General features: G+C 48.2%; 2 protein-coding genes and 1 long non-coding RNA gene across 8 annotated transcripts; 1 reads left to right on the forward strand and 2 right to left on the reverse strand.

The window, feature by feature from the left end:
- Positions 1-25,225: 25,225 nt before the first annotated feature.
- Positions 25,226-63,620, forward strand: GOLGA7B (golgin A7 family member B). Of its 5 annotated transcripts, none has more exons than XM_061403034.1 (7): positions 25,226-26,375; positions 50,445-50,750; positions 58,287-58,412; positions 59,920-60,072; positions 60,166-60,267; positions 61,642-61,693; positions 62,063-63,620. In XM_061403034.1, exons 2-7 carry the CDS (start codon positions 50,739-50,741, stop codon positions 62,524-62,526), a joined length of 909 nt encoding a protein of 302 aa, XP_061259018.1. In that variant the 5' UTR covers positions 25,226-26,375; positions 50,445-50,738; the 3' UTR covers positions 62,527-63,620. The 5 variants fall into 5 exon arrangements, 4 of the variants coding, with proteins under 4 accessions (XP_061259018.1, XP_061259017.1, XP_061259019.1 ...); XM_061403033.1 differs by lacking the exon at positions 25,226-26,375 and adding an exon at positions 27,365-27,614; XM_061403035.1 differs by lacking the exon at positions 25,226-26,375 and adding an exon at positions 40,622-41,234.
- LOC133239257 (uncharacterized) lies at positions 41,668-47,063 on the reverse strand. Its single transcript, XR_009733766.1, has 2 exons — positions 46,787-47,063; positions 41,668-44,499 (listed from the first exon to the last, which is right to left on the reverse strand). It is a non-coding gene; the product is annotated as an uncharacterized LOC133239257 (long non-coding RNA).
- A 12,653-nt stretch (positions 63,621-76,273) lies between the features above and the next one.
- CRTAC1 (cartilage acidic protein 1) lies at positions 76,274-227,503 on the reverse strand. Of its 2 annotated transcripts, none has more exons than XM_061403039.1 (15): positions 227,339-227,503; positions 206,028-206,227; positions 132,826-133,022; positions 119,185-119,321; positions 113,804-113,960; positions 104,272-104,406; positions 101,193-101,338; positions 98,544-98,680; positions 94,982-95,064; positions 94,057-94,157; positions 93,318-93,486; positions 81,393-81,538; positions 80,042-80,084; positions 77,517-77,660; positions 76,274-76,558 (listed from the first exon to the last, which is right to left on the reverse strand). In XM_061403039.1, exons 1-15 carry the CDS (start codon positions 227,360-227,362, stop codon positions 76,527-76,529), a joined length of 1,851 nt encoding a protein of 616 aa, XP_061259023.1. In that variant the 5' UTR covers positions 227,363-227,503; the 3' UTR covers positions 76,274-76,526. The 2 variants fall into 2 exon arrangements, with proteins under 2 accessions (XP_061259023.1, XP_061259022.1); XM_061403038.1 differs by lacking the exon at positions 76,274-76,558 and adding an exon at positions 76,765-76,917 and having other exon boundaries at positions 227,339-227,462.
- Between the last annotated feature and the right edge of the window lie 60,015 nt (positions 227,504-287,518).

Raw genomic sequence — 287,518 nt, forward strand, 5'->3', positions numbered from 1 at the left:
CTTACTTAACTGTGTGACTATGCCTGAGACCTCTTTGCCTTGTTTGGTCCTCATCTGCGCAATGGAAATAATAATAGTTCATGCCTCACAAGGTTGCCATCAGGCTTAAATGAGACAATGTGGATAGAACGTGGAGAAGCGTGCCTGGCATACTTTGGGCACTCAGTAAGTGGTGGCCCTTGTTCTTCTGGGTGGAGCCCCGCCTCTGTCTTTGTTCCTCGCAGGAGATTCTGGTGCACACAATACAGCTTCTGGATTTTAAGCAGCTTGTCTGAGGTTCCAGAGTCAGCCAAACCTCATGTGCTCCATCACCCCATGGTGAAGAGAGACGCTCCCTGGAGGGAGTGGGGAGTGGACCAGCTGAGGCCACACAGCAGGCAGAACCCCCAGCTGTGCCCATTGCCGGTCTGGAGCTCAGAGAACCACCTGCCCCTGGGCAGACAGAGATGGAGACACAGGCCTGTATGCAGCCTTAGGGTGTCACCTGCAGCCTCATCTCAGAATCTGTGCTGGGAGTCGGAGCCACCCAGGCCACTGGCAGGGAAGGGCTCATGAAGGGCTCCTATGAGTTGCCAGCAACTCAGGGCCCCAGTTGCTTGTTGCAGGGGAAGGTGTGGGGTTGAAGGGAGCGGGCAGGCGGGGCTGGGTTCTGAAGGCAGACAGGGGAGGCCAACAGAGCCGTGGCTCGGGCACCTTTCACCCCTCCAAAGCTCCTGCTCCTGGGGTGTGGAGAGGGGGTGAGGACTGTGCTGGGGGCCACGGGGGCTGGAGACCAACGAGCGGGGTATGAGGTCAGGACTCGAGCCAGCGCGGTCCTGATTGTGGCGTTCAGTATCCGTGAGCTAACATAATAATTCCGGCACTATCGTTATAGATGGCCATGAATAATGAATATGAACTAGCAAGGAGTATAACTATTTTTAGTGCTTTAGTGTTGTTAGTGCTTCCTGTGTGCCAGGCATCAGGCCAGGCGCTATCTGAACTGTTTCCTTTAATCCTCTGCTCTTAGGATGGAAGTGCTGTCGGTTTTGTTTTCAAAGAGGAAACCACAGGGTGAGGGCCTCAGTGGTCAGTTCAAGGTCACACAGCAGGTGAGGCAGAGGCTGGGACTGGATCCCGCTGTGTCCCCTCCGTGGGTTACACACTGGACCTGCTGCTGCTTATTAGCTGGGAACCACTTTGCCACTTGGGATTTCCTTTTGCTCACCAGCAAGACGGATTTTTTTTTAGATACTTTTATCCTGATTATGTCATAGAGTAGTGAGTGGTCAGAACTAATTGGATAAGGCATGTGACCAGTATTTGTATATTCATCCCTTATTCAATCAGCAATGATTTATCAAGCCCCTATCTGGAGCTGGTCACTTTTCTAGGGACCAGAGATCCTCTAGGAACCAGTAAGAACAGTTGAGGTCCTTCCTCGGTCCCACTCATGGGATCTAAATAGGGTAGGCGGGGAGGGTAAGGAAATACCCAATAAACCTGTCAATGAATGAACAAATATGGTGATTTCTCATAGTGCGTGGTGCCATGAATAAGACAGGTGATGGGACTCACTCGACCTCAGATGGGTTGGTAAAGAGGGACCATCTGGAGCCTGTTGATGTAAAGAGCCAACCATATAAAGAACATTCCCCATGGGGGTCACCACGGAGGTCTGGCTGGTGGCTGGGCCATCATAAGCAGAGGCGAGAGAGGTATGAGATGGAGCTGAGGGTCAGGCAGGAGCCGCTAGGGGAGGGCCGCTGTGGGCACTGGCAGGGAGCCTGAGTTTTACTCTCAAGGTAATGGGAACCCAGTTGGCTGTTAACCCTAGTTCAGTGATTGCCTGATGGTGTTGGGCTGATGTTCTGCAAACTGCCCCCACGGGGTGTAGGTGTCTGCAGCCACTCCAGGCAAACACATCTATACAAGGCAGATTCTGCTTCCTCTGATGAATCAGAATGGTGCTAGCTGCAAGGGAGGCTAAACAAGGGAGTCAGGTAGAGGAAGAAGTTTCTCTGGCTGGAGAGAGGAGGCAGGAAGGAGAGCTGGGGCTTGGGGTGGGGCATGGTTGGCTGCCCCAGTGCTTCTGCATCAGGCACCATCACCCACCAGCATAGGATGGTCTGGGCCAGGCCTGAGATTCTGTATCTCACACGAGCACTCCAGAGGTGCTGACGTGGCTTGTCTGTTACCCACACGTCCAAGAGCATGGGTAGACATCACTGAAGAGTTTTACGTAAGAGTGGTGACCTGATTTCTGTGGTTCTGTGGGGAAGGCAGCGTAGGGGACAAGAGGGGACATTGGGAGGCTAGTCAAGAAGCCAAAAATCATGGTTGTTTGGGTTAAGGTGGTGGCAGAGGCTATGACACTGGTGGGTGTTTATGGTTTTTTTTTTTTTAATTTAGAAAATTGTGGTAAAATATTCTTAACAAATTTTTATTATTTTAATCATTTTCAAGTACAATTCTGTGGCATTATATTCATTCCCAATGTTGTGCAGCCATCATCACCATCCATTTCCATAACTTTCTCATCCCAAACAGAAACTCTGTACCCATTAAATAATAACTCCTCATTTCTCCTCCACCCAGTCTCTGGTAATCTCTGTTCCACTTTCTGTCTCTATGCATGTGACTATTCTGGGATAATTCATAGAAGTAGAATCATACAGTATTTGTCATATTGCTTCTGGCTTATTTCAGTTCGAATGCCTTCAAGGTTCATCCACATTGTAGCTTGTATTAGAACCTCGTTCCTTTTTACAATTAAATAATGCTCCATTCTATGGATATTATGTGTTTTGTTCATTCATTCATCTGTTGATAAGTATGTAGGTTATTTCCACATTTTGTCCATTGTGAAGGATGCTTCTATGAACATGGTGTGTAAGCATCTGTTGGAGTTCAGTGGTTGGTTTTGAGATATGTTTAGGAATCATCAGAACTTGCTGATTGTAGGAAGGAAAGGCAGGGTTAGAATTAGGAATGATTCCTGGTGATGGTGGCATTTACATAGATGGGGAAGACATTGTAAAGTGCTCTGCAAACATCAGGTAGTATCATTATCTTATTTAGAATTGTTCTAAGGAGTTAGCTATGCAATTGTCGCTAAAGGCACCAAAACATCACTTTTGTAAGTCATACATCTAGGGCCTGGGAATTCCAGTTACCACACTTCAGTAACTGCCTGATTTAAATTGGGACTTGGCAGACGGTGGCCCACAGACCAAATCTAGCCCACCACCTGGTCTTACACAATCCGAGAGCTAAGAATAGACTTCACAGTTTTAAATGTAAATGTGAAAAAGACCGTGTAGCCCTTTAGCTGGCAGTTGTTCAGTTTTGCTTTCTGGCTCGCACAGCCTAAAATATTTACTGTCTGGCCCTTTCCAGAAAAAGTTTGCTGACCCCTGGCCTAAATTAACTGGTTTGGTTCAGACTGAAGAGATGTGCTCAGTGGAAATAAAACAAAATCAAATCCCCCCTTACTCCTGCCGACCTACTTCTGCATTTTTTTCCCCCAGAAGTTTGTCCCAGTGGTACCCCCAGCAAGTCACCCCCCTACCCTGAGTTCTGGCCTCTGCAGGTCACTGGAGTAACCAGCCCCCATCAGTTGCGACCCTGAAGCTGATTAATGTCTGCACAGTGCTGTTTATCAGGAACAAGTGATTTATTTTAGCATCTAAATTTTAAATGGTGTCTATGCTTCCCAGGAAGCTGTCTGGTTTAGAAAATTGCCTCTAATAAATGCATGTAATAAATTCATTGTTTTGAACCTAAAGAAAGGTATTCAAGTTTTATAAGAGAGAGTCAGTTTCTTCTCATTTTAACTAAATACATGTTGTGTACCTAAATAATTCAAAACAATGGTTTGAATGGGTCCTAAATTATCAGCTTCACAAAATGCAATCACAGCTCTTATTTTTTCAATTAATCATGGGAAAAAATCCATTTTCTGGCATGTCCCTAGTGAGGCCTTCCAAAGTATCCAAGATTCCGTGGTGCTGCTCAGTCCAGTGGGCTCCATTGTGCCTTGAAGTGCTTCATGGAAGATGGACGGAGAGGGTGAGCCATCCACTCGCAGGCCCCGGCTCTAAGGGTTTTAACTGTTGGCTCCAGTTCCAGACGGTCCTGTGAGTCCTCATCTGACTGCTCAGGGATGCTGTGACCTGCTTCTCAGGCAGACTGCGGCTCATTCTTGACCTCCCAAAGTTCTTTTTCTTTTTTAAAAAAGTTATTTATTTGTCTTCATTGCAGCATGCGGGATCTTTAGTTGTGGCTTTGAATCCTCAGTTGCAGTATGTGGGGTTTCGTTCCCTGACCAGGACTTGAACCTGAGCCCTGTGTACTGGGAGCTCAGAGTCTCAGCCACTGGAGCACCAGGGAGGTCCTGAGCTCCTGAAGTTCTGATTCTTTCAGTTCACGTTCACTCAGTGCCTGAGAGGCTGGGTGCTAAGAGGGGGTCAGCTTCAGCCGCAGGCTATGTCCTCTTTTTTGGACTTCAGGAGCCAGGATTAGGACCAGATACAGGGCTTGGACAGGGCCCTACCCTTTGGAGACTGTGGTGTGATTTCCATTAAGTTGCTCTCAGCTACCATCAAACCTCTTCACTGGAGAATTTCTCAAACAGCCACCTTTGAGGGTGCAGGGCTTGAGCAGGAGACTTTTGGGGCCCTTTGAAAATGTAGCCCCCTGCTCCTCAATACTCACTCTGCATTCCAAGGGAGACTGGGAGCAGTGGTCTTTGTCTGGCTGTGGGAAGTTCTGGGCAATGCCTGTCTGTGTGCCTCACCTTTGCATAACACAGAGGGGCTCCTGGGGCTCTGTGTCCTCCATGAACACTGGTGCAGGTGCCATTGGCTGGCTCACGTGGTGCAAGTGGTTGGCAGCTTCTGTCTTGCAAAGTTCATTCATTCATTCAACAAATATTTACACTGCATCTTGTACATGCCGAGCACCGTCCTAGGCATTTGGGAAGCACCAGGGAGCAAAACAGACAGAGCCCCTGCCCTCGTGAGGCTACATGGGCACGTATTCAGCTCTGCTGTAGAATACAGAGTGTGCAGGGGGGCCCAGATGTGGGAGGAGAGACTGCTGTGTCTGTGGCACTGGGAAAGGTTTCACATGAGAAAAGATACTGGCCGGGGTCTTGAATGCGAGTGGGATTTGCCAGAGCACACAGGGGGCAGGACTAGAGAACAGAATCCCCAGTGTTTTGTTTTTTACAAATAAAGCAATTCCAGAAGAAGTCACTCAGAGGAAAAGGCACCTGCAGGTTGGGTTGGGGCGACTGAAGGACTTTGAACCCTGTGCCAAAGGGTTTGGACTGTGCATTTGTAGCCTTGTTTTCAGGCCCCCTCTGCCCCCAGCGAGCAACTCCAGGGGAGCCATTCACAAAGACTTGAAGATGAGTGGTGCCCCCCGAAGCTGGGCCCTGCCACTCTTCATTGGTCATGGTGTGCATGTGCGTGCTCAGTCATGTCTGACTCTTGGCAACCCCATGGACTGTAGCCCACCAGCCTCCTCTGTCCATGGGTTTCCAGCCAAGAATACTGGAGCAGGTTGCCATTTCCTCCTCCAGGGGATCTTCCCCAACCCAGGGATTAGACCTGTGTGTCCTGCGTTGGCAGGTGGATTCTTTACCGCTGAGACACCTAGGAAGCTGTTCCTTGGTCATGGTCTCCCTCAAGTCTCCAGCCAAGGGCTGATGGCTGGGTGCCTTTTGGAGAGCATTTGACACACTGTCTCATCCCTACCTTTCTAGTGATCACATTGAATAACTTCTCTCCTCTGAGGTGCCGGCGTGCCACACCTCCGGAATTAGGACCAGAATCCATTAACACTTGTTTTGTTTTCTCTCTGAGCACCATCAAGGTGCCAGATTCCCTGTGCCCGTCTTTCTCAGCACAAAGTGGTTCTTTATGTATGGTGACTTTTACCTGCGGGCTCAGCCCCAACCTTGGGACTCTGAGACAGCAGCAGTGGGAGTTTAGACCAGGAGTCCTCAAGTCTGGTCCTTGGAGCTCTCATCGTTTTGCCAAAAATGTGGAATCTCCTCAAAACTACTAAATTTAAATTTGAATCTCTGGGTGGAGCCTGGGGTCAGTTTTATTGACACGCTTCCCCAAAGGATTCTTTGGTTTTTTTTTGGACCATGCTATGCTTTTGACTAAGACCATGTAGGAGCTTAGTTCCTGGACCAGGGACTAAATCTGCATCCCCTGCAGTGGCAGCTCAGAATCTTAACCACTGGACTGCCAGGTTCTTAGGCTTGTAGAAGTTTGAGGACTACTCTGTTGGAGGAAATCTCCGTAACATTTTGGGGAGCTGGGGCTAGATTTCCTTTATTGGACCTCATGCATTTAGCACCCAGAGATATTGGGACCTTGGCTCAGCTGGCCTCTGCCTGGTGCTGCCAGGCTCAAGTCAATACCCTCAAGGCTGATATTCCTGGTAGAGAGGGTGAAGTTTTCTCCCTTGAAGCTTTGTCTCCTTCCCTGGGATTTCTACCCTCTGGATCACACCAATCAAGCTGGATGCCTCTCCCAGACATATCTTTTCAGACATATGAGGGCTGCCATCATATCTAGATCCTTGGAGTTTCGGGCCAGTCTTTACTGTGATCTCTAAATGCTCTGTTTTCCTACATGCTCTCTTGAATGATGGTGTGCTCCGAATTTTATCTGCATTTTTTCTCCCGAATATCCTGATAAGGCTGTCTATTTATCCAATTTCACAGAAGGGGAAGTATAGGTCCAGAGAGGCCAAGAAACTTTTCTAAGGTTGCATGACTAGTTTGTGGCAGAAGCTGGATTTGAATCCAAGAGCAACTAGAACACCAAAGCCGGAGCTCTATTACGATCCCCATTTTACCGAAGGGGAAACCAAGGGATCTCCCTAACTTATACAACAGCAAGTGGTAGAGCCAGTCTATGACCCTAGAGCCTGAATTCTTCATTATGCTGAGGACTGTCTTGCCAGGTATTCATCATGCCTGTATCAGAACCTCTGGTGCTGAGCACACGGGATGCCAGGCACCCAGGAAGCAGCCCAGAGAAATGTTGGTTAGTATATTAAGGTAGCCATAAAGTTTGTTCGGATTTTCCTGTACCATCTTATGAAAAACCTGAATGAACTTTTTGGCCAACCCAATAAATTATTAATGCTAGTGGTGTCTTAGGTGTGGGTGTGGGATACAATTCTGGCCACTAAGACATCAGGAGGTGTGTGTGTGTATCCTTGCTGAGTCATTTCAGTTGTGTCTTTGCAACCCCATGGGCTGTAGCCTGCCAGGCTCTTCTGTCCATGGGATTCTCCAGGCAAGAATACTGGAGTGGGTTGCCATGCCCTCCTCCAGGATATCTTCCCAACTCAGGGATCGAACCCACATCTCTTATATCTCCTGTGTTGGCAGGTGGATTCTTTACCACTGTGCCACGTGGGAAGCTGAAAGTGTGTGGAGGGGAATGTAAAGGGAGAAACTCTCTTAACACTTCCGATGCTTCTGGTCACTCAACAAGTGAGGGCTTCTCCTACAACAAGTGATGCTGTGACACCAGCTGGGTGTCGTCCAGTTCAGTCCAGTTCTGATACTATCTACTTGGAGTGAGTGGCAGATTCCACAGGTTAAGGGCTCAGTCCCATGAGACCATCCCTCTCCCCTGATACCCCAACTTCAGACATCAACTTCTTGTCCAGTTATTACCTGTACTTCTGAAACCATTTACCTCAGGGTGGGACTTGAACCCACCTGTTGGGACTCAAAACCAGCCAAAATCCTGCTTGGGACTTGACCAACATGGCTGAGACTCAAACCCAGCCAAAACCCACAGTACCTGGTTTCAGGACCAAATGAAACTCAGATTCTTGATGTCTCATTGCAGGAAGAATTCAGTGAGAGATGAAGTGATAGGTAAGAATTGGATTTATTCAGATACAGAGAGAAGCACACTCCACAGAGTGCAGGCCATTGCAGAGGGCAAATGCCATTCTGAAATTTGGCATGGTTAGATTTTATAGGCTGGGTAATTTCATATGCTTATGAGTGGGAGGACTATTCCAACTAGTTTGGGGAAGGGGTGGAGATTTCCAGGATTTGGGCCACCGCCCACTCCTTGGTCTTTTAACAGTGCCTTGGAACTGTCATAAGGGTGGTGTCATCTGCATATCTGAGGTTGTTGATATTTCTTCAGGCAATCTTGATTCCAGCTTGTGCTTCCTCCAGACCAGCGTTTCTCATGATGTACTCTGCATATAAGTTTTATAAACAGTGTGACAATATACAGCCTTGACGTACTCCTCTTCCTATTTGGAACCAGTCTGTTGTTCCATGTCCAGTTCTAACTGTTACTTCCTGACCTGCATATAGGTTTCTCAAGAGGCAGGTCAGGTGGTCTGGTATTCCCATCTCTTGAAGAATTTTCCACAGTTTATTGTGATCCACACAGTCAAAGGCTTTGGCATAGTCAATAAAGCAGAAATAGATGTTTTTCTGGAACTCTCTTGCTTTTTCAATGATCCAGTGGATGTTGGCAATTTGATCTCTGGTTCCTCTGCCTTTTTTAAAACCAGCTTGAACATCTGGAAGTTCATGATTCATGTATTGCTGAAGCCTGGCTTGGAGAATTTTGAGCATTACTTTACTAGCATGTGAGATGAGTGCAATTGTGCAGTAGTTTGAGCATTCTTTGAGATTGCCTTTCTTTGGGATTGGAATGAAAACTGACCTTTTCCAGTCCTGTGGCCACTGCTGAGTTTTCCAAATTTGCTGGCATGTTGAGTGTGGCACTTTCACAGCATCATCTTTTAGGATTTGAAATAGCTCAACTGGGATTCCATCACCTCCACTAGCTTTGTTTGTAGTGATGCTTCCTAAGGCCCACTTGACTTCACATTCCAGGATGTCTGGCTCTAGGTGAGTGTGAGTGATCACACCATCATGATTATCTGGGTTGTGAAGATCTTTTTTTGTATAGTTCTTCTGTGTATTCTTTCCACCTCTTCTTAATATCTTCTGCTTCTGTTAAGGCCCTACCATTTCTGTCCTTTATTGAGCCCATCTTTGCGTGAAATGTTCCCTTGGTATCTCTGATTTTCTTGAAGAGATCTCTAGTCTTTCCCGTCTATTGTTTTCCTCTATTTCTTTGCACTGATGGCTGAGGAAGGCTTTCTTATCTCTCCTTGCTATTCTTTGGAACTCTGCATTCTGGAGGAAGCACAAGCTGGAATCAAGATTGCCGGGAGAAATATCAATAACCTCAGATATGCAGATGACACCACCCTTATGGCAGAAAGTGAAGAAGAACTAAAAAGCCTCTTGATGAAAGTGAAAGAGGAGAGTGAAAAAGTTGGCTTAAAGCTCAACATTCAGAAAACTAAGATCATGGCATCTGGTCCCGTCACTTCATGGCAAATAGATGGGGAAAGGGTGGAAACAGTGGCTGACTTTATTTTGGGGGGCTCCAAAATCACTGCAGATGGTGATTGCAGCCATGAAATTAAAAGACGCTTACTCCTTGGAAGGAAAGTTATGACCAAACTAGACAGCATATTAAAGAGCAGAGACATTACTTTGTCAACAAAGGTCCGTCTAGTCAAGGCTATGGTTTTTCCAGTGGTCATGTATGAATGTGAGAGTTGAACTGTAAAGAAAGCTGAGCGCCGAAGAATTGATGCTTTTGAACTGTGGTGCAATGGCACCCCACTCCAGCACTCTTGCCTGGAAAATCCCATGGACAGAGGAGCCTGGTGGGCTGCAGTCCATGGGGTCACCAAGAGTCGGACGAGACTCAGCAACTTCCCTTTCACTTTTCACTTTCATGCATTGGAGAAGGAAATGGCAACCCACTCCATTGTTCTTGCCTGGAGAATCCCAGGGACGGGGGCGTCTCGTGGGCTGCCGTCTATGGGGTCGCACAGAGTCGGACACGACTGAAGCGACTTAGCAGCAGTAGCAGTAGCAGTTGGAGAAGACTCTTGAGAGTCTCTTGGACTGCAAGGAGATCCAACCAGTCCATTCTGAAGGAGATTGGCCCTGGGTGTTCATTGGAAGGACTGATGTTGAAGCTGAAATTCCAATCCTTTGGCCACCTGATGTGAAGAGCTGACTCATTTGAAAAGACCCTGATGCTGGGAAAGATTGAGGGCAGGAGGAGAAGGGGACGACAGAGGATGAGATGGTTGGATGGCATCACCGACTCAATGAACATGGGTTTGGGTAGACCCTGGGAGTTGGTGATGGACAGGGAGGCCTGGCGTGCTGCAGTTCGTGGGGTCACAAAGAGTCGGACACGACTGAGTGGCTGAACTGAACTGGAACTGTCATGGCACCTCTGGCTGTGTCATTTCACTTGCTGATTCAGGATCAAAGTTTAGTCTTGTCTGCCATCTTGGGCCCGTTTGATGCTAATCAGTTTATGTTGTGTCCTTGGGCTACGTCATTCTTTCAAAAGTTGTGTCCTGCCCTTCTCTCCTGTTACACTTGTAAGCTACTGGCTATAAATTGAAGATCCCCATGATCTCTCCTTGCCTTCAATGAATCACCTAGAATGGCTCACAGAACTCAGGAAAAGTTTACTTACGATATAGCCAGTTTATTATAAAAAGGACACAACTCAGGAACAGTCAGCTGGAAGAGAAAATAGAGCAAGGTGTGGGGGAAGGGACCCCCTCCTGGTGTGCCTCCCTCCCAGCACCGCTACATGTTCACTGAGCCCCTAGAAGTTCTCTGAGCCTCTTGAATTAGGGCCTCCTTTTTTTTTTTTATGGAGGCTTCATCACATAGACATGATTGATTACATCATCAGCCACTGCTTGAACTCAATCCCCAGCCCTTCCCCTCCTAGGAAGCTAAGTTGAGAGGCTGAAAGTTCCACTGCTCTAATCACATGATTGCTTCCCCTTGGCAAGTAGCCCCATCCTGTGGCTGGTTATCCAGGGATTTTCCACATTTTAACATAAATTCAGGTGTGGTTGAAAGGGCCTTGTTATGAATAACAAAAGAATCTCCTTTCATCTTTATGGCTCTTATCACTTAGGAAATTCCAAGGGTATCATGAGCTCTGTGCTAGGGACAGGGGTGAAGAACAAATACCTCTTTCTTGCTGTAAGTCACAGTATCACAGGGGAGCACCAGGGAACATGTTGATGGTTCTCCAGACAAGGGTACAAGGATCCCTTCCTGTCTTTGGTTGGTATGGTGTGAGCATAAGCTGTCTATCACTGTTGCAGGCCTCTTATGATCATGTGGGTAAAGTCAAGAGAATTCCAGGGAATCTGACCCAAAGCCCTGATTTTGTTGAGATACTAAATTAACGTGATCTGGAAGACACTTGCCTCTAGGCTAACTCTTTTTTTTATATATAAATTTATTTATTTTAATTGGAGGCCAATTACTTTGCAGTGTATTGGTTTTGCCATACATTGACATGAATCCACCACAGGTATACATGTGTTCCCCATCCTGAACCCCCCTCCCATCTCCCTCCCCATCCCATCCCTCTGGGTCATCCCAGTGCACCAACCCCGAGCATCCTGTATCATGCATTAAACCTGGACTGGTGATTCGTTTCACATATGATAATGTACATGTTTCAAAATATTTTTTAAAGTTGATATGGTGTTGTCTGGCGAGTGTATTCTCCTCGGTTCTGTCTCATCACAATAAAGACTTGGAGTGATGGACATTAAAGCCCTCGGCACTTCACAGCTCTAGGGTCTTGGACAGACCGTGTTATAGCTCTTAGACAAATCAGTGTTACAGCTCCGTGTTACAGCTCTACTTTATTTAGAAAATAGCAGGAAAATCCATCCTTGAGGCGTGAGGGCATGCCAACCCAAAAACACGAAGAGAAGAGAGTGGGGGAGCATGCCAGCATGAGGGGGGAGGCGGTGGGGGGGGGGAGAGAGAGAGAGAGAGAGAGCAAGAGCTTTGGCTCCTCTTTTATGTTTTTCCTCCCCCGGGGCCTGCCCTATGTAAATTGGGCTAGCCAGGAGTGCTGTTTGTTCTACCTGAGGTCCTCATTCCAGTCCTCGGACCTTCCTTTGACCTTCCTTTGTTCTATTTTTGCGGGCTTTTCCCTTCCTTGTCTTTTAGCCACCGCCATTTTGGACTTCTGTTTCCTATTCTAACTACCTAACAGTGTATTTTCATTTTTATTCAGTTCAATAATTTTTTTTTTGGCCACGTAGCATGTAGGATCTTACTTAGTTCCCAGACCAGGGGTTGAACCTGTGAGCCCTGTATTGGAAGTTCCGAGTCTTAACCACTGGACCACCAGAGAGGTCCCCAGGTTAACACTTAAAAAATAATCAATATTATTATTTAGATATTAATTATTAGTAATTATTAAAAATAATTAATATTATTATTTACTTTGGCTGTGCTGGATCTTCATAGCTGTGCGAGGGTGTTCTTTAGTTGTGGCGAGCGGGGGCTATTCTTTAGCTGCCTGTGCAGGTTTCTCACGATGGTGGCTTCTCTTGTTGCAGAGCAAGGGTGCTTAGAACATGTGGACTTCAGCAGTTGTGGCGTGTGGACTCTAGAGTACAGACTGTGGTAGTTGTGGCACGCAGGTGGAATCTTTCTGGACAAGAGATTGAAAGCTGTGTCTCTTTCATTGGCTAACCACTGGACTACCAGGCTAACTTTGTATGAGATCATACTACTGCTGCTAAGTCGCTTCAGTCATGTCCGACTCTGTGTGACCCCAGAGACGGCAGCCCACCAGGCTCTCCCGTCCCTGGGATTCTCCAGGCAAGAACACTGGAGTGGGTTGCCATTTCCTTCTCCAATGCATGAAAGTGAAAAGTGAAAGGGAAGTCGCTCAGTCGTGTCCGACTCTTAGCGACCCCATGGACTGCAGCCCACCAGGCTCCTCCGTCCATGGGATTTTCCAGGCAAGAGTACTGGAGTGGGGTGCCATTGCCTTCTCCAATGAGACCATAAGTGACCTTATTATGGGAGCTAATTTAGTTGAACATTCTGTTACTTGTAGCTAGCAGCATTCCCAGTTGTTATGGTCCCTAAAGAGCTTACCGGGCTCCTGGGGTAATAGGGAGCATGCTCAGGGGTCATTCGCTCACCACATGGCAGCGATAAGTAACTCAGCAGCAAGCAGGCTGTTAGAGGCCCTACAAGGTAGGAGGGCAGGGTGGGATCAGTGGGAGTCGTCAGGTACGGGAGGAGTTCAGGCAGAAGGAGGCGGGAGGTGGTGAGTGGGTAGATTTGAGGTTACAGAAGTGATTCTGAACTTGGGCTTTGAAACTTGCCTTTGCCACTCACCAGCAGGGGGACTTTGGAGACCAAGAAAGACTTGGCCTCTCTCGGCCTTAGTTCCTCACCTGTTTGGGGGGATGATTCTAGGCCTAAATCATGGGGCTTTGTGAGGATTTGGAAAGACACTTAGCAGGGTGTGTGGCACACTCCCAAACGAAAGCCACGGTGATGAGTCACTGGTCAGAACCCTGGTCGCAGCCTGACTCCTGCCACCTGTCCTCAAGCACAGGTCTAACTCCCCTGCTGCAGGTGGGCACAAAGAAGAAACTTGCCAGCAAAGTGGCTCTTTCTTCAGGGCTGCTTCTGTTTCTTTTTGCTCGTACGATGGCTTTGTTCTCCAAGATTCTGGTTCAGCTCTACTCCTGCGCCTGGACTTTCCCCCTTCACACAGATCCTGAACTGGTCTCCAGGTCCGTGGCTTTTTTCTGGCCATGAATTTGGACTCCTTTTTCTGGCAGATTATGAGGTACCCCTTCTGACCCGTTCCACTCGACTGCTCTGAGGATAACGACCCTCTGCTGATGAACTGGCTCACAGTTGCCATGAGCCTCCAACTTCTCCCCCAGAGCACCCCCGACAACAGAGGCATGTGAACACTGTTTGAGGCTGCCACAGTGAGAAATGGATCTGAAGCCTCATGTCTGATCTTTAATTCATGTGGATTTTGCAACTTACTTGCTCACTTTAACAGGTCAATATAGGAGAAAAAGTTTACAATAACTTACCACTAGCAAAGAATACAAAGAATGTCCATAGCCCTATTAGTTAATGCATAGACTACAGTTGCAATGAGTCTAGCTCTTTTTTAGTTATTGGACTGAATTAAAAAGAGAGAAGGTCAGCCCCTTTCCTCTGTCCAAGGTTACAATATGTCAAAACCCCAGATCCCTGTAACTCTGTGGCTGTGAAAGGCAACAGTTCTTTGTGCACTAGCTTTGGGTAATCACTGATGAGAGACACCTGGAATACCATCAAAGCCGTGGGCCCGTGTAGCAGGCTCAGACTTCTTTTGATGATAGGCCTGATTGCCCAGGAAATACCGAGAAATCATTCCTTGGCTGGGTGATGCCATTGAGCTCTGCTTCTTGCTGCCCTCCAGGTCTTTAACTGGTCTGCTCCTGCTTCTTATCTGGTTTCATCCATATAATTTGAATTCTGCAGGTGGTGTCTATCTGCCTCTGCCCTTTGTGTCAGATAGGATATATGTAACAAAAGACCCAAATAGACTGTGGCTTAAACCATTATGACACTGAATTATCTCCATATGAAGTTTGATCCTGAATTGATGAGCAGCTCAAAAATGTCAACAAGGACCCAGACTCTATTGATCTCTCTCTGCTCAGCCGTATTTGCTGTGCCAGCTTTTCTTAAGCTTATTACCTTTTGAAGGCAAGGTGGCTGCCACAACTCCAGCCATCATATCCTCACACAAGCACATTCAAGGCAGGAAGGAGGAGGAAGGGGTAGTTTCTTCTATTAAGGGGAATTTCTATCTCTTTTGTCAGGAAGCAAAAGTCCTTTCAGCAAACTTGTCTTTATGTCTTGTTGGTTAGAACTGTATCCTGACTACAAAGGAAACTAATTTTAAAATTTAGGAAAAGCAAATGAAGTTACTGTGTTGGTTTTAGCCTTATCATGATTCATCTTCTGGAGCTAGAACAAAACCAAAGTCTGTGGTGAGGAGGAGGGGGAAATGGCTTTAGGGTAGCACTAACAGTATCCCCCCCGCAATCTTTCTAATTTCCTGTGTCACCATCAGTCTACGGGCGTAAGCTGTCTGGTCCACCCACCTTGCCTGTCTGAGGAGTCCTTAGTTTCTGGATAAAGATGGAACGCCCCCTGTATTGTCACACCTTCTTGTGTAGCTGTTGATACCCTCTTTGGGGTTTACTATAAAATCTGTCAAAGGGAAAAGATATCCCCTTTCAACAAATCTCATCGAGTTGTACTCTTTGCCAGGCCTGAGCAAGGCAGGGCCAACTCTCACCTTGATGCATCTCGAGACTGTTGGCTCTTGAGAACAGAGATTTTTCTAGAGAAAAGGCTGATGGTTAATTAATGCCCCCATGCAATTATTCCCCAAACCAAATTTGGGTAAAATGACGGTCTCTAATTGGCTATTGTGTAAAATCAGCAAAAACAAGACTGGGAGCTGACTGTGGCTCAGATCACGAACTCCTTATTGCCAAATTCAAACTTAAATTGAAGAAAGTGGGGAAAACCACTAGACCATTCAGGTATGACCTAAATCAAATCCCTTATGATTATACAGTGGAAGTGAGAAATAGATTTAAGGGACTAGATCTGATAGACAGAGTGCCTGATGAACTATGGACAGAGGTTCGTGACATTGTACAGGAGACAGGGATCAAGACCATCCCCAAGAAAAAGAAATGCAAAAAAGCAAAATGGCTGTCTGAGGAGGCCTTACAAATAGCTGTGAAAAGAAGAGAAGTGAAAAGCAAAAGAGAAAAGGCAAGATATACCCGTTTGAATGCAGAGTTCCAAAGAATAGCAAGGATAGATAAGAAAGCTTTCCTCAGCGATCAATGCAAAGAAATAGAGGAAAACAATAGAATGGGAAAGACTAGAGATCTCTTCAAGAATATTAGAGATACCAAGGGAACATTTCATGCAAAGATGGGCTCAATAAAGGACAGAAATGGTAGGGACTTAACAGAAGCAGAAGATATTAAGAAGAGATGGCAAGAATACACAGAACTGTACAAAAAAGATTTTCACGACCAAGATAATCACAATGGTGTGAGCACTTACCTTGAGCCAGACATCCTGGAATGTAAAGTCAAGTGGGCCTTAGGAAGCATCACACGAACAAAGCTAGTGGAGGTGATAGAGTTCCAGATCCTGAAAGATGATGCTGTGAAAGTGCTGCACTCAATATGCCAGCAAATTTGGAAAACTCAGCAGTGGCCACAGGACTGGAAAAGGTCAGTTTTCATTCCAATCCCAAAGAAAGGCAATCTCAAAGAATGCTCAAACTACCGCACAATTGCACTCATCTCACACGCTAGTAAAGTAATGCTCAAAATTCTCCAAGCCAGGCTTCAGCAATACATGAATCATGAACTTCCAGATGTTCAAGCTGGTTTTAGAAAAGGCAGAGGAACCAGAGATCAAATTGCCAACATCTGCTGGATTATCAAAAAAGCAAGAGAGTTCCAAAAAAACATCTATTTCTGCTTTATTGACTATGCCAAAGTCTTTGACTGTGAGGATCACAATAAACTGTGGAAAATTCTTCAAGAGATGGGAATACCAGACCACTTGACCTGCCTCTTGAGAAACGTGTATGCAGGTCAGGAAGCAAGAGTTAGCACTGGACATGGAACAACAGACTGGTTCCAAATAGGAAAAGGAGTACATCAAGGCTGTATATTGTCACCCTGCTTATTTAACTTATATGCAGAGTACATCATGAGAAACGCTGGTCTGGAGGAAGCACAAGCTGGAATCAAGATTGCCGGGAGAAATATCAATAACCTCAGATATGCAGATGACACCACCCTTATGGCAGAAAGTGAAGAACTAAAGAGCCTCTTGATGAAAGTGAAAGAGGAGAGTGAAAAAGTTGGCTTAAAGCTCAACATTCAGAAAACTAAGATCATGGCATCTGGTCCTGTCAATTCATGGGAAATAGATGGGGAAAGAGTGGAAACAGTGTCAGACTTTTTTTGGGGAGGGGCTCCAAAATCACTGCAGATGGTGATTGCAGCCATGAAATTAAAAGGCACTTACTCCTTGGAAGGGAAGTTATGACCAACCTAGATGGCATATTAAAAAGCAGAGACATTACTTTGTCAACAAAAGTCCATCTAGTCAAGGCTATGGTTTTTCCAGTAGTCATGTATGGATGTGAAAGTTGGACTATAAAGAAAGCTGAGTGCTGAAGAATTGATGCTTTTGAACTGTGGTGTTGGAGAAGACTGTTGAGAGTCCCTTGGACTGCAAGGAGATCCAACCAGTCCATCCTAAAGGAGACCAGTCCTGGGTGTTCATTGGAAGGACTGATGTTGAAGCTGAAACTCCAATCCTTTGGCCACCTGATGCGAAGAGCTGACTCATTTGAAAAGACTCTGATGCTGGAAAAGATTGAGGGCAGGAGGAGAAGGGGACAACAGAGGATGAAATGGTTGGACGGTATCACTGGGTCAATGAACATGGGTTTGGGTAGACTCTGGGAGTTGATGGACAGGAAGGCCTGGTGTGCTGTGATTCATGGGGTCACAAAGAGTCAGACACGACTAAGTGACTGAACTGGACTGGACAGACAAAGGATGGGCTTCCCTAGTGGTTCAGCAGTAAAGATTCTGCCTGCAACGTAGGAGACCTGGGTTTGATCCATGGGTCGGGAAGATCCCCTGGAGGAGGGAATGGCAACCCACTCCAGTATTCTTGTCTGGAGAGCCCCAGGAACAGAGGAGCCTGGCGGGCTATGGTGCACAGGGTTGCAAAGAGTAGACACAACTGGAGCGACTGAACAGGCATGCACACAGACAAGAAATCCACACGTCTGCACTGCTTTCAAATGCTGGATGGTCTAGGAGAGGCATGTGCAGAAGCAAGGTCACAGACCTGATGACTCCTGCTGAGGTTTGAGTCTTGGCCTGGCCTTGACTTGGCCTCGCCAAGGACCTTGGGCAAGTCCTTGAACTTCCCTGGGCCTGTGTTTATTCCACTCGAAGTAAGAGACCTAACAGCCACCCCCAGGTTTGTGGTGAGGATGAACTGGGCCAACTGAAGCCAAAGGACATGAAAGGGAGAAGGCTGTGATGCTCTAAAGCTGCAGTTCTTGCCTTCAAGGCTTCTTCCATGAGCACATTTTCAATTATGTATTTGCACTTGAACTTGGCCACCTGCTGGCTGACTAAGTTTGTTAGAAATCAGTTCCATGGCTCATTTGGGAGCAAGGTTCTCACACCTCATTTGCCTTCTTGTCTCTTTTTAAGCTATCCCAAAGAACTAGTGTCAGGCCTCTAGCTTCTTGATTTATGGGTGTCTGTGAGAGGTCTTTCCCTTCTTTGCTTCCATTGCTATTTTTAAACTTTGTTGTTGGAGTGAAATTTATACAAAGTCCACAAATCTTTCAATGTACTGTGTAGTGCATGTGCTTTTCTGTATGCGCACCTTGGTGTCAGCACCATCCAGATCAAGATACCGAACACTTCCCACTCCCTCCCCGTCAGTATCCACCCTACCTGTTCCCCACCTGCTGCTCCAGCAAACCCAGCGGATCCTCACATCACTGAGTAACTGTTCTTGAACTTCCTATGAAGTGGCATTGTGTACCCTGGACCCCACGTAGTTCCTACGATAACTTCACTTCTGTTTTCCTTTTTCTAGTCAGTTTTAGGCAGCTGTCAGCCACTCTTCCTGATGGGCGGAGCGCTTCCCTTTTGGCACGTCACCCGTGACAATGTGGTTTCATCTCTTGAGAGCCCTCAGACGTGCCTCCTTGGTCAGGGGCTGTCCAGGACACGTGGATACCTCCAGGGGCCTCCTGATGGACCTTTCCTCCCTCTTCCTTTTCCCCAGGGGCAGCTGTGAGGCTGTGCCCACTCTTGCCTTTGCTCTCAGAGGAGCTGGGCATGGGCCCTGGGCAAAGATTTCTGAGCAATGGCTCAAAGTGGGGACAAGCTGGGGGCTCTGTGAAGTAGGGCCTGGAGGGCTGGGTCCACGTATTGGCAGGAGGCAGGAGAGGCTGGGGGCTTTAGGGGGGGACCCAAGACAGGTCTACACTACAGGGGATGTGCATGGGACATCGGGGATGCTGGAAGTGGCCACTACCAGGCGTGCGTGAGTTAGACATCAGCTTTGGCCTCCTCTGCAAGGGAGTGGGGGTGGGGCTCTCAGAAGGCCCTGCTACTGTTGCTTGGCAAGCCTGGCCTTAGGTGTGGTAGGGCAAGCAGTCCCCTTGCACCTGCTGGCCCCATCATGCCTTCACTTATTTTCCCATGTAACAGCATCTGCTGGAACACCCTGGGTGTGCCAGGCAGTGAGCTGGCACCAAGGGCATAAGGATGAACAGAAAGTCTCTCAACCCAAGGAGCTCACTGTCCAGACCAGCTGCAAATGGATGGCCCCTTTGCATCCAGATTTGGCCCTCAGATGTGCTTGCTTTGGCCCCCATGGTTTGAAAATTGGAAACTGTCCATAACAATTGGATTTCTGGCTTCTTTTGACAAGCCAGAAGGCCTGATAACCATGGCTCGCCTTCCTGCAGCGAGTGTGCTAAGTGGCTGCTCCCCACGCGCCCTTCCAGGTGGCACACTCGTGCCTGTTCCCTGCACCACCTCTCCCTACAGCACTGCGCCTGGTCCTCTGCTCAGGACTTCCCTGCCTGGTCCCATAGACATTAGGCTGATTTCGATGGGGAGAATTAGTGCAGGCCTCCTAGAGGAGGCAGTGGGTCTTGATCTCCTGTTAGAGTGTATCCCCCTCTAAGTCTTCTTTTTCTCCTACTCCTCAGGGTGAGTGAGTTCATCAGATACTTTCTGGGAAAGGATGTGTAGCGTGTATTAGGGGGTGGGGACATGAGAGGGAGATGAGATGCTGAGGTGTTGGCACTAAGACCCACGTACGTGGTTCTAAAGGATGGACCATCTGTATCAGAATTACCAAGGGGTGCTGCTTCAAAACGTGGACCTACTGAGCAGAAGCTGGAGGAAAATTCTCCAGGTAATTGTGCATGCTAAGTCGCATCAGTCACGTCCAACTCTTTGCAACTGTATGGACTGTAGCCCACCAGGTTCCTCTGTCCATGGCATTCTCCAGGCAAGAATACTAGAGTGGATTGCTGTGCCCTTCTCCAGGGGATCTTCTCGACCCAGGGGTTGAACCCACGTATCTTACGTACCCTGCGTTGGAGGGAGAGTTCTTTACCACTAGTGCCACCTGGGAACCGTGCCCCACCCACCCCAGGTAATTGTTGAGGTTGCTCAAATTTGAGAACTGCAAGGAAGAGGAGGCTGTGGCTTAGAGAGTAGTAGGGTCAGACAAATTGTGTTTTCTAGGGCACAGCTGGGAACCCCACTTCACCGTCCAGCTCCGATGGAGTTTATTCTGGACACCCTCACTCCTTCTTGGCACAGCTGAGGCCCCCACCAGGCTAAAGGCATGAGGAACATCTCCAGCTTTCCTGCCTCTGCCCCTACACCTGGAAGAAAGGTCATGCTGGCTTTTGCTGTGCCTTGTCATTTCCCTGACTCTTTGAACTGTCAGCTGGGCAGGGGGCCGGCTCTAGGGAGAGGGACAGTGGCTGGTTGGCAGGTAAGGGACACCTTGTTTCCCCTTCATCTTCTCAGCCAGGTGGCCTGACAGGTGCTGGGCTCTGGCCAGGGGGCTGGAACCATAGCTCTGTGCAGGAAAGGAGGAGGATTTGGCGATGTGTTCAAAGAGAGATGCTTCCTTGAGTTGGGGGAGGGTAGGGGGGGTCCCTGGACTACCTTTCCCTTTGGAGCCTTCAGCTGTGGGGGTGGGAGGTGTAGGCTGGGGTGGCCGGGGTGGGGCTAGGCTGCGGGGAGGGAGTAAGGAGACCTCGTTCTTGGGTCTCACAAGTGGAGGGTGGTGCCCCCAAGAGTAAGTGCCTCCCTAAGAGTGAGGTGTCTAGGGAACAACATGTAAGAAGAGGCCACCCTGCTCTTGCAGGAGCCTGAGAATGGGAGCTCCTTAAATGTTGTCTCACGCACCTTCCCCTGGCCCCTGTCCTCCAGTCCTGCTCACTGCACCCCAGGAAGCCCCTGAGACGTGCCTGAATCACGGGAGAGGGAGGGAGAGTACAGCATCAAGAGCGTTCTTGTCTCTCGGACAAGGGTACCCATTCTCAATGTTGACTGTACATTGCAAACCCCTGTTATCTTTATAGAATCCTGATGTCTGGTCCTCAGAGATTCTGATATAATTGATTTTGGGTGCAGCCTGCTCTTAAGGTTTTTAAAGTCTCCCCAGGGGAATCTCATGTGCAGTGAAGTGCGAGAAGCTCTAATCTAGATGGTACAGGGTGGGTGCTGTTTACTGGTTTTCCTTTCATGGGTTTTCTTTGTGAGTAACAGACCACCAGTCTTGACACAGACCTCTAAGGGTAATACAAGAACATTTAGAACAAAGCGGATGGAATATGAGGAGACTAGAAAGAAAACCCAGTTCCCAGTCCATGCCAGATACATCATGTTTGTATTTAACAATCAACCCTGGGAGGTCGATATTCTCAGGCTCAGTTTACAAATGAGGAACCCGAGTCTCGGCTGTGTTAACCACTCGCCCGGGTCCCACTGCTGTGGGCTGGCAGTACCATGAATGGAATGGATATGTGACAGGCAGCTGGCAGGAAGGGAAGGCAGTGTTGCTGCTTTCAGACTCGTTTCTCAAAGCATTTCTGGGGTTGGCTTGAGGTGGGGTGAGGCGAGGGCTTGGGAAAGGACTGATTCCCCAGCTCTTCTCTGTCTCAGTGGAGGAGTGCTGGCTCTTCTGGTTTCTTCTCTCCCATCAGAGTCTGAGCAGAGTCTGGTCAGAGCCAGGCATTCCATGTGATTTTAAAGGAAGATTCCTCTCTCCCAGTCCCTCTTCTTTAAGCCAAATAGATCCCTGGAGCTAAAGTCAACAGGGTGATAAAAAGAGGGGACCAGCCCCCCCTTCTTGTCTCCAGATCAACATACACACACACACACACACATTAACACATACACACATATAAGAGTTGCTGTAATTCCACCAATTAGGTCTTTGGGTTCAACAGAAAATATGGAAGGATAATGGGGGACTGTTCAGCCAGTCACATTGTATTGTGGATCACTGAGTGACTGTGGGGAGCCAGTCCCAGCATCCTTGGCAGACAGATGGTAAACACACAGGAACAGGGCCTGGAGGCCTCTGAAGATGCAGAGGGAGCATTTAAGGTGAAGCTTGGAAGATGCTGAAAGTTGCTATTTAACGGGTAACTCTATGCAAAATAATCATCACGTTGGCTTCTAAAGCTGGTGGCAATGCTGTGAGCAGCTTTTCTGCAGCGGTGGCAAACTCTGCTGTCCTCTGCTCTCCTCTCCTGCCAGCTCTTCCTGCTTTCTCAGGAGCAGGGAAGCGGGGTGGAGAATTGCCAGGCTGGGTGGCCAGAGATCTGACTGGATCCCCACCGGGCCCCTTAGTGGCTGCTTCACCTTGGACGGAGGCTTAGCACCTGAGTCCTGGTGTCTTCATAGACACACTGAGGACTTTTTTCCATCTGAGATGGAGTAACAGGGATTGAATTTGCCCTTTTGTCTGAAACAAAGAACAAACAGACCCAATACATGAAATGATGGTTTTCAAGATACTGGACATTAAGCCACAACGTCCAGTGACCCCAGTGAGCTCAGTGATTCTCAGTTTACCGGCTTGTGAGAGTTTCTGTGTCACAGCCCAGGGTAGGGGAAGGATGTCAGGAGGGGAGAGATGGAAATATACTATTCTAACTCCTTGTGCAGTGGTATGAGATCACTTGAAGGTAGGCTGTGGTAAGGTCAAGATGTATCCTATAAACGATAAAGCAGCCACTCAAATAGCAAGGGCTTAGAGTTAGTAAGCTAGCAGAGGAGTTAAAATAGAATCATCAAAAATACCCAATCTGAAAGAAGATGGACAAAGGGAGTGAAAAATAGATGAAACCAATAAAGAACAAATAGCAAGATGATAGACTCAAGTCTAACCGTATGAATAATCACATTAAATGCAAACGATCTAAACATTGTTTAGAGATTGTTGTTTATTTTGGGTATTAATCTCTTACCAGATACATGATTTACAAATATATTCTCCTAACCCATGGGCTGCATTTTCATTTTGCTGATTATTTCCAATAAACACACTTTAAATATAAAGACATAAATATGCTCAATGGAAAAGGATGGAGAAAGATGTACCATGCCGACACTAGTGGAAAGAAAGCAGGAATGGCTGGCTATGTTAATATCAAAGTAGATTTCAGAATGAAGAGTATTACCTGGGTGATCGGTATCTTATAATGACTAAACAAACGAAAATCTACATTGATAATACAGGAAACTGTGATCCTTGCCTCACTGTTTCTGGTAAGAACCAAGTGGGGTGATATCTGGCAAAATGCGTTGTGCACGGTAAAACATGCAGGTCCAGGTATCACTGGACCTTAATTATTAGAAATTGGACTATCTGAATCCTCATAAAGAGCACAGCGGATGTGCTGAAACTATTTGATTCTCAAGGGGAAAAAGGAAATACCACACAGCGGCTCCGAGGCGGGCAGTGCAGTGGGAGCAGGAGCAGCTGGGGGCAGAAACATCAGTGCAGTGGTGCCTGGACCAGCACTTCTTAGACCTGAGTCTGTGGCAGCTACTGGAGCCCATGGTAACAAGGGGCTTTCTTCAGCTGCAGGAGAGACAGACCCAGATTAAGCCTCAGTCCCACCAACCCCAGCAGCTTTGGTAACGCCAACAGATGCTTGGCTAAAAAGAAAAGTAAGATGTCGAGCAGTTACTGTGCTAAATCCTTTTTAAGCCTTTTCTCATTTGTGACTCTTATTTGGTTGACCCTGATATCATCATCTGCATTTAACATTTAAGGAAGTGGAAGCACAACATCGCAGGGCTGTTAAACCACGGATCAAAGTTTGGACCCATGCAGGCTAGACCAGAGCCCAAGTCTCAAACATGACCCTAGCCATGTGGTGATTGCAGCCATGAAATTAAAAGATACTCACTCCTTGGAAGGAAAGTTATGACCAACCTAGACAGCATATTTAAAAGCAGAGACATTACTTTGCCAACAAAGGTCCATCTCATCAAGGCTATGGTTTTTCCAGTAGTCATGTATGCATGTGAGACTTGGACTACAAAGAAAGTTGAGCGCCAAAGAATTGATGCTTTTGAACTGTGGTGTTGGAGTAGACTCTTGAAAGTCCCTTGGACTGCAAAGAGATCCAACCAGTCCATCCTAAAGGAGATCAGTCCTGGGTGTTCATTGGAAGGACTGATGTTGAAGCTGAAACTTCAATTCTTTGATGCAAAGAACTGACTCATTTGAAAAGACCCTGATGCCGGGAAAGATTGAGGGCAGGAGGAGAAGGGGACGACAGAGGATGAGATGGTTGGATGGCATCACCGACTCGATGTACATGGGTTTGGGTGGACTCTGGGAGTTGGTGATAGACAGGGAGGCCTGGTGTGCTGTGGTTTATGGGGTCACAAAGAGTTGGACACGACTGAGCAATAGAACTGAACTGAACTGAAGCCATGAGGTGAGGCTTGGGGAAGGCCTAAGTCGGCCAGAGGGTTCTTCTAGACTTTGAGGAATAGAAGGAGGGCGTAGAGGTAGGACAAGCCCCTCCACCTTCCACTCCAGGCAGGGCATCCTGCACCTCCCTCATTCTCTCTCTTCCGCCTTCCCATTCTCCTCCCCTGGGTCAGCAGTGAGGAGTGGGAACTAGCCAGCAGGAGGGAGCAGCTCTCAGCAGCAGTGGTGAGGGGCTCCCTGGGGAGCTACTCCAGGCTTCACTAACTGCCTCCTCAGTGCCCAGTCTTTGAACTCAAGGGGTTTCAGTCCTGCTCCCAAGTCACACAGAATCTTGGTCTCCTTATCTAAAGAATGGGATAAAAGTATTGACATTGTGATTGTCAGGAGGCTCTGTGAGAGTGAGGCAGCGCTCAGGAAGGTGCTGCCCTGAGACACAGAGTTGCTGCTTGTCTCTTCTCTCCCCCTGCCACGTCACCCGGACCCTGCTCTCCCCTCTTTCACTCAGCAATACCTGTTCTCCCCTTAGACCCCCTCAGTCTCTTCCTGGCCTTAGAGCCTGTGGCTCTGCCCTGCCGTGGGGCAGAAAGAAGCATTCTCCTTCAGATCTTCAAAGGTGCTGCTGGTGGAGAGGGGCAGGGACTGGGGCGGGGAAGATATCAGGGCTGAGTGAGACCGAGTATTTTTAGTGTTTCATTGGTCTTTGTTTTTTTAAGTGAGGGGAAATTCATAACACAACCAATTTAAAGCATACAGTTCAGGGGCGTTTAGTGCATCGCAGAGTTGTGCAGCCGCCATCTTTCTCTAGTTTCACAACTTGTTCCTCACCCTGGAAGCGCTCTTGCGCCTTAGGTAACCACCTCCCATCTCCTCCCTCCCGCATCCTGTGTCAACCACAAATCTGCGCTCTGTTTCTCTGGATTTGCACGCTCTAGTTATTTCATTCCTTAGTGTCTGGCTGCGTTCACTTAACAGTCTTTTTTTTTTGGCTCTGCTGGGTCTTCATTGCTCTGCATGGGTTTCTCTAGTTGTGGTGAGTGAAGGCTACTCTTCATTGCCGTGCGTGGACTTCTCACTGCAGCGGTTTCTCTTGTTGCAGAGCACTGGCTCTAGGTGTTCGGGCTTCAGTAGGTGTAGCATTTGGGCTCAGAAGTTGCAGTTCTCGGGCCCTAGAGCTTGGGCTCTGTAGTTGTGGTGCACGGGCTTAGTTGCTCCGAGGCATGTGGAATCCTCCCAGACCAGGGATCAAACCTGTGTCTCTTGCATTGGCAGGCAGATTACCATCTACTGCTCCACCAGGCAGGTCCAACATAACGTTTTAACATTACAACATAAAGTTGTGGAGTGAATCAGTACTTAACCCCTTTTTATGGCTGAATAATATCCCATTGTTGCTTTTGAATTGTGGTGCTGGAGAAGACTCTTGACAGTCCTTTGGACTGCAAGGAGATGATACCAGTCAATCCTAATGGAAATCAACTCTGAATAATCATTGGAAGGACTGATGTTGAAGCGGAAGCTCCAGTACTCTGGCCACCTGATACGAAGAGCTGACTCATTGGGAAAAGACCCTGATGCTGGTGAAGATAGAAGGCAGGAGGAGAAGGGGATGACAGAGGATGAGACGGCTAGATAGCATCACTGACTCAATGGACATGAATTTGAGAAAACTTTTTGAGACAGTGAAGGACAGGGAAGCCTGATGTGCTGCAGTCCATGGGGTCACAAAGAGCTGGATACAACCTAGCAACTGAACAGCAACGGTGTTCCATTGTACGGATGGAAGTTTGTCCATTGATGACATGTTTGCATTCTTCCCACCTTTTGGCTGTTGTGGATAGTACTGTCACGAACATTGGTGAGCAAGTATTTTCTTGAATACCTGTTTTACATTATTTTGAGCACATACCTAGGAGTGGAATCACTGGGTTTTATGGTAACTCTATGTTTAACTTTTGAGAAACTGCCGAACTTTTCATAGCAGCTGCACGTCTCTTTGGCTTTAAGATTATATTATTCTAAATGCAAAAGTGATACAACACTATAGAGAATTTGGAAGTTATTTATTGAGCAATTTAAAGACGTTTTTAAGTAATTCAAATTATAAAAAAAATTTTAAGAAAAATATATCCTTATTATAATTCAAATAATTTCCAGAAGAAAAAAAAAGTTTTTTCTGTTCACCCCCATCTTACTCCTTTCCCTCTGGCTGACCATGGTTAACCCTTTGGTTTGTATCCTTCCAAATGTTTTCAAGGCATTTATATAGACTTTGAATTTTCTTTTTTATATAAACATGTCATACTGTCTGTATGCTCCTGCTTTGAAATCTTTCTATTAGTTTCTTGTAAATTTTGATTGCTCCAGCGACTGTCTTGGTGCCAGGCTGAGGGTCCCTGAGACACACCTTGTCCTGTTTTAAAAAAGTCTGGGCCTCAGGTGTGCAAAGCTGTCCTTGGGTGGCTGGATGATGAATATATTATACATTTCCTTTTGCTAACTCCATTTACAATTTTTTTTAAAGGAATATGAATTGCTTTTATAATAAGAAAAATAAAGTAGGGAAGAAAGATGGAGGGCCTGAAGGCCCTGGGCACAGCTTGTATCTTAATTTAGCACTTATTTCATTCCTCTCTCTTGCATAATGAGTTGTTTATGTGTTCGCCTCCCTTGAGGGCGGACAGCGCTTATTCATCTGTTGCCATCCCCTTTCCCTCAGAGTGTGCCAGGCACACAAGTGGCCCCTCCAGGGTTGTGGTTGAGGCCGCAGAGAAGAGGGTGGGTTCCAAAGACCCTCTGTGTCCTCAGCTCAGGGTCATAAAGGTCATGCATTCTCGGGGGTCAGGCCCTGGCTGATCACGCTCTCTGCGGGGGTACCTGGGCCAGCCTCACGGGAAGCTGGGTGTAAGGCAGGGGCAGTTATTTATGGCAGCCCCGGCCAGGGTACCCATGGCAGGCAGCACCCAACTGAGGAAGTAATTAGAGTGCTGCCAGGCGCAGGAAGCAGGGAGAGGGTTGGCGGCTCGGGCTCCCTTTCCAGAGTTATAAATAGCCGGTCTGTTGGCGGAGGTGGAGAGACTTACACACAGGAATGGAGGTGGGACAGCTAGCGCCTGGGGCCGCGGGGGTGGGAGCTGTCTTTGTGGGCTTGTCTGTCTGTTAGTCTGGTTTGGGAAGGGGCAGAGGGTGTCTCACTGGCTGGACAGGGGCATGTGGTCTGTGCCAGGAGGGTCCCTGGCTGAGGCCCTCCTCCCCCCACCTAGGGTTCCCCATCTGTCCCCATAAGACTGGCCTATCTGGGTTCATGTTCCTGCTGGGGGCTCAGACCACTAGCAGGGGCGTCATGACAGATCCCTGCTGGCCCCAGCTTCCAGCCCCAGCCTTCCTGTGAGGAGTTGTTAAGGTTCTGGGTGGGATTCCAGAGCCCGGGATGTTTATAGCAGTTCCGGGGGAGCGGTTCTCTGCTGGTGCTGGGCAGCTCTGTGCCTGACTCATCCCAAAACACTTTATAAATAACCTGGAGGGGAGGAGGGAGGTGGGTGTCCACCCCCATGCCCCCCACACTCTGTGAGCAGGTGGCAGGCACTGAGGGGCCAGGCTTCCTACATGTCTGGGTAGAGAAGCCCCCACTATAGTCAGGAGCCAGGGTCAGGGGTGCTGGGAGACGGGGTTGTCAACCTCTGGAGATGATTCTGGGGCCCCAGAGGGCTTTCTGCTCAGCCATGATGTTAGCACCCCCGTCTTCTGTGAGGTGCATTGGGGGAGGTTCTGGCTGGGCAAAGGGAGCTAATATGGGCTAAACTCACTGGGAGATCCAGGACAGGTCACTCCCCTCCGTGAGTCTCAGAACCCTCTGGTAAAATGAGAGGGTTGAGCTAGATGAGTGCTAAGGTCCTGTCCAGCAGTTGCATTAAAAAAATTTTTTTTTTTGGTAAATTGGAAGATAACTGCTTTATAATGTTGTGGTGGTTTCTGCCATATGACAATGTGGATCAGCCGTAAGTATACATATGTCCCCTCCCTCTTGAACCTCCTTCCCACCTCCCACCCCATCCCACTTCTCTAGGCTGTCATGGAGCACCAAGTTGAGCTCCCTGAGTCATACAGCAAATTCCCACTGGCGATCTCTTTTATACATTACGGTAATGTGCATGTCTCAGCGCTACTCCCTCGGTTGTCGCAGTCTCTCCTTCCCAAGCTGTGTCCACAAGTCTCTTCTCTATGGCAGCAGTTACACTTTTGATTCCATGTCTGACATGTTGTAGGTGTGAATGGGTGGTTAGACATTCCTGTATCACAAGATGTGTGTGTGGGGACCTGGGAGACAGGAGGAGTGGCAGTGACCCCACCTGGAGCCCCATGTGCTAGACAAGGAGACTCTCACTATTCTGGGTGGGTGGACACTGGGAGCCTCTGGGGCCAGGGGGAGAGCTCTGAAAGGTGTGTTCAGACAGAGCCTGATTATTGTCCCTGAGGGAGAAGAGACATTTGACTTGTGTCACCACAGAAGGCTGACTAGGACCTGGGAGGCTGATTTCAGCTCTATGTATCCTGTGCTCTTCCTGCTAGAACCTTTCTGACTTGTGAGGTGGTGAGCTCCCTGTCCCTGAATGAAGGCTCTTCTGTAAGGATGCGGAGGAAGGGATTCCATATGGAGTGAAGGGCTGTAGTTCAGTAGTTCCCCATGTGGCCAGGAAGCTGGATCCATGAAGAGTCTGTTAGTAATACATTCCCCCGGTCTCCACCCCACCGCACCACCCACACTCAGTGGGACTCCCAGGGGTCTCAGCCATGTGGTCCCCACGTCCGCCCTACCGTTCTGTGATGCTATGGTGCTGACCTCAGAAGGTTGAAGCTAAATATATCCCAGCCCCCTACCCTAAATGTATCATGCCGCATAGGTTTGGAGCACTATCCAACCACCGACATAGTGACAATAGGTGAAGGTCAAGAGCAATCTCAGGAGACCATGAATGTGATCTCAATCAATGGACTTGGCCGCACTGCAGAACCTGCACAAATGGCCTTGAAGAAACAAATGTCAAAAATCATGCTTTGGGGGATTAAAGTGCCAAAAGGGGTTCTGGGGCCTTTTGAGGGAAACAGAACAGGGGGCCTTCAACAGGACACTCTGCACTGTCCGTGGCTTCAGGTTAAGCCCAGTCCTGACCAGACGGAGCCTGGTGCGTCAGGGAGCACGTGGCAACAGGCAAGTCCACAGCCCTGATCAGACTCCTTACTCCTCCTCACTTGCTGTGTGACTTTGAGCTTGTCCATTATCCTCTCTAGGCCTCTCATTTGTAAAGTGAGGGGCTTGGACTTTCAAGTCCTCCCCAACTTGATGTCTCCTCCAAAGACTAGGAGCTGGCTATTTGTTAACTTTTGGTGTCAACCATTATTATGACCAGTTTTGTTGCTGTGGAATCCCTCCTTCTGACTTCCCAAATGATTCCTGCCCTCTCCTTGTTAATTTCCCAGGGTCTGCTGGAAGTGTGGCTGGTTTGGCTGACCAGGTAGGAAGGCCTTGCAGGAACAGAGCAGGAAAGTTGATGCGGAGGGAAGGGGTGAACAGGTCGGTGTGCTCAGGCAGTGAGGACCAACTTGGGGACCAAGCCTGGTAGGGGCTCTGAGATGAGGGATCAGGGCTAGGGAAGCCACCAGGAAGCCAAATACTCCACCTCAGAGCTCAAGTTGCAGCCAGAAGGGGGATTCCTAATTCATTACTATGAAAGTCCCAAAGAGTTTGAGACCTCCTAAGAGTACAGTGACCAAGTATTAATGTATAGGAGGCTTCTGAAGACAGACCTGAGTTAGGGATGGGGTGGCAAGGGGGCATTCATTCATCACCAGAGGACACACCTGGCATTGCATCACTCTGTATCCAGCTCTCACACAACCCATCTGAGAAAGTATCATTTGCCATGGCTTACAGGTACAATAGCAAGGCCCAGCTTAGATGTGCTCTCAGATGCACAGCTGGTGAGAGGCAGAGAAGGCTTTGAACTCGGGTCTGGCTGATTCTAAAGCACACAGGGCTCCGTCTACCTTGTGTACCTCCTCCTCTGTAAGGAGTGTTGTTCTCCTAAAGCCCAAGATCATGCCTGTATCTCCCCAAGGTCGGGAGTACATGCAAGTGAGCTGCTATGAAGGAAATGTGAGTTAGAATAAAATTGCCCGGGAGAAATCTGAAATATCCTAGGATCACCCAATACAGTGTCTGTAACTTTTGAAGTTGAGGCCTACCTGGTTGCAGGATGGATTGTCGGGGTTGTGGAGGCAAAGGAGCGCTGGCCCCTGGCAATGAGCTCACATGTTGCCCAGGAAGCCAGCTGCAAGGCTGTTACAACACCTGTGCTTCTGGAGAGGAGGGTATAACGGCTGTGCTGCAGTTAATCAGGGAGGCAGTGCTGGAGTCGTCTGTCAGAGGAGGAGCTGGAATTTATGCAGTTAGAAGTGGGAGAAGAGAGTTCTAGGCAGCTGGAAGAGCATGTGAAAGACGCTCAGAGGCCTGGAAGGGTGTCTGGAGTTGGGGAAACTGGGAACAACTCTATGGGGTTGGAGATGGGGGTAGGTAAGCAGCGAAGGGTATGAGAGACAGGGTTGGACAGGTGAGCAGGGCCAGTCTGGGGAGGGCATATGTCTGACTTTCTGACTTTGGCTGAACCAGTCTCCTCAGATATAAAATGGGAAAATTAAGGCCTTTTCTTTGTACAGGGCTGTCATGAGATTTAAGCTGGATAATGAAAATAAGGGCTTCCCTTGTGGCTCAGCTGGTAAAGAATCTGCCTGCAATATGGGAGACCTGCGTTCGATCCCTGGGTTGGGAAGATCCCCTGGAGAAGGGAAGGGCTACCCACTCCCGTATTCTGGCCTGGAGAATTCCATGGACCATATAGTCCATGGGTTCACAAAGAGTCAGACACAATGAAAATAAAATGGTGGTACTGGGCCAGACACAGGTTCAATAAGTGGTGTTACTATTGTGGTGGTTGTTGCTGCTGCTGGTGGTAATAATAATAACAGCTGGCTTTACTAGTTCCCCTTTGGTCTATTCTTCACACAGTGGCAAGAGTAATTCTGTTAAAATGTGGCAGATCTTGTCCCTCCTCTGCTCACAAGACTCAGGGGCTCCCTCAAAGCCACAGTCCTTGTACTGGTCTTCCAGCCCCTACATGATCTAACCTCCCCCTAACCTCTCCACGTGTCCATCGCTTATTTGAACCACACTGGCCTCTTTGATATGCCTTGAACATGCCAGGTTACTCCTGTCCCAGGGCCTTTGCATTTGCTGCTTCCTTTTCACTAGAATCTTCCTCCTCAGATCCCCACGGGGCTTACTCCCTCACCTCCTCCAGGTCTTTGCTCAAGTGTCACCTCCTTAGTGAGGTCTTTGGCTAAGCTGTCTGAAGTCACAAAGTGCCTCCCCTCACCCACGCTGGCATGCCTCATCTCCCTTCCCTCCCTCATATCCCATCTCTGTGTTTATCGCCTTCTAACATACTGTGCATTTGTATTTCTTGTTCGTCACTCTCATTAGAATACATGGGCTTCCCTGGTGGCTTAGACGGTAAAGAATCCGCCTGAAATGCAGGAGACCTGGGTTCAATCCCTGGGTTGGGAAGATCCCCTGGAGAAGGGAATGGCTACCCACTTCAGTATTCTTGCCTGGAAAACCCCATGGACAGAGGGGCCTGGCAGGCTACAGCCCATGGGGTTGCAAAAAGTTGGACACAACTGAGTGACTAATAGCTTCACTTTGATTTCACTTAGAAAATATGGCCCATGAGGGCAGGGCTTTTTTTCTGTTTTGTGCCTAGTGTCTAGCCTGGAAATGGTACTTGTTCATATGTGTTATTTTTATATTATCATCTCTGGAGCATGGAGAGTGGGTTGGGGCAACCTCCCCCTGCTGGATGTGGCCAGCCCCTGACTGGAACCTCCAAGCTCACCTTGCTTCTTTGGAAAGATGTTTCCTCCAGGCCTTCCTATCTCTTCAACAGGAGCCACAGAACTGCAGGCTTCTAACTGACAGGCTCATCCTCTCTGCAGGCTTCCCTGCTTATTTTAAAACACAGCCCCCTCCACTTGCTCTGGGGCTCCCTCTCTGCCAGGAAACTCAATGAGCATGGGGGTGGGTAGATGGCTCATTTCAGAGGAATTTCCCTGGTTCCCCAAGCAGCCTAGTGCCTGGGAGCCCAGGAGCCTGTGTGGCCTGATTTAGATCCTGGGAGCAGGGCTCCAGCTGCAGCCCTCCCATTCAGCTGGAACCGCATTTGGAGGCGTCTGCAAACTTTCCGCCCTGGTGCATTCCCCTTTCTTCTAGACTACTGGCCTGAGTCCAAGCCTGGGAGGAAGGTACCATGGTCACTCCGTCACTCCACTGGGCTCGGCTCCTTTCCTTTAGGAGCACTGGCTGGAGCCACCCCGTGGGTCTCTAAGACCCCTCCCCTTCCTACAGCCTATGTCCCATTTGCTCATGGCCTGTTGGAACAGCTGACATTTCCGTTTTATCATATTATCATGTCTCCGCTGAGACTTTGGGGAGATACGATACTTTAATTCCCAGTGTGGCTAATGGAATCGCAGGCTGGCAGGGGCGGGATTCTGGAATAGGCTGGCTTTTAGTCTCTGAATTCCCACTAGGGGAGTGGAGACTCTGGAAAGAGGACAGACAGGTTGGAATCCGGACTGTTCATTAGCTGTGTCACTTTGGGCAAGTTGCTGGCCAATCAGGAAAATGACTGCAGTAAAGGTACCACTTCCTCATTGGGCAGCTGTGAGGACTGAGCCGGATGATGTACAGAAGGCCCTTGGCTCAGGCTGAATGAGGCCTCAACAATGGGAGGCTGCTGCTGCTCCAGGATGCTGGCTCTGTGTTTCTCCTGCAGAATGCTGAGCCTCTGGCAGTGCCCAGCCATCCTAGGCCTGTCCGAAGCACTGTGGGAGTCAGTTGGTCTCCTGGAACCTGTCCTGGGCACGAGGCGAGGGCTTCCCCGAGGTGAGGGCTCCCCGCCCACCCCCTACCCCCCTGAGACCTGGATTCTATCCAGCTTTGGATCTGGATGCAGAACTGGGGTCACAAGGGCGGAGTGGAACACTTCTGCCTGGTCCTTCCAGCTTTCTCTTTCTGCCCGACCACAGGGCCCCTGAGGAGGTACCCCTGAGGGAATCCCTGCTCAGGTATTGGGGAGATTCTTCTGACAGTGACTTCAAGTTCACGGAAATGTCTGGAGGATTCCAATTTCCTGCTGTGTTGTATGTAAAATGACTCTAATGAGGGAGAAAAATCTAGACATATTCGAGCAGCTGTAAGACAGGAGAATTTACATATCTCAGGTGTCAGGCCTAGGCGAGCCCTTAGGGTCACGAGGCCCCCCCTCCTCTTTTAAATGATGAAGAGCCTGAGGTCCAGAGGACTCTGAGCTGTCAGAAGTCAAGCAGCTGGTAAGACATGGAGCTGGGACTCAAAGCTGGGCTTCCTGACTCCTCATCCAATGCTCTCTCCACTGCACCCCACCAGCCAGGACACTGGGGCTGGAATCCAGTCTCTGACCACAGAGCCTGTGCAAGTAACCAGGACTCCACACTGCCATCACATGGCCTCTTCCCTCTCTGACACCTGGCCCCAGCCTTCTATAATGAGGCTGTCATGCTTGCAGAGGCTCCTGGGCTTGGCTTAAGATGGGCTTAGGCTGTTCGGGTGGCACCCCATGCCTTTCATTGAGAAAATACTGCCCAACTGCAGAGATTTCACTGGGAGGAAAGGGTTCCTGCCACTGAGCCTAAAATCCCCAGGGATTCCTTTGATTCCATTTCACATAACCACACTCTCTCATGTCACCAGCATCCCTTCTTCTCCCTTCTAGGGCTTCACACCCTTAGAGTCTCACAGGCAGTGATCCTGTCCCTGTTAGTTTGGCAAAACCCAGAATGTGGGTCTTTTCATGTTATAATCAATCCATTTCCTCTGTTTCTGCATTGTTTCAGATACTTCATCTCTGAACATTTTCCAATTTCAGCATATCTTTCCGGAATGGTGGATGCCAAGAACCCAAGGCCACAATCGGGAAAGATCTCCTTAGAAACAGATAGAGGAAGGGAGGGTCCCCACTGGGCAGAATTGTGCTCAAGCTTCCAGTAACCTGGCCATCTGGAAGGTCCTCTCTCCTTCCTTCCTGGAAACTCAGGGCTGCCCAGGTACCAGTCTGAAGGCAGAGGGGATTCCCCAAATGCCCTCCTGGGCACAGAGGATGGACGGAGCCATCCATGTGACTCTGTCTCCATGTCTTCTTTCATGGCCTCCTTTCATCACCCTGGTCCAACTTTTTATTCATTCAATAGGCATTTATTAAGTCCCTGCCGCATACCAGGCCTAGGGCTAGGCACTGGGAATACTATGGTAAAAGAGAGGCATATCGTCCCTACCCTCGAGAAGCCCATCTTCTAGGGCTCGGGAGTGACGGTAAACAAGCAAAGCAATACACCTGTGAACAGGTGAAGTGCAAGGAGGCCAAGCACAGAGTCCAGGGGAGGAGAGTACGAGGGGCCATCTGGAGTGGGTGGCCTAGGAGGCTTCTGAGCAGTGTCATTAAAGCTGAGACCCAAAGGTGGGAAGGACTCTCCTAGGGAAAGATGTGGGAAGGTGTTTCTGGGAGAGGGGACAGGATGTGCAAGAGATTCAGCTGAGAGGAGGGATGGATGGATGGTCCGTGTAGTGTGAGCTAAGGTTGGAGGCGGCCCAGATCTGGAGGGGTCTGTTCATTGTCACAGGTGTCTGGCTTTCTAACGGACTCCCTGTGTGTCCTGAGCATGTAACTTAGCTTAGTTAAACCTCTGCTCCTCTTGGATGGGATGGAACTAGTAACTCCCCTGTACAAGCCTCTTGGAGGCCTCAATGAGACCATGGAAAACCCCAGGGCCCAGCACAGGCCGGCCTTCCACATGGGGAGCAATTCTTATTCCTCTTTCCACCCCTACTTCCTCAAGGAAAAACATTTGAACCCCTTGGCTCTTTTCCCATCCAACCCCTGTCCTCAATCCCATCTCTCCTTAAATGTGGGGCTTTCCCCATTCCAGCTGACACTCAGACAGAACTCGTCAGACTTGCTTGGTAACAAACCCAGTGGTCTGAGCTCTGCGTGTTCTAAACGGTAATCTGGTGAGAGGGACTTCTGCCCTCACTGTGGGCTGGCACGCATGCCTTCATTTCCCCCTGATTCTCTCTTCTTTCTCATCTTTAGATTGTTTTAATTAGTCAGCAGGTACAAAGAGAATATTTCTGGAGTATGTATAAAGTATAAAGAATAAGAGGCTTCCCAGGAGATGCGAGGGGTAAAGAACTCGCCTGCCAGTGCAGGAGACATAGAGATGCGGGTTCGATCCCTGGTTGGAGAAGATTCCCCTGGAGAAGGAAATGACAACCCCCTCCAGTATTCTTGCCTGGAGAATCCCATGGACAGAGGAGCCTGGCGGGCTACGGTCCATAGGGTCGCAAAGAGTCAGGCGCGACTGAGGTGAGTCAGCATGCACGCTTAAAGCATAAGAGCACAGTGAATGCCACTCAGTTTAAGAATGAGAGTGCTGCCTTCCCATATGGAATCCGTGTGCAGTTCCCTTCTTTTCCCTGGAGCTAACCCACCTTCTGGAATTTTGTGTATACATATTTTTTCTTTTCTCTTCTTAATAGTTTTCAGCTTATGTTTATAGACCTGAGTAATGTTTTAGTTTTTGCATGTTTTGAAACTTTATATAAATGGAACGACACTGTGTATTCTTCTGCCTTGTGCCTTTTTAATTCCACACTATTTTCCTAAAATTCGTGCATGCTGTTACTACTAGATAGGATCGCATTGTAGGAATAGAGCATGACTTGATTATTCATTTTCTGGCCTAAAGATAGTTGGGTTGTTTTCAGGTTTTTTTTTTTTTTAATTTCATAACCAGGGCTGTTATAAATGCTCCTGTTCATAACTGAATACACACCCACAAGGTATACAACTAGGAGTGGGTTTGCTGGAATTATATGGGATCACACTAAATTATTTTCCAATTAGGTAGAACATAATACAGAAGTGTTCTTGTTACTCCACAGCTATTCTGCCTGCTTCATAATCGTTGTAATTTTCGGTCATCTAGAGGGTAGAATCTCTCTGTGTTCCTTCTTCATTTTCTGGTGTCTTCACCAACGCGGCTATATTGGCTTTCCTCTTCAGAATCTGTTTCTATGCCCACCTATATTCTTCTTGCCTATAGCAGAGGACACGAGCTTTCTCCTCTCTCAAGACTGGTCCTTTTCTGTCTCCTTTATGATCCCACTCCTTCTATCTTTCCTCTTATCTTCAGCATCCCTCTATTTATGATTTCCAGATTTTAAAAATTAGTAGTGTGGCAGACATGTTGGTCACAGACCCAAGTTCCTCATGATTTTCTACCTCTTCTTCCAGCCTTCCTCCTCCTATAGAGTCTGAAAATGCCAGAAACTTTCCTGGCTTCCCTTGCAGCTACAAATGGCTATATGACTCAGTCTGGCCAATGAGACATAAGGGGACGTCTGGTAGGAAGCTTATGGGAAATATTTTTTGAACATTTATTTCTCTGGGAAAAGGAAGTAGGCTCTCTATCTTCTTTCTTGGCATGGATGTTTATATATAAGAACATGATGTTTGGGGCTGAGGCAGCCGTCTTGCAACTAGAAGGCAGTAAGTCTGAGGATGAGAAACCAGTGTGCTTAGGATGTTGTTGAGACGGGATGGACAAAGCCGGGGTTCTTAGGGACTTGGCTGGACCTCTGAGCTAATCCTGGTGCTCCCATACTCCAAACTTCTTGTTATGTTAATTTAATGGGTTTTTTTTTTGATCAAATTATGTTAGTAAAATCATCTTTTTGCAGCTCAAACATTCTGACTGACAGGGTTGTCTTTGTATGGATGTCTTCTCTTGCCTTTTTTTTTTTTTCTATTTTGTTGACTAACTTCTTTTGTGCTCCTCCAGATTACATTCTAAAGATTCAGGAATGTAATTCCTGATACTCCAGTTGCTCTTGAACTTCCTATAATACTTGACACTGTTCATCTATCCTTTGGAGAACTTTGCCTCCTTGGGCTTCTGTGATGCTTCAGAGTCTGGGGTCTCTATCTACCTTCCTCTCTGTCTTTTTTTCCTGGAGGTCCCACTGGGATTCTTGCCTTCCTTCTCTTCCTCTTGCACTGACTCCTCACCATGAACTGCCCTTATTGAACACTTGCTACATCAGATCAGATCAGTCACTCAGTCATGTCCAACTCTTTGCGACCCCATGAATCGCAGCACGCCAGGCCTCCCTGTCCATCACCAACTCCCGGAGTTCACTCAGACTCACGTCCATCGAGTCAGCGATGCCATCCAGCCATCTCATCCTCTGTCATCCCCTTCTCCTCCTGCCCCCAATCCCTCCCAGCATCAGGGTCTTTTCCAATGAATCAACTCTTTGCATGAGGTGGCCAAAGTACTGGAGTTTCAGCTTTAGCATCATTCCTTCCAAAGAAATCCCAGGGCTGATCTCCTTCAGAATGGACTGGTTGGATCTCCTTGCAGTCCAAGGGACTCTCAAGAGTCTTCTCCAACACCACAGTTCAAAAGCATCAATTCTTCAGCTCTCAGCCTTCTTCACAGTCCAACTCTCACATCCATACATGACCACAGGAAAAACCATAGCCTTGACTAGATGAACCTTTGTTGGCAAAGTAATGTCTCTGCTTTTGAATATGTTATCTAGGTTTGTCATAACTTTCCTTCCAAGGAGTAAGCATCTTTTAATTTCATGGCTGCAGTCACCATCTGTAGTGACTTTGGAGCCCAGAAAAAGAAAGTCTGACACTGTTTCCACTGTTTCCCCATCTATTTCCCATGAAGTGGTGGGACCGGATGCCATGATAGGAGCCAAATTTGGCTCTTTCCAGTGGTCATTTTATTTACTGCTTAGTTATTATTATCCCCACATCACATATATGGAACCTAGGATTTGAGAGGTTAATTAACTTGCCCAAGGCTATCCTGAGTAGCTCAGCCAGTAAAGAATCCACCTGCAATGCAGGAGACCCTGGTTCGATTCCTGGGTCGGGAACATTCCCAGGAGAAAGGATAGCTACCCACTCCAGAATTTTGGGGCTTTCCTAGTGGCTCAGAGAGTAAAGAATCCACCTGTGATGCAAGAGACCTAGGTTCGATCCTTGGGTTGGGAAGATCTCCTGGAGGAGGGCATGGCAACCCACTCTAGCATTCTTGCCTGCAGATCCCCATGGACCGAGGAGCCTGGAGGGCCAAAATCTACGGGGTTGCAAAGAGTTGGACACGACTGAGTGACCAAGCACAAGGCTATCCAGTTAGTAGATGACATTATCTTCTACTTTAATTGTACCATCTTGCCCAAGGCTAGACAGACAGTCCCTTTCTCATAGCTCTCTGTATTTCCTCTCCCAAGGTAAAGTGACCCATTCTTATAGCATCAACTGTACTTTTATAGAGAGACCTCTTCCTTGGTGGCTCAGATGGTAAAGATTCTGTCTGCAATGTGGGAGACCCAGGTTTGATCCCTGGGTCGGGAAGATCCCCTGAAGAAGGGAATGGCAACCCACTCCAGTACTCTTGCCTGGAGATCTCCATGGACAGAAGAGCCTGGTGGGCTACAGTCCATGGGGTTGCACAGAGTCGACATGGTTGAGTGACTGAAGTCCTATAGGCTTGTACTATCTCCTTTTTTCTAAAAAATCACTGAAGCTTCTCCTATCCTTTACATCTGGCATGTATAGAGTTACCTAATCTGCCTTTGTGAATATCCGACCATGGCTTATCCCAGCCATGGAGATGGACGGATGTCTTGCATCCTCTTTGTCTCTTCCCTTCCTCATCTCATGTATTCAGCCAGAAGCAGCAGCTGATAATGACTTCATTTAAAATGTTTCTTGAATCTGTCCCTTTGCCCTCATTCCTGGGCAGTGGCCCATGCCCACCTAGTCTAGCACAATAGTTTCCTCCTTGCTCTTCCTGCTTCAGCCCCTCCCTTCTCACCCGTCCCCAGGATGCTCCCAGATGACCCATCCGGTACGCTGCTTTCCTTGTGTCCCTCACTGTTCTGGATCCCTCGTTGAACCCCCACTGCCTCGCTTTCATGGCTCTTCACTGTCTGGCTCCAGTCTTGTTTCTCTGCAGAGTAGTTCAAATCAGCCAGAGTGGTTTGCTCTTTCACATGTACCTCCCCCTTCCTTAACTTCCAGCAGCACATTTGTCCAACCCTGCCTGACCTCCTCTTGTAAGTGTCAAATGCCACATCTTTCCAAAACCACCTCCATCCCTTGGGGCAAGGTAAGACTTCAGTCACCAGACCCTGGGATCTCTCCCTCCCTCCTTTGAGATTTCCCAAAACACTCATTGTCTGAATATGTCACCAGGGCACCTGACAGTTGCCCACTGTGTCATGGTGCCTAAGCTGGGTTTCCCAAAATCAAGACGGTAAAGTCCATTGTGACTGGAACCATGCTTCTCCTTGCTGAGGCTCAAGGTTGGGGAACTGAATGGAGCCATGCCCTTTCTTGTAAATCAGCCCATCTCCTGTACAAACATTAATTGAGCATCTACTATGTTCTAGGTACTATTCTGAACACTAAGAATGCATCTGAGGAGACAAGTTCTTGCCCTCAAGGAACTTATGGTCTAATAAGAAAACAGATAAATACATTTTAGAAAGTATGAGTGTTTTGTAGGGCAAGTATAAGGTGCTCTTAATAGGGGCACCTTACCATGACTAAGTGTTTCCCAGTTGGCTCAAGTGGTAATGAATCCACCTGCCAATTCAGGTGACACTGGTTTGATCCCTGGGTCAGGAAGATCCCCTGGAGAAGGAAATGGCAACCCACTCCAGTGTTCTTGTCTGGGAAATCCCATGAACAGAGGAGCCTGGCAGACTACAGTCCACAGAGTCACAAAAGAGTGGGACAGGACTTATTAACTAAACCACCGCCACCACAACTGTGGCTGAAATGCCAGGGAAGGCTTCTCTGAGACAGTAAATTTTATTTTTTACTTTAGTTTTTACAAGTCTCAATTTTTTATTATTGGGGGTTTCCCAGGTGGCATAGTTGGTAAAGAATCCTAGAATCAACAAAAAATAACATTTCAATAAATATAATCAGAACAAACAAAATGTAGGGGAAAAGAAAATAAAAACTATATTACCTAAGGAAGTAAATGTTAGTCTGGGGCCTGAAGAGATTTATCCAGGTGAAGAGGAGGGAAAGAACATACCAGGCAGAGTACATATGAAGGCTCAGAAGTGACACAGAATGTAGCACATTTAAGGGACTTTTATTTGAAGATAAAAGTCACACATGGCTCTGGTTGGCATGGAGAGTGTAAAGGAGACAGGTCGGGGGAAGGGCTGGGAGGGATAAGTAGGGCCACGTGGGTTGGACCCCAGAAGAGCTGGGATGGTGTGGCCTTGGTGAAGAGAGGGTGATATTTGTTAGGGGAGGAAGCTATACATACAGGGCCATCTCAGGGGGCATGGAAAGAGGACTAGATGACAAGCAGGCAGGGAATGGTGAACTGGCTGGCAGAACTCGGAAGACCACGGAAGTGTTCCAATCACTGGAACCTGCCCTGTGACCTAGCTGGTGGTTAGGAATTCCGAAAGCTCTGTAGAGTCTACCAGGCCAAGCATGGCATGATAAAAGCCATGAGAGAGGTGTGTATAAAGCCCTGTGTTGGAGCGAGGTGGTTCAAGAAAGGCTTCCTGGGTCTGATGGGCTTTGGAAGGGGACTCCTAGTGCTGGGTGGGTGGGCTCAGGACAGTATTCTCTTTCTTGCCAGAGTCCAGTGCTCAACCCATGATCTAATGGCCTCTGGCTCTGGGGCCCATGGTGGCCGTTATTTCTGGAGGAAGTACCCCTTCTATAGCAGGACCGCTCCTTGGGAGAATTGGGAGGGCAAAGACCACGTCCTCGACATTTATTTCCTACCCAGGCTCTACCAACCTCTGCAAATAGCTACTTTCTCTCCAAGGCAGTTGGATCAACTTGTCCAAACATGCGTAGCCAATAAGTGGGTCTAAATTGAGGTCTTTGTCTACTGTAGCACCTCCCCCACCATCCAAAATAATTTTGTTATAATCTACAAAATAAATTTTCATTTATATTTATTGCTTCCCAAAGAAGAAAGCAGATGTAAAATGATTGGTTCTAACACCATCTCACAGAAACTCTGCTTCTTTCTCTTCCCCTTATAGAGGATTTTGTTTAATTAATTCAAATTTGTTGTAAGACATTATAACACACATTTGGGATACATCAGTGAAATAGGAGCCAGGGTAAAGACTCTGCTCAAGCTTACAATTTAGCAGACAAGACAAACAGAAGACATAATGAGTAAGTTACATTGTTTGCTAGCAAAGGTGATGAATGCTACAGACAAAGAACAAGAAGGGGAACCAAACAGAGGTTTTTTATTCTCACAAGTCAATTTAACTTAGTGGGCAGGAGGATAGATAGAATGAGAAGCAAGGGAGGCAAGGAGCAGGGCTTCTGTTTTTTTTCCTGTTTTAAAAAAATATGGATGTAAGTATTTTTTTTTTCTATTGAGGTATATGAGGTTGATTTATAATCTTATACTGATTTCAGGCGTATAACATAGTGACTCAAAAAATTTTAGATTATACCCCATTTAAAATTTTTATGAAATATTGGCTAATTCCTTGTGTTGTACAATATATCCTTGTAGCTTATTTATTTCATTTTTTTACAAGAAGACAATTTTTTTAATTGAGGTCTAGTTGATTAATAATATAGTTTCAGGTGAACAACAGTGATTCAAAAACTGTATAGATTACACTCCACTTATATTTCTTATAAAATATCGACTATATTCCTTCCTTGTGCTATACAATATATCCTTGTAGCTTTCTTATTTTATATGTGGTAGTTTGTATAGAAAAACTCTTAATCCTCTCTGTTTATTATGCCCTTACCCCTTTCCTCTCCCCATTGATAACCACTGGTTTGTTCTCTATATCTGTAAGTTGATTTCTGTTTTGTTATATTCAGTCATTTATTTTAGTTTTTAGATGATAACACACAGTATTTGTCTTTCTCTGTCTGACTTATTTCACTAAGCATAGTACCCTCTCGGAGAAGGCAATGGCACCCCACTCCAGTACTCTTGCCTGGAAAATCCCATGGACAGAGGAGCCTGGAAGGCTGAAGTCCATGGGGTCACTGAGGGTCGGACACGACTGAGCGACTTCACTTTCACTTTTCACTTTCATGCATTGGAGAAGGAAGTGGCAGCCCACTCCACTGTTCTTGCCTGGAGAATCCCAGGGACGGGGGGGGCTGGTAGGCTGCCGTCTATGGGTTCGCACAGAGTTGGACACGACTGAAGTGACTTAGCAGCAGCAGTACCCTCTAGTTCTAGCTATGGCAAAACTTCCTTTCTTTTTTATGGCTGAGCAGTATTCCTATTTCATTGTGTATATAAGCCACATCTTTTTTATCCATTCATCTGTTGATGGGCACTTAGGTTGGTTCTGTATCTTGGATCTTCTAAATAATGCTGCTATGAACATTGGAGTGCATGTATACTTTCAAATTAATGTTTTGTTTTCTTCAGATGTATACCCAGGAGTGTGATTGCTGAATTATACAGTAGTTCTATTTTTAGTCTTTTGTGGAATCTCCATACAGCTTTACATAGTGGTTGCAGGACAGGGCTTCTGTTTTTCATGATAAACCCTTGTCCCTGGCTGGAATTTTAAACTAACTACATGTGTATTAGTTTGATAAAAATAAAAGTTAAATTCAAATAGTGCTGTAATTATATTGGTATGTGAGGGTGGCAGGGTGAGTTAAGTTCTCTGTTGCCACAGCAGAAAACAGGAAAAAGGTTTCTAAAGTTAATAAAACAAGAAATAGAACTACAGGCATATCATTTAGCAATGTAAAGAAAACTTCTAAAAAATCAGAATTCAAAGCAGAAACAGCTAAAGAGTGAAAAGTCATTTCTTCCAGGGGAGAAATGACTTGAAGGTAGGAACATGTAGGATACAGTAGATAGGGGACTCTTGCTTTTTATCATACGCCTCTCTGTATGTTTGGAAAATCCCATGGACGGAGAAGCCTGGTGGGCTGCAGTCCATGGGGTTGCGAAGAGTCAGACACGACTGAGCGACTTCACTTTCACTTTCACTTTTCACTTTCATGCATTGGAGAAGGAAATGGCAACCCACTCCAGTGTTCTTGTCTGGAGAATCCCAGGGATGGGGGAGCCTGGTAGCCTGCCATCTATGGGGTTGCACAGAGTTGGACACGACTGAAGCGACTTAGCAGCTGTATGTTTGGATTTTTAAAATCATAGGCATGTGTTACTTTCACGATTAAAAATAGACCCCATATTCTACTGAGTCCTGGGAGGTCTGGAGAGGGGTGTGTTGGGGGTTTTTGTAGGGAGTGAGAGGGTGGGAAAGTAGGTAAGTCTTCCCCCCATTCATGCAAATCCACTTTCTCTGATTTGTTTTATGTCTCTGACTTTTATGCAAGGTTTCTTTTGAACAAAGGTTTCTGCCAGTGAAATTGGATTGAACTCCTTTTGGCTCTCATGATTAATGATGCTTTATAAGCACCCATTACCCTTTATGCTCCTGCCTATTTACTTCTCTAAAGAACTTCCATCACTTAGAAGCCTTGCAGTCTTCCCCTCAGTTGGCTACGGTTGGAAGTAATTGGTGAATTTGTTGCCAGTGTGGAGGTGAGACCCTGCAGTCAGTCCTTCGATAATTGCTCCTGCAGAGGGCCTTTGGAACCATTCTCAGAACAGGGGTTCTTTGGGAATTCTGCCGGGCTTCCAGCTTGGTGGCTGTCATCATGGCAGGAATGCACTGCAGCTAAGAATCCCAGTATCGGCAGTTTCTCTTGGGGTAGCTGTGAATTCTTATGGAAACTTGCCTCCCACTCCACTTCCTGTAAAAGAAAAAGGAAGAGAGAAAAAGACAAAGAGAGAGAGACATGGAGACTATGAATGAAGAAACGGTGGCAACCTCCCATTTGCTTAGTCACCTCCTAGTGACTCCACTTCCAGACAAGTGTCACTGTCTGCCTGCTCTGGTACTATTTTTAGAGTAGGTCCCTTTCATTCATGTTTCCAGGGCCTTTGCAGTCATCCTTGATACTACCTTGCAGCTGCTTCCCTGAGTTTGAAGTTCCAAAGGTTCTGTGTTTCTGGGAACCTTTCATGCCTTCCTGCCTTTTCACACGGTGTTCCTTCATCCACTGGCTGGGGATATGATAGTAATCTGTGAAGTCCAAGCCCAAATGTCATGTAGTTGGGGAAACTTTTTCTGGACCCCAGTTTCTAAAGAAACCATCTCTGCCTCAATACTTATCATGGAGACTTGCCATCACTTGATTAGAGTTTGGGGTCCTTGTGGGGTTGAAAACATCCCATGGTCATCTTTCTGTCTGGTATACAGTGGGTTTTTTTTTTTTTTAGCATCTGTTCAGTGAATTAAATAAAGCATGCTGGCTATTTTTTTCTGTGCTTTAGGAAAACTTGCTTGGCCTGGAAGAAACGTTACTGTGGGAGGATCTTTAGCAAGCATCTCCATAAATCTTTTCCTGTCGTCCTCTTGAAAGACCAGATTTGAAAGAGTAGGTGGTATCAAGAGATAGCCTCCTATACTTGGAGGGATTTTGTCTGGGGAAGAAAATTGTTGCCACCAATTTACACATCAGAGAACAGAGGCCCAGAGAGACTGAGACTTGCTGGTGATCATACAGTGAACAGCAGAAGCCGGAGGTTGAAACCCATGTCATCTGACTCCAGGGACATGGTTTCCTACCACACACTTCCTTGTAGTCTCCACAGTGTGCTCTGAAATGACACCATTTAAGACTTTACAGACCACAATTTCCCCTCAAGCCTGCATGCAGTTGTCTTCTTTCCAGACCTAAGTGCTGAGAATCTCCATCCCCCTCCTGCTTTTTCTTCCTTGCCCTGAGATTAGGTAGCTCTTTCTCTGTCTCTTCTGCAGTCTGCAGGACTTCGTCTTCCTCTCATCTCTTTCCAGGTAGCATGATTTCCAAATTTTTCCGCTGGTTTCTTTTTCTGGCTGTGGTCCTTTTGGGGGAGACTTTCCAATGCAGCCGAAGATTAGAGGATGATAACACTGAATTAGTTAGTGGATCTCCTTTGATGTTATTTTGTGGGCAAACTCATTAATTTATGACAAAAAACATCAAAGAGCTAGGCTCTTGCATAGGGGCTGGTTTGTCCCCAGGCAGCTGGGTAATAATGATCAGTCAGATTAAATCTCAGCATCTTCTCCTTCCTCCAGAGTTAAAGTCCAAGTGACTGGAGTGTGGGAACATCCCATTCTGTAGGATTCCATTGCAGCCTCGAGTCAGTACTATAGGAAGCTCTACTCACTCCAAAAATGGATCTCTCTCCATAACTTCCACTTTGAGGCCTCTAAGCCTGAGGTCTGTCAAGACTGTGATAACAACCCTGGAGGCAATGTAGTAATAAAAGGCTGAGGCTGTTACTGTCTTTTTCTAGTCAGAGGAGCTGGATATTAGAAGGGATCATTCATCCTTGCATGGATGAATTCAAGGTTCTATACAGAGTCCTAGTCCTGTAATTTCACTGGTAAGGAGAACTCTCCTTGGGCTCTACAGGAGAGTGCGAGCACCATGCTTGGCACACAGCAAACTCTTCATACATAATGGTTGAATGTACTTGTTTAGAAATGTTGTGATGCATGCAGGTCTCAGCTAGTTGAAGAGGAATAAGGTGTAGAGCTCAGGTCTTAACTTGCACCACAAAACCTCCTAGTCTACTTATACCGGTAGCCTGTACTGTGATTCTTCCATTGTATTTGTGATGGGAAATTGTCTGTGCTCCTTTCCAAAGCCACCCCCTCCGTGTTTGCCCATTCTCTGCTGACCTCTTAAGGGCTTGCTTCTGCTATTAACCCTCTTTTTTCAGAGCCATCAGTGTTTCCTCTCTGGTAGATTATTCCTGTCAGCAAACCCCAGACTCTAACGTCTCCAATCTTAAAAGAACCTCCTCTGCTCCTTCCTCTCCCTCAAGCCATCATACTACTTGTCACTCTCCTTTACAGCAGAATGACTAAAGGAGTTGTCCACACTCCCAGTATCTCTGCTTCCTCTCCTCCATTCTAACTCTCAAACCCATTTTAATCAGAATCTCATCTCTATGCTCCACTAAAACAGCCCTTATCAAGATTACCAGTGACCTTCTTGCCGCCAGGTCCAATGGTTATTTCTCAGTCTTCATGTTATTCTAATGTTATTCCATATGCGAGCAGCACTCAATGCAGCAGGTAAGACTCTGTTACCAGGTTTCTTACTTGGCTCCAGGATACCACTCTCCTTCAGGTCTCCTTCTACTTCACTGGCCACTCTTAGAATCCTTTGTCTTCCCAACCTGTAAGTAATAAAGTACCAGGACTGATTCTTAATTTTTTTCTAGCTTTACCCATTTCTTAGATAATTTCATCTAGACCCATGGTTTTAAATACCATTCACATATTGATGATTCCTGAAGTTTTTATTTCGAACCCTCTACCTCTTCCCTGAATGCCAACTGCGTATTTTACTAAGATGTATAACATGCATACAGACTTCAAACCTAAACCAAGGGGACTTTCCTGGTGAGTCCAGTGGTTGAGAGTCCACCTTGCAATGCAGGAGATGCGAGTTCAGTCCCTGGTCAGAGAACTGGGGTCTGACATGCCACAGAGCATCTAAGCCAGTGTGCCACAACTAGAGAATCCATGCACCACAACGAAAGGTCTCAGGTTATGCAATGAAGATCCCTCAAGCTGCACCTAAGACCTAATGCAGCCAAATAATAAATATTAAAAATACCCTGAATCAACTAAACACATCCAAACTCTGTATTCCCCATCCTTGCTCAGCCCTTAGTCTTCCTCCCTCAGTAAATAACAACTCCTTTGTTTCAGGGGCTGAGACTTCAAAACTTGGAATCATCTTTAACTTATTTCATGTTGCAACCTCAATCTATCCACAGGTCCTTTCAGCATTACCTCCAAGTTATAAATATCTAGAGTCTGGTCACTTCTCACCATCTCCACTGTTACTCCCCTAATCTCAGCCACCACCATATCTTGCCTGGATAACTCTAACAGCCTCCTAATTGGCCTCATTGCTTCTGTTCTTGCATCTCTGCCAACCCTAGCATCTAGAGCAATCTATTAAAAACTGCAATTAGATAATACCACGCCTCTACTCTAAATCTTTAAGGATTGCCATCCCACTTTCTGAATGGAATCCAAAATCCTCATGAGGGCCGACAAGTCATATAAAACCTGGCTCCTGCTCCCTTTCTGGTTTCAGCTTCTGTCTCTCTTTCCTTTGCCCCCTCCAGTCTAGCTACACTGGTCTCCCTGCTATTTGAACATGCCAAGCCCACTCCTGCCTCAGAGCCCTCATACTCTGTCCTCTAAGCTTTGTCAACTTTCTCAGATAACTGCATGCTAAATTCTCTCACTTCCTTCAGGCCTCTGCCCAAATGTCACCTTAACAAAAATGTGCCCTTTTTGTTCTATTTGCCCTATTTTTTCTAAAATACCCTCTACCCCCATCTCTATCTCATTACCGTGCTTTACTTTTCTTCCTATTGTTGATTACAACTTGAGATATTTGATACTCTTTGCTAACCCATTATTGATCATTCCCCTATTAATATAAGTTTCAGTAAGTACAAAATCTTCGTGCATTTAGTCATCCCTGTATCCCAATCTCCTAGAAAAATGCCTGGTACATAGTAGGTGTTCAACAAATATACATAGAATGCACTCATCCAGGTGTGTTATCTTCAAGTGAAGAGAGTGGTTTTCAGATGGCTGTCTAATTAATATGATCAAAACCAAGTGTAAGGAACTGGGAGAGGTATACATGGAGATCATCAGATGTGTGTTTGTTTATTACCAGAGACCACCATGGGATTCACAGATATTTTCAGGTTGTTGTTCAATGCCAAATCATTTGCAAAGCTATAGGTGAAATGAAACATCTGCCTTTAATTTCTTTGGCATGTCCTTATCCTTGGGGACTCAGTGTTTTTATCTGTGAAATAGGCAATTGGAGATGTGGTTACTGTTTTGCTAATTTATAGGCTACATGATGCTGGAAGGAGACAGTACAGATAAGGGGATCAACCACACGAGCCCTGGAGCTTGACTGCCTTGTTTGAATCTTGCCTCTGTTCCTCACAGGCCATGTGACCTCCAGTAACTTACTCAGTTTCCTCATTTGTAAAGTAGAAATAATAAAAGGCATTTAATTCAAAGAATAATTATGAGGATTATATAAGATAATACATGTAGAGTATGTAGAATATGGTCTGGCACATCATAAGTGCTTAACAAATGTTAGCTATTAAACATGAGATGCTCTGAGGGGTCATTGCTATTAATGTCTTTTAGGGGCAACAAGGTATCCTAGAATATAAGATGATATGGAACTTTTTAAAGTGTGATAATAATATTGTGATTAGGTAGGAGAATGCCCTTATTTTTAGGAGATACATGGTGAAGTACTTAAGACTAAACCCTCACTTACTTTCTAATAATCTAGCCAATTATATCTCTCTGTTTCTGTATCTATCAAGCAAATGTGACAAAATGCTAACGATTGGTGAAGCTAGGTGGATAGTACAGTTCATTGTACTAACCTTTCAAAGTTTCTGTATGTTTGAAATTTTTAAAATAAAAGGTTGAGGAAAAAGAAAGAACCCTAGAAATAATCTAGTGAAGTTCAATACTCAGTTTACAGAAAGAAGACCAGATGTGAAGTGCTTACTTAAGGTCATACTGCCTGAGCCAGGACCCAGGTCTCCTGGCTAACTGTGTGTGTTAACCCTCAGGCAACTGTGAGCTTCAGAGGAGTATTCCCAGCTTTCTCTCAGAGACCAAGGGAAGTATATGGGTGTATAAAAGGGCACCTGTGTTGGTGCTTCATTTTTGTTTATTATGCAAATAGATAGGTCATCTGGTTGGAAGGTGTGATGTTGAAAAATGTGAAAGAGGCGCCAGAGCCAGACCTGCCATCCTTAAAGGGTGGGCATACCAGTTTGGCACCATCTGCTTGTGGTTTTTAAGTGTGGTGATGGTGTGTGTGTGTAAACTCTGGGATTTCAGAGGAGAGAGGGAAGACTAGGGTTGGGGTCAGAGCCAGGAAAAGCAGCAAGGAGAGATTGGCTTCAGTCTGGCGCTCCCTGAAAGAAGGGACCCCAGGGTATTTCTGGGGATGAAACAAGGGCACATATTTAAAGAAAGGAAACAATTACCTGTGGTCTGCAGCATCCTCCTCTAGCTGATAGGTTTCGTGGCAGTGAAAAGGACAGAGGGGAGAGGAAGGAATGTACATGCAGGCCTCGAGAGGGGGCCACAGAGAAGAAACGTAAGAGAAAAAAGAGAAAAACAAAAACATAAGAGGCAGCCTGGGCCATGGTGGGGGAGGGGTTGGGAAGAGGGGTGTTGGAACGGAAAAGACAGCCGCACCTGGGGGCCCGCGAACGAGTCTAGGACCGTCAGCCTTGGCAAGCTGGAATGTCTTGTCCCAGAACGGTCCTACCTCTCTTTCCTCCTAGTCTGGAAGCCCTGGGAGGCCTCGGCAGTGAGCGCAGAGCTCCTGGCGCTCTTATTAGGGGGAAGGACAGGCAGGAGAGGCGGGGCCTCCGGGCCCGGCGGGAGCGGAGCCTCTGGCCGCGGGCGGGGCTCCTCTCCGGCGGGCGGGCGCCGGAGTCTGGGGGCCTCCGCTTCCCGCTCCCGATCTGCGGAGGCGCCTGGCCCCTCCTACCCCCTCCCCGCCGCCCCCACGCCCGCCGCCGCTGTCAAAGATAACCAGGCCGTTGCCTGCAGGAGCAGCGGCAACTAGCGATCGGGCCCTGAAGAGCCTCGGGTGCGGCCTCGCCTCTCCGGCCCGGAGCTCTTATCAGCACCGCGGACAGCACAGTGATCGTCTCCAGGACCTAAGCGCCCGCCGGCCCACCCGCCCACAGGCGCTCGGGTCCGCGACGTTCGCATCAGCACCGCGGACAGCGCTCGGGCCCGGGTCTCGTCGCTGTCAACCCACCTGCTCCCGGAGTCAGCAGCGCCAACATCCCTCCTCGACGGGCCCCGCAGCGGGCTCGGAGCAGTCAGCGCCCCCGGAACATGGCCACTGAGGTAGGGGGCGAGCACCGGCCCGCAGTCAATGCCTGACTGCTGTGGGAAGAGATCGCTTCTAGGGGCGGGAAAGGGTGGAATGGGGTTGGATGAGGGGGCTGGGGTAAGATGGGATGGGGTGGCTTTCCCCGATCAGGTGCGCAGGGAGGGCGTAGGGGGGAGGTGGAATGGCAGGGTGGAAGAAAGGGGCTCCTCATTGGAGCTCCTTTGACCCCTGGCGTGTCAATCTTCCTCATCTGAGTCCCGAAGCTGTCTGCACCACTTGTTGGCACTAGCGCCAGGGTTGTTCCGGGGCTTCAGCTGGGGTTTCCCCTTCTCACGGACTGCAAGTCCTGAAACCACTTCCCTAGAGGGTTGGAGACGAGCCTGAGCCTGTTTTAGGGAGGGAAGGCGGCTGGCTGCTGTTGCTATGCGATGCAGCCATCTAGCTTCTGATCCCAAAAGTCTGGCAGAGAGATGACAGAGCTACCTTCACATCCGCATTTCCTCCACGGAGGCGGGGCGTGGGGGACAGGAGGAGACAAAGAATCCTCAGGTCAAAACCCCAAATAGTTGGTTTCAATGATCTGCCTGCACCAGTTCAACTTTGCATATGACCCTTTCTCGCTTCTTCACCCCTTTTGAGTTCCCTGTACCAGAAGATCACATTTCTCTTGTGTCTGGTGGGAGGAGCCGCCTTCTTCAGGGTGTGCCTATAGGTGTGTCACTTTCAAGGGGCTTGGAAGCTGAACCAAGGACCTATGGACTGAGGGCAGGATCTGTGTCTAGTGCTTATGAGATTAGGAATTACCTTCTCTACCCCTCATTTCGCAAGGGAAATGGGGCTCTTTATATTCCCACTTTTATAAGTGGTAGAGCTAATACATGAAGAAGAGGATCTATTTAATAGTCACAGCTTGTCAGCACCAGAGCTGGAAGTTTCTTCTTTAAATTTGGGAGTGGAACCCAGGACACCAGATTTCCCCTGTTCTGATGTTGACTTCTTTGGTGGTGTTTCCCCATTTCCAGCCCAGCTGGAACAGAAGCCCGGGGGACAGCAAAGGCTTTTGAATGATGCTAGGCAGTGCCTCTGGGCATCCTGCTGATCAGTGCAACATCAGTGCCAAGTGTTGCTGTTGTTATTCTTCTGTTGTTGTCACCACGGAATGAGATGCAGTTGCTTGACATCACTCAGCTTTCTGACAAGGCACAGGGTTAAGTAGGAGAGCTCGTCACCTAGGACCCAGTGAGGGGCAAGTCCTGAGCAGACTCATGGAGCTTGGTTTCTAGGGTGGAGGTATGCAGAGTGTTCAGAGAGTGCCAAAGATACTGAGAAGGGGTGGGTGGTGGAAAACAAAGGAGAGATGGCCAAGGAGCTGGTCACCTTCCAGACAAGGCTGCCAGACTGCAGTAAAGAGGCCGCTGCTGTTGGGCAGGAAGGGGAGAGTTCAGCCACTCAGGCACAGTTGGGCCAGCAGTGTGGGCATAGAAGGTGTCCACATCTGTGATGAGATCTGACAGATTCCAAGAGGCCCATTTGTCCCAGCAAATCTCCCTCTCCATTCTGCTATGGTTCACAGATTCCAACCAGCAAGTTTACATCTCTCAGTGGAGCCAGTGTTTCCAGGTGGCTGCTGTTAGCCTGGGAGAGGCTCTGCTCATAACGCTTCTGTGAACATAGCATTTTCTTGTGTACAAAGTGCTATCACATGCATGATCTCCTTTGAGCTTTAAAGCAACGCTGTGAAGTGGGCGAAGGTGGCGTCATTATCCCCAATTAACAGATGAGACAACTGAGGCTCAGAAGATTGCCTAATCCCTGTGAAGGAGCCAAGGAAAGCATCATTATCCCATTTTACAGATGATGCAACTGGAGTGCTGAGGCTTATCCAAGAGAATATGGCTTAAAAAGTGGCGGAGCCAGGAGAAGAACTTGAGCCTTCTGTCTCCATGGCCAGTGATTTTTTTGTTGCATCTAGTGTATTCAATTAGTCAGCTGTGTTGCCCAATAGACAGAAGAGGACTAGGGGTCTTTTGATGGTGAAGGATGCAAAGGAGTTCGGGAAGGGCTGGAGCATGGGGACTCAGGTACCCTGAATGGCCTGGCTGGCTCAGCTTGAGGGCAGAGGAATGGAGGCATGCCCAGAGGGGAGAGGGGCTGAGGACAAACATTGCCCATTTCCCGGCTGGGCCTTGGCTATACTCTGATGACGGCTCGGAGGGAGGAAGCCTTAGTTCTGGCAAGGCACAGGACGTCCACATTATCTGGGCTGCAGAGTGAGTCATTTTCCCCAGGCTGTTTTTACTGTTAGGATTGAGTTAAGATTACCAGGAAAAACCTGTTGGGAGAAAGAAAACCTTATGCCAAGCTCCCAGGGCCATTCCCTTAGGCTTCTGAATGGGAAGTCCTCAGCTCCAGTGGAAGATGTTTTGAGAAGAGAAGGGGGAGAAAGGGAGGGAGGAGGAGGCAGGGAGAGTGGGATGGAGAGGGAAGAAGAAACAGAAGGAGAGAACTGAGAAAGGTTGGATATCTTTGGATCCCTGGATGGAAGGCATGGAGACTGGATCTTTTATACTCCCTAATTTCTGTTTAGGAGTGAACATTAGGGGAAGGGTGTATGTGTGAGAACCCCAGAGGAGGGATAAAGCCTCCTGAGCTGTACACTGACCTCATTTAGAAAACTGTAATAAGCCCATTTCCTTCATAACAAACCTCTGTGAATGTGTGTCATGGGATCAGGGTCTGCCCTGGAAACCAGTCCAAATGGCCAAGGACAACTGGGAAATGCCTGGCTGGGAGGAACTCCAAGTGGTGAAGTTTGGCCCCTAAGAGATTTTAAAATGCACCCAAGTAGCATTAGGGGCTTCCCTGGTGGCTCAGGGGTAAAGAATCCACCTGCCAATGGAGGAGACGTGAGTTTGATCCCTGGCTTGGGAAGACCCCCTGAAGAAATGGCAACCCACTCCAGAATACTTTCTTGGGAAATCCCCATGAACAGAGGAATCTGGTGGGCTACAGTCCATGGGGTTGCTAAGAATCCGACACAACTTAGAGACTAACCAATGACAACAAAGTAGCATTATCCAAGAGGGGCATTGAAGGTTTGATCTCTGAGGTATGGGATCAACAAGCGGCAGACAATGGGGTCGCACAGAGTCGGACGCGACTGACGTGACTTAGCAGCAGCAGCAGACAATGGGCCGGGGCTCTGGTGCAGTCTGAGAAGGAAGGAGGCCCTGTGCCCAGGTTTCCATCCTGAGGCCCAACCTGCTGCCTGTGATTCACCATCCTCACTCCTCCTCCACACCCCAGCCAGGGAGCGTGGTGTTGGCTCATCATCTGAGTCTTCTGATTCTTGAGTTGAGTCTCAGATGTGTCCTCGGGAATTAGCTGGTTTTTAATGAGGCTGGAGATGTGGGCCAGATGGGGCCTCCACCTGGGAGTGCTCACCTGCACTGCGGTGCTTGCTCCTTTGCTCCTTGGAGTCCTCCACATTGACTCCATCAGGTGTACAGACCCTAGATGTGAGACTGGGGGTACCTACTCTCCTGGCAGTCTCCTCTTCCTGCCACACTATAGTTTGAAAATTGGTGTCCGCAGATCTTACTGCTGGTTTTCTTTCTTCTTCGTGCAATGCCTCTTGGTCCTGTCTTTACTCAGGTGCCAGCAGCAGGGGGATGGTGAGGAGAGAGAGGGGAGAGTTCAGGAAGGGGAAAGGCACGTGAGAAGTCCACGTTTCTGCATCATTTAGGAAACCCGAGGAGTGCTGCCCAGGGGTGGAGAGCATCATGGATCTATGGATCTTGACTGAAAACTCCTGTCAGCTTTCTGAAAGCTAAGTAGCTGGCAAGTGGCTTGGTTTCTGGCTCTAGCTCTGGCCCAAGGGGCCCCACCCTGGGATTTTAGTTCAGAGGTCCTAAGCTGGCAGCTTTAGGAATGAATCTAGTTTACAGATGTGCCTTATTTGGTCTGCTCAATGCTTATAAATTTAAAAAATTCATTGGAAACATTTAAAAATCTGGATATCTGATATTAAGGAAATCTGAATTTATGGCTTCTCTTAAAAAATCAGAATTGTGGCAACCTGGGCACATATTCTCACATGGCAATGATCAGCTGCTTTCTTGAGATAGCACATGAGTTCTCTAATTAGTCACAAAACCCAATACTTTTGCTACCTGATGTGAAGAGCCGACTCATTAGAAAACCCTGATGCTGGGAAAGATTGAAAGCAGGAGGAGAAGGGGGTGACAGAGGACCAGATGGTTGGATGGCATCACTGACTCAATGGACATGAGTTTGAGCAAGCTCCGGGAGATGGTGAAGGACAGGAAAGCTTGGCGTGCTGCAGTTCATGGGGCCGCAAAGAGCTGGACAAGACGGAGCAACTGGACAACAACCAGCTGACTCACTTACACGCTTAGTCCCTGAAAACCTTTGCATTCCTAATCCCTTATAAGGCCTTAGAATGTCAGAGCTGGCAACAGCTTTAGTGATGATGTAGTTCCAACTTCTCAGTTTCAAGTTGAAGAAACAGAAGCCCAGAGAAGGGGAGACTTTCCCAGAATCATGTGGCCAGGACTGGCAGGCCAGTTTCCTGCTCCTTGGTCAGTGGGTTATCTACCCACCAGGGCTTTATGGCACTTCACAACCAAGCCATCATGGATGGAGAGACAGGAGACTCTGCCTTACCTTTGATCCTACTCTTTACCAACTGTAGATGATTTTATGATATGTGTGCTCTAAGTAGATCTGGGGAACTAGGGCTCTGGCATATAAAGTGTGTCTGATACCATCTTCTAGTAACTTCTCAAGACCCCACAAGCACTCTCCAGGTAGGGAAGAAGATCCCTAGTCACCCAAAGCCAGGATAGTGTTCTCAGGCTCAGGATATTGTTGGGTTTGGAAAGGGTATTGACCCTTCCTGCTCTGGCTACTTGAGAACCTGTGGATAAATGCCAAAAAGAAATGGGAATATATTATGCCAGGTAGTGCCCTAAAATCTTAAATGCTGTAATAAAATAGAGGTTTTTTTCTTGCTCAGGCCTGTGTTCCTGATCAGTCGGTGGCTCTCCTCCAAGCAGTGATTCAGGGACCCAGGTTCTCTACAGCTTGTGGTTCCAGTATCTTCAACACATGGCTCCCTTGGTTTCTGTGGACAGGGCAAGATCACAGAGGAGGGGTGGTCTTTATGAGCCAAGCCTATACATGACGTCCATCATTCCCACTCACATTCTATTCAGTCATGTGGCCACACTTAACTGAAAAGGAGGCTGAGAACTAATCTAGCTGTGTGCCTAAGAGGAAGGAGTCAACAGCTCCTTGTCTAGAGTCAGCAGCTCACCAGTCACTAAGACATACACACCTTCATGGTGGCACACGGTGTGTTTGGGCACAGACAAAGGGGGATATTGGAAGGGAGGAAGCCGAGCCCATCTCAGAATGACTGAAGCACTGTTCTTTCCCTTTCTATTCTCACCATAATTTTTCTTAACTTAGACCCACTTTAGTTTTCCCCTGAACTACTACAAAGATAGTCATCCCTCCAACTGGCCCCCTAACCCAGTCATGCCTGCTTCAGTGCACCACTCACGAAGCTGCCAGAATGACCCTTCTGGGGCCAGGGGACTCCATCTTCAAGGTTGACAGGCTCATGTAGTTGGTTGAGAAGGGTGGAGGAAGGTCACAGGCCCTTTTCTTTTGAAAACACAATCATGTGAAACCTTAACTAAACAGAGCAGAAGCACTGATGAACTTATTTATGTTACCAAAGCATTCTTTATTTTTCAAAGTTATCATAGGATCCTGCTAAAAGTCAAGAGACTCTCAATTAAAACCTTGATTAGGAGCATCAAGGACTATTAAGACTATAGGAGCCCTTGTACATTATTTCATCTGATCACAATACTTTGGGATCACACTCTTAAATAGAGCAAAATCCACTTGGATTTAGGAAAATCTCATTTGCAGTCTCTGCTTTTGTACCATCCCAGGCCCTGGATCTGCTGCTCCTACTACCATACTGACAACCTTTTTCTTGTTACTTATTCTTCCCCAGTTCTTAAGCAAGTGTATCTTCTATCAGAAATCATCCCCTCCAGTAGAAACTTGTCAAACCCTTTGTGATCTACCCCTTGACTCCTCTATACTCTCTTCATCTACTGCTTTTATCTGATCTGCAAACCAGTCCATTCTTGCTGAAATCTGCCTCCAGTCATTGCAGCAGAACTTGTTCTCCGCTGTCTCTCTCACTTTGCACAGGCTTCTCCCTCTAGGTTGCCTTTTCTCCACCTGCCCCCCCACCCCCTGCCAACCCTCTACTACTGGTAGCTCCTTTATGACTCTGCACAGACCTCAGGAAGCCTTTTCTGAGCAAGCATTTCTGGGTAAGATGCTACTTCTCTGTAGCATTTATCACAGTCTGATTCATTATATATTTACTTGTCTTCCTCCCTGGAGCTCATGACTGTCTTTTGCTCAGCATCCCCAGAGCCTGGCAATAGTAGGGACTCAATAAATGAAAGCCGAGTGACTGAATGGATTCACCTTAATTACACAGGATGAACTGGCTGTGTTCAGTCTGCCTTTGGGGCTTGGGCTCCACGTAGTTCTAATGTCTGACATATTTCACCCAATGGGTTGCTTGTCTCAAATGTGGGTGATAGAGGCTAGAAGTGCAAAAAAGAGGCTCTGTTCTTCTGTGGAATTGAGCCCACTCCCCACCCCACCCCCAGACTCTACAGTCTGTGTCAATGCCAAGTCCTCAGGTGTGGACAAGGGACCAAAGTCCCTCCACTCCTTCCTGCCCGGGCAGGAGACTTCTTCAGTTTCTGGCCTTGGCCCACTTCATCCACAGATTTCTCTGGGGAATTTCGGTGTCTGTGGGCCCCCTTCATTCCTGTGATGAGAAGTGCTGGACATGGAAATGATCTGTGGTGTTTCTGACCTTGGTCATAACTTGGCCTGAACCCCAGTCTCCCTCTGAGTTCATGGGTACATCCTGTCTTCCTCTGCCCCATGTGCTCCCCTTCCCCAGTAAAGTGCTGTCAGCCCCACTTGAGGCGTCAGTCTTATTCAGTGCTGGGGTCTCCAAGCCAAGGCCTGACAAGTTGTGAATGTTTGAAACTTGCTGAATGAATGAGAGAGTGAAAGGCCCTTCCATGGGCATGTGTGCACGTGTGTGTGTGTGTGTGAAAGAGAGAGACCGAGAGAGAAGAGGATCTGGGTGAGCCATCAGGAAATGTTTTCCTTTCATTACAATTTGTTCCTGGCTTGGTGGGTGGTTCTAGAACCTCTTATTTTGGCTCAACTTTGGCCCTGCTTCAGGCTTTTCCAGGATGTTTCTGGGATAGCTGGAGGCATCCTCTGGGTAATCTTGATAGACTTGCTTCCCATGGCCTTCCTTGAACACTTGTAGGATGGACAACTTGTCCTGGTTTCCTGAAAACTTTCCTGGTTTTAGCTATGAAAGGCCCACACCCTAATAAACCGCTCAGCCTTGGACAAACCTAGAAGGAAGATCACCTTGAGTTCATGTCTCCTGATCAATTCCCAAGGTCCACAATCTGCAGGAGCTCCGGCGAAGTGCCTCGCTGGCCACCAAGGTCTTTATCCAGAGAGACTACAGCGATGGGACCATCTGCCAGTTCCAGACCAAGTTCCCCCCAGAGCTGGACAGTCGGGTAAGGATGTCTTTCCCTAAATTTGGGACACAGAACATAATGGAACTGAGGGGCTTATTAGAATATTTATCTTTTTCTAGGATAAAAATAGTATAGGAAACAACTTGCTCAGCTGCTTCATGTGGAAGAACTAAAGCATTTTGCCTCACTGTTGCCTCCTAGAAAGTTGGAGCTGAAAAAAAAAAATTCAGAGATTTTCTAGTTCAGTGGTTCTCAAATTTCAGAGAATCACCTAGGGAGCTTGTCAAACAAACACGAATTCCTGAGTCTTATTGGATAATATCAGATGTCATCAGAGATGCTGACTCAGCTGCAGGATTAGGTTCAGGAATCTCTTTTTAGAAGCACTTCTCAACTCCAGCTGTGCATTAGAATTTCCTGGGGAGCTTAAAAGAATTCTGATGCTCAGACCACACCCAACATCAATCAAATCAGAGTGTCTGGGGCTGGGGCCCAGGTATCAGCATTGCTTTAAATTTTCCCAGATGGTTCCAATGTGCAGCTGGGCTGAGGATCTTAATTTTTAATGAGAAAGCCCCAGGCGATATGGCACCGGGTGAATATGGATCCCACTTAGAATCTCTGCTCTCCTAGTGCGGTGCTTCTCATGATTGGCTGCCCATTAGAACCACCTGGGAGCTTTTGAAAAAAATTGCAGGTGTCAGCTTCGGTAGACTAAGATAGTGGTGGTCTTTGCTGCTCTGAACCACCCTCCCCCTTCCCAGACCATTTGAATCAGAATCTCTTGGAGGCAAGACCTGGGTGTGCCTACATTTTAAAATCTCTTCGGGAGATTTTAGTGTGCACCAGAATTGAGAACCGCTAAGCCCTTGAACCAAAACTGTGGCCTGTGCACAGGCAACACCCTGACTCCTGGAAACAGCATCTCAGGCTCCACCCTGAATCTACTGATTCATAATCTGCATTTTAAGATCCCGAGGTTATTCATACATGCATTAAAGTTGGAGAAGCATTGCTCTAGTTCATCCTCTCCTTTAAGAGAGAAAGCTCAGGGACAGGAAGAGGAAGTGAGGTACCAAACTGACTGAGCGCCAGAAAGGCCTTGATGTCCGACTCTGCGTTTCCACAGGACTCTTGTTTCCTTATGCATCCATAGTGGATATAGATAGAACTGGGTGCTCAGGTTGGTCAGAGTCCTGGCAGGGAGAGCATAGAGAGCTGATCCACTGCAGAAAATGTTCACCTCTTGGATTTCATGAGAGTTTTCTGTTTTCAAGTGAGGACAAGTCGTCATTTTTGTTTCCATTTTATAGATGTGGAAACTGAGGCTAGAGTAGTTAAATCATTAGCTCAAGGTCATGCAGTTAGTTGATAGCCAAGTCTGGACTGGACCCCCAGGCTCCTGACGTCCTGTCAAGTGCTCATGGGCATCTCTCTGGTCTTGCCTGTGTGCCCCCAACCCCCCACATTGGTGAGGCCCCACCACGGCAACCACACTCCAGGGAGGCTGACCTGGGTCCTGCTCCCTGTCTCTCTCTCCCTCCAGATTGAGCGGCAGCTCTTTGAGGAGACCGTGAAGACCCTCAACAGCTTCTACGCGGAGGCCGAGAAGATTGGGGGCAGCTCTTACCTCGAGGGCTGCCTGGCCTGTGCCACGGCCTACTTCATCTTCCTCTGCATGGAGACCCACTATGAGAAGGTGGCTATTCCCCCACGGCCCCACATTCCCTCCCCCCTGGGGCTCCGGTGCCTCAGCCTCAGCCTCAGCCTCAATGGGCCCCTCTCCTCACAGGTTCTCAAGAAGATCTCCCGCTACATTCAGGAGCAGAATGAGAAGGTCTTTGCCCCCCGAGGCCTCCTACTTACAGACCCCGTGGAGCGTGGGATGAGAGTTGTATCCTTTCTGGCTGTTTCATTCGAAGGCACCCAGCTGCAGCCAGCGGAAGCCCCGGGGAGGCTGCCAGGAAGCTGGACCACCCTAGGGGACTCTGCTCAGGGATTTCTTGGGGTTCCCCATATCCCTGATCATTGACCTTCCTCTCCCACCATAAGTTAGTGCTATTTGTAAATTTTAGGCTTTGCTTTTATTGAGCTGCATTTAATCAGTGCGTGTGTGCGTGCTAAGTCACTTCAGTCATGTCCGACTCTTTGCAACTCTATGTACTGGAGCCTGCCAGGCTCCTCTGTCCAGGGGATTCTCCAGGCAAGAATACTGGAGTGGGTTGCCATGCCCTTTCACAGGGGTCTTCCCGACCCAGGGATTGAATCTGCATCTCTTACATCTTCTGCATTGGCAGGCGGGTTCTTTACCACTAGTGCCACCTGGGAAGCCTGCATTTAACCAGTGGTTAATATCAATACATGCCAGATGTCACAGTAAGTGCTTTGAAAATATGAATTCCTGTACTTCTCATAAGACCCCTGTAAAATGGGCAACTCTTCTTATTGCCTTTGTAGTGGACCCTGACTCAGAGCCGCCCAGCCAGCGACCACCAGAGCCAAGATCTGAGCCCAGGCCCACTCTTCACTGCCCTTGCATTTAACCCTCATTGAAGCCTATGTGGTAGGTCCCCTTGTACCCCTTTCACAGATGAGAAGATGGAAGTCTTGGTGGGAGACTGGCCCTCGAGTGTGTTATAGGTCTACCCACTCCTCCTGATCAAGGTATACATACATCCCGCCCACCCCCGGTCAGCAGCAGATAGTAGAATTCTTAAAAATAACATTTACTGGTAAAGAAAACACAAATCCCAGGGAATCTCATGCTTACAAAGCCCAAGGAGAGGCGCTTCCTGTCATTGAGCCTTTACTATGTGCCAGGTATTGTGTTTAGTCCTTTACATGCTTATTTCATTTAATTCTTTCAATAACTCCAAGATTCTATCATTATCCCCATTTTACAGATCAGATAACAGATGGTAACAAGTGAGGTGATTGGTCAAAAGTCACATAGCTGAGATTGGGTATGGGGACATTTGAACTCAGGACAGCCAAGTCCTCACACTTGTTCAATCACACCCACTACATTGGGTACATCGCGTGCTGGGATACAAAGATTAGACTCGCTAGAATTTTAGCGCCGGGTTGTGGCTGTGCGCAGGCGCCTTTGAGCACAGCCAGCGCAGGTGAGAGGAGGGGTTTGGGTGTGGCTCTCAGGCGTCCGCGTCCTGCCCGTCTGGGAAGCAGCAGCAGCCTGGCCTCGCGCTTCCCTGCTGACCTCCATCAGCCGGTTCCCTTCGGCTTGCACCCTTCCTTAACGCCCGCCCAGATCGAGATCTCCATCTACGAGGACCGGTGCAGCAGCGGCAGCTCGAGCAGCGGCAGCAGCAGCGGCAGCGGCAGCAGCAGTGGTGGGGGCGGTGGGGCGGGGGGCCGGTGACTGGCCGAGAGTCCCTGCAGGGAGGTGTACGGCTGGACTGAGGGCCTCGCAGACCTGAGGCGGCTGCGCTACCAGAGCACCCGCTTCTGAATCATTCTCTGGGCCCATCTCCTGCCCAGGGCGGGAAGGAGGGTGACCCGCCCAGTGTCGCCCGCGGGCCATCAGCTGGCGCCCCTTGCCCACTGGCAGGACGGTCCACTTCCTGACTTGGCTTTTATCCGACGGGGCTGGTCTGGGTCACACGGAGGCAGGTCTTCCACGGGGTGGGGGTGGGGACAACACTGATTGGACAAACCCCTTTCTTCCGCAGCTTCCCTCCCGACACCCCCTGAAAAGGATCCAAGCCTGTCAAATAGAGAATTCCCATCCTGCATGGTACTTGACTTCAAATCCCACATCCACCAGGACTCCCTTCCTCGGGGTCCCACGCCCCGAGGCTGTCTCCCAGTGTGTATGCTTTCTGACGCCACCACAGGGCCTCTGCCTGTCTGTGATCTTGCCTCCACTGATTCAAGGTCTGGGGAGACAGGAGTGGTCAGCCCCCTCCTGACCTCTTCTAGACTCCTGGCATCCCTGTCCTCCACCCAGAGCCTGGAGGTCATCTTGGACTCTCTCAGAAGTGTCCAGCTACTGCGACTTGGCAGGCCAGGTGCTGGTGGAGGTGGGGCACATGGCCTGGCCTCTGGAAGGTTGTATGGGGGTCCGGAGAGATGCTTCATGGAGAGATGTAGCCTTAGGGGGCTTGAACCTCCAAAACGGGAGCCAACTTCCTGAGATTAGAATGTGCCTGTGTGTGAGAGTGAGTGTGTGTGCGGGCAGGCACATGTGTATGTGCACATATGTGTGTGCCCTGTGTGCACCAATGCACCTGTGTGTAGGTATGTGTGAGGACAGGTGTGTGCATGAGTGCACTGTGAATGCCTGTGTGTGACTGCCCTCGTGTGTGTGTACACACGTGTGCATACAGGTGTGTGAATGCACTTGTATGTTGCCCTTGGCTACTGGGCCGATGTCTGCCCCTCTCTGCATCTTGTCTTATCTTTGTGCGCCATGGTCTGGCTGCTTCCCTGGGTGGGTCCAGCCTGTCCTCTTGTAAATAAATGTCCTAACATCCCTTGTCTCTTGCTTGGCTGCCAGCTAGGCTCTTCTTCTTGGTCTCTCCCCCACTGGCATGTTTCTCCCCACCTTCTGACTGTACTGTATACATTCTAACAAAAGCATTGGGGTTCTAGGAGAGTGGAGCCAACCTTCCAGGGCCTTCTGTGCCCCACTTCAGGTCCCCCATAACAAGGCAACAGGGCCCTGGGCACTGCATACTCAGGGGGTCTCCAAGGCTGTGTGAGACGTCCTTGGAAGGCCAAAGAGGCTGCCAATCTGCAGGGGAAAAGGCAAATTTCTTTCTTGAAAGAGGGGTGTCCAGCTGGTGAGGCCCTGACTGCCGAGGCCCAGCAGCCCCTCCCTGGTGTCTGGAGATGGACAGAAGCAGGCTGCCTGTCTTGGCCGGCAGGAGGTGCTAGAGGGGATATGAGAGACCAGTCACTGCAGGTAGCTTTCTGGAACCAAAGAGGGGCCTGACTTTCTTTGGATGCAGGAGGAGTATATAGGAAGGGTTCAGAGAGCTGGTGAGGGCGGCCCAGCCCCTGAGCCTCAGTGGGTCCTGGTCCAAGTGTTCCCTGGGTGAGCTGCAGCCCACTGATCTCCACCACAGTCCCCTTCCCTCTGAACCCGGCCTGTGCCCACTCTGGCCCTCCGCATGGCTGTGGCCGACCTGTGGGGTGAATGATGCATCTCCCGTGAGATGGCTGGGCGCTGGCCGTGCGGTGGCCTTTCATCTTATTATTTCTTTTTCCAATAAAAGGACTTGCCCAGCTTGAGGCTCTCTGCTGCTTCTCTCCCCCCTCGGCAATGGGGGCCCAGATCTACGCCCCAGGATCACGGCGAGGGGATGCTTAGTGACCCACTCACCTCCTGCTGAGGAGACAGGGCCAAGTGTATTTCTGAAGAGGCAGCACCCAGACATGGAAGAATGGACAATGTCTTCTTTGAGTTTGTAGTCTGGTGGGGAGGCAGACATTCCTCATCTCTAATCTGGAGCTTTTATTTGGCCCTCGGATCCTTAGGTGGGGGGAACAGGTTGAACTGAAACCAGGTCAAAATCAAGTCATGAATTAATTAGATAAATATCTATGTCTTGAGCTCATATCTGTTAGGGGTTGGATCATACAGGTCACTCCATTCTAAAGAAAAGTATGTGGGTGTTGGAATCTAGCAGAGGTGTGTCTTGGCTCTTATAAAACTAAATAACATGTAATGAGTACTCTGTGTGCCAGATACTTTGCTAAACCCGTAGGGCACAGGTGTGGGAGGGGATTTAAAGATCATCTGAATGAAGCAGAATGGAGGTCCAGAGAGGGTGAATGACTTGTCTCTGGTCACACAGCTGATTGACGATAGCGAATCGCACTGGTTTTCCATCCGAGGTCTGACCCAGTGCTCACTTCAAGCCCGTGGGGATGACACCCAAATGGAAGTTGTCTGAAGCTGCAGGGTGGCTGGGGTCACACATTCAGGTCTGTGGGCCAAGAGAGGATCCCACCAGATTGTGGGGACAATGGTTCTACCTCTGGGTGGGGGTTTGGGGAGCGCCCTGTGTGGCTTCCCCACTTATATTTTCTGCTCCTAAGAGGCAGCTGGACTCGCTGCCTCTGCTCAGATCTGGGGTGTGTGCAGGTTGTCACCATGGAGTCTGTTCTTTAACATGTGGGTAGGTTCATTTTGCCCTGTTTGCAACTTTATTAGTGGTAGTAATATAAACAATAGTAGCTAACATTTATTTAGCACTGACAATGGCACCCCACTCCAGTACTCTTGCCTGGAAAATCCCATGGACGGAGGAGCCTGGTAGGCTGCAGTCCACGGGGTCGCTAAGAGTCGGACACGACTGAGCGACTTCACTTTCACTTTTCACTTTCATGCATTGGAGGAGGAAATGGCAACCCACTCCAGTGTTCTTGCCTGGAGAATCCCAGGGACGGCAGGGCCTGGTGGGCTGCCGTCTATGGGGTTGCACAGAGTTGGACACAACTGAAGCGACTTAGCAGCAGCAGCAGCAGCATGTGCCAGGACCTAGGTTAAGACTCTACATAATTCATCATTCAGTCCTCACAACAACCTTATTCTGTGAGACTGAGGCTCACAGAAGTTAAGTAACTTGCCCCAGATCACACAACTAGAATGTGGCTGAGCCTGGCTTTGAATCCGGACAGTCTGACTCCATAAACTGTGGGGAAGACGATACCAGCTTCGGAGACCCCCTTGGCCATCCTAGGCTCAGAGGGAGGGCTGGTACCTCCCAGCCAAGGGTATCACGGGAGTGTGGGTGGTTGGGCTTCTCACGGACCTGCGGGCTCACACGTGAAGCTGCCTCGGGGCAGCTTGGTGGAGGGTAGTAGCGGGGAGAGGTCGATTGAGGTGTGGCTTCTCAGACTGGCTTGTCTCTGCTGCCTCAGTTATGGAGAAAGTGGCCTCTCTCCTGGGTTCGGTGGTAGCCACATCTCCTCTGCAACACTTGCCAGCCAGAGACAGGCCCCATCTGCTGCCAGAAAACACAGGAACCCCCAGGCAGCTCTGGGCTGCTGCTCCCCTCCACTGCCTCCTAAGCCCGCTTTCTGGCTTCTTTTAGCCAAAGGCAGGGGGTATGTAAAATCGCAGGGTTTACAGAAGCTCCTGGTGCCACCGAGCGGTGGCATCTTGCATTGCACCCCCAGATCAGAGCCGCCTGGGTCAGAGCATCTCAGCGGCTGGGAGACTTCTCATTACCCCCAAACCAGCAGCTGCTCCTACCTGCAAGAACTTTTCTGTGACTTCCAGAGAGGTGCAGGGCAAAGATGGAATCCAGTTGGTGGTGACTCTTTCTCCCTGTGGCCAACCCCTGGGGTGCTGCCTTTCTCCTGGGGGTCCGGCAGCCTGGGAAACCACACCTCCCAGATCTGGAAGGACTTATACTGAGGAGGTGTGTGGCAGGAGGCGCCCACACCTAGTTGTGGCTTTATTGCTCACCATGGAGGAATGCAATGCACAGACTACCCCAAGTTAGACCTGAATCAGAACTCTGGCTTCCTGACAATTCCCTGTAGGGGAGACCCCTGAAGCCTTGGTTTCCCCAGTTGTAAAATCAGAATACTAATATTTTATGGGATTTCCCAGACCAGTGCTGCTCATCCTTGATTGTAATTGAAATCACCTGGGAAGCAAGAGGACCTGCTGATGCTTGGTCCCATGCTCCGGGATTCTGATTTCATTGTTCTGGGGTACAGACTGGGCATCTGGGGTTTTAAAAGTTCCCCTGGAGTTTCTAGTGTGAAGGTTGAGAATCCCTGGATGGTACTTAGAGCCTATGAAATTTTCGCAAGCCTCTGAAAATGTCTGAGACCTGAATGAAAAAGTGCGTTGGTTCCATGAATGCAGCCAGACACAAAATGAGTATGAACTCTACGATTGTACTTACAACACATTCTGATACAGGCAAAACTGGTCTGTGGTGTTAGCAGTCAGCAGGGAGGCTGCTCTGCGGTGGGGGGCAGTGAGTGGAGGGGGGGGGCTTCTCGGGAATCCTGATGAGCTTTCCCCAGCAGTTACACAGCTGTGCTCACTTTGAGAGTTCAACGAACTGTATACTTAAGATCTGCATATTTTCTATGGTGATGGACAGGGAAGCCTGGCATGCTGCTGTCCGTGGGGATGCAAAGGGTTGGATATGACTTGGCTACTAAAAAACAAATGAAATAGTTGAATGAAATTTATAAAGGAAGTTCATTGGCTCCAAAATAGGAAAAGAAAGCACAAAATTGAAATTAATGTTTTATTACATAGCTACAAAATGTAACACTATGTCAGACAGTCAACTGCAATTTAACTCAACTCATGTGTGTGTGTATGTGTGTGTATGTGTGATTGTATGTGTGTGCGTGTATGTGTGTGTACGTATGATTTAGTGTGGGTTGTGGATGTACATGAAAATGTTTGATACGATGAGGTGTGGGGCCTTTAAAAGAGAAAGTCCTTGGTACCTAAGAAAATCTTAAAACAGCCCAGGTTTATGCCAGGAGCTCTTAAGCTTGACCCCCTGCCCCTGTGTGCAGAATGATGTACCTTTAACTGGGGAAGAGAGCCCACAGATTTTAGCAAATTCTCAAAGTGGGTATGTAACCATCCCCCAAATGCTAAGAACACCTGGTTTTGAGGAGCCAGCGAGAAATTGGCCGTGGATGTGCCTGGCATGAAATAGGTGTCCTTTCCCTTATAGCTCAGTTGGTAAAGAATCCGCCTGCAATGCAGTTCGATTCCTGGGTTGGAAAGATCCGCTGGGGAAGGGATAGGCTACCCACTCCAGTATTCTTTGGCTTCCCTTGTGGCTCAGCTGGTAAAGAGTCTGCCTGCAATGAGGGAGACCTGGGTTTGACCCCTGGGTTGGGAAGTTCCCCTGGAGAAGGGACAGGCTACCCACTCCAGTATTCTGGCCTGGAGAATTCCATGGACTGTATAGTTCATGGGGTCGCAAAGAGTCAGACACGACTGAGCGACTTTTCACTTCACTTCACTTTCCTTCCCTCCTTTCAGAGCTCAGCCTTCCAAGGTTTCCACAGGACCCTGCTCAGGCGACTTTGGGAGGATTTATTCTCCTGGCGGCGCTGAGGGCGGGCTGTGCTGTGTTCACAGCTCTTCCCTAAGAGACCTGTCATTTCAGCAGCTGCTGGACAGCAGGACTTAGTGTCCCCGAGCTGCTGGGGACTCGTGGTTACCATGGGGATGACTGAGGAGGTGGAAGTATTCAGAGGGAGTCAGAGGGCTGCAGCGGTCGGCACACTCCAGTCAATCACTTGGCCACACCCAGTCTCTCTTGTCCTTTGTAAACTGTGAGCATTGTGAGAAGGAATTTTGGTAAATGATAATCTGTTTCTCCAATGTAAGATATTGTTATTGTTGAAGTTGCACTAGGATCTCAGTACACCGTGGCCTCATGATGTAGATTTATAGCCAGGTTTCAGATTCTTGCATAGAACAAACAAAAGGCAAGGGTTCATTGATTTCCTTGTGTATGCCAGGAACTCCTGTACATTATTATTCCATTTTGCTCTCTAACGCTCTTGGTGGGTGGTTAGATTTGAATTCTCATTTTATAGACGAGGAAATTAGATGGTTAAGTAGCTTCACCAGCACCCACAGTTAGTGTCAGAGTGAAGGCTTGAACCCGAGTCTCCGACCCCAAGTCCGGCTCTCCTGACACAGTGCGTCACAGTCAGGCGAAAGGCTTCGTTCTGCCTGGATTGACTCATGAAGACAGATTCCAGACTCAGAGAGCAGCATGTGGGCAAATGCAGACACAGAAAAATTAGATTTGCAGGGGCGCGAAGGGGCTAGTTATTTTGGAGTAATTCAAGTTATTGATTTTTGTAATGGAAAAGTGATTGGAGACCGGCTACCACCTGAGAGCTGCGCCGAGCGAGGCCCCGGCAGGGGAAATGTTATACACAGCTTACAAGACCTTGGGTGTGTGGTGATGGCCTTCCTCCTGCCCCAGCTCCTCAGCCAACTCTTGGTGGGTGGGAATCTCGTCTTACTCATTTCCACCACTTTCTCCCCTGACCCCAAGAGCCTGGGGTGCAGTGCCTCACCCTTGGCAGGTGAATGAGAAATGCTGCCCATCACGGGCTGCAGGAAGAGACAAGAATATGAAGACGTGAAATCCTCGGGCTCCTGGGGCAACATGCCACTGAGAATCAGCTTAGGCCAATGTAGACAAAGGCAGGTATGGGGTCACTCGGTTAAAGGGTGACCCTAGGCCATCCCCTGCACTGGGCAGCTTTCAGTAATGTTGCCCTGGCTGTGATCTTGTGGCTCTGCTCGTGACGATCTCCACCTGGCGGGGAGGGGAGGAGAGGAGTGGGCGAGGGGAGGAAGTATACATCCCGACCCCATTCAGCCCCTACCCAGCGCTCCTGCTGTTATTTTGAGGTGGGCAAATCCTTGTGGGGCTGACTACTCTGCCTGGAAAGTCTGGCCCTGGGGCCCTAGAGGGTGAAATACCATGGGTGGATGGATAGATGGATGGATAAGTGGAAGGATACAGAGAAGTTATGGACAGAGAGATGACTGATGGGTCAAAGGTGAGGGAGAGGGCTGTCTGGCTCGAGATGGATGCTCGCAGACTGTGGGGAGGCAGGCGGAATGGATGGGTACCGATCGGCCCTGTGCTCCCCAGTGCTGATCTAAACACAGGACAAGAGCTCTTCGAAGGAAAGATGCTGTGTAACCCGGTCCCCAAATGAACTCTGCATTTGTAACTATGAGTGATGGTTGTGTCTCGTTGGGAAGGAGTCTTATATGTCTAACATCGTCCCAGTTAATGACTTATGGATTGTTGTAAAATCAGGCACTGCTAGGAGTGAAGGCAGGAGGTTAAAGGACCTGGAACAGATTTCATAATAATATCTGCATTTTATCAATCTGGGTGGTGTGTGCCTTACATGCTCCATCTTGATGAAGCTTCACAAAAGCTTTATGAGGTTGTTATATCTCTGTTTTCAGCAGATGAAGAAACTGAGTTGCAGATTCAAGCCAGAGTCCATCTGATCCCAGAGTCTCAGGGTAAATAGAGAATTTTAAGGATAGATGAGTGAAGTAAGTCAGTAAGAGAAAAACAGATACTGTATATTAATGGATACATATGGAATCTAGAAAGACGGTACTGATGAACCGCAGGGCAGCAATGGAGATGCAGACACAGAGAACAGATTATGGACCCAGGAAGGGGAGAGGAAGGAGAGAGTGGGACGAAAGGAGATAGAAGCGTTGAAACATATACACTACCATATGTAAAACAGATAGTGGGAATTTGCTGTATGACTCAGGGAACTCGAATCCGGGCTCTGTGACAACCTAGAGGGGTGGGAAGGGGTGGGAGGTGGGAAGGAGGTTCAGGAGGGAGGGGACACATATGGACCTATGACTGATTCATTTTGATGTAATGGCAGCAACCAATGCAATACTGTAAAACAATTATCCTTCAATTAAAAATAAGTAAATTTAAAAAGAAATTTAAATGTGGGCTGAGACAAGGAACTATATTCGATATCTTGTATTAACCAGTAGTTGAAAAGAATCTGAAACGTGTATAATGGAATCAATTTGCTGGGCCCCTGAAACACTACATCAGCGATGGGCTGCGTGTGGTGCTTAGTTGCCCAGTCGTGTCTGATTCTTTGCGACCCCACGATCTGCAGCCCGCCAGGCTCCTCTGTCCATGGGGATTTTCCAGGCAAGAATACTGGAGTGGATTGCCATGCTCTCCTCCAGGAGATCTTCCCAACCCAGGAATCGAACCCAGGCAAATTCTTTATTGTCCGAGCCACCAGGGAAGCCCAAATCAGCTATATTCCATAATAAATTAAAAAAAATTATGTGTTAAAAAAAGGATAGATGGAAAGAAGGAGGGAGGGACGGAGGGCTGCAGGAGTTTGGAATGAGCTCTGTAGGAAAGAATGTGGCCTTTGCAAACAGGACACCTTCCGCTTTGGGTGAGGCTTTGAGTCCTCCCAGCTTCCTTCTCCCGCCATTCTCCCTATGTCTGCCTTCAAGGCCTGTACATCGTGAGCCCGGGGGACAGACAGGCAGGGGAGGTATATGCGGGATTTGCCTTCCTGCCTTCAGCCTAAGTGTGTTCCTCTGCTTGTCCCCAGGAGCAGTTGGGAAACGTTGGCTGTGCTTTTCTCCCTCCCTGGGAGCTCGGCACTCAGGTCTGGGCTGGGGAAGGAGAGTGAGCCCCTGGATCTTTTGAGGGGATGCGCTGAATGATTCTAGGGGAGAGATCCTGCATGGCTGCTCTGGGTCTGGCCAGGAAGAAGGATAATGAGCTACCTTTATAGGAATTATTCTGGGCCCCTTCTGGAAGGCAGGCAGGCAGGCAGGGGTCATGAGATTCTGGGCAGACATGCTGGCAGGACTTCTGTCCCCACCCTCATCTCTTATGCTCCTGATGCTGTCTCCAGCTTCTCTTGTCTCAGCTGAGTAGGACTCTGCAGCTAATCCCTCAGTTCCCGCATCCCAGCTGTGTTCCACCGCCCAATCACAGTGCCTGGGTTAACTTGGTGGGCGCTTCCCCCAACTCTGATTCTGTGTCAGCATCATAGGAAGGACAAGCACTGGCACCCACATTTCTGAAAATGCTTGATACAATTTTGCTTCTGAAATAGTTCACGTTTTCTGGAGAAGGAGGCAGAGAGAGGCAGAGGAGCCCCAGGCAGGAGTCAGATTCCTGGCTAGGCTGTGGTCCTGGGGAAAGTCACTGCTCCTTTTTGGGACTCCATTTACACATCTGAACATCACAACCTTCCCAGGTGGCTCAGTGGTAGAGTCCGCCTGCAATGCAGGAGACGCAGGAAAAGATTCCTGGGTCAGGAAGATCCCCTGGGGGAGGAAATGGCAACCTGCTTCAGTATTTTTCCCTGGAGAATCCCATGAACAGGGGAGCCTGGTGGTCTACAGTCCACGGGGTCGCAGAGTTGGACACTGCTTAGTTCACCATAGTTTATGACCATTCTCTTGGGAATGGCACCGTGTGAGAACTAAGTTGAACTTCTCAGCACAGCCCAGACCCCGGGAAGGTTTGCTCTGCTTGCTCCCTCACGGCCATTTTCAGTCCTTGAGATCTCTTCCCTGCTAAGCTGTCAGCTCCCTTGGGAAGATGTCCTTCAAATCTCCCATACTGCAGGCTCCCAGTGACCTGGGCCAAGGCAGGCTATGCCAGGAGCCACGTGAAATTTGGTATTGAATAGATCCAGGATGTATCCTGAGCTTTGCTACTTAGTAATATTGATAACACTTCTAATTTACTGGGGGCTTACTATTAATAGGTGCCAAGCCCTATGTCAAATATTTTATATCCTCTTGTTTAATGTAATAACTTTGTGTGGTATGTATTATTCCCATTTTACAGATGAGAAAACTTAGGCTCAAAAACAGTTTACCGACTTCAAATGCCTTTTTCTCAGTGAAGCCCAACTAACCCACCCTATTTAGAATGGCAGTCTGCCTATCTCAGCACTCCCAACTTGCGTTAATGCTGCTTCCTTGTTCCCCTAACCTCTAACATATTATATACCTTATTATATTATTTAGTGCCTGCCGTATGTCACCAGGGCATTCAGGAATCTTGCCCGGTGATGTTCACTGATGTACATCCCAAGCCACTAGAACCACCACCCGGCACATAGTAGGTGTCTGATCAGTATATGCTGAGTGACAACTGGTTAAATAATTTTCCCAGGTGTCAGTTACTTAACTAGCCATATGACCTTGGATATCTTGTTTCTGATCCTCAGTTCCTTTGGTCGTAAAATAGAATAAAAGCATCTATCCCATAGGATGGGTGTGGGGATGAACGGAGACACGGATGTACAGTTCTCAGCACAGAGCAGGCATTCTGTAAATGTTAGCTCTCTTCCCCGAGGAGGGTTATTTCTTCTTGCTTCTCATTGTTCTCTGATGGCCTACCCTTTGACCACTCTGCTGTTCAACAGTGGTTTCTTCAGAGGACAAGTGCTGAAGGAGGGGTTGACATTACCTATGGAGTTAACTGGCCCCTGTTCTCTCACCTTCATCCCTCCTCCTTCTAGGATGTGCTCGTTGCTAAGGAGACGCAACATCAGCTCCTGACAGGATGTGGCTGGGGTCTGGTCCACACTGAAGGAGTGAGACTGTGGCTGACCCTGGGGAGGGAGGGAAAGGGAGGAACGTGGCTTGCCTCAAGGGCTGAGAGTCTGGGTGAGGTGTCATTTGGGAATCTGCTGGAAAAAACCAGCTGGCTCCCTGAGAAAGATACGCACTTGTCCTCCTGTCTCATGTGACTCTGGAATGATGACCAAGGGCCCTGTTTGCCGGTGGGAGTGGAACCCCTGCTTAAGCTGCGGTCCAGTGCTGGTCAAGGTGCGATGCCCAGACCCTGGGAGGGGGCCATAGCAGCCAGAGTGACTCATAATCAAACTCCTGGCCCTCAGAATGGCACCTCCCCAGAGCAGGGCTGGTGGCTGAGCAGATGCTTGAAGAGGTCACATGGCTGATTGTGTGCTCGGTGAGGGGACTCCACACAGGGAATGGCATTTCTTCTTGCAGGTTGAACGAGACTGTAAGGACATTGTCTCAGATCCTGGGCCACCCCTACGGAATCCTTTCCATACCTTCTTTCCAAACCCTCCCTTGACCCTGGGCAGCAGGAGAGATCGTGCTTTTTAGTAACCAGTCGACCAGCTCGAATGGAGAAGGAAGAGTGCGAGCTGAGGCCATACCACCCCGATGTAGTCCTGCCTCTGCCCGCCCCAATCGAGTGGCCCTGGACACAGCACTCAGCATCTCTGTAAGACTGGGACGACTACAGCACCTTCCTCTGGGGACTGTTTGCAGATTCAACAAGCTGATTCTTGTAAAGAGTTCAGGTCTGACCCAGAAATACCAAGCACTCACTAAATGAGGATAGAATCGTCATTTTGGGTGGTACATTCCTGGAAAGATCAGCTTCCCTGATGGCTCAGCAGGTAAAGAATCTGCCTGCAATGCAGGAGACACAGGAGACGGGGGTTCAATCCCTAGATGGGGAAGATCTCCTGGAGAAGGAAATGGCAACCCACTCCAGTATTCTTGCCTGGGAAATCCCATGGACAGAGGAGCCTGACGGGTTACAGTCCAGCGGGTTGCAAAGAGTTGGACATGACTGAGCGACTAAGAGAGATTCTTCCTGGGAAGAGGAACATCCTTGGGCAGAGTAAAAATGGTATTATTATCATTATTTGGTTTTTCTTGAAAAATGGGAAGTTCTGGCTGAGCTGGCCCCTCTTCCTGCTCTGCTGGATGAGCCCCTTCAGTGCTTCAGCTCTCTATTTGCATAATCCTTTTTAGCCCCTGCCATTATTTGTCAGCTCCTGAAGGCATCTGCTATTTTTGTTATAAACTCAGGCCCAGGGGAAGCCAACAAAAATGTCAGGAGCCTGCGTGGGGCTATCATCCAAAAAAAAAAGAGAGACTGAACTGTTCATACTCAGAAGGCAAAGGGCTTCCCTGGTGGCTCAGATGGTAAAGAATCTGCCTGCAATGCAGGAGATGTGGGTTTGATCCCTGGGTTGGGAAGATCCCCTGTGGAAGGAATGGCTACCCACTCCAGGATTCTTGCCTGGAGAATCCCATGGACAAAGGAGCCTGGTGGGCCACAGTCCATACGTGACTAACTTTCAGAAGGATTTGGGTGCCCAAGGGCCTCAGAGCAAGAGGAATTAGAAGGAAGAGGGACTCTGAGCCTGGCCGGTTCAGCACAGATCAGAAAAGTCCTACATTGAGGCCCTGGGCTTGGAAGGCACCCTGCTGGCCCACTGCGGGGGTGTTGTTATTTGGAGGAAGGTGAGGCTGAGTTGGTTCAGTACCTGCCTGTCCTCTGTATCTTTTCGCCTCCTGTTTCTTCTAACCCAAGCATCTTGGGGGCAGGGAACTTGACACCCTCAGAGGAGGGACCTTGTCACAGTATTCATGGGAGGGACCTAGTGCTCGTCACACAGGAGGTTTTCAGTAAATGATTCTGTTAGTCACTCAGTTGTGCCCAACTCTTTGTGACCCCATGGACTGCAGCCCACCAGGCTCCTCGGTGCGTGGGATTTTCCAGGCAAGGATACTGGAGTGGTTTGCCGTTTTCTTCTCCTTCAATAAATGATTGTTCAATAAATACAGGAGTGAATGCAGAGAGTTAGCTTTCTGGTACAGTGATCCAAGAATTTAGTTAGACTTTTTAGAAAGCCCCTCTGAGTCTGAGTCCCATTGCCATCCTGTGTACCGGGCTCCTCCATCTGGCTGGTGGGAGGCAATATGGGGACAGCAACCACGTCACCTTTTGTCCCCACTGCACTCGCAGAGCCTAGCGCAGTACCCGGCACATAATAGGTGCTCAACCAATATGTGTTGAAAGACTGAATGAACAGAAGAACGAATCTAAATCAGGGTATGAATCTAATACCCTAGACTCAGGATATTATAGTTGTGCTCTTAATAGCTGGAGGGATTTTGAGCTCCTCTTTGTAACTCATCTGGCCCCATCCACCTAGTAGGGTAAAAACCACACAAATACACCCGGTTATATGAAACTCAATGTGCAGGAATTCACGGTTATTACTTATAAGTCACCCTCTGAAGTCTGCTGTCACCTCAGCTCTCCTGATGTCCTTGTCAGGCTGTCACACTAGCTGTCTTAGCCCTTATTTCTTGTGCTGTGTGTGCAGGAAGTCAATGAACACCATTATCTTGTTATTTACCATTGCATTTGAAACTGTAGTCTCTGTGGGTTTTGGGTTTTACTTATCTCCCTATCATAGATCCCCTTGTTCGTCTCTAAAAAGGCAGCATCTTCCAGAATGACGAGGGAATCATCTGAATGGTGACAGCGCTGTCTGTTACCCCCTCAACAAGACAGGGTGGTGGCAGAGGGCTCCAGCCCTGGCTTGGGGACCAGCTGGCTCACGACCTTGGGCTGATCTTTTCATCTCCCTGAGTCTCATGTCTAGGGCCTGTTCAGATCTTTAATTCTGTGTCGACACACAGGAGAGTGCTTCCCAGAAGTGGAACGATTTTTAAGTGGGTGTATGCTTTTCTGTGAGATTGTAGCTGTTTTTATTTTAAAACTTTTCATTTTAGCTCCCGTTCCAAGTGTAAAAACAACACTAGCAATGAGGAATTAATATTTTGTGATTTATGGGGCATATAATTATTATATCAGAATATGGTAGTTTTTTGTTAGATATATTTTTTTAAAGGGTTGGTGGCTTTCGTAAGAGTGATTTTATTATATCTTGAGGTGTGCCTTTTTTCCCAATCACATAAAGAATAGATCTGTGATTTATAAGGCTCCTGCACTACTGAAGCTAGTCATGAAAGTATTCTAAGGTGTTACATCATTACTAAAAGTGAGGCTTTCAGGAACTTCCAGGTTTCCAAGCATATTGCAGGAGAGACCAAACCATAAAGTTCTTTCTAGAAATTAGGGTAATCTGACACTAGGCATGCCTATGTCCAGCCACATTTTCAGGGGTCTTAGAAAGGAAAAGGCTCTTAGGGATACACCAGCCCAACTCTGCTGCTGTTTAGATGCGGGATACTGAGGCCCAGACTTCTGGAGAAGTGACTGCCCCAGAACATTCCCTCCGTGTCTGTCCCTTGCTCATTACACACGCCTCACCTGGCCAAACCCCAGTGTCCCCCAAGTGAACACTGGTGCACAAACCCAACCATTGCTCATGCCTGGGGCAGACACTTTCTCGGTATCATGAGTTGCTTTCCAAGGGCCACGTGATGGAAGGGCTGCTGCTAATTCAGCATTCCAACCAGCTCTGCTTGCCTCAGACACTTTTTTTTTTCACCAGCTAGACACTAATATCCAGCAGAGAGTTTATTGGTATAATTTGTTCAGAAAGAGACTGGAAGACTTAGCAAGTTCAAACTTTAACATTTTTTATCAAGAGTCCCAAATGGCCACCCTTTCCCCCACCCCCCATCATCACCACCAACCCCAATATGGCTTTCTCTACCACAGGCACTCAGGGCCCGCAGAGCAGAAACAGCACAGGCCAAACCAGAAGGCATGGGGCACACTGTCAAATCAACTGAGCAAGCAACCGCCTGGAAGCCATCTTTGTTAAGGGCAAAATAAGCCGCTCATGACACTGGAGGATACAGAAAAGACAGGACTATCTTGATTCTTCTGAAGGAGTGAGGGAGGCTGGATGGGGTAAAAAACATATTCTCAGAAGACATGCAAAGAAAGACTTCACAAGCAACTAAAGGTGACACAAATATCAGTATCTCCCAAACTTCCCTTTTCAAAGATGGCCACCCCCGCTGTCCATTCAGAAGGAGCACGCAGCAGAATCTACTGGGCATGGAGAAAGACAGGCAGCGGGAGAGATTTAGTTTTCCACAAAGATCGTTAGTTTTTTTTTTTTTCCTTTATTGATGGAATTTAAAGTGCATATAACTGAAGGAAAAGTCCAAGGCCTAGAGAAAGAGATGAGGCCCAAGAGAGAGGCTCAGAGATTCTAAAGGCGGCAGAAGGATACCCACCTAAAAAGGCCACTTGAGCTGCAAAAAGGATGGAGTGGGAGACAGAAAATGGGGAAAAGAGAAGGGGAATGGGGGTGGGGTTGGGGTGGGGGAAAGCATTTGGGAGGAAGAAGACAAACACCAGTTCAGAAATTCAGACAAAGGTGAGCAGGAGCTAGTCTATATCCCCAGGTAAGAAAACGTGGGCTGACCCTAAGGTTGGAACATTAGTTTCAGGAAAGGGAGCAACAGGAAGAGCAATGGCTTCTGGCCAGGACACAGCACCCCAGGGGTCCTTCACTTGACGGCAGTAGTGGTGGGGCTTCTCCAAGCCTGCCATGGTCTTCCTTGGAGACCCCACAAAGGTCTAGGGAGATGTCCTCCAGCCAGGAGAAGGCAGGGGCTGAGAACCTCAATCTGGGGCCTCCCAGACTTTCATGCATTGGAGAAGGAAATGGCAGCCCACTGCAGTGTTCTTGCCTGGAGAATCCCAGGGATGGGGGAGCCTGGTGGGCTGCCGTCTATGGGGTCGCACAGAGTCGGACACGACTGAAGTGACTTAGCATAGCATAGCATAGAGCTCCCCAGTGGATGGCAAGTTCCCTTTGCTACTGGACGGTGGCCAGGGCCCCACTCACCCACACAGGCTGTGCCGTCCTCATTGGGTTCATAGCCCCGACTGCATCTCTTGTTGGTCCGGCACCTGTAGCTTCCGTACGTGTTGACACACTCGGGCTTGTCTCGAGGGCACACGAATGGGAACTGGATGCATTCATTGGTGTCTGAAAGGCAAGGGGAGCCGCTCACTGGGGGACTTGCTCTGGCTCTGCTTCCCCACTCCCGCCATGACCTTGGGCATGGCCCTTCTTCCTGGGCCTCAGCTTGCTCAGTCTTCTTGGCTGGCTCCTCCTATACTTGATCTTTACACCTTGAGGGCACTCATGCTTTCCTGGGTCTTCTTTTCTATCTCCCACAGTTTCTCTAGGTGGTCCCTTCACATATGGATGATTCCAGGCCTCCTATCTCAAGCCATGACCTCTCCCTGAGGCTCCAGACTCATGAATTCTACCATGCATCTCAAACTTACTGGGTTGAAATGGAACTCTAGATCCCCCGGCCTTCAAGCCTCTTTTGTCCCCTGTTCCCATCCTCCCCAGCTCAATCAAGGCCACCATCAGCCTCTTGGCTGCTTAAGCAGACATTGGAGAGACTCCTGATGCTTCCAGTTTCCTTAATTTGTAGGTGATTTAACAACAGATCCTGTCAATTCTGCCCCATTGTACCTCTCCGTTCTGACCACCTTCCTCTCACTCCTCTGCCACCAGCCTGTCCCCAGCCACCAGCAGCTCTTACTTGGATTTCTGCTGCTGCATTCTCCCCTTCCCCTGTCCTGCCACCACACCTCCATCCACTCCCCAGGCCTCCTGGCTTCCCTGCTTCCTCCAATCCTATCTGCAATTCAGCAGCCAGGTGATTGCTGAAAATATGAACCATACCATGACATGCTCTTGCTTAACTGCAAAGAGCCCTGAGAACAAAGTCCAGACTCCCTTCTGGGGACTCAAGATCCTCCCTGTTGTGGCATCCGGCTTGTTCATCCTCTCCGAGCACTCTGGCCTCGTTCTTGTCCATTTGACACAATAAGCCTTTCTCCTGCTGCATGGTCTTTGCTCCCACTCTCCCCTCGGCTGGGCAAGCTCCTCTCTCTGCTCTTTCTATGGCTGGACCCTTCCTGTCCTTTAGGTCTCAGCTCAAAGGTCCTATTCCTGCCCACATCTTCTAGAAGAGTCTTCAGAGAGCACCTTGCTTAAAGGGTTCTTAACTCATCTCATCCAGCTCTTGGGCCACGTGGTTTGTGGTCAGTCTGCCCGACTAGAATGAACACCCTTCCAGGGAAGGTGCCTGACCTGCACCCCCAGCTCCCCACGTAGGGTGCTGTGCAGGAGGCACCCAAATGTCTACTGGGTGATGAAATGAAGAGGCGGCTGCACTGTGGAGGTCATGGAATCTTCCCAGCACATGGGGGAGATGCTGGAATTTCTGGGTCTGGGCATCATCTGTTAGAGTGGCCATGGTGGGGACATGAGGAGCGGAGGGAACTAATTTCTTCCTCAAGCCACCCTTCCAGCCATCCTCTCCACTTCTGACCTGTGGTCCTTTGCCCAGGCAGCGCCCTCCATTGGAACACTTTCTCCCTACTGTCTGGTGGACTCCTCATCACCCCTCAGGTCTCAGCTCAGACCTAAACTATCTCTGGGGCACTTTCTTGGACCCTCACTAGACTGGCTTAGCACCCCCCCCCACCTTTGTGCTCCCATAGCACCCACCCCCCCACAAGCCCTGCCCAGGTTGTGTGGTCAATCTGTTTCTCTGTGCACCCCTCCCACTGGGTCTAAGCTCCAAGAGGGCAGGGATTATCTCATTCACTCTGGCATCTCAATAGCAAACCATTCACCTGGGGCTGATGAGTGGCTGCAGAGGGGACTTGGGAAGAATGCCGCCTGAGCATGTAAGGGCAGGTGGAGTCCTTGGCCAGACCCCCTGCTGGTCCTTAGGATGGAAGACATGGGGTTGAAAGTCTCGGTGCTGAGCCTCTTGGCTACCTTGCCCGTTCCAGGCCTTTGAGAGGTCTTAGGAGGTCCCTGGATCCTCACAGAGCCTGGCTGTGCTGCAGTTACCTGCCCCCCCCCTACTGCAAAAGGCTGCAATCTCTCTTCTGAGCTGTGACAACATGCCACATCCTAGTTTGCTCCAATGCCCCCTGGCTAGCCATGCCCACTCTTGCCTGCCAGCCCCTTTGCTGGCTGCTGTGCTGGATGCAGGGTGCATGCCCACCCACCATGGCTTCCAGGAGCGAGGCCTCCCTGTGCGCTGTGTCTAGGCAGTGTGTCTCCTCCCGGTGATTGTTCTCTCTGTATTCACGGCAGGGAAGTGCTGCCAATTCCCAGAGCTGTAGTGATTCAGCCTGCAGGTTGCTACCATCATTCCCACCTTGCCGAGTTACCTGGCGGTTGTCTTGGCATCAGGAGCCCCAGGGACAAACAACACATTCCCCTTCTCACCGCTCCCACCGCCCCTTGTCTGCAACCTGAGTCTTCCAAGGCCCAGGCTGACCCTCCCCAGCGGCCTCTGCCTTGTCCTCTGGCACCTGCAGGCAACTTACCTGCACAATGGCCATTTTCCTGCTGGGAGAATCCTTGGCCGCACTGCAAGATGGGCAGAAGCAGAGACACTAGTGAGTTGAGAAGATCCCATCTTAGGTCCCCTCCCAGTCAAAGCCACAGAGCAACTGTCACCCTGACCCCACAATAAAGGACTGCTCGCAGCTCTGAATCAGGGAGAGCCCCTCCTGCCAGGATTCCTTTGCACTGATCAAAGGAGACTCAGGGGGAAGGCCAAGAACAGAGCCTGTACAAACTCCTGCTCATTTCCCTCATGTGGGATCCACAGGCCTGCCCCGTGACCCCCAACAGAGTCTGTCCCTCCTATGGCATCACCTGAGACAACTTGGGTCTCAGGAAGGCAAAGTGTAAAGAGGACTGGATAAGCTGACTCCCCACACCCCTTTCTCTGGGAACCTTCCCCACTCCTGGGGCTGGGGTGCCTGCGAGCCAGCCCATCACCCCACCTTGGGCAGGGCTGCACAAGAGGTGGACATCCCATCCAGAGGAGTGACTCAAAGGCTTTGCAGCTGGAATTTGATCTAAGTGGGGCGGAGACAGAGATTGGGGGGCCTGGTCACTCCAGGCTGTGGGGGCTTTGCTAGGGCTCTGTGGAGGTCTCAGCAGCCTGGTGGCTGGGGACGGTGGTTGGGACTCAGAACACTTTACACAAGACAGAAAATGTCGACTGTTGGAACTGACGAATGATGGGGTGCTGGTGAAGATTACTGGGGGAGGATAATGCTCTCCCCACAGAGCCAATGCACTAAAAACAGAGGTCCATGAGCTCCTGGGGCCACCAAACTGCCATGGCTCTAGCTCATCCCGAGTGTCCCTTGAGTTTTGTGAGCTTCCCTGGAACCTCCCTGTAAATCCCCTTGTCTGTATGAGTTTAAGTGGCTCCTATTATTTGCAATGGCATGATCCTCTCTGGACAGGGGCCCAGAGCTCTTCCTAGGAGTCTGCAGAGGTAATGGGAGGCTGTCAGAGCCTTGGAAAGAATCAGAGATGAAGCAGGAGACCTGAGGCCAGTCCTTAACTCTGCTTACAAATGGCTGTGCAGTTTTGGTGGGTTCTCTTTCTTGGTCTCAGTTTACCTTCTCTGTAAAATGGGTGAAAAAAATGCTTACCCTTCCAACATGCTAGGATTTCTTTGAGGAGCAGAAGAGCTGTGGGTGTGATAGTGGTGTGGAAACTACAATTGGAGGGGTCACTACGAAGCCTGCCCTTTGCTAAGAAGATTTCCATCATTCTAGAAACATAGTCTACAATTCCTGGGAATCCAGCTTCAGCCCCCAGGGTTGTGGGAGGGGCCTGCTTGTTTGGCTCTAAGGTCCAGATGCCTCTGCTCACCTCCAGGCTGGCTGGGTCCTGAGGTCTGTCATCATCCCGGGGATAGGGAATCTCCAGCACTGAGTTCATCTCCGAGCTAGCCACGTTCCTGCTGGCCATCTTGCCATCTGGCCATGTCACCTCCACGCTGCTGGCTTCATCCTTCCCTGTGGGAAGAAAGGTGAAATGATCAGCTGCAGAGGAGAGTGGGGGCTGGGGAGGGATTCTCTTCAAGGGTGTCATCATTCATTCGTTCATCTGATAAAAAACATGATCTGAATACTGTTCTAAGTGCTGGGGAAATAATGAACAAGGCCGACAAGATCCTGCTCCTTTAGGACAACGCCGTCCAAGAGAACTTGCGTGGTAACGGTGATGTTCTCTATCTATCTGTCAGCTGCGGTAGCGGCTAGCCATAGGTGTATGCTGAGCTCCGGTGGGGCACTGGCGTGATAAGGGACTGGATTTTAAATTCTATTTAAAATAGAATTATTTAACCACTCACCTAGTGGCTACCATACCAGACAGCACAGTTCTAGAACTTACATCCTAGTGGCTAGGCCAATGGGCAGGAGGCTGTTTTGGGGAAGAGGGTTAAACCTGGTGGTAAACAGATTGACTTTGGAGTCCTGGGTTCAAATCTTGGCTGTACCATTTACCTAGCATGTTGGGAAAGAAAGAGTGGGGGTGGAACATCTGGGAGACCTGGGGACAATGATCAGCTTTACAGCTGATTTGCTTTTTAATACTGGGTGTATTCCATTGATTTGTATCTATACTGATAGTTAAAGTCTGCAAGGGGCCGTCACTGGGAAAGTCCCTGTTTTCAGGGAGCTTCTACTCTAGTGGGGATAGATAGGCACACAGATGAACCGATAAACAATGCCAGATATTGACAAGCTCTGTGACAAAAATCGGGTGATGAGATAAAGAGGAAGTAAGAGTTACTGGGGGCCTTGTCTAGTCAAGGTGATGAGGGACAGGTTCTTGGGGATAAGGTATTTGAGTTGAGCTCCATATAAAAGCTGAGGTGACAAAGGGCACAGGAGAAAGACCAATCTGAGAAGCAACAGTGAGAACTGGACATGGAACAGCTGACTGGTTAAAAATTGGGAAAGGAATATGGCAATGCTGTATATTGTCACCCTGCTTATCTAACTTATATGCAGAGTACCTCATATGAAATGCTGGGCTGGATGAATCACAAGCTGGAGTCAAGATTGCCGGGAGAAATATCAATAACCTCAAATATGCAGATGATGTCACTCTAATGGCAGAAAGTGAAGAGGAACTAAAGAGTCTTTTGATGAGGGCAAAAGAGGAGAGTGAAAAAAGTGGCTTAAAATCCAATATTCAGAAAACTAAGATCACGGCATCCAGACCCATCACTTCATGGCAAATAGCAGGGGAAAAAATGGAAGCAGTGACAGATTTTTCTCTTTTTGGGCTCCAAAATCACTGCGGACAGTGACTGCAGCCATGACATTAAAAGACACTTGCTCCTTGGAAGAAAAGCTATGACAAACCTAGAAAGTGTATTAAAAAGCAGAGACAGCACCCTGCAGACAAAGGTCTACACAGTAAAAGCTATGGTTTTGGCAGTAGTCATGTCTGGATGCGACAGCTGGACCATAGAGGATGCTGAGCACTGAAGAATTGATGCTTTCAAATTGTGGTGTTGGAGAAGACTCTTGACAGTCCCTTGGACTACAAGGAGATCAAACCAGTCAATCCTAAAGGAAATCAACCCTGAATATTCATTGGAAGGACTGATGCTGAAGCTGAAGTTCCAATTCTTTGGCCACCTGATATGAAGAACCAGCTCACTGGGAAAAGACCCTGATGCTGGGAAAGATTGAAGGTAGGAGAAGAGGGTGGCAGAGGATGAGATGGATAGATAGCATCATCGATTCAATGGACATGAATCTGAGCCAACTCCAGGAGATAGTGAAGGACAGGGGAGCCCTCTTGTGCTGCAGCATGGGGTCACAAAGAATCGGACACAGCTTAGCAGCTGAACGACAACAACAAAGCCGAGATGTTTACAGAAAATAATGGTGGTGAAACTCAGGGAATATTCATTGTGAATCCATCTGCACACATCCTTAAAGCAACGTGTTACATCACTGGCAGAAAGCAGGTTGGAAAGATTTATCAGGTGTTTAGGCGTCGTCACAGCCGGCCCCGGCTTCCTGCTTAAAGCAACAGGCCTGTCACTGAGACAAGGTCAGGCTAATGGTGATGGATTGGGGTGAGAAGAGCGGGAGCTGGGCCTCACCTGCTGGGAGAAGCCTTTCTCCAGTCAGTCACCTGGGAAAGAGGGCAGCGCTCAGTACAGGTGGGAGGGATGCTGCAGCCCCTCATTGACACCCACCTGGGCTGCCTAGACATGGGCTTGGTGCTCGGGGCTCCACAGACTTGCACACTCCCCCAAGCATCAATCGAGGGCTGAGAATAAAGTCACCCACATTTGCGTGCCACGTTCTCCTCAATGCGTATAGAGACCGTCACAAAACAAGGGAAACTGAAAAGTGCCATCGAATTTATAGCAGCTTTTGGTCATTACTGTCCACCAATGGATTTTCTACAATGATCACTGCGATGGGGGCGGAGGGTGGTCTGTGAAACATTTTGCGTATGAACGGGGTTCCTGTATTTTAGAAAAGGGAGCAGGGGGAGAAGGGGGTTATGAGAAATGTTTTCTGGTTTAATAGAGCCAACCTCAGAACCAGTAAGCCATGGGCCTGGAAGGGGTGAGTCTCCATGGGGAAAGAAGCTGCATGCCTAGACTTTAGGGGAATCAATATAGAGATTCCAGTATTGGAATCTATCTCTACCTCTGAGGTCCCCCTGGGGTCGGAGCTAAGACAGCACGGTGTGGAAGGACCCCACTGCAGCTTTCTCCCCAAGTCCCAGTGCGTCAGTCTGGAGCTTCCAGAGAAAGGTGCATCTTGAGAGCCACACTGTCTACTTTCTGAGCCTCCCTGGGCTTGCTTCTCTTCTGCTCCCTCCAACCCAAGGCCTCCAGAGAAGTCTCTCCTCTGGCCATCATGAATTAATAAGGGCAAGGACCAGCCACCACCCTCCGGAAGTGTCAAAGGTGAGCAGCCCCCTGCCCCTGGGCCTGCAATGGGGCAGCAGCACCAGATAGAGGTCCCCTGAGCAGAGACCCCCACATGACCCAGAGCCCCCAGACAGGATGCAGCTTCTCTCCCCATGGAGGTTCTCCCCTTCCAGGCTGGGGGTTTGCTGGTTCTGGGATTGGCTCTATTAAGCCAGAAAACATTTCTCATAACCCCTTCCTTCCCTGTTCCCTCCTACCACAATAATTTATTTTGGGGAAGGGGGTGAAAATAGGATTGGGGATGTCAACTGCCCACTCTTTTTCTGTTTGGAAGTAGTCTCTTGAGGTTCAAGAGATTTGGCATGTTTAGGGTGTTCAGCGCCCAAACTAAGTGGCAGATGTAAAAAGTAAACATTTTTCTATTAAAAAAAAAAAAAAAAGGAGACAAAGAAGAACAAATGTTTCTCGCCTAAGCCAACAGAGCAGCTACACAAATACATTTTCCAGCCTGACAGAAGTGCCGCAAATAACTCAAGAGCTGCCGAATATTCATAGACAATCACAAATTTACATCCTGCCTCTGAATCCTGCTTCCTCTCTTCCTCCAGACCCAGGGATTGGCAGGACTAGGATAGAAATCAGCCATGGGGAGGGCACGTCTCAGTAGGACTCACTCTTTTGTTACTGATTATTTGGGGGCCTCAGTTTCCTCATCTGTAAGATGGGAGCTCTAGCCTATCCAGGAAGGACAGTCTTTTGGATGTGAGCGCTGCCCCAGCCAATTTTGACCCTCAGCATCCCCATCATCTCTTAGACATGGGGGGCACCCTGCAGTTCCCAAAGGGCTTCCCCTTGATGCCAGTAACGTTACAGGGTATGCACTCCAAACTGCAGGCAGTGATTCTCAGTCAGGGCACTGGATCCTCATAGCAGCCCCCTGAGAAAATACTAGTTTTATAATTTCCATCTTAGAGTCGAAGGGGATGAGACTCAGAGAGGTGAAGGGAATTGCTCACAGCTACCCAGAGAGGGAATGTCTGATCCTGAAGCCCGCACCTGCGAAACCCTTGTTCTATTGCCCACCTCCCCGCCCATGACCAAACCACCATGGACCAAGCATCATGCAGGGAGCTAGGATTCAGCAGGAAGGAGACAGACCTAGGACCCATCCTGGAGGAGCTGAGCCCTGTGGGGGCAATGAACACAGTGATTATGTTAAAATAAACTGGGAAAGTGCACATATAGTATGGGTACCACTTGGTGAGAGAGGCGGGTGTTAAAAGTCATTTTGTTGGAGGATGCAGGAGGAATAAGAGCTTGGGAGGCACAGAAAGGAAGGGAAGGGAAGGACGTTCCAGGCACAGGGTACAGAACAGGCAGAGGTGTAGAGATATGAAAAGGACATGCGTGTTGAAGATCAGGGAGCAGATCAGAGTGGGCGAAGCAGGGTGTGAGCTTGTGCGTTAAGTGGGGTGGGTGGGAGAGGAGATGGGGAGGGACTTGGAACTCTCGAAGGTGTGACTGATTGAAGCCTCTCAACCACTCCACGAGGGAGAATTTATACCCACTCCCCCGATGGAGACACTGAGGCTTGGCAAGGTGCAGGGAACTGCAGGTGTTTGAGTTCGGACTGGAACCCAGGCTCCTGCCCCCAGGCCGGGCCGTTCCCTTTGCCCCAGAAATTTCAAGTCTTCCCGCAGCTGCAGAAGCCAGGGGGCCCGGCCACCAGACACTACACAAGGACAGACTTTAAGTTGGCCAGACTGCCGGGCCTGTATGTCTGGGAGCAGAGGAGGCCCCATTAAGAGCAGCAGGGAGTCGCCTCCGGCAGCTTTTAAAGGACAAAGGCCAAAGAGGCACAGAGAATTGCGCTTTTCAGAAGAATCACAAGCAAAACAGATGGTGGGAATACAGTTGGTGGAATATTTTTGCACTTTATTAAAGCCGTTTTTATGTGGGCCACTGAATTTTCCTTTCCTAAAAGAGCACCAGCCGGCTGGGAGGCAGCTCTGAGTCACTTGCGAACAATCAGCTGAAGGAAGGAGGGGTGTATGTGTAGGGGATGGGGGTGCCAACAAAGCCTGGGGTGGGTTGGCCCAGGGAGTGAGCCCAAGTGGGAGGCTGGCGGAGAAAGGAGATTATTGGCGTTTGTTTTCATGTATTGGCTTTGGTAGAGCTGCCTTAGCTCCCTGCTAGCTCAGAACCAGAGAGCCTGGGTGTGGGCTGCACGGGGTGGGTGTGGGCTACATGGGGTGGGTATGCGGAGGTTGAGATGTTGGGGTTCAGAGCAACCCGAGTCCAGCAGGGCACTCAACAGGGACTGTGAGCAGAAATGCTCGTTTATGAGGTTGGCTGGCTGTCTGCACTGGGAGGAGCAGGGGAAGGGCAGGACAGGGTAGGGGATGGTGGAACGAGACCAGGGGGCTCCCTGAGCAGGGGTGTGTGGGATGGTTTTACAGGATGAAGCTGAGAGCTCACTGCACAACAGAGTGGCCCGCTGAGAACCCCCTGCCCCTTGAAGCATGAAACGCAGCAAGGTCCCTGAGTTTTACTGTGTGATGTGATGCAGTCTGGACCCTTAGGCATGCACGTGAGGGTCTGAGAAGCTGAGTCCTCTAAGCACAGCTCAGTGCTGACCAAGCAAAGGCCCACAGCATGGGAAAGCACTGGTTCCCCAGCCAGTGGCCCAGGAGCTGAGAGGAGCTAGCCAGGTATGTGGGGGAGAGAAGTGCCCCAGGGAGGGGGCTGGCTGCGGAGGGGCACATGTGTGCACCCACACGTGTCCATGGATAAGCCGATCACCACACTTTGCTGCAAAATCCGGAGGAGGCAGGGGTGGTTTTGGAGGCAGGAAGGAACAGGGTCAGAGGGGATGAGCAGGAGCATTATGGGTGGTGGAGGAGGCTTCCTGCAGCCCTCTGCCCTCCTACACAGCCTCGGGGGGCCCCACATCTTCTTCCTAGTCCTACTGACATCAGGACAGCCCTTTCTGCATTCCCATTCTGGACCTGCACCTGCTCACTGCAAACACCACAAAACAAACTACTTCGGCCCGGAGACCGCCCTACTGTCCGTCAGCAGCGGCCTTGCTAAATAAATTATGAATGCAGCCACACAGCAAAATACTGTGCAGCACTAAAGGAAAACAAAGCAGACATGCACAGGCTTGGAATGATGTCCAGGATATACTTACTGTTAAGAGAGAGGGGGAAAAAAGCAAGTTTGGGAATGATAGGGAGAGTCTAATAATTTCCGTTAAAAAAGCTTCCGAGGCATATTTATTTATAAACGTGCTCCTGTGTATTTTACATGCAATAAAATCTTATCGAAAAGTGTGGAATTGGGAAGAGGCTGCCCCAGACTACCTACTGAAACCGCTCCTGGCTTGTTCCCTTCTGCGTTCCTAATTCCTTTACCCTGTTCTGCATTTTCTTTTTTCATAGCACTTACCGTCTTCTAACCTTTTATATATTTACCTAGTTGTTATGTTTATGATGTATCACATGTGACTCCTCGTTCCACTAGAATGTAAGGTCACCCATAGCAAGGATCGTCCTTCGGTTAGTGTTTGGCACATAGTAGGTGCTCAGTAAGCAGCAACTAAATGGGTCACAGGACCCTGGGGGAGGGTGAAGAGAGAACATTTCCTTTTTGCTTAATATTCCACACGTAGCGGTGAGATTGTAGGTTATTTTCACTTTCTTTTTTTATGGTGTTATATTTTCTAATTTTTCTATAATCAATATGCATTATTCTTGCAGTCAGAAAAAAAACAAAACAAAACAAAACTAAAGCTTTCTAAAAAAATTGCAAACGCGGCTCTCCCTGCAGGGCTCTAGGTGCCAGTCTTGTGCCCGGAGAGGCTCCTGGGCTCCTCCTCCTGGTCCTTCCTCCCCAGCAACGCCCCTCCCACTGAAAGCTGAGCCTGGCTGTGGCTTTCCCGGCTCAGCGACCCCCTCCACTCTGCCCACCCTCTCTGCGTGGCTCTGGGAGCTCCTGAAACATTGGCCCTGGCCTCCCTTTTCAGATTCTGCTCCCACCAGACCCTTCCTGTCCTGTGGACATCGTGAACACTCTCACCTCTGGCCTTTGTTCAAGCCAGGACGGCCCCTGGATGCCCCGCTTTGGCCCTCATCCACGCCTTACAAATTCCTACCATCCTTCTAGACCTAGTTCAAGGCCCACTTCCTCGCTCAGAGCAGAGTGGGTTTCTCCTGTCTCAGTCCTCTCACAGCCTCTGGGCCAGTGTGATGGAGCACCCAAATCTGCTTGCGACCAGAGCTCCTGTGTCCATCGGCCTCTCTCATGGGACTGCGAGCCTGGAGGGCAGGGAGCATTTCCTTGTTTCATCTGTCTCTTGGCCACATCTCTTGGTTTCCCCTGCGTCCCATTTCTGTCTCCTTATTCTTCTCTCTTTCCGAAATCCTTCCTTCCCATCTGGCTTTCCCACTGGTTCCCTCTCCTCCTGCCCCACTGCTGGCCCCTCTATCAGTCAGGAAGGCCTGTGCTGTGCTGGATCCATGAAGATCCTTCTGGATGTGGGGCTCTCGAAGCTGCAGGGGTGGAGCCTCCTGCCCCTCGCTGTGTCCCTGGCTGTTGGCCCTGCTGCCTGCTGAGCGGCCTTAGAGAGTCTCACTGCAAGGCCCACAGCTGATCCACTGGGGTCGGTCTCCAAGTGTAGTCTTCCTTCTACACCTCTCTGGGAGTGGATCCATTGGCAGGGGAGGCTGCAGGGGACCTGTGGAGCAGTCTGAACCAGAGTTCAGACCCAGAACAAACCCCATGGCGATGTAGAAGAGCAAGGATTGGCAGTCTGGGCTGTCAGGGAGTCCCAAGCAGGAGCAGCCTCCATAACCCTGAGCTGTGGAGGCAGACAGTTGGGAAGAGTCATGGAGGCTCTTGGGACCCTGTGATACCATCAAATGATCCTGCCAAGGCTTCCCAGCTGAAGAAGCAGGTCCATTCTGGCAGGGACTGACACTGGCCAGAGAAGAGGCCCAATAAGACCCATAAGACATACCTCAAAATAGCAGAGGCAGCTCAAGGGGAGAGGGGAAGGAGAACCCAGCCCCAGTCCTGGCCTCAACATTGATTTGCTTTGTGAGCCTCAGTTTCTTTATCTGTACAATGGGGTGTGGGTTGAGAGCCAAGCCAGATGTCTGGATAAACATCCCACCTGTGAGACCGTGGCTGTCACCGTGGTGTGGATGGGCTCACTTGGGTCATTTGGTAACTGAGGGGTCGTGGATGTCCAATGAGAAAGGGGCAGAGCAGGACCCTGGCTGGCTGCACACAGAACAGCTATGGGAGTCCAGCAGTCAAGTCATAGTGGTTAAGACGCCAGACTGGGGTGTTCAAGGAGATGGGGTCCAAATCCAGTCCTCCCTATCTTCTGGAGGTGTGACTTAACCTCAGTCTCAGTTTCTGGACCTGTAAAATGGGGTTATGATTCTTAGTTCATCCTGTGGTGCCGAGAGTGGAATAAGGTATCTTTGTAAAGCATTTAGACCAGGGTCAGGCATACACTAAGCACTTGATTAACGTTGACTACTACTATATCGTAAGAGAGGACTATGTATTTAAAAGTCACCTAGGACTTCCCTGGTGGTCCTGTGGCTGAAACTCTGTGTTCTATGTAGGGAGACCAGGTTTGATCCCTGGTTGGGGAACGAGCCTGCATGTAGCAAGTAAGACCTGATGCAGCCAAATAAATAAATAGATACATATTTAAAAATAAAATAAAAGTCATCTTGTACCATCAGGGCCAGCAAAGTAAACGGCTGCCTTAAAAGTGATAGACTTCCAACTCCGGGCTGACCTACCCAGGGTGAAATAGCCTGAGAAAATGCTCATATAACCAGGCCCTGGGTCCCCTAAATATTTATGCTTCTTTTTCAGATGACATCAATATTATGTGCTGCCTATAAAAATTGGAAAACACATACACAAAATATGAAAGTGAAGTGTTAATCACTCAGTCGTGTCCAACTCTTTACAACCCCATGGGTTGTAGCCTGCCAGGCTCCTCTGTCCATGGAATTCTCCATGCAACAATATGGAGTGGGTAGCCATTCCCTTCTCCAGGGGATCTTCCTGACCCAGGAACTGAATCTGAGTCTCCTGTATTGCAGGCAGATTCCTTACCGTCTGAGCCACCAGGGAAGCCCAAAATACTGAAGACAAAGTATGGAATAAAATAAAAATCACCTGCCCAGTTAGGTCTGGATTTGAATCTCAGCTCTGCCATTTATGTGACTGGGGAATGTTTAATGGTTCTGATCCTCAGGTTTCCCATTTGTAAAATGGGGATAAATCATGCCCACATCAAAGGGTAATCACGAGGATGATGTAAAATAATAAGAGTAAAATGTCACCACACCTAGAACAAGAAAGAATTACCATACGGATCCAGCCACTCAAGGAGAACCATTGTTCACACTTTTTGCATTTTCTTTTAGTTTTTTTCTATGCCCATATGATGTATATATAATATTAACATACACATATATGTTTGTTAATTTGAGACCGTATTGCCTATTCTTTTTATGTTAATATCATGAGGTGCTAACATAAGGGGGAGGGTATCTGATTTTGAACCTAGGTATATTTGACTCAAATGGTTTCCCTTCTTTTTTTTTTAATACTTATTTTATTTTCCATTTTTGTCCATGCCGCATGGCATGTGGGATCTTAGTTCCTCAGCCAGGGATTGAAGCTGCATCTCCTGCAGGGGAAGCACGGACTCTTAACTCTGGACTGCCAAGGGAAGTTCCTTAAATGTTTTCTTAATCGTTGTGTTTTAGTAAAGACACTGTTGCCCCCATGTCCCACCCCATAGTGTTTCTCGACACTTTTTCCATTACTGTGCTTCCTCCCCAAGAAGGCCTTTTATGACTTTTCCCCTCTAATTCCCTTCCGTAGTGCATTTCTTTAAAAATGCTTTATTTTGAAAGAATTATTGATTCATATGAAGTTGTAAAAGATAGTACAAAGTGGTTCGGTATGTCTTTCACCCAGTTGCCCCCATATACCTTATGTTACATATACCTTATCTAACTATAATCAAAACCCCCATATACCTTATGTTACATATACCTTATGTAACTATAATACAACATCAAAACCAGGAAGTTGACATTGGCACAGTGTGTGTGTATCCGTTCTTTGTTTTTTATCACCTGTTGAATCATGCAGCTCCCACCATGATCAAAACACAGAACTGCTCCATCACACGAAGACCTCCTTGGGGTTCTCCCTTTAAAGTCATACCCACCCCTCCCCTTTTCACCACTTCTAACCCCCAGCAACTACTGATCTATTTTCCATCTCTATAATTTTGTCACTTTGAGAATATTATATATATGGAATCAATAGTATGTGACTTTCTGAGACTGACTTCACCCCCCCACCCCTGCCACTCATCATAATACACATGAGAGCTATCCAAATTGCTGCATGTATCAATGGTTCATTCCTTTTTATTGCTGAGTAAGCTTCCCTAGTGGCTTAGCTGGTAAAGAATCCACCTGCAATATGGGAGACCTGGGTTTGATCCTTGGGTTGGGACGATCCCCTGGAGAAGGGAGTGGCTACCCACTCCAGTATTCTGGCCTGGAGAATTCCATGGACTGTAAAGTCCATGGGGACACGATTGAGTGACTTTCACGTTTCAATATTCCATGGTGTGAATGGATGGCAGTTTGTTGACCCATTAACCCACTGATGGACATTGAGGCTGTTTCCAGTTTGGGCTATTAGAGACAAAGTTACTATGAACAATCATGCATAGATTTTTATGTGGACATAAGTTTTCATTTACCTGGGATAAATGCCCAGCAGTGCAATTGCTGGGTCTTACAGACTGAGCGACTTTCATAGTAGTTGTACAGTATAGATTTTTTTTTGTCATAAAAGAAACTGCCAAACTATTTTCCAGAGTAGATATACCAGCAATGAATGAGAGATCCAGCTTCTCCACATCCTTGCCAGCATTTGGCCTTGTAACTTTTGTTACTTTAGCTATGCTAATAGATGTATAGTGATATTTTATTAATACCACAGGTATACTGTGTATCTGTTGATGTTAATATGTGTATACACGCAGATACACTATACATATTTATACATACATAATGTGTGAGTGCTCAGTCGCTCAGTTGTGTCTGACTCTTTGGGACCTCATGGACTGTAGCCCACCAGGCTCTTCTGTCCCTGGGATTCTCCAGGCAAGAATACTGGAGTGTGTTGCCATTTCCTTCTTCAGGGGATCTTCCTGACTCAGGGATTGAACCCATGTCTCCTGCGTCTCTTGCACTGGCAGGCAGATTCCTTACCACTGAGCCACCTGGGGATCCCATACATACATATATATACATACATAAAAGAGTAGAAGTTTTTTCAATCCCCCTCTCCCAGTCAAGAACCTATTTTTACCTTCTTGGGGATGGCATCACCGCCATGCTTCTCCCGAGCCTTCTAGCTAAGAGAAGGCACCCAGGGTTTGCTGAGACACTTTAATTACTGAACCAATACCCAGGCATCTGGAGAAGTAGCTGGTGTGGACAGGTTTGGTGTAGCCATTGTTTGAAGAACAAGGCCATAGCCTTGAACAAATGGAGAATTAAATACTCTGACCCCAAGGTGAACTGCTTCCTCAGAGGCACTGGGATGGGGACCCCAGCAAGAAGTGGGCCATAAAGAACCTCCCTTCTGAGTTCAGGTTCATCTCAAAGCAGGGTTGCCTCCAGTAGCTGGTGGTACCTGAAAGATGCTCAGGCTGTGAGCCCTGCATTTCAGCGGGCTCTGCAGAGCCCTGCATCCCACTGCCCTGACAAGAGCCCATGGCACTCCCCAAACCCCCTTACCCCTGAGCCCTGACTCACCCAAGCCAAAGTGAGCCACGGGCTCCATCTCGCACAGGTAGCCTGAGCCCCCGTCAATGATCCTCAGGTGTGCCCCGCTCTTCTTGGTGTAGAGCACGACCTTGGCACCCCTGGCGAAGGCCCCAAACCGGGTTCGTGGCACCACCCTCAGCCAGTTGTTGCTGAAGCCCTGTAGCAGGGGAGGAACACAGGTCTGGGCATCAGCCTGGTGGATGGAAGGATCAGAGAGGAGGAAGAGGGGAGAAGAGAAGGGGCAGAGGAAAGAGAGGAGGAGGGAGCCAGGCAGGGAGGCTGAATGAGGCAGACCGACTGATTGAAGTTTGCCAGGAGCAGCTCTGGAAAGAGCAGGGAAAGCCAATTTTGTGTCTTATTGTTTAGTCACTCAGTCGTGTCTGTCTCTTTGCGACTCTGTGGACTGCACCCCGCCAGGCTCCTCTGTCCATGGGATTTCCCAGGCGAGGATACTGGAGTGGGGTGACGTTTCCTTCTCCAGGGGGATCTTCCTGAAAACAGTTTTTGGAGATGTGCCAGAGGAAGGAGAGGGGCAGAAGACTTCTCTGAGAAGCAGCCCTTCTCGGGGGCTTACTGACTGTCTGGGAACTCATCTGCTTCCTCCCTGGGATGTCCATTTCCTGCCACTCTGGTCAAACAAGCACCCCGGGCTTCTCTGTTCTCGTTCATCCCAGGCCCAGGGGAGCATGCCAGGCAGGGCTCTGTGGGTCCCAAGGTCCAGGCACACCTGATTCCCCCGGAAGACGGACAGCGGCTGAGCCATGGACTCTCCGTGGGACAAGATGAGATCCAGCATCCCGTCTCCATCGAAGTCGGTCACCACGCCTCCTGCAACAGCACAGGTTTCAGTCTGGCCATCGGCCAGGAGACCAACAGGAGAAGGGCTCCTAACCTGGGCCAGCCCACGCCCTGAGTGTGAAGGAAAGAGCACAGCACTGGGGCATGAAGCCTGGACCATGAAGCTGCTCTCCTTCTCACAGCTGCTCGTGATAGGAATTTGTGGAAGTCGGGCGGGGGTCCCTTTCCTTCCCCTGGACTTTTGCAAGGAGAGTGTGGGTGCAAACAATTTGGAAGATGAGGGCTTCTGTCTGGTCTGTTATATATAATACAGACATGTGCACAGTTTTTATCAATCTATCACATGTTTGCACATACTAGTCTCCTTTTCATCCTCACTACAACCCAGAGACACGAAGAAGGCACATGCAGTTATCCCCACTTCATGGGTGTGGAGAACAAGACCCAGAAGATGGAGCACCTTCTCCAAGACAATGGCAATGGCAGGGCCGGGTCTTAGGCCTCCTGATCCAGTGCTCTTTCTCTGCCACCAGCCTGAATGCCAGGAGGGGTCAGACTGCAGGACCCCCAGCCTCTCCTTTCCCTCCCCTCCCGGCACAGCATCAGCAGAGACTCTACTGCCCATGTCTCCCCACGCCTGCGACCCCACAGCCCTGGGGCTGGGAGAATGGACCTTTCTCTCCTCTGCTTCCCGCCTGGCACTCCCAGGCCCCTCCCCGCTCCCACCCCAGGGACCTCAGCCTTCAGGGTGGGTGGGGACAGGACAAGCCAGGCTCTGGGGCTTGCTGCAGCATCCCTGCTAAGGGCAGCACTGAGCTGGGGGAGAGCAGGCTGGAGCCTTCAGATGTCCTCACCTGTGCCCCGGCCCTCAGGCTCCAAGGCATCGCCAGGGTTGAGTTCCTCGATGAGGGGGTCGCCGTGCTCCCTGTGGATGATGCTGCAGGAGGGGAGACAGGCAGTTCATGGATGACCACACGTGGCGAAGCCCCAGTGGGCCCTCTGGACGTGGGAGTCCACTAACTCCATTCTCCATGCTCTGAGCACCCTGAGACCCTGCCACCTGCGCACCGACAGAGCCACTGCTCACAGACCCTGTCTACACCCTGGCTGTGCCTTTCTTGGGTTTTAATTTATGTTGGTAAATATCGATTTTTCCTTCTCTAATGGATGAATTATAGACAGCCTGGGGAAGGGCAGGTGATGGATGGAGAAGGGGCAGGGACGCAGCTACCTTCAGCTGACCTTCACTTTCCTTCATGTGGCCCTGGGTTTTCGAGTTCTGGATGCTACGTAGGGTCCCACCCCAATTCAATGCCACCTCCTCCACACCCTCCCTGATCGTCCAGCTAGAAGCAGTGCCTTCCTGCTCTGCCTCTGTCACTTTCCTGGCCTTTATCACTTTCTGCTTCGGGTTGAAGCTCTGCATGAATGCATCTCCTCAGTTAGACTGAGTTCTTTGCAGGCTGGGACCATGTATTCTTCTTCTTTGAATCTCCTGCAGCATCTAACGATGCCTGGTTCTCAGGAAGCTCCAAGTGCATGTCTGGCCTGCAGGGAGGAATTTCGGAGGCAAAAGGGAGGGAGGGGTCCCTTTGGGTTGCTGGGGTTCTATTTTGCACTCTGAATCGTGGTAACATTTGCTGTAGACAAGTCCACTGTGAAAGTGCTGCTCTTCTTGCACTTTGAGCTGAATGTTGATGACGGCCTTAAGCTTCCTCTCCAATTTTTCTCCCTCGTTAGGGTCTTGAAGCCTTGGGGGCTCTGCCCTGGCTGTGTGGAGCAGTTTTGGGGTCAGGGTCAGGGAAGAACCAGGAGGGATCTTTATCACTCTCCCCACACATTGCAGGTGCGGCTTGTTGCTCAAATCACAGGGTCACCAGAGGGCTGTGCTGTGGCCAGTGCTTTCTTTTAGGAGCAGGTCAGGGTTCCCTGAGCCGGAGCTTCTGGGGGCTGGACGGCAGAGGGGGCTGGCAGAACTGCAGGGTGGGTGTAGGCTAGAGCACGTACCCTGGGACGTGTCCTCTGTCCACATGCGGCAGCTGCACGAGCACACCCTCGTGTGCAGCCTGGCCAGGGAGCAGCAGGCCTGGCAGTGCACTTGGCGGGTGTGCCGGTCTGCTGCAGGTGTACATGCCTCAGCCGGCTAGCACCCACGGTCCCTTTGCCCATTCACGTCCTGTAACCTCTGTCACCACTGGGCAGAGACACCCTGGAGTTCAGGTGACAATGCAGTTAAGGGTTCCTGGGGGAGAAAGCCCAGAAGTGCAAGTGCAGAGCTGGGCAAACTCACCCAGATTTGGGCAACCAGGGCAGGCTTCTCAGAGGAAGGGTCAACAAAGCTGAAACCAGAACGATGTCCATGTCACTCAGAAGAGAAAGAGGGGCAGAGGGTGTGGGCAGCCTGAGAGTCCAGGCCCGGCCCCGCCCAGAACTGAAGGAAGCTCAGGGTGTCTGGCCCTAAGGTGTAAATCGTGAAATGGAGAGTGACAAGGCTGGGGACAAAGCCAGCCTGCGGGATGTGTCAACGAGAAAGTGGTGGCGGTGGGGGCTTCCAAGGGGTTTATGTGGAAGAGGGGTGTGGCCAGAATTGCATTTTCAACAGCTTGCTCTGTGGAACTGGGTGCAGAAAGGCAGCTAAGGAGCGGGAATGTGCAGGGGTGGAGCCATGGGAACAGAGCAGCACGGTAGGCTGTCAGTGGTGCCACTATACACATCCCGCCTGGCCAGGGAGAGTCCTCGCTCCTGCCCTTGGTCCTGCCATTATTAACAGGGTCCCTGCATGCTTGTTTAGCACCTGGTGTGGGCAATGAGTTCCCCGGTTTCCCAGGCATCACTGAAGGACTTGTGGACTCAAGCACAGCGAGGTTTTGCATCTCCAGTGACTCCTACAAGGAGCCCACCATGTTCATTTCAGCAACAGGTGACAAGCCCGCTTGGTGTGGGGTAGGTGGGGGCTCAGCTTCCAGAGCTGCCAGCTGAGTGGTGGCCCCAGCCAACTGCCACAGGGACTCAGGGCACAACCACGTATCTGGGAAATGGCTTTCCTGCTGCTGCGTGGAGGTAGACACACTGACCCATGGGGTGACCATGTGGTGGGGTGACCATGTGGTGACCACGTCTGTGGACAGCCCTGGCCAGCCTGCCCTCGGGATGGCCAGAGGGAGGACGGGGATTTGATGGAGGCCATGCGGGCAGGGGAGATGCCTGGGTTCTTGGGCTACAGAGACTCTCCGGTGCTCAGGGGACCTGGTGAGGGACACTTTATTAGCCAGAGAAGGAAAGCAGTGTCTCTGTTAATGAGCAATTGATCTTCCACAATTAATCTGGAAGTTGTGAATAAGCTTTTTGCGAGGCACCTAATTAGTAAATCTGGGGCCTTCGGGGGGTGATTACAGCTGGTCAGGATTGATGCTTTGTTAATAATTATATTTTAAAACACACTTAGTCACAGCCCTTGCCTTTTATAAATAGTCGGGGGCCCTCCTGGGGGAGGGGGTGGGGTCTTGGGGAACCGAGCAGATGATGTGGCCCATTTCCTGCATCCAAGGCCCTGGGCCACCCTCCTCTCCCCACCTGGTCCTGAGGCCCATTAGCATGTTTCAGGCCAGGAACAGGGCCATCTCTGGCCACATGGGTCCTGAGGTTTGTCCCCCAACAGCAGCTCTCCAACCTCAATGTGCTAAGAATCACCTCATGCCTAGCATATGTGTTAAAAAAGACAGATGTCTGGGCCTCAACCCTGGAGATTCAGATCCGGGAGATCTGGGCTGGGCCTAGAGATTCTGTATTTTAAAGAAGCACTCCAGGTGATTCTGACACCAGTGGTCTCTGGACCCTGATTAGAGAAGTGCTGCCTTGGAAAATCTAACCCCTCCTTCTTACATGCAATGCTCAGATGCTTTCACTCTTGTCCACCACTAATTGTCTCATCCAGCATTTCCCAAAGGATATTTTGCAGAGCACCAATCCCAAAAGCAGAATCTCTGAAAGCAGTGCCCTGTGGTCAAATCTATTTGAAATACTCCATCCACCTCTCAGAGCGTAAGATACTCAGAGTCATGTTAAGGTTATGAGAAGTCCTGTAGTCAATACACCTGTCTTGGCTTCATCCAGGTGCACCCAGATAGATTTGGCTCTGGGACTCCTTTGGATGGTAGAGTGGAACCTGGCTTCTGTGTACACTTTGCCCAGGTCCCCCCCTCCCCCACCCATTTCCACCCTCTGCTAACAGCAGGAGGCCAGCTTCCTGCCATTCTCTCAACTTTTCAATCAATTCCTGTCCTCCCCCCTTCTCTGCTCCTTCATCAGGGGACCTGCCTCCTCCCTTCCCTTGGAGCTCCTCTTCTGAGTCCTAAACCTTCCTCCCTGACCCCACTGCGAAGGCTGAGTAGCCACGAGCCGGGCTGAAGCATCTACCGGAAGAGGCGGTTGGCTGAGGAGCTGCGGTGGGCGAAGTTGTTGAAGAAAACCTCCAGCTCCTGGTCATTGTCAAAGTCGGCGGCGATGACTGTGCGGACAGGGGAGGGCATGGAGAACTTGGGCGAGGCGATGTCCTGGGGGAGAGAGGGCTGCAGGTCAGTGGACAGAGTGGGCCAGGGGCCGACTCCCACCACCCCTGTGTGTGCGTGCCTGTTTGTATGCAAAGATAAAAACCCACGCTAGCACATCCTCTATCATCTTTCCCGTGAGGGCTCCAGGGTGCTGTGTTTGGGACCACATGAACCCCAGGCTGCTTGCAGAAGAACAAGGAGGTAAGAGGAACAGTCCAAATTCACACCAGGGAAGCACCTTGCTGTTCCCTGGTGGGGACCACACGTGGCCCTTCCATCAGTCACTCGAGGCAGGGCTGACATGAGCGTTCCCATTTCACAGGCAAGGTAACTGAGTCCGGGAGAGGAGGGAAACTGTCCATTGTTGTAGCTGATGAGCTGGGCCACCGCCTCGCTCCGACACCAGATGCTAGAGGCCCTTTCTAGTGTGTGCCCTTCCTCCTCCACAGCCAGAGGCACAGGCTGGGTGGAACCTGGGAAATCCTGTGTATTGAATCCAGGCCTCGCTGCTGACTCACTGTGATCTCAGGCAAGCTAGTCAACCCCTCAGATCTCATCTTCCTCTAAGTAACAGCTGCTCAGGCTGTGAGGACTGCATGTAAAGAGCTTGGCAGAGTGGGCTCAAGATGAATTCCGAGGGGTCTATCTTGGCCTTGCCCCTGCTGTCAGCCTCATGGAAAGTGGCAGAGGTGGCCTTCAGTTGGGTATTGCTGCCTGTATTATCTTTTTTCTTGGACTCTTGATTTTTTTTTTTTCTTGAGACATCCACTTTGGGACTTGCAGTATCAGATACCTCTGCCCAGGGCTCATGAGGAGACCCCAGACCCAGGACAGCCCAGCAGGGACCTCCAAGTGCTGACAGGGCCTTGGTGGGCCTGGCAAAGGGTCCCATGTAAGGGGCTTGACTTTTAAATAGAAGAAGAGCCGTATAGGGAGACCTTTTTTTTTTTTTTTTTTTTGAGCAGACTATCCATTCCAGGTGGGTTTGTCCCTTAAAGACTTAGAAACCTGTCTAAATTCCAGGGCCCATGTGGGGAGACTGGGAAGGACACATGGGGGCTTCTGGGGGTGGCTCCCTGCCCCTTGGCCCCAGGCTTCCTGCTTCAGGCCCTCTTCCCTGGTGGCAGGAATGAGCTGCCTGCTCTGGGTTGCCCAGGGAGGGAGGCTGTCCCCATCAATGCAATCACAAGGCTGATTGAGAGCCTGGCCAGCTGTCAAAGGTGGGCTGAACAGGGCCACGAGAACTGGTAACAAAGAGACCTCAGGACCTTGAAGTCGTTATTCTATTGATTCTGTAAAAATGGAAACCTACATAGGCCCCTTGGGGTTGCCCCAGCTGGATGCCCGGGCTTCCAAGATAATGTATGTAAGATGCTTAGCACAGCTCCTGGCACACGGAAGGCGCTTGATAAATGGGGCCTCTATTATTATTATTATTGCTCCTGTGAGCCCTGGGCTGGGCTGTCGAGAGGGCTGGTTGACATTTGGGGCTGGATCACCCTTTGTTGCGGACTTGCCGGTGCCTCGTAGGATGTTTAGCAGCACCCAGTCCTCTGCACATGAGATGCCAGTAGCACTCGATCCCACCTGTGACAACTGATCATGTTCCCGGACATCGTCAAGTGTCCTGGGGTGGGGACAAAATCACCCCTGATTACGAACCTGGGTTGGAATAAAAAGCTGAACAGAGATGAAAATCACCCAGGATCCTAGGATCAGCTGTCCCGAGTTCAGGGTGTGCCTCCTCCCCACCCGGACAGCCTGGGTCTCACGCCTCTGCAGGGAGAGAGTGGCTGGGCCTGAGCACGCCGAGGTGGCTACCTTCAGAGAGGCGGCTTGTGGTGGTCCCGCAGAGAGAAGGTCCCTGGAGACTTCCCTGGGATCATCAAGTTTCTTGCTCCCTTGGGGGCTTTTGGCAAGACTACATACCTCCAGAGCCATCCTGACTCCTGGAAAGCATCTCTAACTGTCCCATGCCCTGCATCACCTTCTTGGAGAAAGGCCCAGTCTCAAGCTCATTAGCCTGGTGGCACCTCCCTTTCTGCCACCGAACAGTCTTTCTGAAGAATTCTTGGCATCACAGACCATTGATAGCTCAGGGAGGGGGCACAGAGAGGGGTCTGATGTCACCTTGCCCACCACCTGCTGTTTGGCCAGAGGGGGCAGCTGTTGGGAGCTCTGTGACCTCAACCTACCCTGACCCCCACTCCCACTGTACCCTTGGCCTGAGCGTCAATTTGAAATGCTCAGGCCCGGGCTATGGGAGAAGCGCTCCCAGTTCAGACAATGAAACCCCTCTCATGGGGCCTTTGCCCTGACTCCCACCTTGGGGGCTGCTCTCTCTCCTCTGCTAATGACCATGCTCTGGACACTACAGACAGCACAGCAGCCCGGGCTGGCTGGATGTCACCTTCGCTGCGGCTACCCTGCCCCCAGGCTCTGCAGAGTCTGCTCACCCTGGTGGGAGTCACAGGCGGATAGAGGGTGGGGAAGTGGGAGAGAGGCCCCTTCTTACCCGAAAGCGGACCTTCCCGTGGGCACTCATTTGCAGGTAGAGGCGGTGGGGGCCGTTCCAGTTGCCATAGACGATGTCCACTTTGCCATCGCGGTTGAAGTCCGCCAGGGCGACTCCGCGCCCGTGCTGGTGGGGGTCGTCCACACCTAGGAGGAAGGGCAGGAGCCCTCAGGGCAGCCCTGTAGGCTCCACAGACACTTGCCTTGTCGGGGGTTGAGGGTGAGGGGGGCGGCCTGGAGAGCAACCAGGAAGGATGAACCTCATTGTGTCCTGATTCCTCCACAGGGGTAGAAGAGGGGGAAGCCGTCTGGTTGCAGAGAGAACCAGAGACTTGTTTTCAGGATGCCTTTGCCCAGAAAGTACTATTTTTTACTTGGTTTTGGGGTAGCATGACTTTGGGGAAGGAAACTTGTGGAGATCCTGGAGGACTTAAAGCCTTCCCCAGCCACCCCTGACATGGGGATACATTGAGTTGATCAGCACTCTTTTGCTTAAATCTCAGTGATTCCCCAGTGCTCTTAAGTCAAGTTCAAATTCCTGCCCACCTTATTTGTCTTTATCTTGCCTTCCTCACATGCACCATTCATACAGGGTTCCTTTCATTCCACAAATGAACCAAGCTCTTTTCAGCTTCTGGGCCTTTGCCTAAGCTGGTCTCTTCTCCTAGAATGCTCTTTCCCCAGCTTATGGTTACCTGGCTCCTTGTTTCTCTTCTGCTCTCAGCTATAATGTCACCTCCTCAGGGAAGCCTTCCCTGATCACTCCCATAAAAACAGCCCCTCCCACCGAGGGGTGGGCTGTTCATCCCAACAGCCTCCCATTCTCCTCCGTTGTGCGGATCACAGGTGCAATCATGCTCCATGGCAGGGTCCAGTTTTTCTACTAGACCGTCTGCTCCATGAGGTCAGGGTCTGTCTTCTTGCTCATCTGTGTTCCCACAGCATCTATCTCAGTGTCTGTGGTGACCTGGCAGTTTTCTGTAAATACTTACTGAATGAAGAGACATAAATACTTTGACAGAAAGCACCCGGGGACTTTGGTGACAGCAGAGGAAATAACTGCTCCGTGACTGAGAAAACCAGTTTGCCTTGTGAGATCTGTGGGGGGAACTTGTGTGTCCAGGGTCACCTGTTTGCATTGTGCCTGCATCTGCCAGGGGCCAGTGGGACTGAGCTGATCCTCGGGGAGGACAGAGGCTAGCTTTGCCCAGAGGGGTGGCCTGACCTCCTGGCTGCCCCTGGCAGACATGATCCCTCAGGCCAAGGGCACAGCTGAGAGGCAGTGGAGGCCAGCTCTAAACACCCACGCTGAGTCTTTTGGAGGACAAACTGCCATCGGCAGGTGAAATGACAGTATGACGGGGGGTGGGGATCACAGACCCAGGACACAGGTAGCTCTTGCCAGCTGTGAACATGGCGATCCTGAGATGGGGGCTAGGAGAAGGCAAGGTGGGGTCCGCCTTGGGAGCCTTAGAGGCTGATCATCCTCTTGGGAGAGGGAAGGATTTGGAGAATGGGTGGGGGTTGGGCAGAAGAGGCAGGGAGACCCAGGTTTGAGAAAGAGGGCTTTCAAAAGAATGGGGGCAACCCCCAACCTCTAGGATTAATACCCCATTAATTCTCCACAAAACGCCCCAGCCCTAATGTTGGTGGCCTTCTGCGTTGGCCCATTTCTCTCCTATCTACAAGGCACCTTGACAAGGAGTTGGTTCCTTTTCACGGAAATAATCGGTGCCAGGCTGCACTTCACAGCAGCATCTGTTTGGGTGATGAATGCCCTCTTGACATGTCTTGTTAAACCCCTGCAATCACTCTGACTTTCAATTACGGGCCTAGCACCTTTCCTCTCTTCCCGCCTGATACCTTCCCCCCCTCCAACTTGTTCGCTCACCTCTGCTTCCATCTCTTTAACACCTTATCAAGTCCTCTCGGTTTTCTCCACCACCACCTCCCCTTCATTTTATGATTTCTCAGCAATGAGAAAATTCGCTGCTGGAGTGTACAGCAGGTGAGCTGGGTGGGAAGACAGGCTGGGGAGCTGCCTCCACCTTTAGCTTTGCCCGGAGAAGGAGATAAGGGGAGTTGATCCGCTGCAAGGATGCATTGGCGGAGTGTTCGAGATGGGAACTCTGGAGCAGAGCGCTGGAAGGGCAGTTAAGTCACAGAGAATGGATTGGTACCTGCTCAGGGATTGGATGTTAGCTGTCAGCATGAGCTGGAGCTTGTAGGACCTTTGATCTGTGTGTCTGCATCCCCGCTCACCTCTTCTCCTGGAGACTGGAGCTTGTCGCTCCACTTCTAAGAGGAGGAGAAATCAAACCTCCCGTTCCTGGGCAAGGTGAGTGGGGGGAGGTACCAGGTGGGGAGAAGTAGTTGAAGGGCAGACTGATTACGTCCACAAGCTTTTATTATGTGTCCCAGGCCTTGCAGACACAGACAGATGGTCTTAGTGGTGTAGGAGCCTGAGTGAGTGGTACCCGCAAGGGCAGTGGGAACACAGAGGAGGGGGGTTCCAGTCTCAGCCAGGCAGCACATAGGGAGGCTGGAAAGGCTTCACAGACAATATCTGAATGAATATTGAGGGACCAATAGAAGTTCTGCAGGTAGAGAAGGGGGAGAGGGCATTTCACGTAGAGAGAACTGGCAGGTGCAAAGGCCCTGAGGCAGAGGACAGAGGAGCACAACAGGAGGAAGGGGAGCAGAGCTGGGAGCCTGGAATACTATTTTGGGTGGATTTTACTCTGCTTCTTATTATAGCTATTCATTTATTTGTCTGTTTCCCCTTCTAGATCGTCAGTGCCTTGTTTATGGGGGGTGAGAGTGGGGTAGGGTGATCTTATTCAAGTCAGGGTCCCCAGCTCTTAGCACCAGCCTGGCACTTAGCAGGGGCTCAATTAAGGGTCACTGGATTGAACTGAATGTTTAAGATGGATGGGGGATTAGAGGTGACACGCACCACTAGCTGTGCAGACGGTGACTTGTCCCTCTCTCCCTGGGGCCTGTGGGGCCGGAGGGAGCAGGGCAGCCCAGAGTCCCCTGTGGGGAGGGGGTGGGGGGCACAGGGCAGAGACTGCACTCACCAGCGCTGGCCGCAGCATCCACGAACGTGCCGTCACCCCGGTTGTGGAAGAGGAAGTTGGGCCCGTTCTCATTGTCGCAGAAGATATCCGAGGCACTGCTGCTGAGGATGGGGCCCACGCTGACGCCCCGGCCCCCTGGGGAGGACATTGACCTTCACTAAGTGGAAGAATCAAAGCCCCAGGCCCATGCAGAGGAGGGGAGGCCTTGGAGGCAGGCGGGGGGGCCCTAGAGAAGCTGCGATGGTGATGCCACAAGGAGCCTGGGGAAGGGGGATTCTGATATTTCTGATGCTTCCTGGAGCCCAGATGTGGGCTCACGGCTCCATAAACCGATGCGGTGGGTGGCCGCACTGCTGGTGAGGCAAGTGAGGAGCAAGACAGTCACTTAGTGCCCACGGAATGAGTCCCTGCGTTGAGGAACACAGGCCACCACACAGAGCTTTCCCTTCCCTTCGGTGACTGAATTCTACTCCTAAACGCACCTCTGCCAACAACATTTTGATTAAGTCACAGATTCCCTGACAGCCCCCCACCTTACCCTGATTGCACGTATGCTGGTCACGATACTGGGTGTGTTCCCATTCTAAGGACCTAGAGAAATGGGTTCCAGGCACAGGTACAAGGAGGCCTCCTTTGGTTTGACTGGTGTAGGAAACAAATGTGAGCACCTGCCTGTCTGTCCATCAACAGGGATGCTGAATGGATTACAATGCATCCATATGATGGCCTAGTCTGCAGCTGCTAAAAAGACTGTGTAGATCCATAATATTGACTTGGAGGAATGCCCATGACATATTCTTAAATGAAAAAGCAATTTGCCAAGTAATGGTCTATGATCCTGTTTTTATTTTTTTAAAGGAAAACAAATGATATTCCTGAATATATATTTGTGCAAACTTATTCTTGAGTTTTGGGAAAAGCGGGGAAGGCCACACCCTGAGCTGTTCACACTGGCTGCCTTTTTTGGGGAATGTCTGTATTGTTTGGCTTATTGCAACAAGAATTGCTTCTGCAGTTTGAAAGGAAAAAATCCAATAAGGTGTATATTTTTTAAGGAAAAAAAGAAAGAAAGCCAGCTCTATGTTAGGGTTTGAAGTGCCCAAGATCGATGTGGACATGTCACCAAGTTCAATCTTAAGATGTTTTGAACAAACCACCCCCAACCAATGAGTTTCAAATAAAGCCCTGAAAGCCTTCCCTCTGCCCCATCCCCACCCCAAGTTCAGGGGGGGAAATAGCTTGACCACGACCAGGATGTGGGTTCTAGTCCCAGCTTGGCTTTTTTGACCTCGGGCAATTCATGTTACCTGGTTAGCCTCAGTATTCTCATCTATAAAATGCAGATAATGTGCCCTGCCTTTTCTCTTTCAGGCCTTTTGAGAGGATCAAATGAGGTGAGAAAACTTAGAGGATCAAATGATGTGAAAGGTCTCTGTTAGCCCTACAGCCTTGCTACTCAGTCAGGTCCGTGGACCAGCTGCTGGTGTGCCACCTGTGAGCTCGTCAGAGATGCAAAATCTCAGGCGCCTACTCACCCGACCAGGACCTGCATTCTAACAGGATCCTGGGGGGTTTACCTGCATGGAAAAGTCTGGAAAGTACCGCTCTGAAGAGCTGTTCAGTACAATAACAGCAGTTTACTAGGGCACTCAGAAGAATGTGATTTTTAAAAATAAATAAATGAGAGCTCAGTGGACCCGAGTGATGCTGAGCCAAGCTCCCTCATTAGCCCACCTCCAGACAAGGCAGAGGTTTCTACTATGGATAATGTGAAGAACTGACTCGTTTGAAAAGACCCTGATGCTAGGAAAGATTGAAGGTGGGAGGAGAAGGGGACGACAGAGGATGAGATGGTTGGATGGCATCACCGACTTGATGGGCATGAGTTTGAGTAAGCTCCAGGAGTTGGTGATGGCCAGGGAAGCCTGGCATGCTGCAGTCCATGAGGCCGCAAAGAGTTGGACACGACTGAGTGATTAAACTGAACTGAATTTGGGATGGAGGTTTTCTTGGTCCCCAGGCCCTTTTCTTCTCTGAGATTTCTCCTTGGAGGAAATCATGGGACCTTTCTCACCTGTGGAGCCTGCCCACCAGGGGCCAGCTTTGGGGGCAGGGGAACAGACTGGGGCAAAGGGCATTGCTATGGGGGTCCTTGTGGGGCTCCTTGTTAACACATTCTGGGCCCTGTGTCTCCCGATTCCCCCCAGGGAATCTAATTAACTCTCAAGGCGAGCCCAAGCCTCATGAAAACAGAGCCCCTGAATCCACAATGCTTCCAGGGAGTGTCATCCAAGTTGCACAGGCCAGGCATTTTCATTAGGAGAGCCATGCATGGGGCTTTCAGATGCTTTTCTTTTCCTAAGTCAGCAGGGAGGGTGCCGGGCTACTATACTACCTGGGCACCTCTTCTGCCCATTCAAGGAGTTGCCGCTAAGTGGTTGCTGGTCCTGCCCTTGTCTTGCCAGACTCCAGGCCAGGAGCAGGCTTCGGTGAGAAATCCTCCATTTTGTCTGGACCCCCAACAATTCCAGGTGGGGCTCCAGGACTTGCTGCCCTGCAACTCCATCCTTCTTCCCCCGCTCCAGCATCCTCCAATTTCCTCTCTGCCTCTGACTCCCAAGCTGTGACACATTCCCTTCATTTTCTCCAAAGCAGGTTATTTCCCTCTTGGACAAATTTCTAAATCTTTCTAATTAACTAATTGGGTTGGGTTGAAGCCTTGCACCATTTGTAACCTGTAATTACTAGAAAATTGCCATGGTAACCACACTACTAATTAGTGACAATTTATTGCCATGGCAACTGGACCATAACAGAGATGTTACCCACAACTCCTTCTTGGCAAGTTCACCACACAGTTGGGGAGCAGGTGAGTCGACAGTCAGGGAGCTAGCCTCCTGGGCACCAGCTGTAGCAGACTCAGGATGGAGGGTCTAAGGGGATCTGAAGCAGGGGCAGCCAGGTACCTGCACCCCTCTCTGAGGCCAAAAGGGGAACACTACTCCCAGGTCCATCGTGTAAGGGCTCTTCAGACCAATAAAATCCATTCATCTTAAGTGCAGCCTGACCATCCCACTCCATGCCCGGTCAATGACAGAGGCCCGTTATCTAGGAAGGATCTTTTGCCTAGACCTTGCCCTCTCCCGTAGCTCTTTTCCTGACTTCGCCCTGTCTTCTGTCATACCCACCCTGTTTCATGGCCTCTGAGGTTTAGCACACACCCTATGGGACAACCCCAGGGCAGTTAGGAACATCTTTATTCAGCCTTGGAAAATGATGTCCCAATAGGGAGTTAAACTCCACTTTACATCAATTAATTCCTTTATACTTGAGGCCAGAATATTCTCTTGGGGGCACGCAGCTCCGCAGTTCGGGCTAGAGAGGCGCACTGGTGGTGGGAAAGATGGGGGGGTGGTCAGGAAGTTCGAGTTGTGTGGCCTTGGGCACGTCACCGAGCCTTTCCAGGCATCTGGTTTCTCACCTGTAACTCGAGACTGATAATAATAACCCCTTCTTGGGCTGTCATAATTATTAAATGAGCTGGTATTTGGAAGGTACCTTGGAAAAACGTCAAGTGCCACAGACTCATTAGTGCCAGTATTTCCCACCTGCTGGGAGAATAATATCACTTTATTTTGCTAACACTCTCAAGCTTCAAAGACCTCCTTGTTCTGCTGCTGAGTATGAATGCGGCTCCCTCCCCACCCCTCCCTGAAGGCTTTTCACTCTGCCCACCAGACTGGGTGGGAGAGAGGGTCATGGGGAAAATGCTTTCCTGTGGACCCCTCTTTCTCCGGTTGGTTCCTGGCACCCCTTGATGACCAGCTCCATGGCTCTGAGCCCAGGGGGCAAGCCTTGCTCACCCTTAAGAACTGCACCCCTAAACCTCTTGAGAGGGAGATGCAGACCCAAATCCAATTTAGGTGCAGAGGGAATCAGAGGATGAGATGGCTGGATGGCATCACCACCTCAATGGACGTGAACTTGGGCAAATTCTAGAAAATGGTGAGGGACAGGGAGGTCTGGCGTACTCCAGTCCACGGGGTTGCAAAAAGTTGGACAAGACTGGGTGACTGAACAACAACAATCCATCTCTCAAACCACATGAGGGCAGCCCTCATGGTTGAGGGTGGGGAAGGGAAAGAGGGTTGTAGGAAGTTGGGGGCATGCTGCTGCACCACCCCAAACAGTACAGCAGAGGGGCTGGGATGAAGAGGCGGGGGATTCACTGTGCTAAGGAAGAGCCTCCAGGGACTGCCTAGAGTGGCAAGAACTTGGGGAGTGTGCCCTCCAGGCATTGGTCTCCCTCCCTGTGAAATGGTGTGGGGGTGGGGTGAGAAGGTCTCCAAGGCTCCTTCCAGCTCTACTTTTCAGGGCATCCTCCAAGCCGGACCTCAGGATAAGTGTGGCTGGGAGTGGATTCCTGGGCCCATTCACAGTCCGCACCATGGAGGCTCTGCAGTGAGGCTGTTAGACAAGGAACTTGGGACCTGTGGGATTATTCTGCTGATTAATGATTCCAGTGGATGCTAAGGACTGCAGGCTGCCAAGAACGTCCAAGATATTAAAAGAGTAGCAAAGCAGTGGCATGAAGGGGTGGAGGAATGAACAGTGTGTGTGTGTGTGTGTGTGTGTGTTGGAGAAGGGGGTGTGAGAAGGGCAGGATGGTAACAGCCCACATTTCCTGAAGCTTCTAACACAATAATACGGTGTTGGTGCTGGTATTGCTACCCCCGACCCTGTGAGAGCCGTCCAGGCGCTGGGAATGGTTCCAAGCGTGCAAGGATGGAGGGTGTTAGACAAGGATATTCCCACTCGTCTCTAATCCCTCCAGCCTGTCCCTGCAGAAGATTGAGGGGGTGGGGGGGGGTGCGGGAGGACAACCCCCATCACTTGTCTGCTGGGTGGGGATTTCCAAACCTTGGGCGCCTGGTGGGTGCAGGAGCGAAGTCCTTCTCTATGTGCTCCCCCGCCCTGCCCCCAGGCAGGGCTGGAAGAAGCTGTTTCATAAGAGAGGGCTGGAAAAGGAGGGGCAGGAAGAGATGCTCTGTGGTTCAGTCCCGTGTCCTAGGTTTTGTGTGATTCACATCACCTCACCATTTTCTAGGTGAGGAAACCAAAGCTCACAGAGGCGTAATCTCAGCTAGGGGGCAATGGATCATAGCTGAAACCCATGCCCGAGTGACTCCAGAGCCACTCTCTCCCCACAGGGTGCTCTCAAACATTTCTACTTGATTTCCCTCTCCCTAGAAGAGGGGTCTGTACTCTTGATAAGGCCCCAGAATGGCCAGCCATAATACGCTCGACATTAAAATAAAACTCAGTTGTTTTCGCTGAAGAAAATGCATACCAAGATTGCATTTGCATTCTGTAATACATCTGTGCTTGCTTTAAATAAAAAACGATGTCCCTTCTTGTCAGTCATCTAACGCATCTGACACTGTGTGTTGACTGGGGCTTTGGGTACCCCCGGCAGGCCTGTGGTTGCACTCCCCGGGGGTCCCAGGCCCTGGCTGAGGGGTCTGTCGCTCTAGCCTTGCCTGTCCCCAGCTGACACATTTGGCTGCACACTCACTGAAAGGCTAGCACCCGCCTGGGAACCCGGGAGGCTCTGAGGTCCCCAGGCTACCGCCCCTTCTCTGGAGCTGGCTAGTGGGGATCCGCCAGAAGGCCTCAGCTGGGCTTTAGGCATCTCTGTCTCCTCCAATAATGACTTTCTATAAATCAGATCTGCCCGCTGCTTTGTTCTACACTGCTCCCAGCCAACAGCAAAACTCTCCACCCAACATTGTAAATCCACCTTCATTTTCTTTCCAAATTTCTTTTAAGGCTTCTTTAATCACCACCTTGCAGCCTGGACAGATGCTCCCTAAAAGGGTGAGGCCAAATCGCATAGGTCCTCAGAAGAAGTAGAGGCTGGGGAGAGGCAGGGTTCAGAGGGAACAAGGGAAAAATAGATGGATTCCAGCGGGAATAGGGCTAAAATGCCCACGCCAGTGCCCTGGAGGACACGCCGGGGTAGACACATGGAGAATACCTCTAGGGCAGGGGCCGGTCCTGCTTGCTTTGTGCTTCCCTCTGTGTTCAGACAGTAGAGAATTCACCTGCAGTGTGGGAGACCTGGGTTCGATCCATGGGTTGGGAAGATCCACTGGAGGAAGGCATGGCAACCACTCCAGTATTCTTGCCTGGAGAATCCCCATGGAGAGAGAAGCCTAGGGGGCTACAGCCCATGGGGTCCCAAAGCATCAGATACAACTAAGCAACAAAGCACGTGGCTGTGCTCCCTACACTCAGGAAATGACCAGCATCCCTCTGTCAGAACCTCAGAGCAGGGTGCTGATGTCCACTACACTTGTGTGTACTGTCTGTGTGCCAGGCCCTGTGCCAGGCATGCCCTATGTTTACCTCTTTTAATATTCCCATTTTGCAGGCAAGAAAACTGAGGCTCAGAGGGGTTAATAAGTTGCTCTCTATTGCCTGGGCAGTAGGACATGGTGGAAGCAAAATCTGCACCCAGCACTGTTGGCTCCAGATCCTGGCTACGTAGCAGCTCTGCTAGAGGGCTAATTTAAGGTGCTCAGAGAGGCCTGGGGACATGTCTGAGATCACTGGGGGGCCATAGAGGCGGCTGCAAAACTCTTGGTCCCCTCGAGTTCCTGACAGGCTCTCGGCCATGGGGAGAACTAGTTCTTAGGATTCCCATGCAGGGCAGTTCAGGCTATAAGAGGCTGCGGGCAGCTGGGGAAGCCGGGGCTAGGAGAACCAGGAACCACCAGGGAGTGATCTTCCCGCTGCTCAACTCTGCATGCGAGGCTCGGGCTGCGCCGCCTCCAGGGACCCTCGAGTCCCCCGAGAGCGGGCGCTTCGGCCGCTAGATGGCACTGTGACCCAGCAGAGCGGCGGCCGGCCGCGGAGTCGGGCGTCTAGAGAGGATGCCTCCCCTCCCCCTCCCGCGGAGCCCGACAGCCGGGTGTGGGCTTCGCCATTGCCCGCCCTGCAGCCCGGGATGCTCGGGCCAACTCCCCTGCTTCCCTGAGTAGACCAGGCCAGGCAGCTGTTTCAATCAGAAAAACCGGGAGTCGCAATTAAAGTCCAGAGGGCCAATCCCTGGGGCTGCGTTTCTGGTGGGTGCACCTCTTCCTTCTTCACCAGCCCCTCCTGTCTTGCATGCTGGAGCAGGATTCTCAAGCTGGAGGTCGTTTGAAAGGTCAGCTGATTCTGGTAGTTTAGGTATCAGCGGCTGGGGCTCTAAGTGCTAGTGTCTCTGTAAACCTCCTGTGTGACCTTGGGCAAGTCCTTTCTCCTCTCTGGACCTTGATCTGTTCTTTTGCAAACGGGTAGTTCTCTGTGGTCCATCGGGCAGATGGGTGTTGTGTGCCTTGGCTCCAGGGACATGCAGCTCTCTGACTGCACAGCTGGCCGAGGCTTGCTTCCCTCCCAGCCTGTTCAGGCCCTGCTCCTCACTGTCTACATCTCTCCCAGGGCCCAGGGCACCCTCCTGGAGCTGAGCCTTGGCCGTGTGTCAGAGCCTTGGCAATCAGGCTGGGCTCTGGTGGTGGCTGTTACCTTTGGGGTCCATTCCTGAGGGGGCATCTGGGCTAGTTTTCCAGCCAGATGTCCATGTGTTGTGAACAGAGTGACTATGGGGGCTGCAGGGTAGCGTTGGGGGTCTTGGCGGGCAGGGAAAGGGTGGGCTGGGGAAGGTGGGTAGACAGAATAGTAACTTGGTGGGCCAAATAGGTTCTTGTCAGCCAAATGGCTCTTGGAAATCTGCAGAGCTGCTCTAACGTGTCCTCTGGGCATGCCAGCTGCCCCTGCTTGCCTGCATGCTCCATAGAAACTGCTGTCCCTTCCTTGAGCTGTCCGGTCCTTCCAGCACAGCCTGGCACAGCTGCCCGGTGCCCCCTGTCCCTTCCTTGAGCTGTCCGGTCCTTCCAGCACAGCCTGGCACAGCTGCCCGGTGCCCCCATCCCCACCCGTGCTCCTCAGCTGTCTTGTCTTGGAGACACCCCTGGTTCCGCCAGCCTTCCTTCCCCACCCCTGGTTCTGCCAGCCCCCCTGCCAGCCTGCCGGCATGAACAATGTCCCCTCTTGCTCACACCCTGCTGCAACCTTATGAATTCTTTGATTCTGTGTACAGCCCTCGCTCCCAGACCTTGCTTGCCTTCCAGCTCATCATTTTCAAGCGCTTCATCTCCCCAGCACACCCTCCTTCTGCAGATCAAGGCACTTAATTGCCAAGCCAGCCCAGTGCGCAAAACTGGGAACTATTCAGAAAAATTGACTGTACAAGTCGAGGCTGAAGCTCCTGCATGTTTATTCCTTTTCCCAGGAAAACATGGTTTACTGCTGACACTCAGCCTCTTTGCTGCTCGCTCCCATGCAGAGCTCTCGCACTCTTTGATGGGGCTTGAGCTGTGTAAACTATTTTATTGTCTAGTCATTTGTTCCCACAAACTTTGTCAGACAGGTTAACATCAATCTCCCCCTTTCACTGAGGTGGAGGGCTGGCTAGAGAAAGGCATCGTAAACTCAGGGGAGGCCGTGACAATCGTTTCTGGGGAGGACTTTGAGATTATGCCATTACCCAGGTGGCTGAAGGCAGGGGAGTGGCCCAAATGACCCATCAAGGATCCTTCCAGCCCCCAGATTTGGAACCAGGTAGGCTGCCACTTGGAATTCTGTAGTGCCAGTTGGGACGGACATATCAGGAAGGTCAACTGCTCAGAGAATTTCTACATTCAAGGTGCAGGTAGGGTGTCAATGAGGCCAGAGTACACGTGAGAAGTTGTGTACAGCTCTGGCTTCCTGATTTTTGGCATCCTAAACAGGAACTAGATTGCTCTGCCATCAGCAGTCTATTGGCAGATTATCAGAGTTTAGTCAGCAGCCGTGCTGGAATTAGAAAAACAGCCTTCCCTAGAAAGATCTCCCTGTCAGAGACTCTGACAATAGGTCCCCCATTCTGAAAGATGTGGGGGGAGTGTGCCTTAAAAAAAAAGTGCTGGAGAGGTTTGGGAATAAGAACACAATTCTTTGAGCTCAGTTTACTGAGACGGGACCCAGCTGAAGCTTAGGGATTTAGCACTCAATTCCTGGCTGCTTATGTGTAAGTAAATAATTTCATCTGCTGTTTGGCAATAAAAAATGCTTTAAATCTTGGCCTCTGTGATTTGTCAGTTTTCTCCTACAGAACCTGTTCACCCAATCGCTTGGGTTACAGCAGAGAATGGGGCAAGGGGTTCCAAAGACAGAAAGATGCGGTGATCTTCTGGGCTATGTCCGACATCACCCACTGTGCCCGCCAAAGCCCACCCCACCAGATGTCCCATCATCTGGAGAGGCGGCCTTTGAGGAAGCCGTCTGTGGGTGGTGGGATAGAATAAAACCTTCACCTTCCCTCCCCAGGGCACAGACGAACCCTCTCCTGTGGGCTCTGATGAATTAGACTCAGCCTTGCGGGGCCTGAAGCCTAGACCTAGCCCCCAGCCCCTCCAGCTCATAAGTCCCCCTGTTCCACTCTGCCTACCTGTGTATTTGCTGACCCCAGCCTCAGCTGCCACATCTCTGAGCGCCAGAATGCCCCGGGAGAGGTCACTGGCCTCGGGGTCCATTTCGATGAGGGCGTCAGGGCCCACGTTACCGTAGGCATAGTTGGCGATGTAGATGGAGTAGCGTCCGGAGCCCTGAGCAGGAAGGGAAGGAGGGTCAGTGAGCAGGACCATCTGGGGGCCCGGAAGCAGATCCCCCCTCCACTCACAGGACCATAGCTCTTTCTCGGGGTTCGGGCTCTGCTCCTGGGGTCTGGCTCTGCTCCTGGGGTCTGGCGTGCATGACCTTACACGACACGGCTCCAGAGGTGCTTTTTCACAGAGGCTACGAAGTGTGGGATGCCCCCAGAGTCCTACAGCACAGTGCTTCCCCTTCTCTCCTGTTCCAGAAGAACATCCCTCCTTCTCCCCCACAACCACCTTTTTATAGACAATTTTCTAATGTGCCTCCCTCCAGCTGAGCTCTCTCCAGCTGCCAGCCAGGGTAGCTGCTCAATAAATATTTGCTGATTGATTGATCTACCAATTCCCATTATTCTCAGTCTCTCTCCCATTCAAGCTTGCTCCAGCCAAGATGACAAGCAAATTCCTGAGCCATCTCCCTCCCCCATCCCCACCCCATACTTCTTCACTCCTTAATTTGGATGGCACAAGAGGTTCAGCCACACCAGGCTCCTCCTTCCCACTTCTACCCCTTGCTTTTCCTGTACCAGAAAGAAATTGTATATTGCTTCTGCCTTTATAACAGTGTCTCAAATATATATATATATTTCCCCCTTTGCATCCAGGAGAAGCCCTGGGCACCAGTTCCTTGTTACTGTATTCATTCTCCTCTCTAGTCCAAAACACGGCTGATGAAAGATTCTTTCCTGCCTGTTATTATAATGGTGTTATTTCTTCAATGGATGCTTTCTTTCCCCCAAGAGATCCACACAATTTCTCAATCAGTTTTCTAGCTTTCCTCTTATCCCTTGCAGCATTTCCCTCCAATTAATCAGACAGTACATATTTCTTGAGCTCCAACGATGTGCAAGGTCCTGGGTTATAAATGTACTTCAGACAAAGTCTTTGTCCTTAGGTTGCTTATAGTCTGGCTTTAAGGAAGCTGACAAGCTGCTGTATAGCACTGGGAACTATACTCAGTATTTTGTAATAGCCTGTAAGAGAAAAGAATCTAATATATATATATATATATATGTATGTATGTATGTATGTATAGATGAATCACTTTGCTGTATCCTGAAACCAACACAACATTGTAAATCAACTATACTTCAATAAAAAATAAAATTAAAAACAACAACAACAAAGGAAGCCATGAGCACAAAACAACCTGGGAGAAATAGCTGAATTTAAGACAGCACGGCGCGCTCTGTCTCTGCCCTCTTTTCAGCCTTCTTTACTTTCTTTTATTTCTTCCCCAGTGGTCCCATGAGAGCCCTCTCTCACCTAACTGGTCACTTTATCCCTTTGGAACCATTTTCTTCGGGGAAGTTGATTAAGAGCCACCTAGGGCTAACAGGTAGGTGAAGCAAGGAAGGTGCTCAGGTTCTCCTGGGGGAATCAGATGTGTCAGCAATTACAGGTCTGATTAAGAGTGGGTACAGGGTTTCCCAGGTACACAGAAGAAGGGCTCCTAACCCAGAGGAAGGGCGCCTGGCCACAGAAAGTTCAGAAAAGGTTTTCTAAGAGGAGTCTCAGCCGGGTGAAGTGGAGGGGAAAGAACCTTCCAGACAGAGATGAGACAAAGAGTGATGTATACCGTGTGTTGGGAAGCTGCAAACAGTTTGTTCAATGTTCCCGGAATATAAAACGCAAGGTGTGGCATGTCGGGGGAGGAAACTGGAGCTGTTCCAGTTTCCAGCTCCATAAAGACTTTTCTGCCTCTTCATTTCTGGTTCTCTGGGTCTCTAGCCTGCTACCTGAATGATGTTGTAAAGCGGTGCGACTCAGACTTCAGTTTTGCGTGGGGATCATGTGGGGATCTGGTGAAAATGCAGATTCTGATTCGGCTACCTGAGTCTTGTTACTCAAGACGGTCCCTGGGCCAACAGCATCTGTGTCACCTGCAAGCATGTTAGAAATACGGACTCTCAGGCTCCAGCCCAGACCTGCCGAATCAGAATCTGCATTTCCACAAGATCCCCATATGATCCCTACGCAAAACTGAAGTCTGAGTTGCACTGCTTTACAACATCATTAGTGGTTAGGGAGAACTTTGAAAGATTCTTGCCCATCCCAGGAGCTTGGTGTACGTGTGTGGAATGACTGGATGAAGAGCGAACGGATGGGGCCAAAGGGGAAAGTGCGCCTTTACCGTGACGCTGCCTGACCCTACCAGCTGTTAGCATTCGCATCGGCAAATGGGCAATTAAGCCCAAATGAACTGAAATGCACTCTGCTAGAAATCAGGATATTTATAAAATGTGGTTATACCTAGTTCCTTACATCAGTGTATTGGGTTGACAAAATAGAAAAATTGGAGATGTGTTATAGTTCTAGAAGACTGCAGAAAGTCACATGTGAACTTGACCACGGTAATTGTGGGTGGGGGAGCTGATTCCAGGGGAAGGAAGATGTTCCTGCAGCTTTGGGTCCAGGGCAGTGTTACCCATCCTTTAGTCTACCTCAGAATCAACTGGCAGCAGGCAGGGGCAGGGGGGTGGTGGTTGTGAAAGCAACCTGGATGCTGGGTCCTATCCCCAGAGTTTCTGATTCAGGAGGTCTGGAGGGCACCCTCAAATCCGCATTTCTAACAAGTTCCCAGGTAAAGCTGGTGCAGCTGTTTCAGGAACCGCACCCTGAAAACCACTGGTCTAGGGCTGTGATCCCAGTCCAAGCTCTGCCCCTAACTGGCTCTACGTCCTTGGGCAGGTTCCTCACCCACTTTGGCTGCACCTCCTCATGTGTTACATGCGAATCGTAGCCCCCCTGCTTCCTGGCAGGGTCGTTGAGAAGATGAAATGAGACAACGCATGTGAAAGGACTTTGAAAAGATAAAAATGCTATATAAACATGAGGCATAATCATTATCGATCAGGGAACGCTTCTTGTAAGAGATCGGCTTTGGGCTGGATCCAGAAAGGTGGATGAGTGATGAGGCAGCTGAAGACGAAGGGCAGCGGTGTTCCAGGTTAGGGGCAGAGAATGGATGAGGGCTGCGAGGGGAGAGGGAGAGAACAGCACACTGTAGGGGTTGAGACTTTTACCTGGTGCAAAGCTCCCAAGCTTAGCATATGTCAGAGTCACCTTTGGGTCTAGTTGAAACCCAGGCTGCTGGGCCCCACCCCCAGTGGTTCTGATGGGTAGGTCTGGAGGGTGGGGCCTGAGAATCTGCATTTCTAACAACACTGATGCTGCTGGTCCAGAGACCACCGATCAGGTACACTAACAGGCCCCAGCTAGGGGCTGTGGGGCTGAGGGAGGCGTAGGTCAAAGGCTGTAACAGAACCTGTGGTTAGAAATGTGTATTTGGTACAGGTTTACCCAAAGGCAGGGTAGCAGGGAGGTAAAAAGGTGTCTGATTATTTTCAGCTAGGCAGGACTCAATTTCTGGCTTTGCCCGTCACTTGCTATATGGTAACAAGGTCAGTTGCTTAAGTGCTAGAAGCCTCAGTTTCCCTATCTGTAAAATGGGGATAATGACAGCATTTACCTCATTGGCTTTTTTGAAAATTCAGTAAGATGGTGAATGGGAATCACTTAGCACAGAGCTTGGCACGGGGTTAGTTTAATAAGCATAATAGCTATTATTATTAGTGTTCTGTTAATATTATATTCCTACTGTTGCGATTGCTCTCGTGTTTTCCTGCACCACACTGCATCCCTGTCTCTCAGCTTCCACTCAGCCTTGACCTCTCCACGGTTCTCGGGCCTCGGGGGTTGCCAAGGTGGTGGCTGAACACAAACAGAAGCCCCTTTTCTGATGGCAGACAGACCGGTGCTTTCTAGTTCCCTGAGGCTGGGTCTGAGTAGGGAGTGAGCGAGCTGCTAAGTGCCTGCCTACTGTGCTTCATGCCAAAGTGTCTTTTTTCCCCCTTTTTTCTTTTTGCACTTCACATGGTGCCTCTGTCCTGTGGTTAAGTGCGTGGGTGTGTAGGTGACCTTGTTAGGACAGAGTGCGTCTCTCTGTAATTAACCTTCAGACCCTCCTACCGGTGCTGAGAAGGTTCCTGCCTTAGCTGGGTGTGGGGCACCCTGGTCCTGAAGGGGCTAAGGAGACTGGAAGCCAGGAGGAGATGGAAAAGGCCTCTCAGAGGCCAGGCCTGGTGCCCCTCCCCGCCCCCCAGATCCTCCCCACTCCCTGGGGCTCTCATGGAGCCTCCTCCCCTTTCCTCCCACCAGGCGGGAGTCCAGGTGGCACAGATTCAGGTCAGGGCTAAATGTGGCTTCACAGCCCAGCTTGGCTGCTCTTCCTAGCACCAGCTTGTTAAGAAATAAATATTTATACCTGGCACCTGCCTTTTCCCAAGGCCTGGAGGCCCCTGCTGTGAAGATTCACTCTGAATCCCCAATCCCCTTGGTGCCATCTCAAATCCCGAATGAGTTGGCCCCCTCACCCCAACTCCGACAATGGGGACCAGAGACGCTCCCCTGGAAGCTGGGCAGCAGCTGGGTCCCTGATTTAGTGATGATGTTTTGTAAAAGCCAAGGAGGGGCGGCAGGGGAGCAGGTGACAGGAGGGATGAATCAGCGCCACACCACGCTCTGGCTCTGGCTGGCTTGGCTGGGATGCCCGGGCGGGGCCCCCTCACAGGACGGATGGTTGCAGCTGCTGCTTCCCTCCTCACTTGGCCTTTCTCCCCGACACTTTGAGTTAGCAGTTGTATGCCGGGTGGACCAGCAGGGCAGGAAGGTATTGATGGTGCTTTGAATGGCACTGTACATTCAGGCAACCCTCCACTCACCCGCTCATGAGCCCCTTTGCTATGCCTTCATTTGTTCCATAAATATTTATGGGGGAGGGGGCCTGATGGCTCAGTGCCTGGCATATAGTTGGCACTTCATAAATGAGTTGAGTTGAATGAACGAACACAAGGTTACGAGCTGACTGATTCTGAGTCACATCTGAGCCACACCACCAATCCATTCTGGGTCCTCAGGCGGGCCCCTGCCCCACGCTGGGGCTCAATGTCCTCTGTCCAGCAGACACAATGATGACAGCCCCTGGTTGCCGGGAGGGCCTCAGGGGAGAAAGGATGTGAAAGGATGTTAGCATCTACTTTGTGCAAGGCCCTGGGAGCGGCCTTGAGCTCTGCCCTTGGGAGCTGTGCTCTGTCTGGGGATGTCTGTTGGCGCTTCCTCCTGGCCATCACGCTGCCTCCCTTCTCCCCAGGCCCCCATGTTCCCCTGGACTCACCTTCCTGTCCACGCAGGCCACAGAGCGCCCGGCAAAGAGGCTGGCCACGCCACGGGCCACATTGACCTCGTCACTCAGGATGTCTTCCCAGCGGTTATTGCGGAACTTGAACAACTTGTCCGTGTACGTGGCCACCCCTGGAGACAGGAGGGAAGAGAAGGCTGGTGGTCGGTGGGGTGCCTGCCCCAGGTCTTGGGGCCACAGGTGGATGGGTCAGCTGCTGCACGGTGAACGCTCCTCACAGCCCTCAGGCAGTGGGGACCCCTCTCCTGGGGACACCCAGTTATTCTCAATTGAGGGAAGACACTGAAGCTTATGAAGATGGCCAGCCCAGGCCTCAGGAACTTTGGAAGAAGTGTTACCGCTAGCGTGTGTCAGAGCTGATCCTTAATAGCAGGATCTTATGGTCTGCACCACGCTTCTGCGGCACCGGGAGGGACATCCTGGGATCGCCAGTATTTCACATCCAGACTCAACCAAGAATGTCTCTTTCTCCAGGAGCTGCTCCCTGCATGCTCTGCTGAATCACAGAGCCTGATGTGGGTCTCAGAAGAAACGGTCCCGGTCAGTGGGTGGGTCTCAAAGTCCAGATGGAGGGTGGGGCTGGGAGTTGAGCTCTGACAGGGGTATCACCAACAGCCCGAGAAACCTGGATGGCAGTGGGGTCAGCACTAATGGGGCAAGGGTTAGTGGAGAGGCAACGGGCTCAGACTGAGGGGAGCAGGTGATGCGGCAGCTAAAACTTGGGGTTTTGAGTAAATTGGCCTGAGTCTCAGGCTCGGTTCTACAGAGACTCTTTCAGGATTTAGTTGTTGACTGTGGGCAATTTGAGCCTCAGCTTCCTTATTTGGAAATGGGGATAACGATAATAACTACATTCCACTTTAACTCGAGGGATAAATGAAATAACTCAGGTCAGAGGCTGCGCACAGCGCTCCCCAGAGTTGGGGGTGGTCCTCGACAGAAATGACTGTTCTGGTTTCATAGACGGGAGACCCTCTGAGGTGCTTCAGGGACTTCAGCCCTGCACTGCAGGGGTGTGTTGAGAGTGTCTGAGTGTGTGAGAGAGTGTGTGAAAGTGTGTAGGAATAAGCAGGAGTGAGTGGGTGTATGAGAATAAGAGTGAGTAAAAATGAGTGAGTATAAGTGTGAGATTGAATGAGTGTGAGAATGCGCGTGACAGAGAAGGGGTGAGTGCATGAATGTGAGCATGTTCCGGTGAGGGCTGTTTTTGGAAGGGTCCTCAGGGGGCTCTGACTCGGGGGGACAAAGGCTGCCCTCTGAGTGGCCTCCCATGGGGCCCTCCTAAGACCACGGGGACCCACAGGGGAAGGTGCATTCTCTGTAGGGCCTGGACTTGACCTCAGGGACACTTGCCGGACTCTGGGAAGCTGGCCCGGGGACTGAGCCATGCCACCTGGCCTTACCCTCCTGGGCGTGCAGAGACCGGTTTCCATGAAGGGGAAGGCCCTTCCCGAGTGGAACGGGAGGCTGATCCAGGAGTCCTGCAGGTGTCTGTGGCTGGTGGGGGAGTGCCCACTGGGACTCCCAAGGGTCTGCACAGAGCTGTTGTGGCTGCTGGGGGCCCACTGGGGCTCCTGGGGGTCTGCCAGAGCTGCCGTGGCTGGGGGTGGGTGCTCACTGGGACTCCCGAGGAGCCCGATCAGGACAGAAGCACAGGTGTGGACTCTGCCCGAGCCCAAGTCTGACTCCCATTTGTCTAAGCCAGTTCTTTATCCTCTTAGGGCCTTGGTTTCTTCATCTGAGAGTTGGGGGTAACAGCTGGCCTCCCCACTCCCAGCATGGCTGTGGGAACTGCAGGGGAAAACTCTGCGGCCCTTGGCTGCTCTGCACCACCTGGGTCTCTAGGCCCTTGTCACAATCCCTGGGGAACAGATATGTTTAGAAACTTAGATTATTTTCCCTTTCACATTTCAGAAAGGTAACACAATGCACACCCTGTTTATTATATAACACCCCCAGCAGGAACCAGGGCAACACCCTGTAATTAAACACATTAATATTTCTGCAGTGAAATATATGAATATCACACCAAGTGGGATAAATAAAGCCCATAAATAGCTCACATCAGCTCAGGACAGGTTTTGCTATCAATTCACTTTCCCACAAACTTAAAAAAAGCACTTGAGGCTTTCAGAGCGTTCTGGGTTTCAGGACTGCGGGAGAGGAACTGTGGACTGCCATACTCACGGCTGCTCCCCAGGCAAGTGGCAGCCTTGTCATCGCCTTCTAATGCTTGGGGGCCTCCGAGGATGGTTCTGCAGCTTCCGGATGCACAGCCTTCACAATAGCGAGCGACCCTTGCCCTTCTCTGTCAAACCAGGGCCTCTTTAGACTACACCTCAGCGTGTCTCGGAGAAGGCAATGGTACCCCACTCCAGTACTCTTGCCTGGAAAATCCCATGGACAGAGGAGCCTGGTAGGTTGCAGTCCATGGGGTCGCTAGGAGTCGGACACGACTGAGCGACTTCACTTTCACTTTTCACTTTCATGCATTGGAGAAGGAAATGGCAACCCACTCCAGTGTTCTTGCCTGGAGAATCCCAGGGACGGGGGAGCCTGGTGGGCTGGGGTCGCACAGAGTCGGACACGACTGAAGCAACTTAGCAGCAGCAGCAGCAGCTTGTCTAGTTCCCCCTGAAATTTGACCAAGGATTAAACTCAACCAAAGCTTGGGATGGATGAGAAAGCAGCTCCAGCAGTGGGGGCTCTGCAGACCTCTGATGGGCACCTCTGCATACAGTAGGAAAATTTTCTCAAACCTCTGAGTCCCTGCCTTAGCTAGGCAAGAGGACAAAAAATGAGCCCAGGGTGACTTGATCCTCCCTCTATTTGCCTAATTACCCCCGATTCTTCCTGCTCACATTTCCCAAAGTGTGCTTAGTGGAACCTGGTCTCTGTGAGCTGCCTGGAGAAAAGATTTCATGATTATCTGAGCTCAGGAAAGATTGCGCCTTTCATCCCCCACTTGGAGATTCTCAGTGGACATCAGTCTATCAAAACTTTGAAAAAAAAAAAAAAACTTTGAAAAGTCTTGCAGTATATTACAGGCTTAATTTCATGTAAGCCAGCCTTTCCCAAACATACTCAGTCATGGCACCCCTTTTTGCAGCTCACCTCTTAGCATCCTGCAGAGCTAGCACTGTTCTGTGCAAATTGCTGCCCTAGGGTGTTGACATGGGGCCAGATGCTGGGCTTTGTGGCCAGAGGTGTTAGGGTGACACGTTAGCCTCTTCCCTTGTTCCAGTCTCCTGGCTTCTGAGCTGACCAGGGACGCCCCGAAGAATAAACTAATTAAGGTAAAATGTGCAACAGTGATGCAGAGCCTTGTAGATCATAAATGGGAACGGCAAAATCAATGGCAGGCCTTCTGCAGGCAGAGGCCTGGAGGCCTGGGCGACAGGAGGGATGGGAGCCTATGATTTAGGAAGAGCAAACGCTCTGGCAGCTGCAACCTGGGTAATTAGGTGTGTCAGGAAGACAGATAAACAGCGAGCTGTGCGGGTCGATGGCACTGACAATAAACACCCAGCACTGGCCCCTGGCCCATGTCAGCGAGTAATCCCACCTTCCAGCTCCTTGTAGCTGCACTCTGCCCTAGGGTCCCTCACCGAGTCAGGGGCAGCAGCTCGGGAAGGAGAAGGCAGAGGGCCTCTCCTGGGTCCTGGGGGGAGATTCCTAGAAAGCAGAGGCCTGGGAGAAACAGAGGGCGTTCAAGGCCAGGGTGGGGGGCTCTGGAGGTCACATCCCCTGTGAGGCACAATCCTACCCAGAATCTGGCATGTTGGCACTAAGGGAGCTTAGAAGGCCTCAGTGTGTGTGTGCTGTCACTTCAGTTGTGTCTGATTCTTTGGGACCCCATGGGCTGTAGCCTGCCAGGCTCCGCCATCCATGGGGATTCTCCAGGCAAGAATACTGGAGTGCATTGCCATGCCCTCCTCCAGGGGGTCTTCCCAACCCAGGTATTGAACCCGGTCTCTCATGTCTTTTACATTGGAAGGCGGGTTCTTTACCACTAGCATCACCTGGGAAGCCAGCCCGATGGAAAGGCAGTTGCTGCCAGGTGGCAAGACAGTGGGAAGGCCCAGTGGAGGAGGCTCAAGGGCCCACCACTCCCTGCTTGTGCTGGAGAGGCCCCAGGGAAGTAGGAGTCTTGGTCCCTGACTTGGGGCGCTTACAGTTCATTAGCGGACAGGAAGTTTACAAAAAGGAGATGCCATGGGACTGTAGTAAAAACAAAACTACTTAACGTTCCTACGGTGACTTCTATATGCCATGAGCTTCACATACGTTCACTCACTAACACTTGCCACAAGCCTACAAGGCAAGTACTATTTTCAAGATCAATTTACAGATGAAGGACCTGAGGCTCCAGAGGCAAGGGAACTTGCCTATGATCCCACAACTAGCAGAGCCCCGCAGAGACGATAGGACAGTACATCCGGAGGTGCTGTGAAGTTAGTCACAGTGATCAGGGAGGGCTTCACGACAGAGGAGGCACCTGAACCGGGACGGGAAGCATCAGAGGAACAATAGCACAACTCCAGCATGCAGAGCACCCAGTACAGCCAGGCTCTGCACGAAGCACTTTTTTTTTTTTTTTTACAATCATCATCTTGCCTGAATCTCACACTGCCTTGAGAAGTGGTGTAGCCCCATTTTACAGATGGAAAAATCGAGGGGCAGAGAGGTTAATTCCCCAAGAGCCAGTGTGTGGTGCATACAGATTGAAACCCAGGTCTTTCTGACTCCGAAGCCTGCACTTCTGAGCACCGCACCCACGGCTCATCAGGTAGAGAGGAGGAGGGAGGGTGCTAAGGGCAGGAAGGGAAACAGACAAAGACATGGAGGGGACACTGAATATGCCTCGAGGGGAGGGCTTGTGCAGGGGCAGGAGGAGAAGCAAGCAGGCCAGGAGAGAGCCGCTAATTCAGCACTGAGGCCGAAGGGGTCACGGGTGGTTTCTGATCTGGGGAAGACAATGTTTCTGGAAGATTCACCTGGCAGTGGGGTGAGGTGTGGGCTCACAAGGGAGATAGTGAAATGGGGAGGCCACTTCTGTACTAGCTCAGGCATGAGAGGTAACAGGGAAAGTGGGGAGAAGTGCTGGGTTCCAGAGGCTAGGGCAGGAGGGCGTGGCCAGGTGTGGTGGGTCAGAGCAAGTCCACGGTGTGGGGGAGTGAGGGAAGCAGGGCAGGGCCAGCTGGTGTGGGAGCAGGAGCTTGGCATTTTCAGGGATCATAAGGTGGCCAAGAAGGCATGCCCAAGAGCTCGCTGGACATGACAGATGGCAGTTTGCAGGGAAAGGAGGCTGGAGCTGGAGTAAAAGGGAAAGCCCAGGGCCACAGACTCAGTCCCAGGAAGGGGGCACATTTGGGCATGGGAGGGAGAAGAAGGGGCAGCAGTGGAGGAGTCACCAGACAAATAGAAAACAGAGCAGTTCCTCATCAAGGGCACTGGTGTCCCTAGAGCAAACGGTCTTCAATTCACCATCTTGTCATCTGCACACCCAACTCTACCCCCAGAAGTCATCCTAGAGCCACTGGGAGGGTGAGTTTGGGCTACAAAGGGCTCTCGATAATGATCGATAACTTGAGTGCCTCCTCCCTCAGGAGCTGCCCCCACCCCGGGAGATGACCTGACTTGAGTCTGACAATGGTGGCAAAGAGAAGCGTGGGCCAGTGCATACGGTAGGGCTGGGGGCTCAGCCTCCAGCTACATTCTTAAGGCAAAGAGATTACTGCCAAGCAGCAGGGTCAGGAGCTAGCCAGCAACATCCCGGGCCTGGGATGAACTTAGGCAAGTCATAAATTTGTCTTTCTTGTGTATAAAATGGGATAATGAGAATGACCGCCTATTTATCAGGTTGTTGTGAGGATTAAACTAAATAATGTAAATAAAGTACTTAGAACAATACCTGGCTCATGATAAATTCAATGAACAATAAAAACACTGCCATCACCATCACCACCATCACCACTGCTATCTTCTTCCTCCTCCTCCTCACCACCACCATCATGATCGCCACCATCATCATCCAGGTAATTACAGGGCATGGCCACTGCAAATCCTCAATAAGCCACACCCCAGAAGACAACTGTGACATTAAGTATAAAATGCTTTATAAGACTTAGTGGAAAACCAGCAAAGAAGTGATGGCCCTAGGGGAAAAAAGAACTGGCTCTGGCAAAGGACATTTTAAAAAAGAAAGAACCCAGGCTTCCCTGTGTCCCACTTGCATGCCACCCCCATCCCCAGGATAATTTCAGACCTTAGTCTTCCTTCCTCCATTCCAGGGAGAAGAGGGAAATCCAAAGAACTGCCGAGTGCTTCCTTCACGTTAGCTCAGTTGGTCCTTTCCATAGTCATGTAAGGAAGATAGACTCTTTGAGAGAGAAACTGGGGCTTAGGGGCTTAAGCCATTTACCTAAGATTGTTAAGTGGCAATGCTGAGCCTCAAATTGTGGTCTGACTGCAAAGTACCCCCCCACCCACATATTAAAGAGTTGGGTGGACTGTGTAAAAAAGTATGGAGGTTCCTTAAAAAACTAAAAACAGAGCAACCTACATCAATCCTACTCCTGGGCATAGGAGAAAATCTAATTTGAAAGGATGCCTGCACTCCGATGTTCGCTGCAGCACTATTTACAGTAGACAGAACTCGGAAGCAATCTGAATGTCCATCGACAGAGGAATGGATAAAGAAGATAGAGTACATATATACAGTGGAATATTACTCAGTCATAAAAAGAAATGAGATAAAGCCATTTGGTGTGGCTTTGAATGAAACTAGAGATTGTCATATAAAGTGAAGTAAGTCAGAAAGAGACAAATGCCATGTAGTATCGATTATACATGGAATCTGTAAAAATGGTACAGATGAAGTTATTTGCAAAGCAGAACAGAGTCACAGATGTAGAAAAAAAAAAAGCTACTGTTGCCACGAAGGGAAGAAGGGGTGAAATGGGAGATTGGTGGGATGGATTAGGAGATTGAGATCGACATATATACACTGCTATATATAAAATAGATGACTAATGAGAACCTGCTGTATAGCCCAGGGCACTCTACTCAATGCTCTGTAGTGACCTAAATGGGAAAGAAATTTAAAAAGAGTGGATATATATGTACAGCAGAAACTAAAAGTAAATAAATAGCTGGGTAGGAGCCAGTGGAAGGCTGTCCCAGCCCCTGAGGAACCTCTTTTTGTGTTAGGACTGAGGAAATAGGCTTCAGGGCTCTATACAATATATTTTTAAAAATTATTTATATATTTACTCATCTGGCTGCATGGGGTCTTAGGTTCAGCCCGATGGATCTTTTCTTGCTGTGTCATGTGGGATCTAGTTCCCTGACCAGGGATCAAACCTGGGCCCCCTGCACTGGGGGTGTGGAGTCTTGGCCACTGGACCACCAGAAAAGTCCCAGGGCTCACACGCATTATGGTGCTACTTTGACAGCCTTATTCCATTCTTGCTTCTTCTGAGGCCACATGGGAATGAGGCATATGGTGGTGGGGGGCAGGGGGCCTGAGCAGTTCATGAGCTCATTTCCCCAAATGGGGTCATGCTGGGTGAGCTGAAAATCTGGAGCTTATGTCTAAGGGAAATATGGCTGGGGGTCAGGAGACCCTAGGATCCGTTTTAGGTCCTATAAACTATTATTTTTAGTTTCTGCTGTACAGTAAAGTCCATCAGTCATACATATTCACTCTTTTTGAATTCCCTTCTCATTTAGGTCACCATAGAGCACTGAGTAGAGTTCCCTGGGAGTACCTGATGGTTCAGCAGCAAAGAATCTGCCTGTAATATAGGAGACCTGGGTTCGATCCCTAGGTCAGAAAGATCCCCTGGAGAAGGGATGGCAACCCACTCAGTATTCTTGTCTACAGAATTCCATGGACAGAGGAGCCTGGCAGGTTACAGTCCATAGGGTTGCAAAAAGTCAGACATGACTGAGCGATTAATGCTTTCACTTTTTTGGAGGATCCTAGGAAAAGAGAGTGGAGCCTCAGAGCAGTGTATCTCAGGCTTTACCAGGCACAAGAAGTCCTGGCCACCCTGGTAAAATGCAGATTCTGGTCTAGTAGGTCTGGGATGGGGCCTGAGATCCTGCAAATTGATGAGCTTCCAGCTGTTGCCAGTGCTGCTCAGTGGCAAAACATGCTTTGAGAAGCAAAGTGCAGAGCATCCTCAGATATCGTGGGAACAGGACCTGGGTGAAGAGCTGTGGACAATGGGTGTGCTCCATGCAGACGGCTCATCTGCTGTGGAGGCAAAAGAGGCTGAAAGTGCAAGGCGCCCCTGATTCCCTTTCTTCTCTCTGGCACAGTGACTGATGCCTCTTCTCTGAGAGGTTACAAAAGCCCCACTGAAGGCCTAAATATAATACGGAGCTCAGAAGCCATCAGAGAAAAGAGTGATAAATCCAAGCTCATAAAAACAAAAACGTTCCGCATTGCAAAACCCACCATGAACAAAGACAGAAGAAAAATGACAAACAAGAAGAAACTATGTGCAACTGGTATTACAGACAGAGGCTTGGTTTTCCTAATTTATAAGGAGGTGTTACAAATCAATATGAAGAAGGCCGATAATCAATAGAAAAAAATGGGCAAAGCCTCTGAGCAGACAAGAGACCCAAATATATAAAAATATGTTCAGCCTCACTCATTTTAAGAAAAATGAAAATTAAAACTGAATATAGATGCCAGTTTTTCTCCCATCAGATTAGCAAGTATTTTTTAAAATGATGACATGAGGTGGTGAGAGTATTGGTATGGGAGATGCTCACTGGCATGCGGGCTGATGGGAGTGTGATTAGGACTGTCCCTTTGAAGGACAATTTGGCTGTGCCTATCAAAACTGCCCCTGTATACTCCTTCGATGCAGCAATTGCATTTCTATGAACTTACCTTACAGACATACCTGCAGCTGTGGAGAATGGCATGCAGTACAAGCTTATTCATTCGGTGGTTTGCAAGCAATTTAAATATTCCTCAATAGAGGGCCAATTCAGGGAATGGCAAATCTATATAATAGAGTACTATACAGCCATAAAAAGAATTAGAAAGCTGTCTGTGTGTGGCTGTGACATAATGTCCAAAATCAGTTCTTAAATAAAAAGTAAGGGGCAGTACTGTGAGTAGTACTATTTGTGTCGAAGAGGAGGGAGGTGTATGTAGACTGAAGACGGCAGATGGGCAGTGACCATTCTGCTGAAATGAATGAATGAATGAAATTGTGGGGCTCACAGTCCACACTGGCCCATCTACTACCACACTGCTGTAACCCCAGGCAGGTCACATGGGGAGGAGAGCTCAGGGCCAAGCTGAACAACAGCGTGGGTAGTTAGTGCAGGACCCTGGAGGGATGGGCTCTGAACAGGAGCTGCAGGGGGTCCTGGGTTCCTGGATTGTGGATGGGGTGCTGGAGCAGGCTCTTATCCCCCTTTGTCCTGCATAGGCTCCTACCTGATTTTTCCAGAATGGTGTTGCCTGAAACACTGGCTTTAGTGTTGCCTGAAACGGTAGTACTTTTCCAGGTCAGTTAAGCCATCGGCTGCTTTCCTTGCTCAGGCCTCTTGGGATTGTGGTCAGTCCTCCTCTGCTCCCTCCCTCTTACCTACTTTCCAATTATTAACCCTTGAGCTGCACGCACTTGACACCCTCATTTGTGTGGTGTCTTATTTACATGATGATCCTTTCTTCTTTCTGCTCCTAGAGTCTCTTCCTTCAAGCAGCTGGGAGGGAGGCCCATGGTGCCTTTGTCCAGGACATTTTTAAAGTCTCTGCCTTTCTTCAGCCCACAGAATTATAACAGCAGTTGCTTAGAGAGCATGGATTAAATCCTAGACACCATAATAAGTGACTTTCATTCACTAGTTCAGCTGTTCAGTCAGATATATGTATTAATGTTTACTAAGTGGCATAAGTATTTCTTTGGTCATGGAGATACAGCAGAAAACAAGACAAAGTCTCTGTCCCCATGGCGTTTAGCAGAAGAGTAGAAAGATGAACAACAAATATATAACCTCCTCTCAGACAGTAGGAAGTGCTCCAAAGAGAAATAAAGCAAGTTAAGAGCATAGGGAATGACAGGGAAGACACATCTAAGAAGGGGCCTGAATGAAGGGAAGGACTGAGTCCTGAGAACAATGGTGGGAAAAGCATTTCAGGTGGAGGGAACGGCAAGTGCAAAGGCCTCAGGTGGGAATGAGGCGAGCGAGAGGAAGAGGGGAGGAGAAGGAGTCAGAAAGGCAAGGGACTCACATCTGGAGGGGTGTGGTGGGTGATGGTAAGACTTTGGATACAGTCTATGGACGGAGTTAAACTCATGAAGTTGATACAATTTTGCTTGTTCTACAGGTGAGGGGTTGAGACAGAGAAGTGTTGAGCACCCTGGGTGCTCAAGGTGACCCAGAAGTGAGGGGTAGATCCCAGGTTTGTACAGGCTGACTCCTACAGGACACTGCCAGGATGCAGGGTCCCAGCCCTCTTCCAGGGACTCCAGTGCTGACTCCCTAAGGCTGGCTGAGGGAGAGGGAGGGGCCCCCGTTCCCCAGGTCCCTCCAATGCTTGGGCACAGGCCGGGGGAGCCCCAGTCATAAGCCATGGGCAGGTGTGGGCTGGCTGGGGCTCCTGGAGAGGATCTCAAGTTCCTCATGGTGGGCAGGGTGGCAGTGGCTTGGCTGAGCCTCATGCCAGCTGGACCCAGGGAAGTGCTGACCTGGCACAAAGGTTCTGGCTCCACAACCCGCCCACTGTCGATGAATCAACTGAATCACTCAGCTGAAAAATTAACTCAAACCCAGAGAAGGCCACTGGGAGGTACATGCCTGGGACTAAGGCTGCAGGGCCCTGTCATCCTCACCCCAGCTCTGGGGGACAAGCTCCACCCTCTCCCAGGCGAACCTTCTGGGGGCTCCATATGTTTGCCTCTCCTCATATTTCCTCTGTTGGAGAACCTTCTCATAGGCCTAATGGTGTGTGCCTTGTTTCTGCTTCCTGGATTTATTTATTAAGTTTTAATTGTACTCTTAGGATGTTCAAGTTCTGGCTGGACCAGAATGGGGCACAAAATGACAAACACAGGGACTTTGCCCTCGAGGAACTTAAGAGTCCACAGGGCCAGGAGAGGGGGGGTCAGGTTTCTAGAGAAATAGAAGGTTGCACTGAGGAGAGAGGGAAGGATTTTTGTCAGTTCATTCACTGGGGCATCATCAGTGCCTAGAACAGTGCTTGGCATATGGTGGGTGCTCAGTAAGTACGTATCCAGTGAATGAATATGTGAGTGAGGGAATGGGCTGATGATTAGGCTGAGCATGGAACCAACATGACCCTAGGGTATTGCTGTCAACCTTGACTGCACGGGGGAATCACCCGGAGAGCTTTCCGATCTTCCAATTGGACTGACCAGGATGCTCCCTGGGAACTGGGAGTGTTAAAGCTCCTCAGGGACGTCTCACGTGCAGCCTGGGCTGAGCACCGTGGCTCTTGGTTTCACTACGAAATGCTCGAAGAGCATGGGAGGGCTGCCGCTTCAGAGACACCTGACAGGTCCCAGCCCAGGTGCTCTGTGTTCAGTGACTGGGAAGAGTCTGTCCCCTTCCTCTGGCACCGCGCCCGCTGAGCCAGCGTTAAACACCCCCTTCCACAGTCCTCCCCACTTCGGCTTCCCTCCAGCCGGGGACTCACCCCTTCCACAGCATCCCTTGCCGCTGCTCCCCTCCTGACCTTGCCCCACATTAAAGAGTTGATCAGCCCATCAATTAATTGCGTCCTAATCCAATCTTGGCTTGGTTGGAGAGAGGGCAGTAAATCCAGCTGGGTAATCATGCCTTGATATTTGTGTAGGGATAATTACTATCTCTCAGGCCTCACTTGGTGGCAAGATGAGATGAAAACCCATAAAACACCACTCGGGGCTGTGGCTCATTGTTTCTTGGCTGCACAAGGCTGGCTGTCAGCCAGTCAGCTCTGCCTGCCCCTGCCCCTCCCTCTGGCGCTGGCCCCAACCCCATCCCCTCCCATTCAGGCAACTGGCAGGGCTCAACAGCAAGGGCAGTCTGGGGCTGGATCCTGGCTTGGGTTCAGACACCAGGAGGGGCAACAGTATAGGCCAGGGTAAAGCCACTGTGTGTGTGCGTGTGTGTGTGTGTGTAAGCAGGGAGGGTGGTCCCCAAAGTCAGGTGACCACCTGACTCCAGGAGGCTGGGAGGGTGCAGGACAGTGAATGCACAAGTCTGAACAGCACAGTGTGGTCCAGACCAACCCAAGAGGCTGCCACCATCTGGAAGAGTCCAGGGCATGTCCAACCTGGCCCCACAGGGACATGAGACCCTGCATCCTTCAGGAGGAAGCTGTGGCCTGGGACTTCCCTGCAGATGTATGGCCCCATGGGAGCAGACTTCTATCTGCAGCCCCAAGAATACAGCCTCCCAACTCATGGAATACTGAACACCAACTGTGAGCCTGGCTCTCTACTAGGTCCCGAGGGCCTCAGACTGAGTAAGGCCATAGAGTGTGCTAATTAAAAGGATGGATCTGGAGTCAAACACTTGGGTTTGAATCCTGGGGTGTACAAGTTGTGTGCCTTGGGCAAGTCACGTGACCTCTTTGTGCCTCAGTTTCCTCAACTATAAAGTGGGCTATACCAGGACCTACATACTTGAGCTGTTGTGAGACTTAAATGAGATGATTCTGGAAGATAGTGAAGGACATGGAAGCCTGGTGTGCTGCAGTCCATGGGGTTTCAAAGAATTAGACATGACTGAGCAACTGAACAAGACGAAGCACTTAGACCCCCACCCTGGTGCCCAGTAGGTGCTACTAAAATATTAGTTATCATCATTGTTACTATTATGTAGCCTTCTGAGCATCAATTTCCCTCAGCCATTCCTTGGGATGTAGGACGTCTTAGACCAGCAGCAGCAGTATCGCCTGAGAGTTTGTTAGCAAGGCAGGCTCTCGGGCCCCAGCCAGGCCTTCTGACATTTACACAAGAGCCCAAGTGACATGGTATGGTGCTCTGGGCTAGGACAGGCCCCAGGTCTGTCTTCCTCCAAGTTGTGTCCCCAGCCCCGAGGGCCTCCTGTCTGGCAGGGAGCAGGTGCTTGGCAGGGATGTGGGGTGAAAGAATGAGCTCATCTGAACACTGTGGGGACCCCTGAAGGATTTCAGAGCATTTTGGAAAGGCCCCCTGAAAGTACCATGGAGGTCTATGCCAGGGGGTGGGGTTCATCTGCGGGTGATGGTGTGAGAAGTCCTGAATGACTGAGTCGCACAGGAGCTGGGGGAGAAGGGAGGGCGGGTTACTTAGGAGGATGGTTGGGGGGGCGGTCTGCTGAGACTGGAGGGCGAACAGGACATAAATTCTGAGGGAGAGGGACTGGTCTTCTGCTCAAGGCATCTATCGCCAGGCCCAGGGGCTGGGAGGTGAGAAAAAGCTTCATGCATAAGAGAAGAAAGGGCCTCCTGGGGGTGTCTCTGTTGGGTCATTGCTGGGACAAACTGAGGTCCTGGAGGTGGCAGGGCCTGGGCCTGGGGAAGCCGGTGACTGTAACCTGGTGATGGGAGGAGGAAGGTGGGAGCAGGGAAGGCCCAAGGCCCGCAGCCCTTACCTGAGAAGGCGTTGTTGGTGTTGAGGAAGTAGATCTCCTCACGGCCGTCCCCGTCGATGTCACAGGCTGTGACCCCGATGGCGTTGCCCTGCCGGTCACGCAGCGCGTAGTACGGGGAGCTGCGCTCGTCCACCGCGATGTTCACCAGCCGCTTCTGGGCCCGGTCATACTTCAGAACCAGGTTGGGGCCGTTGTACCTGCAGGAAGGCGGAGGGGAATGCTGGGGAGGAGTGGCTGGGCCCACCTGGTTCCACCTGACCAGAGCAGTGGGCTCAGAGCCCTCCTGGACAGGCCAGGGTGGGGACACATCAGTCCCAGAACATTCCCGGGAACTTTTGGCAGCCTTGTCTTGGGGTCTCCAGGCATCTGATGAGCGTTCCTGAATCAGAGGTGGACTTAAGCAAAGTGAGAGTCAACAGGGCCCACGTGGGATGCAATATAGGGAGCAGGGTGGTGGAAGGGAGTGGGCAGCCAGTGATGAACCCTTATCATAGGCTTTGCTGAAGAAAACAAAAAGCAACGTGACATTATCTTACCCATTTCAACGTAAAAGTCACTTTCATATTAATGATCTCATTAAATTTAACAACAAATGGGCTTCCCTCATAGCTCAGTTGGTAAAGAATCTGCCTGCAGTGCAGGAGATCCCGGTTCCATCCCTGGGTCAGGAAGATCCCCTAGAGAAGGGATAGGCTACCCACTCCTGTATTCTTGGGCTTCCCTCGTGGCTCAGCTGGTAAAGAATTTGCCTGCAGTGCTTGAGACCTGGGTTCGATCCCTGGGTTGGGAAGATCTCTTGGAGAAGGAAAGGCTACCCACTCCAGCATTCTGGCCTGGAGAATTCCAGGGACTGTATAGTCCATGGGGTCACAAAGAGTCAGACACGACTGAGAGACCTTTACTTTCACTTTAAGTTTAACAATAGTCAAGTGAGGTAGGCATGCTGCTGCTGCTGCTAAGTCGCTTCAGTCGTGTCCGACCCTGTGCGACCCGATAGACGGCAGCCCACCAGGCTCCCCTGTCCCTGGGATTCTCCAGGCAAGAACGCTGGAGTGGGTTGCCATTTCCTTCTCCAATGCATGAAAGTGAAAAGTGAAAGGGAAGTCGCTCAGTCAAGTCTGACTCTCAGCGACGCCATGGACTGCAGCCTATCAGGCTCCTCCATCCATGGGATTTTCCAGGCAAGAGTACTGGAGTGGGGTGCCATTGCCTTCTCCAGAGGTAGCATGGGTGGCTGCATGGGTGGCTGCATTATTAACCTATTTTGCAGATGAGGCAACTGATGAACTTTAGCAGTGTAACTGAGGCTCAGAGAGGTTGAAGGCCCTTCCCAAGGTAACATAGCTAGTGTCAGGTACTGGGACTTGAACCCAGGCTCTCTCTGCTGTCCCAAGGGCCCTGTGGTAAATGAGCCCTAGAAATGCAGAAGGCTTTGTCCTTGAGGTTTGGAATGAATCTCTTAAATAGTAGCATTATGAATGCATCTAAAGTCATCAGGTGGATCTTTTTTTTCCTGAGGAACAAAGCAAAAGATTAAATTGCTCCTCAGTTCTCATCTCTCTCTTGTCTGCCTCTCCTGTAGCCACACTGGCCTCCCTGCTGTACGCTCCTGCCTCAAGGACTTCGCACTTGCTGTTCCCTCTGCCCAGGACACTTTTCCTTGAGATCCACATGGCTGTCTCCCTCCTTCACATCCTTCAGACTTTCACTCAGTTGTCCCTTCTTGATGAGGCCTTCCTTCCCACATTTCTGAAACTTGCAATCACCATCACCCAGGATCCCTTACCTCTCACCCCTCTTCTCCTCCCCATGGCTTTTACCACTAGCTGATCATTTTCTATTTTCCTCTTTATCTTTTCTCTGTTCCTGCTAGAATATCAGCTCCATGAAGGCAGAACTTTTTGTCTCCTTCATTCCCAAGGCCTAGGACTGTGCCTGGTACACAGTAGGTGCTCAATAAATCTTTGTTGACTGAGTGGATCCTCAGAGCCCAATAGCTGAGTCAGAAGGGCTTAGGTGTCCCATGGCTGATTTCTTCCCGTCGCCTTTCCACCTGGAGAAAGTGGTGTGCCCAAGGTCACCCCCATGCAGCACCGCCAGGAATGTCTCAGGACTCCTCCCTCCTCCTGGAACACCTGCCAGGCTCGCCAACCCCCATCCATTATTCCCCGGGCTCCTGCCTTTGTTTTAGCCCAAGCGTGTGCATCCTGAGCAGAGTTCGGCTGCCAGCTGCTGGACGTCCCCTGCGGAGCTCACTGCGGGGAGGGAGGAAAGAACTCTCCAAGGTCTTTGAGAGAAATCACTTCTTGCTTTCCTGAAACACATCCAATTTGGCCCTCTCCTTCGTCACCAAGACACATAGCCAGTGAAGTTTAGGGGGTGCTGAGTGACTGGCCAGGCGCCTTCTGGCATCCACAGTGTGCGAAAGGGGAGCTGAGCTCACTGGGGGCTGAGTCAGCACCCGGTGATGGAAGGTCGTGCCTTCGACGCCTTGACAAAGAGTGTCTGAGGGCTGCATGTCGGGGTGTTGTATGACCTATGGGACGTGTCTAGGCAGCAGAGACGGAACACTTGAGTTCCCGCCCTGCCAGCAGCTGGCTCAAGCCCTCAGGGGCAGCAAGTGCCTTCCGGGCACTAAATGCTGGTCCTCAAAGCCTTCAAGTCTTCCATTTACTACCATTATTGCTCCTCAAGAGACAGTATAGTTCTGTCTAGGCCTGGCTACAAGCACTTTCCCAGGCATGGCTTCACCTGAACCCCGGTAATCCAGAAAGATAGTAAAGAAGGCGTTTTTCTAGAAAAGGAAATGGAGGGTCAGAGAGGCAAAGTAAGCTGTCCAAGGCTGCATAGCTTGTACGTGGCAGCATAAGGCTTCTAAAATAACTGTCTTCAGGTCCAATCCTGTGCTTTTTCCACACTGCCTGTGATGCCAACACTCTCTGTCCTTTTTTTTTTTTTTTTCTGGTGACCTCTCCCAAAGTAGCGACACGGGAAAATGCCCAAGAACTTGCCATAAAGTGGAGATAATAACCCTACCCTTTACAGTTTATAAAACACTTTCTCATCCTTGATTTCATTTGCTTCTCTGCAGGTCCTGACTCTTTCAGAGGTTAGTTTAGGGACCTTAGGCTGGTGAGTTCGCCTCTCTAGGTTGAGAGTTTCTCTTCTGCAAAACGAGAGTTGGACTAAATCACAGGGTCACAAAATGTGTGGACACATGTGGGGGTGGGCCTCGGGCCCTCTTTGCTAGGTTTCATCCAGAGCCATTTCTATGCGGATGCATTCTACTTTGGGGGCTTCCCCGATAGCTCAGCGGTAAAGAATCTGCCTGCCATGCAGCAGGAGATGCAGGAGACACGAGTTTAATCCCTGGGTCGGGAAGATCCCCTGGAGGAGGAAATGGCAACCCACTTCAGTATTTTTGCTCGGAAAACATCCCAGTCCATGGGGTCATAAACAGTTGAACACGACTGAGTCACTAAACACACACGCATGCATTTTATTTTATGCATCACATTCCATAAAATGCAGTTTAAACAAGGGATTCCAGAGCCAGCATTTAAAAGGCACTGGACTAAAACCTGTGTGAGAGCCCTTCTTGGTCTGTTGCTCTTAAAATAGTGCCTTGAGTCTAACTCACCTCAGGGGACAGAGTGGGCTGGGCCCCACCCTCTAGGCTATGGTTGAGGAGCTACCAAAGAAAGTCCAGCCCTGACACCCCTCCTTCGCACCCCCTGTCCCTTGGGTCTCCTGGAAGGTCTCTACCACCCCCAGGAGCCACTTCCCAGTGAGGGAGAGGTCATGGCCTCCACACCTATTGGAGGCCAGTCCTTTCACTCTGAATGTGGGGTGGTGGGTGGTCACACAAGCTCCCATGGTGGTGACCCTGGGGTAGCAGATGACCCTGGATCATCTCTCCTTTGAACCACTTTGGGGTGCTAGTCCCAGTACTCTCTAAGGGGTAGAGGGGTGGAGGTGCCAGGCTGGCTCAGGGTGCCATAGCGTCTTCCCCAAACCTACACGGCAGCCTGGGATGAAACCTGACACTTTGGCCTCTGTGTCCACCACTACACCTAGGGGCTACAGACACAAAGCCAAACCAATGGCTCCTACACAGGGCGTCCCAGCAACCCGGGGAGAAGGCTGCGGGTGGGCATGGAGTTGCCACTCCTTCCTTCTACCAGGGCTTCCCTTGGCTGGCTCTGCTGCCCCGACACCAGAGCCTCTCAGAATCTCCCCCCAGGACAGCCAGCCGCATCCCCTCCAGCTCTGCTCCATGGAGCTGACGCTCCAGTTGGTTCCTCACCACCCGGCCTTTTAGGTGGGGGTTGTTCTCCCTGCCCTCCCCTCCTCCCAGGAAGCCTGCCCCAGCTGCCTGGCCTAGATGTAATCTTCTCTTGTTTGGACACCCACAGCATTTTGCACCTCACTTATTCCCTCGAGGCAGAATTGTTTGTGTTCCAACATTGCTTCCCCTCATTAAAACATATGCTTCTTGAGCCCAGGAAGAATGTGCGTGCATCTTTGCATTTGCTGCGCCTAGAGCCATGCTTGGCAGAGAGAAGGTGCCCAGCAAGTGTCTGAGTGAATGAGTGAGCAAATACAGGAAAAGCATCATGACTGGCACTCTTAGAGTAGTCACCGTGTGCCGAGCATCCTTCCAAATACTCTATAACCCCTACCTCATATCATCCTCATGACAGAATAGGATTTTACAGATCTGGAGACTGGGGTGTGAGAGGTTAGTCACGGTCCCTCTGGGGTGTCAGTTCCCACAACAGGGATGGGGAGATGGATGTGAGGTACATGGGGTTTCACGTTTCCTCTAACACCTGCCTGAGCTTGTTGGGCACTTCTAGAAATTCAGGAGGCTTTGAAGCTCAATTGAACAGGCTTAGGAAGTGGGACAGGGTCCCCTGTTCTTGAAAAGCAGCTGTGACTTTATAATATCAAAGGCTAGGCCAGCAGGTACAAGTGATTGGCTTGGTGGAAATTTAAAAATCTGCTTGCGAGACATCAGTGGGGCACAACCCATTCTTGCGTGTGTACTGGCCAAGTTTCGTGTCAGTCTGCTGCCGTGGACAGGGAGGGGCCTGGGGGTCAGGCCAAGAAGAGCAGCCTGGTCGTGGGGTCCTGGGCCTGCCACTTCCTGGCTCAGACCTTGTGCTTGTCACTCTGTTCCCCTAAGCTTCAGCTTCCTCATCTACAAGTCTGTGAAGATAAGCCAGTGTGTGTGATAACACTTGGTAAACTGTGAGAGTTACACAATTGTAAGTTCTCATCGTTATTAAAAAACAAAGCCAAGGCACCATCTCTCACCCTCCAGAGTGATCACTTTGAGTTTCCAAACACACAATAATGTTTCTCCTCCCCAAACATCCCACCCGTGATCTCTCACATTTCTTTATTCCCCTTTGTCACTCAACTCAAATAGTTGTCTTCACAAGTGGTCTCCACTTTCTTGCCGCCCATTTGCCTCACCCCAATCCACATTCTGGGCTGCCCAGGTGGTGCTGGTGGCAAAGAATCCACCTGCCAGTGCAGGAGATGTCCGAGACAGGGCTTCGATCCCTGTGTAGGGAAGATCCCCTGGAGGAGGGCATGGCAACCAACTCCAGTATTCTTGCCTAGAAAATCCCATCGACAGAGGACCCTTGGTGGGCTACAGTCCATAGGGTCACACAGACCTGGACACAATTGAAGCAACTTAGCACACTCGCCATCCACCTTCCACCTCAACTCCAGTCATGTTTATACGACTCATCTAACTCCAGTCAAATTTATATCTCAACTTGTTATGGCCATTTGCGGCTTTCACGAGGCCACAGACAGGATGCATTTTCACTCCCTTCTCCTGGGGACTCTCAACAGTACCTGGCACAGTGGCCTGCGCTCTCGGCCACTTGCCTTTTAAAAATACTCTGCTCTCTTGGCTCCAAGGATGCCATCCTCCTCCGGCTTTCCTTCTTTCTCTCTGGTTTCTCCCTTTTTCCTCTTTATAGGTGCTTCCTCCTTTTTCTGCCTCTTAATGTCGGAGTTCCCAGGTCTGGTCCAGGGCTCCTTTCTCCTCTCTCTGTCCCCTTTTCCCAGGGCTTAATATCCATTCCCATGACTGACAACTCCCAAATTTATATCTCCAACCCAAACCCCTAGTCCAAGCTCAGACTCATATATCCGACTGCCTACCTGACATCTTCCCCTGCACGCATCACAGTCATCTCCGACGGAACGCGTCCAAAATGGAACTATTGATCGCTCCTTCCCCCTCCTCCCTGCAATGGGCCTCCAAGTACCAAAGCCAGAAGGCTGGTGTCAGTCTTGGTTCTCCCACCCTCTTGTCTCCACATCGGATTCATCAGTCAATCCCGTCATTTCTGCCTCTTAAAATATTTCAAATCCTTTCTCTTCTTTCTGCCTCCATGGCCACCATCTCTGGAGAGCCTCCTTTCTCTGCTTCCCCACTTCCCCCACCAATCGAATTCCCCCACACCCTAGCCAGAGTCATCGTTTTAACACATAAATCAGATGAGCCATTCTCCAGCCTAAAACTCTATGCTGGTTTCCCACTATGTTGGAATGAAACCCAGACCCTTTATCACGCCTGGCCTGGGAGCCGACTCGGTCTGCCACGTGCCTCGCTGACCTCCTCCAGACACAGCAGCTTCCTTTCAGTTCCTAACGGCCCAGCAGACACGGTCTCAGCCCTCTGACCAGAACATTCTCCCTCCTTCTCCCTCCTGGGCTGGCTTCTCATTTTTTAGGTCACACCTTGAAAGGAGTCTCCAAGAGACCCTCCCCTCATCTATATTCCAGTCGCTGCATCCTCTGCCCTACTCTGGTTTGGTTACTTACTTATCATCCAGTTCTCCCTGTGAACCATGAGCTTTAGGAGGGAAGAAACTGTGAGTTGTGTTCACTTCGGTCTCCCCATCACCTAGGGCATAACGAGTGCTCAGAAAATACTAATAGTGCGAATGAAAGAGAAGGAGCCTGTGGGAGTACCAGATCAACACTGGGTGGCTGAGCAAAGCCAACTGAGCCTCCAGTCTATTGCCTGGACTTCAACCTTCTACCTTCATTAGTTCCCAAAATATGTACAAGCATGGTAATGACATGGAGTAGGTCGAGAGCGGGTGTCCTTGGTAAGGGTGAGAGAGTAGCAAGGTCTTCTGGATAAAGACAGAGGACCAACCTTTTTTCCTGTTGAAAATTGTTGACCCATATGAAAAAAAAAATAAACTTAGGCAGCTACATAAAGGGGAAGCCAGATAAAAGGATGTAATGCTTATTGGGTACCTGCTATACACTGGATACCTGCTATACACTGGATATGCTAAATAGTTTACACGTATTTCACTGTATGTAAATAGAAAATTTTCTAAAATTTGAAAAATGTACTATTTTGAAAATTAAGAATAGGGGAACTTTTTTCATTAAAAAGGAAATAATGAAAAAATATAGAGCTATCCAACATCATAATCAGGAAGAGATGCAGAGAAATGAGATAGATGTAGAGAAAAATCTGAATGCAAGAGAGATACACAAGAATATACAAAATTGAAATTGAAGGGCAGTAAAACCCTGAGAACAGAGAGAAAAACACTGTAAACACAGCTAAAGAGACTCGCTCTTAAAGAGAGACCCACAGAAGGGAGGGTACGCAGACATACGAAGACAGAGATCCCTGGAAAGATGCAAAGTTGTGGAAATATCAGCAGGGCTCTGAGACATTGTCACAGGGAAACAACTCATCTTGTGGCCTTTCTGGGAATTTCCTTCAAAGGTTATTTAAAGATGTGTGGTGTTTTCAGAACAACATTTCAGAGTAATGTTGATTACTTCAGTGTTGTTCAGTCACTAAATCGTGTCTGACTCTTTGGTACCCTGTGGACTGCAGCACACCAGGCTCCTCTATCTATAGATAGATGATGCTATCTAATCATCTCAATCTCTGCCATCTCCTTCTCCTCTTGCCTTCTATCTTTTCCAGCATCAGGGTCTTTTCCAGTGAGTCAGCTCTTCGCATCAGGTGGCCAAAGTATTGGAGCTTCAGCTTCAGCCCTTCCAGTGAATTTTCAGGATTGATTTCCTTTAGGATTGACTGGTTCTGTCTCCTTGCAGTCCAAAGGACTCCCAGGAGTCTTCTCCAACACCACAATTTGAAAGCATCAATTCTTTGGTGCTCAGCCTTCTTTGTGGTCCAACTCTCACATCTGTACACGACCACTGGAAAAACCATAGTTTTGTCAGCAAAATGATGTCTCTGATTTTTAATACTCTGTCTAGGTTTGTCATAGCTCTCCTTCTGAGGAGCAAATGTCCTTTAATTTCATGGCTGCAGTCACCATCTGCAGTGATTTTGAAGCCCAAGAAAAGAAAATCTGTCACTGCGTCCATGGTTTCCCCTTCAATTTGCTATAAACTGATGGGTCTGGATGCCATGATCTTAGTTTTGAATGTTGAGCTTTAAGCCAGATTTTTCATTCTCCTCTTTCACCCTCATCAAGAGGCTCTTTAGTTCCTCTTAACTTTCTGCCATTAGAGGGGTATCATCTGCATATCTGAGGTTGTTGATATTTCTCCTGGCAATCTTGATTCCAGCTTGGGATTCATCCAGCCCAGCATTTTGCATGATGTACTCTGCATAGAAGTTAAATAAGCAGAGTGACAATGTATAGCCTTGTCATACTCCTTTCCCAATTTTGATACAGTCAGTTGTTCCATATCTGGTTTTAACTGTTGCTTCTTGAAGGTTACTTCAATATCCTTATTTCATAGAGAAAGAAAGTGAATTTTAGACTTTCTGAAAGTCAAACACCTAATCATTGGACGAAATATACTGAAAGACAAATGGATCCCTTATTCTAAAGCAGGTGTCAACAAAACCAAGCCTTTGTGCCGAGTCTGGCCGGCTGCCTATATTTGTAAATAAAGTTTTACTGGATCAGAAGCCTGCTCATTCATGTACAAGTTTTCCATGGCTGATTTTCCTATATGACAGAGCTGAGTAGTTGTAACAGACTATATGGCCCCAAAGTAAAGAATATTTGCCATCTGGCACTTTGCAGAAGAGATTTTAAAGGGTTGTCAACTTATAATATGAGTATATTACAAGTTCTAGTGATCATTATCATAACAGAACATAAAATTAAAATAAGCTTTAATAAAAATTAATTTGAGCTGTGTGCTTGGGAATATAGTTTTCTGAAACAAGTATTCAGGGAGAGAGTAAGTTGAATGGAAGGAAGATACTAGGTTTTAGAATGGAGATTGTGAGGCAAAACAATCTGTAGGGGAAAAGAGACAGAAGAGTATTCTATACATGGGGTTTATCTAAGGTTGAGAAATAAGCATGTGACCTCTGAGTGAGTGAAGTGGTTAAAGAGATGTGGCAGCTGATCTCCAGAGATGGCTGTCATCATTTTCTTTCTTCTTTGTATGCACATGTTAATCCACCCATCAGGAAGTGGAATCTGTTTTGCCTCCTCTGACTCAGGCTTTGTGACCTGACTCAATTGGCAGAATGTGGGCAAGTTCTGGGTCTAGGTTTAAAGAGGCCCACCAGCTTCCACTTTGTCTCTGGGAGAAGCCAGTCACCAGTTGAGACGTCTGACTTCCTCGAGACCTCCATGCTCTGGGGAAGGGCAATCTAGCCCCAGCAAGAGGCCACGCGGAAGAGCATGAGGCACCAGCTAAACGAGCAAAGACTCTGTGGGCCTTCCAGCCCAGCCTGGCGCCACCGACAGTTGACTGCAGCTGAGCAGGTGATACCAGCTGATGTCACATGGAGCAGAAGAGCCGCCCCTCACGCCCCTGCCCAACCACCCCACCCCCAGCTGAACTTGCCCTAATTCCCCACCCACAGCATTGTGAGAAAGGATAACTTGTTTTTAACTACATTTTCGGACAAGAAAGTAGATAACAATGCCCAATCATTTCAGACCTAAGGGGAAGAGGAATTCCCCCTGCAAAGTAGGAATAAACATTACTTATTAATCAGTAGAATTCTCTAAGATAGCCATTTGAATTCACAGTAGGCAGGTCTTTCTAAGGGAGGCCTGGATCTGTTGAGTTGATACTTAGAATATCTGAGGGTCTCTGCAGAGCCTGAGGGTGGAGGCGTAAAGAGAAATACAAGGAGTCCAGAAACCCCTATTTTTTCCTCCTCCTCTGAATTCTTCTTTCGTTTCTAGCTACATCTGTTTCCCATTTGGAAAGCACAACCCTGAACATGGATCATTTCTTTGGAATTGGGTATAGTGCACTTTTTTCCTTTTTACAAGCTTAATTCTTTGAAACCCATTGAAGTTAAATAGGACCAGAAAACATCTGGGAAGGCATTCCAACAGGAGATTCACAGATTGTATCCCAGAAGAGGACATATCCAGAGGCCAGGTATCAGTTTAAAGGAATGAAGACTTTGTTAACGGGAGGTTTTGAGCTATGATGAGAAATCTGGAGCTGGGGATTTTATATGGGGGTAAATTGAATGAGTCTGGAAAGGGCATTCCAGAAATAAACAAACAAATTTGATCCTGAACTAGGAGCTAACCAGGGTAGAGAAGACCCCACAAATACAGGGCAAAGAATAAGAGGAAACTTTAAGATGAGGATAAAAACCTTTTGTCCTAAGGGGTGGTTGGTTTTTCCAGAAAGGGATGTTTGGCACTGAAAGGTCAGAATAATCTGCAGTGATGAGTGTCTCTGTTCTGTGAAAGCTCCACGCAGACTGATTGATTTATGCCTTGTTCTAAAAAAGATCTGTGCTCAGCATGTGCTCTGTGCCCTTGGAATTTCTTATATTTTGATGAGCATGGAGGCATCCAGAAGGCAAAGACTACTGTTTGCATCTCCATGCCCTCCATACCTAGGTTGATGCCGGGAAGAGACAGGTCATGGTGTTGCTGCTGCTGCTGCTGCTGTGATGATGATGACGGTGGTGATGGTGAAGATTATGACTCCATCCCTCGAGGCGGGTTTATTTCTCAAGAAAAGAGGAAGATGGGGAGGCAGGAATTCTATGAATTATCAAAGGAGGGATTCAAGTGATAGATGGAGGCTAGGTTAATCAGGATTCTTTTGCAAGTAGCAAACACTCCACCTGAACTAACTGAAAAAGGATTGGCTCAGGTGTCCAACCTGCCAAGAGCAATGGCACAGAGCGAGGCCTTGGGGTGCTTAGAACCAGGGTTCTGACCAGGAGGGTGTCAGGACTTCTTCTACCCTGGCCTCTCCCCTGTTTGCTGTCAGCTTCATCCCCTCACACCATCTTTCTTTGCAAGGCCCGACCTGTGTATATGCTCAGACTGACACCTTCAGCATAGAGTAGAGGCTTATTTTCCTCAGCTCGGATGTGAAAGACCCCAGGGAAGCATCCTGATTAGCCCAGGTTGTGTCACACGTCCATTCTGAGCCAGGATCTGGAGCCTGCAGTTGACAGCCCTCAGCTGGGATCAGTGCTCATGAAAGCAGCAGCTCAGGAGCCACGTCCCTACAGGAAGGGAAGGGCCAGGAAGGATGAGCTACGTGTCTCTATAGAGACGGTGGCTCATCTGGGCCTGTACTTCTGGAGACAGACTTGCCAGGCCTACTGATGGAAGGCAGCAGTTCCCTGGCACCACTGAGTCCCAGATACTTCTCAAGGTCCCCCCACTCCCCTTCAGGAGCCCCAGAAAGAGGTAAACAGAAAGTGGAACAATTGACTCACTAGGTTCTAGAAACGGGTCCAGTTCTTGGCTTCCTCCTCAGGCCTCTGTTCCAGGCAGCATGCTGGCGATGGGAGGTGGGAGGGCATTGAGAGTTGGCAGTGCCAGCCCAGCATGGGGCATGGAGGGACACAAGGGGAGCCCTGGCCCCACTGTGTGATTAACTTGTGGACTAAGACAGATCATGTTTAACTGCTGGGTTACAAATACTTTAAATGTCTTCTCAAACTTTCTCTCCTTCCTGCTATAACTAGAAGATTTAGCTCAAAAGCTATTGGTCTTTGTCTCTTGTTTGATTAAGATGGGTCAGTTCAGGGGCAGAATGGTGGAGCAAGTTGCTCACAGATGCTTCACTCTTCTCGAAGAGTTAAAAAAAAAAAAGATAAACCAATCATTCTCAATGAGTTCATTTCCCCTTCTGGGATCCTATTTTCAGACTGGGCATATTGCATGGCACATGAGGAATTCTCTGCTCAGACAGCCTCCAACTTAATATGCCAGATAAGGAGTCATCTCAAGCCCAAACTTTCAGACGAAGACAGGTCACTTCCACTAGGATAGTCTTCATAAAGAAGGTTCATTTGATCTAGAACTGGAAGGATATATAGAATTTTAATAGAAGATACAGGATCTGTGTGCTCAGTCGCTTCAGTCATGCCCAACTCTTTTCGACCCTATGGACTATAGCCCACCAGGCTCCCCTATCCATGGGACTCCTCAGGCAAGAATGCTGGAGTGAGTTGCCATGCCCTCCTCCAGGGGATCTTCCTGACCCTGGGATTGAACCTGCATTTCCTGTGTCTCTCGCATTGACAGGCAGATTCTTCACCCGTGAGCTACCAGGGGAGCCCCATACGATTTAGGCATTTACAAAAGAAATAGTGTGAATTATGAAGCAGATCAGAGAAGAGAAAAACATGGTTAGGGAATAGAAAGTAGACTAACTGAATAACACAGAGGTGTGTATTGGACAATCATGGAAAAGAGCAGAAGCAAGCTGGAGAGTATCTGGCAGTGAAGACAGTGGAAGATGTGACATGTAAACCAAGAGTTTAGGTTTCATCTGGCAGGAAATGGGGAGCCGCTGAAGAATTCTGAACAAGGGGTACCATTACATCAGAGTGCCGATTTGCAGAGTGTTGTCTGGTGGCCGTGTGAGTGAAGGATGGGTCAGGGGAGAGAACTGTAACAACAGTGCAGAAAATGGAAATTTGCCTGGATTATTCCAAAAACTTCTTCCTGTTCCTTGTCCGCAAATGACTCCTAAGACAGAGCATGGTCAAGAAGGCACAGAAATGGGGAAAGCAAGGGTTAAAAAGTGAGGCATGGCCAACAGTACTAAGTGCTCCCAAGAGGTCCAAAAGGCCAAGGGCTGGAAGTGGAGAGTGGATTGGGCAGTTTGGAAGCTCCTGGTAACTGTCAAGGAAGCCGTTCATTACAGAAGAGAGAGGAGCTAGATCCAGGGCACAGGAGAGAGGAGGAGTAGCCATGCACATGACTCACTGAGGGTGGAAAGGCTCAGGGAGGCCCGGGATACCGGCCAGAACACAGAGAGATGAGTGATGGGATGGGATCACCCAGCTCTGAGACCTATGCATGTTTGTGGGCAAGAAGAAAAGATGCAAGAGGGCAGTGGGTTTAGAGGGACATGAGCAAGAAGCATGGAAGGTTGAGAGGGAGAGTCTAAGCACCAGCAGGTAGGTTGGGTTTGGAATTCAGAGAAGACAGAGAAGGGTAGAAGGGTAAGAAGATAGGATGGGTGGAAGACTACAGAGCTGATGCCCAGAGACCTCGATCTGCTCATGGAAAAATACAAGGTGAGGTCCTTAGCTGAGGAGCCACTACACTGCCATTTTCCACAGTAAATGGGGCAGGCAGGGTGCAACGCCTCAGAGGGTGAAGTGGGACAACGTGAGGGGTGGTGAGAGGCAGAGGGCAGGGGCAGGACAGGATTTGTCTCTGAGGTTGCAAAGAAGACACAGACACAACACCGGCAGTGAAGCAAGCAGAGCAGGGACATCGGGCAGGGGGCTGACAGGCAGCCTAGGGAGAGGCACAGGCAAAGGTGGAGGGCGGGCGGGGCTGGCTCAGGCTGCGGACAAGTGAGAACAGGCGTTTCAGGTTTGGGATCCAGAATCGGAACTGCCTGCCTCTGTCTGCAGTGGCTGGGAAAAGGCAGTGGGAACATCTTCTCTTGGGAGTGAGGAGGGTTCTGTGGGGGCAACACGGGGCAGCAGAAACCACAAGGGACCTGAAGTGAGAACAGAAAGGCTGAGAGGCAGCACAGCTCCTTGGTGAGGAGTGTGGACCACAAGCCAGACTGCCCAAGGTCAGGTCCTTGCTCACAACTCTCCAGTTGTGGGTGACTTCGAGCCAGTCACTCAGTCGGTCCAGGCCTCAGCTTCCTGATACGGGCTCCTCTGCCATGGGTGGTGCTGAGGATGAAGATAAAGCCTGTAAAGGTGTCAGCGCAGTGCTGTGCGCAGAGCAAATGCTCAATAAACACTAGTTAGAAAGTCTGTCTTCTCCATCTACACTCAGTGCCCGACACATGATGCGAACTCGATAAATATTTCTGAAAGAATGAGTTATTATGATTATAACCCGTGTCGCCTTGAGCACAGATGACTGTGAGCTCCAAGGAGTCCCAGACTGTATTTTATTCTTCTAGCCGCCATCACCGTGTTCGATAAAGGAACCTGCTTACATGCATTCTCGAGGATTCAGTTTCCTCATCTATAAAGTGGGGCTATTAATATTTGCTCTACCTTGAGGTCAGAGGAGAGGACATGTGTAAGCCACGATACAGCTGTGGGTTTTGCATGTGCACGTACACACACACACATGCACACACCCACACGTGCATACGATACATGACTTGTCTGCAGCAGAGGCAGCTTCCTGAGCCCCCGGGGAGCCCTCACTCTTCTACTCTCTTCGACAAGAGCTGAATGATACGCCCAATGAGCTGCAGGAACGCCTCGTGAAATGGAGACAAGAGGAATTTTCTGAGGGCCTGGTCAGAGACAGCTACGGTTTTCTCCAGCAGGGAGGAAGTCCGGAGCTGGGCATTGGACTGGACATGAGCTAGGCAGGCGGCTGCTCTCAGTCAGCCTGGCCTGATGCCCGGGTTGGACAAGCAATGAGACACAGGTCACAGACCCTGGTGAGGGCAGAGGACAGATGGGTCTTGGCTGGTGAGAGGCAGGGCTGTCATGTGAAGACAAGGACCAGTGGGCTCCTGGTGGTTGGAGCTCAAGGGGGAACAGAAATGGCCACCTTCAGCTTAGAAAAGGCCTGTTCTTCTAGTCCAGGGCTCTGTCCAACCAGAATCGCAGTCCAGACTCTAGCTGGGTGCAGGCCCCTTTTCATGGTGATGAGCTTCCCCCCATGACGACTGTCTGCTTGGAATTGTGAGTACAAGTCACTGTGGAGCCCCCACCTGCGCTGGCCAGGATACAGGGGACCTATTGTTCCCCCTTTGCCCTCTGGGACCCCTCTGCCCTCCGGGACCTCCCCGTGCTCTCACTGGTTCCTGTGGCTGTGTCCTTCCGCTTGCTGGCCTCCACTCCCTACACACCTGGCTATCCCCGCCCAGCAGGAAAATCAAGTTCCTGCCAGTTTCCCCTCTCTCTGCAGCTAATGGGGGCATGCCTGGTTGTATCTTGAGACATAATGGTTGGAGGAAGCAGCAAAAGCCTGCCAGTTGCTATGGAGTGTTAACTGATGAATTAAACTCTTCGTTTTGATTTGAAGGAAATAGTCCTAGAAGAGATGCTTGCTTTAAAAAAAAATATAAAGCTGCCAACTATGAAAGGCGTTCATTCAGAGGGGTCTTTGTTGCCAAGCTGACTTGAATTCCCTGAGCCATGCATTAACACTAATCAGAATCTGGCTGCTGGAGCAAATGTGCTTTAAAGTTTTAGGGACAGAAAATGTTGTGTGTTAAGTATTGGTGAGAAAGCATTCAAATGTACCTAGATGTTTATTCTTTAAAGTGCTTGCAGTACAAAAACTACCTACCTGACTGGCAACTCAAAATAAAGTTATATTAATTACTAATGAAACGTACATGACTATTACCTAAGATATTAGGTAACATAGGCTTTTTATGTTTGAACCATCCTTCTAGATTAAAGACCATGCTGGAGCTGGTACCTTCCCATTGCAGGGGGTTGGGGGGAGCTTGCAGGTACTTAGAGCCCTGCTACTCTAAGTGGGGGTGGGGATAGGTGGCACCGGCAACATGGGAGAGTGTTAAAAATGTGGAATCTCGGGCCTCAGAATCTGCCTTTTAATAAGATGCCAAGGTGATTCACTTGCACATTAAAGTCTGAGAAGAGCTGGCTGGTCTGAATTCGTATTTCTCAAAGAGTAGCCTGTAGACCAAATGTAAATACATCAGAGACACCTGGAGAGCTTGTTAAAAATGCAAATTCCTAAGCCTAGGGATCAGCATTTGAAACAAACTCCCTGATGGCTTTCCTGTTCAGCAAACTGTGAGACCACCCCTAGTCCTTCTGATCTTTTCATGATCCAGGAAGGACCAGTTGATGGGAGGTGTTCTGAGTCCAGTATGAAAGGATTTGGATGGATGAGATCTCTGCCATGTAGGGGCTTCTAACAGCCGAGCAGGTGGAGAGCAAGCTATGGCATAAATAACTAGAAGGATTCTATTACTGACTAGTTTACAATGCATTTGAGTCTCTCATCCACACTGGTGGATACATGTCTTCCCTGAGGGTGAAGGATAACAGACCTGTGGTCCTCATCCTTCCTAGCTTTTCTCCTGGAGCAGAATAGACTCCTCCTTTCAGGGACCATTCATTCTTTGGGGCTACCAAGCAGAGACAAGCCCAGGGCTCAGCTGCTTGAGCCGAGATAGGAAACTGGTGATTCATTTCATTAGCCTTTTCCTATAAATCCTCCCCTCTCCTTCTTGCGTCCACCACCCCTTCTCAGGGTCAGTAGGGTCCAGCACTCTGTAGCTCTGCCGACGTGGCTTCCCCAACACAGGTCAGGAGAGGTCAGATCAAGGCTAGGCATCTGCCAGCACTCAGCCCTTGGGGATGGCGTGAGCTTTCTTCTTTCCCTTTTGATGTCTGCATTTCAGTTCCTTCAGAAAGAGAGAGACACAAACCATAACACTCTCTTTTACAGATAAGAGAAAACCAGCCAGCCTCTTTTGAAATTCAATGTACAACAAGTGGAAAAGGGCCAGTGTGTGATGGGAGCCCAGGTGGGGGTCTTTCTTGACTCGGAGCATCAATAAATGTGGGCAAAGAGGCTGGCACTCAACAGCGATCCTTTAGTGGAACAGTGTCTGGCCCAGATCCTGGGAATCAAACTTTGACTCAGACGGTAAAGAATCCACCTACAATGCGGGGAACCTGGGTTCAATCACTGGGTTGGGAAGAGAATGGCTAACCACTCCAGTATTCTTGCCTGGAGAATTCCATGAACAGGGGAGCCTGGCAGGCTGTAGTCCATGGTGTCACAAAGAGTCCAACACGACTGAGCGACTTCCACTTTCACTTTTCATGGCCTTGCAGGGTGTGTGTCTGGTCGTCTAGTGCTTTCTGGTTTACTCACCGGTATGACTCAATCCTCTGAGCCATCCAGTGGGGGTCATTAGTTATTTCCTCTCCCCTTTAAATATGAAACTAAGGTCAGGGATTAATCATGGACCCATCACACAGCTGGAAAGTGGGCGGGCTGGGTCTTGAATTTGCTTCCTCAGATTCCAAATTTGACTTTCTTTGTACCCAACTGTAAGGCCTTATTTTTCTTCTGTTCCTGAACCAACATATTATTTTAACTAGACCAGGGATTCCTTTTGGCAAGCTCTCTCCAAATTACACCAGTAAGTGCAGATGTAGCCCGTGACAGCCCCTCAGCGGGTGCGGAAGGCAAAGAAGAGCTCTTGCTTCTTTCTTTTTGTGACTTTGGTGAATTCTCAAAGGTGGAGGTGAAAAATCAATGCCAGATGGCTCTTGCGGAGAAGTTTCCATGGCTTGGTTGCTGAGGATCCACTGGGGGAGGAACGTCTTTGCAGCTGAGGAATGTGGCCCCTCATGGCAGCACTGATGTGACCCGGCTCTGCTCCATGTTCAATGTTCAAGGCTGACGATCGAGTGAAACCAGAGAGAAGGTGCTGTGGTGAGAGCGGCATCTGGAAGGGTTACTTGTCCTGAGAGCCCTCTCTGGGCCCAGATGTGGATGGAGACGAGGCTCATAGGTGATAGCACAAATAAGGCTCCTGCCTCCACAATCACTGGCCTCAACAGATAAATGCTGGCCTAAATGTAATGCCTTAGTCCAAGGATTCCAGCATGTGCCCTTTGCACCTGTCCATAGAGCATGCGCTGGGGCCCAGTGGAGGCAATGAGCCCTACGTTAACTTCCTGTGGTTGCTGTAATAAACACATGGGTGGCTTAAAACAGAAATGGATGGACGTCCCTGGTGGTCCAGTGATGAAGAGCCTGCCTTCCAATGCAGGGAGCATGGGTTCGATCCCTGGTCGGGGAGTTAAGACCCCACATACTGCACAGCAATTAAGTTTCTCTGCATGTAGCATCTAGAGAGAGCTTGCTTGGTACAATGAACACCCAGCACAGCACCACACCCCCCCAAAAAACAGGCAAAAAAATCCCCCACAAAAACCCCCAAAACCAGAAGTGGATTCTCTCACAGTTCTGGAGACCAGATATTCCAAAATCAAGGTATAGCAGGGCCACACTCCTTTCAGTTCCAGGAGAGAATCTGTCCCTTGCATCTTCCAGCTTCCTGTGGCTGCAGGTGAAGTTTGGCTTGTGGCCGCCTTCTACCTAGGCCTTTGCGATATGTTACCACCTCCTCTTTCACAGCCCTCTCTGCTTCTTAGAAGGAAATGTGTGATTGCATTGAGGTCCCACCTGGATAATCAGGACATGCTCTTCTCAAAATCTTTAACTTAATCACACATTTTGCCCTATAAGGCAATCCTCACAAGATCCAGGCATTAGGCTACAGGTGTATCTTCTGTGGGAATCACCATTTGACCCAGTATAGCATCTTCTGAATTAACTCAACTTCTTTTAAAGGCTTCCCTGGTGGCACAGACTGTAAAGAATCTGCCTGCAATGAGGGAGACCCATGTTTGATCCCTGGGTTGGGAAGATCCCCTGGAGAAGGGAATGGCTACCACTCCAGTATTCTTGCCTGGAGAATCCCAGTGATGGAGGAGCCTGGTGGGCTGCAGTCCATGGGGTCACAAAGTCAGACATGGCTGAGTGACTGAAACTATCTTCCTATAAGACATACCAGTTAGGATAACACTAATAGTAGCCAGCGGGGCTTACTAGGTCCCTCGTATGCATTAGCTCAGTTATTCTTCTCAGTAACTCTGGAAGGTGGATACTTGTATTACCCAATGCAAGGGAAGAACAGATGCTCTAACATCCATACTCCAGCTCCACCAGGTAGTTGTGGGTTGCGGCCAGTGGGGCCAGAAGGTCCTCAAGGATTCTGGGGAAAAGAAAACTCTCACATCCATATACGACTACTGGAAAAACCATAGCCTTGACTAGACGGACCTTTGTCAGCAAAGTAATGTCTCTGCTTTTTAATATGCTGTCTAGGCTGAGAAAATAAAGTTTGCGAACACAGTTCTGAATTCCACTGACTTGGTATTGTTTGTGCATTGGTCCAGGTTCAGGAATCCCGCCTTTGGAGGCAGACACATCTGAGTTCTGTGTCTTTGGACAAGTTACCTAACCTGTCTGAACACCACATTTCTCATCTGTGCAGTGGAAATAGTTAACAGTGTCCACCTCAAAGAGTTGGCCTGAGAACTGGATGAGCTTACAGTGCACCTATAATGCTTCAGAAGTGCTCGGTAAAGAAGAGCTGTCGTTTTCATCGTTATTGTCATTGACTTGTGCATTTCTCTACTGATCAGTTTCCTAGATATTCAATCTAGGACCTCTTGAAAGTGAAAATGACTCTCCAGAACTGGCGGGTCCAGCTGTTTTCCCTCACTAGAGCTTCTAGAGGACAGAGGTGCCTCAGGCCAGGACAACGGCATGCAGTGTCATTCCTCCTGGCTCATGCACGAGGACCCCGTCATCCACTGCTGCTGCTGCTGCTGCTGCTGCTAAGTCGCTTCAGTTGTGTCCGACCCTGTGAGACCCCATAGACGGCAGCCCACCAGGCTCCCCCGTCCCTGGGATTCTCCAGGCAAGAACACTGGAGTGGGTTGCCATTTCCTTCTCCAATGCAGGAAAGTGGAAAGTGAAAGTGAAGTCGCTCAGTCGTGTCCGACTCTAGCGACCCCATGGACTGCAGCCTACCAGGCTCTTCTGCCCATGGGATTTTCCAGGCAAGAGCACTGGAGTGGCTTGAGCCTTCTCCGCCTGTCATCCACACATATGTCCAAAGGGTCCGAGTTCCAGTCTTGGTGATGAATTCAAGGCACAGCCATTGCCTTGACAGGACAGGAGTCCCAGAAGAGGCTGTGATGGTGAAGCTTGCTGGGCCTTGGAGGGAGGTGTGGGACTTTCTCGACAGCTTTGGTAATTGAAAAGGTTTATTTGCTGACGTCTGTGGGGTTCCAGGTGATCTTGCAGCAAAGCAGCTGCTGCCTCAACGGCCAAGCACAGCTCCCTGTAAGGTGAGACGTAAGCGGCAATGGGCAGCTTACCTGCCTCTGTGAAGGGCTTACGATCGCATTTGCTTCCACTTGAATGAAACATGTGAGTTCCAGGTAGCAGGCTGATTGACACCAACCTCTTCAATGTATTAAAAAACAGCTGCTTTAAGCACAGGTTCTGATTGAATTTTAGAATGTATCATAATGAGAACTCAGCGTTTATTGACTGCATACTGCCTGCCAGGCTCTGGGCTAAAGACGTGTGTATCTGCATGTTCTCATGTTCCCCCAATGAGATAATTATCCCTTTTTACGGATGAGGCCCAGGAGGTCAAGCAGCCCCCCAAAGGTCACTTAGTTGTGAAGTGGGGGTGCACAGTGCAGATTGGGTCCATGGGAGCCTCTGGAGGCTGTGCTTTCAACTCCACCCAGGACTGCGACCTAGAACTGGAGTGCTCCAGAGAAAGAATTCACACTGCCCGCTCTTTCCTATCTTCACTTTGGACAGGATCTTCCCCTGATTGTCAAATGTCACATTCAGTAAGAGTGATAATTAAGCAAAACAAAACAAACTGCTTCCAGCGACAAAACCCACACTAACAAACAAAAATTTTGCTTTGGGGTCAGATTCTCCTCTAAATCCCAGAAACCTACAACTATTGGTTCACAAAAGGAATGAGCATGAATGCAGATCTAGACTGTTTCTCTTAAAGCACGCTGGTGTGCCAGGGTGACAGACATGCTCTCAGATGGAGGTGCCAGGGCAGGGAGAACTTTCTGCATAGTGCACTCTGAGCAGCAGAACACTTATTTTAAGAGAAGAGGCACTGCTCTGGGGTGGAGTAGGAGATGCTCCAAAAAGGTATTGGCACAAGGGTTTGCCTGGCATTGACAGGCTCCCTACAAGGGGCAATGGCAGGATTTTGAGACTGAGGAGAAAGGTAACAGAATGGAGGGGTGGGGAGAGGGGGAGTGAGTGATAACAAAAAGAGTACATCTTCACTGTGGCCCTCGGAAGGCGGGCTTGTGCCTAATAGCATCCGCAGTATCCGCCAACAGCAGAAGCAGCCGCTGACACTCATTGAACGCTTACGGTGAGTGATGTGCACTTTTATCGAATGATCTCATTTAACCTTCACAACAACTCTACAACAAAGGAATGATTATTACCCCTATTTTACAGGTGAGGCAACTAAGGCTCCGCAAGGCTAAGCAACATGCCTGAAATTGCACAGCTGGAAAGTGGCAGAAGCCAATTCAAACCCAGGCTTGTGGGATCCCAGAGCTTGTGTTCTTATATAACCTTCTTGTCTTTCATGTTGCTGGTTCCCCGCTCTCAGAAGGTGGTGCATTTTTTATGCAGTGGGGGCTGTCTCCCTGCATCGGTGGTAACTGTTGTATTAGAGTGTGATGGACTGTTCACACCCTTAAAGTTAGGTTTAAAGGATTCAAAGACACATTAGTGTGGTGATGGAGAGGGCTGGGGAGGGGCTTAGGAACCAGAAGTGGCCATGACATTTGTTAACACATAAAGCTGAAACTCCAGTCCTTTGGCCACCTCATGCGAAGAGTTGACTCATTGGAAAAGACTCTGATGCTGGGAGGGATTGGGGGCAAGAGGAGAAGGGGATGACAGAGGATGAGATGGCTGGATGGCATCACTGACTCAATGGACGTGAGTCTGAGTGAACTCCGGGAGTTGGTGATGGACAGGGAGGCCTGGCGTGCTGCGATTCATGGGGTCGCAAAGAGTCGGACATGACTGAGCGACTGATCTGATCTGACTGTAACCTCTCATCACTTCCTGTGTCAATCAGGAGAAGTAGGGTTTGGATGTGGGGGGACTGGGGCAGGTTCTGTGAGCCCTCTTCCCTCCTATCCCTGTATCACTTTCCGGGCCACATAGGGGAAGTCCCTTCCTTCTTTGCCTTCTTTAACTCCTGTGAGGGTCCCAGTGCAGCCGCAGCAGACAAGGAGGGGTCCCCCTCTGGAAACGGGACATTCATGAAAAAGGGTCATTCCATGCTCAACCTCTGGCTCACTCAGTCCCGGCACCTCAGGGAAAGGATGCAGTTTAAAGTCAGAGAACTGGGCATTCTGTGCCTTCTCAGCTGCAAGAGAGGATGGGCACATCACATCCCAGTTGACAAAAGAAAAGGGACAGTTGCTTCTCTTTCAAAGACATTTCAATGCATTTAATGGAGATAGTAGCGAGGGGTGTTAGACATTGTGTATTAGTCATTCAGTCATGTCCAACTCTTTGTGACCCCGTGGACGGTACAGGTGCCCCTGTCCATGGGATTCTCCAGGCAGGAATACTGGAATGGGTTGCCATTCCCTTCTCCGGGGGATCTTCCCAACCCAAGGACTGAACCTGAGTTTCCTACTTTGCAGGCAAACTCTCTACCATCTGAGCCACCAGTGCTCATTGTTAGAAGTTAGTCACGCTTTTAAGAAAGCAGGGTCCACTTGCTGCCCTAATCTATACCCTAAAGCGAGAGCATGTTCTTTTTCGTTTTTTAGTTAATAAGTTTTACCTTTTAGAGCAGTTTTAGATTCACAGCAAAATTAAGTGAAAGGCATAGAGAGCTCCCATGTGCACCTGACCCCACCTGCCTGTAACATTCCCCATAATCGACATCCTTCCCTGCAGCGGTGCACTCGTTACAAGCGATGAACCAACGTGGACACGTCGCACCCAGAGTCCACAACTTACATCTTGGTTGTACCTTCTATGGGTTTGGAGCATGTCCCTTTTTTTTTTTTTTTTAATCTGATAGGAACAGGAAGGTATGACAGGTTCATGGTCACATGGTGGGGCAATTCATCTGATGCCAGCCCCTAAGCCTTGGTTACCCTCATACCACACCTTCTTTGCCTGAAAATATAATCAGCTCATTTCCTGGGGGGCAGATGATAAGAAAGAGGTGGAGAGAGTCCACAGAGATGAAACTAACAGGAATAAATTCCATGGGCTTGGAAAAAAAAAAAACAGGAACCACCCCTCACCCCTGATGCTTCAAGGTGGGCCATTCAGTGATTCATTCTCACCCCAGAAGACAGTGCAGTGAGCCAGGAGACTGTCTGGAAATTCAAGAGCAGCAGGACGCTCTGTGAATGTCTCCGGGCCTGTTATCAGAGCATCATGCTACTCTGTGATTCCAAAGAACAAGCGAATCTTTGGAGTTAATTCAAGTCCTGGATCTGTGAGTTATCAGCTATAAGTGTAGAATTGCTATAAAAATTCTATGATGTAATGAGAATTAAGCCTGTGGCTCAGGGGTCCCCGAGTCCACACCAGGTTCAAAGATTCTGCAGGAAGATTCTTAGAGTTGAGCATATAGTACTCATGGCTAACATTAATAAGAATGAAGGGGTAAAAAGCGAAACAAGCAGAGGGAAGAGATGCCCGGGTGACGTCTGGAGGAACAAGCATCCAAGAGTCCTCTCCCAGCAGATTCACACAGAACGTGTCGAATTCCCCCAGCAACAGGTTGTGACAATATGTGTGAAGTGTTGTCTGCTAGGGAAGCTCATTAGAGACTCGGGGTTCGTATTGGGAGCTAGTCACATAGGCACCCTCTGCTCGGCACATACCCAAAATCTGAACTCCCAGAAGGAAAGCAGGTATACGATACAAACCACAGCCTAGACACTGTTATTCCAGGGGGAAGTGGGAAGCCTTCCCAAATTCAAGTTCCCATATGCCAGCCAAAGGCCAACCTTGCAAGCAGCTTTTTCTAAGGATAACAGGCTTATGTTAACTCTTTTCCACACAGCCTGCTTTGAAGTTTGGCACACAGTGGACGTTCAATACACTGCAGCTATCAATACCAGCGATGTCATGTGTTTGCACCTTTCTCTACAGGAAGGACAGCTCGTCATACCACCACAAGTGTGCTCGAGTCAAATCAGGTACTTACTTGGAAAACAAAGAACACGTGAGCACACAAGTGCACACACATCTACACACGCAAGTGTGTATCTAAGATAAAATAACTGCTTATAGAAAACCTTTTCCTCTTCAAATGTCGAATCATGATTCTTTCATCTCTGGTCTTAGTTGCCATTTACAGTTCTGATTAGTATGCTTTTCATTTCTTCAGCTGAGTCATTGATTAAAAAAAAAAAAAAGAGTTCATCAAGGCAGGACCCGGGACAGAGCCCCAGGCAGTCCACTTAAAGCCTTCCTTCAGGTTTTGGAATCAACTTTCAGGACATGATTCTGCTAAGAGAATGATCATCTATCTGGCTCATGGGTCAACATGTTAGTTATAATAATATGTGGAGAGGCTGTTAACCATTTCACCAAAATAAAACTAAGCTAGGTCTAGAGCATCCTGCTAAACCACCAGCCAAATGCCTCCTTGTAAGGAAACGAGGTTAGCTGTGTATGGATTATTCTTAGGCAGCCAGTGCTAGCTCCTAGTGATCACACCCTGTGTCCTGAAAATGTATATGCTATTTCTTCCAACTTTCTGTTAGTTAGCTTATGTGTGCATGCTCAGTCATGTCTGACTCTTTGCGACCCCATGCACTATAGCCCGCCAGGCTCCTCTGTCAATGGAATTTTCCAGGCAAGAACACTGCAGCGGGTAGCCATTCCCTTCTCCAGGGGATACTTCCTGACCCATGGATTGAACCTGGGTCTCCTGCATTGGTAGGTGGATTCTTTACTGTGTGAGCCACTATGGAAGCCCAGTTAGTTTACAGGTATTCTCTTTTTTTTCCCCCCAGTTTGAAACAATTTGCCTCTTCTCAGACTGCACCATTTTTCCAGCATTATCATGCATCACCATGCTAGTGGTAAAGAACCCGCCTGCCAAAGCAGGAGACATAAGAGACATCGGTGTGATCTCTGGGTCAGGAAGATCCTCTGGAGAAGGAAATGGCAACCCACTCCAGTATTCTTGTCTGAAAAATGCAATGGACAGAGAGCCTGGCGGACTACTGTTCGTGGGGTTGCACAGAGTGAGATGCAACTGAAGCAACTTAGCATGCACCCTTAAGAGCACAGAGGATTCCTCAGCCCCTGGGATGTGCATTGTGTTGTGATTTAATTTCAGTTGTGCAACTCACCTGCCTTAGGCTGTATTCCTTTAGTAGATTATTGGTTCCATCAGTCCAGTTTGAAGACAACTCACGGAGAAGATGGAAATCAACAGAAGTTGCAACTTCTACTTTCTTTCTATCACATGCAACACTGTATTCCTCACATCCAGACCTCAACAACCTGTTCTTTTTCTCATCTTTTGTTACTTCAAACAAGAAATACCAACACTTCACTCCAGGACATCAATGATTGGGAAAAACAGTCATAAAAACCCATCCTGGGATTTCCCTGGCAGTCAAGTGGTTAAGACTCTGTGCTTCCAACTCAGGGAACTCGAGCTTGATCCCAGGTAGGGGAACTAATATGGGGTGTGGCCAAAAGATAAAAAAAAAATTTTTTTAATGAAAAAAAAGAAAAACCCACCCTAATTATAGGAGATTCATTACACTATTCTGTCTACATTTGTATGTGTTTTAAATTCTTCAGTATAATTTTTTCAAAAACCACTAAAAATCATTTCAATGACATCAGAAAACATAAATTATCAGTCTGGATCTTGAGTCAGAGGAGAAGGAGAGGAGGAAATGTGTTCATGGAGTAGAATATGTCGGTATAGGATCTTGGGGGAAATTATTCACTTCTCTAGAGCCTTCCAATCCTAAACCAAAAGCCCAAATACACTTTCTTCTCGTACTTCCACCCTTTAGGGTGGTGGTGGCTAAGGAAGAGAATTCTGAATCCTCTTAAGCAGGAACACCCCGACGTTCACATGCATTGGTCTCATGCCTTTTCCTACAATAAGCACCTACCCCAGGCTTGCATCTAATTTGAATGGTAACTGATTAATTTCCATATGTACTTATTGCTGGTGTCTACCCTTTTCGGTGATATCTATTTTAGAACACGAGATCCCAGAAGACAGTTTCCACGTCTTTAACTCTCTTTAGAAAGCCCTGGAGCCTCACTGTGCTCCGAAAACAAGCAGATCCCTATTCTTGGACGTGCAGCTTCTGTGCCTGTTCCTCCCCTTCATGCAGTGCCCATCTGTAGTTGGGCCTCAGGTCACAGGGCTGGGTCTCTCTGTCTAGTTTCTTAGTCGCCATCCAGGTGAAAGAAAGGAGAGGCTGAGAGGATCAGAAGCAGCCTTCCCAAACAAGACCAGGAGGGCCAGGTCACAGCCAGGAGAAGTTTCTGATCCACAGAAAACAGGACACTCTGCATCAGTAAGAAACACTCAGGACCATTTTTCAAAACTAGCAGCTGGAAAGGAATTAATGCAGATCACCATTTCGTGCGCACACAGACTCATTCCGGCCTCAAAGAGCTTCACGGTCATTATTAAAGAACACATTTCAGAACATAATATTATCAGGCTATTGATGTTTGTTTCGATGTTTAATTCAGTAACAGCTCCAGTTGTGGAGAGCTTTAAATGAAACGAATGTTCTGAAGACCTGCACAAATGTTCCAATTTTCCACTGGCTTCCACAAGAGCTTTGGCAATGCCGTGGGGATGGGGGGCTCCTGATGCCAGGAGGATCTTAACAGGCGGGGAACTCAGGGGCGGCTGCTGAGCAAGCCCCTGAGGTCTCTCCGTACAGAAAACAGAAAAGGCGGAGAGTTCCCCATGAATCCAAACAACAGCCGCTGCCTCCATCACCGCACATTAAATGATCCGGGACCGAAATTCAATACACACCTCGGGCACTCTTGCGGAACGGTACCCGCGCATCTCAGCGGCCAGCATCCCAGGAGAAATAGAAAGGCATTAAAAAAAAAAAAAGTTCTCTTTTGAACATACACAGAGATAAAGAGAGAGACCACATTGGGAAACCCTGCCAGGACAACTGGACTGAAGGTTCCAACAGGTATGGCTAGTCCACGCTGGCTGGCACCTCCTCCTCACCCCTGAAGCCGGTGGGCCGGCAGGACCCCAAGGGTCTGCAGAATCCAGGGACAAGCAAACCCAGAAGCCAGACTCAGAGGCTGCCCAGCTCCAGTGTCCCTTGAGCCCCGTCATCACCATTTCCTGTCCATCCACCCTTAAAACCTTGTTTGGAACCAACCCCCACCACCAACCCTGGTTAGTGCCTGCGTCTTCTTCATGTTTTCCTGTGCTTGTCTTTTGCCTGGACCAGCGGTTCTCCAAGAGTGGTCTCCTGACCGGCAGCTTCAGCATCACCTGGGAGGTAGTTAAAAATGCAAATTTCTCAGACCCCCAAATCCAGACTTTCCACATCAGAAACTCTGAGGATGAAACTCAGGAAAATGTGTTTTTAAACAGGCCTCCAGATGATTCTGATGCCCATTCAAGCTTGAGAATCACTGGCTTGGACTGTCACAATGGTCTATAATGATCGCCTGCCTCCAAGCAACCCTTCAGTCTGGCCACCACGACTGCCTTCTTAAACACAGACTAATCAGCTCCAGTGCTCGTTACAGCCTGGCACATAGTAGGTGCACAATAAATCTTTATTTGCTGACACTGAACTACAGCCCCTGCTTTTAACCCTATATGGCTACTCATGGCCTGTACAAAACAACCTAGACATTCTCAGCAAGGTAGACTCATATCTGACTGTTATTTCTTATTAGTACTATTTTAATTAGTAGTTATTTGTGGAGCAGTCTACTGACAATTTGGTAAATATCCTGTATGGTGCTATTTATTCTTTTTTCCCTTTTTAATCTGTCAACCTTTAGGGGCAGAGGTGTCCTTTACAGCTGAAGAAGTTGAAGCTCCAAGAGGTGATATAACTTGCCTAAGAACATACAGACACCAAGAGAAGAGCTGGAGTTCATTCCAGGTTTGTCTCCAGGGTTCACGCCTTAAATGTATTTCCTTACAAAATCAGACCTCAATGACCGTTTTACTCTCTTTCCAAGGACATGAGCTCTCAGGCTTTGGCTTGTGCTATAAGCCTCTGTGAAGTCTCACTTGATCCTCTTTCAACAGAGGATGAACCACTTGCTAATGACCCTTATGATCCGAGGCATTATGGTGGGTGGTTTATCGGTGACTGACAACCCTTCCGTGAGCATTTCCTAAAGTGTGGTCGTCAGATCACCTACATCAGAGTCACCTGGGGAGTAGATGCAAAATGCAGAGCCCCAGGCTGTGACCCAACCCTCTCCCCGCCCCACAGTTCTAATCCAGTGGGCTTGGAGAGGGGTCTGAAAATGGCTCTTTCCTAAGCACCTCCTCCCCTGGGGTTATTCTGCACACTGATGCTCCTGGCCCACTGCTCTGGGGCGTGAGTTCATCTTGTCCAGGCAGGTCTGTAACAAATGCCCAGGGCTACCCCTTGACAGGCCGTCAGTGAATGAATGGACAAATGAGCTCTTTTCTGTTAAAAGGATTGAAACGGGGTAGGATGTCCCATAAAACACTCACAGGAGAAAAGAAGCCTCGGCAGAGACAAGCTATCCAGATGTGGCACCAGCTGCTGGCACAGAAGAAACAAGCCCGAGTGTGAATAGAAGACACATGTTTCAAGCCACAAAAACTTGACATATCGACTCTGGCAAGGCTTGCCGACCACGTGGTGCTGATAATGTTATTAACGCTGAATGTATTTGCCTGACCTTATCAGGCCTTATAAAGAGCACAGGAGTCTAATTAAGTTTGGATGCCAGCACCTCTAACTTCTTTCTCGGTGGCTACTGAGCCCATCATTTACCCTGATGCTCCTGAAATGACTGGTCTTTAAAACCAAAGGAAGCTGGTCATTAGCATGTGTGAGGCGTTTGCAATGATTTGTGGGAAGACCAATCTGGCGCCCAGAGATGAAGGGTATTTCATTCTTCCTGGTGTCACCCCAGCCCGGTTGGTAGGGGACCCGGCCTTATCACCCCATGACACTTACCACTGGGCTCTGCCCTCCGTCTCCTTCTATTTGACATGCATATGGATGGATGGGAAGGGGACACTGATAGCCTGCTGATCAAATGGACAGGTGACATAAAGCTGGGGGGTGGGGGTGGAGCCAGGATTCGACAGGGACCTGGGAGCTGGGAGTGATTTATAGGGAGGTCTTGCACTGTCTCCATCTTTGAGACAAATATTAAAGAGAAACAAAATGATAGCAAATGCTTATGTAGTACTGTGCGCTAGAAACTGTTCTAAGTGCCTTTTTACATATTCATGCACTTAATCCTCAACACCATACAAGGTATGTTCCACTGTTATTCCCATTTTAAAGATGTGGAAACTGAGGCAGGAGCAGTTAAGTAACTTGTCCAGGGGACTTCAAACATTATTGGACTTCCTTCTTCAGTTTCACCCACCAAATCTCCCCTTTTTTTGAGGTTGCCAAGTGTATTTGAACACTCCCACTGATGGAGCATTCACTACCTCCAGAGCCATTTTTTGGGTAAACTTCAACTTTGCAGGAAGTTATTCCTTATGTTGATTGTAGTGAATCTATTTGAAGAAAAAAAAGTGGGTAGTTGAGATATGAATATGAGGTGGCAGCCCGCCAAATAAAAGTTGCTGAAGTCACTGTGTATTATGCTAATAGAGATAGAGTGTACAAATTGAAGAGGATAACAGAGTCCTCTCTTCCCTGGGCTGGGCAGCCACACTCAGAGGGCTATATTCAGTTATGGGCAAGTCAATTAACTTGGGAGGCAGTTGCTAACCCGAGCAGTCTGGAGAATGGTGATCTGGCCAGTGAGAGAAACTGAAAACAGGACTCAGAGGATGGGATGATGGAGATAGAGACCACTGGTTTGGAGATGAGAAGGCAGGTTGGGGAAGGGGAGAGGTGAGTCTGATAGTGGTGCTAGAGTGAATTCAGGCCAAGGACAGAGCCAAAGTGAGTTAGGAGGCAGGAAGACTGATTGTTTAAAAAAGAGATGTTTAAGTTTGGGATAGTTTTAGATTCATAGAAAAACTGAATGTATAGTACAGAGTGCCCATATATACCATACCCAGTTTCCTCTATCACTGTATGGACTTTAGTTGATCAGTTCAGTTCAGTTCAGTCGCTCAGTCAGGTCCGACTTTTGCAACTCCATGGACTACACAGCACACCAGGCCTCCCTGTCCATCACCAACTCCTGGAGTTTACTCAAACTCATGTCCTTTGAGTTGGTGATGCCATCCAACCATCTCATCCTCTGTTGTCCCCTTCTCCTCTCACCCCCAATCTTTCCTAGCATCAGGGTCTTTTCCAATGAGTCAGTTCTTTTCATCAGGTGGTCAAAGTATTAGATTTTCAGCTTCAACATCAGTCCTTCCAATGAACACTCAGGACTGATCTCCTTTAGGATGGACTGGTTGGATCTCCTTGCAGTTTAAGGGACTCACAAGAGACTTCTCCAACACCACAGTTCAAAAGCATCAATTCTTTGATGCTCAGCTTTCTTTATAGTCCGACTCTCACATCCATACATCTACTGGAAAAACCATAGTCTTGACTAGACGGACTTTTGTTGGCAAAGTAATGTCTCTGCTTTTTAATACGCTGTCTAGGTTGATAATGCATCAGTATTGATGCATTAAAGTCCATACTTCCTCCTTGCTCACCTTGGCTCTGAAGCTGTCCAGGTCATCAAAACTAAGGAAAGTGAGAAGGTGTCTCATCCAAGAGGAGCCTAAGGAGACATGACAACTAAATGTGGTGTGGATGGGATCTGGGATAGAAAAGGGACCTTTTCTTTGCCTTAGTTTTGATGATGTGGACAGCTTCGGGGTACTGGTTAGGTATTGTGTTGAATGGACATTAATTGGGATGTTCCTGATGTTTTTCTCATTGTTAGACCAGGGTTATGCATTTTTCGAAGAAAGACCACACAGGTAAAGAGCCATTTTCATCACCTGGCATCCAGGGTACGCACTATTAACAGGACTTATTCCCGTTGATGCTGACCTTGGTCACTTGTGTTTGCCCCTCTTCCTCTTCCTTTACATATTACACCCTTTGGAAGAAGGACCCACACTTAAGGAGTAGGGACCTGTGCTTCACCTCCCTGATGACGGAGAATCCATGTAAATTATTTGGAATTCTTCTACATGGGAGATTTGTCTATTTATTCTCCCTCACATATATTTGGTCACGGGGAGCCCCTTCTACTGGTTCCTGGCCTCTTTAACACCCATCAGTGTTGATTTTTGACCATTTCCTTATATCCTAGCACTACCAGAAGGAGAAGGAAATGGCACCCCACTCCAGTATTCTTGCCTGGAGAATCCCACGGACAGAGGAGCTTGGTGGGCTACAGTCACGGGTCGCAGAGAGTCGGACACAACTGAGCGACTTCACTTTCACCAGATGCTCCAGGTTCATCTTCTATATTTCCTGCCCTAGTCCTAGGATCAGCCATCTCTCCAGGAAGCCCTGGTTCCTTTTGTTAAACAATGTTTTTAGAAACAAAGATCTGGGGACTCGGTGCACTCATTGCTACTGCATAGTCCGTTGCATCTAGGCTGTCAGATGACAGAGCAAGGAAGGATACTAATCCATGTATGTGTCCATATCTACAAATATTTCTATATATGACCATCTGTATCTATATTAAGCCAAACATGAGGTCACAGTGATTTCTCCAACTCTAATCCATTGCCATGTGAATCAGCCTATCCTAGGGGAGGCTGGTTTTTTTAAAACATTAATTTTTCTTTTGGCTGTGCTGGGTCTTTGTGGCTACACGGGCTTTTTTCTAGTTGCAGCGAGTAGGGGCCAGCATCTAGTTGCGGTGCTCGGGCTTCTCTTGCTGCAAAACACAGACTCTAGGTGTGTGGGCTTCACTAGCTGCTGCATGGGGGCTCAGTAATTGCGGCTCCCGGACTCTGGAGCACCATCTCAATAGTTGTGGTGCACGGGCTTAGCTGCGCTGCAGCATGTGGAATCTTCCCAGCTCAGGGATTGAACCCATGTCTCCTGCATTGGCAGGTGATTCTTTACCCGAGACACCAGAAAACCCTGAGGAGGCTGATTTTTAAGCAGCAACAACAACAACAAAAAACATTTTGTGAGGTGGTGGATGTGTTAACTAACCCTATTATGGCAATCATTTTAATATATGTGTGTAAAAAATCATCTGATTGTATACCAAAGTTATTCAATGTTATATGTCAATTATATCTCAATAAACTAGGGAGGGAATACCATTAAAAAGACACTCCGCAAAGTTGGAGCTGATTGCTAATGGAGGTAGTGAGTACTCTGTTATTGAATATGTTCCAGCAAACAGGGCAACTACAAAGAAAGGGGAGATCTGGTAGGTGGAATTGGAAAAGTCAGTTCAACCTGACTATGTTTGAGGTCCCTTCCAGCCCTATGATTGTTGAAACAGTTGTGCCTTATAAGGAAAGGGTCTATATGGCTTCCCCTAAAGATTCATCGTCTTCTACCTATCAGGAGCTGGGCCAGGAGAAAGAGCCACTATTTAGAACACATAAAGGAACACTCTTCAACAGGTAGGAAATTTACGGCTTTTGTAAGTCAAAGAAGAGAAAACAGGCTTAAAATATAAATGAAATGCAAAAGGTTTTAAATTCACAGATGACAGAGCCAGAATGATTATGAAATGGAAGTGATGCTGGCCTGTGGGTGGGACACATGCCAGGGGATTGACATCCAAGGAGTCAATCCTGTTGCCCTTTTAAGAGTCCTGAGCGTGCATAGTCAGAGGGACAATTCTTTGTTCTAGTACCGCAGACCAGGGGCTGGTCAGGGAACACGCAGCAGTGCAGAGTTCAAGAGGAGACGAGGAATTGACCATCCTGAACACAATTCCCATGGACGGAGGAGCCTGGTGGGCTGCAGTCCACGGGGTCGCTAAGAGTCGGACACGACTGAGCAACTTCACTTTCACTTTTCACTTTCATGCATTGGAGAAGGAAATGGCAACCCACTCCAGTGTTCTTGCCTGGAGAATCCCAGGACAGGGGAACCTGGTGGGCTGCCGTCTATGGGGTGGCACAGAATCGGACACGACTGACGTGACTTAGCAGTAGCAGTAGCAAAACATGGGTTTCCCAGGAAGGAAAACTGCCACAGTTTTTGCATAAGTTAGGTACTGAACTGACACTCCACTGCAGGAAAAAGTTCTTCCTTCCTGCTAATGCCCTGTCCCTAAAGACTGTAAAACACCTCTGGAGGAAAGAAAAGAGATGACGGGAGAGACTTCTTCTACCAAGGGTGAGTCCCATCCCCAAACGTTTTGAGCCAGTAGATCTGGAGACGGATTCAGAGATTTATTTTTAAAGTAATCTCTTTTAGGTGATGCTGATCTTGGAATTTCTGAACCATATTTGGAGCTACGCTAGTGGTCTTAACACAGGATAGTCCCAGTTCGTTTCTTGTTCTGGAAAATTATTAATTTAGGTATCTGAGCATTATATCAAAAGTGCCCCGGTTTGGGTGACAAATTATATGCTCATGCTTCTTAATACTGATATGTTTCTGAGCCACACAGGAAAGACTTGTAAATTTGCAAGGCATCCTTTTGGCCAAGCTATTTCACCCCAGCTCTGATGTGAGAGTGTATTTGCCCTTGAGAGTGAGGTCTCTCTACTGGGGATGAGGAGAGGTTCATGTTGTAGCTGGGGAGGGTTCTAGAATCTCCTGGGGTCAGGAGTATGAGGGCAGGGGAAAATAGATTAAGAAAGCTCCCTAGTGTTCTGATGCTCCTCCCCTTCCCCAGCCCCTTAAGAATCACCACTTTAAGGAAGGAGCCGGAGGATATGAAGACAGCGCTGCTTTTCTCGCCCTGAGCCTCCCTTTGGACCCCGTGCGCCCCCTCTCTTCCTCCTCCTTGTGTCTCCTAAGCCTGCATTTCCAGTGTCAATATCAAAGGGCTGTCAGTGTGCTTCGTCCTGCTGATGATGGCTCTTGAGATTAAAGAGTTAGCTCATCTTTGGTCAAAAGTAACCATGGAAATCTGAGACATTCACCATTGCCTACTGGGGACCTCTAATGGGAAGCTCTCAAATTCCCTCCACGCTCAGGAAAGATGGGAAAAACCACGGGTGACCCTGCAGAGCCACCGATCTGAGACAGATCCGATCACGTCTCCGCCCCCACCCCTGCCCACGCTCAGTCTGCTAACCCTCAGGGTGCCAAAACCAAGCTGCAGGGTGCAAATCTCTCCTGATGTGGGAGGCTGCAGGCTCAGTCCCGGGGTTTTCCCCCTCTCCGCGATCCATTTCCTCCTCCTTGGTGACCTCACACAGTATCAGGGCTTTAAATACCATCTCTACGCTGACAACTCCCAAATTTATCTCTCCACCCTGGACCTCTTCCCTGAACTCCAGACTCATATATCCCACTGCCTACTTGACATTGCTCTTGAATGTTTAATAGACATTTCAAATGTAACTTGTCAAAAATGGAGTTCCTGATCGGCCCCCTTAGATTCCTGCTGTCTTTCCTTTCTGTACTGCTGACTTCCAGGTGCTTGGCTCACAGCTCAAAGTCTTACTTGACTCCTCTCTCAACCTGCACCCAAGACATTAGCAAATCCTGCTGCCTCCACCTTCAATATACACGGTGTCTGGCTTATTTCTCACACTTCTGCTGCTGACCTCCACCCCAAGCCCCACCACCTTTCAGGCGAATTAGTCTAAGAACTCCCCAACACTTGTCTCCGCTTTCCTCCTTTTCTTCCGTCAGTCTATTCTCAATGTGGAAATGGTTGTCCTTTAAAGAGCAGGTCACAGCACGTTACCCCTCTGTTCAAAATCCGTCTCCTAATGGTCTTCTCACTCAGAGAAAGAAGCCAAAGGCTGAGCAAGCAGTCCTCAGGGCCGATATGGTCTGCTGCTCTGGCCACATCTAGACCTAATTTTTCACCCCCTCCCCTTCCTAACTCTGTGCCAGATCCCATGACCCCTGTGTTCCTGCCTCAAGGCCATTGCACAGGCTGGACCCTTTGCCTGATGACCATGGAGTTTCCTCACTTACCTCCTACAGGGTTGGTCTCAGTCTGGGTGAGGCTCCCTTGACACCCAGCCCCCAAACTTTACCTCTCTTTCCCAATTAATCCTTTCTCCTTAGCACTTACACCATCTAACATATTACATGGTTTGCTTATTGTCTTGTTTAACATCTCCCTCACTAGATGTAAATTCCACGAGGGCAGGGATTTTGTCTGATGGTTCACAGAAGTATCTCCAGTGTCCAGATAGTGCCTGACCCATGATAGGAGGCACTCCAAGGACACCGGTGATTGTATGAAGGAACCTTTAATCTGTAGGCATAGCATGTAAAGTAATAAGCAAAACACTACATCTTTAACAGAAAAATGATCAGAGGACACAAAAATAATTTACGAAGAGGGAATACATCTGGCTAATGAAGATATAAGAAAAAGTTTGCCTTCATTAGGAATGCTCAAAGAAATGCATATTTAAAAAATGACATGTTATTATTCTAGTATCAAAGTAATAAAAATAAACCAAAAAATAATATCCAGTGCTGATATTCATACTTATACACTGATAGAATGTAGACTTATATAAAGGTTTTGGAAAGCAATTTTGCATATATATCAGGTTAATTTAAAAAAAAATCTCTTGATTGATGACAGAGTCTATTGTAGAGAGAGTCCAAAATTCAGATAAAAGCTTATGCACACAGATGGATGAATGGGTAAACAAAATGTGGTGCAGACACACACCTTAAAAACATGTATTTCCAGGAATATTATTCTGTCTTAAAAAGGAAGGAAATTCTGACATGTGCTATAACACGGATGAACCTTGAAGACATGCTGAGTCAAAGAAGCCAGTCATGAAAGGATAAATGTTGCATGGCTCCCCTTATAAGAAGTACCCAGAGCAGTTACATTAAAAAAATATAGAAAGCAGAATGGGTGGTTTCTAGGACGTAGGGAGAGGGCAATGGGAAGTTATTGTCCAACAGATGTAGAGTTTTAGTTTGATAAGAAGAAAAAAGTTCTATGGTTGGTTGGGGGTGATGGTAGTGCAACAGTGTCCTGCTGCTGCTGCTGCTACTAAGTCGCTTCAGTCGTGTCTGACTCTGTGCGACCCCATAGAAGGCAGCCCACCAGGCTCCCCAGTCCCTGTGGATTCTCCAGGCAAGAACGCTGGAGTGGGTTGCCATTTCCTTCTCCAATGCATGAAAGTGAAAAGTGAAAGTGAAGTCTCTCAGTCTTGTCTGACTCTTAGCGACCCCATGGACTGCAGCCTACCAGGCTCCTCTGCCCATGGGATTTTCCAGGCAAGAGTACTGGAGTGGGGTGCTATTGTGAATGTCCTAATGTCACTGAATTTTACACTTAAAGATGATTAAGATGTAAGCTTTGTGTTATATGCATTTTACTGCGGTTAGAAAAAAAATCTGAATTTTTCTAATTACTGAATTAAAAAAAGAGGACTTAGTTAAGTTTCTAAAAATAGCTAAGTTCACTAATAGTTTATTTATATCCCTCAGAGAGATAGAAAGTGTAACATGTTTTTCAAAGATAAGTCTTATTATACAGTATCAATGTTTAGCTTAGAGTATATACATTTATCTATGAGAAAAATACTAAAAACACAAAACAAAATTTAAAAACTATGTACGGCTGTAGAAATCAACAAAATACCTACTGATAGGAAAACAGCTATATAAACTGTGAAATATCTGTGTTGTGGAATATTATGCAGTTGTTAAAAATGATTTTTATAAATACTTTTATAACCTGAGAGAATTCTTGTGCTGCAATTCTGAGTCAAGAAACAAGATACCAAATTTGAAATACAATGAGAACTTAAGCTGGAAAAAAAAAAAAACAACCCTATTTCATCAACGTCAAGGCACAGATTTCCCCCCACCCAATATTTTAACTCCTCTGAAAAAGGATGCATCTCACTCCTTCTGCAAAGAAGCATTGTGAAAGTGTAACTGCACAGAAAGTAATGATGTACTTCCCAGTGATGAGGAGACTAAAAGCAACATGCCAAAATGTTAACAGTAATTATGTGTATGTTTCTTTGTAACTTTTCCACATTAAAAAATCTTATAATGAGCTCATATTGCTTTTAGAATCATAGGGGGAAAAAGTACGTTAAAAATCTCTCTTCCATGACTGCTGATTGCCTGACAGGATACAGCACAAGCGCCTCAGCCCCTGTGCCCTCTGGCTTCCGTCTGCCTTTCAGTGATACCTCCCTCCCACTCTTCTCCTCACAGACTCCACACGCCGACGCATTATTCCTGGATCTCTACACACCGCGTGGTCTTTCATGCCTCTGCCTCCACGAAAATGCTCCTCTTCCCGCCTGAAACGCCCTCCGTGGCCCCCCTCTTCTGCTTGGTGAATTCCTATTTATTTTTCAATGACCCATCTCAAAACTCCTTTCCTCTGAAGTCCTCCTGTTAACTTCCCGCCCAGAAAGAAAATCAGTTTCCTCCTCTACGTTTCCTAAGCACTTGCTGCCTCTTCCTGCTCTGGGCCAAGATTCTGAAGAAGGCTCTACATTAAATGTCCCCACTCCCCTCCTGCCTGGGGGCCACACTTGGAAAAGCTGACTCAGCCCCTTTTCCCCACTGGAACTCCTCTCCCGGGTCTCTGAGCCCGCTGAGGCACCTGGTGGACACCACTTCCTCCAATCTGAGCCCATTACCACCAGGGGCGTCAGTGACATCTCAGGTTTCTGGAATGTTCTCCTCCACTGAACTTCTCCTCCCTGACCACTGGATTGTCAGTGTACTGCCAGTGTCCCCAGCCTCCCTTCTCTACACCCATGGCTCCTCCTTGGAGGTCCAGCAAGTCTGTGGACAGGCCCTAGAGCTTCAGGCATCTCCTACACTGTTATGCAGAGTTCTGTGATGTGACAGCACCTGGGGACACAGCCACAGTATTCTTTGTCTCATAAAAGAAAAGAAGGTTACAAATGATTGCCCGACACGTTCTCCAGTGACCTCATCTACTTTTGATTTGAAGATAAAATACCACTTATATTTTTATCTCCCCTCCAAGAACTTCTGAACGATGGGTGCTGCGTGCTGTGTGCAGGAGATATTTTTGCATGGGGAGGAGGCGTTTCTCTAAAATCACAACTCAGCCTGCTCTGCCTACACACACACACACACACACACACACACACACACACACACACACGGAGGAGGGGATGGAGACTCAGAGACTCCTAGGGAGGGCTTGTGTCTGTGTGTAGCAGGGAGGATTGGATGGAGTGAGGAGCTGCTGGGCAACTATGACCCCAGAGGCGGGAGCCGGCCAGGCATCCGCCCTGGCGTGTAACATGCGGACTAACTTCGTTGTACATTTCATCTAATCACAACACTGAAGTCTGGAGCTTCACTACCCATTACTGCTTGAGCAGCAAGGTCATCAGCTTCTAACTTAGAAAAATACCAGAGACAACACTGCTTAGGGCATTCAGATAGAAGTCTTTCTCCAGGACTGGTGAGTCAGCCTCCTTCAATGCTTCACAATTTCTTTAAAAATAAAAAAAAATTTAATCTAGAGTGGGGAGAATTAGCTTTGGCAGAAATGGTCTCCAGGGCTGTTTAACTCTTGAAAATATAAAATGAATTGCGTCTCTTATGCTCACTGTCTCCCCAGAATCCCCTGCACCCCTCTCTGCTTCACCTTGGCCCCTCCCCTCGGGGGTCACCCAGGACTCCAGTGACCCGGCTGGCTGGCTCTGGACTGCCTGCTGTTCAGGATCAGGGAAGACCAGCTTGGATCCTAAGGCCAGCATTTATGCTCCCTGCTCAGAGATAGGAAAAAAGACCCTTTCTTCTGCTTGATATATTTAGTAACGACCTTAAAGAGTCTGCGAGGCTGAATGAATTGGTGCATCTCACTGCATTGGAAGCAGCTGCCACGGCGCAGACAGGAGGAGGGAGAGACTGGAGGGAAGAGGGGAAGGCAGGCGGGGGGAGCTGTTCAGAGGAAGGGAGCGGGAGGCTGGGGAGGGACGGAGGGAGAACGGGGAGCAGTGGGAGGAAGCCAAGAGGATGCAAAGCAGTGCAGAGACAGGCTAGAGTGTGCTCAGGCCCCTGGCTGTTTCTGGACTGGCTGGGGATTGATTCCTGCGTGACTCTGGAGGGGTCAGTGTGGGGAGTGGGGGCGGTGGGGAGTGGCGGTGGCCTGAGCCTCCGTTAAATCTGGCTAAATGGCAGCACTTGAGAGCCCCGTGAAGGAATCCAATTTGCTCACAAGCAACGTCTACAAATTTATATGTCGGCGTTTAACACAAAACGCTCCCAGACCAATCCCAGGGCCGAGAGGGATCTGGGGCCTGGCTCGCTGATTTGGCTGGCCCTCACTCACCTCTCAGAGATCCCTGGGTGCGGAGGCAGGCAGCTCCTGTTCCTCACCTGCCTCCTGGCAGGAAGGTTCAAAAGACTTCAGACCTCCCAGCTCCTGAGTACAGAAAGAGATGTCGCTGGGGGAGGCGGGAGAATGGAGGGATGGGGGTGGGGTCCTGCAGACCTCTCTTTTTTTCCTTTTCTTCAGGGAAGAAGTAGCTGAAAGATTCAACATCACTTGGCATCAGAGAGAAGAAAGAGGATTAACCCTGTCGGTACTTTGGCCCAGGTCAGGACCCAGCCTTCTTAAAGGACACGGGGTTGTTGTCAGGCGGCACCATTTCTGTTCAGCCTGGCAGCCACATCTCCTTCACAGGGTGCTAGTGGGCCCTTTGCACAGATGACACCAAGGTGCCCTTTCCTGTAGGCCAGCACAGCCTCGCATTGAGGGGAGGGCTGGGGGGATTTCCAAGCCCTCAGCTCACCGGTAGGTAGAGGCCCTGCCTAAATGCCACCTTCTCCTCTGTGCCAAGAGCCTCTGGGAAGGACCACCAGGCAGAGCTTGTTCCTGGGCTCTGCCTCCTGGGGGCCATGAACAGCCCCAAGCCGTAAAGCCATGGAAGACAGAAGCATCTTCTCCTCCCTAGGGGTGTGTTCCCCATCCCACAACCACATCTTACATCTCAGGGCTCTAAAGGGACCATGGAAGCTAAGCTCAAAGCCCCAAAGGCAGAGAGACAGGCTGAGCTGGCCTCTGAGGACTGGAAAGACTCTCCAGGGTAGGGGAGTAGCTGGCCTGGAGAGCCCACTCTCGGCTTCTAGAGCTCAGATAGCCAGGCTGCAGCAGGCTGTTCTCCTTGGGGGCCTGGCTGATTAGGAGGCTCACCAGCCTGTAGTGAGGGAATAAACAAACATCTTCAGGAGGTCCTCAGTGCCTATCGTGCCTCCTCAACAGAGTTGATTAGTGATTTTGAAAATGAAGGTAAGAAAAAAGAAAACCAAATGTCTTATACATAGGGGCAATAGAGTTTTGGAGTCATCAGCCTGGCCACTGACTCCAGGCTGCTGCTGCTGCTGCCGCTAAGTCACTTCAGTCGTGTCCGAGTCTGTGCGACCCCACAGACGGCAGCCCACCAGGCTCCCCTGTCCCTGAGATTCTCCAGGCAAGAACACTGGAGTGGGTTGCCATTTCCTTCTCCAATGCATGAAAGTGAAAAGTGAAAGTGAAGTCGCTCAGTTGTGTCCCACTCTTAGTGACCCCATGGACTGCAGCCTCCAGGCTCCTCTGTCAATGGGATTTTCCAGGCAAGAGTACTGGAGTGGGTTGCCATTGCCTTCTCCGACTCCAGGCTATCTGGATTCAAATCTCAGCTCTGCCTGGACCAGTACTTAGCCCGGGGCAGTTACCTGACCTGGCTGGGCTTCCTGTCTCACCTGTAATATGGGCATGATAACATAGGCACCCATCTTATGGAGCTAATGAGATGGCAAATGGGCTAACATGTAAAGCGCTTTGAACAGCCTCTGGTACCTGGTGAGAGCTTAATACATGGTAAATATTGTTCATTTCACTAAAAGTGCTCATCCCCAAGTTGAAATTCTATCCCATGGGCAAACCAGATTCATTGCCACCCCTTCCACAAAATCCTTCCAGACTTCTCCAGTTAGAATAAACCCCTCTGCCACCAGCCGCTAGCCACGCTCTGTTCCTGCTTTGAATCCTGACTTTGTCACATTCTACTTTGTGTACCAGATATTTGTGGATGTATCTATGGCCTAGCGCTAACAGATGATAATCTTCTTGACAAAAAAGACTGCACCTTTTACGTCTCTGTTTCTTCTCAAGTCATTAGCAAGCTTCCTTCACACACCTAAAGAAGCATTTGTTGAACTGAATACAATGTAGACAAACACAGGTCAGCTCAGTCATTTTTGTTATTTGAGGTCCATGGATCATTTTGGCAAAAAGGTGTGAAGTAGATAATTCCCTGAGCAAGTCAAGAATCTTTGCTGGACTTTCAGGATGTCACAGACAAAGTATTCAGTGAGCATTTCTATGCGGTTGGTATTCGCTGGCAGTTGACTGCCAAATTAGTATTGGGTCTGCCTAGAATTTATGGTTACATTCTGAACAGCTGGGCTAGGGGGGTCCCTGACAGCTAAGAGGGCCCAGGTAATGGATAAAGGGGCCTCTGCACCAGCATCTTCTGTGGCAGGTTCTAGAAGTCCTTTGGCAGGCTGCTCACTGTGCCAGGGGCTGAACTGTGAAGTCTGAAATACCAGGGTTGGGGAGGAGAGCTGAGTTCCAGGAACACTGTCTGGCACCTGAGCACGGTGGGAGCTGTGATTTCCCTGCCATGGTTTCTGGGAGCAGGGCATGGTGAATGGTCCCCCAAATCATATGCTGTCAGTTTTTTCCTCTCTCTAATGGTGGTGAGTGCAATGATGGTCTTGCTGTTAAAAAGAAAGCCAGCTACTTGCAGTCTATGCTAACTTTTCCCTGGGACAGTCTTAACGGCGACTCTCCAGGGTCCCCATCCAAATTTGAGACTGGAGAGGCTTGGGGGGGGGGGCGACGTTAGCTCTGAGGCCCCAAGAAAAGCAAGATGTGGTTAGCAAGGCAACCAGAGAGCTGGGAGGCAGCTATGCCATATCTGGAAACGAAGCCAAGAAGAGATATGTTGGCTTCGTGGAGCTGGTTTTCGCTATCAAAACTGAAAACCTAAAATAACTCAAGAGGTTGCCTATTGGAATTGATGAGCACTTCAGGAGCGTAAATCAGAGTGGCAGGGAGCCGATACACTGGGCCATCAGTATGGACAGCCTGACCTGGAGGCTGCGCCCCAGACAAAGGAAGGATCTCACACCAGCTGGGACTCCGCCGGCCTTTCTGGTGCCCCTGAGGAGATGGGGTAGTCCCCACAGCCTCTTCCTGTGTGTGACATCAGTGTCTGGGAGGACTGCAACCTCTGACACTGGGCCCCTGGGTAGGTGGGGAGGAGGTCAATTCCAAGGATGTAGTCCACCTGATCAAAGAACCAGTTGATGAAATAATGACCTCAGGTTGACCTCATCTGGGAGCTTGTCAGAAAAGCACACTCTGAGGCCCCACCCCAGACCTACAAAGTAAGGATCTGCATTTTAACAAGGTTTGCAGGGACTTGTTGTCTATGAAAGTTTTATTTATTTATTTATTTATGGTTGCGCTGGGTCTTCACTGCAGTGCGTGGGCTTTCTCTAGTTGCAGGGAGTGGGGGCTACTCTCTAGTTTCCGTGCGCCGGCTTCTCGCTGTGGTGGCTTCTTTCGTTGTGGGGCACAGGCTCTAGAGTGAGTGGGCTTCAGGAGTTGCAGCACATGCTCAGTAGTTGTGGCTCACGGGCTTAGCTGCCCTGTGGCATGTGGGACCTAATTTCCCAGACCAGGGATCAAACTCACGTCCCCTGCGTTGGCAGGCCGGTTCTGAAACACTGGACCACGGAAGCCCCGCCCATGAAAGTTTGAGAAGCTCTGCCTTCAGCTCCATTTCTTCCTACCCTGACACCTTGGCAGGGACCCTTTACCTCCCTCCACCTCAGTGTTTTCATACCAAAAAAAAAATGGGTACATACACTCTCTTTCCTCTACATCACAGGGCTGTCATGAGGCCCCCATTAAGAACAGATGTGAAGACCCTTATAGCACTAGGAAACTCACATGGTGGTCACACACCCATCAACCTTGGCTCGCTTTCCTGCTCTCTGCTCTTCACAGGCACCAAGTTCTTCCTGCCTCAGGAATCTTTGTACAAACGGTCCCCTCTGCCTGTGACACTTGGAGCTGGTCACTTCCTCTGTGCCCTCATCATTCTTAAGAACCCACTTGTGACATTCTTGATATAGGGGTTCTTTAATCTGGTCCTTGGAAGATTAGCTCCTTTTGTCATTCAAGTTGCAGCTCAAACGTCCTCCCTTCAGATTTGCTTGTTTCATATCACTTACCATTCACTCATTTTTTTAAAATATGTTTGCTAGTTTCCTATAAGAACTCCATGAACGAAAGACTCAGGTCTGACTCTTCTACCTCTTTCTTAGAACACTGGCTGGCACCGAGGAGACATTGCATACCTTTATTGAATGACTGGGCAAATGAACACTTGTTTCTGGAGGTATGTGTGTGATAACCTGTGACTGAGGGCAGGGATCGGGTGCTGGGGGAATGGGACTCGTCCATGACATCCATTCAGATGCCTCAGTGGTAACTCCTGCAGAAGTCACAGGCAAAGGGTCTAAGACCCAACTGAAAGTTCCTTCAGAGAAATTCTTCTTCCAAAGCACAGTTTTTCAATGGTCAGGAAGCAGGGCTGGGCCATCCTTGTGTTCATATGGCACGTGAGTTCCGTGACAGCCAAGACGCCAGAGCAGTGGTCCGAAAAGAGTGGTCTCCTGACCAGCAGCCTCAGCCCCACCCCTGACCAACTACATCAGAAACTATGGACACAGGGTTCTGCGGTCTGTTTTAATAAGCCCCGCCTCTCCCCTGAATTCCGCTGCATGCTGTCGTTTGTGGACCACTGAAGTAAAGAAGTGAGAGAGGCCCCCTCAGGGTGCAAGCTCTGGCTAGGAAGCGCCTCTGGGGTTTCAGACCGACCTGGTGTTCGGTCAGGAGCCGGGGAGCCAATGGGCAATGTCATGTCACACCCTGCTGGGTATTTCACTTTTCTTCCTTCAGCCTTTACATGTCTTCCTTTGATTGCGGGGCTGAAAGCAGGAGACAGTTGGTCGACATGGAGTGATTCTTCTTTTATCAGTGTTTTTTTAGAGTGAGTCAGGCTGATTTAATTTTAATCAGCCGAGGCAGCAGCATAGTCTCAGCCCTGACTGCACTTTAGAATCACCTGGAGTGTCTTAAGATACCAATGCCTGGGTCCCACCTGAGTCCGATTAAATCACAATGACTTGGGGTGGAGCCAGGCACCAGCATTTTTTAAAAAAGCTCCCCAGATGACTCTAACTTGCAGCTAGGCTTGAAAACCATCACAGAGCTAACATGGGCGCTCCCAAGATTTCCTGATGCTAAAAATCACCAGAAAAAAGTGAAAGTGTTATCGCTCAGTCGTGTCCAACTCTTTGTGACCCTACAGACTGTAGCTTGCCAGGCTCCTCTGTCCATGGGATTCTCCCGGCAAGAATACTGGAGTGGGTAGCCATTCCCTTCTTCAGGAGAGCTTCCCCACCCAGGGATCAAACCAGAGGCACTTGTTAAAACTACCAATTTCCAAGTCCCTCCCCAGACTACCCTGCAGAGAAGCTCTGAGGGCCTGGGTGCTGTCTTTTTAACATACTGTCTGGGTGATCCTTCTGAGCAAGCTTGGGAGACACTGGTCACTTGGCCTGCGTGAGCTGTAGGGCTGATGTCTATCTAGCTTTGCAACTTAACCTCAGGAAGGTTTCTTAAACCTCCGTTGTTTCCTCACGCTTATCATGGCGGTGGGGTGGGGACAATCATATCTATCTCAGAGGATGGCTGAGGAGTACAGGAGAAGATTGATGCAAAGTACTCAGCACAATGCCAGGCACACTGCAGGTGCCCGTGAATGCTACTTGTCCCCCTACCCCCCAACCCCCGCCCCCAGTAAGGTGGGTTTGGGGAAGCTCTAGCTAGCAATGCAGTTAACTTCAATGCAATCCATTTCCGTTATGGGCAAATGTCTGGGTCCTGCCTCCTTTTAAATCAGAGATCATGTCTATCATTTGCTTCTAAGCCTCTTGAACCTCCAATACTATATTCTATACTCCAAGAGTTCCATTCTTGCCGACTGAAGAGTGGGTTTTAATTTACCATTAGTAATGTCTGTGGAAGTTCTGGGAGCCATTCCCACAAAACATCACAATTGGGTTCTTCAGAAGACTGAGGGGATAGAGGGAGTGACCAGCTCTAAACCACACCTGAGATCATGAAGTCCAGCCTCCTCATACCATGGCTGGGAAGTAGAGGTTTTTAATTTCCAGCTACTGATGCCCACTCAGAGGGAGAGAAACCAAGGCAACTATAAACTAGGGCAGAGGCTCAAAGCAATTTGACACAAAGAAGACATGGAAAGGTAACCCTCATGAAAGCATCTGGCATTCCACCAACATTTTATAACATGTGTGTATTTAAGTGTTATGCGTGTGTGTGCACACACATACACACACAAAATAGTAGCCTCCAGCCTACTTGTTATTCCTGGATGGAGAGTTGTTAAATAAGAATGAAGCTGTCCCTGAGCTCCGGAAAGAGCATTTCAGAGACCTTCCCAGTTAAGACAATTATTGAGGAACACATTTTTAGCTCTATCCTGTGATATCAGACAAAAGAATTCACAGAACCCTTCTGATTCTTGACAAGGTGCAGAAAATCATCAAGTGGCTGTAAGAACAAGGCATCTGGAGCCCAAGGAATTTCTGCTAAAACTTTCAAAATTAGGTGAAAGAAACATATAATTGCTCTCCCTGATGTCGTGAGGATCTGAAATGCTGAAAAAAATTCTTGGGTGACCCTATGGATGCTGCGATTATGATCACTAAAAATTTTTTTTTGCTCTGTGGTGACCTAGATGCGAAGAGTTGACTCATTGGAAAAGACTCCGATGCTGGGGGGATTGGGGGCAGGAGGAGAAGGGGACGACAGAGGATGAGATTGCTGGATGGCATCACTGACTTGATGGACGTGAGTTTGAGTGAACTCTGGGAGTTGGTGATGGACAGGGAGGCCTGGAGTGCTGCAATTCATGGGGTCGCGAAGAGTCAGACATGACTGAGCGACTGAACTGAACTGAACTGAACTGACCTAGATGGGTGAGACAGGGGGGCAGGGAGATCCAAGAAAGAGGGGATATATGTATATATATAGCTGACTCACTTTGTTGTACAGCAGAAATTAATACAACATTGCAAAGCAACTATACTCCGATAAATAAAAATAATAACAATAAATAGAAGTTCAGATTAAAAAGTTTTTCCTGATTATAAAAATATATTTCGTGCCAATTTTACAAAAATTGGAAAAAGATATGAAGTCACAAAGAAGGAAATTTAAATAATCTTTAAATCAACCACCTAGAATAACTATTAATATAATGGTGTATTTCCTTCTAGTCTTTTTCTGTTCACATTTAAATGTTTTACAAAGTGAAGACCACACTGTATCCAGTTTAACATTCTGCTTCTTTCCCTTAGTTATAATATCAAGAATATTTCCCTCATACCTTTAAATATTCTTTAAAAAGAATTTTTAATGATCACATAATATCATAATATTTCATCATGTTGGTGTTCCATAATTTTCTTAACCATTTTGGTACTAATGGATAATAAAGTTGCTTCTGTTTTTTTTTTTGCTATTATAAAAAAGGTGCAATAAATAGCTTTGCACATAAATTTTTGACCATATATTTCTGATTATTTCCCTAGGACAGAGTTATAAAGGTAGAATTACAGAGTCAATGGGTCTGCATATTTTTAAGGCTCTCAGTAGCTTTTGACAAATTTCTCTCCAGAGTACTGAACTGCCACTAGGAGTTCATGAAAATACCCACCTCACTACATCTTTACCAACACAGAGTAGTATAATCTGCCTACATTTTTGCCAGTTTTATTACTGAAAACTATTGTCAGATTTTACACTGCATCTCGAAAATTGTTAGTGAAGTTATATATTACTTTCCTATCTATTATCCATTTGCATCTCTTCTTTTGTGAATTATTGGTTACGATTATTTTAAGAATTCACATACAGAGTGAAATTCCATATATTACCTTACAGGAAATTCTCACATTTGACCACTCATGAGCTTTGTCCTAGCTTCTCACTATGGCTTTAAGTCATGTAGACTCGGACTCATGAATGGTTACTTTTACCGCCTGCCAGTGGCAAGAAAAATCAGAAACTATAATCCTATTCTTCTTTTTGTTTTTTTTTAACCTTATCTGATTTCATGAAAGCCTCTGACTCACTCAAATGATAGCTACTATTCGAAGGCGCTCATCAATACAAATGTCCACCAAATTGTGTCAACATTTGTTTTCTCTGTGATGCTGTATGAGCAGAAACCTTTGATAATGTGTACATTTCCAGCCCCTTCAAGGTCATCACAAAAGTCAAACAAGGTTAGGTGTTCGTTTCAATGTTCCTTGACATTTCTTTTTCTGATGGTAAGTTATGTCACTAACCATCTTCTGGCACAAAGTTAAATCAGTCGGTGGACAGTAAATCTCCGCTGACTCTGAGGGAGAAGTAAAACCCACTCTGGTCTAATCAAATCTAATCATCAAGCTTAAAAATGCTGCTGCTGCTGCTTTAATTTCAGTAACAGATCTTCACACAACTGTCAACATCATTACCAAAACACATCAGAAAATTGGATGAAAGCACAACACGAAGACAATTACAATCCCCATCATCAATCTCTGGCAGGTCCCCAGTTGACAATCCAGATTAGGGGTGAGCCTCCAGGGGACACCTTTTGTAAGCCAACTTCACAAGAGAGCAACATTAACCCTATAAGCGCCTCAACTGTGCAACTCCAGGCACGGGTCAACTGAAGAATGGCAAGAGTGACTCGACATTTGAACAAAGTTTATGCCTTCGCCTGTTCTGGGTGAAATAACAAAGGCGACTAATAAGAGTTGAACGATGTGGGGAGGGTGTTGTCTACAAAAAGTTTTTTCAAAACACAGAGTAAATGAGCAAACAACGTTTGACAAGCAAAAGCCAGGCCCACTGAGCAATGGTCGTCAATGTCAATTCTGGTTAAAAACCATGTGGGCCTTGAATTCTAGACTCCCAAGACAAACCTTATATGCCTAGTGTGGTACTGAGCATGCTCAGGAGAATAGCAGAGCAATGCTTTTGAGAATAAACACCCTCAAATGAATATGAAACATGCCCACGGGCAATGGAGGTGCCTACCACTGGGAGGGAACCCACTGTTAAGATTCCCCCCAATGACCAGGAAAGCCACAGAGTGTTAGAACTGAAAGGACCTAAGAAATCATCTCATTTACTCACACACATACTTACTGAGCATCTACATTGTGTCTGGCGCTGTGCTTATGCTCAAGAAAACAGGTTTGGAGAGGTTAAATAATTTGTCCAAGGTCAGACAGATAGTTAAAGCCAAGACATTCACTGAGAAACTAGCATTTCAATTTTTTATGACAAGTGATAGAAAAAGAATGTTTGACAGAAATGAGTTACAGAACAAATAAATAATCCAAGACTGTCTTAGAGCCTGCCAAGAGTAGAGATTCTTCTTTCCCTCCCCTTACTGGGCTGTGATCTTTGGTTCACAAAGAGATGGAAACTGCAAGACACCAAAAGACAGAAGTCAATTCTGAAAGCTTCACTCTTCCTTTTTCTTTTCCCTATCAAAAGAAACATCAAGAATGACTGCATTTCTCCTGCCTGTGGCCTGAAAGTGGGATTCTTCAGTTGTCAGGGTGCTCCAGGACTCTGAACCTGGCAGTGACATGGGAGTGGATAAGGGTGGAGGTGTTGTTCTCCTTGTTTGACTGGACACAGCCAGGTGATCACATCAGCCTGGGAGTGACAGTGGGGAGGGTGGGTACTGTCCACTCTCCTGTTTCAACTTGGTGCCCAGAGTGTCATCTAAACATTCAGTTCAGTTCAGTTCGGTCGCTCAGTCGTGTCGGACTCTTTGCGACCCCATGAATCGAGCACGCCAGGCCTCCCTGTCCATCACTATCCCCCGGAGTTCACTCAAACTCATGTCCATCGAGTCAGTGATGCCATCCAGCCGTCTCATCCTCTGTCGTCCCCTTCTCCTCCTGCCCCCAATCCCTCCCAGCATCAGTCTTTTCCAACGAGTCAACTCTTCGCATGAGGTGGACAAAGTACTGGAGTTTCAGCTTTAGCATCATCTAAACATTATGCACATACAACTCAAACACACACATTCTTACTTTGGGAAACTTAGAGGCAAGCCTTTCCCCAAACTAAGAAAAACTTCAAAAGCTAGAAAGGATGATGCCTACATAAGAGGATCTAAGGGAGCTCATGGATGTCACATGTTCTCTTGTTTTAATCCGCAGCCCATCCCTAAGCAGAGGACACTCGTCCTGCTTAAGAACAACGGATAATAACGACTGCTTCCACTTGGGCCTCCAGGTGGCGCTAGTGGTAAAGAACCTGCTTGCCAGGCAGGAGACAGATGCAGGTTTGATCTCTCGGTCGGGAAGACCCTCTGGAGGAGGGCATGGCAACCCATTCCAGTATTCTTGCCTGGTGAATCCCATGGACAGAGGAGCCTGGGGAGCTACAGTTCATAGGGTCGCAAAGAGTTGGACATGACTGAAGAAACTTAGCATGCATGCATGCTTCCACTGTGAAGGGGAAAATCCTTACCTGGCCAGGCCTGGAGAATGAGTTAGGCTGGGGGCATGGCAGTGGTGGGGGGACTTGTTGGTGTTCTCAGGTTGTATGCAGGGGATTTTCCAAAGGATCTTTAGAACAAAATCTAATTTTTAGGTTTAGAAACATGTCTCCACCGTGCAGTATGACTTTGAGCTCATGAGATAATGACATGAGCTATTTAATACAAATATCAGAATATATCCATCCAAACTGGTATTCCCTCCCGCTGCTGAGCCATCATCCAGAGACACCAGATATTTATCCCAAGACCGCTGCCATTGTTCCAGATACTCTGGGGACTCCCTGGAGGATTTTCTTCAAGATCAATGCCACATTATTTGGAACAGACACAATGGTGGCAGAGCCTCATCCCGTGAGGCTGAATTTTATTTTTGGAAACAGTCAAAAGGGCTTTTGGCATTTGTAGCCAAGTCTGGTGAATAACCAGCTGATTGAGCTGGTAATGTTGTTTGGGGTCCAAATTGAGGCATAGTTATAAGGTCACGGGTTCTTGTGCTGCAAGGAAACAGCCCCCTAAGGCCAGTTCAGAGGAGGGGGTGTCCCTCTGAACCAGGTGTAGGACCTTCCAGCGGGCCACCGAGAAGAGGACCCCACTAATTTAAGGTGGGTGAGACTTGGTGGGGGTTCTTTGGTTAAAAACGACTGAAACTGACTCAACTTATGTGGAAAGGAAACTGGTTGGCAGGCTATGGGGGAGCTGGTTGGTTCAAGGAAAAGGCGGATGGACCAGGTTAGAACAGACAACTCCAGAAGAGCTGGAACCCTCTGATAGGCTAGCTCAGATGCTGTAGCAAAAACAACTCAATTTCAAATGTTTCTTCCCTCCTTACATTGCTCTACCCCCAAATGACAGTGTCAGGGGAGAATCCAATTGGATGTGCTTAGAGCTCGTGCCCACCTCTTGGCTCTTCCTCTTGGCATCTGATGGAAGAATCTTCAGGGAGTTTGTGGCTTCTGCAGAGTGCAGGCAGTATTTCTTGATTACCATTCTCCAAAACTGCCCACCAAAGGGGAGAAGCAATTTTCCACGAGGAAGAAAGGGAGGGTGTGTTTCGGAAGAAGGACTAAAGATGAGGCACCAAAAAAATGACAAAAAATGAACCACAGCTCAGTTTTGCTATTATTACTCCTCCTCCTGCATGTTATGTATAATACTCATCAACATTTTCTCACTTTGTAAATTAAATACATCTGCCTCATTGGTCATCTCCAGCTCCATAAGTTGACAGAATGTTTCCCCTTTATCTATCATCACCTGAAAAATACCTAGGTCTCCAGTCTGGTCCATTTTCTCTAGGCAGAGCCAGACCCTCTCTGCCCCAGAGACTCACAAGTCCAGGGCACAAGCTCAGTTTTCTCCTCTCCTGATGAAGACAGCGGGCACTCTTCCTGTCTGCATGAATAGCTGTCACCACCGCAGCTGGCAGTCACGTGAGGATACACCAGGAGGCTGGGGCTGTGGATCAGCTGGGGCACGAGTGAGACCCAGCTCAAAGGTGAACTTGCCACTGCAAGGTGCCAAGGTCCCCCAGCGCAGACCGAATGTGCACGATGCCAAGATGACCAGTCCCAGCCTGTGCACACACTGCTCACAGAAGTAAGGCTGGGTGCATGCACCCAGGCCATTGTGAGCAAGCAAGGCAGGTCCCGAGGCCCTCAGGGCGGCCGCTAGCCTGCCCACCCCCGCCTGGCCTGCATTGACTGAAATAAGAGATCTCCTTGCGAACTGCCAAGAGCTCTGGGGAACTCACTGGACCTTCATGGCCCCGCCAGTGAGGGACAGAATCACACAAAGCACCACCTCACTGCTGAGTCTCTCGAGAGGTTCTTCCGAACAGAGCACCGGAACAGAATCGCAGACACTGGCCTTGGTCTTCCAGAATGCTGTATATGGAGGTTCTGAAAACTGTCAAAGCTTCAATGTGTGGGGGAAGGGGCAGGCTCTGTGAGAGGAAGTATGAAGGGAAGACGATGCAGTAACGTCAGCTGGGAGCACTAGTGTCTCCCCAGGAGTTGAGGTGGGGGGCGTTGAGTAGGGTGAGATGCACAGGGAGATGCTGGGCTCATGAGCAGTCTGCATCCTTACCTGGGAGAGTGAGTGTGTGTGGCTGGAGCCCGAGAACTTCAGCAAGGACCCTCACCTCTCTAAGCCTCAGTTTCCTAACGTATCAACCCTAGGCAATGCCTCCCTTTCATATTTTGACCTGAGATAATGTATGAAAACCATCCAGCCGGGTGCCCGCACATGGCAGGCACTCAATGAAGAGCAGCTCTGTATTTCTGAGATGCCAGTGTTATATAGAGCAGTCCTTTCCAGACTTGGAGATTTCATGGCACAGTAAAACTTCAAAACACAGATTTGCAGCACTCACGTGGGATTGCCGATGTTTTATTTTGCCAGCTAAGGACAATGAAAAAACAACTACCATCTATGATGTCATAACCATAAAAATATTTTTAATACCAAAAAAAGCAGAAAGCATGGAATCTTAGAATTGAAAACATCAGTCCTTTAGATGAAATATTTTTGGCTTTATGAAAAAATTGCATCATCCTTATTTAGTTTCTTTTGGTACCAAGTGAAAACAACTTCCTTCCTGACCTGCCTGGCTCTGGAACCAGTGGTAGGGAGGAAAAAGCCTGAACGCTGGAGCCCAATGGGTCTCGGCTTCACGCCTGCATGACCTTTAGCAAGAGACTCGCCCCCTGAGTCTCAGTGTCCTCCTTTACAAGTGGGAAACAGGACCACCTCCTTAAACGAGAATGCGTGTGAAGGGCAAAACAGAGAGTTTGGTATAGGGCGTGTGTGCATGCTCAGTCACATCCGATTCCTTGTGACCCCATGGATTGCAGCCCACCAGGCTCCTCAGTCCATGGGATTCTCCAGGCAAGAATACTGGAGTGGGTTGCCATGTCCTCCTCTGGGGGATCTTCTGCACCCAGGGATCAAACCTGCATCTCTTATGTCTCTTGCATTGGCAGGTGGGTTCTTTACCACTAGCATCATCTGGGAAGCCCCCTTGGTACATGGTACATAATAGATGCTCATTAAATGCTTTTAACCAGGGACTTCCCTGGTAGTCCAATGGTAAGAATCCACCTTGCAATGCAGGGGACATGGATTGAATCCCTTATCAGGGAACTAAGATCTCACATGCCACAGAGAAACTAAGCTCATGCTCCACAACTAGAGAGTCTGTGGGCCACAACAAAAGACCTCAGGTGATGCAGTGAAGATCCTGAGTGCCACAACTATGACACTAATGCAGCCAAATAAACAAATAAAGATATATTTTAAAATCATGCTAATATCAGACCCTCTTCAAATTTAAGAAGACTGGATCACTTCCAGTTTTTGAAAGTCTTAATATATTTTAAAAATGAAGGCCCCTAAGACAGGGTTGCCAAAATCATTCACATAGCTTAAAAAATACTCATATTAGAAAAAATATTTGGAACACATCCACACACAAATACATATCTAATGCACCCAATACAAATCCACGCATCTAACATGTGTGAGAATGCGGTGGGGTTGCTGCAGCCCCTGAGCCCCTGTGACAGGCCCTGCTTAACTCCTTCCTAAGCCATGGTTCCCATTGATGACACTCAGAGCACACACCCATTTTACTCTCTACTCTTTCGTTCTTTCTCCCTGACTGGAGTTCACGTGGAACATTTCTCCAGACCTCCCTACCTTTAGTTCACAATTCTGAGCATGCAAATTTTCTTGGAAATCTAGCTGGTGTCTTTTTTGCATCACTGGATCTCAATAGGTTTCAAAAGGATTAAAATTGAGGGTTAGAAGGGAAGATAAATGGGTGCTGAAGTGGATGATTTAACTGAGGGATTCTAGGGCAGCCTGGAAATGGGAAGGGGTCTGTGCCCGAGGCCCCCAGGGGCAGTGACGAAGGGGTGTCAGCACACGGCTGTGTAGGATCCTCCCAAGAGGTGTGTGTGTGTGTGTGTGTGTGTGTGCACATGCACGCGTGTGTGCACCTTCTTTCTCTATAGAAATTCAGATTTCCTGTTTCGTTGTTTATTGCTGCCTCTGTGTTGAGCAAGTCAGCTGTATGAGTGCAGGGCCACAAATGTCTTGGCTCCCTCTGTGTCTATAGTACTGAACACAGGCACTGGCACATAGTAGGTGTTTAAAGAACATTTGCTCAGTAAATGACTATTATGGTTGTCTGTGTGCTCAGCACTCTGCCCTCATGAATCTGGGAACAGAACCCCTTCTACTTGAAGGGGTTTTCTAACTAGATGGTTTTCCTGAGCCACAGGGACCAGCACACAGCTACTCAGGACCTTCTTTTTATAACTGGAACTTTCTCTCTGGTGGTCAAGCTGGGAAGATGAAGACATCTAGGCAGGAGCTGCTGGTGGTTTTGGTTCCAGACTCAGGGAGAAAGATGCTCTGAAGTAATTAGGCTGACAGGCCAAGATGCAGAGGCCGGGATGAGAGGCAGAAGGCCAGGGAGAGTGATCCTAGCCATCTTTGGACTTTGGCTCCTGTCAATCCTGACGTCCCCACCCCTGCCCCTGTGTCTGCTTTCTTGAGGATCAGATGGCCAGATTTCCTTTCCATATGCCTCCACTACATATCCTCTTTTGTTTGGGGTGAGGAAGAATAAGTTAGCCAGGGTTACTTGTTATTGCAGTCAAAAGAGTTCTGACTAGCCCAGTTTGTTAAAGGTACTGACCAGGAGGCACACCCAGGTGTTTGTTGACACGTCAGTCTCTGGAAGGTCTAATGGGCAGATGAGAGGTGGGACAGTAAGAAAGGATGGTGACGATGGTGGTGGTGCTTTCCCTGAGTCAGACACAAGACCCAAAGTCTTGTGTCCACAGTTTTGTGTCCACTGTAACTGTAAGTGCTATGAAGTAGGTTATTAGGTATTCCCATCTACTTTTTAGAGGAGAGAACTCAATTTTCTGAGAGGTCAGGCAACTTGTTCCAAAGTCCCACAGCTGAAAAGAGAAAGAGCCAGACTTTTAAAAACTAAAATATAGTTAAGAATTTCCCTAGTGGTCCAGGGGTTGAGTATCTGCTCGCCAATGCAGGGGATGGGGGTTCAATCCCTGGTCCAGGGAGATTCCACATGCCACGCGGCAACCGGGCCCGTGCACCACAGCTACTGAGCCTACCTGCCTAAGAGAAGCCACTGCAGCGAGAAGCCCGTGCACCGCAACTAGAGAAGAGCCCCTGCCCGCCGCAACTAGAGAATGCCCAGGTGCAGCAACAAAGATCTTACATAGCCAAAAAAAAAAAAAAAAGCTTAAAAAAAAGAAATATAGCTGACTTACAATGTTGTGTTAATTTCTTCTGTACAGCAAAGTGATTAAGTTATATATACATATATATATATATTCTTTCTTAAATACTCATTTCCATTACGGTTTATCACTGGATATTGAATATAGTTCCCTGTGCCATACAGCAGTGTCCATTCTATATATACAATTTTGCCTCTGCCAGCCCCAGACTCTCAGTCCATCCCTTCCCACCTCTCCTCCCCCTCGGCAGCCACATGTTTGTTGAGAGCGGGGCTATTAATGCAGGTTTGAAGGACCCCGCGTCTCCCTTCCATACCTTGTGCACGTTTCCCCTCTCACCTTCTCTTCTCCTTCTCCCACTGCTCCTTTCTCTCATCCTCTCTCCGTCTCTTGTCTGATGTCCTTCACTCTTTTTTTCTGCCTTCACTGATGCTTCTCTGGCTCCTTTTAATCCCATTCTTTTGACAGTATGTGAGCACATATTTTAAGACCGTGGCTTTCAACTCTTTTTCAAGTATGAAGATACCTTTTTAATGTTAAAAAAAATCTCTGTATAATAGTTGCTGTGCTTTAGCATCTATTGATAAAGTGCCCATGCACAGATGGATTCTCAGATACCTTGTAATAACTCTGCGACCTCTAGGTTGGCACCTAGTACTTTAAAATATATGGAAGAATCCATATAACCATCCCTCTTATGGCTTGGTTTATTATAATATAGTAGAGGCTTATACATGCTACTATAGAGATCCTTTTTGCTCACTCTCTGCCTTCGGGCTACTAATTTCTTCTGAAATGTGGTCTTTTGGTTCCTTCTTTAATAGGTTTAATTATTTAAGGAGGCATGAACTATGATACTTACATTTTATATATCACCTCTTGATTATTCAGGAACTGATTAATTCATGGATTGCCCAAGTCATGTCTTTTTTTCTATAACCATTTGTTTTATCATTCTATTTCTTATTAGCATCTTTTAGCAAGAATGGACAGTGGGAGTGAGAAATGTCTCTGGTTTCAAACTATGAATTCTGATGCAAGAGTTCACTGAAAGAATTTGAAATTCTTTCCCAAAGTACAGATTTCTTTAATTCATCAGGCATATTGACTCTCTCTGAGCTCTGTGAAGGCAGGGGTTGCTCTGGCTCACTACTAGTTTCCAGGGCTCAGCAAGGTGTCTGGCACATGGTAGCTTAATAAAAAAAAATTGTGAAATGAATGAATAAAATCTGAGTAATATAGTAGGGGTAAATAAACTTTTTTCTAGGTGGGGTAATGATTTATAGGAAACTAAGTAAAATACAAGGTAACTTATTTTAAGACAGCATGTCTGCAGACAGCACAGTATAAAAATGTCTATATGACTGTTTTAAAAATTAACAACAGAAGATATATAGTTCTAATTTAAAAACAGAAAATGTTCCACAGTACTATCTTTTTTCATTGATGGAAGAAAGGATCTAGAGAAACACTGAGGTTTCTAAGATGAGGGTTGGTTCTATTATATTAGGCATTAAATAAACATAATCACCCTCAACACACTAAAAACTGAGCATTTAGAATGTGCCAGGTGCTGTTATAAGCAATTTTTATGTCTTATCTCATTTGTCTTCACAACCCAGGAAGTATTATTGTCTGAAAACCATCAGAAAGTTAAGAGTGTCCTTTGAAAATTTCCTTAGCTCTCTAGCTCTCTGAGCCAAGAATGAAGTTGTCCTTTTTTTATTTCCTAGTTTTAAATTAAAAATTTATCTCTCCATGATATATTCCAAAGACTGATTTCGATTTCTAGATACTTTGAGATATGTTATTTCACTAGTTTTGCCCTTTTGACATTAATGAATTTTATGGAAAGGAAACTTTTACAGTAAGATTTGCTGCATGTTTCAAAGTTTTCCTAATTTGTGGAGGCAAACAAATGCTTTGTGTGTGGGTGGGAGTTGCAGTGAGGGAAGGACAGGGTTCAGCCTCAGATCTGTTCCAAGACTCTGGTGCTGTCCAGGAATCAGGTGCTGAAACGGCTTAAACCAAGGCCTTCCTAGCCCAGCTAGGTGGAACAATGAATGATGGGGGATAGAGGAATGCAGCCTTGACCATATAGCCTGGTGTACCCACAGCTTCCCAGAAAAGGGAGACAACTTGAAAAGATACTGGGAGTACTAGAATTAAGATCTCTTTTGGAGGGAGTTGGGGAAAATGGCTGGCTTCCTTCTGCCTCCTTCCATACTTTGCTTTGGCTTGGAGGGAAGAATATGGGAAACAGATTATTGATGGAAAAGTGTATGTTAAAAAAACAAAAGCAAAATAGGGCTGCCGGCACTTGTAGTTAGTGGTGCATTTCTGTGAGGTGTTAGATAGGAACTGGGAAGAACCAGGGCTGGAGGCTCAATGATTTTGTCAGTTCCATGGGACTTCTCGGTCAACAAACAATTATTGTGGTTTAATGAAAGGGATGGGAATACCAGACCACTTACCTGCCTCCTGAGAAATCTGTATGCAGGTCAAGAAGCAACAGTTAGAACTGGATATGGAACAACAGACTGGTTCCAAATTGAAAAAGGAGTACATCAAGGCTGTATATTGCCACCCTGCTTATTTAACTTATATGCAGAGTACATCATGTGAAATGTGGGGCTAAATGAAGTGCAAGCTGGAATTAAGATCGTCAGGAGAAACACCAATAACCTCAAATATGCAGATGACACCACCCTTATGGCAGAAAGCAAAGAGGAACTAAAGAGCCTCTTGATGAAAGTGAAAGAGGAGAGTGAAAAAGCTGGCTTAAAACTCAGCATTCAGAAACTAAGATCATGGCATCCAGTCCCATCACTTCATGGCAGATAGATGGAGAAACAATGGAAACAGTGAGAGACTTTATTTTCTGGGGCTCCAAAACCACTGCAGATGGTGACTGCAGCCATGAAATTAAGATGCTTGCTCCTTGGAAGAAAAGCTATGACCAACCTAGACAGCATATTAAAAAGCAGAGACATTACTTTGCCGACAAAGCTTAGTCTAAGCTATGGTTTTTCCAGTGGTCATGTATGGATGTGAGAGTTGGACTATAAAGAAAGCTGAACACCGAAGAATTGACACTTTTGAACTCTGGTGTTGGAGAAAACTCTTGAGAGTCCCTTAGACTTCAAGGAGATCCAACCAATCCATCCTAAAGGAAATCAGTCATGAATATTCATTAGAAGAGCTGATACTGAAGCTGAAACTCCAATACTTTGGCCATCTGATGCAAAGAACTGACTCATTGGAAAAGACGGTGATGCTGGGAAAGATTAAAGGCAGGAGGAGAAGGGGACAACAGAGGATGAGATGGTTGGATGGCATCACCAACTCAATGGACATGCATTTGAGTAAACTCCGGGAGTTGGTGATGGACAGGGAGGCCTGGTGGGCTGCTGTCCATGGGGTCACAAAGAATTGGACATGACTGAGCAACTGAACTGAACTGAACTGAACCTTCTTACCTAAGACCCTCTATCCATCCCTGAGACCCCTGCCTATTCCACTTCATTCATTAACTGAACACTGAGTATGATTTAGGTCCTATAGATGCACAGATAAAAAAGAGAAAGTTCTTGCCTTTAGGAGTCTGCAATCTAATGTGCGAGGGCAAATATTAAAGAGAATTCTTGATCAAAGTGTATATATAAAATGTCTACTGTTTAATTAAATACCATTATGATATTTCTTTGGCTTGAGTTTCCTCTTCAATATGATCGAGCTAGCAAAAATCCTTCAGAAACACAGCTTAACACTAATCACAGATCATCAACTGCTCTTATATATTCTTGAGACTCTTCCCTCTGTCTAGGCAACCATAGGATCTCCTTTGCGGCTAGGATGGTTATGCTCTAGTCTGCAACACAGAACCAGAGACGGTGCCTGCTCTAGCAGGCAACGAGGCTGCCTTGGCCTAAATGTACAAATCACTGTTTTGGTATTTGATGAGAAAAGTGAGTCTTTGTTGAAGGTATGCAAGGTGTTCCCAGAACTGAAGAGGTGCAAGAGGTCCATAGGGGACCTCAGGGACAGGATCATGGCCTTGATGTCCCTGGAATCCTCTCTTCTTCTTTCTTGGTGTAACTTTTATTTCTTCGTTTCTTCCATGGGTATGGGGGATGGGGATATATCCATGGTAATTCTGGGATACAGTCTCACAAGTCATGATCCAAGAGCAAAGGTAGAGCTTTCCTTCTTAGACTCTGGATGGAAAATCTCAGATCAAGAAGCTGATTGGTGCTTCCCTGGTGGCTCAGTGGTAAAGCATCTGCCTACCAATGTAGGAGACACAGGTTAGATTCCTGGTCTGGGAAGACCCCACAGGCTGTGGCGCAACTCAGCCCAAGTGCTCTAGAGCCAGGAGCTGCAACTACCGAGCTCATGTATGCTAAAACCCATGCTCCCCAAACAAGAGAAGTCACCACAATGAGAAGCCTGTGTGCTGCAACCTGAAAAAAGCCCGCACAGTAACCCAGCACAGTCATAAACAAATAAAATTATTTTAAAAAAGAAGCTGATTGGACCATCTTAGGTTACAGAGAACCCCAGACTAATAATCCCTAGTGATAGAAAAGGTACTTGGCAGCCCCAAAGGATCCTGTGATTAGAACAGTTCTCCAAAAGGAGAAGGAATGTTCTTCCCAAGAGAAACAGTAAAGACAGTGTGGAGGTTCAAAGAAAAGATGCCGCTACTCTATTCTGATGACCTTGCCCACCCAGTGCTGCTCTTCAGGGTAGAGCCCCAGGTGGACCCCTCATTAGCCTGCTCATCTTTCCACTGCCCACTCGTGGCCAGTATATAAAGTGACCACAACACTAGGGCATGTCAAAGGACACCGGGTAGTTGCCCATGACTTCCTTTAAAAAAAAAATTTTATTTTTGGCTGTGCTGGGTCTTCATTGCTATGTGTGGGCTTTCTCTAGCTGTGGCGAGCTGGGGCTAGTCTCCAGTTGTGGGGTATGGGCTCATCCTTGTGGCTGCTTCTCTTGCTGTGGAGCACAGGCTCAAAGGCACACAGGCTTCAGTAGTTGTGGTACACGGGCTTGATTGCCCTATGGCATGTGGAATCTTCCCGGACCAGGGATCGAACCTGTGTCCCCTGCATTGGCAGGCAGATTCTTAACCACTGAACCACCAGGAATGTCCTGCCCATGACTTCTTATGGCTGTAATTCTATAAACAATATGGAAAGATGGCTGCTGAGGGAGAATGGGTCCTTTTTGATGTGTATAGTCACACATTTCCTTGGTTGACATAACCAAGCACCAGTGACCTTACGTGGTATCCCTTACACTGGCAATGGACTTTGGTCTTAACTCTCCCATGCTCCTCCTTTGAGGCACAGTCCAAGGGTTTGGCCTGGCTACTTGAGAGCACGTGGCTTATTGTACTTGCTTCTCTGCCCACAAACACACATCCCTATACTTCTCCATTTCACATGAAAGTATCCCATGTTACAGAGAAGTTTCTACTTTGCAAGGAGTAAATTAAAGCATCTCTGAAGAGCTAAGGAAGAGAATCTCTTAAATAGTACTTCTTTCAGCAGTACAAACCCTCCCCAAACTTCTTGGTAATAGAAAAATAAGCTCTGGAGATTCTAAACCTATCGACAACTCCAGACTTCTGTTTCCATCCATATGATAGATTGCTGAAGGACCTTATCACTACAAAACATGTAGGTTCTAGATAAAACTTATTTTTAATGTATTGTTGGGCACAAACTAATGAGAAATCTCCAAAAATTACCCTATCCCACAGAAAAGTGAGCCAAACTAGGTCTGTCAGCAATGAGTGGCAAACAAATGGGTTTGCGCTGACAGCATGGTGAAGATGCTGAGCCCTATAATCCTACACTGAATCCTGAATTAACTGCTGGAGAGACCCAGAGTGTTCCTAGGTCAACTGGACTCTCAAGCCCCCAGCAGAGGTAACTATAAACCCTCTCTGGTAAAAAAAAAAATTTCCACTTTAGGCCCACAGAGCTCCCACATTTTAAGATCAAGTAAATATACTAAGAAGGAAAGGCACTCCAAATAATCAGACGAAAAAAACGAAATAAGAACATATTAAACTGCCAAGGACTGTAGATATCAAAATTGTCAAAAAAGAATATATCTATGTAAGAAATGTTTAATGGGACAAGCGATGAAATAAATGAGTAAGCAACAAGGCACTATGAGAAATGGCTAGGGAGATTTTAAAAAGGATGTGAAGCCCCTAGATATGAAAAACAGTTTTAAAAATGAAAATGCAACAATTTAGATGCAACTGAAGGAAGAATTAGTGAACTGGACGTTATATCCAAAAAGTTACCCACCAGCATCACAGAGAGACAGGAGATGAATAATAAAAAATAAGGCTAAAATATTTAGAGGCTAAAATGAGAAAACATGACATGTCTGAGTGGAGTCCTAGAAGGAGGGAGTAGAGAGAAGGGATCGACTTTTTAAAAGATGATGGCTGAGAACCATTAAGAGCTGATGAGAGATATGAATTCTCAGATTCAGGAAGCACATGCTGGATTTAAAAACAAAATGAAACAAAACCCGTATCAATACACATAGTTAAACCGCAAAATCTTAAAGACAAAAAAGAGGAACAAGAGACAGACCACCTACAAAGGAAAGATCAGTAATGGGGTCTCAGCAACAAGTGACAGAGGAATAATAACTGTCAGCCTAAAACTGTTGAATGCAGAAAAATTATCTTTCAAGAATGGAGATACAAAAAACATATTTTTAGATTAAACAAAAACTGAGAGATTCTACCAGCAACTGGCATTCAGTAAGGAACAGCTAAAAGAGATATATTGGGAAAAAGAAAAATGATTGGAAGGTCTTTCTGAGATACAAGAAAAAAAATTAGCAAGCAAAGTAGTAAAATTGGATAAGAATAAAAAAACATTGCCTTTAGATAAAAAATAACAATAATTATAACTTATAGGGTTTGCAAAGAACAAGACTAAAGTACTATATGTATACCAGGAAAGGGTGTTCAGAGTTAAAGTGTACTAAAATAAAACCCATGTATTGTTATAGAAAGGCATTGATAATTTTAGAGTTCATTAAGTTAAAAAATGTACCATAAAATCTCAAAGGGAACCACTAGAAGGACAGAAGTAGAGGGTATAAATCTCAAATCAGTAGAGGCAGAAAATCAGATTTCAACAAGAATCTCTACCTCACAACCAATAAAAAAAAAACCCAAAAACTCCTAAATCAATCAATTTTTAAAAAGCAACAAAGGAAAAGAAAAGAAAGAAGCCTTCAAAACTTGAAAGTTAAAAAAATAATAAAAACAAGTTTAAACACATTAATGTTGTCATTAAATGGAATGGACTAATCTCATTGGCAACAGGTCACACATGGTTCAATGGTTGGAAAAAACATAACTTACACTTATGTTGCATATAAGAAACATATAAAACATAAGGACTTTGGACAGTTCAAAGTATAACTATGAAAAAATATATCCCTGGCAAATACTAGCAAAATAAAGATATAATATCAGGCTACAATAACATCAGGCCAAAAAGCACAATTCGTGATGGGTGCTGCTGTGTGCTGTGCTTAGTCGCTTGGTTGTGGCCAACTCTTTGCGACCCCATGGACTGCAGCCAGCCAAGCTCCTCTGTCCTTGGGGATTCTCCAGGCAAGAATACTGGAGTAGGTTTTCATGCCCTCCTCCAGGGTATCTTCCCAACCCAGGGATCAAACCCAGGTCTCTCACATTGCAGGCAGATTCTTTACCGACTGAGCCACCAGGGAAGTGATGGGTGAGGTCTTCATAATGATAATGGCTTCTATCATCAGGAAAATATAAGAATTCTTAAGACGTTGCAATATATATGAATATCAAATCATTACATTTGATTTGTAAACCTGAAACTAATATAGTGAGATATGTCAATTATATCTCAATTAAAAAAAATAAAAAACTGCATCTACTAAAGTAGCCGCAACATATACATACCAACAAAGAACTACAGAAAGAAATAAACTACGACTATGATCTGAATAACACAATTAACAAACAATTTAACGGGCACATATATTGGGTTGGCCAAAAAGTTCATTTGTATGGAAAAACCTGAATGAAATTTTTGGCCAACCCAATAGAATAACAATTCCCACCTTTCACTGTCTCTGTGACTCTCAGCAAATCTCTGGGTCTCAGTTTCCTCATCTGCAAAGTGGGGATGACACTGTCTACAGTGTTTTCATGAAATCCAAAATATCATCAACGATAAGACATTATTTTTTTATGTACCTCTAGGAAAAAAAAAAAAACCCTGCCCATTAAATGCAAGCTGCCAATTTTAGGTCGCATCCCAATTTTAGAGATGTAAAAGTCACTAGGGGTAGGGGATTAAGAGGCAAAGACTACTATATATAAAATAAATAAGCTACAGGGATATGTTGTATAGCACAGGGAATGCAGCCAGTACTTTATAATAACTATCAACAGTATAATCTATAAAAATTTTGAATCACTTGTTGTAGACCCAAAACTAACATAACATTGTATATCAACTATACCTCAATAAAAAGTGTGAAAAAATATGTGAGTTAGACTCAATTAAATGCTACATATCATAGGGGCTGCTGTGATGGTTTAAAACGAGATGATGTAAGTAAAATACAAGACATAAGTTGCTTCCTCCCTCCGCCCCTTGACAACTTTAGTCTGCAAACAAGGGGAGCACATGTAAAAATCGGAAGCAGCGAATGTCTGCTTTTAGCTTCTTCACATCCTTGCATGTTTTGAAAAGCAACTGATTCCTCACAAGGAAAATGAAGTCATAACCACATCATTCTTGAAAGAAAATGACTCATCAGGTCAGTAGGACTAGTGAGAAGGGGTGCGTGAGGAAAAACACAAGAGAGGGAGGCAGGGGTCAGATCGGACCCCCTGAGCGGAAGTGATTCTGGGAGTGCAAAGGGCACTTGTTCAAGAGAGAGGTGTGAGTTGAGTTTTGGGGAGGAGGGGGATGGGGGAGGCTAGGGAGCTGGGGGAAAAGGCCTAAGGGCTGAAAGGGTGGGGAGGAGGGTTGGTCTGGGCTCTAGCCTGCTATGGGCCTGCACTTTGGGGAGTCTGGTGCGGGACCCAGGGGGCAAGGAAGACCTTCCAACCACCCCACCACTTAAAAAAAAAAATAGAAGAGAAATTAAAGGAAAGTGACTGGAGACAGGGCATATATCCACTTTCTGAATGGATGAAAAATTCAGACTAAAAGTAGCTTTGCCGTTTTCAGCAGAGGCAATTTTAGTGTCTTAATTATATTACTATTTTGGAGCAGCTTTTTATAAATACTCTTCAATACTCTGTGAAAATCAGTTTGTCAGAATGCTTCAAAAAAATAAAAAGTTGAAAACAAATAAACAACAAAACCCAAATAAGCCTGAGGTTCTCTTCGACCCAGAGAGGCCTTTGCACCCTTGTTAGACAGACCTAACCTATCCTTCTTGCCACCATCCAAATGCCACCTCTGTGATTCTCATTGGGAAGGACTCTCCACCTGCTCCAACCTCCTGGAACGTTTGCATTTCCCTGGGGATACAAGTCACCTATGACTCACTGAAGTGAGTGTGTCTGTCTCCAAGGACAGTGAGATTTTTAAAAGCTCTGAATCCCTCTCTCAACTTCCAACCACTCATGTGACTGGGAGTCAAATGGTGAGGTGCAGGTTGAGTTAATGTGGTGGGTGGAGGGTCACCCAGGAACCAAGTGTGGTTTTAGGGACCTGTTCTTAGGGAACTGTCACTGAATAGAAATAATACTTTTGTTGGTGATATAGCTCTTTAAGTATGTTCTCTTATTCTTCTAAATAATATGTTTGTGGGTGGTATACTTCTCTTATTGCTGTGAAATTAGTAAAACAATACTATTAAAATGTTCATAGGTGATGGCCATTACCTCTCTGAGAAATATCACCAAGCCCCTGACCTTTGACTTCGCAGGTGCAGCAGTGGTAAAGAATCCACTTTCCAATGCAGGACACACAAGAGATTCGAGTTCAATCCCTGAGTTGGGAAGATCCCCCAGAGCCGGAAATTGCAATCCACTCCAGTATTCTTGCCTGGAGAATCCTATGGACAGAGGAGCCTGGCAGGCTACAGTCCATGGGGTTGCAAAGAGGCAGACACGACTGAGCACACACGCACCTGACCTTTACCTAATGTACTAATGTTAGTTTCCCTTTGTTGCTGTAACAACCCTCCACAAACGTAGTGGCATAAAACAATACAAACTGATTATCTGACACTTGCCTATGTTCCAACACTGGTCTGTGCTGCAATGAGAGTGTTGGCAGAACTGCATTCCCCTCAAGAAGCTGTAGGGGTAAATCTCTTTCCTTACTTTTCCCAGCTTCCAGAGGCCACTCACATTCCTTGACTCCAGGCCCCTCTCTCAAAGCCAGAAATGGTGGGTTGAGTCTCTCTCACATCGGATCACTAGGACCTCCTCTTCTGCCTTCCTTTTTTCATGTTAAGGACTGTGGTTACATTGGGCCCACTCAGATAATCCAGAATAATGTCCCTATCTCAAGGTCCTTAACTTGATCACCTCTGCAGAGTCCCTTTTGCTGTGCATGTTCATTGGTTCTGGGGTTTAAGCCGTGGGTATCTTTGGAAGGTCATTATTCTGTCTACCACACCTTCTGACACCTTACTCTGTGTGTGTGTGTGTGGCCACTGTAACACAGTAAGGGCCTCAGTCCTCTAAGCTGTCAGGAGAGTCTGTGCTTGGAGTAGAGAGTGGAATTTTTGCCCATTGCTTCTGGCCACCCAGGGCTGAGGAGAAGGAAGTTCATTTATAGCACTGAGACATCTCTGGAAAACCTGCCATGCACTGCTGAGTAACCTTTTCATAGAAGTTTTAAGAGTGGGTTTTAAAGTCCTGGCTCCTGCTCCAGCTTATGCCTTGTTAGTATTCAAAATCAAGGGCAGTCCATGCTTAACCATAGCAGAAGAGCTGGCACCCTGCAATCATTCTTCCATGATACTGATGACAATGAAATCTTAGGGTTAAGGGTGACCCATTTAAGAAATATATTTTTGCAGAGAAAGTTTTAGAGGAGTCTTTTTAGCAGTTTGAATCAGAGTATTGAAGTTCCTCAATCCAATTTTTAACAGCAGCAGCTTCTTTTAAAGATGTAGAATAGGACTTCCCCCCCTTCTTTATTACATCTAAATTGATAAAGTTCAGACCCTGGAACCTATGTGGCAGTCCACATAGTAGGTGTTTGAACAGCTATTGAAATCACAATCCCCCAAATCACCTTTTATTTCTAGGCTATGAATACACAGGAAAAGATTGAGATTGGAAACAATATTCATTAAGATTTAAAATGTACATATTACTCCCAGCATTTCCACTTCTTGCTATCTATCCCAGAGAAATATCTGCATATGTGTGCAAGGATGTGCAGTACAGCATTGTCTGCAATGGTCACAGATTACAGACAGCTTAAATATCACTTCAGGAGTGGCAAAACAAATGTGGTACATCCCCACAAAGTAAGTTAAAAAAATTAAGTTAGATCCACATATTAGAACAAAGAATATTTACACACTGAAGAAAAGCAAGTTTTGAAACAAGTTTGATACCCTTCAAAATTATATATTTTTAAAAAATATATGTATGTAACAGAAATTTCCATAAGTATAAGCATCAACCTGGAAACAATTGCTATTCTGGAAGAGAACTGGGATGAGCTTGGAATAGGGATGGGAGGCTGATAAAGATGGAATTTTTCTTTATCTATATTGCATGGATTCTTTTGCAAGAAAACATATTCATGCTATCAAAATGTAAAATGTATCTTAAACTTAAAAAGAAACTGAAATAATCTAACACTTCAGGTTGTCAAAACTGATGATCAAATCTATTACATTATATTTCACAAAAGTTAAGGTTAAAATTTCAAAAGTATTTTTCCTATTTTGTTAAAAGTATGTGTGTATATATATATGTATATGTACAATATATATTTATACTTATTACATACATCTAATATACGTATATGAATACGACATCTATCTATTATATCTATCTGCACATACTATATACATCTGTTGTTGCTGTTGTTGTTCAGTCACTAAGTTGTATCCAACTCTTTGTGACCCCATGGACTGCAGAACAGCAGGCTTCCCTGTCTGTCACTTCTCAAATTTGCCCAAACTCATGTCCATTGTGGAGAAGGAAACGGCACCCCACTCCAGTACTCTTGCCTGGAAAATCCCATGGACGGAGGAGCCTGGTAAGCTGCAGTCCATGGGGTCGCTAAGAGTCGGACTCGACTGAGCGACTTCACTTTCACTTTTCACTTTCATGCATTGGAGAAGGCAATGGCAACCCACTCCAGTGTTCTTGCCTGGAGAATCCCAGGGACGGGGGAGCCTGTTGGGCTGCCATCTATGGGGTCGCACAGAGTCGGACATGACTGAAGTGACTTAGCAGTAGCAGCAGTAGCATGTCCATTGAGTCGATGACGCCACCTATAGATACCACATATATCTATAGATGCTTGTAATAAAATCCATAAATGCTGCTTTGGTTAAATCATAGATAAATATATCATTCTTTATCATTGTTCTTATTACTTATAATGGCAAAAATATCTCTCGTATTATTATGACTAATTTGGTAATTGAATCAGTTTGCCTTTTAAGTAATTCAATTAATTTTAGTAAATTTTAAAAGTCTTCTGACATAGTTACAAAATTAAGAAAAAATGAAACGCTGGTTTACAACATGTAGCATCCCTTTAAATGAAACCCTTCCGAGTGTGAGGAATGCACTAAGGTTTTATCAAGTGGATGCTCTTTGTGTATAAAAACTGATCTAAATCGTAATTTAAATTTTACAACCACTGCAATCTTTCCATTTGGGGAAAACTTCTTGGAAACTGACAGTGTAGAGGGTTTATCTCAGACCTCTGGGGATATCCCAGGAAGCAAAAGATCCTCTGAAGGAATTGTGCAAGATTGACACCAACAGGGATTCTGTTCCAGACTGCATGAGACTGTAGATTGGGTGTTTAGTTCCACTGAGAAAAGGAGGAGCCACCGGGTTTTTTATTTACCCAGGGAACTCATCTCGAAGATCTTCAATGGTCTGTTCGTGCACCAACGTCTCCGGGGGTGATCAAATTCTCCCCTCACCCCGCAGGGAAGAGACTGTAGGCAGATCCGCAATCACGCACCTGCCGGTTAACAGATAAGCCCTCCACATGCGGAGGCACTCGCCCAGCTGTGGCGGAGGAGCAGAGCCGTCCCTCTCCCTCCCCCATCCCCGCAGAACAAAGGGCGGTCACTGTCTGCTCCTCCCAGGGTCGGATGAAAGCACACGCCTTCCATCACAATTAACGTAGGACTCTGAAACACAACACAAACTCACCCGCAACATGTTCAAAATCAATGCCATCAATACTCAGAATGAGGATACCAAGAAAGCAAAACAAAACAAACCTATTCAAAGAGTAAATACTCAAAGCAACAGGGCTGGAATCAGACACGCTACAAGGTCAACAAATCCAAGACAAGTTCAAGTACAGCGCGTCTTATAAACTGAAGAGCTGGCCATTATCCCAGGGGTTGAAACGCAGATGCCTTCAGGGGCCGGCTAATGGAAAGGTCTATACGATAATAGAGAGTGGGCCTCTCAGGAGCTGGACCCCAGGTGCCCACGTAAAGGCATTCACATTCCATTTTTTAAAGTTTCAATTCCCTCTATGTGATTCCTAAACAGCCTCTACCATCAAACAGAGAAGGAAACAGAGTTAAATACTGGTATGTGTTAGTCGCTCAGTCGTGTCTGACTCTTTCTGACCCTATGGACTGTAGCACACCAGGCTTCTCTGTCCATGGAATTCTCCAGGCAAGAATACTGGAGTTGGTAGCCATTCCCTTCCCCAGGGTATCTTCCCAAACGACCCAGGGTATCTTCCCAAATGACCCAGGGATGAACCCAGGTCTCCCACATTACAGGCAGATTCTTTACTGCCTGAGTCACCAGGGAAACTCCAAATATGGGTGTAGGGTGGATGGAACTGAATAAAAGTCAAAATCAGAAATACTGCCAAGGAGTCCACAGGGCATGAAAGGCCGAGCAATGATCCTAGCTGTCATTATCTGAAAGGGTAGTGACCACTTACTTGGTTTATATCTTCAAAGGTAATAATAGCAAGGCAAAAGTTAAAAGAAATGGCTTACTAAGCTCAAATACGACGGGTTGAGATTAATCAGAAAGATTTTTTAACATAAGTTATTCAGCTGGATTATGAAAAGTTTGCACACATTCCCTTGAAAGGCTTTAAATAAATGGAGCCTCCAAAACCCATAGGTGTGACCTTACTGGAAGGCAAGGGGTGGACCGAATGACCTCCCAAGGTTCTGATTTAAATATGTCTGTATAGTCAACTCCTGGTTATCCAGCCCAAAGAAGAAAGACAGTGACAAATCATCCTGAGCTGAAGATAATAAAAAGTTATAATTTGCCTTTGGAATGTATTTTGGTACTTAAATTAGAACGTGTCTTTCTGACGCTCTGAGAATTCACAGTGCTTCATAACAGCCACAAAGAAGGCCTGACCTAGAGCTGGGAGGCTGCCCAATTTCGCCATCCTGCCCTCTGTGCAACTCTTCTTTTTTGCTGGGGGTGCATGCATGCGTGCTAAGTTGCTTCAGTCTTGTCTGACTCTTTGCAACCCTATGGATTATAGCCCTTCAGCCACCTCTGTCCATGGGATTCTCCAGGCAAGAATACTGGAGTGGGTTGCCAGGCCCTACTCTAAGGGATCTTCCCGACCTAGGGATTGAATCTGCATTTCTTATGTGGATTCTCATTGGCAGGCGGGTTCTTTACCACTAATGCCACCTGGGAAGCCCTTTGCTAGGGGTGAGCCAATATCATCTTTTAGAACACCCAGCAATCCAAACTTTCTCAGTTAGGAGCCACCTGGCTCAATCTTTCCCTGAATTATGGTTGATTCAGGATGGTCTGGGTTGCTTTTCTGGAGTTTGACTCCAAAGTGCTGCAGGCCCCACAGGAAGCAGCAAGCTTCCTGTGTAGATGTTTGGACATCTACTCTAAACTGCCTATGAAAGATGATCTAGCTTCTCTACCGGAGAAGACACAAAAGTAAATTTATTGAGTTCCTTGGAACAGAAAGTGAAAAAAGCTTCATTGGAAAGGAGGATGAGGGACTTCCCTGGTGGTCCAGTGGTTAAGAATCCTTCGTCCAGTGCAGGGGATGTGGGTTTGATCCCTGGTCAGGGAACTAAGATCCCACATTCTGCAGGGCAACAAAGCCCACGTGTCACACTTGGAGAGAAGCCCAAGTGCCGCACTTAAGGTCCTGCATGCCACAACTAAGACCAGACAAATAAGTATAAAGGAAAGGGGAGGGCTTCCCTGGTGGCTCAGTGGTAAAGAATCTGCCTGCCAGTGCAGGAGACATGAAGGGTTCAATCCCTAGTCCAGGAAGATACCACATACTGAGAAGCAGCTAAGCCTGTGTACCACAACTATTGAGCCCCTGTTCTAGGGTCTGGGAGCTGCAACCACTGAGCTCACATGCTGCAGCCACTGAAGCTTGCACACCCTGAAGTCCATGGTCTGCAACAAGAGAAGCCACAGCAATGAGGAGTCCATGCCCTGCAACTAGAGTAGGCCCTACTTATTACATCTACGGAGAAGCCCTCACAGCAGTGAAGTCCCAGCAAAATAAAAAACAAACACATAAATAAATTTTAAAAATTATTTTAAAAAAATAAAAGAAAGAGAAGATGAAGCGAATGCCCAGCACTGGGAAAGCAAAAAGCAGGATGCTCAGGAGATGCAGTAACCATCCCCTGCACCTCAAAGGGTTGGATGGGATGGAAATCTGAGGTGGTGGCCCACCGTCCAAGATGAAAGGAGAGCCTGCTCATCACAGTAACTTGTAGGGGCCCCAGAGGAGGGAAGGATGGGAAGCAGGGAAGTTGCCTCACTGTTCTTTGTCCTCTGTTGGCTCCCAGTGCCTACAGAGGGAGGCTGGTGTCACCTGGCAGGAGGCAGGACCAACCAGAACATCTCAGGAGTGCCTCACAGCCCCTCACCCAGAGACCCTGGTGCAGTGGGCACAGGCTGCAGTTGGCGGGATTTGGCCAAGAAGACTTTTTTTGGATTTAGACAGTCACTGGACAGCCACAGACCTGAACACAGACAAGCTGCCTGGCCCCAAACCTGCACAGGTAATAAGGGGATCTGGTAATAAGGGGATCATTACAACAGTTTCCGTTTTTTCTATCACATTCTGCTCTCTAGTTTTTCCTTCTGATGTCCCAGAGCTGTGCTGTTACAATGAAATAAAGTCCAGTTCCTTGGTCACAGTAGCCACATTTCAAGTGCTCAACAGTCTCATGCCCGTGGACACTATATTGGACAGAACCAACATAGAACTTCTACATCATCATAGAAAGTTCTGTTTGTCAGCCACTAATCTAGACTTCCAGGAGAACCTAGAATCTAGGAATTTCTACTCTTTTGGGGGTAGAATAAAAAAAGGAAGAAATGCACTTACAAAGTATCTTGTCTATACGTAATTACCACTGATCCTCACCATGTGTGGTAGGCGGGGGTAGATTTCAACATACCCATTTTACAGATGAGGAAGGTGGAGCTTTCCCCACTTTAAGTAATTTGCACATGGAACACAATTATTGGATGGGACAGGATTAAAACCAGGTTTTCTGGTTCCAAAGTCAACACTTTCTACTGTTACATGCAACGGCTACAAATAATGTTACTTGCCATTTACTTTGTTCAGTGCGGCCATAAAAACTCGGGCCTTCCAGAATGAGGTTGACAGGCCCCTGTTGTGTTTTTATTGATTGGCTGATTTTTGCAGTGATAACTAAACTTTGTACAATGTACTTAAGCAGCTCTATAGTTACGGAGCCTTGGGGTTCAAATCCTGACTCATCCTCTTACTATTTACCTGATGGAGGGCAAGTCACTCACTGTCTCTGAACCGTAATTTCCTCTTCTTGTCTATTCACTTCATAGTGTTGTCAGGAGGATAAGACAGTGTATGTGAAAGGCTTAGCACAGTGTCTGGCACATATCTGTGCTCCATAAATAATGATTATTAATGGCAACTGGCAGAACTTACAATGAACTGTCAGGTGCAATAGCCTGTTAAAGCTTTTAACAGGACAAGGAAGCGCATTGCTATCCCCATTTTTGCAGATGATACATCTGAATCTCAGGGCACAAGGGACTCACTCAAGGTCATGCAACTAGAAAGCTGTAGATCTAGGGCATGAACACAAATCTTTTCTTGCTACACAATGTTGCTTCTCAGGAGAGAAGGGAGCAGAGGTACCAAGGCATGGTTTAGAGGGATTTTAGCCATCCCTCTTCACCCCCATATTTCTCCCTTCTCTGAAACAGGCAATTAATGATTTCTTAATCTTGTGTAAAATGCCATGCAAAGGCAGCTTTGAGCATCCCCCTCTATCATAACTGCTACCCTCAAGCCCCTCCCATATAGAGATTCTACAGTCTCATTGGTAAAGAAGTAACACTGGTATAATTAAGGCAGTTGAAATATGAACAGAATGCCTTGAAGCACAGCATTCAAATCTTCTCTCTGGAAAGCCTGTGGATCAAATCGCTTTCTTCCAGTCTACCCTCCATCCCAATTCACTGCTACAGCAAAAGGGCAAGGATGCAGCCTACCAGACCCCAGCTGAGCCCAGCCAAGACCGATGTGAGTGAGAATGTGTGTTCTTGCCAGCCATTGGGTTCTTGGCGTTATTTGTTATCCGGCCCTATTGTAGCAAAAGCTGACTGATATATCTGTCAAACTCAAGGTAAGAGGCACTTACCCAGCCACAACGATCTCAAAGTCCCCATCACGATCCACATCAGTCACTGCCACTCCGTAGTTGAGCTGGGTGGGGTTGCTGTCATAGTCAGGAGGCAGGACTGAGTTGGTGACTGCCGTGAACATGGGTTCAGCCCCCTGGGACCCCTCAGTCAGGGGCAGAAACCACAGCAGCAGCAGGAATAGAAACACCTGGAACATCTGAAACCAGAAGTTACAAATGTTACTGACGGAAAGCGGCCCAGGAAAATCGAATCCCAGGTTGGCATGGAAGTGCCTTTCTTCCCGCTTCCTGGAGGGCTTGGCAAACCCTAGGCTACCACTTCTCCACAAGACCCATCCTGGCTATGCTCTTTCAAACTGTGAGCTGCCCCCATCACTGAGGTCACCCTTATGCTCCTCTGCCTTTTCGTTTTCTACAGCATCTATCACTGTATAACATGCCAGATGAGTTCCTCATTCATCATGTTTTATTATTTAGTGTCTGTTTCCCTCAGCTAGAACATAAGCTCCACCAGGGCAAGGTTCGTTGTCTGTTTTGTTCATGGATGCACATCAAGCCAAGGACAGTGTCTGGCACATAAGAGACACTCAACACATATTCGGGAGGGAAGGAAGGAAGGGAAGGAGAAATACACATGCATCTTTCATGCTCTGGGAGAAAGAAGAAAATAACAGATCTCAGATGATCCAGGGACAGGTAAGACCCCCGTGAGGGTCCACATCCACAACAGCAGAGAAAGTAAAGGATTATCCTTGTGTGGGACTGACCCCAGAGGTAGCCCAGACAGAATCTGTGACTTGGAAGGTTCCCCTGCCAAGGTCCCTCCCTAGGGCCACTGGCCGTCGCCTCCAGACCAGGAAGCAGTCAGTTATGGAATGCATCCCAGCAGGAACTGGCGGGCGGCACATCATTCACTCGGAGAAATTAAACCATTGTGTGTGTTTTATTATAAATTAATTATGTATAATCCATTGTATAATTCATTATTATATTTCTAACATAACTCAGGGTGTTGCCAAACAGCCTGGGGCTATGGGAGCTGGCGGCAGCCACCCAGGAGACGAATGAGAATGGCCAAGGAAGTGGAAGGACTCCACCCTCTCCTTGCGTGAGCAATGAAGACACTTAGAACACTAGAGACGGCACCACCCTGAGATGCTGCCTGCAGGCTTAGAGTCAGAGCTCACAGAGTGTTCCAAAGGCTCCCCTGGGACAAGTCCTACGAAGTCTGCCCAGGTCCAGTCCCCCAGGCAAAGCCTTCAGAGGGCGGCACACCTCTTCCTGATGGAGCTTTTCCTGCTGGCTTGTCAGTGTGTCTGGCAGCCAAGAGCAAGGCTGAGTGAGGCTGATGTCTTAATGAAGAGAGGATCTGAAGACTGACTCCCCAGATGGAGACAGACACTCCTGCCAGCATAGGAGCTTTCTCCAGTTCGGAACCAAGAGATCAAAAGGAAAGGCCCAGGCACTGTCTTCAGAGCTAAACGTGATTCAGAAGCCCCTCTAATGCCTCACTGGAGAGGCTGAAGAGAGACACAGGGGCAGGGCTCCAACTGCAGCGTAGAAACTAACCTTGGTGAGCCTTCCTGGGAAGGAAGTTCTTGAACTGTGTTCAGAGGGCACATGCTGGGTGTTGCACTATCAGAGTGAGGTCAGTCCCAATTACAGAGATGTCTGAACATGACAGCATCATCTACTGCGCTGTCTAATCACCAAAGACAAACACATCACTCCGAGAGACCCCATCTTGGCAAGAAGTTTGGTTGGATAAAGGGAACTCATAATTGGATTAATGAGCAGCTGGGGTGGGGTGGGGTAATGAGAAGCTAAAGAGTATTTAATAACCAGTATAAACATGTTGAAATGTAGGGTGGATCTGAAGGTCACAGGGCTTTTCAAGGTATGAACTCTAGTGTAGGGGTGGCAAATGAATTTCAGCTTGACAGCCAAACTGATTGGCAGTGGCTTGAAAGAGTACTGTGAACAGCTTACAACATTTGCAATGGACATGGAAGGAAAAGCAGTACTGAGCATGCCTTCTAGAAGATCTTAAGTTCCTCCTAGCACTGTGCCTGAAATTTGGGTCACTGCCACCAGGGAGTGGTAGGTCGTATAAGGGTCCTATTAGGGTCATATAAACATCAGGTAGAGATTTTCTAATGAAGGCCATGAAGGGCAAAAATCCAGCCTCTTGATTTATCTTTTTTTGAAAAGTAAAAGCTTTAATTAAAGGAGCCATCTGAAAGAAGTAGCTACTCTGTGTTATCCGTTTCCATATAAATAACCTAAACCTGGGCTTTCCAGGTGGTTCAGTGGGTAAAGAACTCAACTGCCAATGCAGGAGACATAAGAGAACCAGGTTCGATCCCTGGGTCAGGAAGATCCCCTGTAGAAGGGAATGGCAACCCACTCCAGTATTCTTGCCCAGAGAATCCTCATGGACAGAGGAGCCTGGCGGGCTACAGGCCATGAGATTGCAAAGAGTCGGACACAACTGAAGTGCCTTAGCACACACACAACCTAAAGCTAGATTGAAAAGAAATAACACACCTATGGGCTGACCTCTATTTTGCTTGATGGCCTTGAGCAAGTCATAGCCTCACTGGGTGCCAGCTTCCTTCTCCAGAATGAGGGTTTGGGAGTAGATCTCTAAAGGTCCTTTCTGGCTCTAAAATTCTATGATGGATTAATTAATTTTTTTTAGAAGCAGGCCTTTGGCAGTTTTTCTCCCCAGCTTTTTCCATAAACTTCAGACCAACCTGTGTGGTTTTCCTTTCTGAGCATATTATTAATAAATATATTTTGAGCCAAACAGCTTTTCAGCAGAGCTCTATAGCGGTTTCCTTACAGGGGCCAAGGCCAGACAGGAACCGGCCATCATTAGCGTGGAAGTGAATGCATTGAGCAGAGGCAGACCAGTGGATGGTCTCCCTAGGGGGTGGGCTGAGAGTGGAGTGGGGGGAACAGGTCCTTTATTTTTAATTTTTCTGCTATGCCAAAGGCGCTTAGTGTACCCACCAGGGCTGCTCAGCACCAGTTGAAAGTTAGAGGGTCAGCTGAGGGCCTGTTGGGGAAGAGGTATAGTGGGAAACTTAGGAAAAAGCCTGGCAAATATTCCCCCTCTATCTCAGGCCTCAGATGAAGGAAATCACTGAAATGCTCCTCTATACCCTGGCTGCTCAGTGGTCCCCAGACCAGTAGCATAAGCATCAGCTAGGAGTTTCTTAGATATGCAGAGTCATGGGCCCTACCCCAGACTTAATAAATCAAAATGTGCATTTTAACAAGATTTCAGGCGGTCTAAATGCATATTAAAGTTTGAGACACACTGCTCAACCTTAGCTGTATAATGAAATCACTTGAGGAGCTTTAAAAAATACTCATGTCTGAAAATAATTTCTTGGCCATGACACCGAAAGCACAGGCAACAGAAGAAAACAGATTAAATGGACTACATCAAATTTAAAACTTTTGTGCATCACAGGATGCTATCAATAGAGTGAAAAGGCAACCCATGGAATGGGAGAAAATATTTGCAAATCATATATGTGATAAAGGATTAATATCCAGAATATATAAAGAACTCCTGTAACTCAACAACAACAAAAGATCCCAATTCAAAAGACCTGAATAAAGATTTCTTCAAGGAAAATACACAACTGGTCAATAAGTATAAAAGAAGATGCTCAATGTCACTAATCATTAGGGAAATGCAACTCAAACCCACAATAAGATAACACAAATGGCAAGCCACTCCAGTGTTCTTGCCTGGAGAATCCCAGGCACAGGGGAGCCTGGTGGGCTGCCGTCTATGGGGTCGCACAGAGTTGGACACGACTGAAGTGACTTAGCATAGCATTGCATCCATTAGAATGGCTATAATCAAAAAACCAGAAAATATCAATTGTTGGTGAGGATGTGGAGAAATTGGGACCCATATGCATTGCTGATGGGACTGTAAAATGGTGCAGCTGCTGTGGAAAACTGCTGTGCAGCAGCAGTTCTTCAAAAAAGTCCAAAAAACAATTACCAAGTGATCTAGCAATTCCATTTCTGGGTATATACCCAAAAGAATCAAAAGAAGGGACTTGAACAGATAATTGTATACCCCAGTTTGTAACTGTATTATTCACCATAGCCACAAGCAAGTTATAGGAGCCCAAGTGTGCATCAATCTACATGTCCAAAGTGTGGCAAATACCTACAATGGAATATGACATGCCTTAACAAGGAAGGAAATTCTGACACATGCTACAACATGAATGAACCTAGAAGACATCATACTGAGTGAAAGAAGCCAGTCACAAAAGACAAATACCGTATGATTCCACTTATATGAAGTACATGGAATACTCAAATTCATTGAGGCAGAAAGTAGATGGTGGTTACCAGGGGCTGGGAGGAGAGGGGAATGGGAAGTTAGTGTTGAATGGTTATGGAGTTTCAGTTTGGGAAGATGAAAAGTTCTGGAGATGGATGGGAGTGATGTTTGTATGACAACAAGAGTGTATTTAATATCGCTGAATCAAATACTTACAAATGACCAAAACAGTAAATTTTATGTTATGTATATTTTACCATAATAAAAAAATACTTATGCCTGGGCTTCAACCCAAGGTATTCTCACTTACTTGGCATAAGATGCAGTGGGGGCATCAGAACTTTAGAAGCTCCCTATATGGTTCTAATTTGCAAAATTTAAGAAACACAGTTCTATACCAGGGCTTTAGTGCTTCTCAAACTTTCAGTTCAGTTGCTCAGTTGTGTCTGACTCTTTGCAACCCCATGGACTGCAGCACGCCAGGCTTCCTTGTCCTTCACCAACTCCCAGAGCTTGCTCAAACTCATGTCCATCGAGTCAGTGATGATATCCAACCATCTGGTTCTCTTCTCCTCCTTCCTTCAATCTTTCCCAGCACTGGGGTCTTTTCTAAGGAGTCAGTTCTTTGCATCAGGTGGCCAAAATATTCAGGACTGACTTCCTTTAGGATTGACTCGTTTGATCTCCTTGCAGTCCAAGGGACTCTCAAGTCTTTTCCAACACTGCAGTTCAAAAATGCATCTATTCTTTGGCACTCAGCTTTCTTTATGCTCCAACTCCCACATACATACATGACTACTGGAAAAACCATAGCTTTGACTAGACGGACCTTTGTTGGCAAAGTAATGTCTCTGCTTTTTAATATGCTGTCTAGGTTGGTCATAGCTTTTCTTCCAAGGAACAAGTGCCTTTTAATTTCATGGCTGCAGTCACCATCTGCAGTAATTTTGGAGCCCCAGAAAATAAGGTCTCTCACTGTTTCCATTGTTTCCCCATATCTTTGCCATGAAGTGATGGGACCAGATGCCATGATCTTAGTTTTCTGAATGTTGAGTTTTAAGCCAGCCTTTTTACTCTCCTCTTTCACCTTCCTCAAGAAACTCTTTAGTTCCTCTTTGCTTTCTGCCATAAGGGTGGTGTCATCTGCATATTTGAGGTTATTGATATTTCTCCCAGCAATCTTGATTCCAGCTTGTGCTTCATCCAGCCTGGCATTTTGCATCATGTACTCCAGATATAAGTTAAATAAGCAGGGTAACAATATACAGCCTTGATATACTCCTTTCTCAATTTGGAACCAGTCTGTTGTTCCATGTCCAGTTCTAACTGTTGCTTCTTGACCTGCATACACATTTCTCAGGAGGCAGGTAAGGTGGTCTGGTATTCCCATCTCTTTAAGAATTTTCCATATTGTTGTGATCCACACAGTCAAAGGCTTTGGTGTAGTCAATAAAGCAGGAGTAGATGTTTTTCTGGAACTCTCTTGCTTTTTTGATGGTCCAACAGATGTCGGCAATTTGATCTCTGGTTCCTCTGCCTTTTCTAAATATAGCTTGAACATCTGGGAGTTCTCAGTTCATGAACTATTGAAGCCTGGTTTGGAGAATTTTTAGCATTACTTTGCCAGCGTGTGAGATGAGTGCAACTGTGAGGCAGTTTGAACATTTTTTGGCATTGCCTTTCTTTGGGATTGGAAGAAAACTGACCTTTTCCAGTCCTGTGGCCACTGCTGAGTTTTCCAAATTTGCTGGCATATTGAGTGCAGCACTTTCACAGCATCATCTTTTAGGATTTGAAATAGCTCAACTGGAATTCCACCACCTCCACTAGCTTTGTTTGTAGTGATGCTTTCCAAGGTCCACTTTTCTTCACACTCCAGGATGTCTGGCTCTAGGTGAGTGATCACACCATCATGGTTATCTGGGTCATTAAGATCTTTTTTTGTGTAGTTCTGTTTATTCTTGCCACCTCTTCTTAATATCTTCTGCTTCTGTTAGGTCTGTACAGTTTCTGTCCTTTATTGTGCCCATCTTTGCATGAAATATTCCCTTGGTATCTCTAATTTTCTTGAAGAGATCTCCAGTCTTTCCCATTCTATTGTTTTCCTCTATTTCTTTGCATTGATCACTTAGGAAGCTCTTGGAGGAGGTCACCATTAGCCCCACCATAGACCTGCCGAGCAGACGACCCACAAACCGCAGAACAATTATACCAAAGAAATTCTCACACTGTTAAGAAAGTTCTAGGACCCACAACAGATTTCCCAACCTGGGGATCTGGCAAAGGGACTGAGAACCCCCAGCTTTGACTCTGGAGGCCAGAGGTATTGATTATAGGACTTCCACAGGATAAGGGAAACAGACTCTTGGAGGGCACAAACAAAACCCTGTGTGCACCAGGACCCAGGAGAAAGGAGCAGTGTCCCCACAAGAGACTGAGCCAGACGTGCCTGTCTGTGTCCAGGAGTCTATGGTGGAGGTGTGGGTCAACAGTGGCCTGCTGCGGGGTCAGGGGCACTGAATACAACAGTATACAGTGGGCACAAGGCCTTTTGAAAGAGGTCTCAAACTTTAATATGTACTATATGAATCACCTGCGAGTCTTGCTGAAATGCAGTTTCTGATTCAATTAATCTGCAGGAGGGCCCAAGAATCTATATTTTGAATAAGCTCCCACATGATTCTGATGGTCCTGGTCCATAAACTACACATTTATGGTCCATAAGCCACACATATATACTATAGTGATTAGTTTAAGAAACTTCTCTGCTTCTAGATCTAAGACTCTGAAACCAATCCTAGGGCTGCAAGCTCATTGATCATTAGATATTCGAAGTACTAGGTGTCTTCAGCTCAAAGTCAAATTACCACAATTGATAGTGAGTGACAAAGAGAGATTCTGATTTTAATTTTGACAAAGAATTGAGAAGAAGGAAAAGGTTGGAACTGGAGTGGTGGCAGGGGCAGGGGATGTCATCAGGTCTAGTAGGCAATGCTGCTGCTGCTGCTAAGTCACTTCAGTCATGTCCGACTCTGTACAGCCCCATAGACAGCAGCCCACCAGGCTCCCCCGTCCCTGGGATTCTCCAGGCAAGAACACTGGAGTGGGTTGCCATTGCCTTCTCCAACACATGAAACTGAAAAGTGAAAGTGAAGCTGCTCAGTCATGTCCAACTCCTATCAACCCCATGGACTGCAGCCTACCAGGCTCCTCCATCCATGGGATTTTCCAGGCAAGAGTACTGGAGTGGGTTGCCATTGCCTTCTCCCTAGTAGGCAATAGACAGCTATTATTAATGGCCAGAGCCTAGAGGAAATGGGGTATGGGCAGGAATTTGCAAGCCAAGATGAATAAGCATGCCGGTGTGTTTCCCCAAACCCAAACCATCCTGGTATAGAGCACTCGGAGGCACTTAACGTTTGTTAAACGGAAGAAGGAAGGACTGTCCAAATGATAATGCGAATCAGCAGAAACTGCTTGCAACTTGTTACACAGTTATTTTGAAACTGTTCTTTCCCCAAAGCAGTGCTTCTTAAACTGTAACATGCTTACAAATCACCTGAGGGTCATGGTAAAATGCAGATTCTGATTTGGTGGGTCTGGGGCGGGGCCTGAGATTCTGCATTCTAACAAGCCTTCAGGTGATGCCGAGGCTGCTGGTCCCAAGACTCCATTTTCAGAAGTAAGGTTCTAGACTGATGAGTTGGAACCCCAGCTGCCCAGTCAACTCACGTGGGGAGTTTTTAGAGATAGGTTGCTGCCCAGATCCTTTACCCCAGTTTCTGATATAACTGGTCTGGGGCAGGACTCGGGTGCCACATACTGTATTTTTAGACGCTCCCCTGATTATGTTAATGGTTCTGCACCCAGATTCTCAGCCTGAACTGAGAACCACTACCCCAGATTCGTGGTCCCCAGATGGGAGTGTAAGCTGCAATTGGAGTTGAAGTGAAAAATGTTTCTGCTACCACAATTCATCACCAGCTTGTTGAGGTCTATCAGGAAAATCTATTTAGCCAGAGAGTATCATAGGAGGAGGCAGGATATGGAGTTTGGGGAAGAAAGCAGAGCAGGATGGTACTGCCTGGAGCAGAAGGCCAGCAGGTGCAGGGTGACCCTACATTTTACATGGCTGGCTCAGAAACCTCCTGTTACACGACTGTGAACATCTCAATCTTCTAGAAGAATGTGGAGAAAAGCTAAAAATAGAATTTTAAAAAGTGGGTTGAACTGAATGTTTTTTGCTTTCTTGAATGCTGTATATCAAGCACCTTCTATGTATCTACAGGCAGGAGTGGCGTTAAGTAGTAACTGATGTAAGTGCCATGGGAGGATCCAGGGGCAGCATAGCCCAGGGAAGGTGAGGATAAATACCAAGGGTAGAGTTTGGGCAGAGGACGCAGGGCGTGAGCACCCAGGCTGTTCCTGCAGGGGAGGTGGGAGGAGGGAGCAGAGAGGGGTCTTAACAAGGGTGAGAGGCGGTAGGACTTGTGTTTCAGGAAGTGGGAAGAATTGCTTTGTAATAATCTCTTAAAAATGTTCCATAAGCAGATGTCTTGAACAATCCTCAGTGAGATAGAGAAAAATAAATAAATAAAGAGCAGAGTCAGGGGGCTGGACTTGGACCCACCAGAAAGTAGCAGGCGACCTTGAGCATGTTCCTTCACCTTTCTGATCTCAAATATCCTCGTCTGTAACATGGGAATCCTATGACGTGCTGTGGGTTTAAGGGTTAAGTGAGCTAGGGAGTGCCTCTCGGAGGCCAGGCTCACTGCTTCTTTTCTCGCCGTTCACACAGATAGCTTTAAGTTAGGCAGTCTTTAGACATTGGCTGCAGGTCACATGCAGCCAAACTCAGTTTTCTGCGGCCTCGGGACTTTCCTGAATTGGGTCTGAAAACTGGTAACCAAGCAACCTAGATCTCTGATGTGGGGTCAGCCAGCTGTGGGGAGAGGCTTCCAGGGCAATTTTTAGGGCAAGCAGTTTTTTAGCAATGATCGCAAGCGCCAAGGACACCGCCCTGAACTCTTACAAAAGCAAGAGCCCCGAATGCTTCAGATGTGGGAACCAGTGGGGAGCACAGGCCCTTCCCAGAAGCTGCAGGAGAGCAGAGGCTTGAGGAAGAGAAGCAGCCGTGGAGCACTCCACCCTGCATGGGCTGGGCCACCAGGGACCCACAGAGACTCGCTAAGGAGTGCCTGGGACTGAGGCTCCTCGGAGGAGAGCTTGGGGAGCTCACTGACCCACAGTGACACTTTCTGTGTGCCCCCCCCCCCCGCCCCAGCTGCCCTGCTCCATGAGCTGGGGACTGTGCTCCGTGCCCAGGTCCCAGGGAGAAAGCTGGTCAACATTTGCAGTACAAGGGGAGGGGTGCTGTGGAGGAAGGGGAACAAAGATATCTAGATTAGCCACGTGGAGGAGAAGAAGAACATTTCCACACAGGTAGGTGGGGTGGTGTAGCTGAGCGGTAAACGATGCTAAGTTAGCTGAATCAGGAGAAGCAGGAGGAGACGAGAAAGAAGACATCAGATTCCTCAAAGTCTGGAGAACCAGATGTCACCCCAACCTGCCCTCCTAGCACTGCCTATTTAGAGGTCCCACACTCTGGGTCATGAGTTAGAGGGAGCACTCATTTTTCCTTCTTTGGGTTCCCATCCAGAGGACCTTCCATTGGCCAAGGGCACCGGTTCTCAACCAAGGGCAATTTGCCTCCCTTGTCCTCAGTATCTGGCAATGCCTGGACACATTTTTGGTTGCCCCAACCAGGGAAGGGGGGTGCTATTGGCACCTAGTGGGGAGAGGCCAGGGATGCGGCTGGCAGTGGATAGGATAGCCCTCTACAGCAAATAATTATCTGGCCCAGCATGTCAGTAACGCTGAGATTGAAAGCTCCTGGACCAGTGCATCATTCCTCTTCTCCAGGGGGCCTTTCCTGCCTGCCCTTCCCACTCCCCACCACCTCAATACCCTCCTTCCTATGGGCTCTCTGCTCTTTCTGCCTGTTGCTACTCTGAATGCCTACCCCTGTGTCATGTCTCGTCCCTAGTGGACCGTAAGCTCCTTGAGGTCAGAAGCCATGCCTCAGGCATCATCTCTAACCTGGCCCTTAACATCTGCAAAATGCTTGAAGATTGGATGTGTATATGACTATAAACTGAGAGGTTTTGCGTTTGGAAAGCAGTGTTTAAAAAGTCAAAGAACTCTATCAGGGTCCCTAGACAAATCAGCAATAGAAGCCAGTCTACGCCTCAAAGTCTGACAGCCCTGTGAGTTCCACTGAACGTTTGGCAGCCACCACAGGACGGGAGCACCTGGTGGGCCTGGACTCCATCTCCTGAGAGGCGTTCATTCATTCGAAAAACACTTATCAGTAGCAATAGCATCCTTGCTGTCGCCATTACCTTCCAAGTACTGACTTTGTTTGCCAGGCACTGGGCATGCATTATCTCATTTCATTTCCCACTTTAGAGACCCGGAAGTCCAAGCAGTTAATAATACTCATTAAGGACCTATGGCGCCTTGTGCGTGAGGCTGGGAGACTCCACTTGTCTTCGCACTTGCAGAAACACCATTTCATTAGCCTGCTGGTCTCTCTGGCGCCTCCCAGCCTGGGTCCCCTGAGTTTTCATCTGCCTCGTTCTGGACTAGGACCAAGTCTCTTTCCTGTAAGTGCAGCCTCAGGCAGCATCGGGAGCTCTCCCCAGGTAGAGGGAAGGAAGAGGAAGCCTTATATTTTCATGGTGCTAGGGAAGATGCATAGGACATAGAGGTGCAGAAGGGCTGTCTTTTGTCTTCCAGGCTGGCAAGGCAGAAGAGGGGACAGGGGACAGTGTGGAGAAATGCCAATGACTGAGGCATTAGAATGTATGCTCCGCTGGGGCAAGAACTTTACTTTGTTCTCAGCTGTTTTCTCAATGCTCGGACAGTGCTTGGCAGAGGTACATGAGACCAGGAAGTGAATAACTGAGTGAGTGACTGAATGGCAGCCCCTGCCTTTCCCTCCACTGAGGCCATCTTTCCAACATGTCTCTCCAGCAAGGTCATCCCTAACCCTTTTGCTGTACATGAGGCATCCACAGCCTTTTCCAACCTCCGCAGTTCAGTTCAGTCGCTCAGTCGTGTCCGACTCTTTGAGACCCCATGAATCGCAGCACGCCAGACCTCCCTGTCCATCACCAACTCCCGGAGTTCACCCAGACTCACATCCATCAAGTCAGTGATGCCATCCAGCCATCTCATCTTCTGTCGTCCCCTTCTCCTCCTGCCCCTAATCCCTCCCAGCAGCAGAGTCTTTTCCAATGAGTCAACTCTTCTCATGAGGTGGCCAGAGTACTGGAGTTTCAGCTTCAGCATCATTCCCTCCAAAGAAATCCCAGGGCTGATCTCCTTCAGAATGGACTGGTTGGATCTCCTTGCAGTCCAAGGGACTCTCAAGAGTCTTCTCCAACATCACAGTTCAAAAGCATCAATTCTTCGGCGCTCAGCCTTCTTCACAGTCCAACTCTCACATCCATACATGACCACAGGAAAAACCATAGCCTTGACTAGACGGACCTTTGTTGGCAAAGTAATGTCTCTGCTTTTGAATATGCTATCTAGGTTGGTCATAACTTTCCTTCCAAGGAGTAAGCGTCTTTTAATTTCATGGCTGCAGGCACCGTCTGCAGTGACCTCCTAGCTGCACCCTTTCTCAGCACCTGTCCCACCCCAGCCACACCGAGCCTCCTAGGGCTGCATGACCCTGCTCGGCTGCCATGCACACGCTGGCTCCTCTGCCTGGAATGCTTTCTTCACCTTGTCCCTCTGGCCAGTCCTTCAGTGCCTCTCTCCTAGGCCTTCCTTGGCAGCCCCAGGCAGATGCTTGCTCCTTCCACTGTGTGTTCCCATCTCACTTGGTTTAAGATCAAGTGAGAAAGACCGTTTAGTGAAAGAGATTATTTAGTGTAGTGTCCAAGGACATCAATTCTGGAGCCAGTTGGCTTGGACATAGATCCTGGCTCTGCCACATTCTGGCTGTGTGACTTTGGGCAAGTTACTTAACTTCTCTGTGCCTTTGTTTCCTCATCTGTAAAAGAGTGACAAGAGCAGTGCCTACCTTCTAAGGTTACTATGAGGATTAAAGGAGATTATCCGCATAAGGGGCTGGAGCAGTGCCTGGTACGTAGCCAATGGTAGGTAGGTGTTACTATTAATACTACTCATTCCTCATATAGTACTTGTTATAAGAATTGCTATTAAAAAAATATCTCTGTTTGCTTGTGTACAGGGTCCCCTGAATTAGCCTGAAGAGTGATGATCAGCTCCGAGACTTATAAGCAGGGCAAGATGAGAGTAAGCAGGGAGCAGTTAACAAGTATTACCGCTAGTCAGCTGAAGGATAAGGGGGGCAGAACCTTGACAGTGTGGATGGAAAGACTGGGCAGCTTTGAGAGAGATTCGTGAAGCAGATTGACTCAGTGATCCAGAAGTTGTGAAAAATGAGGAGGAAGCAAGAACCAAATATGATGCCAGATTTCCAGATTGATTGTTGGGGTCTGAAAGGGTCCAGTGAACAGCATCCTACTTCCCTCCCTGTTCATATTCAGGATTAGTGAAGGGGAAGAAAGGTGGGGAGGGGAGGAGACAGGTGGGGCTCAGACAGATAGAGATTAAAAAGCCACCATCATTACACATACAGCTGTGTGGAAGGCCAGGCTTTGGAGTGGGGCCCCTGGTGCTTGCTGATGTACTTGTACCTGCAGCCCTCCCTGTGGGGAGGGGCGGGCCTGAGCATGCCTGGCTAAGCTCAGCACATGGCAGAGAGTAGCACGTGCAGGGAGGTAAGTCCAGAAAGGGCTCTCCATGCCCAGTTCTCCCAAACTGACCCATCTGAGGAGTCCTTGCTCCAGCCCTTAGGAGGGGGCAGTGGGGAAAGGAGGGAGGGCAGGAATGGTGCACTGGTCCCGGGGTTCTCAGTCTCAGCATTACTGATGTGCTGGGCCAGATAATTCTTTGCTCACGTGGAGGCAGCAGTTGGAGCCTGTAGAGCCTGCCTGTCTCAGAGTGAGGAGCGGGAGGTTTGAAGTCATGATCAGACAGGTTTAGAAATGGCATTTTAGATTTGGGGCAGCAGTGTGCAGGGCCGCTAGGCTGGCCATGTTTCCAAACAGTGAGTGAGAGTATCACAGAGGGGACCGGACATCCTGGATGACCTCCAAAGTTCTTTCCTGGGCCTAAGTGTCTATGGGTCAGGTTTTTTCCCTAAATCATTTAAAATGCATTAGTGGACCTTGCTATTTAAAAGCTTCCTCCTGGGAATGTTGCCGTGAAGCAATGATTCATTCCCTAGTGTGTCTTTGGTGGAAATCCAAATGATCATCTATTCTATCAGCTTGCTGCTACCAAGATAGATCCGCGCTGGGCTTCCCTGGAGCAGCCTGGTTGCTGGGGGGCGGGGGGCAGGGTGGGGGGGGCGGGGGTGAGCACCTGGAGGAGATGAAGAGGAAGAGAAACAGCCCGTCCAGGCTCAGAGCTGGTACCATGTCATGTGTGGGTCCTATGTGGGCTCCTGAGGGGGCTTCCCTGGTGGCTCAGACATTGAAGAATCTGCCTGCAATGCAGAACACCCAGGTTCGGTCCCTGGGTTGGGAAGATCCCCTGGAGGAGGAAATGGCAACCCACTCCAGCATTTTTGCCTGGAGAATTCCATGGATAGCGGGGCATAGCAAGCTATAGTCCATAGGGCTATGACTTCAACTTTCACTTTCAGACCTTGCTTTATCAGTAGGACCTTTGTGGGTTTACAGAGCCCTGGGGCAAATGCCAGCTCTGGAAAGAAGGAGCCAGAAAGAAAGCTGGACTGGAGATTCACTTTAATACCAAGGGCCAACTCTACTCCAGACTGGCCTCCTACATCCACACATTCATTAGTTCACCCACCGAGCACCTGTGGAGCCCCTCCCCCTGCCAAATGCTATGCTGCTACTGCTGCTGCGTTGCTTCAGTCGTGTCTGACTCTGTGCGACCCCATAGACGGCAGCCCACCAGGCTCCCCCATCCCTGGGATTCTCCAGGCAAGAACACTGGAGTGGGTTGCCATTTCCTTCTCTAATGCATGAAAATGAAAAGTGAAAGTGAAGTCACTCAGTTGTGTCCGACTCTTCTTGACCCCATGGACTGCAGCCTACCAGGCTCCTCCATCCATGGGATTTTCCAGGCAAGAGTACTGGAGTGGGGTGCCATTGCCTTCTCCAAAATGCTATGCTAGGCACTAGATTTGCATTTGAGAACAAAAGACATGGTGTCTCAGCCCCCGCTGCTTGCAAGGCAGCTTTTCTCCTTCTCCGGGACTCTCCTTTCCCTGCCTGCAAAAGGCTCTTTGGATATACATAGCTTCTCAGATGACTGGTACATGATTGCCATTCCAAGAAAGTCTGTTCTTAGAGACCAGGGCACAAGGGAACATGACATCCCTGGGGCAAAGCGAGAGAAAGGGCCCTTGTGCTCACCAAGTCTCATTACATGGACTGACCTCCGGAGGCTGGCCTGCCCTGGACTTGCAGGATGCGCACCACGTTCACTGCAGGAACTGGGTGAGGTCTGTGTGTGTGTCCACCCTCCCAATTTGGCCAGGGAACGGTGTAGCTTTGGTCCTCTAAGGCAGAGGTTCCCAACCTTCTTGGTACCAGGGACAGGTTTTGTGGAAGACAGTTCTTCCATGGACAAGTGGCGGAGGGAGAGAAGGTTCAAGCAGTAATGGGAGCAATGGGGAGCCGCAGATGAAGCTTCACTCGAATGCCTGTCGTTCATCGCCAGCTGTGCAGCCCGGTTCCTAACAGGCTGCAGACTGTACCAGTCCATGGCTCCATGTTTGGAGAACCCTACTCTAAGGAGAGCCTCTAGGGACTTCCTACCTCCAATCGTGAGTGCAGGGAAGGCAAGGGCAGGGCCAGGCCTTCTGTGAGAAACACCAGCTGAGGCTGCTCCCAGGAACCCTGCAAGGCTCCTCTGTCCATCCAGGCAGGGAATCAGGTTCCTGGGCATGTTGCCTATCCCCAAGGAGGGTAGGGATGCCAATGCAAGTCTCCCGAAGTGGGGAGGCTCTCCAGGTAGATGGAGTGGCAGTAAAGGAGGGAAGAAGTCCCTGCAGTCCCTTCCTCAGTCAACAGGACCTCTTAGCTCTGCAATGACTCCCGTGACCTTGTCACTGTACTTGTTGGGTGCAAACAAAGATAAGAGTAACTGGAAACCACAGGAAGGGTCATTTTATACTCTCGGCACTCTCAATTCTTCTATGGCTAATTAAAGTAATATGTCAAAACGTCCCTTGGAAGAGATCTTTAAGAATATGTCTGTTAAGTAAACGAGGTTTTACTAATTAATGACATACCTGCCCACCCCTCCTTCAAGTTCCTTGCAGAGCTTCCCTGTGCCAAGAGGGCTGCGCAGGAAAGGGTGGCGAAGTCTTGGAGGGAGTGGGGACAAATCCAGCCCGCTTGTCAGTTGGGGAGCTCTCAGCTTCTCCTCCGGATGTTGATCAGATTTCCTGGGCTGGAACCAATTCACAGGGCCCGGGGACTGGAGTTTTTCCAAGAAGCAAACGTTTTTCTTCTTACGAAGTCAACATGATTTCTTTCAAGGAAAATTTTTATCTTCTTTTAAAGTGTCTAGGCTTTTTGAGGGGCAGATCTTTGGACTTTTCTTTGAAGATATTGATCATGATGAAATTGTCATTTGCTGAGACCATCGCCCGCACCCCCCCAACCCCACAGGCCCTCACACAAGAGGCCGAGGGGGCAGGGGAATGATGCACCAAACTTGTACCATGAGTCAGTGGCATAGCCAGAAATAGAGCTTTCCAAACTCCCCAGTTCTTAATAATAGCAATATTAATAATAACCTCTTTAGAATTTTCTAAGTGTTTTCACAGCTCACACTGAACCTTCACAACAACTCTGGGGAGAGTCTGGGGAAGTCACTCTTAGGAGACAGCAGATCTGGGGTGCAGAGGAGCTTTGCCACTCACTTGCTGCATGATTCTGGTTGGTCTCTTCACCTCTGGACATCAGGGTCCTCAGCGGTGAAGTGGGAGGGCTGGGTGAAAATACTGCTAAAATCCCTCCACCTCTAACATGCTCTGAGTCCATGCTGTGATGCTGTGGTCCAGGGTTTCTCCACTTGGCACTAGTGACTTTTTTAGGCCAGACAGTTCTTTGTCGGGGCCTGTCCTGTGCACTGTAAGATGGTTGACATCATCCCTGGCCTCCACCCCCTAGATGCCAACAGTACCCCCGATCCAGCCGTCACAATCAAAAATGTCTACAGACATTGCCACATGGGCACAGTAATCCCTCTGCTCACTGCCCAAGGACATCAGTAAGGTCAAGATCATGTGGTTCAGTGGAGAAAGGTCTTTTTCTCCAACCCCTTCACACCTTTCCATAGACTTTTCAGACACAACCTCCTTGTCCTTTGCTAGCTTCTCATTTCTTAAGTGCCCTCCATGGTCCGGGGGTGTCTAGTGTGATAATGAACCAATTGACTTCGTGCTTTCTCCTAAGGAGAGTTCACAGGTTTATGTCCCCTAAGCAACCAGTCAGGCTCCCCAGAAATCCCTCGTAGAACCCTGGCTGGCCCAGAAGCCTGTATCTGCAGCCTGCAGGAGGCCCGGTGAGCACGGGTTTGTCAGCACTCTTAAATCACTGAGCTCCGAGGAAGCCTTCTCCTAGCACAAAGATCCTTCCTAGAATCAATAGCTCAGGGCCTTCCATCACACTCAGAATTATCCTGGGACCTGTAAAATTTCTTTTCCCCAAGTATGGCAGAACCCCCAAATGAAAGCCCCAGTGTGGGGGAAGGAAGATAGCAGCTCTGTCAAGAAGGTCTTGTCCACAGCCCAGATGTTGCTGCGAGCAGAGGCTGACGGGCAGACCTGGACGTTTGGTCTCTTTCACAGGGAAAAGGAAGACCCAGCGCACTCCCCAGTGACCCCGTAATATTATCCCCTCCCATCTATTCTTCTTTACATCTCACCAAAGGCAGAGCCATGTTAAAGACTATCTTCCTTGATGCTCACTATCTTACCCTCATCACGGCCTGCCAGCCTCACCATTTTGCAGAGGAGGAAACTGAGGTATGCAGAGGTTAAGCAGTTTGTCCAAGGTTCCTAAACAGGAAGCGGTGAGTCACATTCTAAGCCTGCATCCTTCCCACTACTGAGCTGCCTTCCCAGCAAGAGCAGGTTATAAGGGTCAGGTTATAGCAGGTTATAGTGGGACTCATGTAAGAGGCAACTTCTTGTTTCCTCAATGTCTGACGCTGCTTCCACATTCAAACAAAAATCTAGAGATCCCATGCTATCACTGTGTTTTATGTAATTATACTCCTCTGGCTTTATCCAAGAAAAATCCAAGCCTTGGGAATGCAGGCACAACTCTTCAGACAGAGCTGGGAGCAGGCACAAATCCCTAGTCCAGGCTCTCAGAACCCTGCTTTCAAGGAAGGGACTGTGGCTCTGTGGTCCACATTATCCTACCACCCGCCTCCCCCACCTGAAGACAAAGACACAACTTGTCTGAGAGCCTGAAGGAGATGAGAAAACTCAAGCACCTTCCCTGGCAACAAGCATCCCTTGGGTGAGCCTTAGGGACAGAAGCGGATCTGCCTCTCGGAGTTCTGGCTCGGCAGCACTGGTTCCTCCTGAGGGTCACTGCCAAGTCTGCAGACACTCTGGGGGAAACTCCAAGCACAGTGCAAAGGAGCAGGGTGAGGAGAGGACACCGGAGGAGGGGGCCAGCCCGTAGGCCACTCAGCAAACCTCCTTCCCAGGGCCCAGCTCAGATGTCGACAGCCAGACTCAGAACAGAAAAAGGGCAATGGAAATGGTAGTATCTTCCAGGTCACCCAAGAAACCCTCACATGAGGATTTTGCAAAAATAGAACATCCCAGCACTCTGACCTTGAGCTGGGAGCCGCAAGGATGGGGAAATGGGCAAATACTGGCTGGAAATGCTTCGCTTCACCCGGGATCCAACTACTGGAGGTCCCATAGGCAGTGGTGTGACTATGGGACAAAGACCCTACTCCAGCATTCCTGAGCAGAAGGAAGAGCCCTAGGCTTGGGTTCCAAGATCATCTCGAGGGGCTGGGCACTTCTGATTCCTAAGTGCATGGAGAGAAACCTGGAGTTGCATTGTTTTTCCCTACATGACCGCTTGGAATAACAAGACAAGATAATGGAGGAAGGGGAAAGAATAACTAGAAATTTCTATTACCCGTACATGTACATTACAAGAGCTTTATCTATTCCTTGCCTCCTCAGTCTGTATAACAGATTCAGAGGAAATTTTCCCCAAGCTATTAGATGTATTAATTTACCAATGTCGGTTCAGTCAGCAATTATGAACACGTATTTTTCCCTGGGAAATCCCATGGACAGGAGAGGCTGGCAGGCTATATGCAGTCTGCGAGGCTGCAAAAAAGCTGGAGACAACTTAGCGACTACACAATATCAACAACTGTGCAGAACACACATCAATCTCCATAGTAAAGAGGAAGCAGGTCATGGGAGCAGAGAGAGTTCTCAGTAGCAGAGTGGAAATCCTAGGACCCAGTCCTATCTCTTCCACCAGCCATGTGACTCTGGGCAAGATGCTTGCCTTGACTGGGCTTCAGTTTTCCCATATGTAAGTTGTGTGCTCATGGGATGGCTTTGGAGTAGGTGCTCTTCAAGGTCCCTTTCTTCTAGCTCTAATATTCTGGGGCTCTATGAATACTGAACAAGCTCAAAGACCGCACCAGCACCAAGCACAAAGGATAATTTCAGAGAGCAGGTGGGGCTGGGTACCAGCTCTATTTCCTTGGAATGCTGCACTTGTATCTATCTCCTTGCACCTGAGATCACAGGACCACCTGAAGTCCAGGAAGTACGTGGTAGAAGGGTTCCAATCAAGAAGGTGACGGTTAAAGGCCTGAGCTTGCTTAAAGCATTAAGTTACTATGGCCAGTGAAGGGCAAGAAATCAGTAAGTCAGTGGTCCTGAGCTGGGTGCCTTTGGCGCCCCCTACTGGGCACCAAGGAGCTTGCTGGGCAGCTTCCATTGCCTAAGCAGGCTGCAAGATTGAGAACAGGTCTGTCACAAGCTGTTTAATAGGCCTGCCTTCCTGGTCTGCAGTCCTGCTCGCTTAAGAATATATTTCACTTTCTAGAATTACATAGACCGTTGGCCCACACATTCATAGGGCACTACTGTGCTGTGATAGTACATGTTAACCAAACATCAAGGTGCAGAGTAATAAACATCAGGGTTTGGAATAGCAGGTGCAGCCCAGATGGAGAAAAGAGAAGAAAGAGCAACAAGCAGGTATTTCGCTGTACAAATCCCCAGTGGCGAGAAGGTCTGGGGAAATGCAGAAGAAAAATGTTGACTGTGGGCAGAGGACGGAGCTAGGTTTGGGGGTATGAATCCAGAGCCCTGCTAAAAGATCTCCAGGCTGACCGCCTACTTTTGACCTTCTCCAGAGACCATTAGTACCAAATGTAAACCAGAATATTCTATTTGTGGCCCACTGTGCCAGCATCTAGACCTTAAACTCCCTTTGTTGCCTCTTAAATGGACTTTAGGACCTGCTGCCAATAACATGTTCTTAAGTCAGATGGAGAGCAAATGCTTCCTCAAGGGCCATATTGGAACAACCGCCATATTCCCACTTTTCCATTCTCCATCTCCCCTCCCTTGTGGCTGAGAGAGAGGTACAGGGTGACTCTGAATTTGCTCCAATTCAGTCTTGGGTAGCTGCAGCCCAAGTCATCAGGGTCAAAAAAAATCTCCCTCCTGTAGCGTTCTCTTCCCACTAGAGTTCTCCCCTGATTCAAGACAGCACTACAGACTTATTCCCTATCGCTGGAACCTGCTTCCTTTCCTTTTTCACCTGGCTTCACTTGGGAAGTCCTGCACCCATCCCAGAAGACACTCCAAGTGTGACTGAAGAAAATGTCTTGCCTAGAGAGCTGAAGCACCTCCTGGGACACAGAATAGCCACACTAGGTGTACCCCCATAGCACCACCAGCAGCAATATTCATTAGTCATTCCCCGAGGGAAAAAAGTGACCCTCCCACACCAACCCCAGGCACATTTCACCGCCACTCTGGTAGGCTCCTATCCAGGGCTGGGATGACTTTGGATTCTTGAGTTGGTTTCTGCAGAAACGGGACTAACCAAGACTCTCAACTACTATGCTGCGAAAAAGCGCGCTGCATTGCTGGGCATGCCCCCAAGCTCGGCCTCCTGCCCCATCAAAGCCTCCATGTGCCTCCCCCCCCACCCCCTCCCTGGGCCGAGGAGGACCCCCGGTCCCCCTGGAATGCCTGAAGCTGGTTTGTCTAAGATTGGATGAAAGCAAGCAGACCACACCTCGGTCCGGCAAAAGCAGCTGACAGCTAAGCCGCGCGGAGCTGGCTCTCGGAGCTCTCTGCCACCCAGCGCTGTGCCCAGGAGCTCGGTTTCCCGGGGGTGAAAAGCGCTAGCTTTCCCCAGGGCTTTTCCCCACCCTGGAAGCATAGGCAGCTGGCCGAGGCCAGCAGCTTCCCCAGCCCAGAGCTGAGCCTGGTTCGCTGGGTGACTCCCCAATACCCCACGTACATCCCTCCTCACCTGCTCCGCCCCCTCCCAGCTCCACCGCCCCCTCCCCAAACAGCTGACCTCCAGGGCGCCCCCAACACTTTCTCTGCCAGCTGTGAGAGCTGTAGCCCCCACACCTCCGCTCCCACCTCTCCTCCACCTCCGGCCCGGCGCCCGCCTCTCCCCACAGCCCGCGGGAGGCTCTGCGCGCCAGTCGAGTCCTGAGCCTCTTGGCAAGTTGGAAACCAAGCCGCCGCCGCCGCCGCCGCCTTAGCGGTCTCGGTGTTCTCAGCCACCATCCCCGCCAACCCTGCGGGAGGATCGGGAGGGAGCAAAGGGCGGGAGAAACTTTCTCTGCCTGAGGGGTTGGGGTCACTGAAGCGGGTACTCACCCCGGGGTCCGCGCTCGCAGCCATCCTCGGGCTCTCTCAGCCCCGCCGCCTGGGGGCGTCGGAGAGCCGGAGCTCGCTGCCGCCTCTGCCGCCGCTGCCTTCCAGCTCGGAGCCCCGGTCCCGGGCTGGCCTCGAGCCTCCCGCCCCGACGCCGCTCGCTCGCTTTATACAACTCCACTCGAGCGCGCCGGGGCTTATGTAAAGGCTGGCGGAGACCCGCAGCCAATGGCGCTGCAGCTGGAACTGGGGGCCGGGGGTGGCGCGGCCAATCGCGGTCCGGAAAGCCCCGGGAGCCGGGTAGGGGGAGGGGGCGCCTCCCCGCGCTGATTTAGGAGCCAGGATTGCGGTGGCAGCCGCCGGCAGCCGGGCCGGCCGGGCGCGGCGCGGCGGGCGCTGGGGTGGGCGGCGGCGCAGGCGGCGGCTAGGGCGGGTGCCCCCCGCGCCTCGCCGCTGCGTCGCGTAACCTTCAGGAGGCAGCCGGGCCTGGCGATGGGGGCGAGGGCGTCCGGGGGGGCGCTGGGGGCCCGGGGCCGGCGGGAAGCAGGGGTCCCCAGGGAGGAAGCGCCGGGAAGGAAGGCAGGGGGGAGGGGAGGGCAGTGAGTCCCAGGGCCCCGCGGCCACCCCTGTGCGCAGGGTCGAGGGTGGCGGCAGGGGCAGTGGCGTGCCTTCCCGATTCCCCAGATAGCGATCTGGCGTCGCCGGGCCGGGCCGGAGCGGCAGCGCGAGCAGCGCTGATGGCGAGATTTTGCGCTGCGGAGCGAACGCCGAGCCGATCTTTATCCGGCCTGGGGACGTGTCCGAGCGCCTCCCAGGGACTGCTCAGTATGGAGAGCGGAGCTTCGCGACGGCCTCAGAAGGCGGGGAGCGGGCGAGCACAGCCCCGAGATGAGGCGCGGCGGAGGCGGCCGTGGGGAGCATCTCGCCCCTCCTCCTCAGTTCTCCGCCTTCCCGCTGGCCCCGCTGGCGGTGTCCCCATCCCATCCCGCCTAGCCCCCGCCCCCACCCCCGGGCCAGGGCTGCGCCCGGCCCACCTGCTCTGGTCAAGTGCGTTCTTCCAGCTTCCCTCACCGCTTTGCTCACAGGTACTGCTTCCCCACTCATCAAACCCCAGCCCACTTCGGTGGGCAGGGTAGTCTGAGCCTCTCAGGACCGGGTGTAGTGGGGGCTAAGCTTGGGAAGAACGCCCTTGATCGGCAATGCGCAAAGTCCTCGCGTGCGGGACTGGAAAAAGACCTGAAGTCAGGCGCCTAGAATAGAGCCTGACACCTAATAGGTGCCAGGAAGGATTTACTGAATGAACCTTGAACCGAATATGGACTTTGGGTTTCTGAGAGCTGGGGGACCAGACTTGGGAAGAGAAAGACCTGGAAATAAGCCATCTGAGGAGGAGGGAGCTAGGACTGTTTTCTCGTCTATTGATGCCTTTATGACCATCACCCTGCCTTCTGGGCCCTTGACTCCAAATGTCTTCTTTCCTAGAAGGTCCCCCCAGCCCCAGACCCAGATGTCCCCAGATTTTGAGCAGAGCCTTCAGAGGCTACTTTGGGCCCTGCTTTCAGGAGGCTGTGACCCTCCTGTGGAAAGAAATAGCAAAGGATAGGCAATCTTTCTAGCTCCGAGGGTCCCGGATCTAGCTCAGTTTCTTAACTTGTTGAGGGTGGTGGGTGCTTTTGAGAATCTGATGAAAACCATTGAATCCTTTCTCTAGAAAAGCATACACATTTACACACACACACCTTAAGTATAATTTCAGGATCATTAGGGACTCTCTTGGGGCTCTGCCCAGTGTCAACATCCTGTTTCTCTAGGGGTCTAGGATAGTGGTTTATAATCACCTTCCTCTTGGGGAATCACAGAACTCTTGAATCTTTCAAGAGTATGATTAATGGAATGAGTCTGTGTCTCAGAAAAATGCTCGATCACATACATACATGTTAACATGCAATGCTAGGGCGTTCATGGATCCTTAAAAGCAGATTCGGAACCTTCGCCAAAGAGCAAATAGACTTTTGCCCCGTGGGTACCCGTGATCCCCAGTCCTCTCCACAAGGAGTGTTGGGAACTCTGTGTCCTGCTGCCTCATGCCACCACCCTATTTTGAGGGCATCTGAGTCACATGGTGATGGCCCCGGCTCCACACTTGTCTCTGCATCTCGGTCCCCGCCACCCTTTCAGTGTAGAAATAAGTTGCAGGTTGTCATGTTCTGTCTGATCTGTGAGCCTTCCTTAGTCAGAAACTGCAACTCTGGGAGACAGCAAGTGACTGGTAATTAACCAGTTTCACTCAATCCCAAGCTTCTGAACACACCTTTGCTGGGTTTTGTTCTCACCTCTCTCTTTGCTGGTGAAGCTGTGAACAGCAGCCCCAGATGTGGAGCCTCCCCTCACCTAAACCCACCAGATTTTGTAACCAACGCAGTAATTATCAGATATTAGCCATCCAGATGTGAATAGGCTTTGTGCACAAAACAGCTCTACCTCATGCTTTCCTGCAGCTAGCCACATAAGGGTTCAGTGGACCAGAAGTGCAGGGGAGGGACAGAGAAATGCAGGAAATGACCGAGACAGTCTCTCCAGGAAGTCCTCTAGGTGATGCATTTCGTTTCTGCACTTAAGCCTGTGAAGGTTCAACCAGTGGGCCATTCTGCTCCTTTCATTTCTAATTCTGCTAATGTCCTCCTTGTCTATTCAGTCATTTCATGTCTCTGTCCACTTGAAGCTTCAGCCCTGCCCTGCCTGACTCACTGTAGACATCTTGCCCTCACAAATTTCCCAGACACATCCTGCTTTCTCAGGGCACATGCACGTTTACGGACTGAATTGTGTCCCCTTCAAATTCATCTGTTGAAGACTTAACTTCCACTGTGACTGTGTTTGGAGATGGGGCCTCTAAATAGATAGTTAAGGTTAAATGAGGTCCAAAGGGTGGGACCCTAATCCTTAGGATTGGTGGCCTTAAAAGAAAAGAAAGACACTACCCTCGGGGCATGCACAGAAGAAAGGTCATTTTAGGACACAGACCAAGGTGGCTATTTGCAAGCTAAGGAGGGAGGTCTGAGAAGAAACCAGACCTGCTGGTGCCTCAATCTGGGACTTCCAGCCTCCTACTGCAAGAAAATGAAAATCAGTTGTTTAAGCCACCTGATCTGTGGTTTATTGTTATGGCAGCCTGAGCAGACAAACACATACACACATGTCTTCAACATGCTCCTTACGCCTATCCAGCTTTTTCAGTCTCCTCCCAACACGTCGACTCTCTCTGTACTGTCCCTTTAGATTTTGCCCTTGCTTACCTGGGACACTTGCCTAAAATGTTTTCTCATCTTTTGGCACCCAAATTAAGTCTCACCTCCCACACCACCTTCCAAAAGTGCTCTGGCCTATGCTGGAGCTTTGCCTTTTCAGCCCTCCTGCAGGTCTGCAACGTCTTAGCACTCTATTGTGCACATTGTCCTGTGTTCTCTCTAATTGCTTCTTACCCAGAAAGCTTAGCCTTCCTCTCAGAATGGAAACTCCTTTAAGTCCAGAGTTTGTACCTTGTGCTCAGCTACCACATAGAACCCAGTGTGAAACTGGGCATAGAGTGAACACACAGTTTGTTGATTAATTTATTCTAATGAAACATGTTTATGTTTCAAAAATCTAGACCGACAGCATATTAAAAAGCAGAGATATTACTTTTCCAACAAAGGTCCGTCTAATCAAAGCTATTGTTTTTCCAGTAGTCATGTATGGATATGAGAGCTGGACCATAAAGAAGTCTGAGCACTGATGAATTGATGCTTTTAAACTGTGGTGTTGGAGAAGACTCTTGAGAATCCCTTGGAATGCAAGGAGATCTAACCAGTCAATCTTAAAGGAAATCAACCCTGGATATCACTGGAAGGAGTGATGCTGAAGCTGAAGCTCGAATACTTTGGCCACCTGATGCAAAAGGCTGACTCACTGGAAAAGATCCTGATGCTGGGAAAGATTGAAGGCAGGAGGAGAAGGGGATGGCAGAGGGTGAGATGGTTGGATGGCATCACCGACTTGATGGATATGAGTTTGATCAAGCTCCAGGAGATGGTGAAGGACAGGGAAGCCTGGCGTGCTGCAGTCCATGGGGTGGCAAAGAGTCAGACAAGACCGAGTGACTGAACAACAACAGCGTTTCAAAAAAAAAAATGCTAGAAAAGTTTCACAGCACTTCGTTTTCTGAAAGCTCAAGACATCTGGGGTGTGTCTTCTCAGTCATCTTGAGAGACCATTGGAGCAGGGGCTGTCATGAACCAACTCTTTCCTCTGGTTCAGGATCAGAGGGTCACACAGGTTATAAGTTAGAGAGCTGTGCAGTCAGGGGTCCACCACAGCCTTCCCCTTTATTGTGCTCCTCTCTGCATCGTACTCTAAGCCAGCCGCTCTGACTACAAAGCCACTCCACTACCGTGCGGCAAAGCCTCAAAGTGCCCAGGCTGCCTGGGTACAGATTAACATTATGAATGGTCATCTATATCCATCATCGCTCCCAGGCTCCCCCTGATCCTAAGGGGCTCTGACTTTCCTCACTAAACTTTTCTAGAATTTCATAACACCCTCTGTTATTTAGTCTCTCTTTCCCAGGTCTACCGTCTCTACCTGGAGAAGTTTGCCTGTAGCATGTGCTGCCATTTTAAGCTGCTCTGAGCTAGTTCTCTGGCCTTCTGGAAGTCCATCATGGTTTGTGGTTTGTCTTCAGGAGCTTCCGTCATCCTCACCCCTACTTGCTTCCCTTCAAATGTTCCTTCTGTACCTCTGCCATTTATACGCCACTGTTAACACAAGTCTGTCTGAAACTCACCAGCCACCAATAAACATGTAGTCCTTAGAGAAAACGGACCACAACCCAATATGGCTTGGTTTAAGGAGGGGTCATTTCCTCACACTCCCTTAAATCTCTCACTTCTTTCCTGGTTCATGGTTTCTCTTCTGCTACTGGTGCTGCTTTCCCAGCCCCTCCCAACGCATTCATTTCTTTGGGGACAATCGAGCCTAAAATACCATTCCACAGTCCCCTACCTACAATTCCGAATTTCCAAATCTCTGAAAATCAAAACATGGGTTTTGGGGTTTTTCGGTTTTCCACGGGTTTGATGCCGAATTTCATTTGGCAACAAAACCGGACAAACTGATGAGAAGCCGTTTTATCTTCACACCCACTTAGTATGATCATTCATATATTTTACTGCAGAAATAGCAATGTGGCTGATTATAAGATGCTGCCCACAACCTCACGGGGCGTGGCGTGTTCAGCATATTTGGTAACTTTCTGAATTCTCAAGCACCTGTGGCTTCAACAGATAAGATCTGTTGGAACAGGAGCATGTTTAAGAGCTGAGGTTCCCTGGCCTTTCCTCACCATCTGGAGAGTGAGAAGACAGCCAAGTGGATCCGTGAAGGTCACAGGGAAACCAGGGCTAGCAACTCTTCCCATTAGGAGACAGAATCCCTGTTTGGAAACTGCAGGGTCCATTACTTGGTGGTGATTACTCCACCCTGATTTAATTAACCAGGGTTTGTTGAGAACTCCCCTCCATCACCCCCTATCTCTGCACGTCTTGGTTCTTCCCCAATTTGTCCTAAAACTCCACCCTCATCTTGACACCAAATTCCATTGAAGATAGAATGGACTTCTCACAGGTTCAGCTTCAGAGTCCAGAACTATTGTTATGACCTGCCAGATGCAAAGGTAAAATAAGGATAATAAAACTTGTTATAGGCTTTCATAAGGAACACAGGAGATGATGTATGCACAGCACTCAGCAGAGGGCCTGTGCGTAGTGAGCGCTCCATAAACGATGCTCCTGTCATCCTTCTCTTCTCTTTCCTCCAATCTCTGTGCCCAACCTGTCACTTCCACCTGCCTGTCCTTCCTTTGAAATGCCACTCGCTTTCATCTCTCTCACTTCACTCCCAGACCTTTAGCATCTTGCATTTGTATTCCTATAATGGCAGATCTGTAGGTCTTCCTAACCTTCATTTTCTTCTCACCCAAGCTATAGTAAGAGTTTCATTTGTGTAGCACTTCACAGAAGCAAAAAAAGGTGGTGCTAGTGGAAAAGAACCCGCCTGTCAATGCAGGAGTCACAAAAGATGTGGATGTGATCCCTGGGTCAGGAAGATCCCCTGGAGGGAGGGCATGGAAACTCACGCCAGTATTCATGCTTGGAGAACCCCCATGGACAGAGGAGCCTGGTGGGCTAGAGTCCATGGGGTTGCAAAGAGTCAGACATGACTGAGCACATGCACAACATCTACCCCTGAGGTAGACACGTAAGCAAAGGCTCAGAGAGGTGAAGTGGTTGCCCAACATGGCGCAGCTAATGAAAGGCAGAGCTGGGATGTGAATTTAAATCTCTTGAGCATGGCCCACTGTCCACAGAGTCAAGTAAGTAATTGCTTCTTTCATGGTGTTATTCTTAGAATAAAGACCTGGTTTTATATTTCCTGTAAACATCTCTAGGTTCTGGCCCACAAGAGGCTTTCGACCATAATCAGCTGATTTCTTTCCTCTAAGGCTCCACAGCAGTACATGGCCACTCTTGGCTCAGCCCTGCCTCATCGGTAGCAGGGTGCACGCTGCTTCTGCGCCACTCTGCTCCCATCTCAGAGCCAGGGCCCCAGGCCTGGCCCAGGGCTGACCACACGGCAGATGAGGGCTGACCAGAGCAAAGCCCACATTCCACGCTCTGGCGAGCAATGAGAAAATCAGGAGGAATTAGGGTTGTTTAAGTGTAGCTCAGATCAGTAGAGAATAAAAGCAACTCCAGGCTCATTGCAAGAGGAAGGAATTGAGATTTCATGAAAAGAAGGCTTCTTCTCTGCGAGAGTTGTGAGATGTTAGAACGAGATTCCTGCAGAGGTTGTAGAAACTGCTCCCCTGGAGGTCTTTAAGAGCTGGAACACAATTCGCTTTCCAGCGAGAGGTGGATATGACAGCTGCGAGGGTAGGGCTGGGCCCCAGGCTGCCAGAGGAGGGTTTAGGACGTCTCTAGTGGGAGGCAGGCAAGAGCTCAAAGGCATGACGAGTGGCTGGGCCAGGGAGGGGAGGGCAGGCTCCGTGGAGGCCAGGTCAGAAGGTCAGGCAGCAGGAACTGCGGTAACAGGAGGTAGAGATCTGAGGGAGAGCCCACAGGCTGTTTGTTGTCTGATCTGCCGAATTACTGCCTGCTGGCTGGGGCTGGTGAGCAGGGCAGCCTGTGGGGAACTGGCTCCCCTTGGACCTTGAGGGACCCACTGGACCCCACAGGGGCAAAGATCATGGGTTCTATCTAAGTAAAGCAGGGTGCAGAGGCTGGCCCACCGAAATATTAAATACAAATAAAAATGTGCTCTTTTACTGTGCTTCTTAAACAGGGCTGTTTGGGGAGTATTTCAGAACCACAAATTACCCCAGATAAAAGCACCTCATCGTCCTGGACTATCCATTTTTGCTAGAAGATGTACTAAGGGGCAGGGACAAGAGGAAGAAAGGTAGGTAATTTCACCGGTAAGAAATTGAAAATATACTTTTCCTTTTTGATACATTTGGGTGTATCATGGAGTCCAATGCAAAACTACATGCACATTTTATACAAAAGACCTTTCAGGCTTTTGGTAGGGTGAGGTCCCCGAGCCCTGGGGTAGGGTGTGTGATAACCCTGGCCTCTGCTTTTACAGTTTCTCAGTAGAACAGTTTGACCAGGGCTGCTCTAGTATTTGCAGTGTCTCAGACACTATCTCATCAGGATATTCAACAAGCATTTAAGCACTTTCTGGGGGCCAGGCATTATGCCCTTTACGACAAAGAAGTGGGTGTTTATATTTTATTTGTAGTGGACTTGAGGAAACAGGAAAGATGGAATGATCCCTCCCCACCCCCCAACAATTCTGCAGTAAAGCAGGGCTGGGAATGTGGCTGCTCCTTTGGGGCGGCCATGCCTGTCCCACGTGCCTGAGCCTTCCCTGGGACTCTCATTCCTCCTCACACCCATTCCCTGCCATTAAACAGTTGCACAGCGCTCACCACCATGTGCCCCCTCCTAAGAGCCTTCCAGGCAGGCAAGGGTCTGACACATTGCTCACGCATTTACAGATGAGGACATTAGCACAGAGTCACCAGTGTCCCCAGGTCACAGGCAGAGCATACAATTTCCAGGGTGGGTTGGAGGAGTTCAGGCTCAGTGTGTAGCCCAGGGGGGTCTGGGATGTGATCAGTTCCCCATGTGGCACAGGATGGATGGGCCACCAGCAAGCATTTATCCAGAGCTTGTTAGGTGTGGGCTCTGGGTTAGGCCAGGGAAGGAACAAAGATGAATAAGAGCTTCTCTGCCTTCAAGGAGCTTATAGTACACAGGGGACTGCTGCCCAATTGGTGCAGAAAGAGACAGGGAACAGGAACTGTGCCTGGAGACATGCCCCTCCTCCTGCATCCTGCAAGGTCCGCCTTCTGCCTGGGAACTGTGGGCAGGAGATAGTTCCCTGGCTTGGTCACTAGCACCTTCTCTCCCCATCTCCAGGTAGAGTTCGCCCCTCTCTCTGCTTCCTCATGGTCCTCTGGTAACTCATCTTTCTCTGACAGATACTCCTCTTTCTCTGCAGTCCCCAGCAGTTACCACAACCAAAGCCACTTCGGCCTGTGTGTTCATAAGCTGGTCTGCCTAGACAGTGCTTTACAAATGATAATAGTTCACACTGAGGCTGTGCTTACACGCGCTGGGCACTGTTCATGTGCTCTGATTGTTTTAATCATCCTAACACGTCTGTGATTCTATTACTAGGCCCATTTTATAGATGAAAAGCCGAGGATAAGTAAACAGCAAGTTTTACTGGGACTGTCACTCAAGCACACTTTAGATAGCCTCTAGCCACTCCACACACAATACCTCCCTTGGGCCTCACAATGACACTGTGCGGTAGGTAGATGGGGAAATTTGAGGCCCAGAAGGATCAACGCATTGCCAATCTTGATGGCTCTGTAGGAAGAGACTAGAATTGAGGTCTTAACCAGGTTTTTATCTCATTTTGTTGCTGAAATCAGAAAATATTCCTTGTGCATTTCCAGTAACTGTGTACCCCACAAGTTTTTGGAGGATTGTGTCTTGCACTTTTGTATTGGGTGAAAATAAGAAAGTCATGACCAGGCACTGGTGCCGCTAGAAAGGCTTGAAATACTGCCACCTGGTGGCTTTCTCAGTGGTGGCGGCTGAATCTGGGCCCATGGCCGGTGAGTCATGACCTTGGACGTCCATGATAAGAAGTTGGAACTTACTGACCACTATGGATGCCAGGTGCTCTGCTAGGCCCTTTCAATGGCGCCTCTCATTTATTCCTCACATTAACTGTGTGAGGTTGGCCCTATTATCATCCCCATTACAAAGATGAGGAAGCTGAGGCTCAGAGGTTAGTTAAGTCATCTGCTCAAGGTCACACTGCTGGTAAATCTTAAAGCTGAGATTCAAGGTCCCATTTGTCTGCCCCCCAGGAGCCATGCCTACCTACTCACTCCTTCCCCTGCCTCCCCATGCCTATGTCTTCAGGCCACTGCCACCTCTCTTATCTCAACCCACAGCCCTGGCTCCTTGGGCTGCAGCTACTCTGACCTTGTCTGTTTTTTGAGCTCATCCTCACACAGGGCATTTGCACTTGTGTGCCTGTTTGCCTGAAATGCTCTCTCAGGTTTACCCATCACAGGCTACTCATCATACAGGTCTGGGCTTATAGAAGTCACCTTCTGGAAGATGCTATTCCAGCCACCCAGCCGAGGTGCCCCTACTCAAGCCCAGTTCCTCAATGTTTCATTGACTTACTGCCTTGCCTTCTTAGGGCTTCGTGCCACTGAGATTATCCTATTTTTCGGTTCAAGTGCCCGTTTGTGTCTATATCTGCCACCAAGAATGTCAGTTCTGCAGTGGCAGGAACCACTGCATCCCCAGTGCCTAGTGTGGTGCTTGGGAAGTAATTGCTCCATAAATATTCACTGGATGAATGATTGGAAGGAAGCAGGGGAGAGAATGGTCTTTTATGCATCTCACACAGAGGTTTTCTTATCCCTCCTATGGCTTTCTGTCATCCTTGCCCCTTCTTTTATTGAATCCCTGCCCCATGCAACCAGGACCAGAAGCGAACTGAGGCTGGAGCTAGGACTTGGCTTAATTTGACAGATAGGTGGTAAAATATTAGATGCAGTAAAAATAAGATGGCTTGCTTTTCTAGTCCTCAGCATTTGATATAGTTAAAGTGTCTGTATTTTTTTTTTGGTAGTAGTTGTTGTTAATTCTTGTTAATTAGCTTGCACCTTATAGATATTGCTCTTGATCATTTAAAAAGAGGCTTAATTGTTCATTCAGGCCTGGAACCTATTCTGTTTTCCAACTTTATTACTTCCTCCACCACATTCACAACGTGGAAAGGTAGATTAGCATCTCGGGATTATAAACTGCCGGCTCTCACTCACCCACACTTGGATGTGCTCCAGAAAACAGACTCCAGTTTGTGAACTTGAATTTAGACTCCTGCATTTGCCCAGATCCAGGCCCAGTTCTCAGGGTCCATCAAAAACATGAGTGGAGTACAAGGGCTTATACAGATGAGCTTATGGCCAGAGGCATGAGGGACCTCAGAAAGGAAAAACCAGGTGGATCAGAGCTTCACATTACATCAGAGTTTCACTGATATAATTTCAGAGAATGAGGAGAGCCACAATTCCAATTAAGTGAAACCCGGAGGATTGAGCTCTGAGTTGACAGCCCTGTGATAGTGACTGGGGACAGGGCGATGCTGGGGGTGGGTATGGACTAGGAGAGGGCAGACTGACCCTCCTCTGGGCCTGCCTGTGTCTCTCTGTACATCCTTCCTTCATCTGGAAGAGTAAAACAGAGCTTTTTATTCTGTTTATTCTGAGAGCCGGGCTTTCAGATCCTGCAGCTCTGATGTTCTAGGTGCTTCGTGGGGTGGAGTGGGGCAGAAGAAAGGACTGGAGGAAAGGAAGCTGATGTTGATTGAACTCCTGTTGTACATCGGGCACCAAACGGGGCACGGTGACACCAGCAACCCCATGAGGATGGTAACTGTTTTGTGGATGAAAAGAAAAAAAAGAAGAGGTTGAGTGAAATGCCCCAAACCACGTAGCTGGAAGGTGATGGGGCTTTGCCACAAGGCATCTGGCACTTACAAACTGTTTCCACCCAATCCTCCAGGACATCTAATTCCTAGAAGTAGCACTTGTCTCCTAAGGAGCTCTGCTCTGGTCTGCATGGTGACCGGGGAAAGGCAGAGTGCAGCTGGCATTGCCGGCTTTCTGGGTTTATTTCAATACTGTTCTCCAGCTCTTAATTAGGCAGCTCAGGGGTGAAAAGCTAACGTGGATGTAAGTAATGAGCAGGAGACCTGGTGTCACAGGCCGACCCCGGATGCAGGACAGAGTGATTCTGTAATTATGCCAGCCAGTGTTTACCAAGGGTCTCTTGTGTGTCGGGTCTGAAAACAACAGTCACAGCAACAACAATAAAAACAGCACTACCAACAGTAACAACAGCCGCAGCAGCAGTAGCAGCAGCAGCAGCGGAGGGCTCATGATGCACAGGCAGGGTAATGTACTTAGCAGCACGTTTGCTGTGAGAGGAGTAAGTGAACTCCTCTTTTTTCCTTTTCGGCTACACGACTTGACAAGCAGGATGGAACGTGTGCCCCCTGAGAAATGAAACAAGTACCCCAACCCTGGACCATCAGAATTGTTATCTTCCTGTTTCTAGATGGTGTGGAAGGTGTTAAGTCACCGGGAAGGCTGTGAATATGTGTTTTCTGAACGAAACACGGGGCACGTGCTCTGATGTACTGATTAGTGATGGAGCAGGCTCTGAAAACTCCAGGGGCAGTTGGTATCAGCACAATCACCTACCTCTCAGTGGCCCCTCTGTTCCGTGTCCCCCGCACCATTCTCCAGCCCCAATGCCTCCCTCACAGGCTCATCGCTCTGGCCTCCTTGCCCCACAGTACCTTATGCTCCAAAACTATGACTGCTTTAAACATACAGCCAACGTTTTCAGGCTAAACATTTCCCTGTTGTTGGAGGAGGGGAACTGGAATAAGAAGATTGATGTAATTTACGCTAAGTTGTGAGTGACTACCAATCTGCCCATTACTGGCTGGTGAACATCTTTTAAAGAGAACCTGGTTATTCACCAGACAGCTCTCCCTGACAGGATTCTAGCTGTGTGACACTATAGGTTCTTCAGGGGCAGGCTAGTGGGGAGAGAGATCGCCCTCCCTAAGGGACTATTTCCTGAGAGGAGATAGGGGCTTTATCCCCTCTTTCTGACTTCAGACCGCGTGCATCGACACAGGGAGAGCTCTTGGAAAACCCTAAAGGCACAGCACCTGTATTATCGGCATGCCTCACCTTTTGAGACCCTTTCTTCAATGAGAAACCATTTTAATAAGGCTGTAATTTCGTTACAGAATTTTATAATTAAATATCCTTAAAAGAAATGAGGTTGCAGGTCCCTATCTCTCAATTTATCACAGACTTAATGCCCCACGTTACACAGTGTTTAATCAAGAATGTATCCCCACTGTAACTCTCTGCAGGCCTTAGAGATATGAAGTGCTCTGAATTTATCACGAAGGTTGCTCTCTGTTCTTGAGATGTTATTTTGTTTACCAAGTGGCAAAATAAATGGTGGTTTCGTAGTCAGAAATAACAGGCTCTCCTTCATTTCTGCCTTCATCCCAGTCCCACGGGCTTCTCTCATCCTCAGAGGTAAATCCATCCGACAGCTCTCCAGAGGAAAGGTTTTCAGAATTGGCAGCTTCTTTTAAGGAGCAAGCGTTCTCCCCCTGCTGGTTGAGGGCAGCCAGTACACGAGTATGCTGCAAAATCACAACATTTTTTGGACGTCCTTCAAAATAAAATATGAACACTTACTGTGTTCATATTACATGCAGCGCTAAGGGATATTAAGATGAGAAGCACCCTGGCTTCCCTGGTAGTCCAGGGATTAAGAATCCTCCTTGCAATGCAGGGGACACGAGTTTGATCCCTGGACAGGGAAGATCCCACATGCCATGGGGCAGCTAAGCCCGTGCGCCACTACTGAGGCTGTATTCCAGCGCCCTTGAGCTGAAACTTCTGAGCCCACATGCTGCAACCACTGAAGCCCACATGCCCTCGAGCCATGCTTTGCAACAGGAGAAGCCACCACAATGAGAAGCCTGCATATGGCAACTAGAGAGTAGACGCTGCTAGCCACAACTAGAGAAAGCCCACGTGCAGCAACGAAGACCCAGTACTGCCAAAATAAATAAATATTTTTTTAAAACGGAGAAGGATGAGGCCCTTGTTCTCAAAGAGCTTGGAGTCTGGGCAGAGAGACAAAATGTGCATATATACCTAACACAGAAAACGTGTTAGCATCTGTTAATTGCAGGGTCATAGAGAAGGGAGAAATTACTCTGTCCACAGATATAAAGGAGGCTTCATGGTGGTGTTAGCATTTTGCTTGCATCCTGAAAAAGCACTGGGATTTCAGAAAGTGAGAGGGAGAGAAGGTCAACGTATGGAGTCCTAGAAGTTAGGCGTGAAAGATACCCAAAGAATCGTGGACTATGATCCTCTCGTTTTATGAGAGGAAAAAGGAGCTCAGAGAGTCCAGATGTCCCGGATATAAGAGGTGGAACAGAGACTGGAACCTATATCATTTCATTCCAACTCCAAGCTCGCCAAGCATTCCAGGCTGAGAGAGGAATGAAAGCCGGGTGAGGAAGTGCCAGCCACATCAGGGGATGGAGAACGGAGCTGGGTCTCAGTCACAAGAAATTCAGTCTCATTTACTGAGGAAGTGAAATGGTCTGGCTAATTTCATTTCCTAATTAGATGGAAGTTCAATAGAAAGGCTGTATTGTTAGAAATGTTGCTTTTTGAAAATTTCCTAAAGTTTTTCTTTCACTTTTCTGCCTTAGCAAGTAAAGTCAGCAAATCATCCACTGATAATCCTGGGTCTTGCAGGATCTCACAATGCTTTAGATGTAGACAGCATACAGGATTACAGATATAGATCCTTGGAGGATCTTTAAAAAATATTTAGCAGCAATGTATTTGCCTGTCATTTGTCTCTTTATCATTAAACATAGTATTTAGATTTCTTTATCAGAAAACATCTGATTGGGTGAGTGTCCTGGCTTACTTTGCTCTGGATCATAGAGGTTTTGCTACGTTATTTAAGGTGATTCCTGCTGATCCTCCTATGCAGCTCTGTCCTCACCCTTGCAGGGCTGTGCCAGGCAGCAGGGTTTCCGAGAGGAGTTGCACAGACTTCCCATGCTTGCTTTGGAAAGGAGCAGCAGGACATTCCATTGATAATACTGCCTGGCTCATGCCCAAACTCTCCCCACTGGTAACTCCTGGAAAAGTATGAGCAATGGCCTTATCTAAATGGGGGCCCTGTGGGATTTGGCTCCAGCCTGGGTTGGTCACCAGCCTCCCAGATGCCTCTCAATGATCCCCACCTCTTGATATTCATGCCCTGTGTAGCACCCTCCTACATAACACCAGGATTGATCTGCATAACCACTAAAATACAGCATAATTGATAGCATGTCACTTCCTGGTTAGGTTACAAAAAGGCATTGCAGTTCATCTTGATGACCCTCTTTTTCTCTTAATTTGCTTGCTCTGGAGGAAGCCAGATGCCACGGCATGAGCATCACGAGAGAGAGGTCCATGAACTGAGACCTCCAGCCAACAGCCATGTGAGTGAGTCTGGGGGCAGAGACTCCAACTGCAGTCAAGCCTTCAGAGGACTGCCGCCCTGGCCAACAACTTTTTTTTTTAATTAATTTATTTTTAATTGAAGGATAATTGCTTTGCAATATTGCTTTGGTTTTTGCCATGCAACAACATGAATTAGCCATAGAAAGTTATGACCAACCTGCTGCTGCTGCTAAGTCGCTTCAGTCGTGTCCGACTCTGCGACCCTGTAGACGGCAGCCCACCAGGCTCCCCGGTGCCTGGGATTCTCCAGGCAAGAACACTGGAGTGGGTTGCCATTTCCTTCTCCTATGACCAACCTAGATAGCATATTAAAAAGCAGACACATTACTTTGCCAACAAAGGTCCGTCTAGTCAAGGCTATGGTTTTTCCAGTGGTCATGTATGGATGTGAGAGTTGGACTGAGAAGAAAGCTGAGCACCAAAGAATTGATGCTTTTGAACTGTGGTGTTGGAGAAGACTCTTGAGAGTCCCTTGGACTGCAAGGAGATCCAACCAGTCCATTCTAAAGGATATCAGTCCTGGGAGTTCATTGGAAGGACTCATGTTAAAGCTGAAACTCCAATACTTTGGCAAACTCATGCAAAGAGTTGACTCATTGGAAAAGACCCTGATGCTGGGAGGGATTGGGGGCAGGAGGAGAAGGGGACGACAGGGGATGAGATGTTTGGATGGCATCACTGACTTGATGGACATGAGTTTGGGTAAACTCCAGGAGTTGGTGATGGACAGGGAGGCCTGGTGTGCTGCGATTCATGGGATCACAAAGAGTCAGACACGACTGAGCGACTGAACTGAATTGAACTGATACATATGTCCCTTCCCTCTTGAACCTCCCTCCCACCTCCTACCCTTTCTCACCCATCTAGATGGTTATAGAACCCTGGTTTGAGTTCCCTGATTCATATAGCAGATTCCCATGGGCTATCTGTTTTACATATGGTAGTGTACATGCTTCCTTGCTACTCTCTCCGTTCATCTCACCCTCTCCTTCTTCTCCCCCGCCCGTGTCCATAAGTCTGTTCTCTATGTCTTCATATCCTTGCTGCCCTGCAAAAGGTTCATCAGTACCATCTTTCTAGATTCCACATATATGTGTTAATATATGATATTTGCTGTTTTCTTTCTGACTTACTTCATTCTGTATAATAAGTTCTAGGTTCATCCACCTTGTTAGAACGCACTCAAATGCATTCTTTTTTATGGCTGAGTGTGGCCTACCTCTTGACTGCACCTTATGAGCGAGCCTGAGCCAACTGCCCAGATTTCTGACCCTTCAAAATTGTGTGAGATAATAAATATTTGTTACAGAAGTTTAGGCTAATTTGGTACTCAGCAATAGATAGAGACTTCCCTGGGATGGGGGCTCTTAGGTATTGATCTTTCCCTGAACCCCATCTGGGTAGCCAGAGGTACTTGGGACATCCTGGAATCTTAAATCCAGAAGGGACCTCAGAGATTAGTTGTTTAGTTCCCTCCTTTTACAGATGGAAGAAAGAGAGGCCAGGGTCGAAGAGGCTTTGTGTGGAGCCTTCAAGGCTAAAACTCAAAGGTCTTCTGTTTAGGGGTTCCTCCTTTTCTTTCCATATTCCATTCCTGGCACCTAGTCAGACTTCCTGTTCACTGTTTCATTCACCAAATATTTGCTATGTGCTAGGTCTGTGTTAGGCCCTGGGATATAGTGGAGACTCTGGGCTTATATCAAAAGTCATCATTTGAGTAACGCATAATTATTGTAATGGATGTGTGTTGAAGGACCGAATAAGGCTGGATCCAGTCAGGAGACCCATGTGCTCGTCTGCACTTTGCCAGGAATGTCCTGGGTCTTCACTGTCACTCTTTGTAAAAGACGGTTCGGGCTGGTGTGCAATACGGAGTCTTAGATTAACACACAGAACCTTAGAATTTTAGAACTAGAAAGGATTTTGGCAGGTGAGTGATGCTGAAGTTTTCAAGTGATAGTGGACTCCTTTGAAAATCAGAAGAATCTAGGGGCCCCTTTAACCTCATGTGTAAAACACTCTGCATGTAAAATTTGGGGAATTCCTAGAACATTTGAAGCTCATCCATGGACTTCCTAGGGATCCATAGACCAAGGACCTCTGATCTGATCTAGTCTCCTGCCATTTTCGGTGAGAAAACTGAGACCCAGAGAAGGGAAGTAACTTGCCCCACATCACCCAGCAATTCAGTAGCAAAGTCTGTACTTGAACCAGGTGTCCTGAAACCTTGTCCAGCTTTCCTCTGCCATAGACCCCCGACTTACAGGAAGCACACAGGGAGTGAGGAAACCAATTCCAGCCTCTAAAACACAGACCTTCAGGAAATCACACACACGCACATATTTATTTTCTGTTAGTATCTCTTGGGGACAGACAGAGTGGCTTAAATAGCCAACTCTGTCTCTAGCGCTAGACTAAAATGCATTAGTGGGTCCTTCCTAAAATTCGGCAATTGGAAATCCTTAGAGAGGGGACTGACAGCCCCAGGGAGTGTCTAGGATGGAGGAGTGTGGAGGAAAGTCTGGTGATGTGGGTAGATAGCAGCGGAAGCCCTAGGGACAGTCAGCTTCCCTTGACCCACCAGCTGATCCCAGGCACTTGGGGGCACCTCTGTGGAGTGGACCATCCACATTTAGACGGGAACTGGTTTCTCACGATCATGTAGAAGAGCTGCTTCTCATAATATTGAGGACAGGGGCTCTGGTGCCAGTCTGCCTGGGTGCAGAGTCATGTCTGGCTACTTTATCTGTGCTGTCTTATCCACTAGCTAACTTCTATTTCTGATCTGTAAAATGCAGACCACAATTGCCTTAATACCACAGGCTTGTTGTGACACTCAAATGAGTTAATTTTTGTAAAGTGCTTAGAACAGAGCCTGACCTATAAGAAGGGCCAGGTAAATGTATGATCATTAAGGGCGTAAAATCCATACTTCTTTGGGCATCAGTTTTCCTCTACTGGGTCCTTCAGAACAGAGAGCACTAAACTTAAAAAAAGTTACATTTAAAAAATCAACTTTATTGAAGTATAAATTGTCTACAATAAATACACCTGTTGTAGGTGTACATTTAGATGGGTTTCTATATTTGTGCATTTACCATCATGATCAGGATACAGTGTCTCCATCAACCCCAAGGCTTCCTTGTCCCTCATCCTAGTCAGCCCCCTCCCCCAGCCCCAGATCACTGTGAGCTTAACCACCAAAAAATATGATGGCACATTTCTATCAGTGAGTGGGTATCGAGCTGCCAAAATGTATTTATGTTTCCCAATGTATAGATGTGTTTACTAATATATTATATGTGTCCTGTTGTTAATCTGTATCATGCACACTAGAAAAGCTTAGTTTCTGTGTTATTTTTAGATTTCAAAAATAGGAAGAATTATTACAAAAGTGGATAAAATATGAATAATTAGTGAATCTGAGTCAAGGAAATATGACAGTTTTTTTATACACCTCTTGAAATTGTTCTATAAATTTGATATTATAACTCAACATACATAGCAGTAAACACAGGTATTGTGGTGTCCTGGGAGCACTGCTCTTTCTCAGAAGCTCCAGAAGGTTCACTAAGCCTGCCCAATCCCAGGCCCCACACAGCTGGAAGGGGGTCAAAATTCCAAGGGGTGGCTTTTTGCATCTGCCTGGCACCCAGTGAAGGGGCCAGGGCTCCTCAGGGTCATAGGACCTTGGCAGGAGAGTGTCCCCCAGCTGGCTGAGGCCACAGTGGCCTTTTGGGTAAAACGAGCTGTGTTTGAATCTGGGAAACAAAGAGCTGGCTTAAATTGGCAGGGCCAACGTGTGTGCAAAAATTCTTGTATCCATAAATCTCTGTATACGTATGAGGGCTCAAAGCATCCACATCCTTTAGGAATGAGGCAGCTGAAAAGTGAATAAACATAAATATGATAGAAATGTAATATAAAGCATCGGCTAATTACTAGACCACCTGAGATGCTACTATTATTACACAAATACTACTTTTACTGCTGCTGTTACTGCTGCTACTAGGATGACTGCTAGCTAGGATGGCCATCCACCCTTGTGAGGCTGTCCCAGTTTAAGCACTGAAAGCCCTCTATCCCAGGAAGCCCCTGAGTTCCGGGCAAACCAAGGTGGTTGTTCACCTGAGAGTCTGTTACTAGTTTTCTGATTGCCACAGTCCCTTTAACCATCACCATGTTAATCTACTCAGGCTGTACTAAGGAAATTCCATAGATGGAGAGGCTTAGACAACAGAAATTTATTTCTATTAGTTCTGGAGGCTAGGAAGTCCAAGATCAAGGTTCTGGCTGACTCGGTTTCTGGTGAGAGCTCTTTTCCTGGCTTGCAAAGGGCCACCTTATAGCTGTGTTCTCACCTGGCCTTTCTCCTGTGCGTGCATGGTAAGAAGGGGAGCTCTCTGGAATGTCCTTTTATAAGGACATCAAACCCGTCAGGCTGGAGTCCCACTCTTATGACCTCATTTAACCTTAATTTCTTCTGTAAAGGCTCTATCTCCAAATGCAGTCACAGTGAGTTTAGGGCTTCAACACAGGCATTTTGGCGGAGACCATCCACCATCCAGTCTGACCATTACCCTCACAGCCATAACTCTGTAGGCTAGTCCCTTCCGCTCTTGGCTTTGGCCATGCCTGCCCCTTCTTGGGACAGCTCCTCACTCCAGGCATTCCCCTGCCTTTACCTCCTTCCTTTGCTACTCCTGAAAAATGCTCTGTCTTTGAACATGCTTTTCCTTGTCTGCTTGCCTTGGCCAAGGGAAATCTGGCTTTTGTAGGAGCTGGATCTGTGAGCCCAGAACAGGAACTTCCTAGAACCATCTCATAGCAGCAGCCTATCCCCCTTTATACACACTCACAGCCTCCCTGTTCTTGAGATCGTCATGACACTGGCCATCTGAGCAGTAGGCAGCCCACTGGCTGCGTGAAGGGCTGAATGGGAGGGGGGCTCACGCAGGTTAATGAGGCTCAGGCTACTGGTCCTCCTGGAGGTCGCCGTCACCCCGAGTTGTGCCCCTGAGCCCTGTGCTGGGCTCTTCCTGTCGCCGGGACATCATTAGAAATGTTAATTATTAATTATCACTAAAAGCTCTTTTTGCTGCATTGCTGTTCTCCATCACTCTCTCTAGCTCTCTTTCCTCCCGTTTCACTCTGTAACTGGATCCTGGTTCCTGGGTCTCCTGTCATTTTAAAATCTTTTTTCTAAGAGCCTCTCACCTGCAGGCTGCAGAGTTGGGGTGTCTGGGGGCAGGGGCACCCCAGAAAAGGCAGCTGGACACATCCTTTTGCTGTATCATTCTAGTCAGAGCACCCACTTCCTTCTCTCAAAGCACTGAGGATTCAAGGACATAGAAACTGGGCAGAACATGGGCAAGAACTGGGTTCTGATGTTGTGACGTGTGTTTAGTGAAGCCAAGAAACTCTCATTCTTTCCACTTTCTCTATACTTCAACTCAGGTGCTAAGGCCCAGTTTTCCTGACACACTGAGGGAGCCACTTAAAAAGATGTAATTTGAAGGAATCCCTGGAAGGATCACTCCACCAGCAATGTCTCCAGCATCCTGTTCTGGGGCCACACGTGTACTTCTGGGCAGGCAGCTGCGTGAAGGGAGGAACACTGGGGGACTCAGAGTTGCCGCTACCTGCTCTGAGGGCTTGAGTCAGCTCTTTGCATCTCAGGCCACAAAGGTCAGTGAAAAGAATAGCGTTTTGGAGTCAGCAGACTTGGGTTTGTATCCCTGCTCTGCTTGTGCTTGCTGTGCGGCCTTGGACAAGTTATACGACCTCTCTGAGCCTCATTGTTAAAACATGGCGATCGTCTCTCCCTCGCTGAGTTATTGGTGAATTTAATGAGATCATGACCTCTAGCTGCGAGCCTGACATACTGAGGGGCTTAATAAATGTTCATGTCTTATGTATAAAAAAGAGATGAACATTCCTGCCCTGCTTATGTGACAGAGCTGGGAGGATTGAATTTCTGAGCATTTGCTCTGTGCCAGTCACTATTCTATAAATGCTTTATACATATTAATTCATTTACTCCTGACAACAGCTCCATGACACGGACACTATTATTATTCTTAGTTATGAAGGAGGTAAGTCAGGTTAAGAAAAGCTAAGAAACTTACCTGAGGTCATGTGCTAGTAAGTAAAAAAGCTTGGAAGTTTTTAGGTGTTTAGGGACTAGAACTGTGTTGTCCAATTATAATGCTGCCGTTTGCCAGATACGGTTATCTGGGCTCTTGCTCTGTGGCTAGTCTGAACTGAGGTGTACTTTGACTGTAAATTATAACCCCAATTTCAAAGACAATAAGACAAGAGAAAGACAATGTAAGACAGTCCATTAATAATTTTTATATTGATTATATGTTAAAATGGTAGAATTTTAGATATATATAATCTAATAATAGATTATGAAAATTATCTTTACTGGATGCTTTTTCCCATTTTCAGTGTGATTACTAGACAATCCTAAATGCCATAGTGGCTCACATTGTATTTCTCTGGGGCTGTGTGGCCTAAGACCCGCACTCATAGCCACCCACTGTATGTCTCCAACCGTGAATATGCGAAATACTGAAGTGCTAGATTCTGACTAATTGAATAGACACCACCTGGTCCTCAGTGCAGGTTCATAGGGTTTTGTCAATATCAGGAGTCCCTTTATTAAGGTGTGGGCACCTCTGAGAGAAGGGGTCCTCCACCCCTCACCCCCAACACACTCCAGTCCAGGAGCAGTCTAGCAGACTGAGTCTTTGATCTTGAGTCTTTACTCACCTCCTTACTGCCCAATCTGGAGGGAGCAGTAAAGAAAAGAGCTTATCCAAGGCCAGTTTTACTTCTCGGTTCTCCTGGTGTGGGGTGGAGATTCACACCTAGTTCCACAACATCCCAACCAGCTGCTTAGAGACTCCAGTGGTGGGAGTGGGAGGAAGACAGGCTTGGCTGGTACCCTTCTCCTTGAGCTCACCTCTGACCTAATGCCTGTGGGTTTTCTGGCCAGTCCTTATGTGTGTAGCTCCAGGGACAGGGAACCCAGGGCTCCTGTCTGCCCACCAGTGGAAGCTTTTATTTTTCAGAAAACTCTTCTTTTTATTGATCCTCCCTTTACATGATGCTTCAATTCCATAAATAGCTCCTGGTTCTGTTTTCTGGAATTGTACTTCTCAGTATTCCAGAAAATATGGCATGGAGCTCAGTGCCCCCTAAGACCCATTGAATCAAAATCTTCAAGGGGTAGGACTCAGGAATTTGCATCTCTGTCTGTCTGTCTCTTTCTCTCTTCCCACCTTTTCTCTCTTTCTCTCTATTTCTACTCCATCTTCCACTTCCTCTCCCTTCTCCTTCTCTATCCCTCTTTCTTTCTCTTGTGCACACAAACCCATACACACACGGTGCTGTAAGAACCAGACTCACAAGCAGGGACTCTCACCTTGGTATCACAGTGTCCAAGGATGTGACCTCTTGTGACATATGCTGCCAGTAATTTTTCCTAAAAATATAGTAGGGGAAACTTCGCAAATTATTGACTTCTTAAATTGAATTGTGCAGATTCGAGATTACTCCTGTAATAGTGTTGCCTTTACTCCTGGCTTTCTGGACACTTTCTTGGTTAGAGGAGAGGAATGTGGTGTTATGAACATTCACATGACTCCTTGGAGAGTTAAGAACCATTACTGGCTTCATTTTACCAATGAGGAATCTGAGAAAGAGGTTAGGTCACTTGCTTGAGGTCACCCAGCTGACAAACGAACAAACCAGAACAAGATCTTGAACAGGTATGTAGGTCTGTCTATTTCCATAGCCTCTAACTGTCCCATGACTACTGCCCCATGAGGGCTGGGGAGACTCTATAATCCTTGTCCAGGAACCGAAGTCAGTGGATCCTGCCACTTCTCCATGAGTGATTCTTAGAATTATAGAATGCAGGGAACAAGGCAAAGTGAAGGAATAGGTTATTCCTCCTGGGACTTGGGACTGTGGCCCCAGCTGTCATTGTGAGGTGTCACTGAGCCACGCTGGACCCTGTCGAGAATGCTTTTCCCTCACGGAGGATAGCCTGGAACCAAAGCCAGCTGCAAGGCCCACTCTACCAACTTGCACACCAAAATGTTACCCAATTCTTGGCTTTTAACATTTCAGCTCAAGGAAAGGCCATACTTGCCAGTGAGAAGTAGATGAGAGTCCAAGAGACCAAGAGCATCTTGGCACATGGTGGATTTATTTATTCCTTGCCCTACTCAAGCTCCACCCCAGCAGGATGCCCCAGTCAGCACCTTCAGACCGGTTGGTCTGTTAAACACACTCTTTTCTGGGGAATGAGGAAACAGGAAGAGAAGCTGAGACATTTTCTTGACCACTGGACTCCTGCTGGAGGTTGACAAATCATCACAACTAATGAACTTTGTTGTGACAATGACAAGGTATTGTTAAGTTCTCTACTTTCCTGCAAGAATTGGGGGAGCTGAAAATGAGGATCTGCCAGGGGAATGTGTTGGGCATGTGAACTTTTTATCTGTCCCGTGGGTCCCAGCAGACAAATAGTGTTGGGAATGGTGAGTCCAGAGGTGTCCACCGAGGAAGTCCATAGCTTCCACGTAACAACCTGTCACTTGTCGGAAACAGCACTCTCATGCCCCTTTCTGGACCCATGATTTCAGTTCCCTCAAACCTTCTTGATGGACATGACTTTCAGCTCCTGCACCATCTGGCTGCCGCTCTCAGGAAGTGCTCCAGGTTCTCAGCGTTCTTCTTACCCTGTAATGCCCAGGGCTGAGTATTGTGCTCCAGACAGGACTGACCAATTCTGAGCACATCGCGGTCATGTTATGATTTACACCAGAGACACTGTACTTCCCTTGATGTAGCCAAGATTGCGTACCCTTTGTGGCTCGTGTATCAACTGCATAACACAGTTGGACCAGGCTGAGCTAGTGGCCAATTTACAGAATAACAAACAAATGGGTCATTTTCTCATGGACCGCTGCCAAACCAGGTCTACCCCATCCGGTACTCGTGCAATTAATTTTTAAGCTAAATGCAGGACTTTGCATTTCTTTCTTCTCATTCTATCATGTTGGTTTTAGCCCCGTGTTCCTTCCTGTTGAGGTCATTTCTTATTTCCATTCTGACATCTGTAGCGGTAACTAGTTGAGGTCATTTCTTATTTCCCTTCTGTCATCTTAAGTGGTAACTATGCTTTCTAGCTTTGCGCCTGCTGCAAACTTGATTAGAACACCTTGTACATTGTCTTCTGAGTCACAGGTAACAATGCCAGTGAGGTCAGCGCCAAGGACAGAGCTCTATGGCAGGCCACTAGAGACCTCCGTGGGGTTGACACAGAAAAACTAATCAACATTCTTGACTGTGGTTGCTCATCCAGCTATGACTCCACTTCCTGTCCTCTGACCCAATTCTCATTTCCCCATCACATCCTCAAGGGCACCAGGCAAAGCATTTGTCAAATGCCATGCTGAAATCAAGATGCATTGGGTTCATATCATCGCCTTGATCTGCTCTGTGAACAATTGGAATTACTGCTGACATGTGATGGACAAGATCTGGGGGGTGGAAAAGAAAAATAAGTGTATGAATGACTGAGAATATGAGGATTCACTGTGGAAAATATGGAGAAGCCCCTTTAAAGTCGAAGGGTTAGTACATTCACCTCTCCTACTATCAAGTATCATCTTGCTCTTGTAAATGTTCACACTGCTTTGTTATAATAGTCTATCATATATGGTAGTAATTGCATGTATTTTTATCTCCCCCATGAACCTCTGAATTTTTTTCCTTTTGCTCAAGCCATTTTTATATCTCTTGTTACCAAATGTTTTCAAAAGTACATGCCTTAGGTCAGGGTCCGTGTTTTCGTCATTGAATAAGAATGTATGAAAAGCACCCAGCCCAGAGCTCCACCCAAGGTAGGCACTCAAAACATATGAGTTCCTTTTGTGTGTCCACAGCACATAGCTCGGGGCCTTACACTCAGGGAGTACTCAATGAATGTGTGGATGGATGCACACCTGCCTGACTAGCTATCTCATATCTTCCTGGTATTCACACTGACAGAGTGACAGACTAATCAGTGCATGTCTGATTCATATCAACCAGAGCAACTTGACAAGAGGCTGATTGTTAAACCAGAGTGCAGCATATTATTTTACTCTGAGAACTAATGTCTGATCCCACCTGGACGGAAGAGGTCCACGCGTGGCTGGAGGATGTTGACCAAATAGGCTTATTAAGTGTTTGTGTTAGGGGGCGGGAGTGGGACAGAGAACCCAGAGAGCGCAAGGGCAAGGCCTGGTGATGATCGCAGACAGCGTCTGTGAGAGGTCAGGGCTCCAGGAGAAGTAAAGCTCAGTCGGTCATCAGGTTTAAGGGGCAGGATGAAGCTGGGCTTGAGAGACAAGCCAAGAGGGCAGATGCCAAGTAAGTGCTAGGAAAATCAAAGAGAAAAAGTGGGCGTGCTCTGAGAGGGTCCAGGGCTTTTATGGCAAATGGGCCTGGTAAGCCCAGAGCTCTCTGTAATTGGAGCCAGCTGCATGGGGTCTGGGATGTTTTGGCCTGGTTGAAAGATCCAGATCTGGGCAGGCTGCTATGATGGTTAAATGTATCAGCATACACATTTTTTCTTGCTCTGTACTGGAGAAACACTTGTACATATACATTGCTCAAGTGCTCCCTTTTAAACACTCAGGAAGTCCTGGGTTCACATCCTAGCTCTGCCTCCTGTAGCTGTGTGATCTTCAGCCACTTGGTTTCTTTAAGCCTCAGTTTCCAAACCTGCAAACTGGGTATAATAATAATGTCTACCGTATGGTACTGTTGGGAAGTTAAATTTAGCATATCTAAAATGCCTGGCAGATAACCTGTAGTAAACTGAAGTTATCAGTACTGTGACACTGGGCAAAATGCTCCTAAGTCCTCTGAGCCTCATTTTCATCATGAACATAAAAGTTGTAAGAACTGTGAGGATGTGGAATGGAAGCTGTTTTTAAATGTGTGATATATTTGATAAATGTAAAAATTCTTATTACTTACAGGATGCTTAGATAGCTTGCTGCTGCTAAGTTGCTTCAGTCGTGTCTGACTCGGTGCGACCCCATAGACAGCAGCCCACCAGGCTCCCCCCGTCCCTGGGATTCTCCAGGCAAGAACACTGGAGTGGATTGCCATTTCCTTCTCCAATGCATGAAAGCGAAAAGTGAAAGTGAATTTGCTGAGTCGTGTCCGACTCCTAGCAACCCCATGGACTATAGCCCACCAGGCCCCTCCGTCCATGGGATTTTCCAGGCAAGAGTACTGGAGTGGGTTGCCATTGCCTTAGAAAAGACTTATTCCTTATATCTACCAAACCCAAGGATGTGTCATGAGTCAGGGATCCAGGGACAGTCTTCAGAGAGGACTATGATGCCTTCAAAACTGTTTGCAAAATGTGAGCATCCTCAGACAACGTGTCCTGCAGGGGAGAGAGCCCTTGGCTTTAATTGTATTTTCAAAGGGGTCTATAGTCTCCAAACAGTTAAGAAATACTGCCCTGGGAACATGAAACTTTGGGAAAACTATAGTTTCTCAATATTGCTGTTAACTCTAGATGTGTGGAGTTCCTTAGAGTGTGGAGAGAGAATCGAGTCAGCACTGTGGACAGCTGGAACAATTTCAGATATGGGTCTCTTTCCTTGTATCTCTCTCTAGCACCCAAGGAACCCAAGGTCTTACTTTGTCAGACCTGCTTGTTTCTAGAAGCACTGCACCATGAGCCTGAGCTAGCTATTCATTACATCTAAATAGTCCTGCCTATTTACAAAGGCCTCTCATGCCGATCCCAGAGTAATTCCAAACAAGCCAACGAGGTCATTTAGAATCATGACCCTCATGTTGTCAGTGGTGAAAGGGTTCAGGGATGCTCAGGAGAGTGGCCAACAGATTAGAGTGAAATTAGCACTGTGAGCAGTCAGGACGAGAGTCAGAGGATATGAATTATACACCAAGTTCTGCCTCTATGTGACTGATGGGACAGTTAATTCAAGGTCTCTGTTCAGCTACTACAGAGCACAGAGTGGTGAAGAGACAGAGCACAGTGGGGGTTAAGCCCTTTGTCAGATGATGTAGCTGGTCCTGGCCACCTCCTTTTCTAAGAGACAAGGAAATTGAGCCATGAGGAGGGGAAGTGAAAGACCTGCCTGTCACACAGCTAGTAAAGTGGGTGGTCCATCCATCCATCACGCACTCAGTCGTGTCCGACTCTTTGCAACCCCATGCACTGTAGTCCGCCAGGCCCCTCTTTCCATAGGATTTTCCAGGCAAGAATACTGGGGTGGGTTGCCATTTTGTTCCCTAAGGATCTTCCTGTCCCTGGGATTGAACCTGGGTCTCCTGACTTGCAGGCAGATTCTTTACTGTGTAAGCCATCAAGGAAGCCAAAGTGGTGGTGCCAGGATTCAAATCTAGTAAGTCTGGTTCCATAATCCATTCCCTTAAACACTGCACCATATTCTCTCTCTAAGAGGAAAGCATCTCTGGCCCTGCCTCATTCGTGCATCTATCCATGTCAGGGTCATTGCTGGGAGGAGTGCCTGGGCCTAGGCAGAATTTATGAATTCCTGGTTTGAATGTTGTATCTGGCCTCAGTTTCCTCACTTGTGAAGTAAGGCCTGTTTATGCCCTACTCTCTTACAGAATTATTTTATGCATCAAATGATCCTGGCCTTTGTACATGCAAAGGCTTTGTAAACACTGAGCATTACCCAATAAAAGACATCACCATCAGCATTGTTGTTTGAATGGCTCTGAGTGTCCCAGCTGCCTGGGGTGACGGCAGCCTGTGATTCTGCTGGAGCTGGTGGCTGGAGACCTCTCCACCTGATCCTCTAAGGCCCAGTCTCCTCCCTCGCTACAACCCCATTTTCCCTCAGAGGAAATCAGAGGAGGCATTTTGTCCTCTAGCTCAGAACTCAACCCAAATCCCAGGAGGAGAAGACGTGCCAAGGCACTGATCTGTTTTGCCAATGCTTTCTCCCAGGTGCCCTGGCCAGCTCCCAGTGCTGGCAATGAACCATTGCCAACCTCCACTAGCCACTTGCTGCAGCTATAATCTCTTTGTTCTCATTTGCACTCTACCCCATGATACCCATGTGGGTCATAAGTAGGTGTTGTGTTCCACTTCTGAGAAGACCAAACTCCAGGTCCCGGGACATGGGGCACAGGGGAAAGGAGTGAAGAAGAAAGAAGAATGGGGGGGGGGTCTATGTCATGTTTCTATAGTGTTTCCTTGCCCAGTTCCCACTGTTTACAGCAGCAGTTTCAATCGAGCATCTGCCTGTTTGGCCAACAGTTCTAATGGCAACATCAAGGAAGAGGGCCTCCCATATTCCCTTTCTCTCTCTCTGAGCTGGAAGGATTCTTGAGGGGGCAGTGGTTCCTGGTTGGTTGAGGTTTAAAGGATGGGGAGAGGGAGTAGTTTCAGGGCAGGTGTGGCTACAGAAGCAAGGAAACTGATGTTGGGGCAGTAGCTCTAGGAGTCAGGCTGGGGGAGGGCATCTGATGGGGGAGGTGAAGGGTGGAATTGCTGGGCTCAGTGTTTGCTGGATGGGTCCAGCTGCAGAGATGTGGGGTATCCAGGCAGCGCCAAGAGGACTGGTAGGGGTGGGAGGGGCTCCCTTGATGCAAAGACAGCTCTGGGAATGGGACTGCACCACGTAGGTGTCCCTGAGCTCCTTGTTATACAGTCAGGGAGACTGAGTCCCAAATAGGTGAAGTGATTTGACCAAGGTCTCATGCAGAATTGCAGAGCTAAAACTACAACTGGGTTTCAAGTTTGACCTGGAAGTAACTCCCAATACTGATGTTTATTAATTGTGTGACCTTGAACACCTTACTTAACCTTCCAAGCCTCGATTTTCCCCATCAGTAAAGTGGGATGATAGTGTCGACCCTGCAGGGCTGTTTTGAGGCCTAAATGAGATCATCCTTGTCTTTTCTGCTGCACACGCGTCCAGGCTGGGCAAACTTGACATCTGAGGGGTCCAGAGGCTTAAAGTATTCATAATCTGGGTCATTTTGAATTTTGGTGAGTATCTGGGTAACAGATACAACAAGGAATACAGATGGGTCAGAAATGTAACAGGGAAATGTGGACCTTCCCATTCACTGGTTCTGCTATCCTCCTCGCCTTTTGCTGCTTCTCTCTGGTCACCACTTTGAGGATGTTCTTTCTTGCATCTCCTTCTATGATGACTCTTAACCATAGGGCTGCCCAGGTGGCATTAGTGGTAAAGAACCCGCCTGCCAATGCAGGAGACTTAGAAGATATGGGTTCAATCCCTGGGTCGGGAAGATCCCCTGGAGTAGGAATTGCAGCTCATTTCAATATTTTTGCCTGGAAAAATCCCTTGGACAGAGGAGCCTGGTGGATTACATACCATAGGGTCTCAAAGAGTTGGACATGACTGAAATGACTTAGCATGCACTTAGCCATCAAAAGAAGTACGTTCATCATTATTTTGTTTTTAATGATTTTGTTTCTTAAAATGAATCAATTATTCTTGATTTTAGAATCACAGCTCTCTCCTTGTCAATTTAACTCAGTGCTCATCCAGTAAGTATTTATTGAGCATATAGTGTAGTGGTTATCATGTTCACCTCGCATGCGAAAAGTCCTTGGTTCAAAACCGGGTGGAAACATCTTTCCTTTTGGGCTTCCCTGATAGCTCAGTTGGTAAAGGATCCGCCTGCAATGTGGGAGACCTGAATTCAGTCCCTGGGTTGGGATGATCCCCTGGAGAAGGGAAAGTCTACCCTCTCCAGTATTCTGGCCTGGAGAATTCCATGAACTGGGGTTGCAAAGAGGCGGACACAGCTGAGCAACTTTCACTTTTTTTTTTTCCAATTTCATTATACCAGGAGCTGGGGTTATAGCAGTGAAAAAAATAGTTTAAATTCCCTGCTCACATAGAACTTATTTCTACAAGGGTGATTGCCTACCTCCACCCACACTAATCACTTGATGTATTTTGTTTCTATTTTTACCACTTTTCTTCCTTGACCGATTTTGTGTGTGTGTGTGTGACTCTGTGGTCTTCCATAAAGAACAGTGCCCACCATGACTGCCATCCGTTTCCTGGTATAGCCAGACTTGGTTATAAAACAACACAAAAAGGGAAACAGACTAAGCAACAAAGCAGGTAACCTCCTCCGCAAGTCCTACCATGCTGTCTTCCAGGCCTGGAAGACCATTTCAGTTCAGCTGTCCACACGGCTCTCTCTTCCATTGTTCTGGAGAACTGGTGGGAGCAGGCTTCTTGCGCTCCAGGGTAACCCAGTGCTGGGCACATATAGTAGAGGCTCAGGAAGATTTGCTGAAGAAATGTGGGTAGATGGGCAGATGGGTGAGGATGGGACCAGGTACTCTAGGCCTCTGGTTTGGTCAGGATGTCTGGCGAGTAGGTCTAGAACAGACCTAATCCTCCACGTGGGTGGATGAGGCATGAGCCCTTTTCCTCTTGTGGAGGCTCTCCTCCTAGGAAACCTAGCTGTTAGCCTTCCCCGCAGCTGCTGAGTTTTACAAAGTCCCGGGGAGTGTCTGTGGGTAAGGGTAGGCCCTGCCTACCCCGAGATGCACTGCTCAAGAGCAAAGACAGAACAAGGGAAAGGAAGACTGTTGCTTGCACAGTAAGTGCCTATATAATCTGCTCAGGGAGGGGAACTGGGGTCTTATCCCTCTGAGCAGGAGATTAAAGGCCTGAACTTGTGATTGTTGCTCGGCTGGGGACCTCTGCCATTCACCCACAGGGAGCCGGGAGAGCGCAGAGAGCACAGCTGCCGCTGGAGAAAGTCAGCGTGGGGGACCGCCAGTGGCAGGCTGTTGAAAACAAATGGGGCAAAGAAACGGTTCTGATGCTATCGATCAGAGCTGATGTTTGCAGAACAGCCGGAAATGACTTACTTGCCTGCAAAACCAATAGGGAAACTGAAGTCAGTGAGCCTAGGATAGACCTGATTGAACCCTGCCCTTCTCCCCTCCCTCCCGGAAATACCCACACATCAATCAATGCACCAGAACATCATGGGAAACCTTGGCATGAGAGATGCAGGATTGGAACTCTCCCACCTCCCCTGCTCAGTCCTCGCCACTCTTATCCTCGAATGGCCACCAGCGTTAACATCTTCCTCAGCATCCCGCTGGGCTGGCTGCTACCACACCACATCTGACCTCTGATCCCTTCTTGCCACTGTCATCAAGGCTTCCGCTGTGTGTAGGTTGAAATGTGACTGAGCACCGTCCCATCCTAGGTCAGGTGAGACAGTGCTGGAGCTTTTATTGTTATCCTTGCCGGTTACATAAAAGGAACTCCTAGTAAATTACCAAAACAAACCAGGAAAAGAAAGTGAAAATGGATGAGTTTGCAGAGCAGGGACTTTTCAACCCAAGGTGACTCTAGACCAGCCCAGTGAGCACAGGGTTGAAAATGCAGGCCTCTTTTCTTTTCCTTTTCTCCTCTTTTCTCTTGTCCTCTCCTCTTTTCCCTTCCCTTACTATGTCTTCTCTTCTCTTTCTTTTCTCCCTCCTTTCCTCCCTTTCTTTTTTCCCTTCTTACAGTCTTTCCTTCTTTTTTTTTTTTTTTTTATCTCCACCCTGTGTTAGTCCAGGTCTTCCAAGAAGCAGATGTCAAGATGGGATTAAAGGGGGATCAGTTCTATTGGGAGCATTACCTGTGGGAAAGAACATGGGGAGGGATTTGAAAGAAAGGTTGGAAGGAGCAATGCAAGTCTGACCTGGAGTGCAGAGGGGAAGGTTGGGCAGAAGCAAGCTCGACTGCCCTGCCACCTAGGGAAGGTTCAGCAAGGCTGTCGGGACATCCTCGAGTCTGGGTTGGCCACTGGAGGAGTCTGATGTCTCTAGAAGAGGCCTGCCATTACATCCGTGCTGTGGTCTGTCACGGACTGGGAGCAGCTGTGGAAAGCAGGGTCTTGCTGTGAACTGGGCAGTGGGTTTCAGAGCCTAACCCTGGGAGACTTGGTCAATCCTGCCTCTGTAGCTAGAGGTCGGCTTTGGCACATACTCATAGCCCCATGACTCTGCGGTTTGGCATGCCTAAAGCCAAGTCACAGCCTGATTCTACACTTCAATGGACTCTTTCTCTAGGCTTCCTCTGGTATCCACACGGCGTCCTTCCTCTACAGGGCTTCTCCACTAGACCCTCCCTGGCTATTCCAGCTGGAACTGCAACTTTCCATCCAACACCCCCTTGCCTCGTTCCCTGCTTCGTTTTTTCCCCAAGTTGTTATTGATGTCTAGCCTCCCATACTTTCTTCTCCTTTGTTGTGTTTATTTTCTCTCATCCCTACAAGAACGTTTCATGAGGGCAGGGGATTTTGCCTATCTTTTTCAGTGTTGTAGCCTTAAGATCAAAACAGTGTCTGGTACTTAATAAATATTTGAATGAATGAATAAATACAAAAATGGCTACTCTTCAGAGTGAACTTTGGGCTCAGTGTCTCCAGCAGCTGGGTGGACACAGGAAAAGGGCTGTCTTCTTTAGAGCCTGGGGTCTGCACATCACTTTCCAGGGTGGATAGAAAGGCACTGTGCGTCAGGGATGAGCATGGCGGTGAACACTGGACAAAGGCAGGTACTGGTCCCAGTGCCATCATCTACCAGCTGCATGACCTTGAGCAAGGCACTTAACCTCTCTGAGCTGTAGCTCCTTCTTGGGTGAAATGAGGACAATGGCCTACCACTGTTAGGATGGTTTTAAGGCTGAGAAGGTTCTGATTACATCCAAGCAGGGCTTGAAAAAGATTTTTCTGTTTAAAAGTCAGCACTCCCCAGTGGTTTGTCAACAAACTCTTCCTTCAGTTGAGGAAGGATTTCAGCTCAGCCCATTTCCCCAAACCCTTTGAGGCTGTTTCCCATGCTCTCACCCTCGGTCACTTCCCTCTCCCCAAAAGGAGGTAAAGTTTGGGAATTCCTGGGTCTCCATCATACAAATAGCTACCATTTTCTATGAGGCAATTGTTTTGCATACAGTATGACATGACTTAATTAATTAGAACTCTTTGATGACAGGGACCACATATCTGTTCCCTGCTGTGCCCCCCAGGTCTGGCACTGAGTAGGTACTCAGTGAATATTTGTTAAATGATCACACCAACTGGATGGTTACTATTATTATCCTCCTATACAAATGTGGAGACTGAGGCTCACTCGTGGCCACAGAGCAAGTAAGTGGTAGAGCCAGGACTTAAACCCAGGCATCTGTGATCTCCAAATCTGAGAGTTTTCAGTTCTATGGTGCTGCCTGAAGAAGATGGTTCTTTTACATAATCCCCTGGGGAAGAGCCCAGGTTGCAGGCACAGACTCATGATGGCCTCAGGACTCCTCCAGCCCCCTGTTTATAGGGAGTCTCAGGGCATTCGTGTTTATAAGAAGTGTCAGCACTGGGGGACAGCGTGGCCTCATGAGCATCGTGCTCCAACCCATTGAATTTCATTGCCAACATGTCATTTTCCAGGTTGAATGAATCATCCTTGCCTGGCAGGTAGACCTCTCTTCAGATTTTTTTAGCTTCTTTTGAATTCTTGACAATGTTGAGTCATTCCTTGGCAGGACATTGCCAATGTTGTGGCAGTTGGGACAGTTGATGTGGGCCACATGGCTTAGTTAACTAACCTATAGGTTTTCTTTCAACACAGCACAGAGTTTAACCCTCTTCTAGGCAGTCTAGAAAGAGGGGTGGTGGTTCTTTAATCTGGCAGAATGCTTTCCAAGTCTCGAGGGTGGGAGGAGGTAGTTGGAAGACAGAGGGGGGTATGTTTGCATATTTGCAAATGATAAAGTTTTTTAACAATTCAAGCTGGGTGGTTTGTGCTTGAAAGAAGACTCAAGCATGCACACAAATACACAAACACTCTGTGACGAAAAACTTTATTGTACAAACAGCTGTGTTTGCTTGTAAATGAGACAATTAAAACAGTATTACATGTACATAAGGTGTTCCATAGTGAGGGTCAGCTCTGAGAATCAGGGGGAAAGTTGCTATGATGGGATACAGTGTTTGGGAGGTACTTCAAAGGCTGTTCTTTCTCAGAGTTCCCCTACCTTGTCCTACTTTGACGGCTGTGATTTTTCATCATTGGTCACTTGTAGAGGGTGTGGCACTGGGCCTCCCAATAAAGACAAAGTGTATAAATAAGTGATGAGACAGCAATGACTTATTAACACACTGGTGCACAATAACACATCAGTCATTTTAGATGTCAAGCCAGCCGGTTGATAACCTGGAAAAGCTGGGAGAATACAGGTAAGAAGAAGGTAAATTTGGTTGTGCCTGCCCAATGTCTTTTTCCTAGATCTGGATTTTTATTAACATTTGGGAAACCGTCCCACCTTTAATCTTTATCCATGGAATTTCAGTGGGCAGGTGACCTAGGCTTAACCAGTCAGAGCAATGCACTTGACCACTGTAACTGGTTCAAAAACAGGCATGTAAGTTGAATCAAGCCAATAGGAGGCCCATCCTAGACTTGTACTAGAGCTATTGGGACAGAGTTATATTCTTGGGGGTTATAAGCTACCCTCAATGGTGTAATAGGATTGCAGCATCTGGATGGGAGTGGAGGACATAATAATATAGAGAGAGGCTATCTGAGAATAAAGACAGAGCATAGTAGAATGGAGAGAATGATACTTTCCTCAGGACTTCATTTGAGGTCCTGGATGACATCATGCCTGAAGCCAGTTTACTCTTCAACTTTTTAAGTTATATGATGCAACAAACTGAAAAACTCATTGCCTCTAACTCCCCTACTTTCTTGCCTAAGTTGGTCACCCAAACTGAATCTTTACTGATATATTTTGCTTGTTTGCTGTTCTTTCTCTTCCACCATACTGCAGGTTTCCCCCCAAAGCAGGGATTGTTGTCTTACTCATCTTTGTACCTTCAGTGTCTAGCAGAGTAGAACTTCAGTACTGAACTGTAGCAGACAAAGGAAGGAGGTGCCAAGATAGTGCACTTTGAGCAAGCTGGTTCTGAACAAGAAGATGGTCTATTCTGCGAGGCAGGCTGAAGACATGTGTCTCTTCTCTGCAAAGACATGTGTCATTGTGCAAGGGGATTGGAGGAAAATATACAAATGACACATGAAGAAGAGAATGGAAGTTGATCCAAGAAAGATCCACAATGATTGTCAACAAGGAGTGGGTGGGTGCTAACGTTACCATCCAGAGATGAAATGAGGAATCGAAAGGGGGTTGGAAAGCCAGAAAAAGCAAAAATTCACACACAGAAGTCAAAGCTGGCAAATAAGGGGGTGGTGACTAGATGAATTTTGGAGACAGGAGTCAATATCCATGGTTTGTCTTTTGATATAGAAGGTAGCTGGGTCTCCCTGGTGAGTCAGATGGTAAAGAACCTGCCTGCAATGCAGGAGAGGTGGGTTTGAACCATGAGTCAAGAAGATCCCCTGGAGAAGAGAATGGGTACCTACTCCAGTATTCTTGCTGAGAATTCCATGGACAGAGGACCCTGGTGGGCTACAGTCCATGGGGTCACAGAGTCAGACACGACTGAACAACCAACATGCACACATAGAGGTCAGCTTCATTCAAATTGGGCAAAGGGGAATGGGTAGGGATGAAACTGCTTTCAAGCTCAAGTCCATTCGCCTAACACACAATGAGGTCAAATAATACCAGAACATGGGAGTTTGGAGCAGAGAAAGCTTTACTGCAGAGCCCAGCAAGGCTCATGCCTTAAAAATCCCAAATCCTCCAAAATCTTTCAATAAAGCCCCTTTCTGGGAAAAGTGAGGGAAGGGCATGGTTAATTGTTGCAAACTTCCTCTGGTGTCACATTACATCCTTTTTTCTTGAGGTCAGGTCACAGTCAAGTCACCATGTTTCTGTAAACCTCCACTGAAAGAAATGTAATTCTCTGTTCTGACAAGAAAGGACCAGGTCTAAAGGCTTAGGAGCATTTGTCCAGCACCCAGTCTGGATCCTCTTACCAGTGCCCAGGCCCAGGTGAAGAGGCGATCTCAGCTGGTGGCAGGTGCCCTCAGGGCCAGGTCCCCACACCCTGCCCAGTCATCATCACTGAGGGAGCCAGGCGCCCAGAACCCAGCTGGCTCTCAGGTTCCTCAGGCAGCCCAAACAGGGGCCTGGTCCCTTGGACCACCATTCGTGGAGACTTCTGCTGCCATTAGGTCTTGAGATGGGGATGGGGGAGAGGTTTGCTGCTTCAGGGCCTAGGCCCGACCAGTGGGCGGCCATGGCGAGGGCTCCTCAGGCTGTCCCCGGCCCCCAGCTCACCCACCAGCAGAGGTCAGAGGGCCTGGAGAGCCCCGAGGAGAAGGCTGCGATCCCCTCTCACCACAGTCGCTGCTCCCAGACCACTGCTAGGCTAACTGTCGGCAGAGCGGGACCTCTAATTCCAAGTGCTAACGGTCCCGCACTTGCCTTGGCCCTGTTACAAGAACACCGGGTGCTTTCTGGGAAGCCTGGACCCAGAACAGGTAACAGAGACAACATTCCCCATTTCTTCAGAAATACTTTAATCTGGTGACACAAGTTGTGGGTGCCTCTCTTCCAACTCTGCCTTTTACAGAGATGAATTAATTAGGGTGGGAGAGGCTAGGATGGGCTTTAGAGGCACTTCGGCATATCTTGGATTATCTCATAATTACACAAAGCCTCAGACAGCAGCCCCTGTCCAGCTGCCCTCTCTTCCAAAGCAAGTCCAACTGGTCGTCTTTCTTATCCACCAACCAGAAGACACCGTGTCACCTTGCAAAGGAGTGCAGGACTCTGGATACCCAAACACTGCTGAGCCAGGAGCCAGCTTACTCTTTCATTGGCAGACTCCTTGAACCTGTTCTCAGGTCTCCGTCTCTGGATGCAGTGCTCCAGAACAGGGGCTGGGAAGGTGTCCGCATGGTTGAGGTAAGCTGGACACTGAGCAAGTCTGAGCCTTTAGTGCTGCTGGAACAGAGACCAGCAGTCCATGACCAGCAGTCCATGACTGTCCCGTTTAGAAGTCTTAACTACATTCCCTGCTGCTGCTACTGCTGCTAAGTCGCTTCAGTCGTGTCTCACTCTGTGCAACCCCATAGACGGCAGCCCACCAGGCTCCCCCGTCCCTGGGATTCTTCAGGCAAGAACACTGGAGTGGGTTGCCATTTCCTTCTCCAATGCATGAAAGTGAAAAGTGAAAGTGAAGTCGCTCAGTTGTGTCCGACTCCTAGAGACCCCATGGACTGCAGCCCACCAGACCCCTCCGTCCATGGGATTTTCCAGGCAAAAGTACTGAAGTGGGGTGCCATCACCTTCTCTGAACTACATTCCCTAGGAAAGGCTTTTCAGTCTCCTTCCTTCTCTGTCCTGTGACTCCCCCAAATCCTTACTCTGGCACCAATCAGAAGCTGTGTAGCACATGGTATGTCAGCAAAGTCTTCCTTTCCTACTTGCAACTCTCGGGATTCCTGGCACCTTGGTCCCCCTCTCTATAGTGCCACCATGGGGAAAGGCTACGTGACAGATTCAAAGGGTGTCATTGATGAGCCAGCAGACTTAGGTTCTAATTACAGCATTTTCAGACCTTCAATCCTTGGCCTCGGGAAAGAGTCTTCTTTCTGAGCTTCAGTGGCTTGTTGATTACATGATTCTGGAAACTGATAAAGCGAATCTCTCTCTCTGAGCTGAGAAAGCTGAGCACTTGGCCTCCGTGTCTGGAACTTGCCTTGTGGGCTGCTTCCACCTCTTTGGGCTGACCCCTGCTCTAACCCCTGCTCTGTATATGCACCCTCTTGGCCACACCTTCCTGTAGATGCCTGGAGTTTTTAGTTGGGAAATCCAAAGTTGGCAATAATATTAGAAGAGATCAAAATATTGGGCCACCAGGGACCAATAGGGGTTTCAATAAATGAAACTTCAGCATTTAAAAGATTCAAGTCCAATTCCCTCCGAAAAGTTCCTGAAAATAAAGATTATCCACTTAAACACCCAAAGATAGCATTTACGAAAAAGGCACTTTGCTGGGAAATCAATCTCAATGTTGCCTCTCACAATTCCAAATCCCTTATGCTCTATTAAGAAGTGGCCCTTTAACCTCTCCTTGAGTCTCTCTTCACCGGCACCCTCCCCAAGTCAACCCAACCCACTGCTGCTTGGGGCTTGTCTTCTTCTCTGTAATGACAATTATGGGAAAAGTGGAGGATTAAGTGATGGTACTACCACCCTGCACTAAGCATGGTTATCAGGAAGGAAACTGGTTATTTGGTTCCCATCTGTGAGCGATTACAGATGGGAGGAAAGATAGTGAGAAGAATGCAAAACCTCTAGCTCATATCCCAAACTCTGGGATCTTCTCTCACATTTCTTATGCAGGGAGTGGGCGTTTAGAACCCTTTGCTTACCACTCAACCACATGCCTCTGAATTCCCACCCCTCACCACATACCAAAAGGGAAGTAAAACTTTCTTACTGTCTGGATTAATTTGGGGGGTAAGGTAGCTTAGAAGTTGGGAAAATATCAAGAGATAAAGTGAGCAATGATATTCCTTTCTTATCTTTGATCAGTTTTTTTTATTTTCATTACAGCAGCATCTGAAAAATAGACGTACGTGAGAGACATAGTATTTATTCATTCTATGGCTTTTTCTCGGTTGTCATGCAGGACTTGGGGTTCCCTGAGAATAATTCTGGGGCTCTACTAAGATCTCTTGCCTGCAGATTGGAAATGGCTATTCTAGACCAACAATAAGAAAGGATTGACAGCATATACCAAGTGGCTCATACATGTCTGTCACTATGCTAAGTGCTAAGTGCTTTACGCACATTCCATTTCATTCTCATGTCAACCTTATAAAATAGTTACTTATAGTCTTCAATTTTATAGATGAGGAAACATAGACTTAGAGAGGTAAAATAATTCACTCATACAGATAAGCCCACACGGATAGCAAGTGGCAGAGTCAGGATTTAGATTCACATGTTTCTGATTTCAAATCCACATGCTTAATCACAGAAGTAGAATTTGGCATATACTGTTTATATTCTTTATAACTGGCTACTTTGAGTTTAGCTTTTTGTATGTTCTGTAGATCCTGGCACATAGAGAAAGCTAAATAAATGCTTTATAATTAATTGATTGGTGGTGAGGGTTAAAAAATTTTTTTTCTTTCCTATATTTTACTACTTCTTTCCAAATAGTGACATTTTAACCTCTATTGAAGGAAGATTTTGGATGGCCTTGATTGTAAAAGCCAAGTATCATTGTAAGTTTTGGATTCCAAATCAAGGATTAATAGATAGATGTCAGAGAATGAACTGAACTTGGATACCTGACTTTTTTTCAGTACTTTTCAAAAATATTAATGTATTTATTTTAATTGGAGGATAATTACTTTACAATATTGAGATGGTTTTTGCCATACATCAACATAAATCAGCTACAGGGATATCTGACTCTCGATGTAATTAGGCAGCTTGATGAAGATTATTTTGTTTACAAACCATGAGTCATCAGTCCTATTTCCCAGGGCATTCAGCTAAGTTTCATCTTTATCATCATCTCTGCCATTAATATCACCATAAACATTATCGCTAGTGTATATTAACAGAGCTCATTATTCTTACAAGAAACTTTTCTATATTCTGGGGATAGATATATAGAGGCATAATATAGGTCCTATCCTTGAGGAGCTTCTAATCCAATGGGGAAATCAAGGAAAATGTCAGTGTGAAGGTATAAGTAGCCTGGGCCTTCAGGAGAGAGTTTAGAGGAAAGAAGGAGCAGAGTTTGGACTTGGAAAGTTCTAGACAAAGGGAACAACAAAGGCAGAGAGATGTTGGAGTGCAGTTTTTGAAAAAAAAAAAAAATCCATGTTTAAAGAAATGTAAGAAGTAGAATTAAGGTAGTTTAAAAGTGATAACCTACGTGGAATATGCTTTATGTGGTGTGAGGTAGGGATCTGACTTTGTTTTTCTCCACATAAATTGTTAATTGCCCCAAGGCAATTTAATTAATCACCAATTCTTTCCTCAATAATTCAAAATAACATCTTATTCTTAAAACAAATTCCCTTAAATTCTTGGGCCTCATTCTGGATTCTGTTCCATTTCATTGTCCTTTTTCTCTATACCTGAACCAGTAGCACACTATTTATGTCTTGACATCTGGTAGGACAAACCCCTGTCTTTTTTCTTCTTTGAAACAGTTATGGCTATTCTGGCACCATGACTTCTCTGTATGGATTCTTGTTTAGAACTTGCTAAATAAATTTCCTGAGAAATCATAGGTGGCATAAAGGGAATGCCAAGAGGCATAGAGGGAGTGTAATGGGCCATGAGGTTGGTAAAGTAGTTTGGAGGTCAAATAATGGAGGCTTAGATTGTCAAGCCAAGACATACAGGGCCCACAGCACTTCTGGGCATTTCTAAAGAAGCTGAGCTAACTTCTGGCATCCTGGTCCCTTCCCTAAGAGCCTTATCTGCCAAGTTTTGCACATAGATTGCCATAGACTAGCCAGAATACCTATGTTCCCAGAGCCCATACTATGGGCTGGAGAGAGATCCCGGCCTGTGTTAGAAGGCCAAAGAAAGGCTTGTTCATTTCGCTTATTCAGAACTCAGAAGTGACCTGAATCTGAAACCTGGAGGCAGCTCCTTTCTCTCCGTCCTCGTCTTTTCACTGCCTCTGCCCCTTTCCACACGCAGCCCTCCCTGGCTGCCATCTGTCACAGTTACAGATGATTGGACAAGGATAAGGAGAGAGAGTCAGCCGCCCATTGTGTCTTCCCCCGAGAACTAATGTCAGCCCTGGATCAGAAATCACGGGAAGCAACCCTGGCCTTTGGGTGAGGGGAGGGAGGATGAGAGCCCTTCGGACAAGCCTCTGAGGACGGGATGCCCTCTCATCCATCCCATTCCATTAGCTGCAAGACAGAGACATGTGCACAGGGAAGTGCCTTTCTTCTGCTTGCCTCTTCCGTTTCTCTTCTTTGTTTTTGTTTATTTCCTCATCCAACAAGTATTTATTGAATACTTGTTATGTGTCAAGTCCTAGGTAAACAATGTGAACAAAACTGACTTGGTTTTTGTTCTCATGGAGCTTATAGTCTGGTGGGGCTGACAACCAGCAACTAACAAGCACACAGATACTTCTTTTCTCCTCTGTCCTTCTCTCCTCCATGCACAGGTCTCCCCCTGGAAGCCTCTTTCCAGAAGTGGGTAGAGAAGGGTGGGGGTGATATATCTGCATAAAAAGACTCTAAGTGTACCAGCCTGGTGCCAGTAGAGTGGGAGCAAAATGAATGATCGCTATGTATAAGAGGCAGTCTAGAAAGGTCTTAAAAATCTTACCTGGGTTCCCATTTTTTCTGACCCTGTCAACCACTTCCTATCTCCGCTTTTGAGGGTCAGATAAGTGTCTCATGCCTGAATAACATCCCTCACTGAATGACATGAACTATAGGAGGATGGAGGAGTTTTCCTCCTCTATGCCAGGGTGGGGGAGAATGGTGAATACATTCTACACCCAAAGGTGATGGGGAGGAGGACAGAATATTCAGACAGAGATGCTGGCTTATCAGAGGCAATCTGCAAAACACATCCTCCCCAGAGGGGTTCCTGGTGTTGGTGAACATGATGTGATGTGGATGATTGACATTCTGGGCCAGTTCTGCAGCCAGGCTAATACAAGAGCAAGGAATACATGAAAAAGGGAAAGAGCAGTGATGTGGCCTTGAACACAAAGCATGGGCAATCTCATGGAGAAGATGGAGGGGGAAGGAGCAAGGTAGATCCATGACAAGGAGTGCCAGAGAGTTGCTAATCAGGAGGGAAATTATTAAGAACTTGGGGCTGCTCTCCAGAAATCCAAAGATGGAAACCTTTAATACTTTAATAGAGGTGCATGGAATTTGTTGAAAAACAAGCAGCAAACTGTAAGTGTAGCCTTGGGAAAGTCATGGGGCATCAGTATACATTTATAAATACATAAGCTGTGATGGGGAAGATGGGTTGGGATGCTGAAAGTGGAATTTAATGATTTCTAATGGTTTTTCCACCTTTAACAACATGTGATTCTGTTTTATCTCCATTGTGCTTATGTGCCTAGAAATGTGTAGAGGAGAGGTGCTTTTTTTTTTTTTAATTTACTTTGTAGGGGTGTCTATAGGCTCTTTGAGAACAATAGGTATCTTTCTAGGAACTTGCATAAAGTTGTATTGGATGAATGAAGGATGAATGAATGAGGCAAAAAATAAAACATATGAAAAGTTCCACCTTACCAGGGAACCTACTACTAGTTTGGAGGGGCCAGGTAATACACCTGAAATAGTTAAAGTCTGCTAGGCAATCCATTCAACTTCTAGTCTGACTCTACTCCCCACTTCTAGGGTACTGCAGACAGCTCCATGGTGCTGAAGGTAGGACTATAATGAGGTGAATGCACTTTCTAGATCAGGGTTCACTGACTCATTCACCCCACAAACATATACTGAAGGCCTATTTTGTTCAGGCAGCATCTAGGTACAATAGGGAAGAAGAAATCTTTTAATATTTTAAAGTTGAAGATAATCTTAGGGGAAACAATGAAAACTATTACAACATAGGTTCCCAAGAAAAAGAGGAAAGAAAACACAAAAAAAGACAGTTTCAGTTTATAAAGTTGAATTCAAAAAGACTAGGAGACTTTCCATAATAGAGACCATTTATTGAGTGCCTACTATAAACCATACATACTTTCTTTCGAAATACCTTTGTAAGACAGGAGCCCAAAGAGGGTATGGGTCCCAAGTCACATGGCTTCTAAATAGGAGCAGGATCAAGAACCATACCTGTTTTCCTCTAAAGCTTGTGGTCTTTCTAAATTCTCATGACTCCCTCTGTTAGGCCACTATGGAGGAAGGAACATTTCAATCTGCATGCACACAGCTTACTCGAGCTTATGAGGGAAAGGCCAGCTCCTCTGCTCCTCTTCCTCCTCTAAGGATCTCCTTGCCATCTTGACCCTGGAACAGCACCAATTGGTGGTGAGAGGGAGCAGAGAGTTCCCAGAATTATTTGAGATGTGTGAGGTGTATTGGATGGAGATCTTTCAATAGGATAATAGTTTCTCAACTCAAATAAGCTTAATCAAAAAGGTAGGTAGTTAACTCACAAGATGAAGAAATTTAGGTATAGGCATAGATCCAACTTCAGATACACTGACTCAGTGGTGAGGAGGGGAGAGGAAGAGGAAGGGATGTTTACTGCATGATGTCATCATGACTCTGCCCCTTCCTCCAGCCTTCTTTCTCCACTTTGCTTTTTTCTGAAGACAGGTTCTCATTTGATGACAAGATGGCTGCCAGGAGCCCCCAGGTCATACCCTCTCTGATTTGCAGCACCAGCAGTAAAGTACCTTCTCTCTCCCAGGGCAGATTCAGATTGGCTCTGCTTGGGTCATGTGCACATGATCTTGTTGATAGCCTGAGTCTCATGGCTTCACCTGTTGAGAGTAGGAGGGCAAACAGGGCAAGAGAATGATGGCTCAAAAGATGTCATTTGAAGTGAGGGAGCACCTTCCTAAAGAACCAGAATAAGAATGATGGGGAATCAGACTGGACAATAAAAATATCAAGTAGAAACACACGGCCCTAGGCAGTTAGGTCAGGGGCTCTTATCTCCTGAGTGGGATGTGGGGAGGCTGTGGGAAGTAGGCTCAGGAAAGGAGAACAGCCCTATTCAATTAGCTCTTAGGGACAAAAAGCAACTCTGGTTCTAAAAAAAAGAAACCAAAAAACAAAAACCTCTGTTTTCACTTGCAGAGCTCGTCTTTATAAGGCAGAAGATAAAGCCTATCCACAAAAATAATAACCGCAATCTTTATTAAATTCTCTGCAGTTTACCAAAATCTATCTTATAGTCTCCTCAGAGCCTCATAGCAACTCTGGTAGGCAGTAAGGACACGTGTTATTTCCCTATTTTACAGGCAAGGAAACTGAGACTCTGTGATGCTAAGTGAATCTGTCCAAGGTCACTCAGTTAAGTTGCAGAGCTGTGACTGTCAACCAGCTCCCCAGCATACAGAATTAATTAAAGTCCTTTGGAAAAAAACGAAACAAAACTCCATGAACAAGATTGGTAAGGGATGAGGAGAAATCTCATTGGCCAGGCAAAAAGCTGCAGAGGGAACAGATCTGCCAGTTGGAAAGGCAAAAACAGGAAGCTTAGTCCGATCACCCAAGAAAAGAACAAAGAAATAGCCAGAATTTATAGGTGTGAGAAGAGAAAAATCAAATAAAGGAATGAGATGGAACCTGCAAAACACATAAAAGGAAACAGAAAAACATTCTTTAAAATACTCTAGGAACAAGAGGAAGATAAGGGAGAATGTTTCTTCCTAATAGATGATGAGCGAAAGCTGATAATAGATGACACCAGAAATGCATAGGTTTTTAATGCTTTATTCCTCGGGTAGCTGCAACAGACTGCATACAGACTAGAAGGCTAAGAAAAAACAATTGGGGAGTAAAAACTGAAGGGAAAGAGCCCACGTGTACCCAAAGATCTGGGATCACGACGACAAGCAACTTAGAACATCAAAGCTCAAGGGTCATTTGGCCCCACCCCTCACTTTACAAACAATACAACCGAAAATCAGTGACTGGGGAGTGGTCTGCCCAAGGTTGAATGTTGAAGCTGAAACTCCAGTAATTTGGCCACCTGACGCGGAGAGCTGACTCATTTGAAAAGACCCTGATGCTGGGAAAGATTGAGGGCTGGAGGAGAAGGGGACAACAGAGGATGAGATGGTTGGATGGCATCATGGACTCAATGGACATGGGTTTGGGTGGACTCTGGGAGTTGGTGATGGACAAGGAGGCCTGGCATGCTGTGATTCATGGGGTCGCAAAGAGTCGGACACAACTGAGCGACTGAACTGAACTGAACTGAACTGCCCAAGGTTACCCAGTTGGTATTAGAAGAGCCAGACTCTGGCTCTTGGTTCACTGGAATTTTCTAGCACTCTTGGGATATGGAGAGAAGGGGAGGGACAGTGACAGACAAACCAAGACATAGAATCTAGTATGAAAATTAGACAAATGCACAAGTAACCTTGATTGAAGGAAAGTGAAAGGCAGGACTTGGGGGGGGTGGGGGGTCAGAGATACAAGGTGAGGAGGAAGCTGCCTTGACATCAGGGTTCAAGTCTGGCTATTGCTCTGGCCCCCAGTCTTCTGGAGGGTCCCTGGTTCACTGACTGGTGCTCAGATGTTCACTGTCTTGCTTTGTCTCTTGCATCAGCTTTCTATGGCTACAATAATGCTAACAAACTATCCAAGTATTCAGAGGCTTCAAACAGTAAGCATGTGTTTAGCTCTTTATGGATTAATGACTGAGACCGGGCTCAGCAGGAAGGTTTTCTTAATATTTTTAAATTTTAAACAATATTTATTTATTTTTGGCTGTGCTGGATCCTTAGTGCTACATGGGCCTTTCTCTAGTTGTGGCAAGTGAGGGCGTCTCTTGTTGCAGAGCACGGGCTTTAGGGTGTATAGGCTTCAGCAGTTGTGGCTCATGAGCTCAGTGGTTGCAGCTCCCAGACCCTAGAACACAGGCACAATGGTTGTGGCTCACAAGCTTTGTTGCTCCATGACATGTGGGATCTTCCCGGACCAGGGATCAAACCCTTGTCTCCTGCATTGGAAGGCAGATTCTTGACCACTGAGCCACCAGGGGAGCCCCTGGAAGGTTTTCTTATTCTGAATTCTTCCACATTTGTGGGGTGGTTGGCTTGTTATTTTGGCTGATCTAGGATGGCAGTGACGGGATGGCTTGGATGACTGTGATGAATGAAGTGACTCAGCTCTCTGTCAAGTGTCCACATAGAGTATGCCAAGTCCAGACACATTCTCATGGCATGGCAGAGTGACACGTCCACAAGCCTGATCACCCAAGGAATGGAAACACACAGCCAATTATCAAGTTTCTGTTTGCAAACATTTGCTAACATTTTGTTGGCCAAAGCAAATTACATGGCCAAGTCCAGAGTCAGAGTGGGCAGAACTGCAAAATTAAAGGGTAGAGGGTATAATTCAGCATGGCCATTAACTTGAGCTATTAGCACAATCAACCTACCACCAGGCCTCCATTCTCGGGTCTTTGCTCTGTTGCCTTATTTTACTTCTCACCATTTTGGTCCTGCTAAGTGAGCTGCTTCTCTGGCTCTCAATTCTGATGGCTGAGAGTTCTCCGCTGCCCAGGTAGGCTTTGAGATGTCTTCCATATGGGCTGTTTGCTTTTCCTAGGATAGTGATGGAGACACTGCATGCCAGAATCTGCCTGCTGCTGCCAGTCTCAGAAGTAACACCCTCTAAAAAAATCTTTCACTGGGAACCCCTAAACCCCTCAACCCAGCTGATGGATATTCATCAGCTGCTGTTACCTCCAAACCTCCCTTGCCCATGGACACGTGTCAAGGAGAAGCCAGGTAGGTCCTCTGCAGCCTTAACACTCTGTTCATCCCACCCTGGACTCTTTCCTCTGAGAGGATGTTATGGGCTGAATTCTCATGCCCTCAAACTCACGTGTTGAAGTCCTAACTCCCAGTACCTCACAATATGACCGTAATTGGAGACAGAGCCTTTAAACAAGTGGCTAAGTTAAAATGAAGTCATTAATCTAAAATGACTTGGGTCCTTGTAAAAAGGGATTAAGACACAGACATACCAGATGGAGGAAAGCCCATAACAGGGCATAGGGAGAAGATGGCCATTTACAAGCCAAAGAGAGAGCCCTCAGAAAAAAAACCAACCCTGCCAACACCTTGTTCTTAGACTTCTGGCTCCAAGACTGAGAAAATATGTAGATTTCCATTGTTTAAGCCACCGAGTTTGTTATTGTAGTCCAAATAAACTAATATGGAGACAGGAATTCAGTCTTGGATGTTTGACTAAAGACACCAGGATGCTTGGGGCTTCCCAGGTGGCAATAGTGGTAAAGGATCTGCCTGCCAAAGCAGGAGACACACGATGTGGGTTTGATCCCTGGGTCAGGAAGATCCCCAGGAGTAGGAAATGCAGTCCACTTCAGTATTCTTGCCTGGAAATTCCATGGGCTCCTGAGCCTGGCAGACTACAGTCCATGGGGTCGTAAAGAGTCGGACATGACCGAGAGGCTGAGCACACACACCAGGATGCTGGGAGACAGCCCTCCCTTGCTACTCCCAGCTACTATGGTAGCTCCAGGCCCCAAGACAGGGAAGCACTCAGTGGAAACACCATTCCATGGGAGACTGCCTCCTGGTTTTCTTTCTGAAGACGCTGCATGTCCTGACTGCCTGACTTGATGAGCCCCTGATCAGAGCCTATGGCTGCACCACAGCTGACCTCAGATATCCCCAGCCAAGGCTACAGTTTCCTTGGTTCTGACCCCTCTGCCTTCTCCTACCTGGCCCTGCACTCACTTCTGTCCCTCCTTTCCTCATCCGCATCAGACCAGTCCAAGCAGCTCTTCATGGGATCCTATTGTTGGGAGATCAGATCTGGGTTTCAGAAATCTAGAATGTCAAAGCACATTCTCTTTCTTCTACCACCCTCAGTTGGAGAGGGAAATGGCAACCCACTCCAGTTTTCTTGCCTGAAGAATCCTGTGGACAGTAGAGCCTGGTGGGCTGTGGTCCGTAGGTCACAGAGAGTTGGACACGACTGGAGTAACTTACCAGGCAGCAGGCAGGCATCACCCTCAATAATATATATTTCCATATTTTTTTCAGAAAGAAAAATATTCTTGCCCCTATAATTTGAGGAAGGAGGGAAATAGGACTCATTCTAAGTTTAATAAGAGAATAAGGACTTGTGTTATATTCTGAGGCAGGAGCATAGCCTGTCAAAGAGAGCTTTGATTGGATATTGAGACATGGTTTATTTTTTAATTAATTAACTTTATTTTAATTGAAGGATAATTACTTTACAATATTGTGATGTTTTTTGCCATATATCAGTATGAACCGGCCATAGGTAAACTCATGTCCCCTCCATCCTGAAACCTCTTCCCATCTCCCCCATCACTCTCACCTAGGTTGTCCCAAAGCACTGGCTTTGGGTGCCCTTCTTCATGTATCGAACTTGCACTGGTCATCTATTTTACATATGGTAATGTATATGTTTCAATGCTATTCTCTCAAATCATCCCACCCTCTCATTCTCCCACTGAGACCAAAAGTCTGTTCTTTACATCTCTGTCTCCTTTGCTGCCCTGCACGCAGGATTGTTGGTACCATCTTTCTAAATGCCATATATATGTGTTAATACACAGTATTTGTTTTTCTCTTTCTGACTTACTTTACTCTGTATAATAGGCTCTAGGTTCACCTACCTCATTAGAATGGACTCAAATGTGTTCCTTTTTATAGCTGAGTAATATTCCATTGTGTATATGTACCATGACTTCCTTATCCATTGAGCCACAGCTTAGATGGCAAGGGATAGGCTGGCAGCTGAGAGAGACCCAGGTCACCACAACAATGGCAGGGAGGACAGAGCCCCAGACTGACAGTCAGATGACTCAGTTCTGAATCTGCTTCTGTCAGTCAAGCCTTGTGCTTATTGAGTATGAGGCTGTGTGCCACTCTGCCAGGTGCTGGGAGTACAGACTTGAATATGGCAGACCCAGATCTTGCCCTCCTGGGTGTCTCCACTCTTTTTCATCTTGACACTGGACGGTTTGTTCACACTGGAGCCTCAATTTCCCCTCTCTAAAACAAGAACTCTAGACTGTGATTCCTCCTGTTCTTTCTCGCTTGAACATCCCTTAAGGGCTGTTCCTTGGATTTGAGATGTTGAGGACTGAAATCTCTAAAAATGGGAAGGGAGGGATGAACCCAGAAACATTCCTAAGAATAAATCGATTCTTTGGCTATGGGGAAGGAGTGAAACCGAAGGGGCAAAGATGTCTGAGGTTTTTAACCTGAAGGTGTTATCCACAAAGAAAATGGAAGTTGGGAAAAGAATGAAGATGATTGCTGGCCCAAATTAGACTATTTTCTGTATTTTTATTTAGACAGGCAAATATATCAAAGCTTCATTTTTTTCTCCAAGGAGGGAAGAATAAACTACAAGAATGAAAAGGTGTGTGGGGGAGGTGGGGGAAGTACCCAGTGACTCTCTATTCATATGGATGAACAAGATCCGGAGGTCCTAGTAGAGAATACGCAGACTCCAAACCAGAAATCAGCACTGCTGAAGGAAGCAATCACAGTTTGGTGGCTCAGTGACAGATGGGAATTGAACATAAAGGGGTCTTTCTCTATGTGCACTGGAGGGCCGCAGGCTTGGAGAGGAAAATTGCCAGGCCGCTGCTCCATCCCTAGGGAATTGTGAGACTGAAGTTACATCCTTCTGAACAACACACTTTTTTTTTTTCATCTTCTGAGTGAGCTGAGTGCTTGGTAAACCAGCCAAATCATAGTGCCTACTGTTTAGTCAACTCAATAAGCCTTATTGTAGTCCCTTTCATGTTCCAGGCAACAAGCTAGGTGCCAAGGATGCAGAAATGCATAAGTGAAGCTTCCTGTTTAAAAAATTAGAGGTAAGTAGGGAGGCAGACACATGACTGAGCCTATTGCAGGCATCCTGTGACTTGCGCTTAAAACACCATTGTTAGCAAAGTGCTGGTGATGAATTCTGACGGCTCAGCTCTGGGAAGGCCTCATGGAGGAGGTGATATTTGAGCTGGGCCTGATTTACAACCTGCACTGGATGAAGTGAGCTAAATGTTGGGACTTACGGAGGCATCACCTTCAACCTTTGGCAGGAGAAAGGTTGAGGGTGGATTGGGGAGTGGAGAATGCTCTAGACCAAGGATGTAGTAAATCTGGAGGTGGCTCAAGGGTGAGAGGGGGATGGGGGAGGACTCTGGATGTATAAGCACCTGTATGGAGCATAATCAGATACATTGATTTAATTCAAAACTAAGTGGGGTTTCCAGGCAGAGGATGGGAGAAGCTATTGTGGGGAGACGTGGGGAGAGTCAGTGACGGGGGAGGTGAGGCAAGAGGCAGTTACAAGCCAGCAGGAGGATGTGGGAGGTTTTAGACAATACTGCTCTTTCAGAAGGGTGAAGCAGGCCAGTGCCGCAAAGGCGTGGAAGGCTCCAGAGCCAGAGGGACAGTGAGCTGATGAGCTGCTTGGTCAGTGAAGCAAGGAAAGAAGCTGGGATGGCAGCTGAAAAGATCCATGAGGTCAGAAAAGGAGGGAGGCGACCAGCAGCCTGGATCTTAGTTCTTACTGACGCTGCCCTGCCTGAGCCTGGGGCTGGAGGTGAGGGGGTGCAGGCTTGCCAGGACCCGCATAGAGGGGCTGTGGGCCAGCTCTAGGCCTCTGAGCAGCATGAGGAGTGATTAGACTGTAGACACAGCTGAGCTTCTGAGGCAATGCGGCCGACCAGATGCAGACTGCTTACCTGGCAGGTATTGCAGACAGGGAACAGGTGCAAGCCCAGCCTCCGTACGGTTCCCCCTGGCTTCCTCCCTTACAGCCTGTCTTCTCTTTCCTCCTCTCCTCCCTTCTTCCTCCCTCTCATCCTCCCCATCACCTCCCTTCCTTTCAACAAAAATTTATTAAGCATTTATTACATTTGCACTAAGCTTTTTTCTGCATGGAGGCTTAGCGATCCTTTTAAAGAGGAACCCCCCAGACTCAGTTATACTTACACTAGCCTGGCTCCCAGCCCAGAGTCTCTGCAAGACCCTGCCTGTACCCTGCATAGCAGGGCAGGGCAAACCCTGTTGGCTGCTCTATTCTTCTGCCCACTCCCTCAGTTGACAGCATGCCAGAGGGGATTCTAGGTAGGGCTCTCAAGTTCTTGGGGAAAATCTTCTCCACAAACATGTTATCTTCTCAGCCATAATTATCTCCCTAATACCAATCTTACCTTTTTTCTCCCAGGCTCTTTATTCTCTGGCCTTCTCACATAGTTCTCAGAGAAAGCTGGAGGGTTCACCTGGGAGGCTTATTAATACTAATAACAGTTATAATAAAGTCAGGCATTAAGTTAAACAAGTAATTATATTTAATCTTTACAGCAAGTTGGTAAGGGAGATATCATTCCCCCCATTTTTCAGACGAGCACACCAAGGCTCAGAGAGGTTAAGTTAACTTGTTCAAGGTCACACAGCTACTCAGTGGTAGAGTTCATATTCCATTCCAGGTTGACCTGATTCTGAACCTATGCTAAGAAATCCCACTTTAGGCCTACCCCTTTAATCTGTAAACAAAGCCTCATAGGCTTTGTGTCTCACCTGGGATGAGAGAGCACCCTTGGCCCCTTTCCTTAAGACCCAGCTCCCCTCCCTTGTGAGTCAGGCATCTTTAGTTCCGGCACCGTCCACACCCTGGTGCATCCGGCGTATCGGTACCATCTACACGGGGTGGGGGGTGGGGCGGTCATTTCACCACTAGTTTTTCAGAGCGAGGGGAACACAGGTAATTTGGCAGCAAAAGGACAGAGCTGACACACAGAACACCCGGGGACAAGGGCAAGGGAGGGAGTTGGTTCCATTTTTCAATCCTGGTGACTTTATTGGCAGGACAAGGTGACCAAGCGTTGCCAAAGCTAGTTCATCAAGCTCCCGCACTTTCCTCTCCGGCAGGAGCTGAAGCTTCCATCCTGATCTGAGCTGGTTGGCATCCCAGGGGCAGCTGCTGGCTCCTGTCTTGAGGCTACGGCCTCCTCTCCCTCTAAAGCTCTCGATTTCCTTGTTTGATAATTGGAGATGATGATAACTACAGTATGCACAGCCATCTAACACTCAGGATGCATTTTCCCAGGCATCATCTCGTCTCCACCTCGGTAACAAGGCCCTGTTCCAGGAGTGCTTTGTGACCCCCGAAGGGCCTTGTGCCTGTGTGCTTAGTCACTTAGTTGTGTCCGACTCTTTGCGACTCCGTGGACTGTAGCCCACCAGGCTCCTCTGTCCATGGGGATTCTCCAGGCAAGAGTACTGGAATGGGTTGCCGTGCCCTCCTCCAGAGGATCTTCCCAACCCAGGGATCGAACCCAGGTCTCCCACATCGCAGGCAGATTCTTTACCATCTGAAACACCAAGATATTCCAAGAATATTGGAATAGGTAGCCTATCCCTTCTCCAGGGGTTCTTCCTGACCCATGAATCAAACAGGGGTTTCCTGCGTTGCAGGTGGATTCTTTACCAGCTGAGCTAACAGGGGAGTCCGAAAGGCCTAGGCTACATTCTGAAATGCCGTTCCCCATCTCTTTGCCTGGATTCAAATCTTCCTCTGTCTCCTTAGCCAGGTTTGAATCCCATATCTTAGCTCCTGCCCCAAAGTACATAGAGCCTATTATGTGGGAGGGAAATGGTATGACCTGTGTTTAAGATACAGAGAGACTTAGGCCTAAAGAGATTGTGTCTTGAGTGAGGGTACACAGCTATTAGAGAAGCCAAGAGGCAAGCCTGGGGTGCTCCCTCCATGTCTGCAGGCCTCTTCCCCTGGGGGGTGGGTAACATTTAACTGGGCCACAAAAGGATTTTGATGGTGAGGTTGTGTGTGTGAAAGGCATGAAGGTGGGACAGTGCATGGCCAGCACATATGGAGTACAGACAGGGCGAGGGCTATGGGGAGGTCCACTCTGAGGGTCTTTTCTACCATATTAATGACTTTGAACCTCATTACAGATATGGCCAATGGGGAGTCACTGGAATTTGAAAGTGGGGAGTAGAATCATCTGATCTGGGCTTTCAGGTAGATAGAATTTCTGGGGGAAATATCTGACACTCCAAGAACACAGCTGGCACCAGTCCCTAGAGAATCAGATGAAAGACCTACCGTTGAATCTAGTGGTTTTGTCCATGAGAATATCACTGTAGCTAGGATCAGTCTGAGACTTCTTGGTCAATGGGGATGTGGTTGTTCCCTGGGCTGGGGGCAGGAAGCTTAGGGGCTGTCTCACGCAATAAGGGAGAAGATGGGTTCTCTGGGTTCCCATCAGTTGAAAGACCAGGTGTTAGGACTTCAGGAAAGAGTCATAGGGGTGAGAGAAATTACGTTCAGGCAAAGGGTCCCATGGGGCAGGCACCCATGGATCTGGGGACAGGGTCTGAGGCTCTGGGGCAGTGCTGAATGGACTCTATGGAACCTCCCCTGGAAGCCTAGGGCCTGGTATCCTGTGACCTTCTGAGGAACAGGAGGAGGAGCTCTGTCTTTCACCATGAGATCCCTTGTAGGAGAATTCTCAACAGATCCCAGGGTTCTAGGCCCTTGGAAGAGGATGTGGCTGAGTCTCTCAGGCCAGGATGACGTGCCTGGGCTTAGGCTCCTGGGTTTCAGTTAGACAGTTACCCAAATGCAGGCAGCTTCCTGGCTGGGGAGCTGGAGGCAGTTTTGGATTCTCTCTAAAAGTTACCCCATACCTCCTCCCCACCCCGCCTCCAATCACTGCCTCCTGGCTCACTGCCTCTGGCCACAACCGCTGCTTTCCTTCCTGTTCCCCTTCCTTCAGGGGTGTTCACACAGTCTCCCCTACCTGTCCCTTTTCTCTCATTACTCCTACTTGTTTGTGATCATCTGGGTCTTGGCTTAGACCTGCTTTTTCATGGGAAATTGTTTGACTCTCCAGACTGGCGCTAGGCCCCCTGCCTGGATCTCATGGCACTTTGTATGTCCGTATCATAGCACCTTCTCACAGTCTGCAGTTTACAGGTTTATGTATATGATGTTTGTGTGGTTTTATATCATGCCTCTCTCCTCTGCTTCTGGACTACAGGCTTCCTGAGGGCAGCTGCTGGGCCTGGTGTGCTCTCTACTATCCTCTGTGCCTGGCACATACGGGCACTCAGAAGTGTGGTGCTCTCTGGGGTCGGCGCTCCCTGCCATTGCACTAAGTCAGCTACGAGACTGCACTGCCTCATCGTATTTACTAGCCTTGGACCTGGGAGTCTGATGGGGCCAGGGGCTCAGGCATCAGTGGGTCAGCAGGGCTACCACAGCCCCTAATGAAGTGTGAAGATCCCTCAGAAGGGCTTTGGGGCCAGTTCAGAGCATTCTAGGTGCGGTTATGCAATCACTTAAGAGACTAATTCTTCTTAAGCACATTTCTGCCACAATTGCTCTCCAATCAACCAAAATCTCTTTTTTTGCCAATTTTCTCCTATAACATCATCCAATAAGAATGCTTTAAGATCCTTCTGTGATTATTATCAAGATTATTGAGAAGTTCAGAGTTTTCCAAACAACTATAGAGCCTTCCTTGTATTCGATACAAAGATCTATGAGGTCGGAAGGGCAAGTATTTCATCCCCATTTGACAGGAGGGGAAAATGAGACTCAGACAGTGATGTGACTTGCCCTGGTCACAGGTTCATATCAGAGAGCAGGGCTGGAACCTTGGTCTTCTGACTCCTGGGACAGAGCCCACGATGCTTTCCTTGGAGGTAGTCATCATCAGGACATACCTCTCCCAGTCCTCGGGCTCCCAGCTCAATTCCTCTTTGAATCAAGAGCAGCTGTTGTTTGACAGAAGAGAGAAAGGAGAGGGATATTCTATTTGCAATTTTTTTGTCCACCCAAATGAAACTAACATCTTGTGTGTCAGGCACAACGCTGCCGCTGCCATCCTTGTATTTCTTCCTGTCTGCATTTTGTTTCTCCTTCAACAATCCCGTGAGGTAGGGGAAATGCTGGGAAACCATTTTGCAGAGGAGAAAATTGAGGATCAGAGACAGTGAGTAACTTACCCAAGGTCACACTATCCATAGCACAGCTAGGATTCAGTTCCCTGTCCGTTGGACTCCAAAGCCCATGGGCTTTCCACACCCTCACTTTGCATCTCCAAAAAAGATGGGATGCAGATGTTGCATGCCAGTGGTCTTTTACCAGAGGCAGGAGTCAGCTGCTCTGAGAGATGTGACTTGGCCCTTCGGATCCCCTCGACAGATTTGCAGATGAACTGAATGAGGAGGATCTTTGCCTAGCTCTTACCTATCTCTTCCTATACAGGGCAGGCTGTACCCAGAGACCAGAAAGTTTATTTAGAATCTTAAGAGTGTCTGCCCCTCAAAGAGATAGGAGTAAGCAATGGGGCATTTGTCAAAGGGAAAAAAGGAGGGAAGAACAAGGAGAAGTCAGTGGGAAGGAGGAAGAGGAAACCGGAGTCAAGGAGGTGGTGGACAACAGAGAGAGACAGAATGACTGAGGAAGAGGGATGGGTGCCCTGGGGAGGGGTTGGGAACAGGACTGAATTGGTGAGCTGCAATTTGTGAAGTTTACAGATAAATCTTAGTCCTTTCAGCAAAGCTTATCTGTAATGGGCTCGGCTCGCTGAGGCCCCGTCTCCTGTAGACATAAATCATTTTCTAATTTATAACATGAATAATTGATTTTGCCTCTGTAGCCTCAACAATAAATCTCCCGATCACACATGCATAAGAAAATAATAATAATGAAAGCGATCAGGATATGCTGCCATCGATTAACTGTGAGAGGGGCCACTTGACTCGCAATTCATGTTTTAAGTATTCCAGGTGGCACCAGGCCCACAAGCCACTTCTGACCCTTGCCCCTGGGTTCTACCTGTCACTAGCAGGGAGTGGAAGAAGGGGGAGAGGGCCAGGAGGGGAGGGAAGGCCAGGTCTGGCCATGACTGACCATAGACAGGATCAAATCAAACGTTTCCTCAATGGCTATTCATTTACCAGCAACATACTGAATATCTGTTATCCAGACAGTCCTGGGCAGGTGTTGTTCAGGGTGAAGCAAGACCTGGTATTTGGCTTCAAGGAGGTTATAATCGGGTTAAAGGGCAAAGCACAGAACATAATTTGGTGTTCAGGAGGGACTGAATTCAGGGAAAAGAGTTCTGTTGTGATCATCTCCAAGCCAGGAACCCTGGAGTCCTCCATGAGTATCTGGCTCCCTCTTCCTCCCCAGTGGGCCCTGGAATCCATCTGCTCCCCGCCTTTCCCCACTACAGCCTCAGTCAGGGCTCTGCCATCTTTCTCCTGGCATCACAGTGACCTCCTCAATGGCTGCCCTCCATCCCCTTGCCCCCTGCCTCCATCCATTCTCCTGTAGCTAGAGCCATCTTTAACATGATGGGTGGGCTTCCCACAGCCCTTGGCTTCAATTCATCCCCTCCACCCCCAGCCTCTCCAGCCTCGTCTACCAGGACTCTTTCCTCTCTGAGCTCACACTAGAGTCATCTTGTAAAAAACCTCCAGGGGTGGCGTGTTCCTCTTTGTAGCCTCAGACCTTTTCCCTGGGTGCCCTCTGGAGTGCTCTTTTCATCCCCGCTCCTGCACCTCCTCTCCCATCCTTTAGGTCCCTGCTGAAATATCACGCTTGCCTCAGCCTGGGTAAGAGGTCCCCGATGAGCACCCCTGCCTTCATCCCTGGCACATCTCCTTCATGCCACCTGTGACATTGGAAACTTGTTCAATAGGTTTCTTTTCTGCTGGTGATAAAGTTCATGAGACCAAGATCCACATTTTCTCTGTTTGCCACCGTTTCCTCAGGATGTAGACTAGTTCGTGGCACATAGGAGGCACTTCAGTAAAAGCTTGTTGAATGAATAAATGATATTTCTGCCTCTAGCCTATTTCCTCTCTGGATCATCCTAAATAGAATAATTTTGTGTGTGTGAGCATTATGGCCAGATTTTTCTGTTCAGGAATTCTCACCCATTGCCAGCGCCTGTGTGTGACATCCAAATATCCCAGCCTGGCCCTGATGGCAGCAACCTGTCCTCCTTGGTCATTCCAGCTTCCCGTCTCGTGAGTCCTCTCAGTGGGCTCTCTGTTCACTTCCTAAAATACACTCATCCTTCATGACTTGGCTCAGTTGCCAACACTAGTTAGGCACTTGTTTCTTTGCTTAAAAGCTTCACTTTGCTACTGGATGGGAGGGGAGGAATCGAGTTTTAAGTGGAAGAGAGATGTGGGCAGATCTGGGTTTGGGGTTGATTGTTCCAAAAGCTTCACAGGGGATGGATCTAGGCAGAGGGGACCGAAGGGAGGCAAGCCTTTCACTCTGATCCTGACCCTAGCCAAGCACCTCAGATCCAGGGAGCCAGGGGCCTGCTAAGGGCCTTACAGTGATTCATTACCAGACTTAGATTTATACTCAGTTGATGCCAAGGCTGCTGCCATTCTATCCACTCAGTTATACTGCTGATCCAGCCCCTGGGACTGTGGTTTCCCAGCTCCCTGGATCCCTGGCCTGAATCCCAGGGTCTCCCTTACAACGGAACCTAAAAATAGAAGCCGCTTCTATAGCATAAGGGAAGAGGCAAAGGACCCAGGCAGGACGTGAATAGATAGACGTGACCCCTCCAGGGCTCTCTGGGGAACATGGGGATGTAGCCCTGGAGGTGCTGAGTGAAAGAGGGAGCAGAGGCCAGGCCTTCTGGCAGGAGATGCAGTGTCCCTGGTGGCATGTGGGCAGGCCTGGCTTCCTTTCCCTCACCTGCTCATAACCCCCTCCCTTCGCCTCTCCTGGCTCTGAGCCCAGGCCTTGCCCAGTGCTCTATTCTTATCCCCAGGGAGGGCTCGCATAGCCATCAGACCAACATACGGACATCAGGGCGAGCTAAGGAGCCACCAAATGCAAGCCAAGCAGGGGACGAGAGGATGGGGTGGGCAAAGGAGGGTGGGATGAAGACATGGCCCTGGGTGTCTGAAGTCTGACCGACCACCGTCTCAAGCAGCACACAGCTCTTTCTGGATGACGATCTAAGGAGATCACTGCTTTCACCACAGTTCACTGAAAATGCCATACCTAGATAGGCCCATGGACCAGAAGGGATGAACCACAAAGGCCTTGAGTTCTACTGAAAGGTTTCTATTGAGAAGTTCTACAACATGATTCTAGACAAGTTGTCTTCCTGAACCATAGTTTCCTCATGTGTACAATGATAATTTTTTAAATAGTAGGGTTTTGATTTAAAAAAAAAAAGCAACTGAGGTGTAACTCACATATAATAAATCACACAAATCTTGAGTGTACAATGGACGAGTTTTTATATATGCACACACTCATGTAACTATTACCTAGATCAAGGCACAGAACATTGCCAGCACTCCACAGGGCTCCCTCCAGCTCCTTCCCAGTCGTTGCCACTCACCCAGGCCCCTCTGCTCCACCAAGGGGAACCACTATTTCTGATTTCTGTCATCATAGGTTGCCTGCTTAAGTCACTTCAGTCGTGTCCGACTCTGTGGGACCCTATAGGCTGTAGCCCGCCAGGCTCCTCTGTCCATGGGATTCTTCAGGCAAGAATACTGGAGTGGGTTGCCACACCCTCCCCCAGGGGTTCTTCCCAACCTAGGGATCGAACCCACAGCTCATGAATCTCCAGCATTGCTGGTGGATTCTTTACTGCTGAGCCACTGTGGGAAGTTCCATCATAGGTTAGGTAGATGTATTTTTAAAATTTGCATAAAATCATACAACATGTGCTCTTTGGTGTCTAGATTCTTTCCCTTGTGGAAAGCATCTTGTAAGAATCAAATGAAACAGTCCATATCTAAGTGCCTAGGATGGTACATGGCATCTTGTGAAAAGTGAAAGTGGAAGTTGCTCAGACGTGTCCAACTCTTTGTGACTTAGAATTCCCTGGGCCAGAATACTGGAGTGGATAGCCTTTCCCTTCTCCAGGGGATCTTCCCAACCCAGGGATCGAACCCAGGTCTCCTGTACTGCAGGCAGATTCTTTATCAGCTGAGCCACAAGGGAAGCCCAAGAATACTAGAGTGGGTAGCTTATCCCTTCTTTAGTGGATCTTCCTGATCCAGGAATCAAACTGGGGTCTCCTGCATTGCAGGCAGATTCTTTACCAACAGATATCAAGGACTTCATGAATATCCAAGGAGATGAGATGGTTTGAATCCGAAAGACTTGGCTTGGAAACCAGCTCCATACCTTGCCAGCTTTGTGACATTCTGAGCCTCAGTTTTTCCATCTGTCAAAAGGGATAATAGTTGCTTCCTCACAGAGTTGTCATAGTCATTAACTGAGGTAGAGAAGGTGTGGAACCTGAACAGTAAGTGCCCAATTAAGGTCCAGTTTGTGCTCCTCCCAGCTGTGGTTCTGAAGCCTGCTCAGAAGCCTGTTCAGACTGTTATAGAGAGTGGGGTTCTTTGCTACGTTCCAGTGGTTTTCAAATTGCATTTCTTGGAGCCTCAGCACTCTGCGGTCATGAATCAGAGGCTGAGGGTAAGGAGGAGGAGAACAGGGCAGGGAGGAAGCTCAGCAGATGGGGTTGGGGTTTTCTACCCCAGGTCAATCAGAGCAGCTCTGCCCTCATCTGTTTGGTAAGTTGGGGGATAGCATTTGCAAACTATGTTCTGCTTCTAAAGAAAGTTTGAAAACCACTATCGTCTTCTATAGCCCGGAGCACTGCCCATCGTGCCAGCCAGATGTTGTATACATGGGAGAACAAATGGGAACCTAGCCATGCTAATTGGTTAGACCTTCCCGAAAACCTGTCCAGACAAATGTACTACATCTCAGTTCAAAAACACCAAAAGATGCCCCAGAAGTGAACAGAGCAGTTTCATTTTTATTTTGCTCAAGTATAAATTACTTTCAAGGGATATCTACATACCTATTTATTTTATGAGCTGTGATATAAGAATCAAGTCAAATTTTAAAAGAAAAGCCTTTAAGATGCTATCACTTTAATATGGCAGCTATGAAATTCATTTAAGAACATAGTGAGTATCTGCTGTTTTCATCTGACAAGAAAGCATTTACTCCTCTTCTGGTACCAGAATCTCATTTTTCCCTTGGTGGAACCATTTCTTTACCATTCATGGTTTTTGTGGGATAAATCTGAGTCCAAGAATGCACATATGACCCAGAACTGGTCACTCAGGAGTTCCAGCCCCTTGACCATGGTGATGGTTTAGGGAAGGGTATCACACAAATAGGCCAGTGACAGTCCAGGGCCTTTTGTTGAAACTGATGGGAAAGTGAAGCTCTCTTTTCCACTGGATTTGAAGATTGAGTGGCTGGGGGCCACCAAATTTGGAAGACCTTCTCAAGAATGAAGAGAAAGCACAGGAAAAGGCCTGAGAGATCAAGAAAGATCAAATTCTGAAGATATTATTTCAGTCCCTGGATCCAGCTATGCCTGAAACAAGACCTAACCGTAGATCTTTCAATCACTGAGACAATAAATTATTTCTTCCCCCTCAAGGATTTCTTTCACCTGCCACCAAAAAGTCCTGATTAATATATAAGTAGATCAAAGTTTAAATATGTTAAGTGAATTTCCTTTCAAAGCTGTCACCTTGAGAAGCAACACTTATTCCAAAGTATCTTTTAGAACTTCTCATTGAGACAACCCTTGTATCAATATGACAATAAAGTCATCTTACTTTATATCATTGTGAGAGAGGAGAAAAGT

This window comes from Bos javanicus, chromosome 26, assembly GCF_032452875.1.
Source record: "Bos javanicus breed banteng chromosome 26, ARS-OSU_banteng_1.0, whole genome shotgun sequence".
NCBI classification, from domain to species: Eukaryota; Metazoa; Chordata; class Mammalia; order Artiodactyla; family Bovidae; genus Bos; species Bos javanicus.

What these genes read in the sequence shown, in the direction of transcription:
- CRTAC1 (XM_061403038.1), bottom strand. Translation starts at nt 227,362, where the DNA reads ATGGCTGCGAGCGCGGACCCCGGG. An exon ending in CTGCGAGCGCGGACCCCGGG is followed by an intron (nt 206,228 to 227,338) that starts GTGAGTACCCGC and finishes TTCTGGTTTCAG; the next exon opens with ATGTTCCAGGTGTTTCTATT. An exon ending in AGGACCCAGCCAGCCTGGAG is followed by an intron (nt 80,085 to 81,392) that starts GTGAGCAGAGGC and finishes CCCATCTTGCAG; the next exon opens with TGCGGCCAAGGATTCTCCCA.
- GOLGA7B (XM_061403034.1), top strand. An exon ending in TGGAGACCCACTATGAGAAG is followed by an intron (nt 60,073 to 60,165) that starts GTGGCTATTCCC and finishes CTCTCCTCACAG; the next exon opens with GTTCTCAAGAAGATCTCCCG. An exon ending in CAGCGGCAGCTCGAGCAGCG is followed by an intron (nt 61,694 to 62,062) that starts GCAGCAGCAGCG and finishes TTTCTTCCGCAG; the next exon opens with CTTCCCTCCCGACACCCCCT.